Below are 243,793 nucleotides of genomic sequence, written 5' to 3'. Positions count from 1 at the left end.
CTTGTAAATGTCTTTGTAAGTGTGTCTGCAACCAAGTTAATTTCTTCTCCTCTGTCAGCCATTTTGGAAGGGTAAAAAAGCTCTGACTTGTGCACTCTTTTTGACTATACAATCAAAGGACATGAAAATGCCGCAATATTGGACGCCTTCTATCTGATTGCTTAAAACAACAGTTTCATTCTTATGTATTCTACGTGACCACCTGCCCGCACTGCTTATTCCTGAAAGCCTTGTGGTGGATACTTTTAACCCCAGCAAGCATGTGATGTGAATGCTGAAATCTGATTGGATAGAGACTTCTTGTGGCAACACAGCTGAAAGAAAATCTTAAGAGAGAAGATAGTAGTAAGTCAGTAAGTAATAGCAAGTCAGTATATTGCTCTAAAGATGAGATTAATTAATATACTAAATAAATGTGTGATAAATTTACATTCTTAGAATTAAGCATATACTCTCCATGGCTGAAGGTGCTGAAAATGATGCATGTGTCAGGGAAGAAATTTACAAAAAAAATCTTAATCACCTTCTGTGCTGAAAAATCTAATTTTAAACAGAGACCAAATTTGGGACAGTTTGGGAAAACCTTTAACTAACATAAGCACTAAGACTTGAAAATCTGAAACATTTGCATCGCACATTGCTTTGTTGCTAAATGTAGCTGTATGATGTATTCAGATGCATTGTGAGTTATTAATAGTCTCTACACTCAGAGAAAGTGTTTATTCAGCATATGAGAGGTAGTTGGACTAATGCCCTCATTCTGTGCATTCAGCACTTAACGGTTATGAGCTAGTGATCAGGAGATCCTGGGATCAGAGGGTAACCAGAGGGTAACCAGAACACTGTTGAGGCTTTTAAGCACAAAGCCTTTAACCCACAGCTGCTCAGTTGTGTGTTCAAACTTGCATTTAAAGGAAGAGACCAGCAGATGGCAGTCTGTGTTATACAAGAACAGAGATATGGTTGCCTATTCTTAGCCAGTTTGTTCCATTAAGTTATTTCTGTCAAGATATATTGACAGGACTTTTGTTATCTTAAGAATAATGCTGTATATAAATCAAATCTTCCCCTTAATAAGTAATTTCTTTTCTTTCTATGTATAATCATATAATTTCAAATATATACTTTTCTGTACCACAGGTTAGATTGGAATCAGTTATAAAAACAAGAATTCCTGTGGACAATGTAGATAAAAGGCCTTATCTACCTTATCTGAATACTATCTGTTAGTAAAACATTGGCTTTAACTTCAGGAGCTATCTTTGACATGAAGCTGTTCCTAACACCGCAAACCCGCCTGCACACAACTGATTCTAGGCACTGTGTCACACTCCCTGGAGCTTGCAATTGGCTACTAGAGCCGAAGGACAGCCCAGGGGCAAAAGAGGTTGAGCTGAAGTGTGTGGACTGTCTAAAAATTGTGACCTATCAGAGTGCAGCTGTCGGAGAAAAGCTTAGTGGGCTGCTTTGCCTTGCCACCTTGGCTTAGGGCCTTACTGCTGAGAGAGGGATCACTGAGAAAGGTAAAGGAGGGGATATATTGGGCTGTGAACTCTGCAGAACCAGCTGCCTTCAAATTGGAAACCCAGAAAATCACCAGAAAGCCACTCCAAAGAACCAAGCAAGCACTTTTATCGCTATGGCTGAAAGGGAGCACAACCTTCCAAAAGAGTATTCTGGAATCTTCTAAAGCAATGTGATCCTGTAGGACTTGTTCTAAAAATATCCACCGTCGGGAATACATGGACTTGCTCTGACTGTCTAATTGGCCAAAGATTATGCTTTCTTCTTATTCTCTAATTGGACTTGTTTAAGGATGCGCAAAACATATTCCAAAAATTGAGTTTGCAATTTAAAGGTAATTCCTGAATTCCTTGATTAACCATCCCTTGTTAGAGGGCTTTCTTGAAAATGTCTTTGTGTTTAACAGTTTTAGCAGTTTCACATGCTGCTCAAGGTTCCTTGAATATCTAAGGAGTCATTTCGAATCTGAGTTACTATCAACAAGCTGGCATTGGCAAAGACTTAATTGGACTTCCAGTGTCTTCCTTTGGGAATGCATTTCCAAGTTACTGCAAGTGACGTGTGAAACTTTTCAAGTGAGTCAGAAAGTCTAAGTTTAGCATAAAGCCAAACTGTTATTCCAATAAACTATTCTTTTCATTTACAAAAAAAAGTTTGACACCACTCCGAATAGCCATGCGAAAGGCCGAGGTGCAGATGACCCTCAAGAAGGGTGCTGAAGGTGTATCTGGAGGAATTGCACCTCCAAGCCCAAGGATACCCTCTAAACGGGCTAAAGTCAACTCTGACCAGATGGTGCCTGACCCAAGCTCCATATATCCCACTCAAACACCACCTGTCTTCATCCGAAAAATGAGGAACGCAGCCGTCGGTACCGGCTGCGACATCCGTCTGAAGGTAGCTGTGGCAGGTGATCCACAGCCATCTCTCTACTGGTACCACAATGATGACCTGCTCAGCATGGATAACCAGGAGTATGGAGGACTGTGGATACGAGACTGCAAGCCAACTGATGCAGGCCTCTACACCTGTATTGCTACTAATTACCTTGGGGAAGCCAGGAGCAGCGCTGTCCTTGCAGTCTTGGACCTGGGAGAAGGTTAGCAGGCATAAACTTGAAACCTAACATGCCAATTTTATTATTTATTGCAATCAGGCATTACATCTCTCTTAGGCTGGTTGGTCAATTCAAAAGTTTTATTTATCTTATCTACCTAAGTTCCTTTTCCTAATTCAATTTATTATGGAAGCTAATAATCTTGCAAATGTTTCCCCTACAGGGGTTCGTTCGGCTGCCTAATGAGGCTGATGCTGTTTAATTGTCACATGTTTAGCTGGGAAAGAGGAAAGGGATATATTTTTATTTTCTCTGTAATGGCACAGAACACTCGTGATTTGGTGCACATTAGCTGAATAGCCTAATGGGCAACTTGTCCTCTCACATGGGTCTTTCGCAAAATGGTGGACCACACAAGTGAAGTAAAATGGAGTTGCCAGTATCCTAAGTATCTATTTGCCATGAGTCTGTGAGCAGTTATGTTTTTCGGGGGTGGTTTGGTTATAGTGTGGATCTGGGAGAGTGACTGTGGCAGCTGGGAAAGTGACTCAAAGTACTCAATGTCCTGAAGAGGATATGTGAATTTACAATATGTTACAATATGTTAATCTGAAATAATCAGATACACAATGCAAAAAGAATACTCATGCATATTTATTACTGGCCACCATGGGTGGGTGAATATGCGCCACTGCTGGTTTAACATGCAAATCAATAAACAGTGCTGCAGGGCCTCTGAAGCAGATTTCAAATGCAGGTCAATGGTTAACTGTTTCCCAAGAAAATACAGCAAAATGGCAATTAAATACTATTGTGTTGTTTCGTTGAAAATTAGCTTTCAACATGGGATTGCTTCAGATTATTTATGATTCATGATCCAGCGGATGTTGTTTTGACTATATTGCCATTGTCCTTGTTGGTTGAAGAGCTGTACATTTGGCTTTTCTACTTCTTGCTGGTGGAGTTTCTATATCACTATTACCCTTGTCTTGACTGTCACACGGTCACAAGCACCGTGATTTACAGGTTGCTCCAGGGCCAGGTCTATCCGTTCCAGTCCTAAATGATATGTCCATGGCTTGTCTTTGATTTTGCTCAGGTTACGCTTCCATCTTTATATTTACTATTTTTGGTTACAAATTGACTTACAAGTGAGGCAGAACCAGAGGTTAGTATGGGGCAAACCTTAATGAGGTGTCTTGTTGAGAAAAAAACGATAGTTTTACTCTGAAATAATCTTATGATGTTAAAATATTTCTATTATTGATAGCAAAAAAGCAAATATGCTATTTTCTAGTAAATTCTCTCAGATATGTCACTATATGCTTTCCGATTAACTTTTTCCGACGTAGGCTATACCCTTCATTAGTATATGCACATTTAATATTATGTCTAAATGCTAATAACACTGATTGCATTGTGCTGTCATACAGATGCAATTTAGAATGCAACCCAAATATATTTCCTCACATTTGCTCTTTACAAAAATGTTGTGAGAAAACAAATAACTTTATACTGCAAGTCAGTATCAATGCCATAGCTATATGTCTATAACTAAATTGAGGTCAAGTCCTCTCAAGAAAAGAAAAGCTTGGGTATCACCTCGGTATCTGGTGGAGTTCAGGTACCTGGGATCAACAGTGCAAAGTAATAGAGAGTGTGTTGGAGAAGTGAAGAAAAGAGTGCAGGTAGGGTGGAGTGGGTGGAGAAGAGTGAAAGCAGGAGTGATTTGTGATAGAAGAGTATCTGCAACAATGAAAGCGAAAGTTTATATGACTGTGGTGAGACCTGCGATGTTGTATGGTTTAGAGACAGTGGCATTGAGTAAAAGACAGGAGGCGGAGCTGCAGGTAGCAGAGCTGAAGATTTTCATTAGGAGTAACGACGATGGACAGGATTAGAAACGAGTTTATTAGAGGGACAGCACATGTGGGACGTTTTGGAGACAAGATGAGGGAGGTAAGATTGAGATGGTTTAGACATGTGCAGAGGAGGGACATGGGGTATATTGGTAGGAGAATTCTGAGGATGGAGCCACCAGGAAGGAGGAAGAGGAAGGCCAAGGAGGAGGTTTATGGATGTGGTAAAGGAAGACATGCAGGTGGTTGGGGAGAAAGAGGCAGATGTAGAGGACAGGGGGGGTATGAAGAAGGATGATCCGCTGTGGCGACCCCTAATGGGAGACGCCGAAAGAAGAAGATCTCTGACTATGACTAACTGGTCAAGCAGCAGTGCCTATGCTCATGCTGTGTTGTAACTGTGTTCATACATGAACAGTACATAGCCAACAACATTTGTGCACAAAATATGAACAGTAGTAAGCTACATTTAAAAAAATCCAGTTAAAGTAGAAAAGGTCGTCCACTGTTGTCTCACAGCATCATGCACAGGGCCAGACAAAAAGTAAAATGTTTCCCCCAATTGTGTGTTTATCTCTTGTACTGATACCAGAAAAAAATCTAATCTGTATTTATGCTATCTAATCTTTGGTTTTTGTTGTCTGACCTTTGAAAAAATGTTTGGCATGAACCAGATAGTGTTAGAGCACTTGCTAAAATATTTATTTATAACTAGCTTTACACCAAATTGGAGAACAAATGAAGTGGTTAATAGTTGATATGTAAAGGGTAAAATTCCTCAGTATTTAAAATTTTTTTCAATTATAGTATTATGTCTGACTCTTTTAATCAGTTTAACTCTCATTCCTGATTGGCTATGTCTCCGTGAGTCACAGTGTACTCAGTTTTTCCATTTCTCAATATTTGACATGGATATTAAATGTATCTGTGTTCTCATATGGAGTATTGATAACTTTAATTAAGTTGGTTACCTGGCTAAGTTACTAACTAGCTATTCTTTGTACTTATACTGGTTGAAGTGCAAGCTAAAGCTCTGATTTTATGGTCAAATAAAGACTAACAAAGATATAATTTGACTTGCATATCAGAGAACAAGTCACTGACCATTTTCTTGTAACATGAATTCAAATATGCATGATTACAGAGTTTTCTCACCACTATGTATTTTTCTGTCTATTAATAGAGCGTGAATATTCTTTTTAGGTAGAGCGGGAGCCATCATTGTAACCATCAAGAAGCTGATGATTGTGGCCAGAAAGGTGTATAGAATATAATAGGCACTTTATATGCAGTGGGTAGAGCATCCGAAGTTAGGACCACTATACTAAATCATTTCCCCTGGGAAATTGTATACATTTGACCACGAGGTAGAATCAAATCAAAACTATAAATAAACAATGTGCATCATATAAATCACAAACGTCCTGGTAACGCTCTAGAAAACACGTTTTTCTCCATGGCTGAATGAGATGAGTTGCTTTGTTTTAGCAATGCATTGCTTTGCCTTGCAATATACAGAAGTTGTCTGTGGATCAAAGGAAGTGCATTTATGTGACCAGACTACTGAGGTAGAGATGGTTGGTGAGGATTGTTCCAGACCCTCCTCTGCAGCGTGAGGGTTTGTGTTAAAAGCCAGAGCGGCTTGCGTCAGTACTCAGCAACCTCAACATCACACACCTGTTCTGTCACTCATGACTCTAACCTCTCTCTCTCTCTCTCTCTCTCTCTCTCTCTCTCTCTCTCTCTCTCTCTCTCTCTTTCTTTCTTTTCTCTCTCTCTGTATATTTGTCTTTCCTTCAATCCTTTATTTCATCATTCTCATCTTCTATTCTATTCCCTGTCTCGGTTTCACTCTTGCATTTCCAACTTATCTTTTTGTTCATTCCATCTAATATTGCACGCATCATTCTTTCTTGCTCGATTTCCCCACCGCCTCTGACCCTTTAACAGGTTATTTCTGTCCCTGGAATGTGCCAGGTCTCACATTTTCGTGACGGTAATAGGCCACGAACTCTCCAGTTGCACAGAAAGACATCACACCTATATATAGTACCTTGGCGTGGACGTCTGACAAGACCTTCTCCATGTATGCCCAGTCTAAATGAATAGGTGAATAGTGGAGGGATTTGTCTGGGCTTCGTGATTCAACCACTCTGCCCATACATGTGTGTTGGCATAATTTGGAATTTGAGCTTTCTTAGACGCAAATTCAAACTCTCATATAAAATGTATATTAGACACTTGCTGGAAATTTCACCATGCAGTGGTTCAGAAATATCTATCATGGCTTTCAGATACAGTATATCAGCTAGAGCTTATTTTGTTCAATGTTAAAAACGCCATTATTTTATCCGTGGCACTACATAAACCTCGCACTATAGGACTTATATATTCATATCATATACATCTCTTGGTAGCCATTTTCTTCAGCCATATTAGAGTGTCATGTTCTATAAAATTATGAGAAATACTGTATAGATAATCAGATAATCATTGCTTTCTTAGTTAACTTGTTACCAAGAGAATATTTATCAGAAATCTGTGGCAGAAGTGCTAATGGCATGCAATGTTAAGTGACGGCTGGTCATGTTATCAGACAGAAAGCTAAAATTTTATCTCAATAGCCTGACATGTAAACTATAAGGGTTGTGCAATGCATTATATCATGAATTTTTGTAATAAGAATGATGTGGATAAACTTCTAGACACACTTATTGATGGGCAGCTGCATTTATGATTGCTTATGAATTAATAGTTATTATTGTAATTCATCCAGAACAAAAAATAAAATAAAAATGCACAGTTTTGTTTATCCTAGTGTAATTTTTGCATTGATTAGACATGTCTTTTTAAATTCATCTATTGATGAAAGAAAGGTAATAAATCCAACATGGTGATGTTCGTCCATGTGTGTCTAGGTTTCACATGCAACACCTAATGAGTCACTGCTAATGATGTTTTATGAATGTGTCAGAGAAATAGGCTGAATAGAAAAGAAAAATAGTTCAGCTTAAATCAGAGCGTGTTTCAGTCTGAGCAATCACCTGACATGACTGTTACTGATGATTCTGCACGAATTTACAGTCTGAGAAATCAGCCACATCAGCATTTCTTCATGCCATTCTGTGTGTGTACTTACACGTATTTCATAAAAACATGGAAATGTGCATGGTTCCATAAAAGTCCCAAATAATCTGCCTTAATATAAATGTCTTTATATCTTTGAAACAGGAGTTAGAGATACTGTATCCCATTTTTCTCTCATTTAAATCTGTTTATATTAGTTTTTTTTATACAGAATCATCTCTACATGTAGAGAATCTTAATATATTCTATCTATATTATTAAATGATATGCATTTAATACATTGTCCTTTAGTGGTATCCTACCTGAATCAATCCACCTCTTAATACCATCATTATGACAGCCTTAAAAAACATCAAAATTATAAAGCAACGCAGTATGACAGAGCGCTGCATCACAGGCAGGTATCTCGCAAGAAACCCAAATGGCACAATTCAAAAAGTCTTCTTTCAAAGCAGCCACAGCTGCACCACCTGCATACATCTCAAGCAGGAGCCTCAATATTAACCTCATAAAAATGCATTTATTTATTTCAGGGTATGAAGCTTTCTCTGGGGATTTAAAATGACAGCAAATTGTGGGTTTTGTTCAAATTGACCAGTAAAGAAACTGTTTTGAACTGTTTTGGCTGACCTTTCCTAACCATGTCCAGTTTTTCTTGAAAACCATCTCTTTAAAATGGTCTTGTAAGTGTATATGCAACCAAATAAATTTATTCTCCCCTGTCGTATTGGTGAATGTCAAAACAGCATATTAATCTCTGAGTAACGAGCTCTCTGACCAAATCTCACTCTGATTGATTAAAGCAACAGCTTCAAGCAACATGTAACATGTTAAAATCAGGTGCTGATCCTGCATGCCTTACCCTTAAGTCAGATATCTTTGGGGAAAATTTTTTTTTATATTTATATATATATATATATATATATATATATATATATATATATATATATATATATATATATATATATTGGTCTAGAGACAGTTGCATTGAGTAAAAGACAGGAGGTGGAGCTGGAGGTAGCAGAGCTGAAGATGTTGAGGTTTTAGTTGGGAGTGACGACGATGGACAGGATTAGAAATTAGTTTATAAGAGGGACAGCGCATGTGGTGGTGAGGGATGCAAGATTGAGATGGTTTGGACATGTGCAGAGGAGGGACATGGGATATATTGGTAGGAGAATGCTGAGGATGAACCCACTAGGAGGGAGGAAAAACTCAGCCAAATATATACAAATATACAATATATACAAATTTGTGTATATTGTATGAACGCAGTTAAAATTTGGTACTTTGAGAAAAATTCTCTCATACTGACCACTGGATGTTCAACATGGCACCTCATGGTAAAGAACTCTCTGAGGATTTAAGAATTAGAATTGTTGCTTTACACACTGCAACAAGTTGGTTTGGCATGCCCCTCGTCCCAAAAGGAAGCTTCTTCTGAAGCTGGCTAACAAAAAAGCCTGAAAACAGTTTACTGAAGTTAACCTGTTCAAGAGCATGAATTACTGGAACCATGTCCTGTGGTCTGATGAGACTAAGATAAACATGTTTGGCTCAGATAGTGTCCAGCATGTGTAGTGACGCCCTGGTGAGGAACACCGAGAAAATTGTATCTTTCCTACAGTCAAGCATGGTGGTGGTAGCATCATGGTCTGGGGCTGCAGAGGACAGTAAACCTGTACTTCTATACAATCTGCACATTGACACTCTAAAATATATCCAAGTTTAATTTCTTATTTTAATTTCTATATTTAGTATATCTCCTCAAGAAATGAAACTTGGATATATTTAATGGTTGCTGCATTTATATTTATATATATATATATATATATATATATATATATATATATATATATATATATATATATATATATATAATTTCACCCAATCAAAAGAAAACTATTTGCATTACAGCAGGATATGCTGTAGCTACCATGATAGTAAAATTCACTGTTTGGAAAGAGCTTTATTGCCTGGACTGCAGAGGAAAGTATTAGTAAACATGTCTTTTGGGAAAAACGAATGTTCTGAAACATAAAGGCATTTAATTAGCAATAAGATGGTTTGTGTTTTTACAGTATGTCTCTTTTACTTCTTGTCTTGTTAAACTGTCTCTGTTTTTAGACATCAGACTGTCTGCACTTTGTCCAAATGTCACAGGTCTTTTTCCAACACAGCCATTTCGGTTTTTCTGTTTAATTTCATGTTATCGGCATGGCTCACAGCTCCCTCAATGCAGGGGACTTCTTTTTATGGTTACAAAAGTTTGTGTTCAAGATGTGCTGCTGTTTAATTGCTTGGTTCGTATTTAGTTTATTCATGACACCATTAACTTGACTGGTTTATCTTACTTATTTATTTCTTGTATATTTCTTTATACATCCCGTGGGCTCACCACCTGCAGGAGGGACCGTAAGGGACGGTGCTGTGAGGATTGGGCAGCAGTCGAAGGCTTAGACTGCTGCCCCCGCTACCCGAATTACGGATGAGCGGGAGAAAATGAATGAATGAATATTTCTTTATAAGTTTATGGCTTATGGTTTATTGCTTTTTTATAGGTTAATGGTTTTTTTGTCCTACCAGCAAATGGTAATTTTGTACTGCATTTTGTGCATCATACCGTCTGTGGACTGGTTAAAGTTGAAATTAGAATCTCTGATTTATGTTCTTTTTGTTTGGTGTTGATTTATGACCTTTTTGTGAGCTGCAACAGAAGAGAAAAGTTTTTGGGGAAAAGGAGCTAGTTTTTGTTATTCCACTAGGGGCCAGAAAAGAGCAGAACCTCAGGGCTCTGAATGTACGTACAAGCAAATTGTGATAATGATAAGAAATGTTTTATATTAGACAGTAAAAAATAGAATGATTTAACCACCCCCCCCCCAAAAAAAAAAAAATAAAAAAATAAAAAAATAATTTAAATGTCAAACTGCAAATCTTCATTTATAGTTCATTTTGCAAAACTGTGCAGTTTTCCCCAAACATTGTTGATGTTTAATATAAATATTTGTAAGCTTGATGACATGGGCCCTTTCCTAAAATTAATTTGACACTGAAATCTTCACTATTTTTGTTCGTAAAGTTGTTCCTCAGGGAAAATCCTGTCCTATTGTTTGTTATGCTTCAGATGCTATCTGGCATATCTGGGGCTTTAAAAAATCTGGTATAAAATTGCACATGCACTTAAGCTGTCACTCTCTTCCTGTTCTCATGCATGAGATGGGTTGACAAGTCACCTCCTGTGAACATAAGCTCAGCAGGGATCACTTACAGAGGAATATACGAGGCAAGATAGCCTTTTCTCTTGATTTCAAAACGAAGTTTGGCAAAAACAAAGCTCTGACTGTAGTAAAAAAAAAAACGACAGAAAGTCAATGAGCAAATGTAAGTTTGCAAGGAGCAGTATATCTTCAGTTGGTGGTTCAGTGAATCGATATACGAGTCCTGCTGAAAGTTACTGCCCTGCTTCACACGTAACGTTAATATAATTAATAGAAAGAAGAGCTCAGGCTTTGAATTCAATTAAATGAAAATAAAGTACCGTTTCCCACAAACTGTACGATTCAGTGAGCAATTTAGCTGTAATAGACTTTAATTGTCTGTTGTATTTCTTGTACACCAGTACAAGTATGTGATACATTTCAGTCCCTTGACTATGCTTATAGTAGCACTTTCATTATGTTTCTTTCAGAGCATAATGTCCTTAAAAGCATCTTGTTTACTCCATGTTTCAGCTATGCACCACTGGCATTTTACATGTATGCCAAGCAAGCAATTCATGTGCACCATGCTTAACTGAAAGCTGTCTAGGAGTCTGTGTGTCTACAGCGAAGCAATAAACCCCGTAGCTGTATTCAAGTTCATTCTTTTAACCAAAAAAAAGAGAAAAATAGCAGCTGCTCAGCAGGTGAATTGACGCTTCCTATACCTATTAAAACAGCACCAAATTTGTTGAGCAATATTCATCTTTCTTGACGTTATATATAAATGATACATATGAAACTACATTGAGATGAACGTTATATTATAAGATTGCTGACCAGCTTATTGTAGAAGTAAAAAACACAAAGCAAAGTTAACAGGAAAAGTGTCTCATTCTTAAGACCAGGTGTGAATTAGGTAGTGTATGAAATCTAGTGGATCAAAGATCCAAATTGGCAACACTATCTAGCAATCATATTTATATTAGGCAGATTTTTTTCTATACGTAATTAACTATTTCATGATTTGAGTGCTATTTGGTTCCAGTCAACTTCAAACGGTTTGAGCTGTATTTAGCTATTGTCCACCTTAAATGTGACATTGGAATGATTACTTTTTTGTTTGTATTTTTTAATCACTCATCCCAAAGAGAAATTTCCTCATAAATATTTCCTTTATAATGTATAATTCATGCACTTTCAAAGTGAACTCAAATCGTTCCAAGATCATTGAACATTTTTTCATAAATAAATAATCATGGTAAAATGATTTTTTTTTCTACTTCTCATGATCTTCCAAAAAAAACGATCTGACCCAAGTTTATGTGATGTCTGTCATGGCATATCAGGAACAATGAAAATGGAGCAATAAGGAAAACTAATGGCAGCACTCCAGATTTCTTGAACAGCTGTAATTCTTTCTACTTAAACTATCCTGCATGTTGTACTGCTGCAGCTACTGTGTGCTTTGAGGCAGCATGTGTGCTAGCGTTTCGAGGGTGTTTCGAACGTGGCCCCAGAAATAGATAATTTGACTCACTTATGTCCTGCTGTGAGATCACGAGAGCGCAGGGGCTTCGAAACAGCAGAAACATTGCTGAGGGATAGAGAAGCGATGAAAAAGCAACATATAAAGAGATTTTAAGCATGTAAGATTCATGTAAGTGTATAGTTACATGGCTTGAGAGCAGCTAATGCAGAAGTGCATTGTGTTTTCTTAACACTGTCCTCAAAGGTTAACTGTCATAAGACACAATGAGGCCTTTTAAAGATATCAAAGGTGATTGTGCTTTTGTACCCTAACTTACGACATGGAAAGGTAGGCCTTGTTCTTATATTTGCTCTTTATCTCTTTCTCTTTGCTCTATCGCTCTTTTACACACTTGGGATCTCCGATTCAAATGGAATTCGGCTTCAGTAATTTGGGATTTTGCAGGTGCAGTGATGTATAGTGATGGTTAATTTATTGGCACCACTCCCAGATTTCTTCTACTGCAGGGTTTAAGATACCGAAAACTGTGAAGTTACTGTATGAGAATCAGCAAAACGGGAATTTTAAGAAGCATTATGACATTATAAAGGGCATATTAATAATTTAGATGTTAATGCTGGTGAACAGGTATTAAATGCTGCAAAATGTATATATGATTTATTGATGAGAACATTGAGAACATCTGGAACACCTTCACATGCCATTACCTTAATAATGAGTTTTTTTTAAAGTTGAATGAAATTCAAATTGACACTCTTAAATATTGTACATAAAGCATTTTATAAAATATAAACTACACTGGATATATGTACTTTCAAATGGAAATTGCTGGTACAAGGGTTTACAGACTTTTAGTATCTATAGTATCAGATGTGTCTGTGTGTGATGTTTTAGATACTAATACCGTATTCAGTTCATTTTTTTATTTGTGTAGTGCTTTTAGCAAAAGAATTTACAGAAGCAAAGTAGCTTTACAGAAATAAATAGATTGAGAATATACATTTTATATTAAAAATTGTATCCCCAATAAGCATGCTAGAGGAGGTGTTGGTGGATGAGGAAGACATTCCCTGAGGTGACATAAGTAAAAAACATATTTTCACTTAATACTTTTTTATAACAACATACTCCACAGTATTACATCTCTGTTATATACAGTATACACACTATTGCATTATTATTCTATGACTTTATAACATCACGTCACAATTCAGTAGAATTAAGTTACGGTTAGAGGGAAGAAATGCGAATCATAAAATCGCTTGTCATTTTAAATTAATGCAGTTTATTATTGTTAACATTTGTGAGCATCAATAATTTACATTTTAAATTTTGTTTTAACTTAAATGCTTGCTAGGGTAAATCATTTATAAAATAATATTTTCGAATATTTTATAATAAAATACAATACATAAAATAGAATAAATCAAATGATTGCAACACCCTTTTTTTATTATATTGATTCAATTGAGTAATCTATTACATTGATTACAATTTAAAGAAATAAAATAATAATCAAAACAAAATGTTGTAAATGAAACAATTTAATTACATTATTTACATTTGTTAGACCCCATTTGGTTAATACATCTGTGTATGCAAGTGTGTTTGTGTGTTTTACATTTATGTTCTGTGTATTTTAGCATTCTTTAATAAATATCTTTGTTCCTTACATTGTTTATTCATTCACTCCCTCGATAGGTGGAATTGTCAGAATTTTCTGGACAGAAAAAGACAGCTGGACAGAAAAAGCTAAAGAATCCATAGCGCTAGTGTTAGCCGCTAGCCACCCCCTGGTTAGTGGCTAATGCTAGCACTGTTGATTCCTTAGCCTTTTTGCATGTACAGGACAAATGTTATGTCCGGTACAGAGTGAATTGACACAGTGACCAAATCTAGTTTCTGTTTTATACCCCTGGCATTTTTGTGTATGTTTTCAAGTTTAATAATAATGAAAAAATGCACTCAAAATCCGAGACAGAGACTAAACAAACCTAATACATTCCTGAGGGAATTCAGATTTTAATTATGTTCCGCACGTAAAAAGGATTGTATTCGGTACACGTGTGCACCAAACCGAAAGCCCTGTACATGTACTGTTACACCCCTAATGTTTGCAGTTGCAACAGCAAGAATGAGACCGAATACCCATCACTGTAATCTATTTTATACAACATAAACTTTAATTATTATGACAGTTTGTTTTTTTGACAGTTAGCTGTTCAGATTGTTTTTGAGATCAGAAATGAATCTGTATTAGGAATACAAAAATGTTGGTTGAGTTAAGTTTGAATTTTAGCACCACCAAAATGCCACTGATGGGCCCTTGAGCAAGACCCTTAACCCTCAACTGCTCAGTTGTATAAGTAAGATAAACGTACATGGTTTTTAAGTAAGCGGTAACTGGTATAAATAGGCAGCTTCCCAATGCCATAATGGTAGCCTAAGATACTAATGTTTAGCCATGTTGCTTGGTTAAACGATTCACAAATTAATTTATCATTAATAACTGAAATCAGTGTGAAATTAGGCAGACAGTCTATATTTACTTTTATGCTTTGAGTAAATTTGAGTGATTTTGTTTTGTTTTTCTTTAGTCATGAATGTGAACCCTCACCAAATACCCGAAGGTTTCTTAAGACTATTTATGTGAGCTTAGCATTTTTAAGAGTTTTAGCATTGCTGCAACTTAGAGAATCTCTGTCTCTCTCTCTCTCTCTCTCTCTCTCTCTCTCTCTCTCTCTCTCTCTCTCTCTTTCACACACTCTCTCTCTCTCTCTCTTTCTCTCTCTTTCTATCTTTTTTCCTCGATAGCATCCTTTTATTTATTTAGCAGCACAGATGTTTTTATATTCAAACCACTTTTAAAAACTTTTTAATTTCATTCTTCGGGCTTGGGAAATACAGTACTCTGCTTTTGTATATTGAAAAGGTCATATTTATTTGAATTATTTATTTATTATTATAATTTTTTTATTTTGAAAAAATAGGAAGTCGATAATGACATGGTGCTCAAATCGAATGTATAGATTGGAACACTGGTGTTTGTTAGTTTTCTCCTCCTTGTCTTATCTTATTTCTTATCAACATCAGACGTATCTATTTTTATGGTAGCGAGGAGCAAATTGTGCATGCACAGTTTGAGGGTGAAAACGGAATATATGGTGTAATAAAAATAAGCGAATAGATAACCCAATGTCGAGGTCAGGCTCCAGCTATACGTCCCAGTAGGTGTGAGATTAAACAGGGTTAAACAGGATGTAGTCTGCAAAAGTAACAGTATATTGCTGTGTTATGCAACAAAGATGACAGAAATAGGATGTTGTGTCAGTTTCAAACAAGAATAGCTTTCCAAATGCATGCCCTTTTCATTTATTAGTACCGAAATACACTTGCTGTGCTTGTTAGCTGCGCCATAATGCAGTGCTCTTGCCTCGCTTAAAGCCGAAGAATGTGCACACGACAGAGATGTCACTAACATGATAAGTCTGTATGGACGATGTATTTATATACTCACAGCTGCCCTCATTCACACTGCTTAATTTAATATGATTTAATCTGATGGTTTGGATTATATCGTAAAATAGTCTCAGTGCATCAGATGAAACGAAATCTACACAGTGTGAATATGATGTTTAATGCAATCAGACAATGTTAGCCATGTATGATGTCAAATATTTGCTCTCTGCCTTGGCCCTGGAGTCTTGATTTGTTGATTCCTCCTACAAATCTCTGTATGTGGTTTCTCTAAGTGCATGCCAAACAATTATCTGTAGAATCGACAAACAGATTATAGAGTAGTGGTGTTAAATGAAGCCATTTTGAATATCAGACTCAAAATAGAGGCATGGACTTAAGATTTAAAAACCAAATTGTGTATTAAAAGATGCCGAAGACCAATTGGATTTTATTTGATTAGTCTAAAAGGAATAAAAGGCAATGAGATGATAATCAATGACAGGGTGTTTGGCAACTGATATTAATTATTATTATTATTATTATTATTATTATTATTATTATTATTATTATTATTATTATTATTATTACTGTGGTTAAAGCTGTAAGTTCCCAATTGGAAGGTCAGCTGTGGAAGTTAGGCCCTTGAGCAAGTCTTGAGCAAGCCCTGTGCTCTGAACACAAAATTACATTCCACTATAATTCTAATTTATACTGTAAGTACTGTACTTTAATAAGCTGTAATTTATATGTGACATGCACTTTATTAGAACAAATGATTTAATATAAGCCTGCGATTTACCTTTCATGTGTATTTACTTTCAAATCTGCTTTTATAGCAACACACGTTTTTAATGTATTTTGATATTTTATGAAATCTTGAATTTTTGTGCAGAAATATGAGTAAAAGATATACAGTACAGACCAAAAGTTTGGACACACCTTCTCATTCAAAGAGTTTTCTTTATTTTCATGACTATGAAAATTGTAGATTCACACTGAAGGCATCAAAACTATGAATTAACACATGTGGAATTATATACATAACAAAAAAGTGTGAAACAACTGAAAAATGTCATATTCTAGGTTCTTCAAAATAGCCACCTTTTGCTTTGATTACTGCTTTGCACACTCTTGGCATTCTCTTGATGAGCTTCAAGAGGTAGTCACCTGAAATAATCTTCCAACAGTCTTGAAGGAGTTCCCTGAGAGATGCTTGGCACTTGTTGGCCCTTTTGCCTTCACTCTGCGGTCCAGCTCACCCCTAAACCATCTCGATTGGTTTCAGGTCTGGTGACTGTGGAGGCCAGGTCATCTGGCGCAGCACCCCATCACTCTCCTTCTTGGTCAAATAGCCCTTGATGCCTTCAGTGTGACTCTACAATTTTCATAGTCATGAAAATAAAAAAAACTCTTTGAATGAGAAGGTGTGTCCAAACTTTTGGTCTGTACTGTAAATTAAGTGGTCATGAAGCAGTGAATCTGAAACAGTATAAGCACAGAAATAGTGAAAAAAGGAAGGGGAAAGAAAGGAGGCTAATGAAAGCTTTAAAGCAGAGATGGAAATGAAGACATGGCTGCGAATGCTGATGAAACATCAAGGCTACATCAATGTAAGATGAAAGCTCTGGTCAGGAAATATTAAAGTGATCTGGTTGTGTAGTGATGTAGGGTGAAACTGCAGGCTGGTGTGCTGTGATCTCTGTGCAATGGCATCGTATCCATCCATCAGACTGGAAATTTCTCGATACAGTCATAGTTTCCATGTGCCATGTGAACTGTGAGGATTCGTACTATGCTGTGTGTGTGTGCGTGTGTGTGTGGGCTCACATGGAGAGTGGGACTTCCCCTAACCGGGCTTGCAGTTGCTGCTGCCGTTCAGAGGACAAGTAAACAGGCCGTTTAGTTCAGTGTGTGTGTCTGTGTGTGTGTGTGTGTGTGTGTGTCCGTGTGTGTGTATGTGTGCAGTACCGAGGTCTGAGAGCCGACACTGAAGCCAAATGCTACAGATGATTCCTAATTTAAGCTAGTGTGAAGAAAACAGGTCTCACACACACACACACACACACACAAACAATCTGCAGACAGACCACCTTCATCCCATATAACACCACATTCCTCTGTAACTGTTACACTGAAAAAAATAATTCTTTTCTCACTGAAGAATGTGGTTAAATGTGGTGATGAAAAAGATTTTGTGTGTGACAGATGAGGTGTTATTTTTGTAGGTTATATCAGCTGGGGCTGCATCTGTTCCCTAAATTCCACAGGCTTGCACATTAACTTTGTTCTCAAAGCCATTTTCCCTTGTAAAAAAAAAAAGCGCTTTGTGGATTGTGACATAGATACTGTATCATATTAGAACAGCTTTGAAATGTTGATGTCTGATAAACTGGCTGTTGTTTTGCTGCATTTGATTGTCATTGTGTGTGTGTGTGTGTGTGTGTGTGTGTGTGTGTGTGTGTGTGTGTGTGTGTGTGTGTGTGTGTGTGTGTGTGTGTGTGTGTGTGTGTGGCTCTGTGTTTGAATTGGAAGTGTATTGAATTAGGGTGTTTTATATTGTGATGCAATATTTAGTAAGTACAATGGTTTATAATGGTTTAAAACAGCATTATTAGAATTTTACCGTTATAGAGCTGTGACATTAAGCGTTTTATATTTCTGGAGTAATTTATTGGGAAGAAACTGTACCTACATATTCAGACTCACTGCATTTTGGAATAATTCTGCTTCATTGTTCAACAAGCCATAGTTCCAGCATTTGCTTTAGAAAAGTAGCAAAGCTAAAACTTGTACTTCAGAAAGTGTTAATAATTTAATCTCCCCTTTTTAGTCAGGTTGGAGGTTTTTCTTTTCATTTTCTTCTTCTTTTTTTTTTTTTTTGGAATAAAGTTGCTGAGATATGCCATGCTCATTTCAAAATTTCACAAGATCAGACATAGCTCTGATTGGATCTTATGTTGCTAAGGCAACATCCACACCCACTGGTTGTTGCACTTTTATTTATTTATTACATACTTAGCTTCAAGCAGGTCATGTTTGAAAAAGAACAAAAGCATGAGCAAGTGGATCAAGATGATTTTCTCTCCAGATATATAAGTAATTTAATGTTTTATTTGAGGAGAAACAGATTCCAAAGTTTATGAAAAACACCCCTGATTGTACATTTGCTTAATAATTGTGACCAATTGATCAAAATTGTATATTTCCTGTATATATGTGGTAATTGAAACTTTTTTGGAAGATTTTTGCATACATGAAGATTTCTGCACCTCAAATTAGCTTCTTTTGCTTTTCTTTTATTGGACACACCCTGTTTTCTGCAAACGATATATTTTAGAGTAGTCAATGTGCAGCTCGTATAGAAGTACAGATTTACGGTCCTCTGTATAATAACTCAACATACAGCCATTGTTATCTAAATAATTGGCAACAAAAGTGAGTATACCCTGAGTGATAACAGCTGTATGTTACTTAACCATGCAAAGCCACATGTTCTATTCATCGTGTTCATGTTTTTGTCTGCTTGACAGGACCATATGCATTTGTGTATTTTGTATTAGAGCAATTACAATTTGGTGGTTTGAGTACAATTCTCATACTGACCAATGTTGGCACCCAATGTTTAACATGGCACCTCATTGTAAAGACTTTCTGAGGATTTGACAATTAAAATTGTTGCTCTTAATAAAGATGGCTGAGGCTATAAGAAGATAGGTAAAACCCCGAAACTGAGTTACAGTACAGTGGTCAGGGTCATAGAGAGGTTTTCTGAGACGGGTTCCTCTCGGAACAGGTTTTGCAAGGATTTATCAAAGAATTTTTGTAAGTCGCTCTGGACAAGGGCGTCTGCTAAATGCCACAAATGGAAATGGAAATGGAAAGAAGCTGAGTCCTCGTGCTGTGTGTCTGGTGCAGAAGCGGGCTTAAAAAAAGAAAAGCATAATTGCTGCCAGCATTACTTTAGAGGATGCAGAATTGGAAAGTCCACTTTTCAGTGCTTGAACCATACGCCGCACACTGCAACAAGTCCATTTACATGGCTGTTATCCAAAAAGGAAGCCTCCTCTGAAGCTGGCTCACAAAAAAAAAGCCTGCTGAAGAAAACTTGTCCAAGAGCATGAATTACTGTAATCATGTCCTGTGGTCTGATGAAACTAAGATAAACTTATTTGGCTCAGATGGTGTCCAGCATGTGTGGAGACACCCTTGTAAAGAGACCAAGAACATTGTGTCTTGCCTACAGTCAAGCATGGTGGTGGTAGCATTATGGTCTGAGGCTGCATTAATGCTGCTGGAACTTGGGAGCTGTAATTCATTAAGGGAAACATGTATTCCAACATGTACCGTGAAATTCTGAAGGAGAAAATGATGCCTACCCTTCAGGGAAGGTACAGCAGTTTTCCAACGACCTTAAATACACTGCCAAGATGGCAAATGCTTTGCTGAGGAAGCTGAATGTGAAGTTGATAAAGTGGCCAAGTTTGTCTCCAGACCTGAATCCTATTGAGCGCCTGTGGGGCATCCTCATGTGGCAGGTGGGAACCGCCATGTGTCTAACATCCAGCAGCACTGTAATGTCATTATGGAGGAGTGGAAGAGGATCCCAACAACAACCTGTGCAGCTCTGGTAAATTCCATGCCCAGGAGGATTATTGCAGTGCTACATAACAATGGTGCCCACACACAATATTGACACTTTGGACACAGTTTTGAAATGTTCACCTAGAGTGTGCTCACCCTAAGTAAAATATGCTATATATCTTTATGTATGAACTGCATGAATATCCATTACCCAGGGTTAAATTCAGAAGAGTCATCTTTACAGTATTTGAAAAGCAAGCAGAAATGCAACTGTAAATAATATCATGGTCCAAAAAAGGTGATACTAATAAAAATGATCTAATGCAACTAGACACCTCCTTATAGCAAGTGGTTTTACTTCAACGTGTTTTATATGAAGTATTTTACTTCATCATATGCAAAAGTCTTCAATCTGCAGTATCATGACTTGCGGGGAAGGTACCACAATTTCGAATCATTTCGAGGCCAAATCTAAAAAGTAAAGTATAATAGAAAACAAAATATTTGTCCACTTAAGTGCATTACTTAAATGAAGGCCATTCGAATAAAACCATAAATCATGTTTAGCCACATTTTTAAAATGCCATATGTTGCAAAGGTTCCTGCATCGTCATTTACCTATGAAAGAAGTGAGGCACCAATGCTGATAAATCCCTATTTAACCTATTTGAATTACATAATGTTCAATTGCAGTGTCACTTATAGACAAAACATTTTTTTATAGTTAATTATTATTTATTGTATTTATTATGTAAGGAGTAAAACATAGTTCATGTTCACGAGAAGTGAATGCAGTACAATAAGAAGCACAGTTATAGATACCATCCTGAAGATTATTTTCTTATAAAATCAGTATTTTGTTTCTAATGTACCTAAGTGTTTCCAGAATAACCATTTTTATTTAATAAAAAGAATTAGATCACAATACATAATTAATGTTTTGGGAATAAAATTAAATGCTGCAGCAATGTACACAATGCTAGTTAGGTCCTAATATTACATGCAGTCATTACCAATCTATAAACAGCCATTCACTCACCAGTATTTCTTTTTTTTTTTTGGAGTTCAAAAGACTAAAAATGTAGAAAAACCGCATAGCACAAAATTTTATCTCCGAAAAACTTCACCATTAAGGAAAACTTGGCATGGTTGCTGCTGCCAGATGGGCAGGTTTGAGTATTTCAGAACTGCTGATCTCTAGGGGTTTTCTTGTGCATTAGTCTCTGGAGTTTACACTGAACGGTGAGAAAAAGGGGAAACATTCCAGTGGGCAGCGGTTCTAGAAGCAGAAATGTCTTGTTGGTAAGATAATGGACATATAGTTTTGAGCTGACAAGAAGCCAAAAGTAAGTCAAAGAACCACTGGCAGATAAGAATCAACAGCAGAACTTTACATCATGGAGATTAAAAACACTAAGATTTATATACATCAATAGACTTGTAGACCAAATTAAGGCAAATAAATACTCAAGACCACAGTCAGAGGTCAAATCGGCCCGTCTAAGCAGACAGCAGTAGCAGCTTCAGGAGTAATCCAATTGAAAATTGACTTTAGGATTCACCTAATGTCTGTTCAGTATTGGCACAGACGATATTATATTTGAACAGGAAATAGACATGACTAGAAACACAAATGACTCAGTGATAGAGAACAGTTTTGAACTAAACTACAAAATGGCTGCCATCCCTATGCAAAATGTTATCACTACCCTGTTTTGTCATCTGGCATGCCAAAAAACTGTTTGAGAGTCAGCACAGAAGGAGGCTTTTAAATGCTCACTTTCACTGCATTAAGGCGTCACATCGTCCCTGCCAAGCCCATGCGGCTCTCGGTCATCAAATTTCACATCAAGACTGATGAAAAAGTCATGGAAATGCAAGAAGATGCCAACCGAAAAAAAAATGAATCTCAATTTTCTCAACAACTTCATAATTAACTTTGAACTATGGAGAAGTGGTAGTTCAGTGGTTGAGATGTTGGATTTCTATTCGGAAGGTCATAAGATCAAATCCCAGTACCACCAGTACCCAGTACCACCCCAGTGCTGCTGCTGGGCCTTTAAACATGGTCCTTAACCATCGACTGCTCAGTTGTATGAATAAGATAATCGTAAGTCGCTCTGGTTGATGAATGGTGAATCTGTAACAGCATGTTTATAAAATATGTCAATTATAAATGAAGCTTCTAAAAGATTACTGTATGTATATTATTGTGTATCCCTAGCACTTTTCTCTATTGTTCAGGTGATCCTGGAGACCTTCACTGTGTTGTAGTTTGTGCATTAGTTTTAGTTGTTCAGGCTTAAAAGCATAATGTCCTAAATGTTAGCTGTTAGCACTCAACCAGCGGCGAAGAAAATGAACACTTTCTGTTTCCTGGCGCTAAAAGTGCCATTACTTTGCTTTGTTATCTAGTTTGAGGTAGACAATGTCCCTCACAAGCAGTATCTCTGACTGTTTCACCGCACTATATAAAACTAGCTTCTTTCTGATAGCAGGACTCTGACAGCAGGTCTAGATGTGTGTCTTTGTGATGGAAAACAAAGGAGATTAAAGTAGAAGATGACTTTTAAGTGGTTGAGAAATGGTGCCGAGTGCAGTATAGATGATGAAAAAGATATACGTGAGAGAGCAGTCGAAGTGCATCGACAAAAAAGGAAAGGAAAAGCAGGAGAGAGAATCGCGTATAAAGAGAAGGAGCTCAGGGCTGATAAAGGTGGAGGGGGAAAAGGATGTCTGAGTGTTACAAAAAAGGCTGTGTTTACCAAGTGATGTTGGATGCTTAACACTTTCAGAAATACTTTTATGTCAAATTAAGTAAAGTTGATACACCTGCAGCCTAGACCTTTTTGCTATGCTAATATAAAAGACACCTGAAAATGACACATTAATAACAGGGGTTTATTTTTTCAGCTAAAGCAAAAGACAGAGTAAACATGAACAAAATGCCCCCAGTGGAAAAGCTGAGTCACTGCAGTTTATAGAATGTAGGATGTAAATTTGCTCCTGGCAGTGCTTTCTTTCATATCCTAGGCCAACTTTGACCTGTCTTAGTCTAAAGAGCCAAAACAATCCTAGAATGTGAGGACTGCGCTTTCTTTGCTCGGTAAAAAAATAAATGGAAGAACTGCTTATGATCAAGTAAGCAGTTACACCAGACACTTCCTTGCTGTTAGTCTTCTTACTTTCTTTCTGCTTCTCCCATTAGGGGTCGCCACAGCGGACCATCCGCATGTTTGATTCGGCACATGTTTTTACGCTGGATGCCATTCCTAACGCAACCCTCCCTATTTATCCGGGCTTGGGAGGTTTCTACTAAACATCTCCCTAACATGGTGAAATGGATTACATTTTTTCCAAGAGAATACTCATTCCCAATTCCGAGACATGTGCAATTGCAATTACTGTGTGTGTGTGTGTGTGTGTGTGTGTGTGAGAGAGAGAGAGAGAGAGAGAGAGAGAGAGAGAGAGAGAGAGAGAGAGAGAAATAACTCTGTAAAAAGCTTCAAAATAAGGCTAAGAATTATGTAAAGCTTCATCATCATGTTTTGAACAATATTGTGCAGTTTTGAAATGTAATAAAGGGAACCAATATACTATGTCTATCAAAATCCAAAAAATAATCAGCATTGACATCACTAACAGAAAACTATATTCAGTGATAATGATTCCAACTATTGCACAGAACCAAGAACTGTGAAAATCTTTTTATTTCTTTGGATTTTTTAACAGAATGATTAAATGATCCGTAGAGAATACAGCACAACACACACACACACACACACACACACACACACACACACACACACACACACACACACACAGATCTCAGATCTATTAAGAATAGCTTTCCTTGCTAGTCACTTTAGTACCATCTGTGCTTTTACATCATTAGCTCTTCGGCCTCTCTTACTGTAAGGAATGATGAAGCAGCACTCGTTTTTCTTTTTTTTCTTTTTTTTTTTTTTGTCAGAATGCTATAGTGATTAGTGTGGGGTGTATAGCTAAATTGGAGTTGTGTGCTAAAGAGAGCGCAGCAGTGGAGTCTGGTTTAAGTTCTCTCTGTATGTGTTCTCCCCCAACATCAGTATTATTATATTGCTATTTATTAATTTATTAATTTATTTTATTTCCCTTTGGGGCAATCCAGTATATTTTCTTATTTTCTTTGTTTGAGGGGGCAGATGTTACTTCGAATTGTTAATATTATATATATATATATACTTTAGATCGGTTCGCTTCTTTACATAGTGATTTTCCAGTGCACTGTAAATGTAAGGACAGCACAGTGCCGACACTAATCCAAATGCAGAGCTATCCATAATTCCCTGTATCCATGTCTATCAAAACCCAGCTAACTTCTGCCAAAACCAAGGCCAAACTGGACAAGCTAGTAGATCATTTTTGCCAGCTGGATATTTTCCAGCTCTCTAATTACTTGTCTATATTGATCGATATTCTTTTGTAGATTTTCTTAATTGCCTTTTTGTTCTTAAACAAAAAAACAACTTTTCCATAATGTTGCATTAGTAGCAATAATTTAGAAATAATTTAGAAATGATTGATCAGTTTGCCCTGTGTTTTGGAGCTCGGAGTTGGTTTTTGTAGCAGTGTCAGCATAAAATGGTCCATCACAATGCATAATTCTGATGTATTTCCTTAGAGACCTTATTGTTCCCTTTTATTCATTTTTGTATTTATTCAGAGAAGTATTTTTAATGACTAGCATAATAAATTTTTTACCTCAATAGTTAGTAGCATATTACTCAGATGATAAGGCTACTCAATTTTGCATTAACGCTTCTACATTGTTTGCAAAAATGATTTAGCATCAAATTTCTAAGCCTTAAAAACTGGTAAACTTAAATATCTAAAAGCATTGGAAGACAGTTGAAAAGTGCAAAGCATATTTATGCAAAAAATTAAACCCTTTTTATATTACTTGCTTAAATGATGCAAGGGAAACTGACATTTGACATCTAACCAATAAAAGTACTTCTAGAACATCCAATGTTATAATAACCTCCACTCTTCAGGGAAGATGTTCCACTTTTTGGAGTGCGTTTGTGGAAATTTGTGCTCATTCAGTCACAAGGGTGTTAGTAATATCAGATACTGATGTAGGGTGAGGAGGCGTGAGGGGTGAGGAGGTGCAGTCAGAAGTAGAGTTCATCCCAGAGGTTTTTAAAAAGGATAAGGTCAGAGCTCTATAGCAGGCCACTCAAGATTTTCCTTTCCAAACCATGTACACCAGGTCTTCATGAATATGGCTTTGTGCACAGGGGCATTGTTATGCTGGAACAGATATTGGTCTCCTAGTTTAAATGAAGGAAAATGTTATGGCTACTGCATCCGAAGACTTGTTTTACAGTTAATTTAATAATAATATAAAATAACTGTATAAATTTGACTATACTGAAGATATGTTTTGCATTGAATGAGACTGTATTGTTATTTTCTTTGCCAAGTGACTAATATAGTAGGCAAGCCATCTGGCAATAGAAACTAAAACAATTTCTGGTTTCTGTATTTATCACCCAACATGATAGTGACTGGTGGAAGGGTACTACAAAAAAGCGATAGTATTGCCTCAGTTTTAGGTTTTTTTTGCATTTGTACAGATGGAAGTACTACGCTTTGTGTGTAGTCCAGTTTGTAAGACCTTAGACTATTGGAAGGTTGCGAGTTTAAATCCCAGCACCACCAAGCTGTCACTGTAGGTTCCTTAAGTAATGCTTAAACCGCTCAGTTGTATAAATGAGATAATTATAATTCATTTTGCATAAGGTGGTCTGCCAAATGATATAACATGTAATTTATATAATGTAGTATGTGGGTATGATACATCTGTTCAAGTGATCAACAGAGTATTACTATTGATATACTAATATAATTCTTGCACAACAATGGCTACAACATTTATTATGGTTAAATAACTTTCCATTGGTATTGTAAAATTATGATTATTTCCAATAACCATTGGACAAAAACATGGGAACACAATACACATTTTTCATATATATATATATATATATCTCTTCCCGTGGGCTCACCACCTGCAGGAGGGACCGTAAGCAACGGTGCTGTGAGGATTGGGCAGCAGTCGAAGGCAGGGCCTGCTTAGACTGCTGCCCCCGCGACCTGAATTACGGATAAGCGGGAGAAAATTAATGAATGAATGAATATATATATATATATATATATATATATATATATATATATATATATATATATATATATATATATATATATATATACAGTGTTGGGCAGTACTAGTAACTTTTTACAGTAACTAATACTGTAACGTGTTACTTTTAAAAATAAAGTAACTCCGTTACCGTATGGTGCGTTACCCGTTACTTTTATAAATGAATTAATTTAGGCTGAAGTGTAGACTACAGTCTAACTTGCTTACAGCAGCGATGCATAGTAGGATTGGTGGATAAACCACTGTAAACACGAAGAAGACGCACTGTGGGCGTGTCTCCGTTTATTCAGGTCTGTGCGGCAGTAATGGCGAGTCGAGGCGAGAGCAAGACGAGTTTCTCAAAGTGAAAATATGCTCATTATTTCACTTTAGTTGAGTATAAAGACAAAAACTTTTAAGTCAAATGTAAGTTGTGTCTTTCTGGTTCGAAGCTCGTATCTGCTGCGATAAACAGCAACTCCAATCTGTTGAAGCTCCTCCAGGACCTCCATGCCTGAGGAGCTAGAAGCTAGAAGCTAACCCGGTGTTCTGTTCTACATTGTTGATAGTTTTCATACTTCAGCTTTTAATGGAACATTTTAAGAGTTTAACACAACAGCAGAAGCCACTTTAGTTTTTGATTGTGAATATATTATTCAGCTTGTTTTGTTATTTATTTCAGAAATCCTTGTGATATATTCAGTTTGTGTTGGTCTGACTTTAATAAAATAGTGCTTAAAAATTACTTTGTGTTTAAGTCAGTTTTGTGTTTGTATAGACCATAACACATAAAAGGGCATTAATGGGAACATTAAAGAAGGTTTTTTTTAAAAAGTAACACAAGAAAAGATCACAAGAAAATGTTTGTGAATATTTGATCTGCAACTGGTTGCATATGTCAGATTTATTGCATTTCTCGGCCAGAGAAAAGCTGTTGCTATCAAACATTGTTTACTTAGATCAAATTGGGTTGCCAATTATTGAAAGGTTTGCAAATAAATTTCTTAGTATTTTTTAAATACAAAAATGGAATAGTTTATTGCTGTATTTATGGCTGCTGTATTTTGTAGTTTATTTTAATACACTTCAAGTTAGGGTATTTGGTATTTTATTTTAAAATGCATTTTGATGTAACTATCCCCAGGCTCAGCCCTGCTAGCCCATTTGTGCCCAGATATACACCAATGACTCAACACTGAGTCACCATAGTCTCTCACACACATATGCGCACACCGACACACACAAACTGAGTAGCACTCCCATACAAAACATACATTCTTACCCACCACTGAAGTGTCAGAAGCATTATTTATATGTCTTTGTTCTTTTTAAATAGAGCGCTTTTGGTGATTACAATATGCTTTACATGCATGTCAACGGATGATCCTCTTGGGATGATTCTCTGTGAAGCCGCTGAGCCATAGAGCACCAGTGTGTCAGATTTGGGCACCACTTACTCACCACTTGACTAGAAGGCATGTCTACTGTACAATGAGTTCAGTATTTAATTGTATCATCTTTCTGCTATAGATGTCAGGCTACCAGGAAAAAGGTTTATGGTTTACTCTGAAAGTACATCCAGCATTTGATAAAAATGAGTCAGCCTGTAAACAGTCTGGTCTCAGAGCCAGTCACATGGCAACATGGCTCCTTTTTTTTTCTTTTCTCCTCTTCATGTCTCTCATTCTCTCTCTGGTTTCATCAGCAGACTCATAATCTTGAGGCAGTTAGCATTTTGTGGTGTTTATTGTAATAAGAATGTTTTTTTCTTTTTACTTTTTTTGTTTGCCTTAACCAATTTCCACATCATTGTATTTCATCACATTTGTACAACAGCTCCACCTTGATAATAATGCAAAGCCTGCAAACTGGATTTTTGGTATTTTTAGTTAAGCTCTATACTTGCGTGGGTGTTGTTTCAATTTTTTATTTTTTTTCATTCGAAGCTATTTTGACTTATTCATACTGCTTCGAAAGCAAAGATACGTTATGTAAAAAAAATCTAAACCCAGATGAGTCATTGGTATATGCATCAACATTAACTGTCTTCCATACTGTAGAACTTCAGCAATAGGCTTAGCTGGAGTGACCCAGATCAGGTGTTTTAGCATTCTTTCTGTGTCTCCCAGGTGTGAATATGGTGCCCAATAATGTCATCACCAGCTGCTTGCCACTTTTACAGATAGAGCTTAAGGCTATGATTGCACCTGGTCCAAATCAATATCAGTCAGAAAGAAAGCTTCACATTCTTCTCCAATAATCGACCCCCCACCTTTCTTTCTTTCTCTCTCTCTCTCTCTCTCTCTCTCTCTCTCTCTCTCTCTCTCTCTCTCTTTGTGTCAGAGTGGTAAAAAAGAGGGTCAAGGGAAAAAAGAAAGATGAAGGTCTCTAGATCAGGAGGGAGGTCATCCAGCAGTATTGTATTCCTAATAGCACCGTGCGAGTTCCAATTCTCCTAATCTCTGTTTCTCAGATTAGGTGGACTCTGGTCTGCTGTGTTTCTAGCTAGACTCAAATACGCTGTGTTGAAAATTTAAGCAAGAATAAATGGTATAAATGGGTTATGAGGACTTAAAATACAAAAGAATTAAAATAAATTTTTAGTTTTGTCCATCTATATCATGTTATTTCGGCCCAGTGTCACGCCATTTCGTGCTACAGTCATGAAATGTAATCTATTGCTCCGTGTTCAAAGACACGAATTTCCCTCTTTTTTCATGTCACTGAGGACGAGGTTCTATGTAATGTATTTCAATACGAAGTATTTCTGGTGCCTCTGCGAAAGTTTTCTTTCTGCCACTGGATACCACAGACGCTGTATTTTTTTTTCTTGCCTGTTATTGATTTTTTAATCTTCAAGCACTGCTACTCAACATTTAAGCAGGAGATTTTATCCTTGTTTTTATTGCTTTATATTCTGTAAACTACTCGCTAATATAGACTATCGTCAATGGTTCCTTCCAGTCAAAATACAGTAAATATATTCTCCCAGTTGATTAAGGAGACTGCGTTAATAAGAGATACGCATTTATTACAGTATAACCCTTATTCTAACCCTAACCCTATGTTTTCTGCATTATTCTCCGAAGAAAATGGGGGAAAACGATTATCTTTGGCATTTCTGTCAGCATTACAAATGTCCTCTGCCTCCTCTGCTATGGATACGGTGCCAGACGGAGGCTGAGTGACATGAAAAAAGAGGGAAATTCGTGTCTATGAACACGAATCGACAGAATAAAGTTTGTGACTATATCAAGGAATGTTGTGAGACTGTGTCGTTATGCTATCAACAAATAATGTGGATTCTTTTGGATTCTGTTGCTACTAGATGAAAGGGTACCACCCATGGCCATCATACACTGAATGGTATAAAGAAGCCAGGCTAAAGCTGATTTCTTTCTAGCCCAGACTGTAGATTCGTGCAGCCTATCACTGACGATCATGCAGGATGGGCTTTTCATTTTTAGCTTGCCTTGCTGGCACACCTGCAAGATGTCAACAGCAGTGATTAGACTGTCCAAGGTGTAATGAATATGGTGGATAATTTACACTATTATTCCATTTTCCACAAGAAAAAGGATATATAGACTTAAGGACACATTATTGAATAAAAGTACAAATAGCTGAAAGGTTTGAAAGAATGGGTTACAAGTTTCATGCTTGCAGTGTTTGATGTTCATATGAAACACTACAACCCATTAAGGCAAAGCAAAAGGAATAATAATTCTAAATCACAAATGCAGCTGTCTAACTGCCTTTAATTGGGTTTTGTGTATTTAATTGCTATGTTATGGGTAAGAAATAAAGTATGGCCTAAACGTAATAGTTCACCGTCAAGATAATTTAATTCAATTTTATTTTATTTGTATAGCACGTTTAACTGCGGACATTGTCCCGAAGCAGCTTTACAGAATTAAATTGCAAATATACATTTTAGCATCATACAAACCCGATTCCAAAAAAGTTGGGACACTGTACAAATTCAACATAGATGACATATCAAATGTTTAAACATTTAAACATATCATTTTAAGGGAACAATAAGTTGATTTAAAATTTCATGGCATCAACACATCTCAAAAAAGTTGGGACAAGGCCATGTTTACCACTGTGTGGCGTCCCCTCTTCTTTTTATAACAGTCTGCAAACGTCCAGGTACTGAGGAGACAAGTCTAATACAGGCTTCTAGTTGCTCAACTGTCTCAGGTCTTCTTTGTCGCATCTTCGTCTTTATGATGCGCCAAATGTTTTCTATAGGTGAAAGATCTGGACTGCTTGTGGTCTGGCATTGTCATGTTGGAAAATAAGGTCTTCCCTGAAAGAGACGACGTCTGAATGGAAGCATATGTTGTTCTAGAACTTGGATATACCTTTCAGCATTAATGGTGCCTTTCCAGATGTGTAAGCTGCTCATGCCACACACACTCATGCAACCCCATACTATCAGAGATGCAGGCTTCTGAACTGAGCGCTGATAACAACTTGGATAACATGGCGTCCCAGTTTTCCAAAAAGAACTGTAAATTTTGATTCGTCTGACCACAGAACAGTTTTCCACTTTGCCACAGTCCATTTTAAATGAGACTTGACCCAGAGAAAACGCCTGCGCTTCTGGATCATGTTTAGATACGGCTTCTTTTTTGACCTATAGAGTTTTAGCCGGCGACGGCGAATGGCACGGTAGATTGTGTTCACCGACAATGTTTTCTAGATGTATTCCTGAGCCCATATTGTGATTTCTATTACAGTAGCATTCCTGTATGTGATGCAGTGCCGTCTAAGGGCCCGAAGATCACGGGCATCCAGTATGGTTTTCCGGCCTTGACCCTTACGCACAGAGATTGTTCCAGATTCTCTGAATCTTTAGATGATATTATGCACTGTAAAAGATGATAACTTCAAACTCTTTGCAATTTTTCTCTGAGAAACCCCTATCTGATATTGCTCCATTATTTTTTGCCACATCATTGGGGGAATTGGTGATCCTCTGCCCATCTTGACTTCTGAGTGACACTGCCACTCTGAGAGGCTCTTTTTATTCCCAATCATGTTGCCAATTGACCTAATAAGTTGCAAATTGGTCCTCCAGCTGTTCCTTACACGTACATTTTACTTTTCCGGCCTCTTATTGCTACCTGCCCCAACTTTTTTTTCTTTTTTTTGGAGCTCTAATGAAATCCAAAATGAGCCAATATTTGGCATGACATTTCAAAATGTCTCACTTTCAACATTTGATATGTTTTCTATATTCTATTGTGAATAAAATATAAGTTTATGAGATTTGTAAATTATTGCATTCCTTTTTTATTTACAATTTGTACAGTGTCCCAATTTTTTTGGAATTGGGTTTGTAAATTAGCCCATATAGGTTTATCTGTAATTAGCAAGCCAGCAGCGACAGTGGCAGGACAAACTCCCTGAGTTGCTATGAGAAAGCAACCTTGAGAGTAAGCGAAATCAAATATGAAACTATTCTAATGTGAGTGTTAAAAATTGTTGGAAATTGTTTGCAGAATCTGTGCAAAAATTATTTTTGATGTTCACTTTTTTTTGTTGCACAAAACACATGCCCTTCAATGTGAAAACATAATTTTGTAAATGCTGGTTTTTAAGTGGTTGGGTGAAAACCCAGAAAGAAAAATGCATGCTTTTCCTTTACTGTAAAAGTACCTGAAGTTCCTGTATTTATTAAGATTTTACTGTAGTGGTGATACACTATTAAGTAACAAACATCTCGCTCTTCGACTGCAGGATATATCATGTGTATCTGCTGATCTTGTAACACAGCCGAGCTGTTAGCTGCTCAATGATGTGCAGTTTGAAATTTGACTATGGCATATGGAGGCATTGTTTTGGTGTGACTTCAGTGTTTTGTGATAGAAGGTTGTGGAAAGATACAGAGGTAATTAAAAAGGAAATGAAAGAAAAAAGGGGTTAAATATATATATATATATATATATATATATATATATATATATATATATATATATATATATATATATATATATATATATACAGTGAGGAAAATAAGTATTTGAACACCCTGCTATTTTGCAAGTTCTCCCACTTAGAAATCATGGAGTGGTCTGAAATTGTCATGGTAGATGCATGTCCACTGTGAGATACATAATCTAAAAAAAAAAATACAGAAATCACAATGTATGATTTTAAAACTATTTATTTGTATGATACAGCTGCAAATAAGTATTTGAACACCTGTCTATCAGCTAGAATTCTGACCCTCAAAGACCTGTTAGTCTGCCTTTAAAATGTCCACCTCCACTACATTTATTATCCTAAATTAAATGCACCTGTTTGAGGTCGTTAGCTGCATAAAGACACCTGTCCACCCCATACAATCAGTAAGAATCTAACTACTAACATGGCCAAGACCAAAGAGCTGTCCAAAGACACTAGAGACAAAATTGTACACCTCCACAAGGCTGGAAAGGGCTACGGGGAAATTGCCAAGCAGCTTGGTGAAAAAAGGTCCACTGTTGGAGCAATCATTAGAAAATGGAAGAAGCTAAACATGACTGTCAATCTCCCTCGGACTGGGGCTCCATGCAAGATCTCACCTCGTGGGGTCTCAATGATCCTAAGGAAGGTGAAAAATCAGCCCAGAACTACACGGGAGGAGCTGGTCAATGACCTGAAAAGAGCTGGGACCACCGTTTCCAAGGTTACTGTTGGTAATACACTAAGACGTCATGGTTTGAAATCATGCATGGCACAGAAGGTTCCCCTGCTTAAACCAGCACATGTCCAGGCTCGTCTTAAGTTTGCCAATGACCATTTGGATGATCCAGAGGAGTCATGGGAGAAAGTCATGTGGTCAGTTGAGACCAAAATAGAACTTTTGGGTCATAGTTCCACTAAATGTGTTTGGAGGAAGAAGAATGATGAGTACCATCCCAAGAACACCATCCCTACTGTGAAGCATGGGGGTGGTAGCATCATGCTTTGGGGGTGTTTTTCTGCACATGGGGCAGGGCGACTGCACTGTATTAAGGAGAGGATGACCGGGGCCATGTATTGTGAGATTTTGGGGAACAACCTCCTTCCCTCAGTTAGAGCATTGAAGATGGGTCGAGGCTGGGTCTTTCAACATGACAATGACTCGAAGCACACAGCCAGGATAACCAAGGAGTGGCTCTGTAAGAAGCATATCAAGGTGCAGGCGTGGCCTAGCCAGTCTCCAGACCTAAACCCAGTAGAGAATCTTTGGAGGGAGCTCAAACTCCGTGTTTCTCAGCGACAGGCCAGAAACCTGACTGATCTAGAGAAGATCTGTGTGGAGGAGTGGGCCAAAATCCTTCCTGCAGTGTGTGCAAACCTGGTGAAAAACTACAGGAAACGTTTGACCTCTGTAACTGCAAACAAAGGCTACTGTACCAAATATTAACATTGACTTTCTCAGGTGTTCAAATACTTATTTGCAGCTGTATCATACAAATAAATAGTTATAAAATCATATATTGTGATTTCTGAATTTTTTTTTTTAGATTGTCTCTCACAGTGGGCATGCACCTACGATGACAATTTCAGACCCCTTCATGATTTCTAAGTGGGAGAACTTGCAAAATAGCAGGGTGTTCAAATACTTATTTTCCTCACTGTATATATATATATATATATATATATATATATATATTATTATTTTTTTTTTTTATAAGGGCAATGAGTAGTTTGTGACTAAATGTCTGTGCCTAGAAAAGTCTTATTTAAAAAAGCATAAATTATTTGTTTATCAGGGAATTCATTTTGCTTATTACTCAGGCAAACATATGCTGTAGTAAGTAGACCAAGCTTTGTTTCTTTCATGCAATACTCATAACAGTGTAGACCTTGTTCAGAAATACGCAAGGGGTTGTTTAAATATTACCCTTCCTGGCAGTCCATGTGAGCAATAGGATGGAGTCACATTTAGATAGGTAAACACATAAAATGCCCAAGTGTAGATGTACTGTACATTTACAGATGAGTCATAAAGAAATTCTCCATATGTTATATGCATAGATTGTCACAGTATGGACTTGAATGAAAAACTGAGAAGGGTGATAAAAGTTTGACTTCCTTTAATTGTAACACAAAAACATAACCATATTGTGGCACAGCATGCAGTGTTGGTGCCTCACAGCTTGAGGATCTGATCCTGAGCTCCACTTACTGTCTGTGTAGCGTTGTGCATGTTCTCCAAATGAGACTCTTGCTCTCTGGTTTTATCTTGTTTCACACGACTACTCTAACTTGTCCAGAGGTGTGAAGGAGTGTGTGAGGGACCACATTGCTTCATTCTTGACTCGAATAAAGAGGTTACCAACAACAAATAAGATGAGACATAAGATAAGATCAGGATATTGATCCTGTGTGAAATGTTTGTGCCAAATGTTGCTTGTTTAAGAAAATACAAACAGACAAAGCTATTAAAAGGAACTCTCATTTATCGTGAGTATCTTACTCTAAGAAATCTTTTCAGGAAGGTATTCAAAAAATATATTTCAAAGAATACACTTTTTCATATAGTTATGTTGTGATAGACAGAACAACCCCATTTTAATATTAAAGCTCTTATCATGTTTTAACTTCTGCTCATGTGTTCCCACTCTCTTGTTCTGTTGTAATTTTCTCCTCTGGATTATCGGTGTAGAGCAGCAGGTGTGTGCTGGAAACCTGTTCTATCCAGGCCATAATTAAACACTATGGAAGCAGTGTTGCATCAGAAAAATACTATGTTAATCATATCTTGTACATCCAAAGATCTGTGACAAATTCATCATACAAATTGGAATGTGTATTTCCTTGGCTTGTTCATTCCGACACAGATTTCAAAATGTTTTCTTTGCTCTTCACACAATATCTAATCATGTTAGTACTGCTGTGGATTGTTCAGTCCGATCTGTATATATTAAATGGACCAATCTCTTAGTTTACGCATGTACAAAAGGAAAAAAACATTGTGTCTTAAACTATAACACAAGCTAATTAGCAACTTCTGACATCTTAGCAAGTAAAACTATGTTTAATCTACCCAGTATTTCTATAATAAACCAACTAGAAGCTTTTTAAACCTTTTTTGAGACATTCTGTATTCATTTTAAGTAGAATTGTATTCCATGTTTATGCAGTTATTATGATATTGGCTGATATATTTGCTTCTTTCAAGAAATTAATGCTTACATTGAAAATAAATATCTGAAAAAAATGATTTAAATGGGTCTAACAACAGTTTGGTTTATGGACTAGATGCAGCACTTTTCATATTTTTATATGTATGATTATTAATATTAGTTTAGATTTGAATTAAAGAGAAAGCGTTATCATATGCACATGTGGAAGGTCGATTACAATCAAAAAGCAGTGAATAATGAGATCAAATTGTACTTGATTCGATTTGAAACCTAGTTTCAAATACATTCGAGTTTAGCATTCTGGAAGATAGTTTGATCCAAATTCTGTTGTTTATTATGGCTAATAAAAATATTTTCCTTAGTTACATCATAAAGATGTTTGAGAGAAAATTCTTCAAGATTAATGAAGTAACATATCAGATGGTAGATGTGAGAAAAGCACAAATGATAGTTTTGATTTGTGGTCACAAAAACAATTTTTACATTAAACTAGCGTTTACCATTTCATTTGGCAAAGTCTGAGGTGTGAATATAAATGTAAAAAGAATGTAGAAGCTGCTATGAGAAAGAACATTAGCCTATTTGCTAGCATGAAGCAAAGAAGAGAATGTGTGCCGAGGCTGGATGTAACACTGGTGGGAAGTTAATAGAGAAACAAGATAAAGGAAATATACAAAGCGTGAGTTGGAGTGGGAGTGGGAGTGGAAGTAAGGAGGATTGAGCTTCATAGGAAGTTACATACTGATATTCTTCAAATAAAAAACTCTCAATTTTGGATTTAAGTGGAACAAAATCTACACTTTTTGAAAACAAAAACAGATTCCTCGTGACTTTTTTGGCTTTGCTGCTGAATTTCTTTTTTTTTTTCAAGGCATTCTGCTCTGAATTCACTCTGATTGGAAGATTCTCTACAGGGGCAAACTAAAGATGTCTTAAGCTTTCATTTTAATTTTATTGTATATTGTGAATGTAGAAATAACTGTTACTATGGGCTTTGGGTGATTAAATGTTGTGTGTGTACTGAAAAGGTTCTGCTTGGAGCGCTCTCATAGAGAAGCACTCACGTAACTAGTCTTATTTGAGACCCTAATATGTTGTTACATAATTCATTATTTCCAAAAAAAAATATACAGTAAGGAAAATAAGTATTTGAACACCCTGCTATTTTGCAAGTTCTCCCACTTAGAAATCATGGAGGGGGTCTGAAATTGTCATCGTAGGTGCATGTCCACTGTGAGAGACATAATCTAAAAAAGAAAATCCAGAAATCAATATATGATTTTTAAAGTATTTATTTGTATGATACAGCTGCAAATAAGTATTTAAACACCTGTCTATCAGCTAGAATTCTGACCCTCAAAGACCTGTTATTCTGCCTTTAAAACCTCCACTACATTTATTATCCTAAATTAAATGCACCTGTTTGAGGTCGTTAGCTGCATAAAAACACCTGTCCACCCCATACAATCAGTAAGAATCCAACTACTAACATGGCCAAGACCAAAGAGCTGTCCAAAGACACTAGAGACAAAATTGTACACCTCCACAAGGCTGGAAAGGGCTACGGGGAAATTGCCAAGCAGCTTGGTGAAAAAAAGTCCACTGTTGGAGCAATCATTAGAAAATGGAAGAAGCTAAACATGACTGTTAATCTCCCTCGGACTGGGGCTCCATGCAAGATCTCACCTCGTGGGGTCTCAATGATCCTAAGGAAGGTGAGAAATCAGCCCAGAACTACACGGGAGGAGCTGGTCAATGACCTGAAAAGAGCTGGGACCACCGTTTCCAAGGTTACTGTTGGTAATACACTAAGACGTCATGGTTTGAAATCATGCATGGCACGGAAGGTTCCCCTGCTTAAACCACCATATGTCCAGGCACGTCTTAAGTTTGCCAGTGACCATTTGGATGATCCAGAGGAGTCATGGGAGAAAGTCATGTGGTCAGATGCAAAATAGAACTTTTGGGTCATAATTTCACTAAACGTGTTTGAAGGAAGAAGAATTATGAGTACCATCCCAAGAACATTATCCCTACTGTGAAGCATGGGGGTGGTAGCATCATGCTTTGGGGGTGTTTTTCTGCACATGGGACAGGGCAACTGCACTGTATTGAGAAGAGGATGACCGGGGCCATGTATTGCGAGATTTTGGGGAACAACCTCCTTCCCTCAGTTAGAGCATTGAAGATGGGTCGAGGCTGGGTCTTTCAACATGACAATGACCCGAAGCACACAGCCAGGATAACCAAGGAGTGGCTCTGTAAGAAGCATATCAAGGTTCTGGCGTGGCCTAGCCAGTCTCCAGACCTAAACCCAATAGAGAATCTTTGGAGGGAGCTCAAACTCCGTGTTTCTCAGCGACAGGCCAGAAACCTAACTGATCTAGAGAAGATCTGTGTGGAGGAGTGGGCCAAAATCCCTCCTGCAGAGTGTGCAAACCTGGTGAAAAACTACAGGAAACGTTTGACCTCAAACAAATGCTACTGTACCAAATATTAACATTGACTTTCTCAGGTGTTCAAATACTTATTTGCAGCTGTATCATACAAACAAATAGTTTAAAAATCATATATTGTGATTTCTGGATTTTTTTTTTAGATAATGTCTCTCACAGTGGACATGCACCTACGATGACAATTTCAGACCCCGCCATGATTTCTAAGTGGGAGAACTTGCAAAATAGCAGGGTGTTCAAATACTTATTTTCCCCACTGTATATATAGCATAAGCATTCAGCAGCAAGAATAAATAGACCCCTGTATTTGTTTTTGGTTTTTTTTTTTTATGTTTTTAAAATGTTTGCTTTAAATATTCTCTGACACATGAATGATGTTATTGCAGGACTATTTCAGGTTCCCCATTGAGACAAACCCTAACCATTTAACTAAAGTGTACCCATAACTCATCTCTCCATACCCTGAGTCACCATTGATTCATGACCTCATTTTACCTTTCCAGTTTGTCCAAATATTTTTAGATAGATTACTACTTCTCTAGTATTTGTAGGTTTAAATTCTTTGAACAATTTAGCAAGTACCAGATCGCAAAACTTTTTTTGCAGTTTGTCTGATTATAACAAAAAATCGACAATACTACTAGAGAAAGATAATCCTTTATAGACTTATATTAACATTTATGTATATATTTAATGGCCCTGCATTTTACAGGATTTATACATGCAACTCTATCCAACAGGAAAAATCAGTTTTAGGGTTCTACACAGAACCTATAATGCTCAGTAACACATTCAGTGTTGTGTTCATTTTTGCTTGAAAGAGGAATCTATAGGAGACCTAAGGCTTTGGTTAAAAAAAAATGCTGATTTCTGTTTAAGCAAAACAATGATTATTGCTTAGAGGCTGCAGGAATGTTCATGGGCTCCGATCCTGAATATATAACACGGGCTGTGGGTGAGGCAGCCACAGATCTCTCTCCCACACACACACACACACACACACACACACACACACACACACACACACATACACATGCAAACACCCCACACACATAAAGCATCACTTGGATACAAAATTCGGAAGGAAGCATGGGAGAGAAGGGAGGGGTATAATGAAGACAGAAGGGCGAAATGCTTTGCCACTCTGCATCTCCCTATAATGCTCTATTTAGGGCTGACTCATTCGCTCCCTCTCTCTGTTTATCTCTCTCTCTTTCACTGTAAAGCAGGGAAGGATTGCACGTATGCTATCCCTCCCCCCTCTCCAACCTCTCTCTCTCTCTCTCTCTCTCTCTCTCTCTGGTGCTGCTATTGTCTGAGCAGGCTCTTCTGTGTTGATTATACTGCACGTCTCTGTGCTCAGTGCTGATGGTTTAGTTTCAGCTGAGACACCACTCAGCTTGAGTGGGACTCCTGAATGCTAAATCTCTCAGGAGCTTTAGAAGAGAGCAGGCTAGTGCCATCGGTCAAGGTTTTCTTTCTTTTTTTTTTCTTTTTTTTTTAATCATCATCCTTTTTCCGAGCTGTGATCTTTTCTTCCCTGCAGTTTGACTTGCGTCGTAAACTGAAAGATGGTCCGGTTCATTTGTATGATCTCGTGTTCAAGTTTAAGCTGAAGGAGGACGTCAGTTCTGAGAAAAGAACAGCAACACTTATTTTTGAATACAATGTTTTTCTCTCAGAACCAAATGACATTCGCTCCAGCCGACTGAGCAAATCAGTTTATTCTCCTAAGTGATACTTTGTCTTAGACCGACACTGGATCCCGGTGATGCTTTTATAGATGTGATCAGGTCAGCACCAGGTTCAACCGTGAATCCCCAGGTCTCAGAAACCCCGGGGTCCCCCAAACACAACAGAAGACCGGGATTACTCCAGACCATGAAGAAAATCTGGTCCAAGAAACGTTTTCAGGTCAGTCCTGCATGCCTTTCCCTTTAAACTTCCTGACGATCTGTTTGTGTTTCAGTGTCACAGCTTAACCCATATGTGCTATGATCGTCATTCGGTGTGTGTAGTCTGTGTAAGCTTTGCCCTAGTTTTACTTCCCTTTATGGGGATACACCACAATCAGATAGTGAACGATGAGCCCCACCCTTCGTCTGTAAACAAACCGACAGTGCATGCATGATCACACTCCAATGAAAACGCAATTCATTATGCTTCTTTTGCATGGTGGACGCTGGAATAATGAGGGTTTTTAGCGTTTTAAAAATCGTCCCTGTTCAATGATCCATAAAAAGAAAAGTGTGTCTTGTTCTATGGAGGTGCTTCTAAATAATAACAATGGCTAACAGCAAGCAATAAAATCATCAGTTAATCCTGGTTATATTAAATAATTGGGTAAATTCTTTATCATTATTATTATTTGAGAATAATTTACAAACAATATAACCATTGGATCTGTATAAGGCTCTGCAGTTTTAAGGACCACCACAGAAAGGGGGTAACATATGGCAAATCAGCATGTAGGTTGTTACAGGTCGAAGAGTAATAAAGCAAAATTGCTTGCAACAACAACATCATTATGTCTTATGGTGCACATCATATTGTTTGTTTTGTTTTTCTTTTTTTAAATCATCTAGTAGAATTGCACAAAAAATAAATCTTAAAAAAATGTTTATTTTATTTAAAAATCCCTGTTTAATAATTGTCATCTACTGTAGCCTCTTCACTATTTCAAAGATCAAATGCAACATTTTCCAGCTACATCAGGGAATAGTGCACCATCAGTGCATTATCACTCATTCTTTTGTTCTGTTATCAAAGGATCCATGAAGGCACTCTTCTCTATGCTCTGGTGTTAGATCAATATTACAAATACAGGGGGGGGGGGGGGGGGACCCTGTTCATGCCACACTATAGCTCAGAAAACACACAGAAACAAATCTAGAAATGACAGACAGCAAACCAAGATACTTCATCTCCAGCATGAACTGAAAGGCGGGATTTTTTTCCACACTTTAATCTTTTTTCGTGAATGTGTCACACCGACATTTCGCAGGTGAGATGTGCAAGCGTGATGCGTTCCCTTTTTTCCTCGGTTCTCAGGGCTAATGGAAATCAGTGGAAAAGCAGGTGTGATGGAAAGAGGAGGGCAGAGGGAGAGTGAGTAGGGGGTGGGTAAAGAGGAGAGATAATTGGATCTTTAGTCTGTGGATGGTGGCAGACAGTTGGAGAAAGGATGAGATGTAGAGACGAGGAATAGCAAAGACAACACTGTTATTATTAAAGGCTTTGTAAAATAGCAGTTCTTCATTTCACAGTTAATAGTGTTATTAATAACGAGAGCATTCTTTAGATTCAGTCATTTGTGTTACAGATTGGCAGTTAAATTAGACTATTATAGACACACAAGTTGTGTGTAAATTGCAAGATATTATTTTTAGAATATTATCTGAGCAATCACATTGTGGAATTTGTTGCAAGATTCTCAAAATTTCCACGTAAACAGCATTCCTGAATATTACAACTAGAATCAGATCCCAATAGACCAGATTTAGAAAAAAAAATAAAAATAAAGAAAATTGTGGCCTAATAAACAAGTTTTTTCAGTCCATGTTTTCCCTACATCTAATATCCATCATTATTTTATACACTGTATACTTGATATCCCAAAGCTACCCACATGCTATGAAGAGCCTCATGTGACCTCTGGAACCATAAAAACATTCAATAAAGGTTTAGTATTAATATTTAAAAAGCTGAGTCAGAAACCTTCAATGATAAATCAAACCAAGAGACTAGAGGTCTTAGTGCACTATGTCATGTAATTACAAAGAAATCATGCATTTGCCTGAGTCATGTAGATCCAGAATTTTCCAGAATGATTTTTTGATAATTATATGGAAATGAAGATTACAATTAAAACAAACAAAAAACAGATTCCCTATTGCTTTTTTTAACTTTGCTGCTGAATTATGGACGTATGACCAGAATCTTTCTACAGATATTCTACATAGAAATTGGATCTACAAAGAACCAGACATAAACCAACTTGCTGATAACCGTCCAGTAGCATTTTCTTAGTAAAGACAACCATTGGTCCAAATTATTTAGGCCTTAAAGAAATGTCAATGAGTTAGACCCCCCACCCCAAACCACACACCTCTGATTTAAACAAAATGTACATATTTGGCTTGATAAGCTGTTAAAAAGCCTACTTGCATAATCAGACCCAGTAAGAGATCCATAAAGAACAACAGTGTGTGATAACTGCAGGGAGAAGGTGTGATATGAGTGTGAGTCTGGCCTCCATTGCTAACTTCAGCTGATGACTGGAGCTCAACCACAGTGAACAAGCACTCTGGGTGACTGCGGGGGACATACACTCCAAAGTGTGAAGTGACTCATTTACCACATGGCAGCTGTATGTGTGCTGAAAGTTGGTTGGAGAAGAATGAAATGGCTTACAGGGCTTATGAAGCCAAATTCAAATGAGACATTGTGCACTGAAGACTTGGGATAGAGCTATTTATGTACCTGCTATATAAATATGTTCTTATATATAATGATATTTTTTAGCAATGATCAAAGACCATAAAGATTTATTAGCATCTAGGCAAAATCCTAATATATGGGTGATCTCCAAGTTGCTGGTCTGATCTTTTCATAGCAGTCATATTGAATTTATAGAGAAAGTGCCAATAAAATGCAACATGTCAATATATTTCATGTAGACAGATAGGGATGGACTGATACTATCGATACGTGTTGATTGTTTCTCTCTGAACAAACTCTACAAGGTTAATTCAATTAATTAACATTAGCTAGTGGGTTTTACATTAATCACATGAGCTAGCTAGCTTGCTAGCTAGCTTGCTAGATCAACTAGGTTGCAGTTGGGATGAGCTTCAGACTGTACAGCTGTAAGTATGTGTCTAATGTAAATGATGTGTGTGAACATCAAGAATATTATACTGGGAAAGATACTCACCCAGCATTATCTGTAGACATTTCAGTTAGCAGGATGTGCTGCAAGATTACCTTTCTGCCTACAATTTTTCTTCAGGTTACTGACATCAGGTTTGATTGGTGTCATTTATACTGAAATACATTGTTGTCATTTCATGTTGTGTTTTCTTTAGCACAGCAATGTACACTGGGTTTATATCACACAGCTTTCAAGTTATTACAGTATCATGAAGGCATGAGTCCAATATCGATAACAATATAATTGCATCCCTATTAAGAAGCTACACAGAATCACAGGTTTTCAGAAAAGGTTATTTATCTCTTCAAACAGATTCAATGCAATGTAAGTTAAAATCATTTTTATTTCCACATTGACTTATTAAATGAGGAAGTTATTTAGCCCTTCAGCTCTTCACTACAGACGGAAAATGAAACTAGGATCTATTTAAGTGAAGACACATGTGATAAAAAAAAAAAGCAAAATAAATTAAACCGGAGACCACAATGTAAAAACCTAAACAGAATTTAAAAAAAAATTGCTAATGCAGTATGGAAAATTCAAGTTGCTCAAATAATTACTTAAATTAAAAGCATGCTATCATATGGCTGCCATCATATGGCTCACTGATTTACCAACTAATTCCTTGAGTTCATTTCTATCAATTTATTTATTTATTTGAACCAAAGCCTGTTCAACATTTCACCCTGATCTCCTTAGATCTAGCCCTTCCCAATTATGGCAGCTCAGTAGTTTATTGTGTTTTCTGGGCTGCATTCCTACAGCATAGTATTAGCCAAAGCTGTATTGTTTTCACATTCATTTCCCTAGTGCATCTTAATACTCAGTGACTGGATGTCAGGATGTCAACACTATATAATGGGCATGACCTGTTTACTCATATCCGACCCAGAAAGGCAAGCATAGATGTGTACTTCATGGCACAGATGGCAGGCTGGAGATCCTCTCTGGGCAGCCAGCTCTCAGCTAGCTAAGCCTGTCTGTCTTTGGCTGTGCTCACTAGATGGGTGTTAACTTGGAAAATGTAACAGGACCTCATCGTTCTGTGTTAGAGTGAGACTTTTCAGAAGGTCTTGGGACACTGGAACAATGGAACAAGAAAAAAGGATAAGAGATACAAATCTGGCGTCATACAAACCCTTAGTTTCACACATTACACCAAACCACAACATTTTTACAACAAGCCATGATGGTGATTGCCAGTTATCATCAATGAGCAAATGTTCATCATTGATAACTATATGAGCTTCAGAATGGTCTTTATTATGAATCGGCTTGATTATTTGTTGAATGAAAGATGACTGAATAATCTGACTAAATTAGAATTAATAGCCAGTAGTGTAAAACATCTCTTCTAAAGCTATGAGATCTGCATGGTCAATTTTAGGATCCGAATTTGAAATAAATAAATAAATAAATAAATACATAAATAAATAAATAAATAAGAACGTTGAAAAAATAAATAAATAAATCAAGTTCTGATCTTCTGAAAAACTGTGCTCTATTTGTACATATTACACATCATATTTTGAGTCACCATTATTTGCCATTTGCGCGCTACGTGGTATGTCATTATTTGTTCGCAGACTGGACTAATCGAGGCGCCAGAAGAATGCCTCTCGTGTATTATGCATGCTACTTGCTCTCTCGAGAACTACTTGGCTTTTCACCCTTATAAAGATGCTAAACATGGGAGATAATGAAAAATTACCTTGTGGCATATCATTATGAATCCCACTCTGTTCATTAATTATTCAGACACTGGCCATAAATGTTCATCTAAATAGACTGGATACACACGGGTGTCATTTCAACTTGTTACACGAAAGCAAACATTCTAATGTGATCAGGAAGTCTTCACAAGCCATATTTCAGGCTATAAAGAATATTTTTGAGATGTCACGACTCCCAAAAAAACAGCATGACGCACCCTGTTGCTCAGAACAAACTCTCATTTCTGTAAGTGGTTTGATGTGATGTGATGTATGACTCCTGATTTCAAGCTTACCTTCCTTGCCTTTTTCTCCTAATGCCCTCTAGCACTGCTTTTCCATCTCTAAGCCTTAGCCATGGTGACAGATACCATCCATAACTAATGCTATTAGTTAACCGTATTCTAGCGAGAAGGAAAGAAATCTCGGATGCCACAGACATTGCGTGTGCATCTCTTTCTCCATGCCTAATAAATTGGGAGTGACAGGAGGCATGCCGATCCCAGCTTCCGTATCCCTGAGCCTCAGCCACAACCTCTGTATCACCTTATTTATAGGCAAAATTGGTATTAGGCAGGAGAAGTTACAGAGGGAGACTACACAGTGCAAAGTAAAAGAAGAATGATATGCCACAAATCCCATCTGATGTTGCCAAAGAAGATAAAAACAGTTAAACCAATTTTATTTTTAACCATTTAGGATCCTGTCAGTGCACCCATTACTCTATACTCTCTGAAGAAAAGAATCCTAAACTGTTTCAGTATTTTAACTGTACATTGCGTTATACTGGCATTTCAAAGTGAAACATGCATATTAAAGTTACAGAAAGTATACCCTTGATGGTACCACCCCAGCAATAAAAAAACACTTTCTTCGTAGTTAAGCTACTATTTCTGACACCATACCATTCTCTTACTTCTCTATTTAAATTACATTAATGAGGATGCTTAAGGATGTTTAAATGTAGTCTGAGCATGGATATTTTAAGAGACAGTGGAGGTGTAGATGGTCCGAATTTCAGCCCAATTTGTGAGCCTCTTGGTCACCAACTGCCCCACTTTCATATTTAAATCTAGGCTAATAGGACAATGACAAACCCACAACAAAGTAAGTAAGTAAGCTCATAACCTTGGGTGCCAACGGTGCCATAGCCTGTTTTTCTAACTTGTTATTACTAGCTTCATGCAGTCCTTTGCTTAGATATTGACCTCTCTAGACGTTTTGCAGTTTTACAAAAAGGTATTTGATTTCACTGGGCATATATATCACAAATCTACACAAAAACCCCATTAAGAGTAAAGTGGGTGGGTTGGGGGAATCTGGTTTGAAAAGTTATTTCCAAATAGAAATTTAAAAAAGTTCGATCGAATGAGCATTAAAACCTGTTTGGGCAAAACTCAGAAAAATTCATTCTGATAGCAAGTTGCCATCAGAATCACATAGTAAGTTGAATGGAGCTTAATTGTGTGCACTATATACAGCTAGTCCCTGATGTACGATGGAGATGTTTTCCGATTACCCTATCATAACTTGAAAATTTCGTAAGTGAAGACATGGCCTAGCCTCCTTAGGAGTCTTAAATAATGGTGATCGGTATGAGGTAGTATACTGTAATTTGTTTACAATTTACAGTACATAATTTACAGTATATAAAATACAGTACTGTCGTAAAAATCGCTAAAATCGTAATTCGACTTATCAGAACTTTGGGAATATTTGTACAGTACAGACCAAAAGTGTGACCTTGTGTGTCCAAACTTTTGGTCTGTACTGTATATATACAGTACAGACCAAAAGTTTATATATATTATATATACAGTACAGACCAAAAGTTTATATATATTATATATACAGTACAGACCAAAAGTTTATATATATTATATATACAGTACAGACCAAAAGTTTGGACACACCTTTTATTTGGTATATGTCATTTTTATACATAACAAAAAAGTGAACTGAAAATATGTCATATTGTAGGTTCTTCAAAGTAGGCATCAAGAGAATGCCAAGAGTGTGCAAAGCAGTAATCTAGGCAAAAGGTGGCTACTTTGAAGAACCTACAATATGACATATTTTCAGTTGTTTCACACTTTTTTGTTATGTATATAATTCCACATGTGTTAATTCATAGTTTTGATGCCTTCAGTGTGAATCTACAATTTTCATAGTCATGAAAATAAAGAAAACTCTTTGAATGAGAAGGTGTGTCCAAACTTTTGGTCTGTACTGTATGTATGTGTATATGTATTCGTGTATGCACATGTGCTTGTTTTTTCATCTGGTTTGTCATGATTTGCTTAAACATTGAAATATTCCATGTGGTAAACTTTGTTCACTAAAACTCTTTCTTTCTCTCTTCATTTCAGAAAACCGGACACTCGAATCGAACGTTTGGCCGGTTTACCCATGGTGTGTTTGGTTTTATAGATAACAGGTTATTACAAAAAGAGATTTTACAATCACATCATAAAGTCTGTTGATGATCGTAGAGTCCGGTTTGTGCATGAGATTGAGGATGCATTTTTTGCTACACATACAAGACATGCTGTCTAAAAAACATACACAAGAAATTTGAGTTGCAAATTTCTGGACCGAAAAATAGATACCTGGTGGAGGTCCTGAAGTGCACGATAAAAAGCTGATTCAGTAGGAGTAAAAAAAGAAAGCTGTCTATTTTTAGATCATGCTCAAGGTTAAATTATAATTGCATTCATTCAGAATATCATTGTGCGTGATATTGGACAGAAAGAAAACAACATTATAAGACATTATATCTTTTGCTTTACTTGGTGGTTTTACTGTCATACATGGTGCCTGAACGAATATTTAGTAGTGCTACCTGCATCTGATTGTGCTGGGAATTGTTGGAAAGCATCTACTTAATCATTTGTTATTATAGCCTGCTGCAGAGGTGGCAAAAGTACACACATACTTCACTTAAGTAGAAGTACAGATACTTATGTTTTAATATAGTCAGGAAAAAGTAATATAATGACTATACTTTTTTACTCAAGTTAAAGTAAAGAAGTTTGGGCTCTGACATGTAATTAAGTAAAAAATAGTAGCCATTACTACTACCTGTTTTAGAGTCACGCTGGTAACGTAATGTTATTAATAGGGCTGTCAATCGATTAAAATATTTAATCGCGATTAAGCGAATGATCGTCATGAGTTAACTCACGATTAATCGCAACTTAATCGCACATTTTTATCTGTTCTAAAATGTACCTTACATTAATACTTTTTTAATACTCTAATTAACATGGGCATGGATTTTTTTTAATGTATGGTTATTAATTAGTGAAACCAAACTCAACACTGAGCATGAAGACAAAATATTATTGTAAATGGTTTAAACTTATTATGATGTGTTAAATTACACAAATAATCAGGAAACCAATCAGAACTTTTGCTATTTCAGTCTTCACTTCAGGTTGTTTTATTTATTTGCATGAGAAGAGAGATGACAGAGACGACAGAGAGCGCCCCCTGTCTGTTTTCTTTATTTTACTAAGCACATTTTGTAATGCAACATTTTTTTGTTGTTATAAGTGTATACAAATAAAAGTAGACCCTTTACAGATTTAAATGATGTATTGCTCTTATCTATACGATCAAAAACGACAGTAATTTAAGTTTGTTTTAGCGTTATGAGAAATAAATGCTACAAAACGCGCCGGCGAGTTTGTCGACCCCAGAGGGTTAATTGTGTGCATTATGCAGATTTTGGTGCTGATTTGAGACTTGGTGCATCAGTAAAACAAATGTTTGGTGATTAAAAATAGTTTTTCGATGGAATTAATATTTCTAATAAAAGTGGTCAAACAGGAATGCACGCTGCATTAATCGCGGGTTAATAAAATTAGTGCCGTTAAAATGAATTTGCGTTCACCAGTTATTAACGTGTTAATTTCGACAGCCATATTTAATATATTAGTAAAGATTTTTGTGACCTAATGAAAGTATTCAGGCTAAACATCCACCATATAGAACACAAGCATAGAAAAGATGATGATCAGGGGATCAGAAATGTCTCTGTTCTCAGTCATGTTTACATGTTTTTATCCACGTCAGCCCCAAACTTCTTGTTGCCTTCTGCTCATTGTTTGCTTCGTAAACTAGCCTACATCTGTGGTGTTGAGAACCAGGTAATTATGAATTGAAATAGTAGCTCAGCGATGACAGGAAACAGGTTAATGGGCTGAAATTGGGGCGCAGTGAAAAGAAGAAAAAATATTGACATTTCACCAAATAGATTAAAACTAAAGAAACAAGTCTGGATTGAAAATGTAAGCAGTAGAAAGTACGAAAGCAAAGTAAAAGGTTGTCCGAAATATAAATAGTGAAGTTCTGATACAAAAAAAAATCTACATAAGTACAGTAACAAAGTATTTGTACTTCATTACTTCCTACCGCTGGCCTGCTGTAATCCAGATACTCAGATGATGTTTTCACTTCACCAAAATAAACATCACCATGTATACTGTTTCTCCAGCAAGCATCCTTTATCTTCTTGCTGACCATGTACGTGTTTTTTTCTGACCTGTCATAGTTCAGTATATGATTGATGTTGTATGTATTTTAATAAATCTGTTTTTTGGTTGGATTAAATTATCATTTTTCATTTGTGTTGTATTTGTTGTAATGGGGATGGGATTATTATGTTAGCGCCTCTTTCATTGCATTTGTGTGGCATGTGTACGTGTGAGAGAGAAAGCTAGCGTGAAAGAGCGAGAGAACTAGAGAGAGAGAGAGAGAGAGAGGGAGATGTAGGACAGACATGCAATAAAGAAAATTCTGGCATTTGTCAGAGAGAGCTCTAATTAAGTCAGAACTAACAATACCTCAATTTAGCCGACACATCCGAGACCAAACTAATAATGCATAGTGAATCATTTGAACAATGACTGGCACTTTATCTGAAACGGCATGTTCCTTTTCAAGATGAAAGTTAAATCATTTCTTTTATTAATAGTTAAATACATTTTCCATTGTCTTCATAATGACCTTAACAGCACTTAGCATAATATTTACGTTATTTTAGACTCGTTGTTCCTTTTCATGCTATAGTAATGTTAAAATTCTTTTAATTAGTTATAGGGGACAATAAAAGCGCCGTAGCATTTTATTTCATAGCTGCTACCAGTGTACACTTACAACCCTGCAGGAGACAACTGAATAAATCTGAGCTCTACGTTGTGAGTGGTCTTGTCCTTTGGAATCGCTCCTCATGAATTTGATGTTTGATTGGCTATCTTGTAGGAATTGCCAGTTGCAAGACAAATGTGTGCATTAAGGAGCCTGGAATGATGAACGATGAATGTGTCACAGTTTTATAGTGCTGTGATATTTCTGCCGTGAACAACTAAACAACATTTCTCCTTTCACACTGGGTGAATTCTTCTTCTTTTTTTAAGTGCAGTGCAATATAAGCAAAACTAAAATATTTAATATTTTCCTGATTCAAACCCCTGCGTGTCAGCACGAAGGCTATCAGTGACAGTGTTGTTAGGAAATAAATGCACACTCATCACTTTTTTTTAAACCATGGATTGGAATTGTATATGTGTGTGTGTGTGTGTGTGTGTGTGTGTGTGAGACTGGGGGGTGGGACTAGTTTCTATAGTAACAGTGCATTCTTGTTTTCCTCTCCCCTCTGCTGCTATGGAAGCGAAGTATTTCGCTCGTGCAGGAAGCAGAGTTATGGTAATGCCTTTTTTTCTCACCTTTGTATCTGTTCAAACCTTCTATCCCTTTGTAGGTCCTTTTCGGGCAATATATATATATATATATATATATATATATATATATATATATATATATATATATATATATATATATATATATATATATATATATTAGGGCTGTCATTTGAGTCAATTCAAATATTTAATCGCAACTTAATCACAATTTTTATCTGTTCTGAATGTACCTTAAATTAATACTTTTAAAGTTTTTTATCCTCTAATCAACATGGCCACTGACAAATATTGAAGCTTTACGCAAATGTTTGTTTATTATTAGTGAAACCAGACTCAACATAGAGTTGAATTATGGTGTTTTCAATTACATAAATCATCAGGAGACCAAACAGACCTTTTGCTACGTTTCCACATGGACGGTTTTAATTGCCGGATGTGTTTATCATGGCGGTTTTTGGTGCTTGATTTGAGACTTGGCACAAAACAAATGGTCAATGATAAAAAAAAATATTTTTAGGTTTTACAGTTTCTTTTTATTTTTTATATCTGAGTAAAGGAAGGACGTTGTGAATATATGTGTGTTCTGTTGAAGGTTTGAATTTTGCCTCTTTTATATTTATTTATGTATAGTTTTAATCACACAGAAATGTGCGCTGGATTAATTGCGCATTAATAAAATTATTGCCGTTAAAATTTATTTGCGTTTTTATTTATATATATATATATATATATATATATATATATATATATATATATATACAGTATATATATATATATATATATATATATATATATATATATATATATATATATATATATATATATACAGTATATATATATATATATATATATATATATATATATATATATATATATATATATATATATATATATACATACACACACACACACACACACACACACACACACACACACACACACACACACACACACACACAGTATATGTGATATAGATTCTGTGCATTGCCTGCTTCTGCTTTTGCGTCTTTGCAAAACTCTGAAAACATAAGCTACTAGATGGAGAAATCTCACACAGAACCTCAGCTGTGGAGTTAATTTTATTTGTTGGCGCTATTTTCTCATCATTTCAGCCTGCCAGGTTTTAGATTTCAGTGTGATTGGCTTGTTTGTCGCCCGCAGACTCTGAAACCACGGAGGACGAAGCAGCCGAGCCTCAGATGGAGACCAAAGACGGAGGCAGAGGCGATCCAGATGAGACCTCCCAACGGTTCCCTGCAGGTAATTACACTCTTTTCACCAACATCATTGTTACGTTCCACTCTTCACACTCAGCCCACCCCATGCTGCCTCTGCGATTCACAATAGACACACACACACACCTTTTTTTCATTTATTTTCTTTTTAACCTTTTATTTAACTTGGCAAGTCGTTATAAATACAAATTATATTTACACTGCTTAGCCTGGAAAGCAGCACAGCCACCTGAACCAGATAGAAGAAAAAAACAAAGTCAACGTATGACTTTCTGCTTTGAATATTGTGAGCTTTTCATAGAATACAGATTCAATGAGAGAAATTCAACATCATTTCCCTACTTTGATCTGCTGTCTGCTCACTGTTTACACTACACTATACTGCTATATTCACTTTGTCATCCTTGTTTACTTCACTCTTTGTTGTTTCTAAAAATATGACTTTGGAGAGCTAAATTGCATTCTTTTTTCCCCCTCGCTTGGTTTTGGATGTGCTTGCTTCAATCGATCCACTCTGCACACAAGATGTAGATTAACCCTTAGAATCCTATAAACCCTAAAGCAATATAAAATATCCAAGGTCTTATCACAGTGTCTCACATTTATATCAGAACCTAAGGTTGAGTTATTCATGCTGCTTTGCTACTGGCCTGTCTGGAGCCAAATTGCTAAGTTACACCCACAAGAATCTGAGGATCAAAAATATGTTGCATTTTTATTTAAAACCTTGTCTACACATTGCAAAGTAATCAAAATAAAGATATTTAGTTACATTTTGCTAAGGTTTCTTCCCAAATGGTTGGATAGTACACTGTAAGATATTAATAGCAGGGACAAATTACTAAATCATATTATTTTCAAGGATTACATTTTGAGACTCTATTTGATATACCTGAACATTTTGTAATACCTTTCTGACATAACTGGCTTAGCTGTCCTGATTGTTCAGATATTTTTATTTTCATATTCCTTTTAGGCTATCTATTATGAAAGTCATAGTGACAAGTATATTGCCATGATATTTTCAAATCTAGCAGGTCCATATACTGCATTTTAGTTTGTATGTACAGTATTCGTATATGTATATCCGTATTTCATATCTATAAAATGCATGTATTACACATAGAGATGCTGAATTCATGAATCTGATTGGTCAGGAGGTGTTAATTCATTCAGATAGTGGTACTGGCTGAATAGCAATTCACAGGTTTATATTAACATGTTTGTTCTAATATAGAGGTTTATTACCAGCTAATTCACAGGGATATGTATGGCCAAACTTTACACAATAGATTTTTAGATAGAAACATTTATTTATTTATCATGTATGGAAGGCGTCTTTATTGTCAGTGCGTAAAATTTTCAGATTTATGTGATAGACTGCATTTTTTTTAAATAACTTTAAAAAAGAAACAAGAAGAGAGAAGCAACTCATTTTTATAGCTTTATAGCTGCTATAACATAAGTAATAAAAGGAACAATTTGTATATGTTCCTCAACAATAAATGCAGCTAGAAGCTGATACTCTAATAGGGGGCATATTGTAATGATAAAAGAGGAAAATTCTTTCTCCATCAGCACACGCTCACCCTGTTGTGTTTTATTCCTTAGTGTTCTATATCGAGCTTCCATTATAAATCAGCTAAAGTATACAAAAAAGATATATTTTGGCACATCATCAAATCATCCACCTCTTAAATCTCAGCATGTGCAGAGGCATGCGGATTATTTGCAAACTGTAACATATTTTTGAAAGAACCTTATACTGCTGATTCCGACACTGTTATTCTCAACAGAGAACGAATACATGTTTACAAGGACAGCAGCGAAAAGCAAGAAGCTTATTCTGCCATTCTGTTCAGTCACTTTGCAGGATCTTGGCAGCGGCACTTTCTGCTGTCATTATATGTTATGAGAAAAGCTGTCCCACAAGCCCTCGGAGAGAGGAAGTGGGTGTAAATTTGGGGGCGCTTTCTGATGGAGACAAACATATTTATTAGATTAAAGAACGACGGAGAAAATAATGTTTCTCAAACCAAAATAGGTAATGGAATTCTACAGTAGATACTCAAGCTGGTAGATTGTATTATATAATCAGGTGGAATTTTTTTTTGTAAACAATCACACTACTATGGTTGCTAGTTTTACAAATGGCTTTCTTTCAGTAAGCTCAATATTGAATGATGGGATGCATTGCCTCCTCACTATCTAACACCAAATGTTATGAAAACCGCCTCTCAAGCCTGTCTAGATAATGAACACCCCCAATTTGCAGGCTAAGACATATGGAGGGAATAAACATGTCAAGCATTGAGATTTCCTATGGAGTGATGCACATCAGATTGATTTGATGCATAAGGACGGTGGATTTGTGGGGGGAGGCTTTGTCTCTGTGAATCTGAAAAATGTTTGCCCTTTGCACTGCTTCCCATTTTGTGCCTGCATCTGCTCACCGGAAAGAAGCAGGCTGTGAGAGAACCGAATCCTGCTGAGGGCATGGCTTCTACCACAAAGCTTGTTGGAAATGTCATGTCTCTGGTCGACTTCTCCTTATAAAGCTCTCCTCAAATTGCATGTAATCCAAGCAATACATTTCCCAGGGATTCCGTAAAGTGACAGAGCCTAGCCTGGATTAAAATGGTGTTTTCTAAATGGTACAAGGTTCCTTTATCTGGAGTAAGCATAAAAGGCAAAGGATTATCCTGCAGGTGTGGATATATTAGGCAGAATTATAGGGTGTTAAAATTTTCTTTTTTTTTATTGCTCTTATAGAATGTCTGCAAATTATATCCTGGGAGTTTTACATTCATGCAATTGAACGTGAGCATTTTATCATCATTAAAAGGCTGAAATTAAGACACACAAGGCCGATTTAACAATATACTATGGTGATGAAAGAAGATTTTTCAGTCAATATTTACACAGCTGCTCCATATTTAAACAGAACACAGTCACAGATTGAAATTGTCATTCTGCAAGCATCAAAGGACATAATTAGGAAAGTTCCACTTTATGTAAGTACGACAATTAATTATGTAACAGTATAATATTTGCTTATTTAATGGAATTTGCAAGGAAAATCCCAGTACATCTTTATATTGCAAAACAGTGAATATATATGGTTCTGTGATTGCACGATGCCTCGATGAATATAAACAGATAAACTTTATTTAACCTTTTTCAGGAAAGGTTGCTAAAGTGAGAAATCCTGTTTATGTTTATGCATTGTTATCTAGCACTACCTTAATCCTCCTGGAAAATCACCAGAGCTGAACAGGTTGTTGTTGGGATCCTCTTCCACTCCTCCATAATGACATCACGGAGCTGCTGTATGTTATACACATGGTGCTTCTCCACCTTCCACCCCACAGGTGCTCAATAGTGTTCAGGTCTGGAGACAAACTTAACCACTCCATCATCTTCACTTTCAGCTTCCTCAGTTATAATCCTGGCGGTGTGTTTGGGGTCATTATTGTGTTGGAAAACTGCCATTTGGCACAGTTCTGCTTCAAAATGCCACAGTACATGTGGAATCCATGTTTTCTTTAATGAACCGCAGCTCCCCAGTACCAGCACTCATGCAGCCCCAGACCATGATGCTACCACCACCATGTTTAACTGTAGGCAAGACAGTTTTCTTCGTCTCCTCACCAGAGCATCGAAACACATGCTGGACAACATCTGAGCCAAGCAAGTTTATCAGATCGCAGGACATGGTTCCAGTAATTCATGCTCTTGAACAGGTTGTTTTCAGCAAACTCTCTTATGAGCCAGCTTCAGAAGAGGCTTGCTTTGCCATGCAAACTGACTTGTGTGTGGCGTATGGTCTGAGCACTGACAAGGGGACCTTTCAAACCTTTCAACTCATGTGTCTGTTTTATGAAGCTTTATAAGGTTAATAAGACAAAGATGCAGTATGTCTAGTTACTGAAAAACAAGAAAAAAATCAACATGAAAAATGGAAAAACCACATGAAAACTTTTCCACATCTGATTCTATTGAACTTTGAATCTAAATGACTGCAGAATTATTATTATTCTTTTGATAATTTAATGTAAAAGTTTCTGTCTAAGTTATTACTAGAAACAATATAAACCTTGTAGCTGGAGCTACTGTCCAATCAGAATCCAACCTTCAGCACCATTAAATCATGACATTGAAACAAGATGCAGTAGTGTGCATCACTCCTTTTTTGTACATGATAAGCCTTCTTAAATGACTTCTCCTACCTCCCCCATTGTATTATTTCTGCAGGTGAGCGGATGATGGATGTTGCATCGGGTACGAGCGGTCATGGTGAGAACACGGTGGTGGAGAGAGAGATGCAGTCCCTGGGATCAAGAGCAGCGGGGCCACAGGCCGCCAGGCAAGGCACCGGCCGGGAGCCAACGGCCACCCACATCAGGCACCTAGGGGTCGAGCCGCTGATCCGGGCGTCCCGCGCCAATCTGTCCCGGCCAGTGTGGGGGTCTGAGGAAAGTGTGTCTTTAGCTAGTGATTACTATGGTAGCACGTTCAGTCTCTATAGAGGAAGGACTTTTTCTATTCCCCTGTAATACAAATCATTCCCAAGCGCAAACGATTAGTATTCAAAATTCCAGCAGCCCATTATATATAAACAGTAAATAAAATAGTAATAATAATTATAATGTGATAATAATAAAAACAACAACTCTGCAAAATATTAATAAACAGCCCACTTTTCCAGTACTAGTGCCAAAGGAGGCATCATGTTTGCTGTAACATGGAGAAATGTGCATGTGCTGAGGAGGGCGGTGACATAGGCAAAAGCCCATGGTGTGACCTCTAAGAGAGAGAGAGAGAGAGAGAGAGAGAGAGAGAGAGAGAGAGAGAGAGAGAGAGAGAGAGAGAGAGAGAGAGAGAGAGAGAGAGAGAGAGAGAGAGAGAGAGAGAGAGAGAGAGAGAGAGAGAGAGAGAGAGAGAGAGAGAGAGAGAGAGAGAGAGAGAGAGAGAGAGAGAGAAGAAAGAAAGTAGGCTCTCTACATTTGGATGAGGTTCAGATCAGCCCACTGCGAGAGAGCAGCATGAGCTGCCAAACCTATTACAATTAGACGTGACTCATTCACAGGTGGAGGTTCAGTAAACTGAAACAATGACAATGTAGGAATAAGCAGAATATTGCAGTGATGCAAGCCAAGTGCGATGAGGCCATGTTGGTTTTTATCTGCAAATATCACCCTTATATAATTCTTAAAGTGTTTCCAAGAACGTGGTAAAATGGAGTTTTTGAGGCCGGATCATTCTTCATGTGGGTGCTCAATCAGTCTGAAGTAATAAACAGAAAAAAAAAAAAAAAAGAAAGAAAGAAAGAAAGAAAGAAAGAAAGAAAGAAAGAAAGAAAGAAAGAAAGAAAGAAAGAAAGAAATGATTTTCTGATTTCGTCCCTCCTTCTCAGCACCAACGTCACAGCCATGTTAGAGCCAGGGCCAAACTCCAACAAAATTTCATCTTTTATTCCCTCAAAAAAAAAAGAAATTGCAGTAAATATGTAAATTTCATCACAGTACATTAAACAGTCAATGCTTTGGCAATATTGTCTAGTAAGATCTGAGCAAATTAGCTCCAGTCGCATGATCATCTTTTAGTTTCTATTATATACACATATACATATCTCTTATTTTTCATCTCTCCGTTTGTTTAATGGAGCATGTCGGCTGTTCAAGAGAGTGAATTGACAACAGACTGGTCATGTTTTTGTCTACTGTCTAAACTTGACCTTGGCTGACACAGAGAAATCATTGTTTATCATCCAGCTACAGACCTGGCCTTTAAGCCTACCAGCCAATAATCCTGTGTCACATCTGTGTTTTGTAATGTGCCGGCCGACATTCTGTAAACAAATTGCGTGCCCTTTCCTTGTTGGTCAGCCATTGTTCTATTTTGCAACACTGCAGCTAATTGTTAAAATGTGATATATTAAAAAAGCCCCTATAAAAAAAGGGAAAGCATATGGTGCATTTGTCATTACATTTTCAAATCAGGTAAAATTAGTGAAATGTCTGAGATACAGATTTTTAACATTTTAATTTTCATCACATTAGACTGTAGCTCAATAGAATAAAGCGAAAAAATAAAATTTAAAAATCTAATTGCTTTAAAAAAAAAAAAAAAAAAGTACATTTGATTATTTGGATGCTTTAATTTAACTGCCACCTCCCTTGCCTACAATTACTGCCTTTTCTGTGCCTCATCTAGATTTATTTTCTTTTAGTCCATACTTTCCTTTGACCCCCATATTTTCTATGTACATTTTCTATTTTGCCTATTTTCTATTTTTATTTAAATTCCACAACAATAGATGCAAAAATAAAATGATCTTGTGGTTGTTGCTATAATTTGCATCATATTGTTTGTGTGAAGTGCCATCGGCCCTTTTAGGTTCTCTGATTTCTCTGCATGCTTTTTTTTTTTATTGAAGAATCGCGTTAGCATGACTCCTCGCATGTAATTTATGCCAAACTTATACTTATAAACATATAAACATATTTACTTATATTGTAATTAGAAATATTAATGCAAAGGATATATATATATATATATATATATATATATATATATATATATATATATATATATAAGATGGAGCTTATTGAGCGATTGATAATAATAAAGCACAAAAGATTCGCCAACCATAGTCATAATCATAACACTGTAAAGTTGATATCTGAAATAAAGTTTTAAATGAAGTACCAAATCTTGGTAATTTGCCTATTTCATTTTTCTATCATTTAAAAATAGTGCCATTGGCTTGTAGCTTCAAATGTAATAAAAAACAAAGGTGCAATTACAAATTGCAAGATTTTTCATTGTGCACTAACACAACCCGCTGTTAAAGAGCATCCGAGTGTTATTTTCCCAAATTCTTGCACGGTTACTTTGCATGGTTTTGACACTGCTTGGGTGATGTTCATGCAGTCCTGTACACTGGATATCTCATACAGAAGTAAGTCTAAACATCTGCAGGCTGGGAAGGAAGCCCTTGTGTAAAAAAAAAAAACCAAACAAAAAAACCTGACATTTACAGTATGTTTGTTTTTGCACAGTCAGGGGACTGAGGTTGGCATGTGCTTTGTATAAATGTGTATACAATTATAAATGTGCTGTGTATAAAATGTATATTATTTTCCACTTTGGATGGTTTCCAGCACAAAATGAAATTTACATAGTCTCCTTATTGCAGCCTTCCTAATTATTGTTATCGTTTATTTTAACTAACTTGCACTTAATCTGCAACATTTCCTTCTCAGCTATAGCAGTGACATGTGACCTACAGATGTGTATATCCAGTTATATATTGTGGTTTAGTCCAGTGTTTTTGGAAGGAATTGGCTAGTAGGCTCCATTGAATTTGGCTTTTACCAAACCAACACATTTAGGTGTATAGTAGATTAAATTGAAATTAATTTATTTGGTTCTACTGTGATGAAAGATAACTCACTTTTTCAGCAGAGTGAGACTTGGTCTTGACTGTCACCCCAAGACCAATGTAAAAGGCATTCCTATTTCTTTATATTTATCTTTATTATTTTTTTATATTATCTTTTATTTTTTAACTTCCATTCACAAGTTTTACTGAAACTTTATACAGAAACAAAATAGAGTAGATATGATTGCTAGGTACTTGATATAGATTGCCTATTTGTTTCTTTACCCCACATGTAATTTGGGCATTTTGAAAGTTAAACCCCAATATTTACACACAAGGAAAACACAGAGACATTGAAATGTCCAAGCCTCCGCAAATTTCCCTGTCATACATTGTATTCCCAAGACAAAATGCCTCTCTGGCCCCCTGTCCTCTTCCAAATAGCTGGGCTCCTCCCCTTATTAACCCATAGTCTAACAGAACGTTTCCGTTAATCGATTTCAGGAGCCAGTCCGAGGAGGTTTTGAGGGATTCTCCCCCACAAGTTCTCCCTTCCCCTTCCCCTAAAATAATCAGTTCATCCACCTCTCCCATGCTCGTCTGTTCAGGCCCCCCAACGCCCCTGACCCCACGCAAGAAAGTCATTGTGCCAAGTGAGTACCAAGACACAGTGCCCGGGGAGTTTGAGGAGAAGATAAAGCAACCCAAGTCTTCAGGCATGTCCCAGAGTAGTGCGCAGGACTCTCGACCCCAGACCCCTGTCAGTGAATACTCCCGGAAGGACTTGACCCCCCGTCCCTCTCCTAAACTAACACGGCCAAGTTCCAAGATCTTCGAAAGGGTGAGACTTTTTGAAGAGCGCAGAAGAAGCATTGACAATCCTGAAGGGTCAGTTTCTGGACGCTCTTGGGCAGGGTTTAACAGGGCTTCTTCAATTGACTCTGATGATGGAGGTAGTCGTCTAGGGATCTCAAGAGAAAGTTCCAAGGAGGACCTCCATGAAGCTTTGAAAGCAGATGCAGAGCAGAGAAGATCTGTGTTCAGGCAGAGAGCTGCTTCTCTGGAGGACAGACCACGCTACTCCCAGAAAGTGCAAGACATTGAGCATAAGTTCACAGAGGAGCTCCAGCGAATCAAGAAACTTGTAGGAAAACCGCATATGAAGAAGTCCTTCTCTACTGAACAACTTTCCACTCTTCACAGGGGCAGACAGCCCATGAAAAAACTAGAGCCTATCCCACCTCAAGTGCTTCAAAAACTACAGGACCGAGAGCGTGCTCAGCAGGAGCAAGAAAGCAGGATAAAAGAGCAAGCCAAAGACAAATCACAACAGCAACACGAATCATTGTTTCAGGATCAGGGTATGCAAGAACGGTCACCTGTGACAATAAAAACAATTAACCAAATAAGAGAAGAGCCTCCACCTGAAGGTATGTCCCCATCTGATTTACCTGGACAAAGGTCTCCCAGACTAATCCGTGGACCAAGTCCAGTTGCTGAGAACTCTCGAAGATCTCCAATTGTGGAAATCACTTCAGTGACTGACGAACACCCACCTCGCAAAACAAGAACAGAATCACCATCCAGAAATGTTCTTGAGATGACATTACGCAAGGTGGAACCGAGACCTGCGAGCCCACTCATAAAGCGGGTAGGCTATGTCCAGGAAGTCACACCAGTCCACATAGAGGATGAAAGTGTACATAAAAAAACACCCATAGAGATCGCTCTGAGAAAACTGGACAGAAGACCTGAAAGTCCTATTGTTCAGAGTGAAATCAGTGTACTGCAAGAGTGTCCTGTACAAGCACCACCTCTTAAACCTCCAAGGTTTTCACTCACCTCCTCTAAAGAAGAGAAGATGAAGATAGATGTTACTCCTCTAGCACCATCATCAAAGATTACAATCCCACAGATTATTGTTGAAGAAGAGCCAATGGAGACAGAAACATCTGTACCTACACACAGTGATAAAACAAGCAAGAATGGCACTTCCAAAGAGGAAAAACCTCAGAGAGTGAGAGGAAGGGGACGAAAACAAAGACCAATGTCTCCTGAATTAGGTGGGTGTTTTGTGTTTATTCATGAATAATTTTGTTGTAACAACACAATTGTGTGCAAATGTCTTAATTGTATGTCTCCATAACATTTAGTGAGATAATGTATTCCTGCCTTGAAAATATATAGTTTTCCAATTACAACCCTCAATTTAGACTGGAATAAATTTGATGACAAACAGTGTCAAACATATTAGGATTTTTAACAAGTCGTGGCAACTAGTCAATGCAACCATGTACAGTCAGTTGGATTTAGATGGGAAGTCATCCTGAGGGAAATAGTGGATTAATGGTTTAGGCTCTGGACTACTGATCAGAACAATTTTGTTTCCTGTCAAAAGTCCATTGTTTGCCCCTTGAACAAAGACCCATGATTATGTCTCTTTAAACAAAAAACACCTGACAAAATATGTTTCTGTTGTGCTAACTTGCCTATCCTCATGGTATATTTGCAGAATCTTCTGATGACTCCTATGTTTCAGCGGAAGAAGACCCTCTAGAGGCCCCACTGTTTGAGTTTCCTCTTCAGGACACAGTAGCATCCTCAGGTGCTGAGGTTTTACTGAAATGCATCATCTCTGGCAATCCTCTTCCTGAAGGCAAGTTCAATCTGTTAACTTTTTTGGAGCATACCAGAAAATAAAGTTAAATGTCTGACATGATTTAATTTTATGTGCAACCACTGAATGTGATACAATCAGAGGTCATTGGCAAAATTGACTAAAAATTGCCTAAACCTTTACCAGTCACTAAATGCAAGTAGGCTTACATGTATAATCTTTTAATATCTAGTGACGTGGATGCGTAACAACGTGGAAATAAACAACAGTCCCTCACATGTGGTAAAAGTGGAGGGAGAGCGGCACTCTCTTCTCATCAAATTGACAAAGCCAAGCGATGCTGGCACCTACACTGTAATAGCTACAAATGAGGTGGGCAAGGCTTCCTGCAGTGCCACCCTCTTTATCAAACCAGGTAAGTACTTTATTTTAAGTAGTCTTTCAGGCCTGTCAGGTATAATGTGTAGTACACTGAATTCTGATGCCAAGGCAGAGACATTATAATAAACTAAATTCTTCATTATTGCACTACATGTCTGGAATAAAACAGAAATACAAGCACTTTCTCTTACACTAGCCCTGGAGACAGAAATCTCATAACTAATATATTTAGAAGGTCTGACACTGATATGTATTGAGTACCCCATAGAGAAACATGCCATCTTTAATCCTTTTTTCAGGCTTTTTCAGTCGCTGTTTTTGAAAATGCCTTTGAAAGCATGTTTGGCTTTTTTTCATTCAACCATTCTACTTTCCTGCTCTTTTTTACTTGTGTGTTCATGGAAAAGACTATTTGAAAGACAGAGAAAGGTGACATACCATTACATCACCGATCCTCTGAGTTCAGTGGTTTCTATATTCCCAGCTGAGGGGGAAGCATTTTTTTGGAGGGTGATGTGGGGAATTTTAGCACCTCTGGTTATTTCAGTGGGATTAAAGAACGAAGAAATGAGTCATTTCACCAACCTAAGTTCTTTTAGGCCTGGGTTAGCATCTAAGTACTGATGCTAAACCATCCCTGAAGGGAGTTGATTTCTAATTTAGATCGAATGCTTTCCTGTTAATCTTTCTACTGACACTTTTAATTTACATAAGTCCTTTGCTTTCTTTCTCTAGCCTTATATGAGTGTGTCTCTTGCATTCCCCTCCTTCTCTCCCCTCTTTCTCTAACCTTACCTCTGTAGCAATAGTTACTATAGCAACCTAGCAAATAGCACACTGTTGTTTGAAGATCACATAGCCACACCCAGGCTAATTATATTTTAACTAAACATTTGCTTTATTAATGTTTGTGCTCTTTTTTGCTTGCTGTTTTGATGGTGTCTTCGAGATACATATTTAAGCAGCTGGACAAACTGGAAACACACCAACTGATGCTTACTCTAGTACTCATGTACTCTGAATGTTCAAAAGCATCTGATGCAAACAAGCTGCCACAGCACTTTCCAGTATCTTTCATTCCAACGTGTCATCTAAATGACATCTGCACACGATCCCCTGCAGTAATGATGTTTCTCTTGAATTCATTATATAGATGTTATGATACATGTCGCCATGTTTATGTGAAAAGGTAGCACTTAAAGGTAAACTAATTCACAAATAAAATAAAATGAGTGTGTAAATGGATTAGAATAAAATTGCAAATTCTCAGGAAATGTGATGATGATCATCTACATATTCATTCTGCTTGAACAAAGCTAAAAAGCAATTCAACCATCTGCCTATTAAAATTCATCCTTCATCCTTTGTCATAGTCATTTGTATATCAGTCCCGTTTTGAATAATAGACTGCTGGAACATTTACATAAAATCAGACGAGAAAAGGCTAGACAAGCCTCATTGGTGCATGTGGGGAGTTAAAGCTATCCATCTAGTCTTATCCCACAGAAAAAAACTGTAGTAGAAATTGCTAGAAATACCCATTCATCAGATGTTCCACTGATTTATCATAATTGAAAGGGGTCAGCATGAGCACTCGGACCAGTCTGAAGCTATCCATTTGCATACACAGAAAGATGACACCTTTCTATCATAGCAAGCATTAAATCTTTAAGCAATTTGTGCTACAGTAGTTTTTCTGTTGGATCAAAATACATGGCTAGCCTTCATTACCCACATACTCCAGTGAGGTCTGGGCACCTATTAGCCTATCGGAATCATTTTGGTAGGTTCTAAATACTTATACAGGAGTATAAGTATGAGTATAAGTATATTTTTATAATCATTAAAAGCTTGCCGTTTTGCAGATGCCCTGACTCGTCTAGCCATCTTGACTTGGTCCTTGTCATCGTTAAGCTTGAACAATTTTCCTGCTTCCAACACAACAACTTAGAGTCCTGCCTATTACCTTGCTGCCTAATCTTGATAAATGCCATTAAAACACGATAATTAATTTATTCACTTTAAATGTCAGTGTTTTTAATGTTATAGGTGTGATGGGTGTATATTGTTTGGTTATACTGTATATATAAAATTATCTGATGTCGATTTGGTAATAAAGGCCTCATAGTCTTTCTTGAAGCATTTTTAGGTTAAATGAACCACCACAAGGTGCATCTGTAAGCACTATATATTTGAATTATTGACCCAAAACATCTCCCTTTCACCATTTTTAAAACAATTGTATCGATTTACTGTAATAGCACAAATTCTGCCTCTGCTAGGACTGAGCCGCATACTGTAACGTATAAATAGGATGGTTGCTATGAGAGACATGGTATGGCTGTCTCTTCTACTGAAATAGTCCTTAATGGGAGCCAGGAGGAGCTCTGCAATTTATAGTGTGTTTGTGTGTATGCACGGCTGCTTGGAAAGACCTCTGCATGTGATTCTTAAGAGATAATTGTTATAAATGGTAATTTAACCACCACACTGCATTGTTCTAGCCACCAGTGGCACAGGTAAGTGTGAGATCATTCTCAAAACTATAGTTTCATGTTAAAGTAAGGTACAGTAATTTGAAATGGATTGAATACAGAGTTCTTAATGTTTTGGTATGTACATGGCCTTTGTAATTTCTGGTTTTGTACTGTTTAAAATAAGTTAATATTCTCATGGTGTTTTAGGTGTGTTAGAGATGTTCTATCTTAGGAGTGATAATCACATGCTGGTTGCTGTAATGTATACGTGCACAAGGTGGTAAGCAGAACCCTGTATGTGGTGTCTATTTATTCCCACTGCAAGTTTACAGGATCTGCTCTCAACCCAGCATGGGCTTTCTGGCAGTAAAACCACTTTACACACTTTTGGAACTGTTTTTTTTTTTGTTTTGTTTTTTTAATTAGTGAAATATTATCTTAACGTACTTATAAACACGATTTTTTCATGTAGGCCAATGATATAAAAGTAGCAGTGTGTTAAAGCTCTTTTTTTTTTTATATGTTACATTGAATAAAGGTTTTCATTACAAAATACTCCAATGGTTTGTTATAAAATGTGTTTGTTTTTAATGTTAATGTTCACCTGAATATAAACCTAATGTGTACGGTCAACCCTCGATAATTCGTGGTTTAAAATACTCGGGTTCTCATTACTCATAACTAACAGCAAGTTGCGGATTATCTTAAAATTCGTGGGAATCCGCAGCGGGACCGAATGTTTAGGAACTTTAGGAATAACATTTTAAACTATGTTTTCACTAAAAAAAAAATTCAGAATTTAAAAAAATAACACAATTTTGTATTATTCAAGTAAAAAAATAAAGCTTTTGTTTTATAGTATCTAATAAGTTATTATCCATTTCCTCTTGATATTATATTTAGCTATTTAATTAATTACAACAATAAGAGAAATTTCCCCACTGTGGGACGAATAAAGGTATATCTTATCTTAAATTGTTGCTGTCATACTTTTGCACGTAGTGCATATATGTTTAATGAATGCAATCTAATTGTGATTACTGCAACTAGATGTAGGCCTGACATCCTGGTTTCCATTCATCAGAAGCTCTTCCATTGCTTTGCAGTTCAGTGATGATGCTGACATGCTCATTTGAGGTGCTTTTGGTGATAAACAGGTGTTGGCATGGGGACTCTGACCAGTCTGAAGCTATGCAGTCCCATATACACAGCAAGATGTGATGCTTCATGTGTTGTGACATTTTCTATAATAGCCAGCATCAACATTTTTTTAGGAATTTGTGTTAAGGTAGTTCTTCTGTGGGTTTGGACTTGATGGCTAACCTTCACTCAGTTATATATATATATATATATATATATATATATATATATATATATATATATATATATATATATATATATATATATATATATATATATATATATATATATATATATGCCTTAACAATATAAAGCTCAATATTGCATTTAATTTTAACATCATTTTTTTAGAAAACCTATAATTTGCAAATATATTTCTAACTCCCGATATATGAACCTCACAGAAACTTTAAAATAAGATGAGATTATACACAAAATAAGTCATAATATCACCACAGCTCATTCGTCCATCTTCCATTCCCATATCCAAAATGGTGAAAAAATGCTGAGCTAAAGCCCCACAACATTATTATTAATGTTATTCTTTCTATTCAAGTCCTCTCCTCTCAAATCCAAGATTGGACTTGAAGTCCTGACTCGCAGAGACAGTATAGAACCTCAGACAAACTTTGCTATTATGTGTGTGGCTTAAATAAGTTTTTCTGCCTGAAAGTGGCTTTGGAATGGAAGTTAGATTATTAGTAGATGGGCACTGAGAATTGACGTGTCATGTACTGATATTGAGATCGGTACATTCAGTAAATACTGAAATATGCACAATTCATTATTATTAAAATGTAAAATATTTCCTACTCATACCACACAGCTTATACTTTAATAACTCTTATCCTATCTTGTTTCATCTCTTTGATATTTCCCCCCTAAATTTGACATTAAATGACATCAGATATTGTACTGCCATAACAACCCTCCCCCACTGCCGCCCCACCCCCGAACTTTGAAATATCATCCCACAAGACCTTCATGACTAAACTTTCTTTTGCAATTTCAAGAGTCAACTTGAAACATAACTTTTTTAAAAAGCACATCTTTCTTTTTTTCTTCCTTTGTTCTTTAGTCTCTTTTTTGTGTCCTTGGGTTAGATAGGGACTATAAAAATGCAATTTCCTGTTATTCTTATCTTTAATGTATTTAAAATAAGCACTTGTCTGAGATTGATGTGTCTTACCCTCAGAGCCTAGCCAAGACGTACGAGGCAACCTTGGTGTTCCCATGGACATCAGTAGCCCCATCACCTCTGATGAGGAGTACCTCAGTCCCCTGGAGGAGGCCATGGATTTTGTAGGATCATCCTATGATGGTCCTGAACACCGGAAGATTGTAGATGCCCGTTTTAAAGAGCCCCCTGCTTTTCAGGTGATTGGTCCTGTTAGCTTTGGACAGATAAATAAGGTTAGATCTGAATTAACAACCATATAACAAGTGCATATAAAACTCAATTCAAGTGTGATTGTATCATTTTTCCAGGTTACAGTAGGAGATCAGACAGTAATAGATGGACAAGAAGTGGTCATGTCTGTCCGGATGACCGGCCAGCCCAAACCAATGCTTTATTGGTAGGTTCTGTTGTTTAATCACAATAAGTAATATTATTATCAGAGTGGTACTTCATCTGTGGGGAAAAAGCTACAGCATAATAGCCTTTTATCAATAATCCGGGGTTAAAAAGGAAAGTGCTTTGCTCACGGATGTGTAATCTTTTAAAAAAATTTTAATTAATACTTGATTTTATTTTATTTGTATTTGTATAATAGCTTTTGTTCAAACTGTAATAATAAATAATATATATTTTTTTTATTATAAGGCCATTACTTCATTTACTTTAAATTAGAACATTAAACCAATGTTTAAACTATTCTGCTGTTTATATCAATAATGTAGGTCTTTTATAATTCTTATATTATATTAATAAATAAAAAGAATAAGAGATCACAATAAATCACAGTATTTACATATCTTGAATATCTCTATAATAATGATTTCAGTATTATTTGTAGTCTGTATGTGTATACATTTAGGATTAGGTAAAAACGGGCCTACAGTGGAATGGTTTTATTTTTATTTGTAATTATGAAAGAGCCCTACAAGTGTTTGCCTGCATTAATTTGTTTATTTTGTTTGTTTGTACCTGCATGTAATATTTTTGTATTAATTTAATAGTATTTAGTAGCCTATTTTAAAATCCCTGAATATGCAGGAAGGAATAAATAAATAGTGTAAATGCATCTGTAAAAGTGCATCATGGAAAGTTTTTTGGGAAATACTACAGTCTGTGTTTGTCTCTTCATCTGGCTGCCTGCATAAAACTAAGAACATCCCTCTCATGCAACATTTCATTGAATCTAATAGATTCCCGGTTTTATTTCTGGAAAAATAAATCACTTATTTCTATCTGTTTGCCTAAATGTCTATATACAGTATCGTAGGCAAAAATGTTATGTGTATGTACTATATATATTTTTTTTCTTTTTTTTTTTTTATCTCTCAAATAGACAAATTTAACATAATCTAACATGTAAATCCTACTTTATCCTTTTTTTTTTAGGCTGAGGGACAGAGTAACCATTAAAACAGGTCCTCGACACATAGTCCGGGAGACAGAGGATGGTAACTGTGAAATGACAATAAAGTCAGCAGTGAAGTCCGATGCTGGTGTGTACACCTGCAAGATCATCAACGAGTATGGCACCAAACAGTGTGAGGGCAAATTAGAAGTAAAAGGTGAGGCTCTTATCTTATAATATATGCCTGTACACTCTCAAAACTCCATAAAGAGCCTAATTATCCTAATTGTGGTTGCACTTGTGGAGTCCTGAAAAATTGTGTGGCCAATCATCAGTAGCATATGTGCTACGTAAAAGAGTTGCTTGCATGAATGCAAAAAGCATAAACAAGGTCCCAAAATATGAATTCTAGAATACTGTATGATACAACCTGCGGATTTGCACCATAAGGATGAGCACAATTTACAGACCACTTGTTTGTGCATCTGTGTGTGGATGTAGAAGACCTACTTCTCACCATGTCTGCTATAATTACAGCCAATCTGCTCTAGGTTGGGGTGCAGTAAGGTCAAGAATCTTTTCTCTTCCTAAACACACATTCATCAAAACTGCACTGAAGGGCAGAATTTAACGAGTGTTTTTTCCCCTCAGAGCCATTTGATTACAATAATGATCATGGAATCTTCATTACCCCCAGGTTTCACCACACACATATTTTAATAATGTTGTTCAGAATTTCTGGACACGCTGTATTAAAGATGCATGGATACCATGCTTTCTAGATTTTCTAAACAAGTATGAGCATTTGTCCATAACCCCAGGGACATTATGGAACATTTTATTCATATTTATTGATTGTTTATGTTTCCCCAGTTCGAATAGTGACCATGAGAATTGCATATGTGAGTGTTCAGGACTTAGACTACAAGACTTGCTATTTATAAGATAATTGATTTTATATAAAAGTGCATTAGCTTGCTACATAAGTTACCTTTGGCTTGAGTAGAAGAGTGGGTTTTGTTGCTCTTTTGTGTACAGCGGTAAGTAAAGCAGACATTATATGTGCATGGTAAATATCCCATTCTAATTGTATTCTCATTTCAAAAAAATTGTGTACTTTCGATGTTTTAGCAACAGTTTGGTGAAGTTTAACCAAATATGAGCATGATGGTCATGTGTCTAAACCATGGCTATACAGTTTTTTTGGTTAGTTAGAAGATTTAAAGAGAAACAAATTTAACGTTCTCAAATACAAAATCTACGGTTCAGGTTTGGCTTTGAGCTTCTCCATATAGTATATTAAAGCTTGTTTTATTACTCCTATCCATTTTCCACTGTTGCAATGTTCTATATAAATTTTATGAGGAATCCTACATAGACGAAGTGGAGTAAGCAGATGTTGTACTAAATAATAAAAGACTGCCATACAATGCTAAGTTAAAACGTGCAATCCATTAAATGACTAGCATAATGTAATTGAAGGTAATAATTGTATGTTACTTTTATTAGAGTATTATCAGGAAACTAATAGTATAAATGTTGAAAGCTTAGGAAGCTGAAGAGTTTCAATTGAGGAATAGAGAGCTCAACAGACCAAAGGGACTAAAGCGTTTGGTAGAGATGAACAAAGGATTAATTCGCTGTATGTGTGTGTCCACAAGCATCAGTGATTTTTCATTCTTGGAATTAGAAGTCATCACTGTTAGAAATATGAGATTGCAAGCAGTTCACAGAAGTAATGTGATTTGTGCTTGCCTCCAGACAACCACAGATATGTGAGTCACAAATCAATAAGCATTTAGGAAGTATTTAAGACTGGACCTCAAACCAAATTCTGCTTACTGACTAGTATGCCAGATAGTAAAGACCACGAGGTGGCATATGTATGTCACATTCGGTTTAGTATAGTAATATTTGTGTTTGAATAAAGCCCAGGTATTCCAAAGAATGAAATCAGCAATTAAAATATAAGCATAGTGGTACAACAGCTATAGTTGGCTACAACTACAGATGCATAATCCTGACTTGGGGTTACTATCTGCTTCAGTTTAGTTTTTTAGAGTTTTGTTTGTTCTACCATATCTGTGTGGGTTTCCTCTGGGTCTTCCGATTTCTTCCACCGTGCAAAAACATGACGATTTTCACTTGTAAAGAGCTGTAAATGTGGCTTCACACCCAATGTTCCTGAGATAGTCTACAGATCCTTTACAACTATAACGGCTATCATGTCAGTACCTTTCTAATTATGTGAACAGTAGGAGCCAGACATTTGTTCTAAATAAAGTTTGGACATGATACGGTAAGAAACCTTTGTGATTACATATTGTTACTAGTATGCTACTCCAATAAAAAATATATTCCAATATGTTGGGCTCTTTTCCTGAAAAAACGAATGCACTTTAATCTCAGAGCAAGGTCATTAGCGGAGGCTATTTGCAGAACAGATCTGCTTTGCCTACTGTGTAAGTTCACAGTTTTTTGACTATTAGCCAAGCTCTATTTGATCTGACAAGGACAATCTTCTGATAGACAAATGATCTGTAGACTTTGCTAAGCCCATATACTTGGCTAGGTTGCATCAACCAGAATTAACACATGAAAAAGTGCTACCAACCACCATTTAGTTTTCATTTCTGCTTGTTTGTGCTGCACTCCCAGTGTAAATTAGCATAGTTGATATCCAAACTACCAACATGAACTTTGTGGGTATGTGGAAAGCAAACTAGACAACTCAGAGTACACTCATCATGGAGCTGTGGGATGGTAACACTGCATGAGGCCTTCTATCATATGAACCATCTATTAATAAAAACTCAACTCTCCTGCATCCTTTCTACTCCTCTTACAGCTGCTCCAGTTGAACCTGGCCTGGCTATAGTGCGCCATCTCAGGGATGTAATTGTGAAAGCAGGAGAGTCAGTTCTGTTTGAATGCCATGTGACTGGACCTCAGGATGTGGACGTAGACTGGCTATCAGATGGCAAGCTTATCCAGCCAGCGCTTCTGAACTGTAAGATGCACTATGATGGAAAGAGGTGCAAATTGCTGCTCAACTCAGTGCATGAGGATGACAGTGGCACATATACCTGTAAACTTAGCACAGCTAAAGGTGAGTATCTCCAGACTTGATATCCTGTTGCAAAAATAGGCTTTTGTTTAGATCTATATACTGTAAGTTCTAAGATCTAGATGCTCTAGCATTGGATTTTTTGCATGTTAACTTTTGTTGTTTCAATTAGATATTAATCTATTTTGTTACATCAGAGCACTAATCTCTGAATTGAAACTTGTCATGATTAATACTTAACATTGCCCTTCATCATAGCATCTCATTATTATACCTTTTAAAATTCTTTGCCTTCTACAGAGGAATTGACCTCATGTGCACAGCTGAAGGTCAGTGCCTCTATTGAGCCACTGTTTACCCGACAGCTGGATATGTTGGAGGTGATTGAGGGTCGAAATGCACGATTTGACTGCAAGGTCAGTGGAACGCCACCACCTAGGATCACATGGACTCACTTCGGTAAGTGGCTTGCTCTCGTGAGAACCTGTCATTAATCAGTCAAGCACCTGGCTTAACCATGAACATCTGTGTGTGTTCTTCTACTAGACAATCCACTGGTGGAAAGTGAGGACATTCGCATCTTGAAGGAAGGCGGTCGGCATTCGTTGGTTATCTCCCACGTGAGCAGTGATGATGAGGGCTTCTACACAGTGGTAGCAAGGAACGCACATGGCGAGGCAGAGTGCTCTGCAGAGCTCTACGTACAAGAACCCCGACCAGCGATGTCATCTCAGATGTAAATTCTTCTCGTTAAACTTTGTTAAATGTTTAAACAGGGATATGATTTGAATTAGCAGGTGGGATACCATTGCTTTTCATCACTGACCCTTTCGTCAAATGCGATACAAACAGGTTTATTTGTAAATTGTTTGTAGGAGCATTATCAAAATTATTTTTCAAACCTAGCAAGAGCTTCTGAGTTTGTGTAAATGCATATGCAAGTGGCTGAGCTGCAGTATTGGAAGATTTATTATACAAAGCACTTTAGAGCCAATCTGTTTTATTCTTTATTTATGTGTGTGCATATATCAGCTGTGCAATGACTGAAATTGGAGCTTTTTATGTGATTAAGTGTCCTCAGAATAGACTGCTATAGTGCAAGCACTGTTTTGCAACTGGTACAAAGCATTATCACAAACATTAGCTGCTAAAAAAAGAAGAATAAAACATTTCCAGAATTGTTGAAATTATTTAAAAACAATTTTGTACCAAATTAGTAGTCAATTTTAATACAATTTCACCAAAACACAGCAACACTCTCCAGTCATACACACAAAAGGTGACCACATCATCACAACCACTTCTGATCAGCATTAATACTTTGTTAATGTCGCTTTCAAAAAAAACTAAATTTGTTAACTAAGATTTTATCCTCTACAGTCAGCTATGCTACATGCAAAATAGTGTTTATTCTTATTTCTAGTGTTTAAACTGTATCCCGAAACACCCACAAATATTTTTCTGTTTAGACTTGGAATAAAATATTTGCAGATTTACATCGTGCTTTCTCTCTTACATCCTATCTGATTCTCTCTTTCGCTCTCCGAATTCCATTAGGGCTAAATTAGAGAAGATGCCATCTATTCCCGAGGAGCCAGAGGTTCTGGAGAGTGAGGTGGAGCGTTTTACCATGCCAGACTTTGTGAAGCCACTGTACGACCTGGACGTTGTTGAGGGTAAAGAGGCAGTGCTGAAGTGCAAAGTGGCTGGCCTGCCATATCCCACCATTTCATGGTTCCACAATGGCAAGAAGATTGAAAGCACTGAGGACAGGAAGATGACACAGTGTGAGCCATTTGAAATATTTCAGTGTTCTGCATGGAGGTCAGAGTGCCAGTCAACCTCGGAGACTGCAGTCTTGGTCGAAATGAGAGTGTCATGAGTTGAAATATACAGTGTTCTGCATGCTGGCTTGAATGTCCTTCTTAATACCCTCTGGCTTCTTTTCCCTTTTGAAACCACCTTCAATTTATCACTTGTAATCACTCTTGATCTCTCTTAAGCACTTCTCATTCTTTTTTTTCCCCCTTATCTGCAGTCAGGGATATACACAGTCTTGTCATTCGCTCAGTCTGCCATGCCCACGGCGGTGTCTACAAGAGTGTTATTTCCAACAAGGTTGGCAAGGCAACATGCTATGCCCATCTGTATGTAACAGGTGAGAGAAATTCCATTACTTATTTAATAGTATATGCCCTGTATGCCACATATGCCCTGAATTTGTCTAACGTAACTCTAGTTCAATAGGATGCTGGTTGGGTTGGAAGGTGGAAAGGAATACTGATCAGCAATGCTCTAACATTCAGGGAAAGTGTATTGACAGAATAGATGTTACTTATTTTGTACCTACATTAAAGGTTTGGATACTATATTTATACAATACCATGCGGTGGTCAAATTTCAGATTTCGCACAGTCCAAATCTAAACATTATTTTAAATTAAAAAAAAAATGGTTGTAGATCAATGTCAGTATCTGTATCTGATTCTAAGTGCTCCAAATCTCATTTGTATCTGTATGTGGATATGAAATCTGTATCTCTCTCTGGGAGGGAGCAAATACATGATGTGGTTGGACCCATACAGATTAATGTTTTTGTTTGCACCCACGATAACAATTTAGTTAATTTTGTTTCCCAAAATATCTGACAGTGGGCTTCTCCAGTAGCCTATTATGACCACTTTCTCACAAAAGAAGTATCTTCCTTAAATATAAACTCATTATTATTACTCATTTTTTAACAATTAACTCTAAATATAATTTCATTATAATTTTAAATGGGGGGATATTGAATGCAAACAGGCAATTATAGGATATTTAGTTCTATAATATTGGCTATAGGGTGAAGTTATGTTTAGATTTTTATACAGGATCAACATAACAAGATGATTTTAAACAGATTAAAAATTGTATTGTAACAGTGTCTTTCACTGGGTGAATGCTCTATAGCACTTTTCCTGGTAGATAACATAAAGTTTCCCATTGTATAATTATTTCACATGCTTGGACTTATTTACTGTAATGAAATGCATTTAAGATGCAATCTGTGGCCTGGATTTCATAATCCTCTGATTACCGTGTCACAGAGGAACAATGGTCGAAATCTTATATTTTAGACCCAAATCTTTTAACGAGACAGACTACTAGACAAAATCTATGCTTGATCCTCTTTGCATTCAGTCTCTATAAAAGGTAAGGCTGTCATTTCATAAGAGGAAAAGTCATCGTGTCTGGGTTTAAACGTGCCCTACCTGGCATTACCTCTCATCTCTTTTGCAGACGTTCTTCCCGATCCTCCAGATGGAGCACCAGTAATTGAGTCAATTACCGGCAAGACTGTCACTCTTACCTGGAAAAAGCCCAAAAGGATGGACCCATCAATTGGTACTCTCTCTATATAATCTACACTTATATGGATGTGTACTAATAATTTATTTTGCTGTCATTACCTCATTAATATATTCAACACACACTATCCTGCCTTTCATAGATTTGGATGGAAGCCTTTTGCAATTAACTGGCTTCAGTATTCACATTCCCGTAAGATAATTTAGCTGTCAGTCATTCTTATATTCATGTCACCCCCATGTTCATGGCTTTGACTTTCTCTTTTTTAAATTCAGAGTTCCCTTGTTTAAATTGTCAGTATCACTTTGCTGCTTTGACTGGTGTCTCATGTAGTTCAGAGGCATTCAACAAACATTTATAAAGATCCAGTAAAATAAATAAAAAGTTCTTGCTTTCAATGGTCTCTGCAATAAACAGATTCTAAATGGGGAAATTCCTGAATAGCAGATACCTTTTAATATTTATCCATTCATTATTAGTTTGTGGCAATATATAGGTCTATTAAACTGGTTATATTTAGTTTCGTAGTCATGCTTCACATAATCACTTTTGGACTGCGACATGTACTCTGAAGAAATAAGATGCATTACGTTTGAATTCGACAAAGACAAAAAGAAATGCATGCTTCTCCATTTTGTTTTTCAAACTAACCATGCGGGTTTTGCAAAAACCCTTATTTTTTTTAAGCAAATGTCTCTTGCCCTGTCACTAGTCTGATGAGCTGTCTTTAACTTAATAATTTAGATGAATGCATGTGATTGGCTGCAGCTATATATTATCAAAAAAAGCTGTATTGGTTGGCTGCATGTGTACCAATATAGGACTCATCACGGGTTGTTTATACAGTTGTACTCTTTTCAGTATACTTAAATAGTATGCTGGATCCACATCAGGACCATGGGTCCCCCAGGAGACATCCCTTGATATAATAAATGAACTGACCAAGACAAGCTTGAAAATGTTTTAATCCAGTTCATTGTTCCAGATCCCAGCACTCTGATGTACGCTGTCCAGCAGCAGGCCTTGGGCTCTATACAATGGACTATAATCGCTTCCAGCTTAAAGCAGACCTCCTACGTTGTCACCTCACTATCCAAGGGTGTCCGCTATGCCTTTAGGATCCTATCAATCACAAGCAAAGCTTTTAGCAAACCATCACCAGCTACAGACCCAGTACAGCTCATAGACAGAGGTAGGCACAAACAAACATATTAGTAAGCTGTGTCAAATATTTCAGAATGATTGACATTTTTGCATCTTTTTCCTCCAGGTCTGTATCTCAAGGAGGCCCCAGTCATTATTGACAAGCCAGATATAGTATACGTGGTGGAGAATCAGTCAGTCAGCATTACGGTCACTCTTAACCACGTCAATGCAGCTGTGACCTGGAAGATGTGAGTTATCTGTTTAATTATACAAATGTGCCTTGGGTCTTTAAAGCTGCTTCCTAAGAGCTTTCTAATAAGTAATTTCAGGGCTAACCCAAATGGAAAATAAATTGGTTCCGCTGAAAAGTTTAATTGAGAGGATATACGTAGCGTGGGTCAATGCTCAGGGTTATTAATATTACTCAGGCAAACTTGCCATAATTATTTTCAAAATATAATGACTTTAAAGCATTTAAAGCCTTTCTACCTTTGTATGCTTTTGTGTTTTGCATGATCATGGTGTTATCTCTCACGAATGCAGTATCTGTGAAAATCGTTTATCATTTTTGAGAGACAAATGCATGCTTATATTCAATTAAGTAGGTATTCATGTTCATCAAACTTTCATTAAAGTATCCAGTTGGATAACATGCAAACTTGTTGTATACATGTAGGTTAAATGTAGTTTAAATGGTGAAAGGAATACTGAACCAACATAATTCAATCCATACCAATCCATATTTTAGTTGCATGCAATTCCATCTGGACAGCAGCTAATTGCAGCCACTATTTACCATAAAACAAGACAATGAGGTGAAGCATACATTCAAACTCTGCAAGCATTATTTAGAGAGCAAACAGCCTACCGGAGTTTTCTCTATCATGGATTGGCCTGCCCAGTCACTGCACATAAAATCCTTTTAGACTGCTCTGAGATGAACTGGAACACAAGGGTCAAAAAGCAATCTTATGAAGAAGCCCTTTGGCAAGTTTTACAAGAGATATGGCACAGAATTTCAGTACCTGGGGTCAACAGTGCAAAGTAATGGAGAGTGTGTTAGAGAAGTGAAGAAAAGAGTGCAGGCAGGGTGGAGTGGGTGCAGGAGTGATTTGTGATAGAATGGTATCTGCAAGAGTGAAAGGGAAAGTTTATAGGTCTGTGGTGAGACCTGCGATGTTGTATGGTTTAGAGACAGTGGCATTGAGTAGTAAAAGACAGGAGGTGGAGCTCGTAAGTAGTAAAAGACAGGAGGTGGAGCTGGAGGTAGCAGAGCTGAAGATGTTGAGGTTTTTGTTGGGAGGATTAGAAACAAGTTTATTAGAGGGACAGCGCATGTAGGACGTTTTGGGGGCAAGGTTAGGAAGGCCCGATTGAGATGAACATGTGCAGAGGAGGGACATGGCGTATATATCGGTAGGAAAATGCTGAGGATGGAGCCACCATGAAGGTGGAAAAGAGGAATGCTAAGGAGTAGGTTTATGGATGTGGTGAGGGAAGACATGCTGGTAGTTGGTTTGAAAGATGTAGAGAACAGGAGGGTATGGAGACGGATATATTTATATGTTTATATATATCCTGTCCATCCTTGCTACGTTTTTTTCTATTTTTTACATTACATGAAGTGCTTTTGTGTGTATCTAAAGCACAAACACCATAGTATTTTAAACCAGAACATTATTTTAATCTTTCTATTTGTTAATAAAACTGTTCTAACAGTAAATTTGAGTTGTCATAAAGCTGGCTGCTGTTTTTATTCAGGAGAGGAGCGACCTTGTCGAACAGAGCTGGGCTGTTTGAGATGAGCATGCCTGATGATGACCAGCACACACTAAAGCTCTGTAAGGTGAAGAGCAGTGATGTGGGAACACTTAACTTCACCGCTAGCAATCCATTTGGGACAGATTCCTGCCTCCTCATATTAGAGATGGCAGGTAGGCAAAGCACTACACAGCATCTACTCATATTCTGCTATTTAGAAATTATCTGAATGATTTGACCTTTGCAAGTGACCTTTTCCCTGTTTGCTCTCTGATTCTTGCTCTGTGTGTCTTTTCAGTCGCTCCAACTTTTGAGTCTATTATGGAGGATCTGGATGTAAGTGTTGGTGAGACACCTCGCTTTGCTGTGGTGGTTGAAGGGAAGCCTATTCCAGATATCCTCTGGTACAAGGTACGCCTTTTCTTTCTTTCCTATTTGTTTGTTCGTTTGTTTTTTTAGAATACCATTCAAATTTTAATAATGTGAAAGGTTGCCTTGTTGGTTTTTGTCAGAAATGTAATGATGTACTTCAGGACAAAAAAAAACATTATATTATCTACAAATCATGATCTGAAATGCTACATATATATATTTTTTTTACTTCCACTGTATATATATTATAAAGCTTTGCACCTGAAGCCAGGCTGGATCATTTTTGTTCTTTATGTGCTCAATGCTGAAGACTCTCACCTTGCTTTGTGGTTCAGACAATTTTTTTAGTTTGTTCAGACATAATAACAGCTTGCCCCGACTTTTTTAAATATATAGCTCTAGCAAAGACACTTTCATACCCATACAAATCCTCGTCCTTCTCTTTCGCTTATTTCCTGAGCTCTTAAAGAGTCAGATCTTCCTTTTGGTGTTCTTGCTAACTCTCTTTCTCTGCCTTTCTTGCCTCTTTCTTTTACTGACTGATCTCCCTTACACCCACTCCACTTCCTATGGAGAATCCCCACGCACTCTTAAGCATGCTAATTTATGCTATTAAATATACCACTGAATGTTTCAGCTTGTGCCCCAGGCTACAATATGACTCACTGTGGTTAATAACTGAAGTCTGCACAAGTAGAGCTATGGTAAATGTGCAGAATTTCAATGGAGAATGAAAACAGAGATAATATTCTAAACATTTTCTTACAGCGTACAAACGCAGTGTGTCTACGTGTCGCTAACGGAGAGCATTAAGAAAAGAAATATTGCACAATTTTGTGTGTAGCAATTGAAGCCTTTTCTAGGGTGTGAGTCGATGAAGATGTTGTGGTTGTTTTTCAGAACGACATCCTTCTCTCAGAGAGTAGTCATTTTACCTTTGTGTATGATGATAATGAGTGCTCCCTGGTAGTGCTTAACACTCAGCCACAAGATTCTGGGGTCTACACCTGCACTGCTAAGAATCTCGCCGGCTCCGTGTCCTGCAAGGCCGAGCTTACTGTCCATGCAAGTATGTCTTGCTTTTAAAGTTCACATTTCTGGTTGCAGTACTAGAGCATAAAGTCGTGCTAGAGATACAATATGATACTAAAGCTTCTGACATTGTTCAATGTTTGCCTCCTTTCAGGTCCATTTTTATAAATTTGATAACTCAAAATGTGCATAATCGATAGATTTAATAGAGTTTTTTTATTGTTGATCATCTATTCTTAAACTTAACTAAAACATGTTAGCTATGGACTTTTTCTCTGCCCATATTTTTGTGCATGTACTTGTATTTATGCCTGCATATTATGTAGCTAAACAGGAGAAGGACGACCCAATGGAGGATGAGGAGTCTATCCTGAGGAGGATGCGACGACTCACTGATTACTATGACGTGCACAAAGAGATTGGAAGGTGAGTCATCCACCTGCAGCCTCGCTTGGACACGCACCATTTCTCTGTAATGACTGTAGACGCCAGACCACAGCCGCGGAGAATCAACTCCGTCAGAGCTTACTGACGTTCTGTCTAAGTCCCTCTGAATAATCAAGCACAATTTAACATTCAAGCAGGCATTGGCGTCGCAAAGGGGCTGAGAATATTTGGGTGGGTGGTCATATTAAATTTCAGTGTGCGAAAGCGAAGAAAGGGAAATTTATGCTGATCTCTGATATATGATAACCCTTTTTTGTCACTTAATTGTACTGAAGCCCCTAAATTATTTTATTTTTTTTTTGGAGGAGGAGATTCTGAACAAAAATTTTCAGAGTAAGAATCCCACATTTTTTACTTTAGATCTCCTGGATTTTATTACACTTAACTAGAAACTGAAACACTCCATAAATTGAAGCCTTCAGGTTTGGTAACAGATTATGTAATGATAAAACATTATATTGGCAGGAAGAGCGCTATTTGTTTTAGCTTGAGTGCTATGACGAGGTAATAGCCGGATGGCATGTTTGGTCATATTTCTGTTTAGCACTCGGTCCTCTGTCGCAGCCTGTGTGTCTGTAATTATAATCCCCATGTCTGTGATGTATATTTCGGGTTGTGCAGGAGAGTAGCTGTTGCTTAGAAGAAATCTCTGTAGACACCGTCTTTCTTGCAAACCAGGTTTATTTACAGAAGGTTCAGCATCTTGATACGAGCACTCAGGATTTGCTCGGAGGGGTTCAGAGCCAAACGAACCGTCCTTCCCGATCTAACGTCCTGTCTCGTCTATATATCTGAGCCGTTGCTATTGTCCGCATCTCAAAACGTACAAGATGTAAGTGAGCTCATTTCTCCAGAATATTTTGCATAAGGAACATCACCACATATGGACAGTAAGCATGTCTCGTTGTACAGTCGGCTCGTAAGGGCTTTCAGAAGCTGCACGTACGCCCTGCAACATAAACATTTTGGCCCAGACTCTAATATAAACACTATGGGTCTTTCAAACATGTCTTATAGGGAAAAGATCTGGTCTGCTTACAGCAATACAGAATAAAGTCGAATACAGATACTACATATTTAAGATATTACATATTTCAGATACTACATATTTAAGATATTACATATTTAAGATACTATATCTGCCTGTGGGTAGAGCATTCAAACGCATACATATATACACAAGCACAAGATAATAGACACTTTCTGCTACATTGCTACACATGCTGTTGCTGCTAAACCATCTTACAACACACCACAAACAGACAGGTGTACACAGACAGACTGAAAATATGTTCTTTATAAATATTAATCATATTTTATCAGACTCAGGCATGTGCTGTTTTGGTGAGAGAAACCTCAGTGACTAGCAAAACAGTGGTAGCTAACATGATGTAATAATTCAGCTAGCTAGGTAGATTAATTGTTGTATTAGTATAGAATTTTAACAATAGACATTGTCACAAAGCAGCTTTACAGACAAAGATATTTAACAAAATATATTTTGAATTCATAAATTTGTCCCTATAAGCGTATCCCAGAGAAGCTAGAGAATATGGTGGCAAGGGAAAAAAAATCCTGAGATGAGTCCTCCATTATTTGGCAGAACGGTTTGTAATAATTGCAGGCAAAAGCCATCTTCATGGTTTCTGAGTGGAACCATCCACATTAATCTTCATCCATCGTTAGTAATCTTCAGTAGCAGCGAGTCGGGTCCAATTGATGAAACCAACATCAGGGCATCATGGTGGATAAGGCAGTTTATTGCATTAATATAGATTAAGAAAAACCCAAATATTTTTGGCACATTACATTTGTGGCTTTGAGGTTTTGGCCATTAGATGCCTGTTTTTCACAATGCATGTAAAAGATCAGAGATGGCAAAAGTACACAGATCTTTCACTTAAGTACAAGTACAGATATCCATGTTTTAAAAGACTCTGGTAAAAGTTGAAGTTAAGTTTTTCACTCACGTTAAAGTAAAGAAGTTTGGGCTGTGACAAGTACTTCAGTAAAAATTTGCCATTACTACTACCTGTTTTAGTATCACGCTGTTATCTGGACCACACATCATATTAATATACTGATGTAAAATAATTAAAAATGTTGTTATCTAATGAATGTATACAGGCTGAATATCCACCATATAGAACACAAGCAGAGAAAAGATGATGATGATCAGGTGATCAGGAATGTCTATATGTTTACATCGCTGACTACCTCTATCTCACCCATGTTAGCCCCATACTCCTGGTTGTCTTCTCGGTTAGCCAGGAAATTATACACCAATGGCAGGTTAAAAAAAGCTGCGCAAATGCAAGAAAAAGGTTGATTGGCTGAAAACGGTGCGCAATGAGAAAAACATTTAATCATGTCAACCAAATAGATTCAAACTAAAGTAACATGCCTGTTTTAATATTGTAAGAAGTAGAATGTACAGAAATTTGTGTAAAAAAAAATAATGAGCGAAAGTAAAAAGTTGTCAGAAAAATAAATAGTGAAGTACTGATGCTAGAAAAATCTACTTAAGTACAGTAACAAAGTAGTTGTACCTCATTACTTCCCATTTCTGTAAAAGATACATATTTTAATTATTTAAATCTGATTAGCATCTTAATTTTCTCTAAATATGTAAATTCTTTGTCAATGGCTTTCTTTTTAATTCCACCTACAGCAAGATCATGGATTTGGGTTGATGTGTGAAGTGCAGCAGGCAGGGGATAAATTCTCGAATTAGTAGCTTGTGGTATAGAGTTGCAAGTAGATTTTAATTTTCTGGTTCTTGCTGAACCTACTTGTCAGCTATGCAGTAATAATTGCACAAATGAACCACTCAGGAAGGGCGAAGGCTATCAAGTGCTTTCTCCAACACACAAAATGGTAGCCTACCATAACTTTTTAAACATAACTTTTTAAACTTCTAATTATTCTGCATCACATTGAGAAAGAATTTTATATGGGTTCTACACTCTATGCCTTATTTGTGAATCGTTAATCCTATAAAATCTTGTTGCTTTTTCAAAATGAAAATACACATCCACGTCATTGCCCACATACACCTGTATTTATTATGTCATGCTTATTATGTCATGGGAGAACTAACCTACAGAAATGTTAATGTTGGGGTAGTGGTTGCTTAGTAGTTAGGATGTTGGACATCAGAAGATTGTGATTCCCAACACTGCCAAGCTCCCACTACTGGGCCCTTAAACCTCAACTGCTGTTTAACTGCATAAATTAAATCATTAGATATTTTTTTCTAAGAAAATAAAAGAAAATAGAGCACTTTTCTCTCACATTGTAAGTGTGATGGAAATTGACTGTGAATCACTGATGATAATAATTGCAGTAATTTAAGTGAAAATCTCTTTTGAAATGAGTCTTACAGCAGGTTTACTGCAAACTTCAAGCTTGGCTTGAAAATGGATAAGAGCTGATTTGCAAATGTAAATATAGTCATATCTCTGGGACAGAAGCGATTTACATATTCATCCTGCTGTCTGACAGCGTTATGATGGTCAGTGTATAGATCATCAGTGAAAAATGCTCTTCTCATCTTCTCTCGTCTCTTTGGCTCAATGATATGTCTCGTCTCTGGTGCATTTTAAAGTCACCGGTCATATTACACTTGCTGCTGGGATTCTTATTTCACTTCCAAATGTTCATAGGGCAGGTGCAAATTATTTAAAATAGCCTTGAATATGTTCCAGAGAAAATGTTGACTGTATGTTTATATTGTTTCATTTTAATTGCGCCTGGGACATGCTTTATTCCAGAGGAGCCTTCTCGTATGTAAAGCGGGTGACACACAAGTCAGGAAAAAGAGAGTATGCAGCCAAGTTCATCTCAGCTCGAGCCAAGAGAAAAGCCTCAGCCTTGAGGGAGATGAACATCTTGTCTCAACTTGATCATGAAAGAATCGTCTACTTCCATGATGCCTTTGAGAAGAAGAACGCGGTCATCATTGTTACTGAGATGTATCCTTTTCATGACTCTACAGAGAAAGAACGTTTCTGGTGTTTGTGCATGTGCTTCAAAACCCTTGTGCTTGTACCCCATATTTTGCATATTTAAAATCTCATAAACTTATATATAGAAACAAGGTCCTGGATTACTTTTCCTTGAAACTATATTGTAGTAGAATATGTTCTTACACTGTTCACAAAACCACTGAGTCCATGACAAGAATATATACAGGACATCTTTTTAATCTTTGTATTTATGTAAATAAACACCTTTTACGTGTTTTCTCGTGGTAAATGTTTTACAGAAGTTTTATTCTTAAAGCATATAAATGATATTATGAAAACTGTTTCTCTGTAAGAAACTTCAATAGGCTTATATTCAAATAGGTAGAAGTGGCTAAAAGAGACATAGAACATATCAACAATGTCAGAATATAATATAATATAATATAATATAATATAATATAATATAATATAATATAATATAATATAATATAATATAATATAATATAATATAATATAATATAATATAATATAACAAAAATAATACCTTGACTTTTCTGTTTTCAAAACAAATATAAAAATGTGTATAATAAATAAACAAGAAATCTAAATATTAAAACTGGCTCTTACACCATATTTGTTTCACAAATTCACAATAATGTCTGTGGAATGGGCAGCTTGCACATTAGAATCGGCGCCATCTATTCTGAAGGATATGTACCGGATTTAGAGAAACATATGCTTTCATCAAGACAATGTCCTTTTCAGGGAAGGCCTTGCATTTCAGCAAGTCATTGATAAACTGCATACTGCATCTTTCAGTCTAGACCTTTCACCAACTGGACATATACAGACTGTTACTAAAATATGTTGTACTCATCATTTTTATCAAATCAAAATCACCATTTTCTTTCCTTAAAACGGTACATTTCCTCAGTTTCAACATTTTATGTTTTCTTTGTTCTATTGTGAATAAAATATGGGGTTATGAGATGTTTTTCAGTTACATTTTATACAGCATCACTTTTTATTTGGAAATAGGATTGTATATAATATAATAACATGAAGAATTAGAGAAAGAAGAAAATGAAGTTGAAAAGAAAACATTATTAATATACATTTGATTTATTTTCTGGAGCTGGTAATAATTCTGGCCAATAGTAAACCTTTTTTAATGCAGTTTTCTTTTATATAAAAGAGTAAAATCTATAACTGGTGACTTGGTTAAGGTTTCTGGTAGAAGATGCTTATGTAACATTTATAGAAGGTGTCTCCAGGGCAGTGTTTTTTTCTACTCTATTTTCTGTCTCAAAAACCTTTTAAAGATGTTAAATTTAACTATAGTATTGTTTAAAAAGGGACCGGTATTAATTTTTTTTTTAAGATTTCTATTTTTTGTTCATTATTTATTTATATTTTAGAAAAGAAATGTTTGTTTAATAGCACTATTAGATATCAGATTGAAATATATTGTGGGAAAAAAGCTGAGTATTTGCAGTGAAGCCTTTTAAGGGCTGCAGAGTGAGGCATGTAGTTTCACTTTCTTTAATTAATTTGGCCTGCTGCCATGACAGCTGCAGCAGCTGTATGTAATATAGGTCTGGTTATCGTTGTTGCTTATTTAGCTGGAATCACAGCCAATGAAGTTTCATTAAATCACACACTAAACTTGTATCTGCTCTTAACACTTACCTGAAGATGTCATGAGGAGCTTTTGGATAGACTAACGAAGAAATCAACAGTGATGGACACAGAGGTGAGTGGCTCCTTCCTGTCCTCCCCAGTACTTGTGCTACAAGATGCATGGAATTTGTAAATCTTTTGTATTAATATTGTATGTTTTCCTTTTTTTATTACTAATTCACAGATTTGCTCCAGCATCAAACAAGTGTTGGAGGGAATTAACTATCTTCATCAAAATAATATTCTGCATTTGGACATTAAGGTGAGTCTGTTATTGTATCTACTATTTAGCAGTTCTTCACACAATTGCTCATGCCGCTACACATTTGTTTGCTTCTAGACTTGCTTTAGAAATTGCGATAGATGGGTGGGTGGGTGGGTGGGTAATTAGGTAGGGAGGTAGGATGATGGATGGATGGATGGATGGATGGATGGATGGATGGATGGATGGATGGATGGATGGATGGAATCGGGTAGGCGAGTAGGTAGGTAGGTAGGTAGGTAGGTAGGTAGGTAGATAGATAGATGGATGGATGGATGGATGGATGGATGGATGGATGGATGGATGGATGGATGGATGGATGGATAGATAGATAGATAGATAGATAGATAGATAGATAGATAGATAGATAGATAGATAGATAGATAGATAGATAGATAGATAGATAGATAGATAGATAGATTGATTCTTTTTAAACATAATTTTATTTAAGTCGGTATATAAATTCCTTTCCACCACATTACCACAGGGATCTGTTTAAGTCCCCTATTTTATCTGCAACTCCCTATCAAAGTAATTTTTTTATTATATTTTATTTTAATGCTGATTGATACTTTTAGAATATATTAGTAGTAGATCATACACAAATAATTTCTTGTTAATTCCTTCTTTTTTCTTAATCCTGACCACTTGTATTTTGACTCAAAGCCTGACAACATCTTAATGGCGGACCATTCCAGCGATCAGATCCGGATTTGTGATTTTGGAAACGCAGTGATGTTTACACCTGGCGAAGCACAGTATTGCAAATATGGTACTCCAGAATTCATTGCCCCAGAGATTGTTAACCAGACACCAGTCTCCAAGGCAACTGACATCTGGTAAAACATCTACATCTGCCTAAATCTCAAAATATTAAATATTATATGCAAATAAGAATGTCTTTAATATGCTAATTCCATCGTTTCTTTCTTCAGGTCGGTTGGTGTCGTGACCTATCTGTGGTAGGTTGACTTATTGTGAGCCATATCTAATTTTTTTTAAATATATTTTTAAGAATAAACTTGTTGATCTTATATTTTACATCCACTGAGTTTACTGTATGTTTTTTACTTCAAAATAAAATCAATATTAAGCAAAGTTCTCCCTTTATTTAGCCTAACTGGCGTGTCTCCATTTGCGGGAGAAAATGACCGCACCTCAGTCCTCAACATCAGGAATTACAATGTGGCTTTCGAGGAGAGCATGTTTGCTGATCTCTGCCATGAAGCAAAAGGATTTGTCATCAAATTACTTGTGGCTGACAGGCTGTAAGTGCAAAGTGCTGTTAAATCAATCTGTACAAGTCATTCGTGAATTTTATCTAAAGTACCCACTGAACATTTAGCATTTTAATGTCATCATGCGGCTTTTCTTTCTTCTCCACAGGAGGCCTGATGCCTCTGAGTGTCTTCGTCATCCATGGTTCAAGGTAGAAAGGGGATGACATTAACAACAATAAAAAACTATTAACAGAGAGAAGAATGAAAAAGTGACCATTGCCAGAATAACCTATAATCTGCATTTTTTTGCATTTTAATTTTTACTGAAAATATGTACTGTTTTGTTTATTAGAATTAATCTTTTACATGAAAAAAGAAACTTGCATTACCAATAAAAGCACAAAAACACAGAGGAGAAAATGTATATTTAAATGGAAATATAGATAATTTGTTTTAGTTATTATCATTTAATAACCCTTTATTATTACAATTAAAAAAATTTACGCTAGCAAGCAGGTCAATTGAAGTAATTATTATTGTGTCATAATAAATATTAATAGATCCTATGCATTTTTCTAATAATTCACTATTTATGAGCCCAACATACACCACAATGCCTCATACTGATATACTAATAGCAGTTATTGTCATTTCTTTCCTATATGAAGAATCATTCTATGCAATTTCTTTTTCTGACAGCCCTTTATCTTTTTCAGGTACAAAATAAGGGAAAGAACATCAGCACAGAGTCCCTAAAAAAATTCTTGTTAAGAAGAAAATGGCAGGTCAGGAAAAAAAGAACATAGAAGTTTTATTTTCATGCTATATTTCTTTTTAATGTTATACTAACAATCATAAACTATTTACAGAGGTCTCTTATTAGCTACAAGTCCAAAATGGTCATGAGGTCAATCCCTGCATTGATGGATGACTCTTCAAGCCATATTTCCATAGCTGTTCCACGACATTTAAAAGAAGGCTCACCACCACCATCTTCTTCGTCGGACTCTGATGAAGATATTGATGAACTGCCATTTATTCCAATGCCAATGAATATGGAGTTCTCAGGCTCAAGAATGTCACTGAATGAGATTATTGGGGATGATGAAATAGTCAAGACGAATAGCAAACTTCAAATTTCAGGACCAACTGCTGAAAAGCCAGAGCCCATGGAGTGTGAGCAATTAGATGTAGCTGGTGATGCTGATGTGCGAGGCCGACCAAGAAAAAGGACAACACTTGAAGATGAAAATGGGTCCTCTAATGAAGAATCAGGTGGGGTGTCAAAGAGGTCAGAGCAGGCAAAAATACCCCTTAAAAGAGGTTCAAGTATGGAGTCTGACATACCTGAAGGATCTCACCGTAGGGGTGAACTGCGTAGAGGGAGCTCAGCAGATAGTGCTCTACAACTTCATATCAAGCCAGAAGAGGGTGCTGCGGAGAGTCCTATAGAAGGTAGAAGAATCCTTAAAAAGTCTGTGTCTATGGAATTGCCAAGAAGGAGCCCAAGCCCAGGAGCAGCCCAGATGAGCCAGGAGGATTATGCCTTGAAACTGGAGCTGATGAGACAAAGGCTTCTTAGAGGAGGCTCTGTGGACAACAAAATGAGTGGCCTTCGCGGCCCACTGCTGGAGACCTTGGGCATGGGCGATGAAAAGTGTTTTATAAGAGGACCTCGTCTAGGTAACCCTCCATTAGTTCGGGCAGCGTCCAGTGACTCTCCTCGAGATGACATTCCAAAGACCAAAGTGTTCCGCAAAAGTGCTTCCTTCAGCCAGGGTGATGCTGAGCCTATGCCCCTACACCGAAGAATTGGGGCACCTTTAGAGATTCCTGTAGCCCAGGTTGAAGAACGTCGCCTGCAGGAAGCTGTGTCTATGTCTGTTCTTGCTGAGCCAGTCAAGCCAGATTCAAGCCCCATTACCCCAAAATCACTTACTCCTGAACCAAAGAAACATGAGACAAATATAAAGGTAGAAGACAAAGAACCATCACCTGTCAAGGAGCTTAAGCATGAGGAAATTTCTATTGAGCAAACAGACATTGCTTCTAAAGTGAGAGGTAATGATAAAAAGTCCAGTGATGATATAGTCCAAAAGAAAGATTTGAGCATGTTACAGGAAACTGTCCAAGAACCGAAGAAAGTCCCGCAAAGTAGGTCAACACCTGTTATGGTGCCAAGAGTAATAGTAGAAAAAATTGAGGAAGAGGAGGAAGGAGAGGAGAATGAACTAACAGAATCTGTAATAGAACAGGAGCTTTCTGTTGATAAGATGGAGGATGAAGAAATTGAAGAAGTAGTATCACTGGTTAAAACCTCTGAGATAATTACACCCACTAGTACCACTGAGGTTGCTTCAGTTGGGGCCCCTCAGAGTGCTGTCTCAACATATATGACCCCCAGTCCCCCTGTCCTAACTGTACTGCCAGATGGCAGGACATCTGCATATGCAAGTATCATGCAGGCCATCATAGTTCCATCACTGCAACCAAACCAAACCACAACTATCCCTGCATCTACAAATATATCTACAACACTAACTTCCTCAACTGGACCTGGTGCTACAACCATGGTCAGACATATTTCAGAGCCAACTCTTTTGCCAGCAATATCATCATCCAAGTCAGATACTCAGCAAACCACTGAACATCCCGCAGTTTTCTCTCAAGTTGCTTCAGTAGAACAATCAGCAAAGGAACTAAGTCCACCCAAGACTCCCACACAAGTTACCCCAATCACAGAGTCCTCTTCCAGAGGTCAATTCAAAGATCTTGCCTCTGAAGAGGTCTTTGAGGCTCGGTTTAAAAAACGTGAGTCATCTCTAACTCGTGGGCTGAAACTACTTTCAAGGCAAAAGAACGAAGAAAAATCCCCAGTTGCTCCTGAGGTTACAGAAGAGATGTATCGTCCAGGTCCAGTTGGTGCTCCTTTAGAGTTTGTACACAGAAACCTGGAGAAATCCAAATCTGTTCAAGACCTCCGTGAAGCACAAAAAGATCCAGGTTTCATGAGAAGACTGTCCATGCGTCTGAAGAGGTCCCCTTCAATTGAGCGGAATGACGAAAAGCCCAAAGAAGAAGATATCAGTGTCCCTAGGCGTCGTTTATCTTGGGCATTGGGTAGGAGAGGGTCACAGGACAAAAAAGAAGTGGAGATGATGAGACTGGATGGAGGACCAGAAGCACCTCCAGAGCCAGAGACCAAAAAGCCAAATGAGTCTCCTGTGCTAGCCATGCGCAGAAAGATCAGCAACACAGTGGCTGGCATCTCGATGAAGATCAGGAGCCATTCTGAGGAAAGGAAAGATGAAAAAGAGGAGAAGACAGAAACAAAGAAGACTCCTTTGCTGTCTATACTGCGCCGTTCTACCTCAGAAGGAGCCAGTCTGAAGAGGATGGGTATCCCACAGAATCAGTTAGCTTCCCAGGCTGGCAACGGGGCTTCCTCTGAGTCTTTGGATTCCATGTCCAGCATTCAGTCAGAGTCAGCTGTCAAAAGTATGTTAAATAACAATTCATACTGTAAGGTTTATTGTGAAGTTGATTGTGAATTATTGGAGAATTGAGTCTGAGAGTTAAGATCATTTCCTTCAAGGTGTAGAGACTGAGCGGAGGTCACGGTGGGATAGATGGGGCCTAACCAGAGGGAGAAAAGATAAGACCATATCCCAGCCTGACATACCCACTGCTTTAGCCAGAGAGAACGGCTCACTCCGCTCTCGTCAGTACGCCCGGACAGCCTCAGGTAGGCCTTATGACAATATAATAGTTACTAAATTGTTGTACAAAATACACATTTATCTCAAACAGTGTATAGGAACCAGGATCTTTTTGTCTTATATGTCTCATCCAGATTTGTTCTGAAAAAATGTTTTGTACTTTTTTCTAATTGGGTAGGCTTTTCTCATAACTCATACTTATCACTATGAATTATGTATGCAGAAATTGCTGCGAATCTATCGAAGGAATAACGATTGTTTGATTTACATAGACTTCCCTCCAGTATTCCATATCAAACTGAGGGACCATGTTCTGCTTGAGGGAGATCCAGTCACTCTCAGCTGCTTGCCTGCTGGCAGTCCTCATCCACGCATCACATGGATGAAAGGTATGGAACCAAATAAATGATGTCAGTTAACATTGGATGATTAATTGGCTCATTTTAAAATGCAGCCCGACTAAATTGCTATATGAATAATAGAATGCTATTAAAAACAGTTTATTTGGATAATTGAAGCTCTTTTTGAGCTTCAGAAAATAGTTATTCATCATTATTTTGAATAATTGATTTACATGTATTAAAGCTTTAATTGATTTATTTCTATAAAAGAAGCAATTTCATTGAGTTCATGCATGTTGTTATATGATTTTTTTTTTATGCGTTCTGTTTAAAGGAATGTAATCTTTTTTCTTATAGTTTTTAGCTAGTTTTTTTCATGCATTAAAATTAAACAGCAATAATTTGTTCAGCTAAAACTTTACCAGCCAAAATTTTAATAATGAATCAGCTGAAACCAGCTCAGTAACATGACTTGTTGCATTCCTAAACTGAATCATTGACCCTATAATTAGATTGTGGGATGAGACTGTCATGAGCACAGGAGATATTTTAAGAACACTGTCGAACACGCAAAATATCAGTGCAAAGTCGTACTTTACTACATTATCCAAAATGATTTATAGAAAGTATCAATTGGGGGGCATTTTAAGATAATTTAAGTTAACACGATTTTGTTGTCAATTAAAAAATAATAATATGGCTTGAATGGGTTTGTGGATTCGTTTGTGTCTCTTCAGATAAAAAGATACTGGAAATTGACCCAAGAATGAATGTCATCTCTTGCCCTGATGGGAGACAGCTGCTGATGATTATGAAGACCACCAAGAAAGATGCAGGCCTTTATGAATGTGTGGCCACAAATGCATTAGCATCTGTCAGCAGCTCCTGTAAACTATCTTTAGCCCGTGAGTACATGAAAATATAAGCATATGTACATACAGTATGTTCATGGCAGGATAATCAGGAAATCCGTCAGAGGCTCAGCCTGGATGGAGGCTCAAGAGACTTGATTATTTCATTGTGAGCTTATGTATCATTTGCAACAAATCAGAAAGGTGAATATTTTCAGAATTATATTGCAGGTCAGATACAAAACAGTAAAAGAGGAAGACATGTTAACTCAGTTTACTGTATAGTAAAGTTCTGGGAGCAATATGTAATATTCTATTATTAAATATACATTCATTTGTTGGAATAGGGCTTCGTACAGTAATTTTACTAATTCCCACAAATGCTGTCTTACTCTTTGATTGAATCAAAAGGCTACTCTGGTTCTTATCAATATGCAAAGCAAATTTGTTCACAGAACAACAGGCCACAGCTTTTCTATTTTAAGCCTGAATTAAAACTGATGAACTGAGCAACGATATTAGTAGGACCAAGAGTTGTAACAGTCACATTAAATAAGTTTGGGAATATTTGCATTTCTATGCTGAAATTTCACACTTTGTTGCACCAGACTGCCAATGACATTTTACATGAATCTGTTTTGTAATGCAATTAAACCAGAATTTTTTCAGGAATTTCTCAAGTGATATTTCTTCGGAAATTCTAAGTCTGTAGGATGTTTAATAAAAACTGACACTTTAGGCTTAATTTCAATGACTTACTGTAGCATTAGATGCCTGTAAGTATTTGAGAATCTGTTTAAAATAATGTTTACTCCTACATTAAACATCAGTCTATTTCCTGGAAGTCACATTCAATATGAATTAAACTTTTAATGTTTAGGTCTGCCAAACCAGCCTGGTACGCCAGAGGTTCCTCAAAAGTATCAAAACACAGCATTGGTGGTGTGGCGTCCATCAGACACCGTGGCCCCTTGTACTTATTGTCTGGAACGGAAGACAGAAGGTGAGCATCCTTTAAACATTCAGTTGTGAGGAATGCTTACATGGTAACAGTACAGTGTGGAGGAGACAATGAAAGTTTGTGCTAATTTATAAACCGGTGTAATATTATCAGCCAGTAATCATTGTATATCTTAATGTGTGTCAAAATATTCTAAAAATGTATTATACATTAGAATAAATTCAGAATGTATATAGTTTCTGTTATGTATAATACTTTTGAGATCGATTTCTCAGAGGCTAGAACAGCAGTTGAGATGCTGAGGTCTTCTGGGCAAGTAGATCTTTACCGCCACCATTAGTACAAACTGTGTATTGCATTGGATTCCTTTCTTATGCTTCAGGTTTAGGGATCGTCTCTATAAACTGAACTTTTTCAAAAGAGTAAAAACTAGTTTAAACTTTTCCAAGACGGTTAAATACATTATGTTGTCTAATATTACTGTAGGTCATAATTTTTATAAGCACATTTTATATCACCTTATCGTTTTACCTAGGTGAAAGTAACTGGCTGATTGTAGCCACTGGAGTGGCCGACTGTTACTACAATGTCAAAGACCTTCCGTCTGGCGCCACCTACAGGTTCAGAGTGGCTTGTGTGAATAAAGCTGGCCAGGGACCATACAGTAATCTGTCTGAGAAAGTCACTCTAGATGCTGCAGGTAAATGTAACTTTATTCCACATGTTGCAAATGTTGTGTCCATATATTTAGTTAAAACTATAAGGGTTACAAATGATTATTTAAAAATAAATAATTAGGATTGCATATAACCCAGCCATTAGGGTTTTACAAGTCACTGCATTCTTAGTGCCGGTCCTTAGTGCCGGAAGTTGTGTGTTTAGGAGACCAAGTGGAAAGGGAGAAATGACCAGAAACATTGGAGGTGGGTTTAAACTGTTCTATCATAGTGTGGATGGAAATGATGTAGGGGTGAAAGTGTAGTAAAAGTGTAGTGTAGGTGAAGAGAGTTTCTGATAGGGTTATGAACATGAAGCTGGAAGTTGAAGGGGTGATGATAAATGTCATCACTGCTTATGCTATGCAAGTGGGTTGTGAGATGGAGGAGAAAGAAAGATTCTGGAGTTAGATGAAGTGGAAGAAGATGTACCTAGGAAAGAAAGAAGAGTGATTGGGTGGGCAGGTACTTGGTGTGACATCTGGAAATAAAATGGAAGACAAAGAGACTTGGTGGTGGAATTAGGAAGTGCAGGAAAGCATAAGGAGAAAGAGTTTGGTGAAACAGGATTGGGATCAACAGAGAGATGAGAAAAGTAGGCAGGAGTACAAGGAGATGCGGCAGCAGGTGAAGAAGGATGTGGATAAAGCAAAGGAAAAGGCATATGAGAAGCTGTATTAGAATTTGGACACTAAGGAAGGAGAAAAGGATTTATACCGATTGACCAGGCAGAGGGACCGAGCTGGGAAGGATGTGCTGCAAGTTATAGAAAATAAAGGATGTAGATGGAAATGTGTTGACTAGTGAGGAGAGTGTGTTGAGAAGATGGAGGGAGTATTTTGAAAAGCTGATAAACGAGGAAAATGAGAGAAAGAGGGGAAGTGAGAGCAGAGATTAAAAGGATGAAGAGTGGAAGGTCGGTTAGACCAAATGACATACCAGTAGAAAGCGTGGAGAAGTTTAGAAGAGATGGCAGTGTAGTTTTTAACCAGATAGCTTAACAAAACTCTGGAAGTGAGAGGATGTCTGAGGAATGGAGAAGGAGTGTGCTGGTACTGATCTTTAAGAATAAGGAAGATGTGCAGACCTGCAGTAACTACAGGGGAATAAAGTTGATCAGTCACACCATGAAGTTATGGGAAAGAGTAGTGGAAGCCAGGCTGAGAGAAGAGGTGACCATCTGTGAGCAACATTATGGTTTTATGCCTAGGAAAAAACACTACAGACGCATTATTTGCACTGAGGATGTTAATGCAGAAGTATGGAGAAGGTCAGAAGGAGTTGCACTGTGTGTTTGTGGACTTAGAGAAAGCATAGGACAGGGTGCCGAGAGAGGAGTTGTGGTATTGTATGAGTAAGTCAGATGTAGCAAAAAAGTATGTGAGGATGGTGCAGGACATGTATAAGGACAGTGTGACAGCAGTGAAGTCTGCAGTAGGAACGACAGACTGGTTCAAGGTGGAGATGGAACTGGATCAAGGATCAGCTCTGAGCCCTTTCCTGTTTGCAGTGTTGATGGACAGGTTGACGAACGAGGTCAGACAGGAGTATCCATGGACTATGATGTTTGCAGATTATATTGTGATTTGTGGTGAGAGTAGGGAGCAGGTGGAGAAGAGCCTGGAGAGGTGGAGGTATGTGCTGGAGAGAAGAGGAATGAAAGTTAGTAGGAGTAAAACAGAATGTGAATGAGAGGGAGAGTAGTGGAGTGGTGCGGTTGCAGGGAGAAGAGGTGGAGAAGGTGGAGGAGTTCAGGTACCTGGGGTCAACAGTGCAAAGAAATGGTGAGTGTGTTAGAGAAGTAAAGAAAAGAGTACAGACAGGGTGGAGTGGGTGGAGAACAGTGGCAGGAGTGATTTGTGATAGAAGAGTATCTGCAATAGTGAAAGGGAAAGTTTATAGGACTGTGGTGAGACCTGCGATGTTGTATGGTGGCATTGAGTAAAAGACAGGAGGTGGAACTGGAGGTAGAAGACCTAAAGATGCTGAGATTTTTCATTGGGAGTGGACAGGATTAGAAACAAGTTTATTAGAGGGACAGCGCATGTAGGACGTTTTGAAGACAAGGTAAGGGCAGCCTGATTAAGATGGTTCGCACATGTGCAGAGGAGGTACATGGGGGAAAACAGGTAGAAGAATGCTAAGGATGGAGCCAGCAAGAAGGAGGAAAAAAGTAAGGCCAAGGAGGCGGTTTATGGATGTGGTAAGGAAAGACATGCAGGTAGTTGGGTTGAAAGAGGCAGATGTAGAAGACAGGGGGGGTATAAAGACGGATGATCCACTGTGGCGACCCCTAATGGGAGAAGCCGGAAGAAGAAGAAGATATATGTCGTTGTCAAAGTTTTTGTAGTTATAAAAAATAAGTATTTCTATATTTCAATTTCAAAGTACTTGATTGACATGATTATTCATATGCAATATTTACAACATCAGTGTAAAAGAATGATGACAAAAGTATACTAATAATGCAAATACAATTTAATAATGTAAATAAATCAATTTAATTAATAACAGTGAAAAATAATAAAATATGAAAGATTCTGTTGCAGATCAATAGTGGGGTTACAGCAATTATGTACAAAATAAAATGAAAAGTTGAAGATTATATATTTAAACACATAGTTAAGTTAAAGTTAAGTTAAATTAGAAATTTAGTGAATCATATGTATGATGACAATGTAATGGTCCAGTGAGATGTGTTTAGCGCAGTAGTTGTTGTAGTAGTTTCGATTCATGTGCAGCTCAGAAATAAATTTTGCTGCAGCATGAGTCTGATTGCTTTCCCCCAGTAACACCTGCTTCTGTTCTGCTTATGATTAGCTGCTAAAGTGTGAGAGAAGCTTAGAAAAATGTTCTAAATATTTTTTTTTTGAAATAATGACAACATCTCATGAAAATGCTCATAATTGGAAAGTTTGGGAATATTCATTTAGCTAGAATATTATTGTTTAAATAATGAGTATTTTATTGGGATATTTTGGATTATGTAGATAAAAATAGACTGTATAGATATTATTTATGGATATTTATGGCTGCCAATAGTTTGAGAATCCCTACTAACCCAATTCCTCTATTCAATGTCGTAAATATTTTTTAAATATTTTTTTATGTTTTTCTTCTACAGCACTTCCAAAATCCACAGGAACAGTCATCGTCAAAACACTTCCATCATCAGCAGGTCCTGCCGTGGTGACCTCTACTATGACTGTACCTCCTATAAAGCGTGCTGGGAGTAAACCTGTCCCCACTTCTTCTACAACTCCAGTACAGTCTTCTGCTGCACAACCTGCCAAACCTGCTGCACAACCTGCCAAACCTGCTGCACCTTCTGCCAAACCTGCTGCACCTTCTGCCAAACCTGCTGCACCTTCTGAGAAACCTGCTACACGTTCTGACAAATCTGCTGCACCTTCTGAGAAACCTGCTACACGTTCTGAGAAATCTGCTGCACCTTCTGCCAAACCACCCCCAACAACTCTATCTCCTGCTAAAACACCCATGTCAGCCTCCACAAATCATAATGTACCCAAGGTTCCTCAGCCTTCTAGCCCTAGTACATCTGCTTCCAGCACACCTGCCCCCAGCATGCCCACCCTGACCAAAGCCAAAACTACCCTTAATATCACAGTGTCCAAACCTGCAACTACTCCATCTACATCCAAACTTTCTCCTCCTGTTGTTCTCCCTAAACCCCAGACTCCTATCAATGTGGTTTCACCTATGGCAATAACCCCTCCAGTGTCCCCACCCCCATTAGTTTCTCCTCCATCCAACCTTGGTAAACCCATTTCCTCAGTACCCATGTATGTCCCTGCAAGTACAACAGCACCTGTGACTTTAGTCACCCCTAAAACTCCCTCTCCCGCCCTGCCTCCACCTGTGGTGCTGGTTACGAGTCTCACCCCTGTTGGAGAAGGCAGTGCTACTCCAAGCAGGGTGACCCCTAGTGGGAGGGTCACTCCATCAGGACGTGTTACTCCGACAGGGCGGAGAACTCCATTGGGCAAGACAGGAGAGTCTGCCTTACGTCAGGGTGTGCCTCAGAAGCCCTATACCTTTATGGATGAGAAAACCAGGTAATGCACACTATATAAGTACAAATCTATTTGAGTTTATTCATTTTTATATATATCCCTCGTAGCATTTAGAGGGTTTTTGTTTGTTTGGTTTGTTTTTAAGTAGTTAAAGTCTAGTTGTTTATCACTGTTTTATGATTTTTGATCTTTTATTCAGAGGCCGTTTTGGCGTCATCCGAGAGTGCAGAGAAAACGCTACAGGAAACCTCTTTATGGCTAAAATTGTTCCATATGAGCCTGAGAGCAAGCAGAGTGTTCTGCAGGAGTATGAAATCCTCAAGGCCTTGCATCATGACAAGATTATGACTCTCCACGAGGCCTATGTCACACCACGCTACCTCGTGCTCATCTCCGAGTGCTGCACTGGCAAAGAGCTTCTCCACAGCCTGATTGATAGGTCAGAAGCCATCTGGCTCCCAGATTTTCACTGATTGGGAGACAAATAACCTTGGCATTGGTTTAGTTCAGAAAATTTGCTTACTTCCTCTTGCTATTAGCTCTTGGAGAATTCCAACATCTTGCAATTCCAGATGTATTTCAGTTTACAGCTACTATTTCGAAACAAATATGCAGCTTAAATTGTAGTAATAACCTATAATAAAGCTTTAATTCCAGTTCACTTCTTATGTAATCAAAAATCATTCTTTCTAGAGCAGAGAAAGTAGATACACATGTGTACTCAAGGCCCCATTGTTTGGTAAAAATGTTCACTCCTTTTCAGGTTCCGTTATTCTGAAGACGACGTGGTGTCCTATATTGTGCAAATCCTGCAGGGTCTGGACTACCTGCACAGCAGACGAATCCTGCACCTAGACATAAAGCCTGAAAACATTATAGCCACCTACATGAACACGATCAAGATCATTGACTTCGGCAGTGCTCAGACTTTCAACCCACTCTTTCTGAAGCAGTTCAGTCCCCCTGTAGGAACGCTGGAGTATATGTGTAAGTAAAGAGTTCTGTGGTCACAAAGAGAAATTCAACTTCAATCCATTTAAAAACCTACTTTTTTTTAGGAAGCACATTGGTCATGTTGCACAAAAGTAATTACTCAGAGTAATTTTACACATATGAATCTTCACATCATATGCAATCTAGGCTTGCCTTCTTTCTATTTATGCCTTGTCAGGAGATCATACTAACCTTGTAACCTTTACCATTTGAGCATGTGTTTCTTTTGCTCTTTTTATGGAAGTAATTGAGCACATCTTTGTGCTCTGTAATTTGCGTTTTTTTTTTTTATCCCTGCTGGTTTCTAAAAGCTCCCGAGATGATTAAAGGAGACATTGTGGGTCCTCCAGCTGACATCTGGAGTGTTGGTGTGCTGACATATATCATGTGAGTGATGATCGCTGCTCTGCAGCACCAATTATTTTGCTTATGAAAGTTAAAAACTTTACATTTCTATATCATTTGAGATGTCAATATATCAAAGTGCATTGCATTATGTATCTTGAATATGATTTGGACAAGTGTCACATTATGGACTGAATTGAATTTGAAGTTTTATTATTACAGTTTATGAAATATCATAAAGTTCTTGTTGCTGTTGTGGATAATGTTTAGGCTCAGTGGACGGTTACCATTCACGGAGAGTACTCCAACAGAGACAGAGGCCAGAATCCAGGCAGCCAAGTTTGACCTCAGCAAGCTGTACCAAAACGTATCCCAAAGTGCCTCTCTGTTCCTTAAGAAGATCCTGTGCAGCTACCCTTGGTGTGTAAAGTGTACTTTATCTTTATCTATAACTATAACTTTATCTATATAGTGTACAGTGTATCTCTATCTCCAAACATTATCTATCTGTCTTTCGATTGAGGAATTCCCCTTAGGCATTGTCAGAGTAGTGACTGATTTGCATGCATCTGTGTGTACGTGTGTGGTGTTATATTCCAGGGCACGTCCCTCCATCAAAGACTGCTTCAACAACTCGTGGTTGCAGGACGCCTATCTGATGCGGCTGCGACGGCAGACACTCACCTTCACCACCACGCGTCTCAAAGAGTTTGTGAACCAGCAGCAGCAGATCAGGGCTCATGTGGCTACCAAGCACAAAGTGCTGCTGCGCTCCTACTCTGCCCAAACCCCCACCACACCAACCACACCTACCACACCCACCACTATATTCTCCACACCCTCCACTCCCTCCATTTCCTCCACTCCTGTCACTCAATGAGCTTGGCTTGTTTTTGATGGAACAATGTTACCCAAGGGAAGGGGCTCTCAGAACAAGAGGACGGAGAGGCATGGCCCGGTGATGGACTATGACCATGCTGAGACCTGGCTGGCTGGATCACAAGAGTGTGTGAACACATCAGGCCCAGCCTCAGTAACACTATTCAGAAACAGGATCGAACACCACCACTATATGATCTGAGATAAGTAACTCAAGCACATCCAGTACAGACTAATACTAGCACACACCGTAGATTCAAACACAGTAAGCTCTATCAGCTATGGCCAGCATGCTAAGTGCTGTTGTGTTCATTGTCCTGCACCTAGCCCTGCCCACAAACAAGCATCCCACACCTACATGTTACCTTGCTTTTTCTGACTAAGAAAACATGAACATATACCACATCCTTTGATAAACCAGTTGTAAATGTGGACTTTTGTGGTGTTTCAATATAATAATTCGGGGGCCTTGACATTCGTGGAGAAAATAATAATAATAAAAAAATGTATATCAAAATTCTGTGCTAGTTTTTATGAGATTGATAATTTTCTTACAGGTAGTTGTTATATTGTATTCACCACGATATATGTAAAATAGACTTAAAAGACAATTCCAATGTCTTTCATAAAAAAGATTTTAAAAAGAAAGAAAAGACTGAAAGACTGAAAACATGTCTGTATATTTTATAGTGTTTTAAAACAATCTGGTTGTTTCTAAGTGTGATACAAGTTGTGGCACAAAAAATATAATGAAAAGAAATATCCCTGCCATAGGCTTTCACAATGTATAAAATGAACCCAGTAACAATTAAAAAATTTTTGCACAATTCATTTGAAAGCTAGTATAGTGGCTGTATCTGCTTCAGTTATCTAAGACATGATTACTTCAGTAACAATAGCAATTACCATAATACCGAAATCAATTTCTTATTTAATAAAGAATGGCACATTCTGTTCATGTATAATCACATTTCAGATTGTGGAATATCTGCAAAACCAGCCTCACCATTTTCATTCACTCTGTTGAAATGAATAATGTGATAATAAGGATATAAGGAAATGTTACCAAGTGTAAAATCGTGACATCTCGCCATTACAAATACTGATACTGGAGACTCATTCCAAAACATCACCTACTTCATTTTCAACTCGGTTTATATATAGCATTTCTCAGACAAGTCCATGAGTATGTTGTTACTGCAAAAATGCCACTTTTCTGGCAAAACCTTTCTTAAAGAAAATATTCTTATAGAAAATGAATCAACACTACCACCTGACCAATCAGATTTAAGCATTTAACAATGTTGTGGTGTGAGATTACATATAGACATTTTGTCCTTGCATTAGCTGTATATTGATGTTTTTCCGCTTTCATTTTAGACCTTGTGGAAATCTATAAGCGTGTCCTAAATTATTTTGAATCGGAGTAGTGCGTGTGTGTGTGTGTGTGTGTGTGTGTGTGTGTGTGTGTGTGTGTGTGTGTGTGTGTGTGTGTGTGTGTGTTTTTTTCTTTTCTTTTTTTTTGAAAAACATTGGAATTTTCTTTGTCCGCAGTCCTCAGTTTTCAGTCAGTAATTTACTGTAGTGCCACTTGATGTTCTACAACAAATACAGGCTTTTCTCTTCTTGATTTGGGTCTTGAGCAGACTGTGACGTCAAATAATTATTATTATTTTTTTAAGGAAAAAATAATGTTAGAACTGTTTGCAAAAAAATAATAAAAAAATCCCAGGATTTGAAAGTCATCTATTTATTTATTTATTTATTTATTTTTAATGTATTGGAAGATGCCTTTGCAGTTGAAGTCTAGAACGTAAAACACATCACAGACATTTTTGTGTATTGGCCATTGTTTTGTTTTTTTTTGTAACGCATTTTTTTCCGATCTGTACAATGGTGGAGTGCAAGCATGTGATCAATTGAAATATTTATTTCATAGTATAATTATAATAAAAATTCACTACCTGTGGCAGCAATAAGAGGTATTGTGGCATTATTCTTCAAAAATGTTTCCTTTATGTGATTTGAGGTTCATTTAATAAATATATATTTTTTTTTTTTTTTTTTATCAAGAATGAAGCTGCTATATAATTCATGGATAAACATTAAATAAGCCAAACAAACCAAGTCATTTAACCAAACAAAGTATCACAGAATAGGACATTGGAAGTGTAAAATCTATAACTTTTGAATATCTTTAGCAGGCTGTCCATTCATATTGTTGGAAAATGGTCGCATTTTTCTAGTCATAACATAAAAGATTTTATTGAGAAAAAATATATAGAAATATAGAATTTTGTTCAGGTAAAACAGTGGCTGTTACACTAAATGATAAATTCGGAAAATTTCCTAATGTAAAAAAGGGATTATTTCTCAAGACATTATGTTGTGAAATGTTTGTGAAATGCTTCTCTTCAACATTTGTCAGATCAGATTTCTGAATATACATTTCATTTATTTTGCACATTAATATTAGGCTTTAATTATGTTTTGTATAAGGTATTGTGTTTTTAATCTACCTAAATGAGGCAGCTTACAAAAAGCAGCAAAATGTTAAGAATATATTAGATTCTGGATTATTAGGATTTTTCAATCTTAAACATGGATTTACAGATTTTTATAGAACTAAAGGGTACGCCATCTTACAATGGCACCAACATGGCTAATTTGAGTAGTTATTTTATTAATGCTTATTTTATTAATGCAGATTTGACCTGAATATGTATGATTGTGTGTGATATCAAAATTAATCATTAACATAATCAAAAACACGCTGATGTGTAATTTAGAAACTCGAAAGCTGAATATATATATATATATATATATAAAAAAAAGAATGTTTCATGTGAGTGTATCTATTAAACATCCATCTTACAGAAACAATATTTTAAATTAGACACAACCTTTTTTTTCCACCAAATGTTTCCTTGTTATACTAGTGAGTAATGCAAATGTTATTACAGTGCTGTTTTCACAGCAGCACTAATTTTAGACTATTTCACATGATGGAACAAGTACTTGCAAGCTGTGCTGCCATCTTTTATATTTTTTGAAGGGAATAAAAGATCTCTGGTTTAGATTGTTTGGGTACAAAAAGTAAATCCTGAATGTTGTTACATGTTGCAGTGAGTTGTTTTGCTGATTTTTGCACTTCAGAACTGTGTTGGCGGATTTTTTGCATTTGCATAAAATACTCAACTTTAATCGCAAAGGCCCTTTTTGTATTTCTGGTCAAATTGTTCATTTTTTTCCTACCTTTTATTTTCATCTTTTGTAGTTGTAATTCTATTAAAAGAATTTTGATTAGAAATCTTCTTCCTGTTCATTAAGTTTTGAATCCAACACACAATGAAGCAAAAATGGCTCTCTGGCTACAAGAAAAAGGCTGTTTGTTTTTATTAGTTGGTGTTTTGAATGTATTTTTTTTTCTTTTTATTACACATAGAAACCCTTTAATGTTAAACTAAACCAGAATTTGGAATGCATTGCACTAAAAACACTGACAAACCTGAACATTGTCTGAATGCTTTACAGGTTGTATCGAGAAAAAAAAAGTGTACATGTGAAAATGCAACATTTGCTGAAATAAAGTCAGAAATAAAGAGTATATCTGTCACTTTTGTCAGCAAAATTAAGCTTCAACTTTCCAAAAGTCCTTTGGTTGAACTCATAATTGTGTCTCAAAGCCACAACTGCTGCTAATAATTTGCATGTTTTGAATATCTATTAATAGAATTAGAGAAGAAAAGAAAACAAATGCATTGTAAAATATGGTCAGTCATAATTATCTGCATCTGTTTTTATTTCTTCATATACATGTTTAATGTTGTGTAATGTCAAGAAAATTTGTTTGTGCAAGTTATCGTTGACGTTATTGCAATTATCTTATAGAGAAACTTCAAGGGCTTCTGATTTTCTAGTGTAGGAAATTTGAAAGGAATCATTTTACCTCTGATGATCTCCATTGTTATATGTTACATAAGAAACAATTATATAATAGTAACTTGATTTGCTTTTAGCACAAATCTCACACATTCTGACCAATCAGAATTCAAGCATACTGTTGACAGTGCTGTGGTATAAACTAGACCATGAGACAGACTTTCCACTCTCCTCAAAGAGGTCCATTATCTAAATGCCTTGATGTAAATGGTCTCAAACCGAGCCTCCTGGTGGCAGCCCACCTGTGTAGAAGCTCTCATCCGGGAGGACTCGTGTTTCACATCTACTACTCATGCATTCTTAGTCACAGCCCACACTGCATTCTGAGTAGTCTCTTGGGTCTTTCAGCCTTTGGTTCACTATACAAGGCCTGGCTGGCTACTCTGGGACACTTGCTGAACATCTTTTATGGACCTCAGCAAGTCTGGGAGTCTCCAGTCAAAGATCTAAAGAAGGAGAAATGCTGGGTGGCATCTGTAGACCGCTTACAATTAAGGCTTCATTCGATCAGACTTGTCCCATTGGAGGTGTGTATATAAAGCCAGGTTGAGGGCTACAGTCTGTGAGTATCGTGACTGAGATATTCAGGAACCTGGGGTAAGTCTTTTTTGTTTGTTTGTTTTATTATCTGGTCATAATTCTTACATTCTTCACATATTATTTGAAATATATTTTTGTTTTAGTAATTATTTTAATCAAACACCTCTGGATGTTGCTGTGAAGATGGGTTCACTTTTGAGTCTGGTTCCTCTCAAGCTTTCTACCTCAGGAACGCTTGCTCATTAGAGATAAACTTATAGGGACAAAACGTTTAGGTGCTAACACATAAATTTAAAATGTATAACCTCATTACCTCTGTAAAGCTGCTTTGGTTAAATGTCCATTGGTAAAAGCACATAAATAAAACTGAATTGAATTGATTAGCTGGTGGTTTATGTTGTATTACATGATAAGTTGAGTGTTTCATGTTACAGTCTGCATTTTACTCATTTTAAACCCTAAACCCATTTCTCAAAGGAAAGCCTTAAAAGACAATTTGTCATTCCACCAATATGAATTTTATTTGTTTTTTTGTCTAAATGGTCAGATGTCCAAATTCAAGGCTGCACCCCCGCCAGGGTGCATAATTAACATCAACGACCCTCAAGTTCAAGAGGCAGCTATACGCATCCAGGCTTCATATCGGGGCCATCGGTAACAAACAACCTAAAATATTGTTAGCACTGATGTTAATTGGACCATTGTGTACAATCATAATTGTTTCTGATGAACATAGTAAATGTTTTTTCTACTTGAATCATTTATAAATACAAGATAATCTCTAAATGTATACAATATAATAAAATTGTACGTTTGGGGCAACTTATATGAATCCAAGAAGTGAAACCAATTTCATAAGGAAATGCCATGTAGAACATTTTAATATCTTTTCCTTTCTAATATATGTTCAAGGTCAAGAAAAGAGCTACGTGAGAAAGGGCCACCAAAATTTCTGCAGGAGCTAAAAGACGTGCTCCTGGTGGAAGGAAGTGCCGCAAAGTTGGAGTGCCGAGTCAGTGCTTTCCCTGACCCCTTCATCGTCTGGTCAAAAGACGGCAAAGAGCTTAAAGATGGACCTAAGTACCGCTACGTGTTTGAGGAAACTGATGTTGTGGCACTAGTGGTGCGTGATGGAGAGTTAGCAGATCTGGGCAGATACACTGTTACCATTAAAAACCCCTTTGGTCAGACATCTGGCTCTGCTTGCATTATAGTGGAGGGTGTGTAGAATTGCAATAGAATGGAAGTCAATACACATCTGTATTGTTTGAAGAATAGTACTAAAAAACTTTTCTACATGCAGTCCCAGCTAAGGTGACCAAGGGACCAGACAGTGTGAAAGGCAGAAGAGGGACCACTGTTGTGCTGAAGGCGGAGATCAGTGGGGAACCACCCCCTGATGTCGGCTGGCTCAAGGATGGAGAAGATATAGAGGAAGATGACAGGTAGTGATGTTTCTTTACTCTTGTAGCTGTATTTTTCAAGTCCATCTATCTAAATAGCTCAGTGTTGTAAACTCAACTGGTGTGCTTATTTCCCTCTAGGGTGTTTTTTGACGTAGGTGACACTGACACCATTCTCACGATCAAAAGTGCACGGGCATCAGATTCAGGAAAGTATGAGGTGTTCGTGGAGAATAACTTGGGAACGGATCAGTCCTTTGCTCGAGTGGACATTATGTGAGGAACTCAAACTGTTACACCAAACTGCAAGGTTCTTTGGTGTGTATTACATCTTGATGTCTCTAGACAACTGTGTTATTAATTCGATTTATACATGTTGAATAATCCATCATTTTATTTTTTTCAAAAATAACCTGAGAGCACTATTTTTTGTTTTATGTTCCAGGTTTTTAGTTAGCAAAATATAAAAAAAAATGACTTCTTACCATTAAAAATATGCAATAATAAATAAAACAGCAGATTTTCATGTATATTTCCTGGGCTTTCTGACCTCCATTTTGTTCAAGCTCTCTCAAAATGAGAGGGTTTTCTAATGTGAAAAATTGGGTTCACCGGTTAAAACAGTGATTTCGCAATAATAAAAAGGGACACTGCAGATTTTTTGGGCTTTCAAACTTTTTACATATTGCTAATAATGCTAAAAAAATTGTTGCTAACATATCTATGTACATGTATTCCCTGTTGACAAAGCTGACTTTTAAATGCTTTATGAAGTTTTACCATCGTTATTTTTAGCATGTTGGAAATGACCACATCACTTCTCAAAGCTCCAGGTTCAGAGTTCAGCTTGGATTACTGCCTTTGTTAAGTTTGCACATGTTCCCTGGCTAGCTGTGTGGGCTTCCTCTGGGTTATCCAGTTTCATCCCAAAAACATGAGCTGGTGAATTAGCTGGTAGGTTTGGTATTCTGTGATGGATGTCGGAGCTTTTGTGGCTCAAATTGTTAAACAACTAACAAATAACTTATTAATAAATAGTAACTAATTCTCCAAGGTATTTCGACTTATAAATTACACTTTAGATTTGTTATATTGCTATAGGTTAGTTAGTTATCATGTAAATACTATTAAATTCCAATGTCAAATCTTAAAGTAGCAGCAAAATATTGAACTTAAACAAATCTGAAATTATCTTTGCTATCGCTTGACATAAAAAATACAAATTTACCAAAATGAAGAAGCTTTCAGTCATTGGTGAGAAAGGAGCAAAACCACTTTATTTTTCTGCATGTCCAACGAGCTCTCGGGAGTCACACCTCAAACAGCGATGGCGTGAGTCAGCTGATGCTAGCGAGTGCAAATTCCAATCTAGAAATTTCACGTTCTACAAAATCTCAAATATGCCTAAGATGATTTTCTCAAAAATATCTCTACATGTACTGGAGGTGTTCCTGCATCAAAGGTTTTATTCCAGGGATACAACTGACAGGTTGTTAATGACTAAATGAATGAATGAATGAATGAATGAATGAATGAATGAATGAATGGATGGATGGATGGATGGATGGATGGATGGAAAGATGGATGAATGGATAGATGGATGGATGGATGGATGGTAGAGTAAATGGATAAATAGGTCAATAGATGAATGGATGGATAGGTAGATAGATGAATGAATAGATGAATGGGTGGAAGAGTGGATGGATAGGCAATGAATAGATGGATGGATGGTAGAGTGAATGGATAAATAGGTCAATAGATGAATGGATGGATGGATAGGTAGATAGATGGATGTATAGATGAATGGGTAAAAGAGTGGATGGATGGGCAATGAATAGAAGGATGGATGGATGGATGGATGGATGGATAGATGAATAAATGGATGGATGGTAAAGTAAATAGACAAATAGGTCGATAGATGAATTGATGGATGGCTGGGTGGATGAATGGATAGGTAGATTGGTGGATGAATAGATGAATGGGTGGAAGAGTGGATGGATGGGCAATGAATAGATGGATGGATGGATGGATGGAAGGATGGACAGGTGTGCTGGTCAACTTTGACTGCACATCTTAGTCTACTAGCAAATATACTATAAATTTAGAAAAATCTTTTACTTAAGCTTGCAGGGACTCCATGAGTTTTTTTTTAACCCTGATAACCTATTTGAGATGTATTCCATCAGCATGTCCTCTAAAGATTTTATTTATTTTTTTGTATTCTATCAGTGTGGGTTTCGATGCGGTCTCATAACCACATACTGTCCAAAAATATGATGAAAACTTATGATGGAAGCAGAAGTGTATGAGGAGTTGGTTTCCCAGCAGGAGGCCCGTGTTTCTCTCTCTCTCTTTTTTATACACACACACACACACACACACACACACACACACACACACACACACACACACACACACACACACACACACACACACACACACACACACACACACACACACACACACACACACACTGCTGTAAACTCGACGAAGCGCTCGGACTTTGCCGACCGTCCCTACTCTTTCATTCTGCGACCGTTTCAAGGCGCCCCAGCTCGCACCAACTCCTGCCAGCGGAAAAGTTCTCAACAAACTTTTCACACGTTAAAAACTCAGAGTTTCCCCCGAATCAACTCACACTGCACCCTCCGGCGAGCACCCGGGACTGTGTTTGATTCTTGTTTAGCGTTTGAATGTTAATCTACGTGGAGTGAAGTAAAAAAGCGCATCTCTCTTCCAGCCAGGCCGAGAGCGCTTTTAAACTTTGTTTTGCGTGCACGACTTTTGTTGAACTTAAAGGGGCAACGCCTGCATGGTCTTCATTCAGCTTCGTCACGTATTTGAATACATTTTGTAACTGTGTCTATGCACAAAAAGAAAAAAAATATGTTTTAATGTAAAGATTTTACCTAATCAACAGATTTAACTTACCTGGTTTTGTACGTTGCTTAAGCGGCGTTTATTAAAGGCGTTTACTGGGGCGTTTATTATAGCTAAATATGTCTAGATTGTTTGTACATAAAAAGGTTAATGTATTTGCTTGTGATTTTAAATGGTAACAAAGTTTATTTCCTACTCACTCTATTTATTATTTATTATTTCTTTAGATGATCTATTAAACGTTGTAACGATGCAAAAAAAAAAAAAAAGAAAACCGAGCGGGCCCTACACCACCCGTTGCCCCTTTAAGATCTCGGGCGCCTTGAAACAGCTGAGTTCCATGTTTGTATCTTGAAATTGAGAGCAGAGCTGAACTCCATGTTGTAACAAAGTTGCCATTAAGAAACGAAACTTTTTTTTTCTCCCCAATTTTCTTTTTTTTCTAATTATTTTTTCTTTGTTTCTTCAAGACAAAAAAAAACAAAACAACAACAACAAGGAAATAACCTCGCGATCGGCGCGCATGATGCATTTCCTGAAGTGCTGTTAGGATTGGTGTGGGCGCTAAGCGTGGGGAATTTTGCTCGGCTGTGAGTGTGTAGGAGTTTAGAAATTGCAGAAGTGCGGGATTTTTGCGGGGCTTCATGGACGCGCCGTCATCCATCATCACGCAAGTGAGTCGGGATGAAGAGCCGAGCGCTCCTCTGCGGGACAAAGGTGAGAAAGTCCAAACCAAAAAAAAAAGTGTGTGATGGTTCAAATGGACGTTTTCCGAACCCGGAAAACTCTTTATGTACATACAGTACCATTTCTACACATGCATGCATATAGTTACACATTCATCTATATATGTATAATCAATAGACTTAATTTATACATGTACAGAAACTATATACACAATCAACAAGTTGTATGCTGAACTTTTCTTTTCACACACACACACACACACACACACACACTCACACACACACACACACACACACACACACACACACACACACACACACACACTTCATATGCATTCTACACATTCCAGCAGAACATAGCCGGAAGTTGGTATGCACCTGGCCATCATATGCTCCTACTGAACATGGCAACCCAACAGATGATGTCACTATTGGGCCCTTGAGCAAGGCCCTTAGTTAGGTTGTATAATTAAAATAACGAAGTCGATCTGGACGTCTGCCGAACATCATAAATGTGAAGATAAATGTAAACACATGGCCGTGATGAGCAGATGTCCACATACTTTTGGCCTACATATGCATATACACACACACACACACACACACACACACACACACACACACACACACACTCCTAGTAGGCACTTTAAGTATCATTTATTCATCCAACTATCCAAATATCACTGCTTAGGGTGTTTGTAATTGGTGGAATAAAATAATGGGTGTTCTACTCCTGTACAATTGGAACACACACACACACACACACACACACACACACACACACACACACACACACACACTGGAGTCACTGCTGTACTGAGAATGAATGAGTAGGTGGTTTCCACTGAGATTTCGGATCCCACTGGTTAAGCACACACACACACATATATATATATATATATATATACTTTTATATAAAGCTATATAGATTAGAGCAATGTCACATGGTCTTTTTTTGTTCTGGCGAGCCTGTACCCAGTGTTCTTGGCTGACATTAGTAGATGAGTCTCAATCAAGTTCTGATGTGTTTTACCTCCGTTAAAGTCACTGACTTTGCATTTTTTCTGCATTTTAAAGTTTGATGTGAAAATATACAAAACAACTTTCCCTGCCCAATTATCGGTCAGCTCTTGAAACGGAAGTTCTTACAAGGACAAAGGATGCACTTGTTTGGTGGTAAGGCATCCTGGTAGATCCAGCATGGTTTGGGAAGTGGTTGCGTCGTGGATAAGATGTTGGCCTTCTGATTAGATGGTCGTGGGTTCAAATCCCATCACCACCAATCTGCCCTTGAGCAAGCCCTTTAACCTTCAATTCCCCAGCTGTATAAATGAGCCCTGGATAAGGGCGTCTGTCAAATGGCGTTAATGTAAATATAAATTTGGTTCTCCTGTATGGAATCGGTTTTCAGGTTGAGCATTTCTTTCACAACACGAACGGTCCGAAACGTTACAGGAAACAAATCGATGGCTTTTGGCTTACTGTACAGTACGCACAATGCCTCCGTTTGTTTATTGTTTGCTGACTTTGGAGAAGTCGGGATCTGATATATAGCTCGGAGCGTCGGTTTTGATAGCTTTCACATCCTATCGGTTTTGCAGGAGGTTGTTTACGATGTGGCGTTCGGTTAATTAGCAACTTAGCAGGAAATATATAAGTAAACAATAAAGCACAACGTGGCTCGCCGTTACAGGAAAATATCGATTCGCACGATGCCGACAGAGACGTATGAAATTTACTGTTACCACTCCGAAGGAACTTCCGGTTACAGCGTGTTCTTGGAGTGTTTTATTCCTTTGATGAAAACTGAAATATTTTATCGAAGTTTAGAATAACTGATACGTTTTCATGTCATTTTGCCACAATGTCCTTATTATTGGGTTTTTGTAATATGGACAGTCGAAGAAATCATATTTGAATTTCTGCCACGAGACTTCTTACAAAATAGCTGAATGATCCGTCAACGCTTGAATTGAGAACGAATGAGCGGTGAATGGACAACACATTTGTACATTTTGCTCCTCGGACCCTCACCAATTGAGGCATAAAGCCACGAAGTGCTACACTGGTACTGGAGGAAGGACCATGCTCCCTAGGGGCCAGTGTTTACTAAACGTGTACTGCCATTAAATTGTTTACTGCAGGTCAAAGAGCTGGTGATCATGTGATGCACTGTCACTTTCTGTAGCTCGGTGCCTAAAATGGCAGGATGTCCCACATGCAACCACAAAAAAAGAAGTTTCCTTGCACGTGCTCGATCGCATTGTCGTGTAAATCTAAGGCTTTCCTTATCTCCCGTGTGCGCAAGGCTAGTATCTGTGAAGTAAACAGTGTGCTGGAATGCTTTAAAGTGCCCTAAACATCCTCTAGTAAACGGTTTACTTTTTCCTACTGTTTTCACAAATCTTTGGGTTGTGGGAGGGGGGGTGGCTATAACTGCAAATATTCTCCATCCCTATCCGGGAAAAGAGTTTCTTCTGAAAACTAGCTTCATGCTGGTCATGCAATGACAGGTTTTAAGTCTTACTGCTTTTCTTTGGATTATGGATTACTGTAGTCGATGTGTACCGTAATTTCCGGACTATTAAGCGCACCCAAATATAAGCCGCACCCACTGAATTTGACAAAGATTTGTATTTTGAACATAAATAAGCCGCACCTGTCTATAGCCGTGTCTATATATGTCTACACTGAAAATAATGAACTTTACACAGGCTTTAACGAAAGACAGTGTCTGTTACACGGCTTGTATCTAAACAGTAGCCTACCAAGAAAGTCATTGTTCACTGTCTTCCTCCTTCCTTTCACAACAATTTCTCTCAGGAGTTTATCTTTCATGCTCGGTTGTTTTCAGCGTGACGAATGATTCGCATTTCCTGTAGACAGTCCGAGTGAGTGACAGGTCAAACATCAGTCCATATCAATCCTATTCTTGAAAAAGTCATATACCACCCCAATTCCCCCCCAAAAAAGTTGAGATGCTGTGTAAAATGTCAATAAAAACAATAATAAACCCAACTTTTATTCCCAATAGAATATCAAAAGCAGATCATATGTTTAAACCAAGGACGTGTACCATTTTGAGGTAATAAGAAAGGAAATTTTTTATTTGACGGCTGCAACATGCTTGAAAAATGCAGGTGCGGGAGGGTTGTGGCGATAGAAGATAGGATCGTGTATCAGCGATAGGCAGAGATATCACAGAAAGCTGACGCCTATGACGATTTCAAGACGATATTCGGCTCGTTTCGCATTAATGTTTTAATTTCATCATTCAAAAAAAATATTACCATAATCATTAATAATAAATAAACTATAAATGAACTACAATTTATTTGCCCAGCAATAGCCTATTAGCTATTAAAATTTTCATTATTTGCTGTAGTATATTAGGATTAGGATATTTCTAGAGAAACAATAAACTAATAAATTAAGATGTTATCGGCATAGTTTGAGGAAGATCGAGCTCTTATAAGATAAAACAGTTTAGCCCTGGCCATTTGAGCCCTTGTATGGCCACAACAATTCTGGCCCTGTTGTGATACAGGAAATTTTAATCTATGTCCCAATCCTGCACGACTGCCACCAGAGCCTCTGTGATGAATGTTGTTTTGAAACATTTTGCATTCAGTTTCCAGTCCTCTTAAATATTAAGGACTGTAAAAGCCACGTAGGGGGGGTCATATTTAAGCTTGACCATACGTCTGCGTTCAGCCACAAAGTCAGCCGCTTTTGCGATGATCTCACTTGTTTTATTGGACAAATCTGGGATAGCAATTTTGACGGAATACTTGCGCCCCAGGAGCTCGCACTGTTTGTCAAACATTTAAGTAGTTCTCGATATTTTTCCGTTTCAACAGCGTGAAAGGAAACCATCTCCTTCGCGATATACTGCACCAGGGCCACCTTTTACTCTTTTCGTTTGTACCTGGTGGAGCTTGCAAAAGCTCAGATGTATGACTGACTTCATGGATCAAATTTCCTTCGCATCATTTCTCGAGATAAAAAAGTAATGTGAACGATTGAATAACTAAAACATGTGGAGTAAATAAATTGGTTGAAAAATTATTAAATACTTTCAGAAATGATTAAATATATGAGCAAATGAGTAAACTATTGCACTGCCCCGGCCCAATACGATAGTATCGTGTATCGGGGATCTCACAGGTGGACAATATGGCGATCTGAAACTTGGGTATAACGCCCAACACTAGGTTAAAGGGCCTCAGGGCCACTGTCCAGCATCCACTCATGTTTTTTAACAACAGTGTTTATACTTTTTGGAACCGAAGAGACCAGTTGCTGGAGTTTTCGGAGAAGAACAGCGCTTCATTCGTGTCTGAAACAGGATTCAGGATAATAATCCTGGGTCTTCTTTGTTGTGTTTTTTGTTTTATGATTTCATTACTTTTGGTTGCATTCTCATCAAAATCTGAGCGGAGAAACAATATAGCTACATTGTGAGTGTGTGTGTGTGTGTATGTATGTGTATATATATATATATATATATATATATATATATCATTATATTAAACTGTAAATATTTTAATCTAGCCAAATCTCATCCGTGATTTAGTAGTAATGTCTAACAACATAACTATGCAGTAGAGAGTTAAATGTTTTGCTCAAATCCCAGCAGTAGCTCTTGGGCAAATTCTGGCATTCGACCTTCTGTTCACTAGCACAAGACTTCAGTTAGTAATATGCCATCTTCAGTGTTTCCTAAAACCTTTTGTGTCTTTTCATAGGGGAGGGCAATACACATATAATAACAAGATCATTGTACCAGGTGTCTTAAAAGTCAGGAACCAGCAGGAGTTAAATTACATTTGCACAGTTATCTATGTAGTATTTTCGCACATACGATTTTCTAACAATTTCAAACTCTGACTGGAAGTAGCAGGTTGGTTATGAAACAACCATTCCTTTCTTTTTTTGTATTTAAAGATAAAATCATCTAATCATCTAATTGAGCACTGTTGTTTTGTCAATAGTTGGTTTACACAACTGTATACTGTGAACCAACTATTAACAAAACAACAGTGCTTTGTTAATAGTGTCCTAAATGTTTTTAGGTATTGAGATGATATTTCTGTACCATTCCCTCTCCTTAGCTCTTCTAAGATGTATTATGCTCATTTTAAAAGGTTTCAAAACATTCTACTACTACTACAAAAAAAAAAAAAAAAGATAGTACAAAGAAGAAGGATAGTCAGAGATTTATGCTTAGTATTTTGATATTTGATTTTATATTACATTATGAGTCTTTCATAGTTTTCCCCCATCTGAATGGTAATTTGTATAGAATAATAATAATGTATTTTTTTTTTATAGTGCCTTTAAAAGTAGCATCTCAAAGCGCTTCTTGAATATAAAAGAAAAAAATGTAATAAAGATAAAACAAAAATTAAATACCAAAAAAAAGAAAAAAAAAGGAAAACAAAAAAAAAATAAATAAAATAAAATATATATATATATATATATATATATATATATATATATATATATATATATATATATATATATATATATATATATATATATATATATATATATAGTAATAATAACATTTATAAGAAAAATAGAATAAGTATAAATCTAAAACAATTAAGTAAATAAACAAATATAAATAAATCACAAAAATAAGAAATCGCATGAAAGCTATCAAGAAAAAGTGAGTTTTGCTATAATATCATATAATTTTTATTGTTTCATGCTTAAAATTAACAGGCAGCAAATTGATCCCTCAGCTCCAAAGTGTCTGGTTTAATCTAGCTCGGGGTTTTTCTGCCTGCATAGAGTTTCACGTGCTCTTCCAGGGGTTTGAGTGGGTTTCCTCTGGGTTCTGTGTTTTCTGCCCAACCTCCAAAAAACCTTTCTTTGCGTTGACCGGCTTTTTTGTTCAAAAAAGGTGTAGCGGTTATGAGTTTAGTTGAATATACAGAGCTGTAAATAAAAAACATAAATATTGTTAAAGCTATTGCAATTATTTTTTTTTATTTCCATCACTATATTAAAAAACATATCTCATATTTGACCCATGCACTTCATCACACACTAACTGCTTATTCCGCAGCACATTTTGTAAATGAGGATCTGCCAAATGAATACATTTATATTTTGCTGGCGAAAACAGTTGTACGTGGACAGAATAATCTTGTCTAATGCACGCTTACTAAAAATGTGCAGTAAAACCCTGCAAGCATTTCAGAGCAGCTGTGTAGAGTGTAAGTACAGTATGTTCTGGTGATTGATAGGTTTGGATTTTTTAAGAGTGGTGAACTGCAGGGAGTTTCATGCTGGCTCAAATCCGTTCTGGGGTGAACAGGATGGCTGACAAACCTCTAAGGTTGTTTTTGTGACCGCTGCTTTTGTGTGTGTGTGTGTGTGTGTGTGTGTGTGTGTGTGTGTGTGTGTGTGTGTGTGTGTGTGTGTGTGTGTTTGCCTCATTTTCTGTGGAAATAACTTCAGTCTTTATTTTTCTGCCGGAATTGCATCAGGGCTAAAGTAAACCCCGTGTGCTTTTGTACTGCCTAATATTTTCATGTAAAGTGTTTATGTAGAATATGTGCAAAAATAAGCGGTTCAGCTGTTGGGTTAATTTTTTCATCCTGTTGAAACTAAAGCCAACATCCTTTCACCAGCAGTTTTTTGTTATTTCCTTAGGTGTGTTGATGTGAACTCTTGTTTTTTTTTTTTTTTAAACAAAATATTTTTCGCCTTCGTGAAAAATGACCAGGGTTATGTGACTCCGCCACGGTGTCAGTAACTGGAAACAGTATGTTTAATAGAACTGTACATACCTAGCACAACTATTCTTTGGTTGCGTAATCGAATGTTGCAGAACAAGATAAGTGTAAATGCGTCTAAATAAGAGAGAGAGAGAGAGAGTATGCGCATGGTATAATGCATTTACATAGAAAGTCATCGTAATCATTCCCAAGGTTTTAGACGTGCGAGTTTTGTTCGATACGCATCGGTAGTAAATATTTCCCGAAGACCACTGAAACGTTTACGTTTCAAAACACCTGACAGGACAATGGTTTCTCTGCTCGAACACATCTGAGACAACTCGGTACGCATTTCTTACGGCTTTCCTGAGGTAACGATCTATGATAACATTTCCAATTTCTAAATGCAATTTGACACAATAACAACGTGCTGCAAGTCTCCAGACAGAAAAGCGGAAATTCCATTTAAAAGCCGTGAGTGGGTTATAAAATGACTAACAATTTCACCTGAAGTGAGTAGAAGAAATCTTTCCAACAAATGGTTAATATTTTGAGATAATAAAAATGAATTCTCATGGCCCAGCAATGATGAGTGTGGTGAGCGAATAATGGTTGCACCAGTGCGTCTTCATCAAGACTGATTTATTTTTCTAATTGTTTCATTTGAACAGTTTCCTTTAAAGTTTTATTTCAAAACCCAGACGTGTCATCATTTATTAAAAGTTGTCTGCTACTTAGTACACCTGATGTTTTGTACAAAATTTGTCAAAACCTGTTTGCTAGCTCGATCATGCAGCTATATGCTAATTTGGGCAAATTTTTCCAAGTTTTGCACCGGAGTTATAGCTAATAAAGCTAGCAGGTGATGGAATCCAGTCTCATACGATTTAGATTTTTCAGTATCCCAGCTCCAATCTTTGAGCACCGCTGTAAAACCATAATCTGCTCAGCTTTGTTGCCTGGATAGGATTTTGGCAGATGCTGAAATGTGCCTGGAAGATGAATAAATGAAGACTGAGAGAAACATTTGTTGGCTATTATTGGAGTTTAGTCTCTATTATTAGAGAACTTGTCAGAATTGGCCCTTCATATGTCTTTGTTATCTGTCAAGGGACAGCTGAACCCTAGTTGTGCACACACATCTGGCCCAAAAAGAGTGTTACATAAGTGTTGCGCTGATGTATTAGTAACCACACCCTCAGCTCACCTGTGGAAAACACACCGTTCTGCTTTGATGAAGGAAACCAGACACTCTTACACTTTTCTAAAAAAAAATTTATATAGCAAAATACAACCAGGAAATTTATTTCTCTGTTGTCATGTGATCGCCATTGCCGTGTCTGCTCCTTTTCTTTGAACATCTGATAAACATACCTCAGTCCTCCAGAGTGTGTTATTTCAGACCAGCATCGCTCTTAACCCTGCATGTCTGTACTTGCTGCCATGTTCTGAAGAATGTTTGGCTATTTAGTATTACGCAAAAAAAAATCATCAGCAGATCCTTATATGCCGCTGACCCTAATAATGAACTGTTGCACTCTAACGGGGAAGGATCGTTGTATATTCTGCTGGTGTTTGTCCCTATTTGTGTTTAGTAGCGTTAAACTATATGACGAAAATTATATTGAAGTAAGTATCTCAGTAATAACATTTAAAGATAGTTGATTAGATAATCGTTTTGTAATTTTATACTTTAAATGTTTCCATTTTATAACCATTTATTTTTATATTTCATCAACATTTGTGTGGTAATAAAGTAGTGGCAGTCTGCTAGCAAGGTATCAGGATATGCATATTTTGTTCTCGACTTTGCCTAGTGTTCAGTAAAATGCTTCTCGGATTAAAAGTTCCTGTACACACACATACTGCACGTCCAAAAAAACACAACGTTTTCAGCCAGAGCGGTGTCAGATAACTTGCGTCATCAGCGCTGGCTTCTACCCTTTGGACCACCCTTTCAGCTCTTGATGGAAAACCTGTGGAATTCCACGTTACATAACAGTGGGAAAGACACACGCTGAAGAATCAGTGCCTTTCTTTTTCCTGGCTGCCAGGACTGAGCAGACTTCACTTCAGCATTGACCATCAAGAACCGGCCACCCAGTCACACAGAACTTCGAAAGGGCTGGAACAACTCTCTCATAATCTCTTTTATGAGGTCTGAGCTGAAAGACACTCTAGGAAATGTTTTGGCTACTTGCTCGTACTTGTTTTAATATGGGTGATGTTACTGGCCTGATGATTACTGGCCAGAAGATTACAGTGTGACCTCTCAAAACTGTGTCAAGACATTGTCCAGTACCACTAGGCATTGGGTCCAAGCACCTGTTCTTATTTTTTGTTATTGCAGAGTTAAGTGTGGACTGCTGAAAGGCCTGGCCAAGAATAGTCTTGTCTCTGACTGACTGGCTCTCCTGGGTCTTAATAGGAGTCAAACTTTGCAGACAGTGCCACCTGGAGACCATCAGAAACTCAATATTTTGTCATTTTTTTCATTGACAATTGTTCCTTTTGTGTCATTGATTTTTAATAAAATCTTCAGATAAGTGTTCCATAAATGTTTTTATGAATGGAGCCCAATTAAATGGAGTTTGTTTGGTTTGTCCTTTAAACTAAAACTATAGCCTCAGCTCTATATAATGATTTAATAAAGCAAGTATATACTACAGTGTGCAGTGAGTATTTACTTTTTAAAGAAAAAAATAAATGGGAAAACTCCACCCTCACAAGAATCCACATGAGGCAGTGAATTGCTTGATTTCACTGAACTTTTGGAACTTTAAAAAGCATGGAATCAGCATGCTGTGTTGTTAAAGATGTCTAGGCAGCTCTTCTTTATCTGGTTTTGTTTGCTAACTTGGCTTAAAAAAAATAGAACAGATTAGCAGAATACATATGCTGAATAACCCAGTTGCCTTGCAGGTATGATTTCTTGAACTCTGGGTTAGGATACAGTCACATGCTGTTTTACATATGCACATTGTCCGCCTAATCTGAAGGATCTAAAAGCACATTCGAATTGTATTCGGAAATGTATTTTTACGGCTAGCAAATTCGACCAGTTCATTCAGGAAAAGCTCAGTTGTTCATTTTTGAAAGGCAACAACACTCGGAATTGCATTTTACACATTTTGGAGGACGAGAATGGGGAAACGCTATAATTGAACGTCCTTTTTTTGTTCTTTTTTGCACATTTCAGTTTTCTGATTAATGATTTAATCAAAAATACCTTATTATGTGGCTTTTTTTTACCTCAGAAATTCATCTTTTTTCCCCCCTTAGGTTAGCTAACTAGTACTTTTGTGGGATGCCATTGGTTTTTAGTTAGTCATATTAGATGTTTCCAATGATATCCTAGTGTCTTTTTGCTCACAAAAACAACATATTTTTCAGAAAATTAGATTATTAGGTGACTTACACTCTAGCAAAGTATCTAGTGACATGTTCTCTTTTGAATCATGTATTTTTGAAAGATTGTATGTAGGCTAGCATTTTTATGTTTTAAAAATCATATTTACTGACATGTACCTGGGAAATATAACTATAGACCTGTTGCTAGGTTTAATAAAAAAATAAAGACGTTAAAAAAAGCACCTAGTAGGTATTTAAAAACCATTTATACAGGCTTTGTCTGGCCTGGTGTTTACAAAGGCAAGCCTGCTGATTTGAGCCATGCTCACATCTTTGTGCTACATGTTTGACTGGTGTAGACGGGGCTGTATTGCATTACCCAAACATCTTGTAACATTTAGAAAAAATGTGTGATTATCCACAAGCCTGTCAACGAAAATAAATGATACAGATTGCAGCTGCGCTCGCTGACGTTGTTTTTTTTTTTTTTTTTTTTTTTGTGGAATTTTAATGCGTGCGTGCTTAGCATTGTGGGTAATCTGGGCCATTCGCAGCCTTGTCTGCTCTGTACCTGCCTTGTTGTGCGAAACTCGATACAGTCGAGGCTGCACACACAGAGCCTGCTCTTACTTCACTTCCTGTTCCTATTTTGGTTTGGCTGGGCCTCGCTGCACAGCACAGGATTATGGGCCGGCAAAATGGCTGCATTCCAGAGGCAGGGTCTGTAGAAGGGAGAGACATGGTGAGCAAGAGGAGCTGTGGGGCCTCCAGAGGGATTCTTTTGAACATAACGTTCCAGATGAGCTGCAGAACTTGTATTTAGGACATGTTCTCATTGTCTTGAGCTCCTATTCTGCTCTTTGTGCTGTTATGGCATGAATCATTATGACCTCATTTGATATAGGTTTCAGGTTTTTTTTTTGGGTACATGGTATAGTATTTCTATCATAAAATAGAATTTTTTGCTTAGTAGTTTTGTAACTTTTAGTATTCAATAATAATTTATACATTTCTCTAATATATAAAATTCGAAATATCATGTCAATATGTCATATGTCAAAATTAACGTATTAATTAACGCAAATAGATTTTAACGGCACTAATTTTATTAACGCGATTAATGCAGCCCGCATTTGTTTGACCATTTTATTTCAAATATATAAATATAAAAGAGGCAAAATGAAAACCTTCAACACAACACACATTTATTCACCACGTCCTTTCTTTATTCAGATATAAACAAAAACTCCCCCAGAAAACGATATTTAATCACTAAACATTTGTTTTACCGCTAAGTCTCAATTTAAGCACCAAAATCCGCCATGATGCACATATCCGTCAATCAAAACCGTCTGTGAGAAAACGTAACAAAAGATCCGTTTGGTGTCTTGATTTACATACAGTGGACACCTTGGATTGCAAATGGCCTGCTTTTGCGAATGCTTTGCAGGACGAACAAAATTTAAGTTGCATTATGAACTGAGACTGATCGTTCTTCCCCTCGCTGCTTAAAACAACACAAGCTCAGGGCAGCTTCCCGCATATTCTTCCTGATTCAGATGTATCCGTCATACAGCTAGCATTCGCATGAAAGTACTGTTTACTGTAGTATTGCAACCACGTGTGTTCTCATGGAAGAAGATTCTCCTTACATGCAATAACCCTTCTCCTCCTCCTCTCCTTCCTCTCGTCGTCTTCACGCCAGCCACGTTTCTTTTCAAAGGGAAAGTGCAGGCTAATTTGTTTTATTTTTACTTTATGTTGTGTCCTAATCATTATTTGTTAGAGATACATTAGGGGCAAAAATTTGTGCAAAAATACCATAAGAAAAGATTTTTATATGAATATTTGGTGTGTGGAACAGATTATCTGAGTTTACATTATAAATGCTTTGCATTGCAAATTTTCTCAATGTAATTTATTATTTTTTTTAAACAGTTACAATAATCTTTTGTATCCATGCTCTATTTTGAGCACGGTTAGACTAATAATAAACATATATTTGCATAAAGCATCTATATTTATCCATGGCCATGTTGATTAGAGTATAAAAAATTTGAAAAGTATTAATTTAAGGCACATTTAATACATTAATCTAAAAAATATTTTAATCAATTGACAGCCTTTATAATAAATAAATAAATATATATATATACACACACACACACACACACACACACACACACACACACACACTATGGATTTTTCATGTTACATGGGATTTCTTTGGAATAAAATTTGAGTTTTTGGTCAATGTAGCCATAATTTGTTATAACGATGCTGTCTTTATGCCTACTGCATTCTACACACCACCACCACCACCACCACAACAATAAGAACATCGAAATAGAATTTGAAACTATCTTTTATATTTTGATGGATTCAGATTGAAAAACTTGCTGACATTTCTTTTTTCAGATTAAAGCACACAGATAAAGCAGATAGTAAAAAAGGAATTTTAAAGTTGATCAGCTAAAAGATTTTTTAATTTTGCCATATACTCGCAAACCCGGATGAAAATGTGTCACCATGACTGAACCCGCTACCCCTCTTACCCCCTGCCACTGGTGTGAAACAAGTTGTTAGACTGTAAAAGGGGATCACATATCATAGTCATTAGATCAGATTTTTAGTGGACACTAACCGCATGGATTAGCAGTAGAGAGAGACTTTAAAAAAAAGTCGTAGGTCAGATACTTTTAACTGTCTGCTTTGTACAGTTTACACTGAGACAGTTTGACCTGGGTGGAGCGCCACTCCAACTTCATTATCAGCATCCACAACAGCGTCTAACATAAAGGATCAAACACATAACAGACATCCACCAGGGATCTTAAAATGTATGTAAAGCTTAGTGTATTTTGTTTCCACTTCATGCTTGTTAAATTATTTAATTTTTACGAATCATTTATTTATGGTCATATTCATACTGATTTTGCGCAACCTACGCTTTTTTGGTAAAATCAGTGTTGTTAAGTATATTTGCATAAGACAAATATTTGGTGAAGGCAGGTCACGCACACAACAAAGTTTTGTTTTGCGTCTCCGTTTATGGCCTGAACAGAGTGTGCTATATATACATATGGGGTGCCATCATTGACTACTGTCAGCAGCTGCCTGTCTGTTGCTAATTAAAGCTCTGATATGTAACATCAGGAGAGTCAACATAGAGAGGAGCATGAAGTTTCTTCACAACGTTCTGTCTCAGGTCTCTTCCCTCACTCACGTCTTACCGTTACTGTCCATTCATGGTGGCCAGGATTTGTGATCAACACTGCTGTGTTGTGCTTTAACCTATTAAAAGGTCTGCCAGGTTCTTGCTGGAAGAAGTTGTGTTCAATAGAGAGACGGTAAGAGACCACACACAATTGGAGATCTTGCTCAGACCCCTCAGACCCATCATGGTTGATTCAGTCCAAGGGTTTTATATATATATATATATATATATATATATATATATATAATAAATCTACTTAATTGTGTGAGTACAACTAAGCTCACCTGCACAAGATACAACAACATGACAAAGATGGCAGATTAACAAGGTTTTATATATATATATATATATATATATATATATATATATATATATATATATATAGAGAGAGAGAGAGAGAGAGAGAGAGAGAGAGAGAGAGAGAGAGAGAGAGACACACACACACCGACACAGTGCCTTGTTCATCTGCCATCTTTGTCATGTTGTTGTGGCGTATCACGTTTGTGGTGAGTCTTGTGCCACTGAGCCTGGATGAATTTTGACCGGCAGGCTAATCTTTCCTGCTGACAGGACCTCTTCCATCTTGGTTGCAGTTGACAAGATTTTGTGTTGCCAAAGGCCAGCACTCGTCACTGTTCGCCTGCCTTACATGCTGTTCCACCAGAGCCAAACATAGGTCGCTAATCGCCACGGATTCCTCGTAATGTCTCACTATTCACTGAACCCCCATGTTAATTTACTTCACTCGCTGACAAATATTCCTCTTATTAGCAAATAGCGCCGCGGTATGCAAGATAATCTTGGCCCGGAGTGAGTTACTAAGATGAAATACGTTGTTATTGTGAGAATGCAGGGAGTGGAGGGAATACTGCATGTTTAGGATCCTGTGGGTGTGGTGAACATGTGTTTTCAATTAATAACTTCTGTCTCAAGACAACTGTTCACTATTTAAAAAAATAAACAAAACAAAAAGTTTGAATAACCTGATATTGAGAAGTATTTTTTTTCTACATTTTTACATAAACAGATTGTTTTTGATTAGCAGGGACCATTTACGTTTCTGTAAAATTATTGTGCATTTAAAAGGTACCAAGGCTCGAAAGGTTAGGAAGCATGTTCCCTATGTATTTATGCAACAAACTAGGTACTTTAATGATATGAAGATTTGCTCGGATTGAACAAATATATAAATATACATATTATATAAATATATGTTCCTATATTAGTTTATACATATATATATATATATATATATATTTTTTTTTTTAATTATAATTTTTTTGTTATTCTCTACCTTTTTAATGCTTAAATGTTGGACAGTCGTACAAAGCATTTCACTGCATGTCGTACTCTGTATGTATGTGACAAATAAAATTTGATTTGATTTGATAAATGTGCAGATTTTACACAAAATTACACATTAGCATTAATAACCGTTTTCCACACTCTTGGTCATCTGTAAATTTGTTTCTTCAAATAGTAGCTGAAATACTTTGCCATGCCTCTTGTAAAAATTGCCAACGGTGTTCTTCAGTAGTTTCTTTCTAACGTCGTGATCCGGTTCATCCCAGAGAAGTTCAATAGGATTTAGCTGCGGTGATCATTCCATGAGCTTAGACGTGTTGTTGTGTGGCGAAGTTGATTCCAATTAGTTGCGGTCCAGTCTGCATGATGGAATTGCATGGTCTTGAAGTATGGAATGGTTACATGCTGGTTTAGTGTTCCTTTTACCCAGAATAAGTCTCAAAGCTTTAAACTACCACCTCCATGTTTGACAGTAGGTGTCTCCTGTTCTAGGTGTTTCCAAACTTTTTTTTATCCATATAAATATGATTGGTGCCCAGTAAGTAATTTCAGTAAGAAATTCATTTATTAGGGGAAAATATTTGTATTGTTTCTCCAATGCTACTTTAAACATCAAAAGTGTGTTTTAAAACGTTGCACTTTCTATGCTAACGATGCATTTCGAATCTCGTACAACTTACGAGCAAACTATTTCCAAAATTGATGCTTATGTTTTTTTTTGTTCCGTTCCGGTTTTGTCTAGGTGCTCCAGTGCATGCGGCGTCAAACTCAAAGAAGCCACGCAACCGCGGCTTTTTCCGCAGTCTCTTCTGCTGCATGTGTCATGACGAAACAGATCAGCTTCCCGTCAACAACAACGCGCCGCTCCTGGTGGAAGAGAATGGAACCATCTCAAAAGTAAGGCTCAGGCGGAGATTTTATAAAGGTTTCAATAACCGTTCAACTTCTTTCATTGTTTTGCTGTAGGCTATGGGAAAGTGTGTGCTTAAGATGATCAAAAGCCACCTGATGAGGAGTGTCGTTGACGAAACCGAAGCCTTGGGGTTTTTTTGCTTTGTATATCCTTTTACTTGTTAAAGTCCCCTGGTGGTCTAGTGGTTAGGATGCGGCACTCTCACCGCTGCGGCCCGGGTTCGATCCCCGGTCAGGGAACCATCCCCAGGCACTCTTAGTTCCGGTCCCAAGCCCGGATAAATGGGGAGGGTTGCGTTAGGAAGGGCATCCAGTGTAAAAACATGTGCCAAATCAAACATGCGGATGATCCGCTGTGGCGACCCCTAATGGGAGAAGCCAAAAGAAAGTTTTATATCCTTTTACTTGTTAACATCATTATTCTCAGTGGCCAAATATTTATTTGGTGGCCATCAATTGTATTGGAATCGACTAAATCACAATTGCTTCCACTCCCTAAACAAGCCAAGCTTACTTCATTTAGGCTGTGTAAAGTCGAAGGAATGAGTCTTTATAATCTGCAAAGACGGCAGTAGAACATAACCCACATGTTGCTGTGTCTTGGCATAATTCAAAGCTGCCCATGACTCAATTAAACCCCATTCTTGGAAAACAACATGACCATTTGTAACTAGTAGGAGATCAGGTGGTTAAGACTCTGCTGGGGGGGTCTGTTTCAGATTTATGCCTTACTTCAGCTTTTAATAGTGATTTGATATTCTGGGAGTTATTTGTCACATCTCTGAAGCCCCCTAAAATAAATCTGTAGGTCTCCTGAAGGCGGGCTGAAGCATAGGCAGGACTTAGAGGTGTCGATCTGATCTGCATGTCATGTCAATATGTGCACTGCTACAGATGTCCCAGGCAGCCTGCCGGCTCAAGCTTACGAACTCGCAAGAGTTTTCTCAACAGGCAGACGTAGCCGACTCGCGTCTGCCCTCTGGGCTCTGCACACTTCACAGACCAAGCAAACCTGTTGCAGAATGTCTGGAGTGTTTTATGGCTTCTGAGCTGTGCAACTTATGCCAGGACACCGAGTCACTTGTGGAGAGCAATATCACCAAATACTTGGAGTCGTGTGCCTTTTTTTAGGAGGGCACACACTGAAGATAATATGCCAGCCGAACTCTGTTTTGACCCATCAAAGGTCTTACAGCAAGACTGCCCTACGAAGGAAAGTAAGCATTTGGAAGTTGCAACAGAATCGAGCATGAATTCTGCAGAACGGAAAACATCTGTCGATCATACAGTGCAGCAAAATGTCTCCGGACTGACGCCACCTGATGGAGATTATGCTGAAAATGGACAGTTTAGTGGAGAAATAACAAAGCAAGACAAACTGGATTGCTCTGAGATTAGCAGTCTGTCCGAATTCGACTTGGAGCACTGTGAGTCTTTTTCAATAAACGGCGATTTTTCGCATTTGATTGAAAACAATAAACGCTCCGAATGCAGCGCGGAGTCTAACGTTAGCGACCAAACTGAAACGGAAGAACGTGAACCAGAGACCTTGTTTCAGACCACGCCTGAGCTTTGTATGCATTATGAAGATGTTGATACTGAAATCCAAGCGCTGGTTTTATTGGACCTCGAAATGCTTAACGAGCAGGAAACGAAATCCGAACAACATTCAGAAGAGGACTTTAGTGGTGACGGTTCTGATGTGATCAGTGTTTCGGATTCGTATGAGCAACACGGTGAACAGGACGATCAAAATGCTGTGTTTGAACTGGATTATGAACCATGCCCATCCTTCGAACAATGTGAGCTCAACAATCAAAACATGCCCTGCGAGTGCCATACCACACATTTTGAATCATCTGAAATGTGCCAGGCCTCTCAAGAAAGCATGCCAGCTGGACTCCCAGGGTCCCTTGAGCAGCAACCACCTGCCGGACAAATAGAAACCACATACGACAGCGAGTTAACTCTTCGCAACATTGAAGGATCTGGTTTAGACTCATTTGAGAGCTCCGTACAAAGCCAGCGCTCAGATAGCTTTGCTGAACAGACTTCGGAGTTAAATCAGAGCTTTGAATATTATAATGCACAAGAGTACAACCAGATGTCTTTAAATGACACTGTATGTTTTGAGGCACTAGAACAGTGTGCAAGTTGCGGAAAATACTTTGAGAAATGCGACATTCCCGAACAGTGCGAGTCCTCTGATCCTGCTCAGAATTCCGAAGATCCCCAACACAGCGAATCTTTTGAAAACCCCCTCGAATTGTGCGAAGCCTTTGGAACACAGTGCTCCGTGTTTCACACCTCTGAACTCCCCAGAGAAAACCTTCCTATAGAACTTAACCCAAACAAGGTAAGAAAGCGGACTGAGCGCGATATGATGTTTATCGGGTCAATGGAAACCTTCGAGGCTCGTTGGATCTCACAGTTTCTGGCGGTTGACCATCACCATAATAATACCTTGGAAAAACAGGATCTTGAGGGGCACTCTGTTGCAATAAATGAGCCAAATAATGAATTGCTCTCTAGTGGCAGTAATGCTGAACCTGAACCTGTAATTGCACACCTGGATACCACTGGTGAGAACAGGGTGCTTTGTGAAGAGTGCAAAATGAAAGGGATAGGGGAGTTAAAATATGCCATGTCCTCTGAACTGTTTGAATTTTGTGACATGGAGGCTGAAACATTTGACTTTGAATATGATGAAAGCAAAACTGGAGAGTCGGTTGTCAACGGAGCATCAATAGATGAATGTAGTGAAGAGGAATACTCGGACTGTATTGATAGCAAAAGCCAAGGCAGTGCTGAAACAGAGGAGTCATTTAAAAGTTTGATCGAAGAGTCTGAGGAGATCTATTCTCTTCAAACCGATGATGGCGAACTTTTAGATGATTTCCACGAGAAAGATGAATGCATTGCGAGACACAGACAGGAGTCATATGACATCAGTGAAGGCCTTAGTGATACCCTCGATTCAGATACACCAGATAGAGTAGAAGAGTATGAAAATGCTCAGGAATTCTGCTCTGAACCCAAAACTTCACAAAAAGAATTATATAAAACCTATGCAGAGGTACTTTGCTTTGGATTACACTTAGAAACAGTTCAAAACATTGAGCCCTTCCTTGAAGAAGCAGTACTCCTCGATGAGGAGGATTATGGATCTGAACTTGATGATGAAGATACAACAGAAACTCAAAACCACTCCTATGAAAATGAAAACGTTGAATCTTTTGAGGAAATGATTGCGCCTGAACTCTCCGAGAGTGAAATTTATGGACTTCCGACTGCGGATGAAAGAATTTACAAGCAAGATGCATCAGATCCCAGTTCTATTCAGAGCGAGAGTCACGAACAAGGAATCTCGACCCTTGAAACGGTTGCTGAACATGACAGTATTACAGAAAGCGAGCTCTCTGAAAAGTTCACCGAGTTTTCCAGACTGGTGGAAACGGAAGTTCAACACCGCCTTGTGTCTGAGACAGGAGTAAATGAGAGCATAGCTGAAAATGAAACTTTGACTGATGATGACCAAATAGATGAAGAAAATGACTTGGAAGTTATAGATGAAACAGAAGGACTTCAGAGCCCTTGCTGTGGTGAGATAGAAACATGTGAAGATGTAGACACGTTTGCTTTTTGCACCGAAGAGGTTGAAGCTGATGTTGAAATATGCACTGAAACAAACGCAGGTGAAGATCCCCAGAATGACGCCCTCGACTTACCGATTGCGCAGAACGCCTTGGAGTTGCATTCGGATGAAGATCCTTGCGTAGATCCAGAGCCACCAGGGTGTCCTAGTATCGCATTAGAATTAGCAGAAACCACAGAGCGAAAAGACGATCCTCCACCTGAAAGTGGATGCATCGGAAAACTGGACAAAATAATACACCAAGCCGTGCAAAGTACAACCACCGAGAACAGCGAGCCAGATCACTTTTTCAAGCTAGCCGGTGAAAGCGCAGCGTATGAACAAATCGAGGAGGACACCGAGGAGTCAGACGACGAGGATTATCCCGAGTCCTGCGATTGTGAATTCTGTGTGCAGTCTATAGAGCAGGTACAGTGCTTCAGAGTCGTGTGTGCTACTGTAAGCGAGGTAGTGCGTGCCGAGGGCAACTTTGCAGCTGGTGTTCTTTTTGATTTCAAAGCATTTTTTGCCACTTTTGTTGGAAATGCATGGGTTTTGCCTGCAGAGTTGTATGAGGAAAATGGCTTTCACAACACTAGAATTTTCAATGTGTAATGGCGACAAAGATTTTAAATGGCAAACAGCAAAACTAAATGACGCCTCATCCTGGGTTAGGGCTCCTATTCCACACCACGTGGCTTGTTATTTAAGTCTGGAGCTTTGAAAGATTTGATTTAGTGACCCCTTCCTCAGCCCACTAATGAACTCTTGACATTTTTTTGAGTGACTGTTTGGAGCTGGGTTTTCTGCATACGTGCATGCTATACTCTTTTCTCCCTTAGGGGGAAATTTTACGGTCATAAGCCCGTCATGGCTTTAGCTTTTTCTGATCAAGGATCAGAGCTGAAGAATGAAACCAGTCAAGGAGCTTGCTTATATCCCGCCTTAAGGTCCCTTGCTTCCATAACCTGGCTTATTTACTCATAAAATCTTTTTTTTTTTTTCTTTTCAATGTTTAACATTATTGGTTTAATGGTTTCAGCCATTGTATTATGTGCTTGTTCATTATGCTTAGAATGCTAATGGAAAGTGTACAATTTGCTTTTGTCGATAGTCAGACTAACGAAAACTCTTAATTCCCAAACCAAAATGTATTCCTGAATCCGTTCACAGGTGCCTGCCAAGCCGCTTCTTCCGCAGAGCAAATCTAAAGACGCGGGAAAAATTTGCGTAGTGATCGATCTGGACGAGACGCTAGTGCACAGTTCGTTTAAGGTAAGCGAAATCTTGTTTTGCACGAGTATGACGCCTGCACGGCACGCTCGAAAGAGCACGTGCGTACTGTGGTTACGGGATCCGATGGCGTGTCGGATATCTCGACGTCACCGTTCATCGGACTTAACACGGAGTTTCATAGAATTAGGTGTCGGATATCTCCGTGCAAATAGGATTCGAGCGACAGACGGAAAATGCGTACTTCGAGCAGTACAACCGATTCCTGCAGCAGAGTACCGCGACCCACCAACGTGTAGACACACCTCTGGTCAAGTAATTCCATGCCACTTATTTAGACGAATGAAGGTCAACGTAATACTCGAACATAAATCTTTTAAGTAAATTTGGATTTATGATATAAAAATTTTTTTTCCGAATTTGCAGGTTGCTGTATGCTGTGGAATATTAGATATTGTCTGCTCTGTATTAAAGGATATCAAGAAGATGGCAAAAATTTGTATGTGTTCCCTAAAACCTGGTTGAATAATGAAAGATTTCAGTTCATTTAGGACCCAAAAATCCGAGTTTTAAATCATATGTATGCAATGTAATGCAGTGGAACCCCATTGTACAAGCATAATTCTTTCTTAAAAATTGCTCGTGTGTCCATTTGCTCGTATGTTCGAACTGATTTTCCCCATAGGAATGAATGTAAAAGTGATTTAATCCGTTCCGAGATCTCATTCGATCGCTTATTTCTGCACTTAAAAAGTATTTGTAGCCTATTTTTAAAAACAAATACACCACAAACTACCGTAATATAAACATAATTTAACACTTACTCATGTGATAGTGGTTGATTGCGTGCGTGAGACGCACATCACGCTCATAACCTCCTCGGTTTCCATGGTAATTCTATTTACTTTCGTTTTCACAGCACCATCACTGATTTTCTTGGGAGACTTTTTTCAAGATTTCTAGTGAAATAAAAATATAAAACTAAAAAAAGTTACTGTGGGAGAGCGTATGAATACAGGAGCCACTTTTATTTGTTTTTTTTGTGTCGGTCTACTTAGAGCCCCACGCAGCACACGCACACACACAGACACGCTCTCCTCCTTAAATGCACCCAGTGCCTTCGAAATTTGCTCGTGAAACAGGGTAAAATTTTGCGAGCGAGTTTGCTCGTATCTCCGTTTGCTCGTACTAGAGGTTGCTCGTACAACGGGGTTTCACTGTACCTTTGTTTAGGTTTAAGTGAGAGGGATAAAAGAAAACAAAACAACAACCTTGTTTTCTTTTTCCAGGCATTAAAACGCATTACATCAGCGAGCAAGTATGCGAGGCTGCAAAAACAAAAAAACAGAGCAACGTGTTCTTTTTTTTTTTTGTGTGCTGTGGCGTTCACAATGACGGCGTAGAATGTTGCGTCACCGATGACAGTTAGGAGTGTCAGCAATGCCACTTCTTTTACTTCAGGTCTCTGTATCGCCTCTGTGAGAGTATGTTTGTTTTGCATAAAGTTCATCTCGGGCTGATATTTATCTTGTTGATTTGTGGTTCTGCTGTGCAGTTTTATCGCTCCCTACTTATGATTGGTTACTTCACAGACCGTAAATGCAGCTCACGGTGGCCTCATCACAAGCTTTTCCTCCTGATTAGGTGAACTGTTGAATTATTTAGGATGTTCAGTGGTTATGAGTTTGAAGGGCGCACGTTTTTCAGAATGATTGAAGACAGAGTGTTGCCGCAATGCAGCTAAATATAACTCACGTGCGTGTGAGTGCACACACACATGCACACACTGTAGTACAGTGTGGTATAACCATGATGCCCTGCAGATAAGTGTTGCCTTTCATGAGGTATGATTTTATAATGATGTACACAAAATGCTGATAAGTAAATCTTACTGTTACACATAGGGTTAATTATGGGTTAGAAAAATGAAAGAAAAAAAATTATATATATATATATATATATATATATATATATATATATATATATATATATATATATATATATATATATATATATATATATATATATAATTTTTTTTCTTTCATTTTTTAAGTAATTTTTTTTAAGTACTTTTTTTAAGTAATTTTTTTCTGGTTTGTTTATCAGTCTTATCCTTTTATATATATATATATATATATATATATATATATATATATATATATATATATATATATATATTCTGTTTTTTCTTTCTAATCTATCTGTCGCTTTATTTGTGTGGTGAACTAACCGGGCGGTCTGCTGTTTTCACAGCCGGTGAACAATGCTGATTTTATCATTCCGGTGGAGATCGATGGGGCTGTACACCAGGTGAGATCATTGACATTATTTGTACCAGTTTGATTGACCAGTGGATTCTGTGTAAAGGGGAACCTTTGATGCCTTTTAAAAAAACATATTTTTTTTCTTAAGGATTTAGGGTAAAAATGTCACAACTTTAATAGCAAATCTTATATTCGTTTTGCCAAAGATCTCAGTAGTGTGATGAATATGGTGCATTACGAAGATGGAGTTCAATATAACGGTAATCCCCCGTTTATCGTTATATATTTATACCATTTATATATTTATACCATATAATATGGTGACATTCCAAAACCGTTTTTTTCAACATAAAACTCCATAAAAACAATTCCCTGTAAGTTTTTTTTTATTATTATTGTTTAAGCCGTAAATCGTCCTCTCACACACTTTTAAACACACAGAAAACATTTGCAAGAATATAGCGAGATGAATTTTGGGTAAATTAGTAGAAATACGTTACACTGTATCACATTTATAGTGAGCACATGTACCGTACAGTGTACAGTTCTGTAGTAGCGTAGCCTATGCGTAGATTCTCTGCTTGTTTATTGGTTGAAGTGTCCTATGATGTCAAAAAAGTGGCGTTTAGGATACACAAAACCGCATTCTTTACTGTACTGTATTAACATTTTACTTCCTTTTATAATTAATTATTAAATTTTTATTAATAAATCTCATTATTTCAACATAATTGATGAAAATAATTCCCTATAAGTTATATTGGTCTGTCGTGGTATCTGCGAGAGCCCGGGAAAATCAGCCAAGCAAATTAGTTATGTGGCAAATGCAATTCCGTAATAAACCCTAGACAAGGAGCGTATTATAATGTATTATAAACCTTGTAATTGCGTTCTATCTGTGATTACTCAGATAAATGAGCAACTTTGTTTATGAAGCTGTCTATCTGTGCACCAGTCATTATGTCATTAAACAATGCACTTGATCAGAATATAATTATATTGAATGGAAATGGATGGATTTTGTATGGAAGGATATTTCGGACAATATTCAAATATTCTATTTGTAATTGCGTTTTTTCCCTATGCAGATGCATAAATTGTGACATGATCCAAACGTAACCAAATCTGTCAGCTTTTTTCACTTTCCAAAGGCTTTCCAGGCTTTGGGTTTGATTTTCCAAAGCCTGGCACGGTCTGCTTTTACGTTTGCACCAAAAGCGGCCAATGTTTTTGGGCGTGTTTGTATTGGGAAGTGATGTCACTCACAGTCGACAACCAACAGGAAAATCTGGCGATTCTATTTGAGTTTAGGCAGGCTACACACGTGACCCAGAGAAAGTTAAAAAGCAAACGTGGTAATTAACATTGTTATTTAAATATGACATGTTATAACTCGTAGGACATGGGAAATACAGTTGCAAATGGGGTTTTTTTTTTCCATTTGCAATTTGACAGGTAATGCAAGATTTATGCGTCACAATTTATGCGTCCACATATGGAAAACGCAAACGCAATTACAATTTGCAATTCCTTTTGAATATTGTCTGGAATGTCCTTCCATAATTATGGGTTGTGTGTATTAAATCTCAACTTCACTCACCTGAGGTATAAAGATAACTAGGGAGAGGTATAATCCACTTACCTTTATTCATGATGGTGTTTGCTGTAGCTGCTTAATAATAGGTATAAGCATTAGAATTAAATGAGAAGATACTAAGCTTACCAGGCTGTGTGTATTCCAGTAATTGCATAAAAATACACTTGCAAATAGGTGTACAAATGCCTTTCCGAGGTTAAATGTATAGTCCTTACTACAGTTTTTTGTCGTTGTTGTTTTAATAGCATCATACAGTAGTTAAGAACGCTTTAGCCATGTGCTTTACTGTGTTATTGTAAGGTGTATCGCACCAGTGTGCTACCTGACAGCTTCATGGCTCTCTCCGTTGATGGCTGTGAGCAGCAGAAGGCTATTTCTGTGCACTGATGAAATGGCACAAGTGTCTACAGCAGAACCCAGCACACTTTAATCTATGGCCAGACCGTACTAGTCCAAGTCCTGAAGGTGTGACACCCCAGGGGGGTTCTTTAAGGACAGATCCAGCCCCATTCTGGAAGACAAGAACGGACTTTGGCCCGATTCAAGTAATCCAGGATAGGCTTGTGATGTGGGGAAAGCCTATTCAGGATCACTTGGTTCAGGAACAAGACCACCAGCTTCAAAAATACATTTGGCCGACGCTGCTGTAAATCGAATGTGTCACGTGAAGTTTTTGTGTTATGATCTATACTTGATTTGATCCAGTGCCAGATTGTTTAATATTCCTTTGACCATTTTATGATAAAACATTTATGATATAAAATGCAGGCATTAATAATGTTCAGTTTTGCAAAACTGTAATCTATGCTCTGTTTCCCTTCTGATCCCAGGTGTATGTACTGAAGCGACCTCATGTCGACGAGTTCCTAAAGCGGATGGGCGAATTATTTGAGTGCGTGCTGTTCACTGCAAGCTTAGCCAAGGTAAAGGCTTTGTGCTGAAAATCCCCCCCCCCCCCCCCCATTTTAAACGTATTCAGAAAAAATGTCCATGTAGGCTACTTAGAACAAAATGGGGTGCTTAAGATATGTTACACTGTTGTTTGCCACACCACCATGAAATGCTTGAAAAAAAAAAAAAGGGGACTCTATGATGGTGCCAAATGAACTATTCCCCAGCTATTTACAACCTAGTTTATCCAAAATCCAGTGGGTGGCACAACCCTAGTGAGTCTATGCAGAGGAACACTACAGGTAGTAATGTAGAGGTGTGCCCAAACTACCGGTCTAACCAGCACCAGTTGGAACGGTATAAACAACAGGCTACAGTAGTGGTGTACAGTGATGAGGTTTATATACAAAAGAGAGGGTTTTGTAAACTCTATCTCATGTAAAAACACACAAATTCTTTTAGTGATATCAACATCACTGACTGGTGCAGCAATTCTCAATGAAGACAGCATCTGTAATTAGGACAGACAAGATAGAAGGGAAAGAGAATGTTAAAAAAAAATCAAACATAACGCATCCCATACGAGTGTATGAACTTGAATAGTGGCCTGCAATGAGTTTTTCCCCTCTTGTACCTAGCATTAATCAGATTCATTTCATAAGTGAAATCTGTGTTGTCTATTAGTCCAGTTACTGATTTGTGCACTCCCAAACAGTGTTCTGTGTTTTAAAAAAAAAACATTGAATGTAGTTTTTGCTCGTCCTTTGCAGTATGCAGATCCCGTGTCGGACCTGCTGGATAAGTGGGGTGCCTTCCGCTGCCGTCTCTTTCGAGAATCCTGCGTGTTTCACCGTGGAAACTATGTTAAGGACCTGAGCCGCCTGGGCAGGGACCTCAACAAAGTCATTATCGTGGATAACTCTCCAGCATCATACATCTTCCACCCAGACAATGCTGTATGTCTAGTGTATATAGTTTATTTCTCGTGTATGCATATATATTTATTTGTTTATATAATGGTTTGACAGCTTCACCACCACCCTATTCTGTTATTTAAATACCTCCAGGTCCCCGTAGCCTCTTGGTTTGATGACATGGCCGACACTGAGCTGTTGGATTTGATCCCGTTCTTCGAGGGACTGAGTAAAGTGGACGACGTGTACGCTGTGCTCAAACAGCAGAGGACTAGCAGCTAACGCGATCAACGGGGGGCAGCTTTCACCACGCGGCCAGGGAGGCTGGCAGGGGTTTGGAGCGCCACTTCCCTGCTACACGGGATCAGCCGCCGGCTCCTCTCCTCTTTATCACCTACCCAGAATTCCATTTTCGCAGGAGGTTTGTCAGAGAAACATAGAGTTGATGGAAACCTGGTATGGCTAGAACGATGGAACTGCAAAAGACTGCTTTCTCTCACACACACACACACACACACAAAAAAAAAAGAAATGTATCAATTTTTTAACACTTGAATGTGTGATTTCTTCTTTTGTAACTTTTTCACTTTAAAAGGTAAGGTAGAGGGAAGCCCCATTTAAACCAATTTATCACTGATTTTACATTGAAAAAGGATTTCTTTTTTCCTTCAAAGACCACATAATTGTGCTGATTTTCTAGAGAATCGTGGCAACATTTTGGCAAGTAGCCTCACGTTTCACAGGTTTGACATGCAACAAGGGCGTTTTAAAGATCGGATGGGTTTTTTTTTTTCTAGGAGGAACTCGGAGAACCAGAATTTCTCCCCAGGCATTATTAATAAGGAGCCAAGGGAACTTAAGGATTCATTCCAAAACTGGGTGGGGATCGAGCCAAATTCTGGGCTGTCACCAAACAGATGTGCATTGTTAAGTGACAGCATTCTGCTTACGTTTTTTTTGTCTACTTTCTTCGGTTGCGTGTAAGGGATGCGACATTCATTAATAGGCCGATCAGACTGCAGTGTCTTTCTCTTCTGAGTGGAGAAGAAGGGTTCTGTAGAAGGAAACTCGTGTGTGGCGTGTGGCATCCGTTTTCTGAAATTAGAGAATGCTCACATTGTTTATTAAAAGCTCCAAAAGACTAAAACATTTTAGTACTTATTGAAGAGCTCCAAACTATCAGTTCCCTTTCCTGCTTTCAAGAAGATAATCTACATTAGTAAATTCCTCATTGGTATCTGCAGGTTGTGTAAAGTGTGTCTTCGTATAAGGCAGGAGTATAAGACATAGGAGTCGAGTGAAACATGAGTTGACTTGCCAGAATGTCAACGTTGTTCTTTTAAGGCATTTTTTGACCTAGTGAGGATGTGCAGTATCACCAGAAATCACATAGTATACTATGCTTTCTCTTATTATATATATTTTTTTCCCTTAAAAAAAAGCCCAAATGTAAACGGTTATTAATTCCTTTCCCTGGTTTTGACTTTGTATGAAAGGGAAGCAGGAAGGACACTTTCGGTAATGAGGGTGTAGAGTGGATAAGGGGGCTACCTTTAAACAAAATTGACACAGGGCATGCTTTCATTTCCTTCACTGAGGTGAAGTCAATCTTTTGTACCCCAAGTGCTCTTTATCGAATCCGGTTTACACTGTGCAAATGACCGATTCAAATTCATAACCGTAAGCCATTTAAGTATATATTATTAAAAAGAAAAAAAGTATTCTAAAAACCAATCTTTCCAGTCGAAGTGCATTTTGTACACATTAGAAAAGCGCCTTAATCATTATTCGAACTGTGACACACTTTCTGGAGCGAGAACTCCAACTCGGGTGCCTTAGAGTCGGACATGCAGCTTTCTCTGCCTAGCAATGCCAATGAATGTGGACATTCTGAGTTTACCTTAGCACTATGGTCAGGTGGACTTTTTCGCAAGTGTTGACGCTGTGATGTTTGACGATACGTTCGGACAGGATAATCAAGAAAAAGCAGGAGGACTTGATTGCGACAATGATGATGATTCAGCTGTTTGTATCATTGGTGTTTTGTCCTTTTTTTTTTGTTTTGTTTTAGAATTTGTACAGGCATGATTATGGTAGGGCCATGCTGATTTTCTCTACTTACGATAATGAGTTGTAGTGCTGCACAAAGCGAAAGAGAAACTGGCCTGAGGATTTGAGTAATGCTTCTTTTTGAAAAGCACATCTGGTGTCGTCTATTATATGTATTTAAACTTGGCCTCGTATTTGCTTATTGTTATAGAAAATCGCATTGAACGTCTAAATTACTCTAATGTATTTATTACATCAGGTTTCCTTTTATACAAGTAGAGAGAGCGGTACTACCTGCGGATTTGACATTTTAATAGGGCAAAGAAAAGAAGACTACGAACGATCTAGTGGCTAAGACTCCAGGTGCATTTAAAAAAAATATATAAAATGTTTTATTTACTGTCGAGGATGTAAAAGTTCTCTCGGAATGCAAATAGTGTTGACGCAACGGCAAAATTAAGCTAAATCCCATATTTGAAATGGTACATTCCTAAAGGCTTCATCAATCTCATAGATCCATCTCACTGGTCTAAAACAGCGCTTATTTATTTTCCTAGCTTAATATAACCCGTTTCGCTGGTGTCCAAGTCTATGCTCCCCAACCCCCCCGGTTTCTTAATAACAGTAGTTAATGTACGCTAAGTTTTTGTAACTGAAATCTCAGTAGGAGTCCGTGATTGTTTTTAGCGCTTGAAGATATTGTCATTGTAATAAGCAGCATTGAAGACATAGCAGTGTCTTTTTTGTTGTTTTTTTTTGTTTTTTTTTAGCGCAGCACCAGCACCGACGTACACTCAGAGTAGAATATGCAGCACAGCCCTAATTAAAAGAGGGACAGAATATCTGGTCCTGTGTGTATAAAACGTCTCAGGATACCGCTAGTGATTCAGGATCCGCCCTCCTCAATCAGTGAAAGGTTTCTCATCAGGGTAGAAAAGACATGATCCACTCCACAGCGTATAGGCGCAAAAGTGGTTGTATAAAATCAGATGTATCCATTGTCTCGATTTGATCTATAAAAGTGTATTATATATCAGCAATCCTGTTTCCAACATTCTTTGAGTTTAACACATAAGCCAGGCGTTTCCGTATGACTCGTGATTCCCTGACGTTTTAGAAGTTATGTCTCCCCCTGGAGTTCAGTTGTAATGCAGTGTTTTATGACTTTATCACTACAGTTCTTTTGTATGATATTGTATGAGTCACTATGCAAGTAAAACTGATAAGCAAACAATCATCCACCCATTCCTATCAGCAATTATCAGTGACGCTTTTCTTTTCTGCCCTTATTTTAATGTAAAAAATTTTTATTTTTTTTTCTCAAAAAAACAACTCTTTAAAAGCGTACCTTTGAGAGCTCAGAAAATTAACGTGAAACTCCAATCAGGAATGGGTTCTAGATTCAGTCGAGTTTAGCTAAGATACTAAAGCATAGCGTAATCATATTTACTGCCATTTAGCCAAGTCCTGATTTGAGTTTTAAGCGTCTGTCTGTATTGATGTGCTCAAGTACAAGAGTAACACGATGTATATAGCCATTTATTTAACATGTGTACCCATCTGCTTTTTCATTTGTTATACTGTACTGCCCCCATGCTTTACTACATTTAAACAAACACCACATTTGTCCCAAACCTCTGTATGTCTGGTAATTTGTGTAGGTCAAAGCAAATTCAGCATTAATGGGTAGAGATGTTCTGTTTCCTTTCTTTCGTTTTGTGGAATTTTTTTTTTTTTTTTTTTTTTTTTTTTTTTTTTTGGAAATAGGAAAGCCACGTTTAAATTAAGTCGGCTGTAACCTAGTCTTGAAACTTTTGTAATTATTATTTGCATTTGACTGTACTGAATGAGCTATACCATAAATGAAACTGATAAAAAAAAAAATAAATGATTGTGTTTTTTTTGTGAGTGAGACATAACGCAAGAACGTAGAAACAACACAAAGCCTCGCTTGTTAAAGTTAATTTTATTGGAGGTTATATGTAAAGCAAAGAAACAGGACCACTGCTGGCTAGAAGAAACTTTTAAAAGCATGGATGGAGCAACGGGTCGTACCGTTCAACAAAACATTTCTATTCGCCGATCATACGGGTTTCCTACTAGTCTGATGAAAAGTATTGATTTATTCGAGATTTCTGACATGCTATCGATATACTAGTGATCAGTATTCAGCCTTTCTTTGATAACCTTTTGGCCCAGTGCTTTTTGACACCTGTGTAAACATGTATCTCATTTTCATTCACATTCCACAAACATTTCTTTAGAAAAGGCATTTATACAAAGGACAATGTACATAAATGGAAAAGATCTAAACAATTACTTCTCAATCAATTTTAGAGTTTATTCCCCAAACAAAAAAAATTTAGCAGTGTTCTTTGGTTTCTTCTTTAGGTTGTGCACCAGGATTAGTGAACCTCAGCATACAACCATATAATCAGTTATTGGAGAAATCTGACTTTGCTTTTTGTACATTATGTCCAATCAGAACACAGCTTTGATACGCCCATGCTCTAGGGTGATAACTGCTAACTGGTTATGCCTCTCCTATAGCCTTAATAATAGGATTAATCCAGTCAGGTGATGACGCCACCAGTGCATTGAACCTGATAAACGAAATAATACCATGTATTTACTGTTTTTAAGGTCTAAATACTTTATGTTCTGCTGTTACATCATACTGGTCAAAACACGTCACAAGTAAACACTAGAATACAGCATGTTCTGTTTGAAAAAATGAAAGACAAAAGGCAACTTCATTGGCTGGCCAACAGCTGATGATGTGGTTTAATGCTAAATTACATTCCTCCAGGTGTGAATCAAATTGACACTGATATTGGTGGTGACCTTTTTTTTTTTTTTTTTTTTTTTTATTGTCCAAGTCGTAAATCATGTATTAGTGATGGATTCCTCTCATCACTGCAACTTTAGCCTACTGAAAAACATTATAGCAGGAAAAAAAAAAATCTCAACCTATAACGAATCCAGATCATAGAATTTTTAACAGAAAGAAAAAAAAAAAAGTAGTATTAGTTATAATAGATCCAATGAAAACTCCCTGCTTACAATTGCAGAAATCGCAAAATAAAGCTGGGTCCATATCAGGAAGGGATTATCTGTAAAGGGGAGAAGACACATGAAATAAACCTGGCTATACTTTAGTGTATATTTAGTTATTCAATTATGTACAGTCTCTGTGTACTTTATTTATGAATGTGCATTTGTAATCATGCAGAGCAATGCATTCCTCCATCCCAGGGGAATACCTGAAGAAACCGTTTAGGAGCTTCAGTTAATGTTTACATCAAACATTGGAATGAAGAAGAAAGTGTTATCTTTGTGTCGTACTTTGTGGCATGGATGTTGCTATGAGTTTAGTATTTCAGAACTGCTGATGTCTTGGAAACAGTCTATTTTTTTTTTTTATACAGAATGTATATGAACGGCTTATAGGGGAAAAACAGCTTGGTGATTAGAGGTCAGAGAAAAATGGCCGTGGTAAATAGAAAAACACAAACCATTGATGGTGAATTCTAACAACAAAGACCACATCCTGTGAACCAAGAACAAGAATCTGAGGCTATCGTGTTCACAGACTCTCAAACTGGGCAGCTTAAGACTGGAATGGAAACAGTTCATTTTTCCCCCTATATATTCTTTCATTAAGGTGTTTCCAACTTTAAAAATGTAATTCACTTAAATGTTTATTTTTTTCCGTTTATTTTTTTCCCACACATTTCTTGACAAACTCTAGAGACTATTGTGTGTGGAAATCCCAGCCCATCTTGAACTAATATCCATGCTATTATTAAAGTCAAAGATCACAAATTTTCCCATTCTGATATTTGATGTGAACAATACCTGAAGTTCTTGACATTTTTTTTCCCGTAATGTTGTTACCATATGATTGGCTGTTTAGATAATTGCATGAATGTGAATTAGACAATGTCTTGGCCAATCAGATAATCACTTGGCTAACCTTGTAACAGAATCAGTGGAATGAGGGATACTATTCCACATTATACATACAAATCGTACTTATTAGAAACAGCGTGCTTTTCGTAGTGCAGTAAAATCCATTCACTGTCAATTTCTATTTAACAAATGTTTTTAAGAGCATTCAGAAAAAAAATAATAATTTGCCTATATTCAATCATAAAATGTATGATCATATGCTTTATATTCACTATTCTACAAACTATTAATGTTTACTGTGTTCTCTAGATCATGAGCTTCCAGATCAATTCTTATAATACAATGGTTTAATGTGTGCTTATCATAAAATGTTTTTTTTTTAGGATCTACTCAGCTTGACTTACTTTTTGACATGCAGGTTTGCTGTGCTCTTGGCCTTTCCTGAATCAAACACCACAACACCATTCATGTCCTCTGTCGTGTGCTTCAGGGTAAGCTTGTGCACTGTCCCCATTTTCTCCAGGAGAACTTTGGGCCCAGGTTTTAACACCTCTCCATTTAGAGTCCATACAGGTGATTTCAAAACAGGCACAGAGACCTCACACACAAAACATGCATCCTCTGGAGAGACCACCTCCATATCTTGAAGCTCCTGCACTATCAGGATTGGCTGGGCTGATGGAAGCACAAGCAAGAGCACAAACATCATTTAGGCACAATGTGAGCACAGTATCATTTCCATTGCAGGTTTAGTAGCATTGCTGCTTTCATTCATTTATTTATCTACAATAGCCACTTCATCTTTCGCAGGTTGTGGAGGATCTTGGACCTATTTGAGGAGAACTAGGTGCATGGAGAAAGTAGTTCATCACAGTCCAACAGTTACAAACATTTGCACAGGGGCAATTTTGGAGCACCCAGCAGAAACATTCGGAATGATAAAAAAATTACTTTATTTTACAATGTTTTTACCATCATTCTGGTCTCAAACTTGAACAGTTTAAAAACTTAATTCATAATCTTATCTTTAAATCTCACAAAAAGTGCATCTATTTATCTATCTATCTATCTATCTATCTATCTATCTATCTATCTATCTATCTATCTATCTATCTATCTATCTATCTATCTATCTATCTATCTATCTATCTATCTATCTATCTATCTATCTAAATGTACTGTGATTACTGAACACCACAAGCATCAACACAATACATACATGGAATTATCATAGTGATTGGCCTGTCCACTTGAATATGGCATATTTATTATATCTTGCTTACTTAATACAAGCTTTATTACCATATTCTACAATCAAATATCTTCAATTAGTTTAAATTTGCAGCATAACATAGGTCTGAATGTATGTCGGAACATTTAGGAAACTTGAACTTTGGTACTAGAGGGCAGCACTGACATTAAACATATTACATCTATTACAAAAACTTTGCAACCATCACACCCATATGTTGTCTGATTTACAAGTTATGCATCTTTGAACAAAAGGTTGGAAGCACACAATTATATAGAACATTCAATGTGACTAAAAGGCATGAAGTTGCTCCAGCATGACATTATTCTTTTTCACAAGGCAAGCTCCATGAACATATGGTATGCAAAGTATAAAGAGCACCTGACCTAAATCGGTCTGAACACCTGCGGGATGAACTGGAACACTGACTGCACTCCAGGCTTGCTTTTATTGGTTAAACTCACTAATGCTTGTGTGGCTGAATGAAAACAAATTAACAGCTACACTCCAAAATCTAGTCGAAAGCCTCCCTTAAGAGAGTGAAGATTATCATAACGGCAAAAGGGACAGCATTTTGTGTGTGTGTGTGTGTGTGTGTGTGTGTGCGTGTGTGTGCGTGTATGTATGTACAGGTGCATCTCAATAGATTAGATCATTAAAAAGTTGATTTATTTCAGTAATGCAATACAAAAAGTAAAACTTGTATATTATATGGATTTTTTTTATTATATAGTTTGTATTTCAAGCATTTATTTTTTCTTGAGGGGGAGTGGTGGCTCCAGTGGGGGGAGTGGTGGCTCCAGTGGTTAAGGCGCTGGATTACTGATCGGAAGGTCGGGGGTTCAAGCCTCGGTATTGCCAAGCTGCCACTCTTGGGCCCTTGAGCAAGGCCCTTAACCCTCTGTGTGCTCCAGGGGCGCTGTATCATGGCCGACCCTGCGCTCTGACCCCAGCTTCCAAGCAAGCTGGGATATGCGAAGAACAACATTTCACTGTGCTGTAATGTATATGTGACAAATAAAGGCTATTCTATTCTGGCTATTCCTTTATTATTATCATTTTGGCTCCCACCAATTCATCCAAAAAGAATTAGAATACTTCAAAACATTTTCATTGAATTCTTTGCCTTCTGGAAAGTATAATTGCTGCCTCAATTCGGTGTGGCATGAAGGTGATCAGTCTGTGGCACTGCTGAGGTGAAGCCCAGGTTTCTTTGACGGTGGCATTCAGCTCATCTGCATTTTTTTGGTCTCATGTTTCTAATTTTTTCTCTTGACAATAACCATAGATTCTCTATAGGGTTCAGTTCTGGTGCTTTTAGTGCTTTTGGCAGTGTGGGCAGGTGTCAAATCCTGCTGGAAAATGAAATCAGCATCTCCATAATGCTGGTCAGCAAAGGGAAGCATGAAGTGCTCTAAAACTCCCTGGTATATGGCTGTGCTGAGAGGCTTGACCTGATAAAACACAGTGGACCAACATCAGCAGATGATATGACTCCCCAAACCACCACTGACTGTGCAAATATTACACTGGACCTCAAGCAACTTGGATTCTGTGCCTGTCTTCTCTTCTTCCAGACTCTGGGACCTTGATTTCCAAATGAAATGATACATTTCCTTTCCTTTCATCTGAAAAGACGACTTTGTCCCACTGAGCAACAGTCCAGTCCTTTTTTTCCCTTTGCACAGGTAAGACACCTTCGACGTTGTCTCTGGTTCAGGAGTGGCTTGGCATGGATACATCTGTGCGTGGTGGCTCTTGAAGCACTGACTGAAGTCCACTCTTTGTGAATCTTCCCCGAAACATTGAATGGGCTTAGTTTGAACTTTTTCTACAACATTTTTTCCTTCCTTTCTACTTTCCATTAATGTGCTTGGATACAGCACTCTGTGAACAGCAGCTTCTTTAGCGATGACCTTTTGTGTCTTACCCTCCATGTGCAGGGTGTCAATGATCGTCTTCTGGGCAACTGTCAAGTCAGCAGTCTTCCCCCTTGATTGTGTAACCTGAACCAGACTGAGATACTATTTAAAGGCTCAGGAAACCTTTGCAGTTTTCAGAGCCTTTCTAATTAACCTTTGGAGTTAATTAGTTGATTAGAGTGTGACACCACGAGTCTCCAATATTCAACTTTTTTACAATATTAAAATTTATATATATATATATATATATATATATATATATATATATATATATATATATATATATATATATATTTATATATATATATACATATATATATATATATATATATATATATATATATATATATATATATATATATATATATATGTATATATATATACATATATATATATATATATATATATATATATATATATATATATATATATATATATATATATATATATATATATATCAGTCTGTGTGATGAATCTATATAATATACGAATTTCACTTTTTGTATTGAATTACTAAAATAAACTTTTTAATGACATTCAAATTTATTGAGATGTAGCGATGGATGGATGGATGGATGGATGGATGGATAGATAGATAGATAGATAGATAGATAGATAGATAGATAGATAGATAGATAGATAGATAGATAGATACGTGTTTGCAAAATGTAATTTGCAAATCTCAAACTTATTAAATTTACATAAAAAAAAAAAACATTAAATGTTTAAAATGTGAATATATACCATTTTAAGAAAAAGAAATTGAATTTCTTGTGACCCTGCAACAGGTCACTAGAAAGTTAGGACACTACGCCTTTTGTCCGCATACTGTACATCTCTGAACTGAGGAGACTAGTTGCTGGGGTTTTTTGGGGGAGGAATGTTGTCTCATATGTGCCTGATACAGGATTTTATCTGCTCAACAGTTTTGGGTGTCCTTTGTTGTATTTTTTCATTTCATGATGCACCAAATGTTTTCAAATGGTGAACGGTTTAGACAGCAGGCAGGCCAGTTTAGCACCCTTGTCTCTCCTGCAAAGAGATTTCTACAGATTCTTTCAAACTTTAATCATATTATGTACTGTAAATGATTACATATTCAACTGTTTTGCAATTTTATGTTAAGGGATATATAAGACCTACTCATTTTGATTTAGTTAACATAATTAGTGGAAACATTTTTCTCCAACTGTTTCGTTTATTAACACTTGTGTTGCAGCTATCCAACTGAAAATTACCTTTTTTTTTCTTGATACATGGTACATTCCTTAGTTTTACATTCCCCAGTTCTTTAAGTTTTTTATTGTGAATAAAATGTGTTTGAGATTTGCAAATCATTGCAATCTATTTTTATTTACATTTTACACAGTGTCCAGACTTTTTTTGAACTTGCACTTCACTTTGAGTATGTGAATTGACCAATGTCTTTCTCTCACCTTCCACTGTGAGCCTTGCTGAGGATGTGTTTTCTCCGACCTGCACACTGTACATGCCTGTGTCCTCCAGTGCGACCTCCTGAATCACAAGTTTGCGATAGCAGCCTTCACTGCAGATCTCAAAGCGCTCTGAGGGCAAGATCACATTACGGCCTTTATACCAACGAATGCTGCAGCGTGGGTTGGATACAGTACAATCCAGTAAGACTCGAGTGTGTTCCAGAGCCGTTTTGTCTTCCAGCGGCTTTACAATATTCACAGGGATTCCTGCGAGAAAAAAAGGCATGGTAAGATATGAAAACGTTTATATATCTGCTACAAGGAGAATAAAATACTTACTCTCCACCTCTAGGTAAGCTATAGACTCCACATTCTTGGCAACAAACTTGATTTCTCCTGATTCCTCTTCCTTAACGTTGCACATAAGAAGGAAGTGCTTGGTTCCTGTTTAAGGATTACATATTACAGGCATTTAATGTTCTAAGGTAAAAAGAAAAAAGTATTTTTAAGAACAGTTTAATTAGTATTGGAATATCTTATGTAAATCTGATTAATTATTTTTTAAAAAAGCAGGATTTATTTTGGATGAATCAATGCAGTTTTTACCCTCCTGACGGATCTTGACGGTGCTAGAAGGTTTAATTTTCTCTCCATTCTTAAACCACTCTCCAGGTATGTCATCAAGAGACACCTCACACATAAACACAGCATTCTGGTCCTCTTGAATATCCAGGTCTTCTAGAGTGTGTAAAACTTCCAGCTCTCTCTCTGTTCCAATAAGAAATTAATCAACTGTTGCATTTGATTGCCTGAACATACAAATTTTAATCTTTTTTTTTTTTTTTTTTTTTTTTTTTTACTTAGAAAAAGATGCCAAAAATGCATGTAAGAACCAGCCAGTGTCCTCCAGGAAGATAAACCAGGCTCAAGTCACCAAGATAATATTGTAAATGAAATCATGTACACATTTTAAGAGTAAATGTGAGCACAAAAATGAACAAATGACGAGCAAACTGAGGATGAGGAAAGTAAGCTTCATGATTTTTTGAATTGTATGTAGTAATGGGTAGCTCCATTAAACTTAACCGACTACATATCAACTGTGCACAAGAGAGCTGTACCATTTGCATTCAACCACCACTGATGTGTTGATGATTGCTTAAATACAAATACTGCTCGATCAATAACCTACTTTGGAATTACCACAATTAGTAAATCCTGAATTTGTGGAGCAGCATAAGGAACAAAACGTGCAGGCATGTGAGTATCATGTTCATTAAATCCCATCTCTTGGCCTAAGGGCAGTAAGTGCAAATGTGAGAGGGCTAGAAGTGTAAAGAAAGATGAGACTGGTGATAGTATAAAATACTCCCACTTGCTCTCAAATTGAAGCCGGAACAGCACCTACACTATTTCTTCCTGAAGGTGGCACTGTTGTACTCATATACAGAAAACAAGATTACAGTATATAGCAGGTTTCTTCAAAGTTTTTCAGGGCAAAGAACCCTTTAGGCTATAGAGATATGGGGCAGGGATATAAAATGTGTCTAACATAGCTACTGATATTAATAGAAGTACCAATCATATTTCGCTAGTTAAATTATATAAAGACAATGTTGTTGTACATGCATTTATACATTTACATGAACATGAGATTTAAGTTTAATAGAACTATAATGTAATTATTATAATATTAAAAATATATTTTATCTTTCATGTTTTTACCCATTTTATTTTATTTTTTTAACAAAAATGATTTGTGGTTCAACATTAATAAGCGGACCCCCTGCAGTACCGCCGCGGACCCCCTAGAGGTCGCGAACCCCCAGGTGAAGACTTATGGCAGAGTATTGACACACCAGATAGCTGCAGTTTCTTAGTTTTATGACTTGTAAAATGTTTTTTCCATACCGTAAACTTCCACAGAGCATGAAGTGGTTGCATCTCCAGCATCACACACATATAAACCCGAATCCCCAAGCTCACATCGCATGATCTGCAGGAAGCACTTCCTCCCCATTGAGTAGATACGATGACTTTTCCCTGGCTTAAGCTCTTCTCCATTCTAGGTTAGACAAGACCACCACTGAACCTCAGGCAAAATACATATATCGATCCAATCTATGACTGATCTTATCTTGGAAATTAAGTGTAATATACAGTATATAAACAAATGTGACTATGTTACATAAGCGCATTGTAGATTTCATAATTTATTAATACATCTCAAATACTTAAATGACTACTTCTGCTACTACCACAACTAATAATAATAATAATAATAATAATAATAATAATAATAATAATAATGATAATAATAATAATAATAATAATAATGGTGATGATAATATAAAATAATAAAGCCAGATATTTAATTATAATAAATAGTGATGAAAGTTTTATGTTTTTATGTTTATGTTTATGTTTAGGTAATTCTGCAGTCTCCATGCCTTTTTCCATTTGACATTAACATTGTATTTGGACAGCTCACACTCCAGTGTGGCTCCTGCACCCTCTGGGAAAGTGCTATCCTCCAGCTTTTTCAGAATAGACACTGGTGTTTCTGTACAAATTGAAAGGAAAATGGTTTTTAGTGGAATATCTTTCACCGACAACCATGCCATACCATTTCCAAGTGTATGGTGAGTGAAATGTCTGCTTAAAAATGTTTTAATAAAAGTTAGATGCCTTAATCATACCATGTTACTGTATATCTTTGCACACTCACCTTTTCTAGCAGGTATGAAGTTTCAATGAAGTTAAAAAAGTAGTCTAAGCTTACTATTTATATACTGATGTACCTGTGCAGGCATGCTTGCGGCAAACAGATCGCGTTAGGCTGACCTCCATTGCTCTTTTCAAGTGCTTAAGAGCCAAATATTGCTAATCCGGTGTCTAGTATAATGATGGACTGAATATAACCAGACTTAACTTGGCAATGGTCAGGTATGCACAGAGATCCCTTTGTTGCAGCGGCATTTTCAATCTATTGTCATCCACACTGACAGCTCACAGACTCCAACAGATAAGCCCTATTGAGTGACTTGGCATAAAAGAGATTACCTTACATACTACCAATGTATGCTTGATGAAGGCTTGAAAAGTTTCGGTAGCTGCACTCTGGACATGTGATCAGAGTCTTTTTATATGTGTAAGTAGACACGAAGGAAGAGCCGCAGTGAAAGCCGTTAATCCATTCCATTGTAATGCCATCACTGTCTGAAATCTAACCATCTTGCATCATGTTGACTTGCATCATGCCTCAGCGCCTTACCCCCTACTGCAGTTGACCTACTCACAACTGAATTCCAACCCTTATAAGTTAATTGCTGTGAGATGTCTTGTTACAATTAGTGGGCAAATACTATTTCTTGTCACCTGTTTACTTTGCAGCTCTTTTGGTATTTGGTTCTTGAAATGTTCTTGAAGGTCTAATGACTAAGACTAGCTGAATGAGCTGAATGAAGAATTTAAGCAATGATTGAGCCTATGTATTTCTGTTGCACTGACTAAATTTAGTTGGGAAAATGTACTTCTACAGCAGTTACCCATAACAGTCATAACAGTAAAACAGATTTTGTTTTAATACTGCTGAATGCTGATTGATTCAATATATTTAAAATTTTTATTCCTGCTGCAGCTTTGAAAATAATTTCATATTAATCATATAAACGTACATTAATACAATAGATCATGTAAACCTTTTCGAAAGTTATAACCCAGTACTGTTTTATGCCCCCACCCCATGTATTGTAATCAGTGTGTTTACCTTTAACTGTAAGTCTGGAAGATGATTTTGCATTTTCAGTGGAGAACGTGTAAGTTCCCGTGTCCTCAAGTGACAGGTTGGCTATGGTCAGGCAATGCACATTGCCGTGGGTAGTCATGCGCCAATGGTTGTTGCTTTTGAGTCGGTTTCCATCTTTCAGCCACATGCCTTCCACATTGCTATGTGTCAGCTCCACCTCAAAGGATGCTGTCTCGCGCTCAAACGTATGAATCTCGCTCAGCTCTTTCCGTATTTTAACTTTCCGTGCTGCATGCACATGAAAGCAGCAGGAATAAGAAATCACAAATACATTAACATTGTTAAAGGCTATTCTTCTTAAGTGATAGAATTAAAAATAGGTTATTAGGAATAAACAGTATTTAGAACAGAATGACATTTGAGTCCACAGGCTTGGACTTGTTGTCCAACATTGTATTAACTCCCAAATTCCAGAGTATGCCAATGGGTTTTAAAGTATTCCGAAAGAGGCAGGCATTCCCCATGGAAAAAAAAAAAAGTGGTTTATTTTTAAGAGTTGGTGACACCACCCTAGATTTTGAAGGCCAGGGTGTATATTTAGCTGCTATGAAAAGAGATCCAAATTCATACGAGGTGCCAATGACAGGGAAAGCACTGACATTTTGCTACCACATATTCACTTATACAGGACCTTAAGTAGAAAAAAATATTTAGCACTCAATCTGGTGTTTGTATCAATTCGCTGAAAATTAGATATGAGGTTTGGGCTGAATGTTAAAATTGCAAAGGCAGAATATTTGAAAAAGTAATCTTGAATTTTAGCACAACATGATTTGAGGATATTTTAGGGAACTAATGCTTTGGCTGGAATTGCTCCCTCACTCACTAGTTACTTTTATAAACTGTTTTCTATACGGATTTCAATAGGGAAAGAGTAAGAAAGACACAGAACAGAAATCAAACAACACTTGCATGATACTCTGACTTGTCACATAAAAACTGATCAATTGTGAAATTAAAAACCATAAAAATATTAAGAACACAACACTGACAACATTGATGCCTTAGTTTTTATGGGGTTGTGAAAGCCAATCCCGGAAACTGAAAGAAATGCTACGTGTTATGGTACTAAAATATTAAGTTTGTGTCCTTTGGTGGTACACCGACTCTATGGTACACTATGTGCAACAATATAATTTACTATCCAGTGAATATGATTGGTCTACTTAGATGTAGGCAATAATACATACTGGCAGCACCAAATAAATAGGACACAATATTGTAACTAGAGAATAATTTCTCTGCAGTTTATGAATATAACTACACTATGTTAATATGACAATTTCTTAGCCAATTTAAATGAATTAACAGACAAACCACAAGAAGACCTTTCTCTAGCCCCTGATCCGGTTTTCATTTGAACTGCTTAATTGAATTCTTATGGCCATCTGATCTTATGTCAATACAGAAGTGTGCTTCTTGGGAATCATCTGTCGCTCAGCTGTTCCTGACCGTCATGCCGTGGAACAAGCGTCACTGATTCACCACTCGTATTACTCTTGCTCAGTTAATTGATTTGGTATAAAGAAAACAACAACAGAAATGAGGGCTCAGCGTCAATGCGGTATCACCAGCAACCACAGTAAACAAAAAATAACAACACATAGTGAGAAACAGACAGCAGCATGTGCAGACTCACGTTCCACGCTGAGCCCGGCTTGTGTGCGGTCATGAAGAGTTTCACAGCTGTAAGTCCCACGATCAGAAAGGGCGAGTTTGTGGATTGTGAGCATACGCTTTCGGCCACTTTGTTTCAGGGTAAACTTAGGTCCAGGGTGTATGACCACACTTTGTCTCATCCACTGCACTTCTCCACATTCTAGGTTCAGCTCCACCTCAAGAGTTGCCTCCCCAAACTCCTCTGCAACCACCGATTCCATTTTCTTTGTGAACAGCACCTGTTTCTCTGTACACAGTCAATCTCTTATTGATCATCATTGTTCAAAGATGATGAAAGCATACTTTAACATAAAAGTAGGCTGTATTACAACATTTTTTTTTGCATATGCCTGCTATAGTGCTCCTTTTGTGTTCCTAGTGCTATGCACAGGAGAATGGCCACTTGCTTCTGTCAGTTATTAGTGGAATTCTAACTGGAGAAGCTGCTAAGTGCAAACCATTATAGGCACCTTTTCAACAACCATGTCTGAAGGGTCATTATTTATTGCAAATATGTTGCCTTGGCAGTAAACAGTTGTCTGAACTCTTAAAGAATGCATTAATGTCCATGTTTCACACGTTTCATAAGTGTAATGGAAAAGTTTGACCTGCTTTTTCATCAAAGACAATTCAAGAACATTTTTGAAGGTAACTTTTTTTTTTTGTCTACTGCGATATTATTTAAATTAGTAGTTGAAACATGTTGGCCATTAGAAAAATGTAAGTGATTAATTGTTAAACCATGTAATCAATTTCTAATGATATCTCACCTTGAACCCGTAGCAGAGCTTTGGATATCACTCCTTCAGCTTCTGCTGTTAGCTTGCAGCTGTCTGACACTTGGCAGTTTTTGATGTACAACATGTGGCACAGTCCATTACTTGTGATTTTGAACCGGTCATTTGATGTAATAGGCCAGTTGTTCATACACCAGACTATCCTTACATCTTCTGGGGACACTACACACTTGAATGTTGCATTTTCTCCTTCCATTACAGTTATGTTGTGCAACTCAGCAATAAACTCCAGAACACGAGGGGCTTAAGAAGAAATATAAATGAGTAAAAATAAATGTTATCGATTGTGAAGGAAATTTGTGGCAATTTGCTCAAGACAATACAAACAAAAGCATTTAAAGCTGTAAAAAAAAAATTATAAAATTATATATATGTATAGTTAAGGCATTGGACTTTGGATCAGAAGGTCACATGTTCAAATCCCACCACCACCAAGCTGCCACTGCTGGGCCCTTGAGCAAGGCCCCTAAACCTTCCCTTTTCAGTTGTAAGTCGCTCTGGATATATATACACAGTGGAACCTCGATACTCGCGACCTTGACACTCACGACCTCGATAGATCGTGACTTTTCATTTGGAACCTTAAAAAAGTTTGTATGTAATAAATTACATAAAAAATGCTTGAAAAACTATTTTATTATTGTATTATTCATTTAAAGTAGTAAATATAACATTGACGACAAGTAATTCGCAATTTTAGTTAAGTTTAGAGTACAGTGCATGTAAAATTTTCCTTCACCATCAGGAACCATCAAAAAGAGAGAGTCAAAATCTTGTGATTTTTTTATATTCGCAAGGGGTCATAGACATAACCCCCGTGCGTATCGAGTTTGCACTGTATATGCACTGTATAAATACATACAGAAATATTGTTTTATGCCTAAATGCATGTAAAGAAGTGGCAACTAGGTTTGGCTGGGCTCTGAACTCACATCCTTTAGAAAAGTCCAAAGTTTAATCCCTTATCCAGTAAGCTACACCTCCCCCTTCATAATAATAATAATAATAATATGTTTAATTTATATACATATTATATGTATATAATTTAATTTCCCAAGCTCAAGGACACTTTACAAGGTACAGTATTTCATGCAGGAAAGGAATGAGTTTTATAGTCTGATTGCCAGTTTTAATTACAACTAAACTTTTCTGTCAATTAATTATTGAATTGTCTTTATCAGTGTGGTTCTTCTGAACATGAAGAAAAGCTCTTTTAGTAAAATTGTACTTACTCTTTACTTCTACATTCGCACATGTTTTCTCATCCTTTGATTCGCATGTGTATTCCCCTGCATCACTGTCTGTTAAGTTATGTATTGTAAGGCTTCTTTCTTGCCCATCTGCACGGATTGTAAAATGTCGGTTTGGTGTGATTTCTCGGTTGTTTTTCAGCCACTGGACATCTCCTTTGGAGGTTTGGAGTTCACATCTCAAAACAACATTACTACCCTTAAACCCTACTGCATTTTGCAGTGGCTTGGAAAATTTTATCTTCATAGCTGGAAGAAAAATCGTTTAGTTCGAAGATTGCTGTGAGCACATGGTTTGTATGTTGTAAAGGATTTCTTACTACAGGACACATTAACAAGCAGGATTATTAGGTTAAATATTTATACACATTAGTTCCAGATGCAGAACAATGACTGTGTTGCCTGAACAGTCAACACAATCAAGTTGAGTGATAAAGTAACACAAAAGTCTTGATTTACCTTTGACTTGCACACTGAAACGAGCTTTATCTGTGCCCACGTCACACTCATATTCTCCGGCATCTGATTTTTTAAGATGCTTTATAGTCAGGTAGTGAGTATGCCCATCGCTTGTGGCATAAAAACGATGATCTCTGATTTGTTTGCCCCCCTTGCTCCATTGCACCGATCCATTATCCCTATTAACCACAGCACACAATGTCACGCTTTCCTCTTCATAGGCAGCGATGTTTATCTCTTCTTTTTTGACGAACTCGAATGGTGGCTCTATTAAACAGAATAATATTTAGAGATTAACATTGCTTTATGAAGTGTTCAGTTCAAGGATTTCATCGATTTATCATGCATTTACAGTATTTCCTTATAGTCTGTTGATCATATAAATGGAAGTCATGGTTAGCTTGCCTTGAACTGTCACCAAGATGTACATTTTGTCATCAATGGCATCACATACGTATTCTCCTGAGTCAGACACTTGAATGTTGGAGACCACAAGTTTTCTCATAGGGCCTTTCTTTTCAATACTGATTCGGGTATCTGCCTGCAATACCCTCCCATTACAGAGCCACTGAACAGCAGCGTTCTCATGAGACACCTCACATTCAAGGATCAGCTCGTTTCCAGCCACGAGTGAGTGGTGTTCTGGGGTCCTAGTGTTTCCCAGGATAGACACCGGTGCCTCTAAATAGAACACAAATCTAGGTGTTAGTGTATTGTGCTTTTATTATGTATTACCAGCAGTAGCGGGTGACAGTTTCTCATTTACCTTCTACTGTGACATTAAAGACAACCTTCTCATCCTTCACATTACACACGTATTCACCAGTATCCGCGATCTCCGCATTTAAAATGATCAGAGATCTAAAGGTGCCTTCTTCTTCAAATGTGAAGTGATCATTACCCACAATCCTTTTATTATTCTTGTACCAGCAGACTACACCATTCACTCTGGACAGTTCACATTTGAGCACAACGGCATCTGATACTACAAAATGTCTGTCTGATATCTCACTTTTTTGCACAAATCTGAGTGGTGGTTCTGCAAAGGAAAGTAAAACAATTATTGTGACATGGTCATCAATCAAGCTAATCTACGTCAATTTGACAGGAAACTTACCATTTACTTTTAAACTGAAATCCATTACATCATCTTTGGCATCACACAAGTATTGGCCTGTGTCTTCAAGCCTTAATGAATGAATTGTTAACTGCCGAGTACTGCCATCCTCAACTATAGTTATATTGATATTTTCCAAAATCTCTTCTCCATTCTTCTTCCAACTGACTTCTGCATTTGATCTTGACACCTCACAGTCAAGCACAATGGTTTCTCCAACAAACTTTTCAACTTCGTATGCCATCTTCCTAGGCCGAATAAATCGTACCGGGGGCTCTGCACAAATGGAAGTTATCATTTTAAGAATCAGCTATTTAAAAATTAAAATGACACAAACAAGTCTATAAAAGCAGCTACTTCATATGGCCAAAAGTCTGTTGACACCTCAACATTACACCATATGTGCTTTTCAAACATCCCCTTCCAGAATTAGCTCCTTATTTGCTGTTGTAGTCTTCTGATAATGCTTTACATTTTGCAATGTGGATGTTGGTATTTTCATATTCAGCTACAAGCTACATTCCAGTTTATCCTGAAAGTGTACAGTGGTATTGCAGTTCCAGTGAAAAAACTAAGGTCAGTAATGCAAAGTCAACCTATTTTGTGCTTTCAATTTTGAAGGACCACATATGTGTATTATGGTCAGGTGTCGACAAACATTTGGCCATATACAGTAGTTTTCTAATTCTTTCCATTTGACAGTTTTAAAGTGTACTCGAAACATCTCTGTACATCTCTGTACATCTCAGCACCTGCAATGTTTACGAAGAATGTCACAGAGTCATCAGCTGTGTCACAAACATATTCTGCAGAATCACTGACTGTTGTCTCTGGTATAATGAGTCTTCTGTAAACACCATCAACCTCAAGAATCAGGTTGTCGTTCTCTTCGACCTCAAGTCCATTTCGATACCAGCGCACAGAAGCATTGCCTCTGGAAATTTCACAACTCAGCACCATCCTCTCTGACATTTGCTGGCACAGTTCCATTTGGGATTGGCTTGGGGAAACTATGCGTATTGGGGGTTCTGTAGGAAAACACATTAGGTGGTCAGTGCCTAATGCAATCAGACAATTCAAAAGGTTATTTAGATGGAATAGATCTATACCAAGTTTAAACAAGGCTGAAATGTAACAGAATACAAGTGTTGTTACGTATGGACAACAAAATGGACAACAAAATGGCACCATTCTTCAACATGTACAGAATTTTGTGTAACAGAATTGATTAAGAAATCAGGAATTGCAAGCTGAGATTGTAGGTATTGTGATGGCTGTGAAGTTGGCTGATTTTATGTCTTTTGGACAATGTGGTTGCTGCAGCTTTAGGATTGACAAAATCGTTCATTTTTGCCTATTTATTTATTTTTTTACTTGAAGTTCTAGTTGAACTTGTAGAGTTTCATTTAACTGGCCAGGACAGAGACTGAGTTAATGTAAGAGATGGAAGTATACTGACAACATAACCTGCCTTACATCTATAATCCTCTTACTCCAAAGTTTCTACGATACTTTATATAAGCCTATAGGCCTGAGGTCCATGCAGGTGTTGTTTCTTCTGGTGGACAATGAGGATGCTTTAATAAGTTTAAGCTATTTTTACTTGGTTACCTCAGGAGAGCTTTCTGGTTTCTTTAGAACAGAAGGGCACAATGATATTGATGAGAATATAAAAAGACCTAATTTATTAGATTAGATATATTCAATCTCAAAAGACTACATATTTCATAGGCAGCTGCAAAATGGTGTAGCTGGAAGGGTGTCAGTTTCTACCATGGAGGTAACCCTTGCACATTTTGGTGAACATCAGTGGTAGACTTTGAAGGCTTTTTCTTTCCCAATTTATCACAAAGGTTAGACGTCAGTCAAGATCTTTTACTCTAACGAATGTAAACCATATCTTTATTGAGCTGGCTTTGTGCACAGAGGCATTGTCTTGCAGGAACAGGTTTGGGTCTCCTAGTATGAATAAAGGGATCATTTAATGCTATTGTATCCAAGGACATCTTAGGCAATTGTGTGCCTTCAACTTTCTGATAACAGTTTGGGGTACCACATATGGTTAAAAAAGTTAGTGGTCTCAACACAATTGTCCTTCTTTATATATCATTTGGATTTTATATACCTTTTATACTTAAATGGAAGAATTTTGAGTCATCAGCAGTGTCACAGACATACTCTCCTGAGTCCTCAACTCTGCTGTGAAGAATCTTCAGTCTCCTGTATGGACCTTCTATTTTTAATTTCATATTTTGATTTTCTTGAAGTTTCTGTCCGTCCTTGAACCAAGTCACTCTTCCATTCGGACGCGAAAGCTCGCAACTGAGGACAATTTCCTCTGGAACATGTCGATCAAGGTGAACATCTTCCTTGGGATAGACAATCATTACAGGAGGCTCTGTTGGGAAAAAGTAAAAAAAAAAAAAAAAAAAAGAGAGTACACAAAATAGTGTTTGCAGACTAATTTGAATACAGACTCACAGAAACTGGACAATAGAAGATGGGAATACTTTTTTCTTCAACTGTGCTTCTCTGCTCAACAGTTATAAATTGTTAGATGTAGAATTACTAAACCTTGATCCAATCCTTAAAAGCTTGAGCCAATCTATCCATTTTTCACTGAACTCCCTTATCATCAAGGTGTTTTCACCAACAGAACTGTTTTTTTTTTATTAAGTCTAATGACTTTCCGAGTAAAACAGTAGTTTAGGAAATGTTTAAACCAGCTATTATGTATTAACATACATATGTACAGGTCTTTCATTATGGAGTGTGATGAGTGTATAATGTAATAGAGAAGCATTTTATTTTCAATGTTGAATATGCTAAAGGTACCCACCTCGTACATTAACCTTGAATATTAAGGCACTGCCTCCTGCTCGACATGTGTATGCCCCAGCATCTGCCATTCTAACAGATTGGATAATTAGTTTTCGCATGGTGCCTTTAGTCTCTATTTCGACATTCGTACTGGTCTGTATCTCCACTCCGTCTTTGTACCACTGTGTAGTGGCGTCAGATCTGGACACCTCACAATGAAGGAAGAGTTTTTCTTGTTCCACTACATTCCTGTGGAGCTCTTCCTCAGGGATATAGGCAAATGTCACAGGAGGTGCTGCATAAAGAATACGAATTACACAGTTTTATTTCTTGAGTCCTTTTTCAATACATATGGGTTGCATGCATTATCAAGTGCTGCAGATGTTCCCCACTCTTAACAGCCAGCAAAATGGACAGAACTAGCATTCAATAAAGCTTAATGAGGATGAATTGCAGTTGAGCAGTGTAATAGACATGCTTTCCCCCTTGATCTTCTTCATAAACAGAAAGCACAAAGAAGATGGGTAGATTGCAAACGTGACAGAAATGTTGCAAATGGCTTTATGCATCTGTTTTAGAAAAATGATCTAGCATTTACAGAAGCAGTAGAATGGATCCATAGCGTTCAACCAATGAAAGTTGGACAGGACACAATGATGAATTTGTTAGTTATGTGGCAGTGGTTCGGATAAACTTTGGATGTCACCTTTAATTTCCACATAAAACTCGCTGATATCATCAGCCGTATTACAACTGTAAACGCCATAGTGTGAAAACGTTGCTGACAGGATAACCAATGTCCTCATGGTGTGCTCTGATTGGAAGAAAACTCCAGATTGAGGTAAGAGCTGAGTCCCATCCTTGTACCACTGGACCGGAGCAGTAGGCTCAGATATCTCACACTGGAGAATGATAGGTGAGCCTGCTTCAAATGACTTGGTCTTCTCATTCTCAGGGACAGCTGTCAACGTCACTGGTGAAGCTAGGAGTGTTTTATTCATTCAAAGAAATGGGATTACTAGATTTGTACACAGACTTTCTCTGCCACTTTTTGTTATGTGGCAGTTTACTAATGGATGAGGGGGATAATGACAGTAATATGAATATGATCTTTTCTTCTTCATGTTATTATGAAAAGGGCTTTTTTTGTTAAATGGTGTTTCTGTAATATATGGTACATTTACCAAGCAATTAGAATTAACAGTGAGAAAGTGACAAATATTCTCATGGTTTTTACCTCTTAAATAAAAAATACCTTTACCTTTAAAAAAAAAAAATATATATATATATATATATATATATATATATATATATATATATATATATATATATATATATATATATATATATATATAGGCATGAATTTATTTTAGGGATCTGTCATTTAGCACTAACTACATTTAAAATGGTTTTCAGTGTTTGGTTATTTACATTTGTTTGTTAAAGTTTTATATAAGCATTTAGAGGATGAAGCGTTATTTGACATGTTAGTGGTTTTGAGAAAGTATGTGGACTCAAAATCACCTGCAACATCCACCTTGAATGCTATACGATCATCGCCAGCTTCACAACTGTATGTGCCTGAGTGTTTGAGCTCAGCTGATTGGATGATCAGTGCCTGTATGGTGCCGTCTGATTTGATGTCAAATCCATTCTCTTGAAAGAGTCGCACTCCGTCTTTAAACCAGGAAACTTGGGCAGAAGACTCAGAGATTTCACATTGAAGTATAATGGGGCAGCCTGCTTCAATTAACTTGTTTCTTGCCACCTCTGTAAGGGCTGAGAACCTTATGGGAGTAGCTATAAAAAAAATGTGAAGGTGTAGAAAATTACTATTGAATTAAAAGTGTATGAAATCGGAACATTTCTTTATGTACTATTTTCATTTGGATTATCCAAAGGAACTCATATTAGTCAAGGAATATGTTCTATTTTTTAAATGAATAAATTAGTTGTTATTAATAAATAGCTAGTAAATAGTTGTTATTAATAGATGTGAAGAACTTCTGTAGAAGGTTAGACACAGGCTCGGCAAGGTTTGAACATAACTTTTGAAAATCAAAGATAGCTTTTGCAATCGAAGTGTTGCATGCAACAAACAAAAATGCGATTGGCTTGCTGTCATGTGACTAAGTAATGATTTTATATAACAGCCGCTTTAGAAATGTAAATATTATAGCTGATATCTTCAATTCCTGTAATCAGATTTGATCGAAATATATATTACTGCAAATATGTTTTATTGATATTTTAAGTAATGGTCTTCAGTATTAGGAAAATCTGTTCATGCCTCCTCTCCCAATTATTACTAGCTCCATTGACACCGGGTCTGGTAGGAGGACAGGCAAACTTTATCAGGGAATTTGGAGACTAGATTATATACATTCAACAATTGCTGGAAAATCACCTTGACTGTCCATCTTGAACGATACAGCATCATCAGGAATGCCACAGATGAAATGGCCAGTGTCTGAAGGTTTAGTTGATCGAACAGTTAATTTCCTTACATTTTCATCTCTTCGGGTATCAAGTCCAATGTTTGAGAGGAGTTCTGTGTCATCTCTATACCAGCAAACCTGGCTTTTGGAGTCTGAGATCTCATATTTTGGAACAGTTGGTGAGTCTAATTCAGCGGACCTGTTCTTTTCCATTTCTGAAAGTGGTTTTAACTTCGTAGACGAAGCTACATAGTTGTGAGTGCCATAAAAAGAAAATAATTCTATCACTAAGATGATAGAAAAATATTAAATTTTTGAAACAATTTTTTTAAGAATCAAAGAATATGTAAATCACCTTTAATATCCACGTTGAATGCAACTGCATCAGCACCTGTGTTGCAGTTGTATGTTCCACTGTGAGATAATTCAGCTGACTGCACAGAAAGTTTTCTAATTGTACCTTCAGTCTGAAGCAAAACTCCAGCTTCAGATGACAGCTCATTTCCATCTTTGTACCAGCATACACATGCGGCAGCATCTGAGACTTCACATTCCAATTGAAATGGCTCTCCAACTTCAGCAGATTTGTTCCTCTGGGCTTCAGCGACAGTGGAGAACGTCACTGGTGGCACTATAGGCATCATTGTAGAAAGATACATTTGTGTCAGTGGTGTCCATGTCTAGTGTTAAGTGTATTGTTTCCCTAGAGACATTATTAAGAATGGCACCAAATCGTTGCTTTATTATGGTTATTTTGTCATATAAGAAAAATGATGGTGCATTAAATGCCAATAAGAACATACAAGCAACAATCAAACTAAGAGAACAATCAGACTATGATAATGTGGATGTGGATATTAGTAGCGCAAGAGTAAATAATGAAAGCTTAATAAAATCTAAACTCATTCTAAATAAAATCTAAACGCGAACAATCAGACTATGATAATGTGGATGTGGATATTAGTAGCGCAAGAGTAAATAATGAAAGCTTAATAAAATCTAAACGCATTCAACAATGACAAATATTGTTCTTATTCTTACTACTACTTGCATATTGGGCAATATTTTAATTCTATATAATTACCATTCAAATTCCTGGAATCTTGAATTTTACATGTTCTTAGTTGGTCCTACGAATTCAAAAGCTTTATGGTATATTTAAATGTGTAGGTCTGTTGTAATGTTGTAATGGTGGTGAATCTATTCATAGTGTGCAGTAGCATGTAAACTAATTTTACTTAGTTATGTCTGTTTTTACATGAATTATGTGAGACATTACATTATGTCTCACATTTACATAATCCTTCTTTATTTCTGCTGTTAAACACATGCAGTAAAACACATTTAAATAACAAACATCTTGGTCAGATGTTTAAAACAAAAATTTGAAATTTAACCCTGAATCTATTCAAATGACGTGGTCAGCACAATGACTATTAGTGACCATTGCATGACTGAAGGGGTAAGTATTGTAATCAGATGGGTTGAGATGGCAAAGATGACTGAAGAATCACCTGGTGGATCCACAGTACTCAGGATGTAGGTATCCCTTGTTTCGTAACTGTATACTCCCGAGTCAGACAGCTCAGCTGATTTGATCTCTTCTGATCCGATCTCTTCTGATGGCATTACAGCAAGACGCTCTTGAATTTGTTGTTGCTCTTGTCTGTACAAGCAGACCTGAGCTGAAGTATTTACTGTCTCTTTGTGTGGAACATTTTCATTGGCTTCTTCATTGGCTTTCATTGTATTCTTCTCAGTCTGAGTGAGTGATGAACCTTTCATCCGTGCCTCTAAAGAGTTCAATTTAGCATGTTTTAATTAAAGCAGCTTTGGTTTGGGGGTATGTTTTAAGTGTAAGATTGTCACTTAAGTGCAGGAATGTCACTAGAAAAACCACCATAATTGTAGATTTAAAGAATGGCAACAGGCCATACAGTGACACTAGAGTGATTTAAATGTCTTCTTAAATAGTATGCCTATTTTATACAAATATATGCTGTTATCATTAATACAAAATTTGTAATTAATCAAATATTGGTTGTTTAGTGAATTCAATTGTTTTTAGTGCGTTCAACATGGATTAAACTAGGTTTCAAATCACCTTTGACATACACCTTAAATTTTATGACATCATCCATTGCCTCACAGTTGTACATCCCTGTGTGGCAGAGCTCTGCAGTTGGAATGACCAGCCTTCTAATGCAATCCTCTGACTGGATCACTAATCCAATTTTTGTTTGAAGTTGTATTCCATCCTTAAACCAACAAACTGGGGCATCTGGGTTTGATATTTCACACTGTAGCACTAGAGGCATGCCACTTTCAATGGTCTTAGTCATGCCAGACTCAGGGATTGGTGCAAATTTTACTAGCTTAGATGTTGGTGCTTCAGTTTGGGAAAAAATAAAGCCATGTATTAAAATAATGATACATTCATGGCAAGCATATCTATGTTGATTTATTTGCTCTTTCGTAACTAAAGGATGTCTGAACATTTGTGTTAGATGTGTTTCTGCAAATTAATAGTATGCTAGACACATAGCCTTGAGTCACCTTTTACTTTGTCTTGATGGATCACAGATTGATTCTTGGTCTCGGTGCTCAGGACCTCTTTGTGTGGAATCTTTGATATCTGAGCAAATTGTTCCTTTCTCAGATTAGACATCATGTTTTTCCCATCTTTTTGCTGGACTATTAAAAGATCTTCAAGCGCAGATATGTGGGCCTTCTTTTCAGAGACTTCACACAGGTCTTTGAGACAGGCTGCTTCACAGACCTTCTCATTGGACATTTCTTGAGGTGCTGAGATATTCACCTTTGTAACTAGAGTGTGTCAAGTTACATATAGAAAGATTTGTATTACTACTAAGAAAGAAATGGCTGACATTTAATAGTAAAATTGTTATCTCAAAGGTAGTTATTCACTAAGTATATTAAATGTAAAAAATGTAATGTATGTGTTTATATGATTATTTCAAATACCATGGCATTGGTCATTGTTTATGGTCATGTTTTTTTTTTGTTTTTTGTTTTTTGAAAAGATGGTTTTAGTTAGATGTGAATGTAATTTCTTAATGGATTAATTTGTTTAAGTGTTTTAGATCAAGTACCTTTATATAAACTGAATAAGGAAACCTGATAACTTATAGAGTTATGTTGGCAAGCCATGCAAGTAATCGTTTTTAACCAATTTTTAAGTTATTTAGATTGTGTTAATCAGAATGGGGAAAAAATGACATTTAATTGTGTTTAAAATGTTGGCAATGGGATGTACATTGCTCTCATCATTACTTGCTGAATGATGGAGCTAACTATTTAAATCACCTTCACGATCCACCTTAAATGCTAAAACATCTTCATCCGTGCATATGTCTTGTACTTGTAAGTAACTGCTGTCGTCTTCTTGAAAACTGCAAGTTGTTTCCTGTTTAATACATTGAGGCTGGGGTAGTTCTTCATCCTCATAGATGCAGAATGGAGCAGTGGAGTCTGATTTCGTAACCTGCACTTGTTTTAGACTGCTTTCCTTAATGTTCTCCTTCATTAACTCAGGAACAGCTGTAAAGCTCAGGCTTTCCTGAATGATGTTGCTCTTTGTAAACTCAGAACACTTTGTGAAGCTTGAGCTTTCCTTACTGATTTCAGTCTCCTCTGACTCATAACATGACAAGCTCAAGCTCCCCTTAATGATCTCGCTTTTTGCGAAATCAGAACCAAGGTTTGTGTTCTCAGGCTTAGCTGATTCAGGATCTGCTATGAAGCTCGAGCTTTCCTTAAATATGTCGCTTTTTGAGACATTAGAACTGTCTGTGAAGCTTAAGCTTTCTTTAGTGTTCTCGGTCTTGGACGAACCAGGGTCTGTTATGAAGCTCAAGCTTTGTTTAATGCTCTTGATTTTTGAGACATTAGAACTGTCTGTGAAGCTTAAGCTTTCTTGAGTGCTCTCAGTCACAGCCACATCAGGAACAGCATTGACGGTCAAACTTTCCTTAAGGATCTCACACTTTCTGAGCTCAGGGATGTCTGTAAAGCTTAAGCTTTCCTTATTGACCTTTGCCAACTCAGGAATTGTTGTTTCCTGGCTTTCCTTTAAGATTTCATACGTAGAACCATCGGTGACATCCAAGCTTTCCTTAACGATGCTGGTCTTTGCAATTTCAGCGAAGGATTCAGCTATAGTTGTATGATGTGCACAGAGAAAAGTTACAGTGGGTTTCCACTTTCTTAATTAGAAGCTGATTAAACAGTTGCTCTCAATGATTGTTACTTTCAAGATTTATAACATAAAAGAGAGAAATTAAGAGAGACGACCATATGACAGAGTGGTCTAGAAACAAGTCACACAGGTCAAGGCAACAAGTCCAAAAAAGCTTGCTAATGCTGTAAAGTTATTTTTCTGCTTTTTTCAGCATCTCATTTCATTCATCATTCATTCATTCATTTCTTCACATTTAAATCATCTATTCAATGTTTCATGTAGGCGTTATAGACATTTCAAGACATTATGTTTGTTCTAAATAGCATTAAAGAAGATGACTGAAGCAAATGGATATTTTCCTGGTGTTGATATACTTTAATTAAGAATATAATCTAAACATTTTCACTTGATTGTTAGCTGGGAAGAAAGGCTTGCAGACCAACTGGATGTTGGATTAAGATAAAATAGCAGGGATTAGTTTGGGAAGTGCTTTTAAGAATGGGTAACCAAGGTGCATAGATTTAACATCTTTAGGCACAGCCTTAGAAAGGTTACACACCACTATTGTTAGTGGCTCAGATGCACTGGGTTAAATGTGCTTAGGGTGGGGTAGCTGTTGTATCACCTTTCATATCCACAGTGCACTGGACAGTGTCATCATAGTGCTCACCCTTGTACACTTCAGGGTGAGACTGCTCGGCTGTTAGGAAAGCCACAAAGAAAACAATAAGCTTTCTAGCTTTAATTAGTTCAATGCTCCATGTCAAGAATGGGGTACAAATAATAGTGGTAAACCACCTTTGTCTGCATTAAACTGGGTGTGATCATCTGGCGTCCTTGACAGGTTTATCCCAGTGTCTGGTGTCTCAGTTGAATTGATGCTAAAAGTTGTTATAGGCAAGTCACACTTAATTTGAGATTGGGATTCAATTCCATCTTGTGATAGTATCTCTCCCTTGTCTTTTGTTTGGTAATTATATTCATTGGCATCCAGGATTTTGTATTGTTGTGCAATACAGATGCTTTCCCCAGTACCTATATTCTTCTCAACATGAGGGACATCCAGCAGTTTCAAAGGTGGTGCTAAAGACGATCATTGATAAAGAAATACTTTATGCAGTTTTGGTGACTACTAATCAAAAGCCAACAATATGTTTTATAGTGAAAACACACAGAAATTATACAGAGCATAAAGTTGTTAGTTGGCACGCTAAAGCATTCTGTCAGTGGCAAAAAAATCAAAAAATCACCTTCATCTTGTACATTTAACCGGATGACCTCATCCCTTCTCAGAGAGTCTTGCCATCCGGCCTCGGAGGGCTGCTCTACTTTTACAGCAAGCTTTCTCCTGGTATCCTCCATTTTGATATGAGGTTGACTTTTTGAGAGGAGCTCTACTCCATCTTCGTACCAACACACCTTAGCTGGTGGGTCTGAGATGTCACAGTGTAGCTCAGTAGGGTAGTCTGCTTCAAACAGCCTGTTCTTCACAACACCTGGGAAGGCTGAGAACTTCACTGGTGGAGCTTATTTTGGAATATACATGACATTAATACTTAAAAAAATTAAAGAAATAATTTCCCAGACTGACTAATCTGTGATCTCTCAGACCTTCTGCCAAAAAGCAAGTTAAATATAGAATGCAACACATGTAACCATAGTTTTAAACAGCTGCCACAAGACAAGATGCAAATGTAAGAGGCATATCCATTAAAGCAGTGCTATGAGGCACATATTCCATTAGTTTGCTTATATTTACTTATTAATGCAGCTTTGGCTTACTGGAGGGACATGCTTCCCAGAAAGCCACCAATTACCTTGAATATCCACAGTAAACTCTACAGAGTCATCAGGCATGTTGCAGCTGTACAATCCGGAGTGGCTGGGCTCCGCTGATTGGACTATCAGCATCCTTCGTGTGCCTTCTGCCTGTATGTCCCAGCCAGTGTCTGTGAGAATCTCTGTTTCATCCTTATACCAGTAAACATCTGCTGTAGGATCTGATACCTCACAGCAGAGTTCAAAAGAGCTGCCAGCTTGAATGCATTTACACTTCTCAACTTCTGAAACAGTTGAGAACCGCACTGGCACAGCTGCAGATGGCAATTCATGAAAAAGAATTACAGATGTTTACATTAATATTAAAGCAAACAACAACATTTAAATGTGAGTACTGAAAAAATTATCTCTTCAAGGGTACATCTTTGTTTTATGGAGTACAATGTTGCTTTAAAGTTTGTGAACCCTTCAATGTTTTATATTTTTACATATATTTGACCCAACACATCATCATATTTACATACAAGTCTTAAAGATAAATCAAATTAACCCAGCAAACAAAAAATTATTGTCATTGTCCAATATTACATATCTGTGAGTGGCAAAAGTATGTAAAACTTTGCTTTCAGTAACTGGTGTGACCTCCTTGTACAACAATAACTGCAAGCAAATGTTTCCGTTAACTGTTGTTCTGTCCTGCACAATGGCTTAAAGTAAATTTTTGCCTGTTCCTCAGTATAGAAGAGCTTGAACTATGTGATGTTGGTTGCTTTCCTCACATGAACTGCTTGTCTCAGGTCCTTCTACAACATTTCTACTGAATTAATGTCGGGACTCTGACTTGGCCAGTCCAAACAATTAACTTTGTTCTTTTATAACCATTTTTTGGTAGAACAACTTGTGTGCTTGTAGTCATTGTCTTGCTTCATGATCTATTTTCTTTTGAGATTTAGTTCATTAACAGAAGTCCTGACCTTTGTTTTAGAATTTGCTGGTATTTTGCTGTCCTGGACTAGAAATAGTAAAACAGGCCCTAGTCATGATACTACCACCACCATGTTTCACAGATGAAATAGAGTTCTTATATAGTAGTGCAATGTTTCCTTTCTACAAATTGTAATGTTTTTAAACTTCAGATGGGCAGCAATTGAGTGCACCATCAGGCGATAACTGAGGAACATTAACATTAGCCAACATACAGTAAGAGAGTGCTTCAGTTGCTTAAATGTTACCCTTTGTTCTTTAAATCGAACAAGGCACTCACTAACACTTGATTGTCATCCCATGTATTGAGAAAAAAAAAAAAAAAAACTAATCTAAACTGTTAATCCTAGAGGTTCACATGCTTTTGTCACTCAAAGATATGTAATATTTGATCAGTTTTCTCAATAATAATAGTAATTTGATTGGTTAACTTTGTCTATGTTTGTCTTGTGTAAAAATCTGATGATATTTGAGGTCATATTTATGGAGAAATCTAGAAAATTCTACAGGGCTCACAAACTTTCAAGCACCACTGTAGCAATGAAGAACAACTAAAATAAGTGGAAGATTCACCTTTGATATCGACTTGAAACTCAATGACATCATCTTTTGTTGTGCACTTGTACACACCAGAGTGAGACAGGGTTGCTGATTCTATAATTAATCTCCTTATACAGTCTTCTGATTGGAAGTCTACACCAGATGGGGTAAGAATTTGCTTTCCATCCTTGAACCAGCAAACCTGCCCAGATGAGTCTGATATCTCGCACTGTAGAACCATGGTGTCTCCTGCTTCAATGCACTTTCTCCTCTCAGTTTCGGGAGCAGCTGTGAATCTCACTAGTGGAGCTTAAGATATTTGAAAGTCTTTTTAATCATTACATTTCACACTAATATTTCATGTTAACACTTTAAACATACATATATACAGTATATATATATATACAGTACAGACCGAAAGTTTGGACACACCTTGTGTGTCCAAACTTTCGGTCTGTACTGTATATATTATATATACAGTACAGACCAAAAGTTTATATATATTATATATACAGTACAGACCAAAAGTTTATATATATTATATATACAGTACAGACCAAAAGTTTGGACACACCTGCTCATTCAAAGAGTTTTCTTTATTTTCATGACTATGAAAATTGTAGAGTCACACTGAAGGTATCAAAACTAAGTAGCCACCTTTTGCTTAGATTACTGCTTTGCACACTCTTGGCATTCTCTTGATGCCTACTTTGAAGAACCTACAATATGACATATTTTCAGTTCACTTTTTTGTTATGTATATAATTCCACATGTGTTAATTCATAGTTTTGATGCCTTCAGTGTGACTCTACAATTTTCATAGTCATGAAAATAAAGAGAACTCTTTGAATGAGAAGGTGTGTCCAAACTTTTGGTCTGTACTGTATATATATATATATATATATATATATATATATATATATATATATATATATATATATATATATATATATATATATTTTTTTTTTTTTTTTTTTTTTTTTTTAACTATTTAAGCAGAATGTTTAATACTACAAAAGATTGGCATTAAATAATCACCTTGGATTTCCACATTGAACTGGATGGCAGCACCTTTTGTCTTGCAGCTGTACACCCCAGAGTGAAAAAAATGTGCCTTCTCGACTACCAGTGCCCTTCTAGTTCCATTAGCCTGGAAGTCTAGTCCACACTGTGGGAGAAGTTTTGTTTCATCTTTGTACCAGACGACCTGGGCACTTGGATCGGAGAGCTCACATTGCAGTACTATTGGATATCCAGCTTCAATGGACTTGTTTCTATCCACATCTGGAAGTGCTATGAACCTCACAGGTGGGGCTATGGATGTTTTGATCATTAATATATATATTTCAGTACAAATAAAAGGATCTTTTCATTAATGGTTTTGCTGAGCTTTATTGTCAGTTTGTGCAATTAATCCACACCTTCAAGCCACACAAAATCTCAGATTACCATATAATTACACTTAGTTACTTACCTTCAACTTCCACATTAAACCTGATGACATCATCAATGGCGTCACAACTGTAAACCCCAGAATGGAAGAACTCAGCTGACTGGATGACAATTCTCCTCATTGTTCCTTCTGATTGAATGTGAAGACCTTCATGTGAATGCAGTTCAACTCCATTCTTATACCAGCGGACTGGTGCTCCGGGGTCTGACAGCTCGCAGTAGAGGACTATTGGATTGCCTACTTCTACAAACTTATTCCGGTCCATCTCAGATAGTGGAGTAAATTTAACTAATGGAGCTGCATATTGAAAAGGAAATTTTTGCCAATTATAAGCATTTTTTTATACTCTATTTTCCAGCCCATAAAACAGCAGTCATAAAACACACACAAGTGCTTACCTTGTATATACAGTGCTGCTGAATCACGAATTCCATATGCAATAAAGGTGATTTCAGCTCCATTGTCAGTGTCTCGCACCCCTCGAATTCGAAGTGATTGGTGTGTACGAGACCGTCTAACGAGAAACCGTTCATCATCCTGAATTTGGTTGCCGTTCCAAAACCAAGTGCCTATGACCGAGGCAGACAGCTCAATGGAAAAACTGGCATCTTGGCCCTCAGGCACAAGTGCATCTTGTAGAGGTGCTTGTATTTTTGCTACTGGAACTAGAAAAGTTATAAGTATCTCAGTATCAGAATCAGTTTTTCTTTTGTAATATATGTGGTTTGCACATAAGGTATTTACAAAACAAAGAACCTTCAATAGTGAAATTAAATAATCATTTAAAGGAAAAAAAATTGTTGGCAGTCGATGCAAACAATATGCTGACAATTTTTTCAATAATTGTTTTAACATAATGTTACCCAGATGAACTCCTCGAGGGAACTCCACATATCCGCTTCTTCCATATTTGTTGATACTACAGATGCGGAATCTGTAGTCAGCCTCACATGGAACACTGTCACCAAGAATTTCCACTGAGGTTGCCGAGTCAGTGGTTAGGCACTGGAGCCACTCCTGGGAACCTATTTCCTGTCTCTCTAAGATGTAACCTGAGGGTGGATTCTTCCGACAGTCCTGTGCTGGAACCCAGGACAGAAGTGCTGCATTTGCACGCTCTGTGTTTATCTGAACCCCCACAGGGCAGCTAGGTGGACATTGCCTAATCGCTAAAAAAGAATAAAGAGCATACAACAGTAAAATAATCGAATACCTGAAAAATCCAGACAACCTTTGAAAGTACTCATTTTGGCTATTTAAGGCACACTTGCTAACAGACATTTAAAAGATGTGCAAATCTGGATGACAAAGCCACCACCTATATAATTATGGTGGCAAAAAACAGTGATATCTGACACAAATTGGTGGATCAACATTAACAGTGATCTCCTACATATATTATTGGAAGAAGCAAGAAAAAGTATTGCTAATTCTATGCTATCTCCATAACATTTTGAAGCTGAATAGAATGCTAAATGACCATAAATGTGATTGCAGACTCATGTTATCTTCAATTTCCAACAAATGTTTTGTCTAATTAGTGTGCTGCTACAAATAATAGAAGTGGGTAGTGGGTAGATCACCAATAATGGGATCACAAAGAGCAAATGTCTTTTTTTTTATTAGGTTGGCTAGATACACTACTTGCAGAGAAAAAAAATAGCTTGGGGAAAAAGCAATGACTACAATGAGTCCCAAATCTTCAAGATGTGGTGTAAGGGAGCATTTAAGTTATGATGATAAATTATAATGCTAATGAGAAGTAAGTAGTGACCCAAAATATTACAGTCTGCCAAATCCACCAGATATTTATAATATGCACTAGCGCTAATACACATCCATGCATCTGCTTCAAAATTACACTTTTATGATTGTCATTAAATACAACAAAAGCACACAAACTCTCTGATGCATTCATGTACTTTTTTCACTGGTTTAGTCTGGGTTGAAAAAAAATAATTGTGGCATTTTTTTCTTATTGGATTGTGAAGAACACAGGGTTCAGTATGAAAATATGAATACTAACCTTTGACCCTTAGTTGAGATGATGTCTTTGATCTGCCAACATAGAAAATGACCGTGCCAGAATCTTGAGGTGTAGTATTAACAAAGACCAAGATGTGAGTTCTCCCAAATGATTTGAGGATAGTCTGATGTGTTTCCCTCAGCTCTGTGCCATCTTTGTACCAGTGAATATCCATTTCCTCCTCTTCTACTTCCACACAGAATGCAGCATTTTCCCCTTCCAGAACATCTACTTTTCTGGGCATCTTTCTTACGATTGTACCTAAGAAAACGGTGCAAAACTGTAAAAGGTGATAAAACTAAAATCTATTACAGATTTCGATTTTTCCAATGGTGACATGTGTTGCTTTGAATCCAACTTTAGAAATCGTTGCTATTTACCTTTGACAGTTACCTCAGCTATGCTTCTTCCTCCATCTGGCATTTCGCAGAGGTAGATTCCATCATCATCAACTCCCATGTCACGAATTGTAAGTCGGCGCTTTGTTCCCCACTCCTCCATCCCATATTTGGCCCCTGGCTGTAGCCTCCTATCTTCTAAATACCATGTGATGGGCACAGAGTCCTCCGGTACTTCACATTCAAGAATGGCCAGGTCCTGCTCCCAGACTTCAAGGTCATTGAGGGGTTGCTTGAATCTTACAGGTGGTTCTAATGTTGTCAAGTATAGATAAGAAAGGTATTTACTCTTTTTTTTACTGTTGGTGTGGGCATGTTAAATTAATTTTCATTTGACCAACTAATTAAAGGGTACAAGGGAAGTCTATTAAGAGACGAGCAACGTTTAAAGGTTATAAAGATATAGCGACTAATTTAGGAAAAATAAATATTAACAATAAATAATTCTGTAGGGCTGCTTTGAGACAATGTCAACTGTTAAAAATGCTATACGCATTAAATTTAATTGAGTTGTTTTTAACTCCCCTACAAGAATCATATTCCCACATTTTTTTATTAGATAGAGACGAATCTGTAACTGAGTAGTAATAGTTACTTTATTAACTATAGTCACTGTAATTGAAAGTTAACCAACAAACAATTTGTATGTATTTTGCTGACTGTAGTCACACTAATTCCATCTCCTACACTACAAAATGGTTTTATATGATGGTTCATTAGCAGTAATTAATGCTTTTACACCCTTTAAATTGTATGAAAACTATATAGTGCCTGGTGTATTCCAGCTGGTTTATGAACAAAGTTAAGACTGTGTAGATGATAGAATTAAAGTTTTTTTTACAATATATGCATACCTTTAACAAAAAGATGTACTGCACTTAAGGTTTGTCCTGCAGTATTGGATGCAGCACAAACATACACTCCATTATCCTGCTGTTTGCAGTAAAGTACTTTAAGTGTGAAGTATCCCTCTCTGTCTTCATATAAAAGGTACCGCCTTCCAGACAAAATTATTCTTCCATCTTTTCTCCATATGATTTCTGGTTTGGGCTTTCCTGTCACATAGCAACGGAATTTTGCATGCTTTCCTTCTGTCACAGCAAACATTTTTACTTTGGCTGAAGATGGCAGATGGTCTCCTTTTAGCCTTGTTACAACATGGCTACTGCCTCTCTGTTTTCCGTGGTGTGCTTTCCAATGGCCATTAGTGTAACCATTGCGGTTTCCATCATCTTCGTGTCCAGGGCCAGCATCCACCAACAGCACAGCTCCAGCCAGACTTTCACCAAACTCATTCCTTGCTTTGCATGTGTACACTCCGCCATCAGGTGCCCGGGTTTTAAAAATCTTTAGCTGAAACCAACCGCCATCCTGGTACCCGACACTAAAATGTGTACTCTCAAAGATGTCATTTAGCTTCTTGCCATCCTTCTCCCACACTACCTCTGGCCTAGGTTTTCCCCACATCTTACAGGAGAAAACCGCATCATCTCCTCGGCCAACTCGCGTAGACAGGGGTTTGATGAGAAAACGGGGCTTGTTCTCTTCTCTCAGCTCCATCTCTTGAGCTTCACCTTCTACTTTCAGTGTTGCTGCAGCATATGTCTCCCCTATGCTGTTTTTAGCTTTGCAAATGTACTGGCCACTGTCTTCAGCTGTCACCACAGTGATGATGAGATTGTAAACATTGCCATCCTCAAACACACGATATCTGCCACCTGGATGGATTTTTTCATTGTTTCTCTCCCATATGACTGCTGGTCGGGGATCTCCAGCAATCTGGCATTTAAGGACTGCATCAGTGCCGCTCTGCACCACCACAGGACGAGGGTAGGCCAGGAACCGGGGTGCTCCACCGAACACATCCATTTCTTTTCCCTTGCCAGCTTCACCTCAGCCTGTGAGTTATGCTTTCACCAGAATATCTGTAGCAGCTGTGACTGAATTAAAACATGGTGAATTTATTACATTTATGAGCCAATTATTTATATAATGCAAAACAATTAAAGCAGGAGTTCTAAACTCCTAGTATATTCACTGATCCTTATGATCACCGAGCCTATTAATATACAATTATAATGTAAAATGCTGTACACATGCTCACAATGCTTTACCAATACATTTCTATATATTAACATTTGACATTACATATTTAATTGTATCCATCATCGCTTAACTTTGAATTTTAAAATTAAAGTAATAGTTAAAATAATGTAGATTTATTTTATTTTTTTCAGTCTTGGAGCAAACAGTAAATGTTTTTCCATAATTAATTGGTGAAATTATTATTAATTAGATTATTGCTCTGAATTATTTATTTATTTAAATAATTGTGGACATAATGCAAACTTTACTTGCACTAATAGCAGTGATCATGTAATGAGGGCACTCCAAGCTAAAACTGGATTAGTGAAAGAGTAATGAATGTGCATGACTAAGCACATAGGTTCATTTATAAACCTGCCAATCCCTGGCATTTTCTCAAATGTAATATGCCTTAAAGATCTGCAACAAAAACACCACTTATATATAATATTTTTGAGACAACAGTTTCATGGACACCCCTGTTAAAATTCCACATACAACAAGGGGTCTGCAGACCCCAGGTTGAGAAACCTTGAAATAAAAACTCTGATTTTGGAAATTCAAAATATCTGTCACTTAATGTTTACATAACGTCAGAATGAGGAGGAAATGTAATCTCTGACTGAGAATGAGACTAAAGATTGTAGAGTCTCTGGAGATGATAAAAAACATGTTTAAAAACATCCTATAGCAGTTCTATGGGTAGAAGCTCATTGAGAGATATCAGAAGAGAATGGCCAGACTGGTTTCAGCTGACAGGAAGGCTGCAGTAACTCGATCACTCTTTACAATCATGATAAGCAGAAAAGCATCTCAGAATAAATGAAGGAACTTGAGGTGGCTGGGTTACAACAGCAGAAGACCACATTGGCTTCCAGTCCTAGAATACACTGGGCAAAGGCTCACAGACACTAGACAGCTGAAGATTGAAATAAGCCTAGTAAGGTTTTCCCAGGCTTCCAACTCGTAGCAATTCATGCTACTGTGAAATTTACTGAGATCACGTTGGAAATGAGTTTTAGATTAGTAAATGTATGACAATTCATTTTGCTGCTGCCACAGGATTCAAAACTAGAACTCAATTAGCAAACAATTAACCCAGTCTAGAGTTTGCAGAGCTGTAATTTCTGTAATGTAATAAAAATAATTACATCTCAAAAGCTAAATCCACAGCCAAGAGCTTACTAATCAGGCCTCAGAAGACTTCTAAATTCTTAGACTGATAGCGTAGTGTTAAAACAGTGTTCAAAACCAGTCATCACGCATTAGCAATTAGCTCATACTGTGTTTAAATGGATAATCAAGAAAGCAGTTAATTGTTTAAAATGCTTCGTCTTTCTCTTTTATTATTTCATATTAGTTTCCTTGTGAGAGATAATTATTTATTGTTGCACTTATAACAAGTATATCAAAATATAGACCATAAAACCAACTATATAAAGTTGCAGGCTTGTGAGATTTCTCCCCTTGCATGAGTGGGTCGAGATATGTGTACTAGTGCCATTTAGTGACTGAGGAACAGGATTGAATTTCATTATGGTATTTACTCCCAGAACTTTCTAACACATTTACTCTGTGTGTTGCATGTTGTGTGTATGTAGCCAACAGTCTGGAGGTGAACAGTGCTCACCACACAAATCTAGCACAGATGGTGCTGTAATTCAATGGGAAAGTGCTTTATATAGTCAACCCTAAATAAAGAACTGCAAAACAGGCATGTGTCAGGTATCACAAAGAACAACCTATACAAACGTGTGCACATACAAACACAGGTCTCACACACAGCAGACAGGTGCAGTACACAGCCTGAAAGAGAGCTGAAGTCAAAATATGCTCTGCCTTCATCACACCCTTCTTGGCACACTCGTTATGGAATTCAGCTCTTAAATGTCATTGTCAAAATTAGTTTCATTTGTCATTTGTTTAAAAAAAAGGAAGAAAAAATACATCAAACGAACACATGCACACACTGTCCTAATGACGTATTTGCTCTAAAATATCCTCTTGAGTTTCTATTGCCGCTTAAGTAATGTAGTTCTATTTATTTCTAGTAACTATTTTCTATTTCTATACTAATCTCATCGTCAAATGTTTATTGGTGATTCTCAAGTTTTATCAGATTGATGATTCTTATAGCAAAAAAAAAAAAAAAGAACCTACTAATCAGATTTTCAGCCAATAATAGTTGTAGCTCATATTTAGTTAAAACCTTATACCCATGAGACCTCAGCTCATGAACTTTGCCAGTTTTAAAAATTCTATATCATCCTTTTTTGAATTCATTTGCTATTGCTGTTTAAACAGTGTGTTCAAAACTGTATTATTATCATAATATCTAGTTATCCGTGTTATATATGATATCTAGTTATCCCCAAAACGAATACATAAAATACGAAAAAATTATAATATGCTAATTAATTCAATAATAATAACGCATAAATATCAGGCATCAATCACCAGTCACATAGTATTTTCAGAGATTTAAACAAAAGGTTAACGACAGGGATTAACCTCATGTTTGGGTTTCTGTCTTAATTAGACTAACCTCTGACCTGCCTGAAGCTTTACTTCACCAGCCTTCCAGAACTTTCCACTTCTTAGTACTCAGGGGTCTTTTTGTAGAATTACATTGTGAATCGAGCCTCTGATTGTTCCGGGAAAATTAAAAACCAGCTCCTCTGGATGCTTGCTTCCGGCTGTATTTTCCTGTTTTCTTTGGGTAAATCCGTCCACAATTCGATAAAAAGCCGATTCGGAGCAACAGTTGCTTGTAGCTGTCACCTGCCCATTTTGTCGGGCTTTTGCCAACCTGGTACATGTATAATAGCAGGTATCCTAAACAACGTTAAACAGCCTCTTTCTGTATTCTACAACAGTTCCACAGCCTCTGCGGTGTTCAGCTCTGTGACACCCCAAGTGTCATTGTTCGTGGAAGACCGTTAAATGCTTTTGCAGCTGCTGCTGTCCCCTAAAAATACTGGTAGCCCTGATGACAGCAGTGAAGATAAGTTAGGCCCTCCATTCACTTGCTTGTGGTGGTTATATATAGATTGGATGGCTTGTTCAAAGCAGATTTCTTAGCTTACTTCAGGAGTTGCAATTAAACCTAAGGAGAAGGACAGCACCCTGAAGCAGCTTGATTACATTCAACTCACCATTTTTTAATCATTGGAGATGATTAACATTCGTGCATACAATAAATACCTTTGTTGGATATGATTAAAGACATTCTGCTGCCCTTCTTTTGCTTTTTAAAATTTAGTCTGGGACCGTTGTGCACGTGCCATGTGGCCAATGCATATGAGAGCATGAGGCATTAAACCTCAGCTGTTTAGAGACTCACATCTCTGTCTCACACTCTCTACTCTGGTTTCAGCCATTGGAAGTAACTCGATCTCACGCTGAGCTCTTAAACTCCAGTCCTGGCAAAAGTACTAGCTGCTTTATACAAACTTACAGGGATTAGCTTTCCCTTTTTTCTAAATTTCAATATGCCCCCCAGCTGCAGAATGGCATTAGCAAGTGCATCATGTCTGTATTTCTTTCTTTTTCCAAGATGTTTGTCTACACAAGCAGCTCAACTTTAGTATCAGTGAACCCTTGTTAGCGTCATAATGCACATCAGGTACATTCTTGCTGTTATGTCTAATGGCTTTAAACTTTTTAATGCTGTTTTTGTTTTACATTCCCTTTTATTTCTAATTAATGTATTATTGCTCTCCAAAACACAAGAAGATCTTGACAATAACAACACTGTGTTACACAGCATACAGTCACTGTCGGGTCAAGCCCACACCCTTCAATACGACTTTGTGATACTTTTAGCTCTCTAGGAATACAACTGTTTGGCATGGTCGTGGAAGTTTCCATTAAGGTGCTCTGTGATCATGTAAGAAGCGTGATATAATTGCAAAAGGCAACAGACTCTCATTTTCTCACACAATCCTCTGACTTCAACGGAATTCCCCTTACAAATATTCGTCTGGGTCTAAGGTATTCAAAATGTCAAGTGTAAAGCATCAATTTACTTGTGCTGTACAATTTAGAAGCTGCAACCCTGACATTAAGAGACACATTGAAAGCTTTTATTTCCTAGCTTGTTTCCTAACACATGGCAAGGACTTAATTGGGGAAAAAAAATTCTTTGTCTTTGTGTGTTGATTGTAAGTGGACTAGAATTCTGCTATTTTAACCATGTTTACTCTCTTCCTCCCTCTGGTGGCTGAAAAAAAACCTCACATTCTCTAAAAGAGTAGAATCTTTTACTTGTCATATGCACACTAAAATTATTTTCTTTAGATACTTATTAGGAAGTTGGGTTTTGAGCGCAGGTTCATCCAAGGTACGCTGCCCTGGATCAGAGATGGTTAAGGACTTTGCCCAAGGGCCCAACAGTAGCAGCTTGGCAGTAAATCACAGCCCTTTTGATTAGTAACCCAGAGTCTGTCAGTAAGAATAATTAAGTCACCTAGGCGGCCAAATTTTGTAGTATTATAATGGCTTGTTGTTTACGTTTATTTAAGTTTTCCATACTTCCCTATACTGACAATACAAATTCTTTTGGACTGCAGTCAAAATAGTTGTAATGTTGCATATTTAAAAGGCTTAAATGTAAAGTTATTAAATGTATATTACCACACATAAATGCCATTTGCAATTATGGCCTTTTAGTGCGTAATAAAGAATAGTGTAAGAAGAGAAAGAGTCATCACTGTAGGCTGTACGTGCATCTCTCTGTCTGACCAGCCTGGGCATGTCCCAGATATCCAGGCTTGGCTGCATTCCTGCTGCCACTCATTCTGACTGCCCTTCAGGCCATTTGTTTACAACAAACAGCCTCTTCTCTGCCAACGGTAGCAGCAGCAGCCTTTCCTCTTGTGCCTCGAATAAAGCTGAGTGACCAATTTAAATCCATAGAGATAGAGATGCTGAGATACAGATGGTCAAGAAGGTAAAATACGCATGACATTTCTACTTAACATATTTTATCAAGTGGTTTGCCCCCTGAGTTCCTCACCAGGGAATAGCAGTCAGCAGTCGTGCATGATCGCTGAGTGAATGCCATTTCTAAATACTCCAACGGTCTGGACGCTTTGCAGACAAAGCAAGAGGTATGGCCATTATTGGCCAGAGAATAGAGAATATTACTTGTTTACTGAAAGCAGTAGTAACAACATGACAAAGGCAAATGTTACTTGCTCTGTTAATCCTAACAATGATCATGTTGATGATCTACACTGTGTGTTGGATTAACTAAATATTCTTAGTTTCCTTTTAAATGTAACACAAATATTTCTTTAACATCAGCATTTCTTTGTCAACTTTATTATGCATATTTTAATGACTATTGCTCAAGTTCCTGTAAACACATTTAACATTTTTTGACTATTAAATCCAGTTATAAAAGAGAAATTATTTATCATAGTATTTTGATATAAGCCAGAAGGAGTGTGTTTTCTTTCCATTTCTAACGCTAGAGTTTTTCTTTACCACTGTCATCTCTGGCTTGCTTTTAAGGGGTACATTTACCATTTTCTTTTAAATTTTAGACTCAGATTTGTGTAAAGCCACTTTATGACAATTTCTATTGTTGAAAGCAGTAAATAAATACAACTTAACTTAAATTAACTCGTGCTTGAGGTGTTAAACAGGACTTAAATTATGACAGTTTTATTGACTAAAATGAGGTCATTCTCAAGAGTTAAAGCACAGCCAGTTGCCTGAAGTGATACATTTTTTACTACTTCAATCCAAGAAACATGAAGAGACAAGAAATATGTATTCATCACATTTTTAGATGATCATCTTGGGGAGATATAAACAATTTCAGGGCAATATAACAGATTAGAGCTCTTGTTAAGCAAAAGCAAAAACGTTAAATGTGCTTTGTTTCCTAAAAGTACTTAGGGGGGCTTTTTGAAAACCGTTCAGCAAGAGAAAAACTGTTTTTATTGTATTAAATAGCAGTGGTTCAGGGGCAATTCTTATAGTCTGCCAAATGGTTTACATTTTTCCTTTCTCCTTGTGATGAATGAGCTGGATTAATGAAATGTGGACTCTCTTAGGGGCCATAAAGATTGTTGTTTAAACCACTATTTTCTGGAATGTGCCAGGGTTTTCTGTTTTCTGAGAGTGTTCATCTAACACACTCAATGTCTGAATGAAACAAATGGCTGTTTGTGTCAAAGTGAATATAACAAAATATAGGATTGTTGTTCCCTAATCACTATTTGTATCTTTCTTGAAGGATGTGGACCCTCTGCAAGCTAAAGAAACAAATGAATCCATCCATGGGAGGCCCTGGAGAAATAGTGCATCTGATGTAGTTCATCGTGATGGACAGAATAAGCTCCGTTTATTTGAAAAGAAACTGGCACAACCCCCAGTTTCCATAGACACAGAGTCATATATTTTGCATGCTTGTTTATTTTTCACCTCTCTGTCTACACATAGTTCAAAACGGAGCCAAGAGTAAGCAACAGGCAAGTCTATTCGCATTTACGGATCTACGGCGGTGATGGGATATCACCACTGCTGTAAATCAAGCGGTACTAAAAGAAATAGTTCCATTAAGGGTGTGTCCCGGCATTGTGCCCAGTGTTCCTGGGATATGCTGCTGATCCACTTGACCATGATAAAATGTTTACTAAAAATTGGACAATGACTTTTCATGGGTTCTTGTTCGGTGCAAGAGAAAAGTGTTCGTCCTGCCCTACTTTACAATTCTCTTTGTTTTTTACCCTGCTATAATTTGAGCTTTAACCGTAACATTGTTTTTTTTCTTTTCTTGTCAAGACTCCTGTTAATCAGCTGGCTCAAAGAGAATTTCTTGACTTTGTGTGGTAAAACGTCCATTTGGCAGATGTGCTTTTTTTAGGTGGCACAAGATGAGAAGCAACCAACAGGAAGCTCTGCATGCAAGAACATTACACATAAACTTTAGTTCACTTGGATGCTGACCATACAGATAAAGCTAAAAAAACATAGGTTTATAGGACTTCTTTCTTTTGGGAAAATCCCAGTTAAAATCTTGATCTTAAGAGCCCTGCTTACTTTTAGATTAAAATACCAAGTTTGTTTGTGTTGGCTTTTTTGCATGTTGCAACTTTGTTTTAGTAGAAGATAATCATATATGGCGATAATGGGCCAGTTTCGATAATGTGGTATAATGATGCACATTGATAAACATTGACATGCCTTTTCAGGATAATTAACCATTGCGAATTTCTCTCTGGGAGGAATAATCTATCTATCTATCTATCTATCTATCTATCTATCTATCTATCTGTCTGTCTGTCTGTCTGTCTGTCTGTCTGTCTGTCTGTCTGTCTGTCTGTCTGTCTGTCCGTCCGTCCGTCCGTCCGTCAGTCCGTCCGTCCGTCCGTCCGTCCGTCCGTCAGTCCGTCCGTCCGTCCGTCCGTCCGTCAGTCCGTCCGTCCGTCCGTCCGTCCGTCCGTCCGTCCGTCCGTATTTCATATTCCATAGTATAGATTTATATATACTTGTACACATCTTGCACTATTATATATATATATATATATATATATATATATATATATATATATATATATATATATATATATATATATATATATATATATATATATATATATATGTGTGTATGTATATATATATATATATATATATATATATACAGTGAGGAAAATAAGTATTTGAACACTCTGCTATTTTGCAATTTCTTCCACTTAGAAATCATGGAGGGGTCTGAAATTGTCATCGTAGGTGCATGTCCACTGTGAGAGACATAATCTAAAAAAAAAATTCCAGAAATCACAATATATGATTTTTAAACTATTTATTTGTATGATACAGCTGCAAATAAGTATTTGAACACCTGTCTATCAGCTAGAATTCTGACCCTCAAAGACCCCAAAAGTCTGCCTTTAAAATGTCCACCTCCACTACATTTATTATCCTAAATTAGATGCACCTGTTTGAGGTCATTAGCTGCATAAAGACACCTGTCCACCCCATACAATCAGTAAGAATCCAACTACTAACATGGCCAGGACCAAAGAGCTGTCCAAAGACACTAGAGACAAAATCGTACACCTCCACAAGGCTGGAAAGGGCTACGGGGAAATTGCCAAGCAGCTTGGTGAAAAAAGGTCCACTGTTGGAGCAATCATTAGAAAATGGAAGAAGCTAAACATGATTGTCAATCTCCCTCGGGCTGGGGCTCCATGCAAGATCTCACCTCGTGGGGTCTCAATGATCCTAAGGAAGGTGAGAAATCAGCCCAGAACTACACGGGAGGAGCTGGTCAATGACCTGAAAAGAGCTGGGACCACCGTTTCCAAGGTTACTGTTGGTAATACACTAAGACGTCATGGTTTGAAATCATGCATGGCATGGAAGGTTCCCCTGCTTAAACCAGCACATGTCCAGGCACATCTTAAGTTTGCCAATGAACATTTGGATGATCCAGAGGAGTCATGGGAGAAAGTCATGTGGTCAGATGAGACCAAAATAGAACTTTTGGGTCATAATTCCACTAAACGTGTTTGGAGGAAGAAGAATGATGAGTACCATCCCAAGAACACCATCCCTACTGTGAAGCATGGGGGTGGTAGCATCATGCTTTGGGGGTGTTTTTCTGCACATGGGACAGGGCGACTGCACTGTATTAAGGAGAGGATGACCGGGGCCATGTATTGCGGGGTTTTGGGGAACAACCTCCTTCCCTCAGTTAGAGCATTGAAGATGGGTCGAGGCTGGGTCTTCCAACATGACAATGACCCGAAGCACACAGCCAGGATAACCAAGGAGTGGCTCTGTAAGAACCATATCAAGGTTCTGGCATGGCCTAGCCAGTCTCCAGACCCAAACCCAATAGAGAATCTTTGGAGGAACTCAAACTCCGTGTTTCTTAGCGACAGGCCAGAAACCTGACTGATCTAGAGAAGATCTGTGTGGAGGAGTGGGCCAAAATCCCTCCTGCAGTGTGTGCAAACCTGGTGAAAAACTACAGGAAACGTTTGACCTCTGTAATTGCAAACAAAGGCTCCTGTACCAAATATTAACATTGACTTTCTCAGGTGTTCAAATACTTATTTGCAGCTGTATCGTACAAATAAATAGTTACAAAATCATACATTGTGATTTCTGGATTTATTTTTTTTTAGATTATGTCTCTCACAGTGGACATGCACCTACGATGACAATTTCAGGCCCCTCCATGATTTCTAAGTGGGAGAACTTGCAAAATAGCAGGGTGTTCAAATACTTATTTTCCTCACTGTATATTATATATATATATATAAAATGTGTAATGTGTGTAAAATGTGAACAAATATACTTACATACTTACATATATTTGATCTTCTTCTTCCTCTTTCAGCTTCTCCTATTAGGGGTCGCAACACAACAGATCATTTGTCTCCATACCCCCCCTGTCCTCTACATCTGTCTCTTTCAAACCTGTCTTCCTTTACCACATCCATAAACCTCCTTCTTGGTCTTTCTTTTTTCCTCCCTCCTGGTGGCTCCATTCTAGGCATTCTCCTACCAATATACCCCAAGTCCCTCCTCTGCACATGTTCAAACCATCTCAATCTCACCTCCCTCACCTTGTCTCCAAACGTCCTACATGCACTGTCCATCTTATAAACTAATTTCTAATCCTGTCAATCGTCGTCACTCCCAACGAAAATCTCGACATCTTTAGCTCTGCTACCTCCAGCTCCACCTCCTGTCTTTTACTCAATGCCACTGTCTTTAATCCATACAACATCACAGGTCTCACCACAGTCCTATAAACTTTCCCTTTTACTATTGTAGATACCCTTCTATCACAAATCAATCCTGCCACTCTTCTCCACCCACTCCAACTCTTCTCTTTACTTCTCTAACACACTCTCCATTACTTTGCACTGTTTACCCCAAGTACCTGAACTCCTCCACCTTCACCACCTCTTCTCCCTGCAACCTCACCACTCCATTATCCTCCCTCTCATTCACACACATGTATCTACTCCTACTGACTTTCATTCCCTTTCCCTCCAGCACATACCTCCACCTCTCCAGGCTCTTCTTAACCTGCTCTCTACTCTCACCACAAATAACAATATCATCCACAAACATTATAGTCCAGGGAGATTCCTGCCTGACCTCATCTGTCAACCTGTCCACCACTGTAAACAGGAAAGGGCTCAGAGCCGATCCTTAATGCAGTCTAACCTCCAGCTCGAACCAGTCTGTCATTCCTACTACACAATACACTGCTGTCACACTGTCCTTATACATATCCTGCACCACCCTTACATACTTCTCTAACACACATGACTTCCTTATACAATTCCACAACTCCTCTCTTGACACCCTGTTGTACACTTTCTCTAAATCCCCAAACACACAATTCAACTTCTTCTGACCTTCTCAATACTTCTCCATCAACATTTTAAAAGCAAATAATGCATCTGTGGTGCTCTTTTTTAGCATGAAACCATACTGTTGCTCACAGATGGTCAACTCTTCTCTCAGCCTGGCTTTCACTACTCTTTTCCATAAGTTCATGGTGTGACTGATCAACTTTATTCCCCTGTAGTTACTGCAGGTCTGCACAATCCTTCTGGTCTGCACAAAAAAATCTGGTTAAACCTGGTTAAAACCTCCATTACCATCTCTTCTAAACATCTTCATGCTTCTACCGGTATGTTATCTGGCCCAACCGACTTTTCACTCTTCATCCTCCTAATCGCTGCTCTCACTTACTTCTTATTAATCCTATCCACCTACTGCTTCACCATCTCCACACCATCCAACCTTCTCTCTTTCTCATTTTCCTCGTTCATCAGCTGCTCAAAATACTCTCTCCATCTTCTCAACACACTCTCCTCACTAGTCAACACATTTCCATCTCCATCCTTTATTCCTTAGTGTCCAACTTCTCATACAGCTCATCATATGCCTTTTACTTGACCTTCGCCACATCCATCTTCACCTGCTGCCGCATCTGCTTGTACTCCTGCCTACTTTTCTCATCACTCTGTCAATCCCAATTCTGTTTTGCCAACCTCTTTCTCCTTATGCTTTCCTGCACTTCCTCATTCCACCACCACGTCTTTTTGTCTTTCTTTCTATTTTCAGATGTCACACCAAGTACACTTCTAGGTATCGCCCTTATCACATCTGCAGTAGTTGCCCAATCATTCAGCACCTCTTCACCACCACCGAGCCCCTGTCTGACCTCTTCCCTGAATCTCACACTACAGTCTTCCTCTTTCAGTTTCCACCTTCTAAATCTTCTTCACTTTCCTCCTCTTCTTCTTCACCTCCAAAACCATCCTACAGACTGCTATCCAATGCTGTCTACCTACATTGTCCCCTGCCAATACCTCACAGTCTCCAATCTCCTTCAGATTGCTTCTCCTACATAGAACATAGTCCACCTGAGTGGAGGAAGTATTTACCACTGCCATTTCCATACTTTTAGCAGAATCTACCACCATCTGCCCTTCTACATTCCTCTCTATAAAGCCATAACTACCCATCACCTCCTCATCACCTCTGTTCCCTTCACCTACATATCTGCCCCAATCACCAATCGTTCATTCCTAGGTACACCATCTACCACTTCATCTAACTCCAGAATTTTTCCTCCTCCTCCATCTCACAACTCACTTGTGGAGCACAAGCACTGATGACATTTATTATCACCCCTTCAACTTCCAGCTTCATGTTCATCACCCTATCAGAATCTCTCTTTGCCTCCTCTACACTCTTACTGTTCTCTTCTTTTAGGATCACCCCTAATGATAGAACAGTTTAAACCCACCTCCAATGTTCCTGGTCTTACTCCCTTTCCACTTGGTCTCCTAAAAAACACATCATGTTTACCTTTCTCCTCTCCATCATATCAGCTACCTCTTTACCCTTAGCTTCACTCTCCTACACTTGTCCATTTCCTGCCATCTTTGAGGACGTCTTCCTCCTCTCCTTCTCCTCCTTTGGCTAGCATTAGCCCAATTTCCACTGGTACCCTCTTGGCTAACAGTACCTGTGGCGGTCGTCGGTAACCCAGTCTTCCACCGAACCAGTATGAAATTCTCATTTGTGATCCGCATATTTGCCACGTTTTACACTGGATGTCCTTCCTAATACACACCACTGATCAAACGTGTGAAACCAGCTCTGAGGACAGTAAAGGTATGGCCAGAGGGGGCCATTTCTTCTCTACAACAACAGTTTCAGGATACTGACTGGAACATGTTCGCCTCACAGGCCACACTGGACTCTCACACAGACATGGACATTTACACATCATCTGTTTTGGACCATATTAACACGTGCATTGACAATGTCACTACCGTCAAACACGTGAAATGCTTTCCTAACCAGAAGCCGTGGATGAACTCTGAAGTCCGTCTCCTGTTGAAAGCAAGAGATGCTGCCTTTAAATCTGGCAGTGCAGAGGACTACAACAGAGCCAGGGCCAACTTGAAAAGGGGCATCAGGAAAGCAAAGCTCACATTCAAACTCCACATAGAAGAGCACTTCCACAACTCTGACCCCAGATGCATGTGGAAAGGCATTCAGTCAATCACAGACTACAAACCTACAGCTCAAACAACCAGTAGTGCCTTCCAACCGAACGAACTTAATCACTTTTTTGCTCGTTTTGACCAAAGCACAGGACATTTTACACCAACCACGGACTCTGCTACTGCTTACAGCCAACTTTCAATCTCAACAACGGACGTCTATTCAGTGTTTAGCAGAGTGGATGCACGCAAGGCAGCTGGCCCGGATGGCATACCGGGACGTGTTCTCAGAGCATGCGCTGGACAACTGGCACAGGTTTTTACTGACATTTTCAACCTGTCACTGGTCCAAGCCACGGTACCAACATGCCTGAAGACCACTAGTATCGTACCAGTGCCTAGGCACTTAGCTGCTAAATGCCTGAATGACTTTCACCCGGTTGCACTCACCCCCATTGCTATGAAGTGCTTTGAGAAACTGGTAATGAATCACCTCACTGCGGGCCTACCACCTACACTGGACCCATACCAGTTTGCCTATCGCCCAAACAGGTCAACAGAGGATGCAGTTTCCACAGCTCTTTATTCAGCGCTCACCCACCTGTATAAAAGCAACACGTACATCAGAATGCTGTTCATTGACTTTAACTCTGCATTCAATACAGTCCTCCCCACTGTACTGTTCACTAAGCTCAGTGAACTGGGTATCTGCACCTCCACTTGCAGATGGATTCTGGCCAGATCAAAAACAACGACGAATCGGCCTACAGGGAAGAGATCCGTAATCTGGCAGCATGGTGTGCCACCAACAACTTGTCCCTCAACGCCACAAAGACCAAAGAGCTCATTGGGGAGACATCTACCAGTCAACATCAATGGAACTGAGGTAGAGCGAGTCTCCAGCTTTAAGTTCCTGGGAGTTCACATCTCTGAGGATCTGTCCTGGCAGCAGAACACGTCAGGTCTGGTAAAAAAAAGCACAACAACGCCTGTACTTCTTGAGAAGTCTCAAGAAATCTTATCTGTCCCTGGGGATTTTAACGAGTTTCTACCGCTGCATCTTTGAGAGCATCCTGACCAACTCCATCACTGTATGGTACAGAGGCTCCACTGTGTGTGAACGTAAAGCACTGCAAAGGGTGGTCAAAACCGCCCAACGCATCACTGGCACCCAACTACCTGCCATTGAACACCTTCATCACAGCAGATGTCTGCGCAGAGCTCACAACATCATCAAGGACTCTTCACATCCCAGTCATAAACTGTTTAACCTCCTTCCATCACAAAGGAGATACAGGAACTTGCACACCAGAACCAGCAGGTTCAGGGACAGCTGTTTTCCATCCACCATCACATTACTGAACTCTACACTACACCACTAAATCACTACAAAACAAACACAAACAAAAGACTGTATATAACCTCTGTACAATACATGTACATACTACATATTATATCTTTTTCACTCCTCATTACATCTGCACTTTTATATCTGTATGTATCTTTATCATTACTGTACATTCTGCCCAACATTTCACATTCATTTGTGTATATAATGTATGTGTATATATATATATATATATATATATATATATATATATATATATATATATATATATATATATATATATATATATATATATATATATATATTTTTTATATATATAGTAGACTGTTTATTCAGCTTGCTACTCCTTAAATGCCATAATCTTGTGATCTGTAACCTTTCATTTCTGCACATTTTTCTTAATTACTGTACGCCTTCATATTTATTCACTGTACTCCTGAATGTCCACACATCTCTGCACTGAAATAGCCTTTACATTTATTCACTGTATATACTTTCATATATACCACTTGCTGTAAATATGCTAGATAGTTATCTGCACTGTGAATATGCTAGATATTTATCTGCACATGCTACATTTTGCACTTCTGGTAGATGCCAAACTGCATTTCGTTGCTGTGTACCTGTACTATGCAATGACAATAAAGTTCTATCTATCTATCTATCTATCTATCTATCTATCTATCTATCTATCTATCTATCTATCTATCTATCTATCTATCTATCTATCTATCTATCTATCTATCTATCTATCTATCTATCTATCTATCTATCTATCTATCTATCTATCTATCTATCTATCTATCTATCTAATGCAACCCTCCCCATTTATCCGAGGTTGGGACCGGCACTAATACTGCACTGGCTTGCGCAACCCTAGTGGCTTGGTTTTATTATTATATATATATATATATATATATATATATATATATATATATATATATATATATATATATATATCCCTCACTTTACTGCGAATCAAATCTCATGCTTCTGGTTTATCACGCAATTGCCACATCTATTTATCATTTAGTTTTAATGCTTGTAAATTGACCCCCTTTATTTTTTGTTTAAAAAAAAACGTGGTTGGCCAAAATAATTGAGATTTTAACTTTTTGTTTCGACTCATCCTCAGCAAACATCCTAAACTGTCTTTTACAGGCATTTGATGTTTTGAAAGTTTGAATAGGCTTTTAGATGTTCATATAGCATTCTACTGGCAAGTGCACAAAAACCTTCAGCAGACCAATTTCAACACAAATCCACACAAAAGTCATTTAAATGTAATAGAAATATGCAGAGCATATTTGTGTTGAACTTGGTCTGTTGCATGTGTTCTTCGAGGTGCCACATAAATATTTCCTGAATGTCTAAACTGTCAAAAGCTGTCTACGAAACTGCAGTTATTTATAAAGAAAACTCTGAAATAGTTTTATGTTATGGTTTATGTTCAATAGTTTCTGGTCAGTTACCAGCCATCTTACAGTACATGCATGGTCATGATTAACATTGCAAAAAAAGGAAAAAAAAGGAAAAATACGGAGGTCAAGAAGGCGTTATTAAACATTATTAATTAACTCTGAAATGAATAAGCAAGCACAAAGACTGGAAATGATCCTGTCGTAAATCAAGACCTAAGTGTTCACAGTGTAAACCTCAAGCATTTCAAGCCTTTCAAAACATTTACCCTGTATCCATTACCATCAAGTCAGGACCAAAGAGTGCTCTAATTAATCTCTTTAAGAGAGTTTGAGAAAAAATTGTCTCTGTATTACAGTCTCTGTATTAGGCTTAGCTTTTTAAGCAAATACTTAAAATTATTTATTTTTATTAGTAAGCATAAGTAATTAGTAGGTTTATGTGCAATTTTTGACTTGCCAATAAATTGCTTGCTGATTTTTATAAGCTGCCCTTCTCTTAGCCAATACATTAACTTGTCCACTCAACTCAAGACCCAGCTTCTACCCTCACTGGACCCCATGCAGTGTGTGTATCATCCAAACCTTTCCATGGACAATGCCATGTCCACAACCCTCCATCTGGCCCTCACCCACCTGGACAACAAGGACAAGTACGTACGAATGCTGATCGTAGACTTCAGCTCAGCATTTAACACAATCATCCCTCAGCATCTGATCGATAAGCTGAGCCTACTGGGCCTGAACACCTCCTTCTGCAACTGGATCCTGGACTTCCTGACTGAGAGACCTCAGTCCACTGCTCAGTGTGCTGACTGGGGGACCTCAGTGTGCTCAGCCCACTGCTGTTCACTCTGCTGACTTACAACTATGTAGCAATGCACAGCTCGAACCACAAATCGCCAAGTTCACCGATGACACGACCGTGGTGGGTTTCATAAACAAGAACAACGAGTCAGTAACTCACCGGAGTGTTACTGAACTGTACAACCTGAACACAACACACACTCGTTACTCATCTCAATACATTCCACCACCATTTATTTATTATTTATTATTTACATGCTGTTTTTTTGTACCTTTCGACTGCTGCTACTGCTGTTTTTGCACTGCATTGTGTTTGTTTACATATACTCTTGTTCATAGTCGTTTATTGTCCTCTTTTCACAGTACTGAATATTTGGAGTATACAGTAGGTTTACTGGTCGGTGCTATTTTGTGTTATGTGTATTGTCCCACACTGTCTTGTGTTGTCTGTCTGTACTGTTTTGTATGTAGCTCTATGTTGTTTGTTGTAGCTCTATATAGTTTAGTGTAGCCCCAGGTTTCTGGAGGAACATTGTCTCATTTTAACTGTGTACTGTGTACCACTGTTTATAGTAGAAATGACAATAAAAGCCTCTTGACTTGACTTGACTTGACAAACTGTAATCATAAATCCAGGGCACCTACTGTACAGTACGCCTTTTTCAGAAGAGCAACTTTGACAGCTTGTGTATTTTGTTTGCCTGACAGAATGTTCCATAGTCAGCTCATAATGACAAAATATATTCGCCAAAATCCGGCTGTAACTTAGTCTTCCTAAATGTACCCCCTGCTTTGACAAAGGAATGTATTCAGAGTGTGCCCGGCTTGAGATGCCGACATGTTTCAACAACAACCAGAGGATGCCTCTCACATTTTTAATGCTTAGTTTACTGGAGTAACACCTAAACTTTGTAATAATCTCAGACAGATCTGTATTTGCAGACTGTTTTACAGTTGTAGATGCTTGGAATAAACCAAAGTAAAGTGGAGTGCAAAAAGTGCACTCAGAGTGGACAAGTAAAAAAATGAACTCACCTGTCATTAACTTACATCAGGGATGTTTATAGTCCAGCTCCAGGGCCAAATTTCTGTCCGACAGAAAGATGTAATTAGCCAGTGGTTTCTCTGTTAGAACCTTTGTATGTGCCACTTGGCCAACAAATTGCAATTTTTCCTTTTTACCTAATGTTGGCAGTAGACGGTGTGAACGCAGTTAGCTAAAAAGGTCTCTTCCCTATGAGTTCACCTGTATACACTAACAGTGAGAAAGAGATATTTAATAAAGATAGAGACATGTAAAACCATGAATTCTTACTTATCTAATGGGGTACACCTTTTTACTTCAATTACAATTACTCCAACTCTCAGACTTCAATTTAAATAATGACCTATTTATTGTGCAACATCTTAAATACTGAATTGAATTATTCAGGGTGTTGCCAATTTTTTTTTTATATTTTCAATATTCTAAATAATTCTGTGTATTTAAGAAAAAAGGACTTCCCTGTGTATTCCCAGATTTTTACTATATACCTAAACTATGACTAATCAGTAATTACCTCATCGATTGTGTATGTAATATATGTATGTGCCTTGAGATATTTGTGTTCCACGAGATACTGTAGATATTTTATATTAACTTAAATGCAATGGATACCAACCCATCAGGATTAAGTTCCAAAAGTATTTCCTGTGTACCATTTGTGAGAAAACATTCGCCTGAAGGTAAGTATTTAAACAATATGTGTAAAATTGAAGAGTAACCATGGTTCACACTCCCTTGGGTCTTATCTATAATTTTCATTCCTCAGTGATTGAAGCCTAATTTTATAGACATAACCATGAGAGCCACAGTCTGGGTGAGAGTGTTTTAACACCTCTAATCTTTAGGTACAATGATCTTCACCTAAGCCATCATAGATCAACAGTTATGGCTCTTGTAAGCTTGTTTGAATAAAATATTACATAGGCACAAATATGATATCTAATACATAATTTAATAGACTTTGAGATTTGTGAATATGTTTATTCATAAAATGAAGTGGAAGAAACTCCTGACTCTAACAAGCTACAGCACCTTATTTGTGTGAATTTTTCTTTTTTTTATGTAGATGAAATTAATGTTTTGAGCTCATGATCATTTAAATAGATATCAATCAGTTTAAATCAATATCAGTCATTAATATTATTCTATTGATAGATTGTTGTGCTAAGAGTAACAGTCTTTTCCCATAAATTGAGTTGATTAAGTAAGAGTCTTGTGACAAAAGTGATAATCAGAACATTATAGCCATAATAAATCATACTACTTTGGATGCTGATGTACATTGGAAGGCAAAAACATTTGTACTTTTACTGAAATGAAAGTTTTTCTTAAGTACATAGTTTGTGTACTTTGTCCACTACTGGTCTTAAAAGCCTTTGTCCTGTTTCTAGAGCTGACTAAATCTTTTTGAGCTAGAAGATTTTGAGATTGTACAATGCTGACAAGTTTTTGTTTTGTTTTTTGTCACTGATGCAATGCGTCACAAAATCTTTCTGTGGGAAATTAGAACATTTCAACACCATTTAGATGCTATAGCTTATACTATACTGTACTATACTATACTATAGTTACGTTTACCTGGTGTTTATCTACTTCTAAATTATTTATAAACAGATTCTGTGAACAACAGATGAATTTGACCTAGATGTCTTATTCTGCAGGTAAATGGTAAAAAAAATTATAATAATAAATTGAGAATCAAGTTTTTTTTTGGCAATATGTTTGGCATGGGCTGCTATTGAGAGACTGTAAGAAACCCCAGCACAATGTGGATATTGGTTTTCAACTCAGAGAAAAGAAGGTTTGTGTACTAAGTGCTCTTGTGTTCAGGAGTTCCACTTTTCTCTGTTGAATCAAACCTACAGGTGTAGAGTTTTTTTTATTTAACTTTTTTTCACATCTATTTGGAACAATAACTTTGCTTTGTGAAATAAATTGTATAAGTGGAGACCACTAATTAAATTAGCAGTAGAAAATAATAGCTCTGTTGGGGCCCACAAATGGGACTCTGTGACCTAATTGGTGATTGATGTGTAAAGTAGATGTAAACCCATACAATAGACAGTAAAGACAGTCATGAGCAAGTATGTCCTTTCTCAATATAGTTTCTGGTTCTGCCAAAGCAAAATATAAAGTCTATATTATGTCACTATCTATATAGTCTCTAATCAGATTTTGCATCAATAAAGAGTTCCCATTCAGAAATCTAAAGCAGTGTCAAGAAAGCTTTGGGAACACCCCCACGTGTCTACATGTAGTGTAATGTGTAATCAGTCCAATGGAAAAAAACGGCATTGAACCAGGAAGCAATAAAAGCACATGGCTATCACAACACGTTAGCTTCTGTTTGTTCAGAAAGCAATCTGTTTTTGCGGTAAGTATTGGTAAGTCGGTAAAAATATATAAAAAGGTGTTTAAAATCAGAAAGGAAATGGAAAAGCAAAAATATAAAGGCAAGCAGACTTTCAGGCTGTGCGTTTCTCCTTGCCCCTGCTTTATCATGGGGGGATACACACAGCCTATGTGTAGCTTGTCTGGGATACACACAGAATGCTCGGTTGGCTCTCGTCGGTTTCTTCCCCCTGTGAGAAGAGCACTGTGCTCCACCTATCTTTTTCCTAGGAGGGGGAGGAGATGGACGCTAGTGAGGACACGCCCCCACAGCCTGCTAATTTCAAGGAGCTGCTGGAGGTAGTGACTTGTGCTGTTGCCAAGCTTTATATCGCCTGGCCAGCCGACAAACAGAAACTAGGTCCACTGAGCAAGCTGGATGTACGTTTCATGCAACCTCCAAGTCACTACCTCCACGCCAGGGTCTGCCTTTTTTCCCAGCCTCAACGTCGCTTTCTATGCTTATGTAGTAGGGCTGAAGGATGATGCCCCGGGTTGAAGAGACGCTGCCTGGCTATCTCTCCCCGGGTGTTGCATCACCCCTTAAGGCCCCAGTACTGAACACCAAGCCACTGCCGACTACCTCGGCTCTGGTTGGCAAGGCTTACATGGCAGCAGGTCAACACCATGGCCGTGTTGCCGGCTTATCAGGCCAACCGGCTGCAAAAGCTGAATAAGGGAGTGCCTACGGGCAGTGACGGGGTCCGAGAGCTGTGTTGTGCAACATACCTAGCTTTCAGGGCCACAAAAAAAAAACGCTAGGGCCTACGGTCAGTCTATATCCGCTCTGGTCTCCACAGAGAGACACCTTTGGCTCACCCTGTCAGATTTGTCTGACAGGAATAGAGCCTTTCTGGTGGATGCCCTGTGGTAAATATCGTAAAGTATCAAAAATACAGTCGCAAAATTCCAGGAGAAAAACAGTCGGCATTGTTCCAGCGGTTCCTCCCTCGCCACTCTTATGGGGCTGCTCGGTGGGCACAGCCCTAACCCCAGCCCCAGCCCAGCACGAGTGCCAGGCACCATGAGTTTTAGAGATGGAGTGTCGCCACTCTCTCTCGCACTGCTCTATAAACGAGTGACCCTGAGCGACGCTCCAGACAAGGCCCAAGGAACTGATGGATCTAAGGACTATCATCTTTAATGAGATGGCTTCGGCCAAGTGATCCTGACGAGTCAGAAGATTTTGGGGTCTCCACCGGGAAGGGGTGACGTACACCTCAGTACACTGTGCCTGCCCCTCCTCAGCACCCTCAGGGGATCGGCTTGTTAACCCTGCCACACATAGTGCTTCAAGGCACAATGGAAATGCCTTCTGGACGTTTCTCAGTGTTTCCTGCGCACTGTAGAGAGAGGCTATACAATTCAGTTTCGGGTCTCATCCGCCCTGGTTCATTGGGGTGTCTGGTGGGGCCTGAGCAGGCTTTGGTTATGGAACAAGAAGTAGAAACTCTCTTGAACAAGCAGGTCATTGAGGTGGTCCCTCGTTCAACAGAGAGTCCGAGTTCTACAGCTGGTACTTCATAGTTCCCAAGAAGGATGGGGGTTTCCAAGAAGTTCAAGATGAAAGTAAAAAAAAAAAAACCACCCTGGATGTAAGGTTAATGAGAAGGAACAAAACTATTGGAACAATTTTAGTATCAGTCTGTAACATAACGAAATTGAGAAAGTGAAGGTGAATGTACTGTACACATTAATGTATGAAGATATGTTACAATGTTACAATCCCAATTAATACTGGTCAATATACACCCTGGAGAAGGTTTCAGTATAAAGGATCCTTGGATTCATAAAAGATTTATGTCATCAACGTTCACATATGCAGGTTGCAGCAAAAAATTTCCATCTTATATTGTTAAAAAAAAAATTAATTGGTCTTGTACACCAAGGTAAAATCATAATTCAAAATGTTCGATGTAAGATTCAAAGTATCTGCTTTCACAACATTTTTTTACTTCTTATTAACTGTCTTCAACCATCACTAATGAAAGTATAAACTTTACTTTAGCTGTTTGCTAAAGTTTAACCACAAGGTTTAAGCATTTCATGCAATCAAAGGGAAAATATATCTTTGTTATTTATTTCTTTCATTCTATTCATATATATATATATATATATATATATATATATATATATATATATATATATATATATATATATATATATATATATATATATATATATATCTTCTAGAGCATATTTGATTTACATTACTCCCACATACTACTTATTTCATCAACTGACATTTTCTCGCATGAAATCATAAGACTCTGGTCATAGTTAAAATTAGCCTTTCACCAGTACCTAATAAAGACTTATTATTAGTTCATATTTAAGTCAGAATTCAGTCAGCTATTACTGTATGATTATGCATCATGCAATACTGTTATTCTAAAGTGTTGTCAGAATTAATTATATGATATAGAAATTATTAATATACAGTAATGATTATATTTTAAGCATTTCGATGGTATTTCTAGGTGTTAAGATCGTTCCAGTAATATCAGTAGACCCCACAGGACGCAATGTTGGTTGTTGAAGTTCTGGTCAGTATAGACTTGTCACTCAGCCGCCCTTTAGGACCCGGTGGTGGGTAGGGGGTCCTGCGCGTTGGTGCTTTTCCTCCACCTCCTTCTCCACCATCTCCTCCTCCTCTCTCTCTCTCTCTCTCTCTCTCTCTCTCTCTCTCTCTCTCTCTGTGTGGCTGCTTTTTTTTTTGCATCAACGCGCTCGCATCAGCTGCTGATCCGCGGCACACGGAGACAGTGCCGCGCGGAGCGCAGACGAACCGAAGCGGATTTCCGTGTGCGCGTTTTGAACCCGGGATGGCTCACAGGTATGCGTCGGATTCCTTTGCATATTTTTTTTTATTATTATTAATTCGTTATAGCGGGTTTTATGGGTCAATCAAGCAATCTAACAGTGGCTGTATATGTGAACCTTGTTTGCAGGTGGATCCGGTGGCTGGAGCCACTTCTCCTGTGCGTGCTGGTGTGGCGAGCCGCGGCGCAGAGGCCAGGTAAGCGCGAGCATCAGGCACTCTCACGCGCTAGGCGGTGCTCGCAGAACACTTGTTGCACTGGTTTCCACTTTGAGAAAATACGCTGTGAACCTTTGGCGCTGTCCGTGGAGGCTTTCTGCACATCTTGATAGTTTTTATGGTAGTGCATATGCAGGAGACGGTGAAACATTTTAATTGCATACACCCTTAAAATAAGTCTATGGTGATAGGAAATTGTAAATAGTCTCTCCTGAATTGAAAATCTAAAGGATTTCCCTTGTGCTGAAATGGTCTTACATTTGCATTGGATTTTTTTTTTCATCATGGTGATGTATTTCATGCAGGTGAAATACATGCAATAGATCCCTTAAATTCCATCCTCACTCATTGCATACAAAAGTTTATTTAGCTGTTTTCTACCTTAAACATGTCATGCTGCAAGGTTTAGATTCTTTCTGTAAATGCACCTGGAAATCAGTGTGTAAAGTTTCACTGCCATGGAATTAGTCCATACGATCAGCTCTATGAATCAAAGGTTGTGTAAGAGACCGAGAGCTTGTGATAGGAAGTTCTTAATTGTCTCTCCTAAATTCAGATCTAAAATGGGTTTACTTTTACTTATAACCTATTTTAATTATATATTGGAGCATTTTTTCACCCATCATTTTGAAAACTCAAAAAAGCATCATAGAAACTTTTGATAAACCATTTCTCTACTTGCCACATGTCGTGCTGCATGGTTCAGTGTAATCAAAAGTCAGTCAGCGTATAAAAAAACAAAACAAAACAAAAAACGATCAAATGATGTTAAATCAAATGATATGTTCCTTAAGATCAGCTTAAAGAGTCGCTAAAACCTTAAAGTGTTTTTGTACAACTTTGGATGTTTGTATATCTATTGCAGCATTTATTACTGTGGGAAGTGGAAAAGGATTGTTGTATTTTAATGTGAATTATAAAGCCACTACTCTAGCTGCCTAGCTGCATTTAATTTAGAAGATTGCATGTCTGTCAGGTGTACAGCTGTCATTTATAAGACAGAAACTGAGACGCTTTTGTAAATATTTTATTGTAAGCGATCTCTGTGGTCATCATCGATTTACAAAACCAAAAAAAAATAAAAAATCTATATGACTTATCCCTGCAAAACAGAAGATATAGAGAATATAGAGAAAATGCAGCGGCGTCTGTAATACATTTGAGGCGTTTGAGAATGTGCATGAAATATTAGAGTGGTGCTATTTTGCTTCATTAGTTTTTGAAAAGAATTGGATGCTTAAGGCACATTTCAGAGGCTTAAGGTCCTTCAAATGATGGGCAGGGTAACCTGTCACAGTTGATCTAAAGCAGCGTGAGAGAATAGCATTATCCTGTGTCCACTAGGGTCCAAAACTCAGCATTCTCCCTGGCCTCGTGGACAATTCCTTTTGTTATGTACTCAGTTCCCCTTTTCTTTTGAGTGTGTGTAGCCTGAGGCAGCGGAGCAGACCCGGGGGGAACAGCTGTAAGGGGACACCCTGCTGGCACGTTTAATAGACAAATGAAACGATGCATTAGGAATCACAGCAAACAAGGACCCCTGCCTGGCCCATGTGGATGCCTGAACACGGAAGGACAGGAAGGTCCTGTTGAGAGCTTCACATTTACCAAAAAAATACTTTCAACCGTATTTTATTAAAGTGCTTTTAGAACATTTGGTTTGTCTAGGGCTTTAATTTCCACCGTTTCTTCTAGTTAATTTTTTTTGTCTTTAAAAAAAAAATCTTTGTACGTAGTTTTTCCTTTAAAATGAATCGATTGTTTCTGAACAGCTAAAACTAGAAATGTTGTTGAAATAATGTAAACAAACTAAATGTAAGTGAACTGAAACTCCTCTCAGTAGCAGCTATTAATAGTAAATTGTGAACATGAAGTTGAGACGAATGGATCAGGAGAGGTACTGTTTAGACATCTGCCTCCTGAGTAAAGTAGTGTATTTTCCTGTCATTGTAACACCTGACAACACATTCCCTTTGTCTTACTGTTGAGCACTTTCAACAGTTGTTAGCTCGCTGGCTAATTGTTTATATTCAGGACAGTTGGATATTTTGCAACTTTGAATCTGGCCGAATCTCTAGTTTTTAAACAGCTTTTTTTGATGAGAAGTACTCTCCCACTAGTGTATGCTGAATTCACACTTTGAAATGAGTTACTGTTGGGAATTAATTGAAGGAGAAATGTTTAAGGGTGTGTATTGAACGTGATGTGACTTGATAACCCGCTTTTGAAGACTAGTACACATGCCAGAATTCTGCTGACTGTCTCAACTCGCTCTGCTGAAGGTTTAAAGTTTTAGTAAATAAGACTGCATGCTATATTGAAGTCTTTAACATTGAAATACCACCAGTCCCTCTCTCTCAAGAGAAGTCTAGGCACGCTCTTTGTTTAAAGGCAAGGCCTTTATGCCTGTGGCTAAGTTTTTAAGTTTCTTGAGGTCATTGGCCGAGTTGACTTGCATAAAAAACTTGAAGACAGTCATGCTTATCAGCTATTTTGCCTCAGCAGGTCCAGTGCCCTCAGTAACCTATGGATTTTAGTTTATCTTTTGCTTTCATACTGAGATTTAGACAGTTTTTACTGGTCGAGATGCTATGTGGGTGTGAAGATGACTACAGATGGCATCGTTTTGAATGGTGAATGAGCAAGATTTATGCCACTTTATTAGAAAGGCCTCAGTATGGAGAAGATTCTGCACAAAGCCTTTGTATTTGTGTTTAAATGCAAAAGTGTGTGTGTGCGCTTCAGTCAATGATGATTCTAGGACTTCTTGGATGTGCTATAGTTCTGGACTTACATTGCTGTCAAGGAGACAGCCTGGTCCATGTTTCTAAGAGCAGTTCAGTAAAGCAGAACTAATGCCTTTGTAGATATTTGATAGCACATACTAAAAATGTATCATGATCCCACAGTATCTTAATCTGATTTGTGTGTCCTTTTTTCCCCGTCACCGCTTTAACTTGGATTAAAATCCCCTTGTGAGTTTTAGTTCTTCTGACATTGATGGATGTCATTTAACACTGTTTAAATTTATCCCACACTTGCAATTGTGCCATACAGATAGTCGGATTAAAAGTAATTTAGAATAAGCCTTTGCTCTCTGTATAGAAGTCTTACTGCTGGTATCACCAGTGTTTCTCCACATTCGGTTGTCACGTGGCTAAGAACTTCTTATTCTATCACAATTTATTCTATATTTATTTTATTTAGAGTTTGTTGTAGCATCTATGGCTTCTGTCAAGGCCATGAACTGCTGAATTTACAATGTAGAATGCATAATGCATTTCTTTTTACCTTGTCCATTTTTTTTTTTTAACAACAATATCTCTTCAGAGTAAAATGAGATAAGCCACTTTACTGGACAGGTCTTAGTTTGGAGTTGGAGCCTTGAACGATTTAGATTTTTCAATCAAACCCACTTATGTGCTTTTATAAGATTGTAGTGGTTTTTGGACATTCCATTTCAAGAGATTTGCCCTATTAGAAAGGACACAATTTGTATCTCCCATATATCTAAACTTGTTGTTTGCAGGTTAAATCTTATTGAGCTCTGCTAGCGACTTGAAAACATAATGCAACAGAATGAGAAATTGAAGGCAAGGGATGGATGCTGGGTGCCGTCTGAACATGTGCTCAGATGTGAAACGTGACCTTGCTTTCCTCACCACCAAGAGAGGAATGCAGACATAGAGATGGACATTAAACAGAGCTGTGTTTAACAGCACACCTGATCACAGAGCTGTTCTCTTGGTCTATAAGATTTCTACAGCTTCAGTAAGGGCAGAAGCCTTACAAATCTTCAATGTCAGGCTTGAAGATATATGTTGTGCTTTGAGCCTTGCCATGTTTTCCATTATAAAGGTTCACCAATCTTTTTATCGATATTGCTGCCACTATTGCTGCCATTATGTTCACATCAATGATAAACATTGTTTACAGTGTTGCCGATTAGCTGTAGAGTGTAGATTTAGATTTTTGTCTCTGCTCTGTCAAGAAACAGAAGCTTAGCCCTGGAGCTGAATTTCCCTCACCTGTTCATGGTGTAAATTTACGACTCTGATATCATTTACATATTTACCATTCAAAAAAAGATTGCAGCAGCTTTGACTTAAGCCAGCCATATAACATTCTAGTTCACACACCCACACTCATAAATACCATGGTATATACATGAATAGGTTAAGTGTAGGGCATGGCCAAGCTGAGCTGAGCGATAATGGCTTTCCTAAACTGGATAGTAAAACCTCCAGTAGATCAGTGTTTGCTTGGGTGTTTATGAGATTGGAAATACATGCAGCTGTTATTTTAGTGTCTCAAAGATTTAAATTGTAATGCAATTCTGAGGTAATATTTTCATCATGTTGATCTATTTTCACTTTGGCTAGCTACATCACCCCCTTTTGGATGGTTAGCTAATGAAGAGATTAAGTTCCAATGCGTCAACATTTATGCTTACTATTTCAAGACGATCACTCATCCTGTAGTTTCTGCCATAAGTCCCAACTGCATTGTAAATCTGCTGTGAATGTGTATACTTGTATGTTGAGTTGTACTATTGCCATCTTCTTCAGCTTCTACATTAGATTTCTTATTAATATGACATTGTAAAATGAGAGACGAAGATCTTGTTTCTTTTTTTTTTTTTTTTTTTAAAAGCTCATAGCAAAATATGTTATTTATGTTTTTCATCAGTAATTATTTTTCTCTTATTTAACACTATTGGAACTTGCACTGGTAATGTTCCATCATGGGATTTAACACTAAAATAGCTAACCAGCAAATTTCAACTTATGCACTTTGTAGCGGAGTTTTCCTTTCACTCATAGTGAGCCTTTTTTTTACTTAGAGTTATGAAAATGTCTCCACCCAAAAGCATACTATCTTTCCTCACAAAGTATTCATGTATTAGTATTAGAATTAGTATTACAGTATTTATTGTTTTTACTATAAAGTCCACAGTTGTATCCATTACCTCACTATATATTATTTAGAGACCCCTAGCTAACTTTCAGACCTGTTCATATATCAACAAGTTAATGTACTTTCATCACCATTTTTCTTTTAGGTCATCTACCATTTGAGGGCATGTATAAGGCTTGTACTGCTGCTGTTTGTGTTTCTCTTGTGTTGTCTCTCTTCGCTATCTGATGCACACCTCTCATACACTTAGACCAGCATTTGAGCTTAGTGCTGAAAAACCAATAGGAAAACTATAATTACCGCCCTAGTGGCATGAAAGGGGGATTTGTAATAGCCTGTAGAGCGCACCTAGCCATCACTGAGGCTAATAGGGTATAGCAGGCCCTCTCACTTGTGCTGAAGCCCTTCCTGTCTACCGAGAAACCCTCACTTATTTACTCCCGTTAGCTATAATCTCACCAACACTTTACCTGTATAGTGCACTTTGACAAATGACAGGCCACCAGACTATGCACACTCATAACGTGTCGTGGAAATGCACTGTAAGATAAAAGGCACCAAACACAAATAGGCGTGCTTAGACATTGAGGAATTTTTGTGTGTGCTTTGCGACATTTGCTGGACAGTGTGCCTTTCCTTCTAAATAATGACAAGGTTTTAAAAAAGAAGATAATCTCTTAATGGCTACATAGATAACATAGCGTGTTGTTTTCCCAGCTGGCGGAAACAATTCAAGTTCATATGGGGGCTTGTGTTAATGTAGGGGGCCGCAGCTGTCTGTGCTATGTGTTTTTTTATAGTCACAGCATGAACTTTGATTATTATGGAAAATAAAAAATATTCCACACCTGGAAAGCAAAAATTCTAAAATCTTGGCTTTTCCTTTTTTTTTTCCTATGTACCAAAGTCATTTTAATAGGGTCTTCATTTATTTAAATCCAATTGACATGTATATTAAAAAAATGAATGAAATGATTTCTGAACCTTTGATTTAAAATACCATGTTAATCTTAGAGGTGTGTAAAAACAAAGAAAATTTGTCCTGCGTCATTCCTGTCTTTGGGTTATTTACCTTTCTGGGCCTTTGAATTGATGCACAAATAGCAAATGTGAGTGAACATTCCATTCCCTTTAAAAGATTGTGATCTGTATGTTGTACAAGTGACATTAATTTTTAACCGAGTTACCAACTGAATATCAGGCACACTGGTTGAATGGGTCACATAAAAATATGCTATTTTTGAATATTTCAGTTTTCTCAGTTCACACTACAAAGCTAAATGGCATTTTTAAATGTATCCATTTCAGAGAGTGTCTCAGTGTGAACAGAAGGCTAAAATGTACAGCACAATATGTATGTACAGATTGTTTCAGATTGTTTACGGTGGACACTCTTTTATTTTATTTGAAAACATTGACATGTGCCAGGATTATCTTTGCTTTTGGACTTGAGCATTCAGGCCATTTCTACATTCAGTAGTCAGGAAATGCTGAAGCCTTGTCAAGGGTATAAGGAGTCTAAAAAGTGGTTTCCCTGGTCACCAGGTGCAGATTTGCCTAACACAAAGCATTGTTTCTGGACCCTATGTGAGAAATTAGATCCCTCTGGCACCTTGTCCCCTGAACCAGTTTAGGAGGCGTTTAAAGGCCTAAGTGACAGTCTGGTGAACGCAGGCCTGGATGCAACCATATCCATGAAATCTATACCAGCTGCTTTATTCTCATGAATGAAAATGGGATTTGAATTACGCCCTTCTATAACACAAAGCTGGAAGGGCAAATGGCAGTTATTCCAAACATGCACTGGGCAAAGTCATACAGTATCTACTATATATTCCTTTGATTCCTTAAGTCGTGGTTTCCAAAGTTGAAACTCAGTTGATTCTAGTTAATGAGGACTTTTGTAGGATGTTCTGTACACTGACATGATGTATCATATCTGACATATCCTGTTTCCTTATGAGCCTTCAAGATGCATTGTCATTTCAAAGGATCTTTACATTCTTGTCATTCATCTTTCTTTCACCAACAGCAGGCTTCCATAGACAGTTCTCTTGTTTCATGTCCTCACAAATCGCACACCACAGGGGCATAAAAGGTGTCCCACCTCACTCAAGGGAGATTAGCATCAATAGCAGCAAGTCTTGAGAGTATCGGCATTGGGGCCGAGAGTTGGACATGACAGAAAGTACACTTTGAGCATGTGGTTGTAGCTGGAAGATTGCCTGTAAACCTATGTCTCCATAGTGGTTTTTATAACCAGGGGGACATTTTTTAGCTTTTCTCTTGCAAAATGCAAAAGTGCATTGACCAGATACAGGTTTTTGCATGTGGCAATAAAACAAATAGTAAGTGATACAATCGGTTGTCCACCAGTGATCCTTTATGGTTGCAGGAAAGATGCCAAATTACACTGTGTTTAGATGACATTAGGAATCTTGGCAAACATTAACCCCAGCAAGTAATTTTTTGCCAGTTCCTGCTTTGAGTCTGGCTGTATAGTAGTGCTCCTAGATGTGTTCTGGTAGAATGGTGTGTTTTGTTATTTACCACACAATAGATAGGGTAAACTCAGCACCAGCAATAGTCTTGGCCATGAACTAGGGTGCATACAAAGAATAGAGCCTTCTATTTACTTTGCTGATGCAAGTCCAGAGAAACTGTGCCACACACTTAGACATGCCGAAGAAAGGCAAGAGCTTATCTCCTCAACTAAGGAAAAAATAAAAAGGCGCACCTGCGAGACACGAATGAATAAACATTCGTGCTATATCCTTAGAAGTGATCAGTTTTAGGATTTTAAAATAGCCTTGAAGCCAAAGTATTGGCACACACCTACACAAACAAAAGGGATTTAGTTTTATAAATTTTTTTTTTTTAACAACACACTTTCAGAAAAAGAAAAACTATTGCATGATGACTAAAAACTCATCAAGTCATTTAAACTTATTCATAATTGGACAAACATTAAAGTAAAGCTCTACAACCAATTTGTGTTTTATAAAGCAGTTCTTAATGTGGACCTCTCAGGAAGACCCTATATATTTATATATTTAGGGTATATATATATATATATATATTTATATATTTTTGTATTTATTAAAGTTATTATTATTTTATCGTTTTTAAAGGTATTAACTGATTTATCCTGTTTTTGTAAATAATCTAAATCCAAAGCTCAGTACCTTAAAACCAAGGCTGCCTATTAATAATGTGAACTACTTTGTTCTGTCTGTAGAAACTCTATGAATACAACGTGCTAACAGACAGCATAGCTCTGCACACATTTAAATAATGGTCATGCCAAGGTCTGTGGAATTTATTTTCTGGTAAAGAGGAACAAAAACAGATTGAGGTCCCTGATTCAAATTCCTAATTGAAATGCATTTGTTTCCCAGTTACCAACACATATACCAAAAAGTCAAGTGCTGGCTTGGTATTTGCACTCTAAGCCCTGCTTGTGTTACACTGGCTTTGTGTTACAGTGCTTTTAACAGCAGGTTGCCACCTTATTCTATCTTTCAAGAGGATATATGTGTGTTTCTTATAAACTGATTGACATTTAACATTTCTAGTGCTTGTGGTATTTAATCTAATTACACAAATTCACATTATTGCACTTTTTCAACAGTTCTTAACATGTATTCATGTGAAGGTGTGCTGGACTGATATGCTGTACTGGATACTCTGTAAGCTCAGGCTACTGACTAATCTTAGTGATAAGATCATGCTTGTTATTGCGGTTGATGGAGAGCACATGTTTCTTGGTCACATTTATTTAGGCTGCTTTTTCTAACAAAATGTGACAGCCCATTATTTGGGAAGCCTAGAGCTCACTTATTAAGGTTCTGTTTTTTGTTTTTTTTTGGATGAAAGGAATCTTTCTTTGTCCATATGGTCCTAATTAATATTAGACTCTTGGTTGTTGCTCCATGCAACTTGTGTCTACATTTACATAAGTAGCAAATTTGCTGCATGTGACCTCACAGAGATGTAATTTGTCAGTGGTCAACTTTTGTTGCTCCATGCAACAACTTTTGTACATTACAGATAAAAAACATTTTATTTAGAAAAGTGGCTGGGCTACATGCATGTGCTTGAGGTTTTATATACTGTACATTGTCATTTTTCTTCACATGTTTTTTAATATTTATTTATTTATTTATTTATTTATTTATTTATTTATTTATTTATTTATTTATTTATGTTTCTCTGAAAATGCCAACGTCTGCATTATGATCATTGGAACGGTCAAAGAAGGGATTAATTCCACAAAATTGGCTGTGCTTTGGAATAGAATAATACTCCTTCATTAACTGGGATTTAAAATGGCATTGTGTCTACATTTACATAAGTAGCAAATTTGCTGCATGTGACCTCACAGAGATGTAATTTGTCAGTGGTCACTTTTTAAACATAAATTTATGTTCTCTCTCTCTCTCTCTCTCTCTCTCTCTCTCTCTCTCTCTCTCTCTCTCTCTCTCTCTCTGTCTCTCTCTCTCTCTCTCTCTCTCTCTCTCTCTCTCTCTCTCTCTCTCTCTCTCTCTCTCCAGCCTCCTGCTCTTTGGCTATATATATATATATATATATGTACTGACAAATCTATGTAAGAGAAATGCATGTATGCATGTACGAGCTTATCCCTTTTAAGATGTGGGGAAAGTAAAAAGACTTATGCTTACCAGGAAACATAGCTCTAATCTGTGAACATAATTACTGGAGGTCAAAATTACAGAGAGCATAGGTCTAAATACCTGCTGTTCATGTTTTTCAGTGCATTTTAAGACTAGAACTTGCAAAATCTCAGCATTACTGCTGAATAAAACTTAACAAGGAAGATAGATCATTGCCAATTGCCGCAAGTAAATGTTTCATTATTTTAATAGTTAGTATTTTTTTATATCCAAGACTAAGATACATTTAATTTATCACAGTAGATTGATATTGTTAAAACTGGTAATTCAGCATTTAAATCTCATTCTGGCCACAGTAACTAGAAATTTTTTTTAATATAAAGTACAGTAGCTTTTTCAGCCTTTGTACACTGACCTTATTGTTCTGTACATTTACATTCTCTCAACAGTTTTTCATAAATTACTTACATTTGCACTAAGAAAATGAGGTTTAAAGGCTGTACTCAATGGCCCGACCACATAACTTACCACTTAAACAACTTTGACTAAAGGACATGACTTTCTTTAACGCAGGACTGTGCATCAAATTCAATGCAAATCATGCAATATTATAATCACACTTTTGGTCTCGATTCAATCTTTTATTCTGAAAAAGCAAACCCACATTTTAGTGTTGACAAAGACAGAAATCCAGACAAAATGTATATAAATAATGCAAAATTTATCTAAATATATGTCCAATAGGTTTATATACTTAGCTATAGGTAACTACATACATTTTTCTGAATAGAAGAACTTAATTTTATTTGTTATACTTATGACCCCAAATCAGATTTTCTTTTTGGAGACTTGATGATTGACAAGAGAATGCCAGGAATGCTGGCTGCCTGTCCATATTGTCCATGAGTGTGTAAGGAATGGTAAGATCCAGGGCTCCCATTTAAAAAGATGTAACTGCACTCAGGAATGTTTCCTGCATCTTAAAAAGGACTACTTTGTTTGCATGGTATACAACTAATCCTAACTGTCTATAGACTTAATAGCATTTAAACTGCTGGTAAACAATTATTTGTTCGCTCAGGTCTTTGTCAAAGGTGAATAAATTAAATAATTTGCCCTTTGCAAAAGAAGCAGTTATAAATGCTTACAGACAGATTCATAAATGTTTATAATGATGTTATGGATGAAACTGTAGTGGTACTTTGTGCATTTGCTTGCTTTAGTCTTTATTACAGTTGTTTGCATGAGGTAAATAGGTTCATTCTAGATTTGTACTTCATCCACTTTAAGCCATTAGCCAGCAGCAGCAGTGAAGCTAAAAGTCCAAACCGTTTCTGGCAGTTGGCAATGAAATTCTTGGGGCCACTCTGCAAGTCCACCTTGTCAGGTGCCAGGGATTAGGTGTAATTAGTACAACCTCCGAAAGTGACAATGGCAGGGTTTGTTCCTGGCAATGATTGCTTTGGCCAGGGTTGTCCAGTCTTCCCTGCAAATAAGCATCTGTAGTTGGAATGAAAATCTATTGCCAGTCTGGCATTTTGCTTAGCTTAGATCATGTTTTAAAAATGCATTTGTCAAACCGGAGAACAAGCTCTAGCTAATAATATGTTGTCCTTTTTGAGGTTGCAAATGCAATCCTTTTTTACGTGCGGATTCTTTAGTGTTTGCTTGAAGGATTTCTTTCGAATTTGAAAATCCTGACAATTCCAAATTTTAAGGGAGTGGATGAATAAAGGATGAAAGGAATGAAGATATTTGTTAAAGTATGCTGAAATAAGTAAACAGTTAAGTGGGTCATATCTTAAGAAAATGAATTATTAAATGTAAAACAAACACACACACACACACACACACACACACACACACACACACACACACACACACATATATATACATATATATATATATATATATATATATATATATATATATATATATATATATATATATATATATATATATATATATATATAATATTACCCAAATGGGTCTAACATATACAGTATGTAAACTATTTAATAAAATAATTGTTTTTTTCCATTTATTATATTTGATTTAATAAATAAAATTTGTGCTAATTTAACTAATTACTCAATTTAATCAATATAATAAAGTATATTACATTCATTTGATTCATTTATTTTTATTTGAATAAAATACAAATATTATTTCATATATTATTTTAACCAAGCAGGCATTTTATTTTAAATTGTTTTCAAAATGTAAACTGTTGATGCTCACAAACATTAATAATAATAATAAACTGGGTTCATAAAAAAAAAAAAAAAACGACAAGCAAGTTTATGTTTTACATTTCATGCCCCCAATCGTACCGAAATTGAAACGAACCGTGACTTAAAAACCAAGGTATGTACCAAACCGTGAATTTTGTGCACCCTTGCTGTTTATTGTTCTTCTTTTCCGCTAAATAGCATTTACTAAGTTAATGATAAGCACATAAGAAGCATTTCTTTCCAAGCAGACCTTTCACCACACAAAATCCTACATTGCCAGAAAATATGACAGAAATTATGTTTCTGTTATTAGTACTAACAGAAAAGTGTTAGATGTAGATGTATGTACATGTGTCATTCATAAATAAAAACATTTTAGTGCTATTTGGTATTGTATCATTGAAATAAATTACTTTAGGGCATCGTGTGTTACATTTCCATTGATATTTTCCCCTATAACAACATGCTCTATCATGTTTTATTCTTTGCTCAAGGCAGGGACAATAACAAGTCTTTTGTTCTTTTCTGGTTTCTGTGATTTAATCTTAAATGCACATTTAATTGCCAGGATTTAACATTTAATCTGCTTAAAAAAGATCCTGGCAGACAAAGACATGCTTTACTTTTACATAAGGATGTGTAGAATGATGAAGAGTTTTATGTAAAGCATGTTTTGCTTGATCAAACTGCTTACTTCTACATTTTATGGATTTCAGCGTTTCATGAAGACTTTAATGTATTTAGTACAGGTGGCATTACTGGTAGGTGGCACGAATAAGAATACTGTGCAGCAGTCTACAATAGATTTTTTGTCCCAACGAGCAACGGATGCTCCCTAAATTACTTTATTAAAAGAATACATATTTGTTTCCCCCTCAAAAAAACTTTAGCCCATTTCCTGTGATTTCCAAACAAAAGAACATTCCATTACCTGTTCAGAACACTGACAGCATCACTGTACCTGTACATTTCTGTTTTCTTTGTGTATTTATTTATTTTTTACTTTTTGAAAAGATAAACCAACTTTGAAATCCAATCTGATATAGTTTTTTCCTTAACATTTCCAGTGATAACAAGTTCTGCTTGTAGAATGCATGGCCTAAAGACAACATTCAGGCTGCCAACTGCCATCACAGGATGAGCCTGAAGGCTGTGGATGACATGAAGTGCTGGAATGTTTCCAGGATTTTTATGCGTCACCGGCAGTTCAATACAAGGTTAAAAGCAAACTGGCAATAAATGGTTTCTTAATCCTCATGCTCTGTTACCTGGATAGATGTCACAATTATCCATGTCATGTCTTTTTATTGAGGGGAATATGATTGTGAAATCAATTTTAAAACTTTTATTATAGCTTGTTTTATTGTGAAGTATTAGCAATTTAGATTATACTATTGAGGGTGTACGCACAAAACTGATTTACTTGTTTATTCTTGGATATCCTAGGGCGATGTGGGGTTATTATGTTTTCCAATCTCATTTCATTTCCATTTATCTTCAAAACTACCTGGTTATTCTTGTGTCAAAGTAATGATAAATGTATTATAAGTATGAGTAGTATTTAAAAATATTTCTGTTAGGGAAAAAATTAAGTTTTTACCATTTTGGTGAAACGTTTAGACAGGCCATTTTTCAGCCTAATCTGTAACTTAACATTTCACCGGCTCAGCAAAAATGTGAGAGCTGCTTTGAGTTCGGGAGTTTTATTGTGGGAATGCCGAGTGCTGATTCTCGGCCCTAGCCCTGGGGGAAGAAGCAGTCAGGTCTCTGCTGTCATGTCCTGTCTGATGTTGCTCCTTGCAAAGTTTTCCCCATTCTGTTCAATTGTAGCTGGTGGTCTTCCACATTCCTGCCATGCATTCCTCCTGCCAGTCTGCACCCACAGACAGTGCTATCCGGTTACAGAATGTCATTCAGTACACCTGATCCGTGCTAAACAGCGAGGCGGACATTTACTGAGGTTACTTATTTAGCCGAGTTCTCAGGCATGTTTTGGGGCTAGCCAAATGACCATTAACAACCATGAAGTCACTTTCTAGATGTACCATCTGTCCATTAGCTCATACTATATTGATTTAAAGGGACAGGATGGGTTTTTAAGAGCTAAATCTCTGTTTATCTCTCCCACACTATTGTGTAAGCAATCAAGGCTGTATTGTGTATCAAAGCTAAAATTAAAGTCTGTGGGAAAGGCCACACACAAGAGTTTCCTTCAGGAGTCCAAGCCGTTATACTTGGAGAGTTTGAAATGGAAACCCTTTTACTGTAGGTTTCTGCAGAGAGACTTTTGCCAGTGGAAATCTTCTGCTTTTCTTTAGTATATACACATGTGAGCAAAGCTTATAAGGTTAATATTGAATCTCTTGTAAACTATTTGAAGGATACTTTGGAGACAGTTCAATTATTACCAACACTCATGTTGCAGCAGTGTCATTTTGTCCAGCCTATTTAGATTTTGCTGAAGTTTTTTAAATTGAAATACAAGAGATTTAGTCATATTTAATGATTTTTGTACTTTTTTAGAGACTAATAAGTACTAAACTTGATTTTGCTGGTAAAGAGTCAGTACTTTTAGGCAAATAAAACTGAACAGATGTAAATAGTTGTCTTCTTAACATTTTATTTTTATTTATTCAAATGTATTTTATTTTATATTCTCAAAATAATATAATAAATAAAGTATATAATAAAGTAATAAAATATTCCAGGCTTATTAAAACGGTCTCTCCTTGTGTTTCTACACCTTAGGAGGTGGTGGATTAGTGTTTAAGGCATTGGACTTTGGATCCGAAGGTCGTAAATTTAAATCTGAGCTATATCAAGTTGCCACTCCTGGGCCCATAAGCAAGTCTTGTATACCAAAACCTGCTCAGATGTATGAATGAGTTAAATGTAAGTCACTCTGGATAAGGGTGTCTGCCAAATGGAGTAAATTAAATATTTATTTTGATATACATTGCCTATAAATTTTGCCTCAACAGACACTATTGCCATTATTTACAACAAAATTACTCTAGAGACTTTGGTGGAATGTGTTCAGGTAAGCTAGTTCTAGCTAATATGATCTACCTTCATATTAGTCTAACAGTATAATCTATAAAAAGCAATAGTTTTTTTTTAGCAGCTATTAATTTATTTTTACTTCAAAAGGTTTGCTGTACTTTCCAAAGTGTTTTTCTGGACACTTTTTCTTGTATGTAGTAGAATTTCGAGAAAGAAACACTGTAATGTGTTGGGAAACAAATACAGATCATTGAGGTGCAAGTGAACGTCATGAGCTGTGGAAATAATCATATTATAATAACAAACAGAAGAAATGGAGAATTTATTCACATATTACTTCAAGGTTTGTTTGGTTTTTTTTGGAGTTTTATCAGTGGAAGGCTTCACCTTGCAGGACGCTAAGAACAAATGTTTGTAATAGAAGATCCAAATGAACAAGGTGTATGCTTGTGACCAACATTGCTGTTTCTCAATTCTCAAAAAGACACTTTGTTGATAAAAATCTGCAATTCAGAGAGAACAGGTCCAGTTGTGCATGCCTCTCGATATCAGATAGTAGTCTCGGTTATACTTAAGGGAAAGCACAGAGTGTTGCTTGTAATGCAGTTATCAGATGCAAATCAGCCGTGACAGCCTTTGAAGTATTAGTCCAAGGGTAAAATTTCAAAGTATGCATGGCTTTGCTCAACCAAAGTATTAAATATATTTTTTTTTTCTTCTTGGTTATAGAGAAAGAAGTGCTGGACAGCCAAAACTCATTAAAAAAAGGAAGAGGGGAAGGGAAAGCCTAAACTTGCATATAACATGAATTTTTAACAAGTAAAACATCTCTAAAAGCATTTATTCATCTTCAGCAGCCACTTTATTCTCAAAATGCTTGCAATGGACAACAAGGCTCATTGTTTAAACAAAGGGCACCTAAGGAATACAACTTGGATGGGATGCCAGTAAAACATTGGAAACTCTTTGCAAGGATTAATTTGACCTGGAAGCGCTAAATAACAAAAATGCTTTATCGTCTATATAACTGTCATTTGATTTTATTCAGTTTTATTTGTTTAGCACTTTCCATGTTCTCACAAAGAATCTTAACAAACATGAGGCTTTTTTTTTTTTTCAATTAATTATTAATCTGAAATAAATAATAATATTTACAACTCCACAGTCAGATCATACTCAGTGTGGTAAAATTATGTTCATTTTGAGAATCATTATAATTACAGCTGAAGTTTTTATGTACAAGTCTTGAAAATCAGACTGATACAGTTCACTGAAGGTGAGACTTGGACATACAAATATCTGTTAGTTTGTATCCATAGGTATCTATATAGGAACATTAACAGCATCCTTTGGAGATTCATTGGGGTTGCCAAAGCTGTCAGTTTTCATCCCTCCCTTTGATGAGGCCTGACATGAACCCCAACTAATCTTTTATTGTGAACCATTATCCTGTTTGCCAGCTTAATCTGGCAGTGCATTCTGGCATTATTCCTCTAATTAAACATTTGGCTATGGAGCAGAAAAACATGCAAAATACCTTAATGCATTTTCCGGGTGTGTTGTGCCCCAATTAGATTTCATGCTTTCAAGTCTTTTTAACAAAACATCTTATGTTCTGGCTGTTTTTGATTCTGCTTGTTTTTTCAAACCATATTATGAATAGTTCATTGTCAGACTTTAGACATGGAGACAGTAAAAATAAACTTAGGCTTTTTGCCATGTCCTACCCCTGAAGCTCTTTGCTGTTCAAAAAGCCCCTTCAAAACAAGTTACAGGACTTGTCCTCAGTCATGTAATGGAGGTTTGTTTTGTGCAGAGATCTGCTTTTTAGAAAGACTGAAGTCGTTCTCTCAGCCTGCTGATTCATCTGCGATCTTCTCTTAAGCTTAGAAACTGTTTGGTTGGAGGACGAGGTCCCTATCCATCACATCTCCTAAGTGAAGCACAAGCTCTGTCAGGAATGTGAGGCACATAATGGTGCACTGCTTCACCTCTGCACCATCTTAACACATTGAAGCAGAGGATGAAAGGAGTCACAAAGGGGGAGGCAGAGTACTGAAAAGCATAGGCAACAGACTGGGGTGCGCTAATTTATATGGATGTTTATGGCTATTACGGGTGCGTTTACGACGTGTGCAATATGGCAAACTGGTCCATAGTTGTTATTTGGGGCTTTAGAGTTGATGACATTCTAAAACCGATTTCCTGTTGGAATAAAATGCAGAAAAAAGAGGCATAGTTTTTTTTAGTAATCTTTCTAGTTATTTCTCTGTATGTCTTTATTTAAACTTTATAGTTTAAACAGACTTTAGACACATCTGTCTGACTTTATTTTCTCTGGCATGGTACTGCCAGTAATGTCGGCTCAGCTTTGAAACCCATAGATTATTTATGCTCAGCAGCATGATGTTTTAACAAGGGATTACATCTAATTATAGACTTTTTCTGTGGGTTGCTGTCTTCGGAACACTTTATCTAGACATCTAATATTTTTCCCATAGTCTAATAATGCCACCGCTTGTTTCCCTCACAGGAGAAAGATGGGGCTTTGGAATGGATTCATAATTTCTTTCAAGAGTGGACTTTCATATGTGTGGACTGCCTGGCCTGAATGAACATGATAGGAATTTTTTCTCTTTCTTTCTTTCTTTCTTTCTCTCTCTCTCTCTCTCTCTCTCTCTCTCTCTCTCTCTCTCTCTCTCTCTCTCTCTCTTTCTTTTTCTCTCTCTTTCTCTTTCTCTCTCTCTCTCTCTCTCTCTCTCTCTCTCTCTCTCTCTCTCTCTCTCTCTCTCTCTCTCTTTAGTACAGATCTTTTGTTCATGGAGGATAATTAGGCTGGAATTCATTCCCTGCAGGGGGGCATTTGGTTTGAATGAGTGGAAAAGAATACTAAAAAAAGGGAAGGAATAAAGGTCTTTCCTTCTCTATCTGTCCCTTCTGTACACTCTGTGTGTGTCTAGCTGCTTTTTTGCTCTCTTTCTCTTTTCGCCCACCAACAAGCTCTCTCTTTTGCTCAAGTCCTTTCTGCTCCCTCTTTGGCTTCTTCAAGCATACACAAGTGTCTGTGTCTTACATCCGGTCATTTGCCTTCACTGTTTTTTTCCTATACTGTTCTCCACTGACTCATCGGGAACCCCCTGACACCATTATTGTCCAAACCCTGGCTAACAGTTTGTGCATGTCTGGATATCTCTGTTAATAAGCAGTCAATAAATGCCAAAACCTATTTTTTTCCCCTTCACTTTAGTTCTTTGTTCTGCATTGCTTAGTCATCTTAAAACGCTAAACCCATTGGATCTGGGAAAACACTTTAATATATTTCCTAGGGGGAAGATATGAAGGACTAAATGCTTTAGCTGTAGTGGATGTTTCTGCATCTGGGCTTGTTTTTCCAGGAAATGTGAGTCAGACGATAGGGTGGCAGACAAATGAAAATCAAACTCTGCCAGGTGGGTTAATCGCTTTGGCTAAAACTTCTCCACTGAAGGTGTTTGGATCTCTGAACTGTTTGTGTCCTTTATTTCATTACAGCTTAACGCCAGAGCTAACAGGAAAGCAGGCCTACGGAAAAGCCCACAGCTAAGACATCTAATGTTTTTTATGCTATATTACAGCACCCTCATGCACTTTCAATTAAGTAAGGTGATGGAATCCCAGAAGAAGAATCATTTCATCATTTGCCAGTGCTCAAATGAGGGAGTTAAACTCATCGGCCTGTGCTCAGAATAGCTGTGCTTTTAGTATGAAGAAAAAAAAAAAACAGACCAAGTTTGAACCTGTCTGACAGACTAACTTGGGCATTTTATCATCTGAAAAAGCTGGAAATGACTGGCAGGAGGGCAGAAGAATGCTGCATAGCGTCTAGCTCATGGAAGTTTTTTTAAGGGGCCTAATAACTGCTGAGGCTTGTTCCTAAGTTAAAGGATGCATATATGTGTGTGTGTGTGTGTGTGTGTGTGTCAAGTCAAGTCAAGTCAAGTTTATTTGTATAGCGCTTTTCACAACAGACATTGTCTCAAAGCAGCTTTACAGAAAACAACAGTGAAGGTGAATGGTGTGCGTTTGTCCCTGATGAGCAAGCCGTGGCGACAGTGGCAAGGAAAAACTCCCTTAGATGATATGAGGAAGAAACCTTGAGAGGAACCAAACTCAAAGGGGAACCCATCCTCATATGGGTGACATCAAAAGTTTGGTCATAAATCTTTCAACAATACAGAACAATTTGTGATCATCATAGATCCAGCATCAGCTTCTCCATGCCAGGGCCTTTAAACACTCGGCATCTACTTCTCCATGATCATCCATAGGTCCATAATCTTCACGAGGTGGGACGTGACTGGAGCTGGCCAAACCTCAGGATGCCTCGGGATGGGGAGAGAAAGAGAAGCAGTGGAGAGGAATTAGCGTAGCTGCTGTTCATGATATTAACAGCACAAGTTGATAATGTGCATGTGATCAGATGTTCTGGAGCACAAGGTTAAGGTGTGTGTGTGTGAGTGAGTGTGTGTGTGTGTGTGTGTGTGTGTGTGTGTGTGTGTGTGTGTGTGTGTGTGTGTGTGTGTGTGTGCAACGCTAACCCAGGTGTTTTCTTCAAAAATATTTCTAAGAATAGAGTCCTGGGTTAAAGTAGAGTGACCATCCCAGAGTGGCCATGGCATTTAAACATGCCTATAGTACCTTTGAATGATTTTAAACAGCAAGGTCATTTTGAATGTTTATGAAAGCGAAGCAACTTATGTAAAAACTGAACAACCTTTTCTTATTCATTGTGGAAATTATTCATTGTCACTGTCTGTAGTGTATATTGGGCTAAGGTAACTAATGCAGCTAGCCAGTGTATGTCATTTAAAATCATCTTGTTTAAATGTATAAAATGAGTCTACTGTAATAGTCAATGGGCTCGAATATGCCTGTGTTTTTTTTATGACTACTATGTAATCGAGGGACATACAGCCAAAGCCAAATATGGTATTACATATTTGGCTGATGATGGTATAGGTGTATCCATAATAAAACAGATATAAATGATGCAACATTATTGAATTCAATACATTTCACCACATATTTGAGGTACATGATCAATTCTGGCACATTTCCAGTACAAACTGAACCCCGATTAGGCGACAACTCAAAGTTTGACAAAATTATTACCTTTATTCTTAACCATAATGCAGAGTGGCATATATGAGACAACTATGCACTCATACTTTTCTTATAAGCAGGTTGTTGAGTCCAAAAACAGAAGATATTAAGGATTTATTTTTCTGTATTGCTGCATTTTGCAAGTTTGGGTTTACTTGTGTGTAAACTCCTCTCTCTGGTATCAAAATTTGTGCAGCAGATCTTCCGCACAAACGCATCCGTGGGCCAATCATTAGTATTTAAGCACACAATATATTCGGGAGTTTCCCACATATAGTAAGAACACAACAATGTGTCCCAATGGTGACTCATGTCTTCTTTACTGACTCAGAGTCTGATGCCTTCGAGATAGTGCAGGCTTTTTGATATAGTTTCTTAAACTGTTTCATTCTGTTTTATTTTGCTGAAGGGCTATTTCCTGTCTGGTTTTCTTCTATCCGTTTTGTAATTCCTAACTCGTGTAAATCATTCTATGTTATAATGTGTATATATGGTACAATGAATAAGTAATCTATCATAACTACACACTATCATGACAGAAATGTCCTTTGACACGTGTGGACCGTTTTCAGTGATGTAAAAACAAGCATGTTTTTTTATGGTTGTTTTCCTCTACGATTTCATGTTTAATAACTGCAGATTTGCAAAAAAGGACATACTCTTTTATTTATAAAGGCATTATTTGTAAAGTCAAAGGTTTACCATTTTCAGTTTCTAGCAAGACTAGAAGCATGCAATTTTATCCCAGACCTGGGACAGGCAAACCATCCCAATTACTTTGATATCTTTGCATACAAAGCTACAAAAATATGTGTGCTGAGAAGGCAAACAAAACAGAAACATAACTCTAGCAGAATCAGCATACATCACTTCATGCTCTAACAAATCAGTGGTGCTGGCTACAGCCAGTCCCTCACTTCTCCTCCAAGTTCTCAGATGTCCGGGGTGCATTTTAACAATGCACTTGGAAGGGCATTTTTAAAGCGGTAATAAAAGGCTAACAGACACAAAGGCTTTTTTGTTGGAGCACACAAAACTGAAGCGAAGCAAATTATGAGGGCAGACAGACAACAACCTGGTGAGTTCAACTCAAGCGCAGATGTGTGTGGTCAACCTAAAGACACATTGAACAAGCCGTGCATGAGTTTTCTACATTGGCTTTCGTCCAATGTGTTCACACCAACACAGATCTATTTCACCTGGATTAAAACATGTATGATAGTGATAGTGCTCCATCATGTCTAACAATGCCACAATTATCTGTAGCTAAAGCCTAGGGAACATAACGGGCTGTGTTTTCAATGTCGGATGTGTCGGCATACTCTCTCACTCTTGTCAAGCACAGCACCACAAGCCAATAAAGAACAAATCGAGTTTCAGTGGTGGCCCAATTCACTGTGTCACTATACCTTAACATGGTGCTAGTTGACTAGCTAAATTGTGTGCTGGATTTATTACCTAGCTAATTCTTGCTATTCATAGTTCCTAGTTTCCTTGCAGCAATCCCAACATGCTTTGAAGTCTGTGGTTTCACTGAAATACCTGTTTTTTAAAACTATCATCAAATGGCTTATGTCATGTTATCTTGATGCCAGATTGTGTATTAGTTGTAAGTGATTCAATAAAACAAAAGACAGAAGAGCATGCAGAAAGGCACTGCAGAAAGAAAAATGTGCAAGAGACAAAAAAGTAGAAAGGTGAGGAATTGTCCCATTTACCTAGGATAGAGGGGATTTATGTAGAAAGGTCATGTAGGGGACATCCATTCAATCATGACCTACGCCATTTTCTACCTTTCCATCATTCTGCTGGCTCCTCTTTGGAACAGCTTTTTCTTCCTTTGTCCCTCAAAAATGCACAGTTACCTCAAACATTAAGCCCTGCCTTAAAACTTTGCTTTAAAATCATCTCGTCAGTCATCTGAAGAGAATTTGAGGCGCAAATACATTCCGATTTCAGAGCATGCGAACACACTAGAAACAGTAAACATTCTTGACTTGTTTTCGGTTAAAGAAAACAGCGGTGTCAGATCTAGAATTAGAGCTCCGGTACAGATGTCACAGAGACGCTCAATGATATTTGGGTCATCCGGCCCAGATGTTGATCCCTCCATTTATCACCTCCTCTTCCATGTTTTCACATGCAATGCACAACCTTGTAAAGAGGTAAGAGTGACTGAGGGTTTATAGTGTATACTATAGTGTGAATGCGTGTGCGATTGTAGAGCCTTTTTATTCACACAGTTCAGTTTTGTCATGGTATCTGCCTCACGTTTATTAGTCACACACATTCGGAATCCCGACTGAATGCTCTGGATTTATCTAATTTATTCCCACCATGCCTGCTATTATTACGTAAACTGTTGTTCACACTCCTGACCTTTTCCTCCATTTGTTTTAATTTTTCATGGGAATAAAAAAGCTTTAAGCCTTCTAAGTGCTAAGTGTTCTTCTTGTTGCACTGGGTGCTGGACATGACTCAGAGGCTTGTGTGCAGATTGTGGTGTTTATGTCTAGTGCAATTCAAGTGTAGCCGCATCTACTTTTGAATAACTGAAACTGTGAGTAGTATTTTATGCTCCTTTAAACTGTTCCCAAACTCAAGGGTGTGTTTAAAGCTGGCCTCACCCACCAAACACACAGCTGCTGTGATCAATGAGCCCCTTCCCCCTCTTCTTGTTGAATGGAGATTTAGAGCCTATCCCTCTTTCAGAGCTCTGAATTAAAGACAGGACTTTGTGTGCTGAAATGTGGTGGATTGCAACACCGAGGTCAACATGGCTATTGTTCGGGCAACAGAGGGCAATTCAGGGCCACGGTGGAATGACTGACTTTCACCTAATCATTTGACACTATTTTTCTCAATGAACTCTTTCTATTGTTGTAGGAAGAAAAGTCTGTGTATGCATTTATTACAGTTTTTTCCCCTTCGGTTTTCTGGATCTTTGTTGCCAGTTCAAATATGCACAATAACATTTACTGTTCTCTGTTTGATTTAACCACACCCCGACTTGTGGGACTCTTGAGAAACACCACACTTAACTTCAAACTCAGGTAAATGATTAGAAGAGACCAATGGCACAGGCAAGACTCATGACATGACAGGTTCTCACCTTCCAGCTCAGCCTACCCATGCCCCATGAGAGATCAGACACTACATAGTGGAGTGCTTAAGCTGGGCTAATGACTGTGTCCTGATACAGCTGCCCTCTGTAATGAGGTCAGTGTTGGAGCAGCTGAACCCTGTGCCCCCCTGAGCCTGTACTCATCAGCTCTCCCTGCTGGTGATGCTGAGAAAATGACTCAGTAGCAATGGTTATTGCATAGGTTACACTAAGCTTATACTGTACACATACAGTAAGAGGAACAATTATGACCCCAGGACCAGACATGTAGAAGACAATATATGAGTTCTACATAAGTATTCAGTAGGACGACAGGACAAGACAGGATTATTCCACTGATCTCCCCCTTTAAAAAAAAAAAAAAAGCCACACATAAACCAGTAAATGTAAAGTTTAAATACAGAATAACTTCTAAACAGTACAAGCTAAATCCTTATGAAAGCAGGAGCACAAGGGTGGATCCTCTTCACGCCTTTCAGTCAAGTATGCATCAGCTTTTGTTGAAGTCAGAGAGATCTGGTTTCTCATTGCCTTGGTAACAATAATAAAGGAGTTCTGTGTTTAATGTGGTTGACTTGTGCCAGTTAGAAGATGCTCAAAAAAAAAATGCACATGCTTGTGGTTGTGAACGGCAGTGTCTTTGGATCACCACTGGAAATAAGGTGATTGAGCGGCTTCAGTTTGTTTGCATTACCTGTTTGCTCAGTGGGACGTGCTGCGTAACTTTTGTCTGTCTTAAAGCAGTATGCTAGACATACAGACAGTCAGCAATTTAATTAAGCAGTAGACTATTAACTATATTTTAAAGACAGTTCGATTTTTAGCCTTGATTAATTGAACTCATACCTCATTACATTTTACATTTATGGCATTTGGCAGATGCCCTTATCAAGAGTGAGTTACAAATGAGCAGTTAAGGTTTAAAGACTTTGCTCAAGGGCTCAGCAGTGGCAGCTTGGTAGTGCTGGGGTTTGAACTTGTAACCCTCTGGTATAGAATCCAATGTCAACTGCTCAGCTGGATGTTTGAAATCTCAAATCTGACTGGTTACTCTGGCTCCAAGTTAAATTAACATTCTCATTTAATGTTACTGTTTCTAAAAAGCGATTACTCCACATAATACGTGTAATTGTTTATATGTTCAGCATATTTAGCAATTTCATTTCATGGCCTTGTTCTTTCTATTTAACATTGTGTTTATTATATCAACTAGAGAGAATGAGAACTGGTGAATTAAATGTAATTTTAAATGGATAAAATGTACAGTTTACCTCTAATTTCTTTATTAAAAAAACGGTTTGCATTGAAAATTGCTGTGTTTGTATTATATAACTATATAAAAAAGTGCAGTAAAATTACAGTATTGTGTTGAAAACATTGCCTTTTCTCACTATGTGCTCTTTAGCCACATAGTCTTTTCATTAGGTAAGTACTAAATGTGACCAGAAGTGAACCATTGTCTCACAGCATGGTCATCTGTTTTCTGCTGCCTCTCACATCTGTCTCTCTACTGTCTAATCGCATGCTTTGTGCACCAGAGCAGCCTGAAAGCACAGTGCATGCTGTATGCTGACAAGTCCTATTAACACAGCTTGTGTGTCTGCATGTGTCTCTGTGTGCACATGTTTAGACAGGTGCGTTTTTGCCCGTGAGGGACACTCATGAGCTTTATATCGGTGTTTGCTCTCTCATTTTGTGGTGTGTGGCGTTGGGTTTGATCTACCCTGCGTATTCAGGATGTGCTGCGATAATGGCAGTAATAGAAGTGTAATTTTTCTATTGTGTCCATTAAGATCTGTTATCTGTTATACAGACAAGGCTAGACTGATTTAATAATGGAGGCTTAGAAGAATAAGATATTTGGAAGAATAGAGACCTACCACTAAGCTTTTCTTTGCTTTTGGCTTATTTATTTATTTCATTGTGTACGGTTTTATTATTATTAGTCACCCCTGAAGTCCTGCAATAGAGCAAGTCTTTTCTACTTCTCTCATTAGATGGAGATAATTTGACCAATGGCTTCATTCAATTCTTTTAAATTTTAATGCCAAATCTGGTTTAGAATCTGTATTAAAGAAGCACATGTACAAATGAGCTTTTATAGAACACGTTTTTTTCTAAATACAGATTTTTATTCCTTTCAATCTTCATCATTATATGATGAAGATGGAGGTGGATCTGGAATCTACCTCCAGAACATTGGAGATGATACTAGGTTTGGATAGTATCAATTATTGATTTACATGGCCAAATGTTTTTGAGATGTCACAACTAACAATAAAATAAATAAAAACAGGAAATTCATACAGACACATTGAGAACGTGTGAAACTCAAAAAGGTCAAAGGTTCCTCAGTTACTGAACAACACATGGTAGTTACTGAATAATATGTTATAAAATGTATAGCTGAGCAAACAAAGTCTATTCTCTGTTTATCAGAACAGAAATTTCAGAAATGTCAAGAACTAATTCAGCTATTGTATGAATTAGATTAAAACAGGTTGCAATGGACACCAGGGGGCGACATTTACTCACTGTGCAACCCAATGTCGTGTGGCAGCATTGTTGTAACATACTGATTGGTGTATTTCCAGTGCTTGAGGCATGTTGAAAGAGACAGCGATCTGTATTTACCCTTGTATAGTATTGTTCAATAATATGGAACAAGCATTGTACTGTTTTTAAAAGGCAAAACATGACAATATTTTTCCAGCATCTGGTAGTAGTTTTGTTGGGGCATATACAATGAGAGGCATGGTGTATTTCTTTTGTGTGTATATCTGTTTTGCCATATCAAAATAAACTTAGATCCATAATAAATCATCCAGTGGTCATTATGAGAGAATTTTACTTAAAGTACTAAATTTTACCTTCTCTAATAAAAGATTTTTCCATGGTCCTGTCAAGCAGACAAAAACATGAACATGATAAATAAGACATGTAGCTTAGCATAGTTACATGATGTACAGCTGTTATCACTTGGGGTGAACACACTTTTGTTGCCAGTTAGTTAGAGTAATTTATATTTATCTTTTTTTATCTACCGTAATTTCCGGACTATTAAGCGCACCCAAATATAAGCCGCACCCACTGAATTTGACAAAGATTTTTATTTTGAACATAAATAAGCCGCACCTGTCTATAAGCCGCACAGTGTCTACACTGAAACTAATGAACTTTGCACAGGCTTTAATGAAAGACAGTGTCTGTAACACGGCTTGTATCTAAACAGTAGCCTACCAAGAAAGTCATTGTTCACTGTCTTCCTCCTTTCTTTCACAACAATTTCTCTCGAGAGTTTATCTTTTGGCATCATGGTGCGTTTAAAAATCACCATTGGTGAAGCTTTTCTCCCGATGCCGTGCAGCTCAGAACACAGGTGAAGTGCGTTTTTTCATGCCCGGTTGTTTTTAGCGTGACGAATAATTCGCATTTCCTGTAGACAGTCCGAGTGAGCGGCAGGTTAAACGTCAGAGGAACCTCATCTATATTTATGATGTGGTGCGGCCCGATTCAGTGGGAGCGCATCTGATTTAATATAAAGAATTTCATTGGTTCACCTGAACCCGTTCGGCAATTTCATTGGTCTAATGTTATGTCGTTCAGTTTGAAGTTAGTGAAACCGGGAAAAACCCAGGAAAAATCCATAAATTAGTCGCTTCGTTGTTTAAGCCGCAGGGTTCAAAGCATGGGAAAAAAGTAGCGGCTTATAGTCTGGAAAATACGGTATATGCAATGGTAGTGGAACATACTCAAAGAAAAATGCTATTCGCCATCTTCTATATACTTTAGCTCATAGCCAGAGGAGAGAGTATGCAATTCTTCTCATAGAACATGACAAGATTTGCTCCCTTGATCTTGGCCCATAGATGGCTGTAGCATTACAAGAAACTCAAACTCGTAATCTTCTGTTGGTAGGAGAGCACTTTTCTGTAACACTTAGGATCCTGACTTTAACTAAATAAATAAAATAAACAAACAATAATTCTTGTTCATCACAGAGCAATGGTCTAAGACTAATGACTGTATGTTGAATAATTTTCAGAGGACAGTAAATGTGTGCTGATATACAAGCTCTACTACTTTTAATATATATCCAAGTTTAATTTTTATAGAATTGTACCTCGAATAGATCTACTAAAAGGTTTGCTGACATGTGAGGGGTGCCGAATATTTAAACATTTGAATTACATGATATTTATTTGACACTTAACGGGATCCAATAATAAATAAAACAGGGTTGATTAAATTATTAGAAAGGCAACATTTATAAGGTGGCACTTTTGAGAATCAATGGAGATTTGCTTTACAGTATACTGTATGTGTAGGATTGTGACAAGAGCATCATAAAATCTCCTCCAAATTTAATGGAAAAGCAAGGCCAATTTGCATACGTTGAAGATAATTATTTCAAGATTGAAAGATGAATATGAGCTATAACAGAATTTCAGAATTAAAATGCATTTTAACTGAATAAAATGAATACTTAATATTTGTTTGGATTTCCCTTGCTTTCAAATAACTGCATTAAGCTTGTGACGTCTCACAATGTCCAAACTCTAGCTTTTTTTGTTGATGCTTTTTTTTTTGGTACCACTGCCCCTTTCAGCTGTTCTTCCCAATTAGCTACATTTCTTTAAAAATTGGCAGACAAAATGTTTCTGTGAACTTCTGAATTCTTCAGCTGTTATAATCAGTTACATCAGCTGTAAAGTTTAAGTAGCCTGTACCAGAAGCAGCATTCAATGTCAAACCATTACACTGATTGTTATGCCTATATTGTTTTAGATCATGAGCAGATCCTTTCTTTCTCCACAATTTTCATCACGTCTGTTAAGGTTAATTTTGGTTCCAGAATTTTTGTTGTTCATCTCAAAATGTTCTATTGCAATCTGTCTTAATGATTCTTACTGGTGATGAATGTTTTGCATCTTGTGATACACCGTGTTCTGCTGTATATTTCTGCTTTTTGTGTTTATCCTTATACAACAAATGCAGTTTTCACAGGTGAAAACTATGACGCACTAAAAACAGTCACGTGTTCCAATATTTTTGATCACGTAAAAAAAAGAAACCACAGGTGCCCCTAAAGTTATTTAATATCTAAATATAACAACAAGGAATTAAAAGCTAAAATTCAGAATTCATGTTCTCTTATATGCATAATTTGATTTATATTTTCAGAAAAAGAACAGAAATCAGAATCATTTTGATTCATATAGTAAAAAAGAAAAATGGGCAGACATAAATAATAATACTAATAAAAATAATCCTTGCTCCTACAATACTCTCTGAAGCAATGGGATGTTATTTAACATGTTTTGTGTATTGTGTTATTATGCATGTCTAAGCAGGAATGCAGACCCTCTAGGCTCTTCACTCACCAGAGCTGGGGCCATCACCACAGGACGTGTTTATCAGGCCACAACATTCACTTAGCATTCTGTCATGCTCAAACACACACATACATATACCCCACTGTCTCAGTGAGGGGCTCCACTGCAGATAAAAATGTCTTTTCTCTGTTCAGGCATGCCCTTCTGAGTCCTCCATCAAGTCTCGTTTGGGATGGACAACTGTATAACAAAACTCTTAACACTAAATGTAATAGGTTTCGGAGAGAAAGTCAGTTTAGATTACTGTACATGTGAAGTTATTTCACAAAGCATTTTGGCACATGCACCTGTGGTGATGTATGGTTTATAATTCAGTAAGGAAGCAAGTTCATGGAACTTGTGCAACTTATGGTAGGAAGCAACTTATGGTAGCATTTTGCATGTTCATTGTTCGGAGCTATACATGTCTGAATGTATGAGTTTGCAGTATAAAGGAAAAGGAGCCCCACTTTGTACACCCTGTGGGTATTTATTGGAAATTATGTACAGTGTAAAGATCAACAAGGAGAGAAAGCATCCTGTTTTACTGCATAGATCACGAAAGATGGTCTTTTTAAAAGACTAGATCATGTATAAGTAGATATGACTAAGATGAATACTAAATATTGGCACAGATGTACGCATGAGCCCACCCAATGAGTGCACTAGTTAGTCACACATGCTGAAACACAACATAACTGTTCAATTGTTAGTAATGTATTGCATTATATTTTTTATTGGAAACAAATACATGTGTACTGAGCAACTGATATTTTGGAAACAAGCTTTCCAAATGTTTTCAAACAACCACACTCTCCGCTAAGCCATCAGCTAGATATTCCCAGTGTGGTTATACTAAATATAAGAACTTTTGGAAAGCTGCTTATCCAATCAGATGATGCCATATTGGATTTAATGATTGTACAGATTGACTAATGATGCCCAGTGATGGCCTAGGATGCTACTCTATAATATGCAGAAAAAAAGAAAAACATTGCTTATTATGCATCTGACTTTCCTTCATTTCTAATGTTGACTTACATTTCCTTGAACAAAAAAACAGACTGGCATGTACTTAGTTTGTTGGAGCTCAATATGGCATCAAAATAAATAAAAAAATAACAGAAAACAGTTGCAGGTTTTTTTAGATATAATTTAAAACAGTTGCAGGGATGTAGATATGATTTATCATTCACTAGGGAGATTCTGAGAAAAGATAACCACATTAGCATTGTCTCCATGCGTCTCTTGGACCAGGTCGTCTCTGCTAGTAGTGCTTAGCATCTCAATGTCCCCCATCTAGGTGCTCGCCTCCACAGGGGGCCACACAAAAAGCCATGGACAAAAGGCAGCTGGCTTTAGGGATACATGCCCTGCATGCCATGCTATTGTCGGCATTTCTATTAAACGTTTTAAGTGAAGGGTTCTTGTGTCTCCCCACGAGACATGACTCCTCCCTCTTACACCTCCTGCTGCACTGTTACTGCACACACTTCGAGACCTTTGACCTGGAAAAGTGGAGGAAAAGTTTGGAAACCGGATCGATCAGATAAACATTTGTGATGTGCTGAATGCTTGTTTGTTCTGACCTGTGGTTTTGTGGAGCAGTCTAAGAGCCTTTCTGTTTGTAACAATACCCAGAGTCTGTCACAAGAGTTTGGGAAATGCTCATGTATGTTCAGAGCTAAGCAACTCAAACATCCATTTCCAAAATGTGTGTATAGTTAGTTAAGGAAACGCCCATTCTGTTTAGAGTTTCTGCTTAATTTTTCATGTAGGAGTAAAACAACTACAGTGCTTGGGCAGTTGAGCCTTTTCTTTCTTGTCACACCCTTTTGGACATCACTTTTTTTTATTAGCACTTATAACACAGGGTATGCTTGACAGAGATGTGTATTTTGGGCAGCTTGAAAGCTATTTAAATTCCTTGAGACATTTCGTGTTCGCACCCTCAACGAAAGCTAACAGCAGCAAACTTATTTACTGTTATCTCTGTAACGCAGTCTGCTTTGTCTCTCTCGCATCTTGCTCTCGACTTGTTTAAATGTGAGGCGATGGTGCCAAAAGAACATTAAAAGATCCTTTTAGCTCAACCTTTTAACTTAGCATGTGCTGCATGTAAACAAGTAAGTTCTCACTGATAACGATTCAAGACACTTCACTTGTGACTCATCCCCTACTGTTGTTGATGATGGCAACGCCTGATTGGACGTTAGATTTATAAAGATGTACATTATTTAAAAAATATATTTTCAAACGATACCTTTTTTATCACTTATTAATCTCACATGGATGTTGTTACTGTTATTATAGGCATAAAGACTGTTCTGTGCTTGTCCAAGGTCTCGTCAAAAAAAATAAAATCACTTTAGCAACGTTATTAATAATTTCAATCTCTTAGATTTATTATTGAATTGGCAAAAATTGTGCAATTAACTGGATTTTTTTTAAATAAGCTGGTAAAAGAAAAGAAATCCATTACAAATGTCTCAAAATAGTTGTAATCAGTTTACTTGATTGTAATATTATAGGATCTGAGGGATTCCTGCTACCTCCCTTCCACTAACACATGGAAGGTGCTTTCATGATACTTGCAATTCTCCTGAGAAACTACTTTTGAAACCAGACAAAGCAAATTTATTTTTTCTACATGTATCTTGCACACCAATGTTGTGATGCTGTATGTGTTTCACCCTAAAATGGGGGGAAACCAGATTTTACCTCTTTGATAAAAAGTCTGCCATTGCGCAAAACAAAATTCACCTTTCACCTATTCCTATTCCTACCCTTGTGCTTATGGACAGCCGGTAAATTTCTAAGATGTTCCAAAGTTTCAGGAATGTTCCTGGCTTTCAGAAGTTTGTTTTGGATGTTTCTTATAGGCACTTGTGATGAAGCATAATCTTCACTTTACTACTGGAGTTACTGGTGCAGTCACATGTAATAATGGGTTTTGGTTAAAGGCTGAAGGTGTGATGGTCAAGGCCTGCTTTTCTGCTTCAAGTATCGGTAACTAAAGTACAAGTGGGGGTGTGTAAGTGGGGGTGTGTGTGTTGTATTTGGTACATCAACATTTCAGAACTAGCCTACTCTTGTTTTTTTTTTTAAACAGTCTATATCATCACAATCATAAGAAAACTTTAAAAAAACAATAGCTTTTTTCCTGGACGGAAAGAATAACAAAAAAAAATATTTTCTTGACCTGACTTTAGGAAGTGGTGACTGTACGTCTCCTCTTTTACATTCTTCCTCAGGAATCTATTTATTTCTTACGACTGATTGCCTTGGTGCTAGAAATACGAAATTGCACACATGAACAACGACCTGGTTACATCCAGGTCACCAGGACTGTAGTTTCCTCCTGGTTTATAAAAGCAAAGTGAAGATGTAGTGATGGCTATCGTCCATGGATTTTCACTCCATGCACAGACGTTTCTCTGATTGCAGCTAATTACCAGGCCTTGGGATGTTGTTTTTTTCTGAGTGCTAAGACAAGCTAAGACAGGCTGGGTCAGGCATGCTGGAGAAAGACCTTTAGCTGACAGGTTCCTTTGCCATAACATATGGAAATTTGATATGTAACACAGGAATCATGTGACTTGAGCAGTAAAATTCATTCTTTTTTTTTAGACAAAAGATTTGTAGTGTATGGTTGTAAAACAGTTATAGGTTGAAAATATCTTTTAAATTTGCTTACAAATTTGTGTATATTCAAATGTTATTTACTTCTTAAAAAAAACACAGTTAAGAAAAACGACGATTTGAGATGATATTTGAAAAAGCATTGAACTGCAGTTTATTAATAAAACAGCATTTTAGGAATATTTGAAACTTAAAAAAAAACAAAAAACAAACAAAACAAACAAAAAAAAAAAAAATATATATATATATATATATATATATATATATATATATATATATATATATATATATATATATATATATATATATATATATGTATATGTATACACACTTTTTTTTATACTTTTTTTAATAATTTATAATGCACTATTTAAATGATAGTTTGATATAGAACAATATGAAATCAGAATGATATATATATATTTTTTTTGCTAGTTTGTTGTCTTATTTCATCAGCCAAAGAAAGTAAAAATAAGCACTTATAACTGTCACATCTGATTTTGTCTCAGGGATAATACCCACTGTGTTCTTTTCTACATTTGACATGGGCACTTTCACTTTTACTAATGCTCCATTCATGGTAAAAAGCAGAAAAAAGCAGATTTTCAGACCTGCTATTATCTATGTAAAGAGAAGTTTATTATGAACAGGCTGCAAAATGATCTGAAGGGTAAATACAAAATGTTGTACAATACAGTAGATTAAAGTGCATTTCCATTCATTTATTTGATTGTTAAATCACTTGTTCTCATGTTACCCATAATATCCCAATATATATAGTCGGTTTAGTCTCATGGAAGTAATACAGGGCGCTAGTCTTTTTATTCTGATGTGAGGTTAAATAAGGACATGGGCTCCGTAATTTATTTTCTCAATTTGCTAATTACTTGGAGGAATTATAAACACAAGCTTCCAAGTGGTCTTTTTATGTTAACCTTCCAGCAAGAAATTTTTCAAACTATACTATATAAAAAAACCTCTCTAATTAGAGAGTATTGCTTAGTCTGCATTTGTCTGAGTGATCACTCATACCTTTCAGGTAATTATCAGTTATAGCCTGGGTTGAAGCCCCGAACAGGATGCTGGCGAATGTAAAAGTAAAGCGTCATTACAGAAATTAAAGAGTACATTGCGGTTTGGTGTAATTGCTGCAGATCTCTAGCATGCTGTTGGATATATTCCGACTTAATCCAAACGTATGTTATATGATTTTCATGCCTCCACTGTTGGGTATAAATTAGGCTTTCTTCTACATAGCCCATTGATGGTGAAGGCTTTGGGCTACTGTCCAAATTTTAGTACACACAATCCTTGACACTTAGACTTGTTATTATATCTGCTGGCATGTTTTTTTGGACTGTGGAACGAAACTAGAGCATGTGGAGAGAACTAATACAGAAACACATATAGATGGTAACCTGAGCTCAGGATCGAATCAAGAAGTTGTGAAGTAGCAGCTGCACTTTTAATGCTATAAGAATGTATATAAAATGAGAATGAGACATAACATTACTGGCTTCAAATAAGCATTTCTTTGCCTCTTGCACATTTCACCAGATCAAAAAGTACTGTATTATGAACAATGGCATTTGCAGAGTTTTTTCTTGCTGATTTTCATTATATGAACATTTTAAAGTACTTTTTGTATTCACTCTAGCCAGTCAGTTGTATCCTAACAGTAACTGTGGTATATTGGGGGTATGATATACATTTCCTGGACATTTAGGGGACAGCGTTAAGGAATAACATATCGACCTATTCATATTATTATTATTATTATTATTATCTTTACCCGCCTTTATATATTAACATTTTCAGGTCCATATGCTTGCCAGTCTTTTATTGCATTAAAGTCTGTCAGGAAGCTTGCTTTTGCACCTTTTTGGCACTTAATGTTCTGAAAACAAAAAAGACGTGGAGAAAGAAAGGAAGGAAAAGAGGTTGGGGAGTTTACAGCAGAAGACACACATGAACGGAAAACGCCCAGTCTGGAGCACAGGAAACTGGAGCTGCTATGCCACCGCCGTAGTTCAGCTTGACTAGTAAACACGCTGGGGAATGACGTGTCCCAGTGAAGGGGCTCCAGTAATAGTGATCTGTGGGAAAGAGGTGGAATGCATGCTGGGAAAGGTCACAGAGAATAGGTCCTATGAGGGAGTCAACATATAGAGCATAGGGATTCCCATCCATAGACATACCCGAGCCATGAAGTGATTTGTTACATTTTCACTTGAAGAACAAGCCCATTGTGAGTTGAGGTTATGAATGGTGGTGACTGTTATGGTTCATAAATTTTTCTGCATGGAGAGGAAGGAATTATGTGCAAGTAATACTTTCCTAAGCCTTTTGTCATTGTGAAACTGATTGGATGCACGGCTGCATGTTTGGACACAAGTATGAACATTGGATGATAATGATAATAATAATAATAATAATAATAATAATAATAATAATAATAATAATAATAATAATAATAATAACACTGGCAAGGGAATACTTTATATAATATTATATAATCAGGTCAGAATATGTGTATGCATATTGCTGACATTTTGTATATTGATTTCATTTCATTTAATAGTAACAAAGAGTTTGTTGTAGGGACCTTAAATGCAGTCTTCTAGGAGTTTGCCCTTTAGTCTTTTTAATCTGAGATGTTTTAAAGATTAATTCAACTTTACATTACTGACCATACATTGGCCATAACTGACCATACAGACCATACAGTGTTCATTCATTGGCTGGCACAGGAACAGATTTTCGTTGGATCAGTTTTCACACTGCTGCATCTCTGTATTAGTACATTTGGCATGTTTTTTCATTTTCTGCAACTGTTACCATTGATAATTTTCTCAATAGCCATTTGTCATCATGCCACGAGACTCTGGCATGAGGGTGAGGTGCTGTTTAGCATTTGTTCATGCCATTCCCACATTATTCCTCATGGACACCCCACTTATTTTGACCATGTTTCCTGGTTAAATGCTTGAGAAGAGGAGGGAAAATCGCAGTTGTTTCTCAAGAGCCAAAGCGGGTCAAGTATCTTGTGCGTAGGTTTTCCCACATAGTCACATTACTCATTGTGTCTTCCTCTAGGTCAGTTTTGAACTGAACTAAAGTGCAGGAGTCAAAGGCTTCCAAGATTTTCCATCTGTTTTTATTTATTTATTTTCTAATTTAGGCAGTGTATGTCAAATAAGCTGGAAGTCCAGGCACTCTCAGTGTGACTGCTTTGAAATCAGATTATGGCCAGCTTTAGTTATTTGCGCTTGGCTAACTTGCATTAGAGGTATGTTTATAAAGGATTTTTGTTTCCCAAAATGATTTCTGCCTATTTAGTGGATGCTTCAAATGCTTTATCTGGTGATATTCAATTGAGAAACTCCTTTGTTTTCTACACTGCTTAACTTTGTAGTCTTATTGGCAAGCAAAAATAATAGCATTTTAGGATATAAGTATGGTATATTGAAATTAACCTCGAATACATGTTGGAAGTGCTTGCTTTTGGAAGAATTTCTTTTCCCCCCTGTGACAGTCATTGTCCTGAGCTGAGCTGACACATAAGATGGTCTCTGTTCTCAGACAGATGACATAGAGATGAAAGCCATAGCAGCCATGCATGCACACTTCTGATCATGTTTTGCAAGGGCTTATTTCCTCTACAGGCATATGAAACAACTAGTTGTTTGTCTTGTAATATTTCTCTAGCTCTCAACTCCCATTAATATGAGTCCTGTCACCAGATCTTGTGGACTTGTCCGTACCAGTCTGAACAGGATAGTCAGTCCTGGATCACTGTTTAACTACTCCCTGCATGGAGTGGAGAGTTGGGGTGGAAAAGTAATTGTAAGGTAGAGCCAAAGAGCACAATTTACATTGAACAGAGAGCAAGAGAAAAGGGTAGGATGAAAATAAATTCTGCACTGTTGGATTAAAAAAAAAAGGCAGGAATTCTCATCTCTACTCTGATGCATATGATTGACATGCCTAGTTAGTACTTAAAAAATGATTTATTATTTTCTAAGCCATCCTAATGCATCTTTGGTATAAGGTAATTGGAAAGGGGCAGCTAATGGATATTCCAAAATAAAAGAGAAATAATTATTTTGCAGAATACACTATAATAAAATCTATTCAAATGTTCAATATGCATACATGTAATAGTGCCAATCTGTCTTAGAAAGCTAAAAATAAAAACTTAAGAGTCAGAATTGATTAAAGACTAAATTTGCACAGTCCATTTAAACTTAGGGGGGATAGATTGTGGAATGTCTGTGCCTCTGTAAAGACTGTAAAAGTGAAAAGAAAAAAATTCTATCAAGGAGGCATTTGTCTCAGTCGCTCAAATCACAAGGACTCACAAAAGGAAGCCTCACAGGCGTTTTTGGCAAGATTATCTTTTAGCAGACACACTGTATCACTACAGAGACAAAAGAAGTAGGAGGAGCTAAGGGAGGGAAAAAACCCAATCCCAGCCCAATAAGGAACCAGCCCCCTGCACATTAGAGAGTTTACTCCTCCTCTGTACTTTTTCTGCCTGCTTTGAGGGGCTGAGTGTTGTGACTCCAGGGTGAGTAAGTGTGGATTACTGACTGAGGGCATGTTTGCTGCAAGACCCTGTGTGAGCTGCTGAAAGATCAGATGTTAAACAAGATGTCTTCGCTTGGACTGTGGCTGGGTGTGCTGCTGGGTCTGTTCATCGGGCACTCAGATGGATGGTTTTGGTTTCCTGATTCACAATCTGGAGACAAGAGCACTCAGGCACCAGCCAATGTGACTACTTTAGGCACAACCGTTCTGACAACCGGTCCATTACCTGTTTCAACAACAGTACCAACAACAGTAGTTACAACAGTACCTACAAAAGAACATCTGGCGATAGAAGACACAGGTGCTACTGATGCGGCTGTCCTTGCTACGGGTGAGGAGATGGGGAGTGGAGGGGGATCTAGAGTTGGTTCAGAGTGGAATGAGCAGCCAAATGCAAATATAGAACATGGTTCTGGGTTAGAGTCTGGATCCGGATGGTCTGTTTCTGGGTCTGGTGTTGAACCCGAATCTGGGCCTACGCTTAAACCTGTCACTTGGTCCCCTCTGAGGGAAAACCAAGAAATCAACAATGTGCAAACCAATTTGTCTTTTGCTGGGCATATCATGCATGTTCTTGCAGAGGATGCCAACTTGAAGAAGAATCTGACGAAGGCGGATCTCCATGAAATAGATGAGCATGTTGGCATTGCTGTTGGTCCAACTGGGGACCCTCTTACAAGTCAGTTAAACATAAGCATAAACATTTCTTCTGAAATTGTCAGCAGTTATAGCAGCACGTCAAATAGAAATAGCTCTCATTGGCATGCTGAACCTAATAACACGACACAGTATTCTCATGAATACTTTGTCTCAAATGATTTACTAACTGTAGAAAGCAATCGTTCTTTCTCTGATAGTGGGACACCTACCACTGAATCCCCGCACTGTGTGTTGATTGATTCTGAGTTGCCATTTTGCCATAGTATGGATCATTTCTCGGTACCCAACTTTCTAAACCAGAGCAGTGTGAAGGATGTGCAGGCACTATTGAGTGAATGGGCTTTTCTCGTGCAGTCAGGCTGCCATTATGCAGCAGAGAGGTTTTTCTGTGCGCTGTCAGTGCCACAGTGCAGGAAGCCAGGCCTGTCCCCACAGATGCCATGCCGCAGCCTCTGCGAGCTCCTGATCGACAACTGTTGGACACTCCTGCAGAACAGAAGCTTCCCAGTGGAATGCAGCTCACTCCCTGAGGAGAGTGATGATGGCAATCAGTGCTTGTCCCTTAGTATCCTGAAAGGTAAAGGCGGGTTAGAATGCCATCTCTCTTTTAAGCCAATTAAAGAGATGCATTCTGAACCAGCGGCCACCTGTTTGTGGGTTGTGTCATTCACCTGTTTCAAGGCATTTTTTTGTTTATTTTGTCTGAGTTAGTTTGCATGCCTGAGTGTTTTGTGTTCCTGAGACGGGTGTTAGTGCATGGTGGTGTGGCCGTGAATTTTGAGAGGAAAAGCAAGAGTGCACACTGTGCTTTATTTTATTTTGCACATTTACTTCATGGATTTCCTCTATGCATGGCACAGCCTTACTAAACCTTTGCATGTCCTGGTGAATGTCTTTGTTTTTCCATGTGGCCTTTTCTGGAGTGAAAATGTCTATCATAATGTAATCGATAAACCTATAGTGTAATTGTTGATTCTTTCTGGGTAATAATTCGAATTAGGTCATGTTTAATTACATTTAAGTGTGCAAATAGGAGTTTCACTCATGGGGAGGGACCATTTGTGCCATGCAATATGTGTCTCTTGTGGCTATTTGGTGTTTAAAAAGTGAATGTTGAAATGTCTGTCCAGCAGGGACAAAGGGGTGCATGTACAAATGCATTCCTGGGAAAACAAAAGTGTGACTAATGGGCATGTGAAACAGTAATATCAGTCATTATACTGGAACAGTGTTTTCCATGACTTTATTCATGGAAATTACATACTTTCCAGAGAAGAGTATGTGAAGAGAAGTTAGTTTGTGAAGAGAAGTAAAGGCATTTAGTTCAAAACTTTAGTCTATAATCTTTTTTTTCACAAATTTCCTTAAATGTTCACATGATCCTCACTTAGCATCTCCAGCTTGATTATTCTTAAAGTTATTAGATGGTCCAAATTTTGGGATTACTTTGCTACAGCCATTTTTTATGTTCTCCTGCAGTCATGGGTCTTATGATTATGATCTGCTTGCCTTGTTCCAGAGGTACAGGAAGCATGATTAATTAGGGTTTATGGTTAAATCAGACCGTAGAGTTGTTTGGCAGTATTGCAAGATGATCCATTCATATGCATTCATATGCCATATGTGTCCAGTTGCATTCATAGCATTAATTGCATATTTTTTAAGTATGGCATTGTACTGCATGCATAATATTCTTTTTAATGGAGAATACAGCATTGTAACTGTAAATCTGGGTTTCTAGACCAATGCCTTAAATGTGGTAATTTAAAAAGCTGTATAAGAAATGTCCTTATAGGTATGGAGCATCTGGTATTACTTATTCAATATCAGGAGAATTTAAAATAGCAACCGTCTCAGGGCTGAGGGGACAATTATGAAATTTATTTCTGTAGTATTAGGCACTTTGTTTAAGGGAAACAGCATGCTGAACACTTGAAACAGTTCAGGAAAACCTTCTTGGTGGTCTACAGAGAAGTGTGGGTAGGATTTGGTTAACAAAACACTCAATGATGGAAAGGAATTCCATTCATTTATTCATTTCCAAGCTTGTGTTAGCTTAGAACTAAGTGAATTCCACACATTAAATGATTGATCTGTTTTAATTATAGTGAAAATACAGCACTTTATTTATTTTTTTTCTTATTAATAATCTTGTAGTGAGTTTGAATGAGACAGATAACATGGGCAACCTGTCTGGTTTTTAATGAGTCGAGATTTGTTAATGTTCCTATTCATTACCTTGTCAGTTTTACTCAGCTGTATCCCTCTTACATCCACACCCATGTCCAACTTTCACTTTTTCCCCAGGATTTTTCAGCACTCTTGAATATTTCAGGTCTTCTTTCGTCTCACACACTCGGTCCCACGCTCACACACCATCCAAATAAAGAGTCTACTTGTTCACACTTTTTGGCCTTCAATGGTCAATATATCAGACACATCCTGATATCTGTACTGACTGTGTCACAGTGTGTGGGAAATGCAATGCTATGCCAGTTTATCAACTGTTTAAAACTTCATCCTGTCAGTGGCTAGAGGTGGCTCAGTAGATGATGTGTCTCACTGTGTATCTTTTTTTTAAGCACCTCTATTTCTGGAGGATTTACACAGGGCTTTTTGGTGCTGTTTGAACAAATTACAATGCATGCATTGTGGACTTGTGTCTCACTGACATATTTCTTTAGTAGGAACCTAGATAAATGAATTACAGTGGGAATATTGTTGATTGAATTTGTTCATTTGGAGCAGGCCGGAATGTACTGACTGGAATACACTGCATCCATCCAGTTTCACTGTTTGGTCAGTTTGTGAGCTTACCCATCATGCCATCAGATATGGAAGTACATGGCTCAAATTCACCTCTAAATAAGGAGGTCATTAAATAAGAATAGCTTGATTGCATTTTTAGAACGTTTGCCAGAAGAGTTCCTAGCGCACCTGGTTGAATCTAGAGCTGTGTCTGGTCTTTTGAATTCACACGAAAGGGAGGTTTGTACTACCATGCAGGTCAAATCATGGCTATGGTTGTTGTGGTTTGCATTAGGCTGCTAGATTTTTTATTTTTATTTTGCTGAATAGAACCAGTTAAAGGTGTAAGAAAATGTCATATGCCTGTATAATAACTGTGTGAGCAGGATTTCCTGTTTTTCTGGGGGCATATTGGTAGAAAACAATTTAATTATTTGCAAAAACTGCAAAACATTTTAAAAATTGCAAACAAAACAAAGATAAAACAATTGCTTTAGGCCATGCTTACTTGTGGTTTATATTGGGATATAGATACTGATATGGATACAGACTTTTGGAACACTAAACATGTACCGGGTGCTTAACTGCCTCACACCATTTTTTGTTCTACGATCTAAGAGGGATCTTTTTGTTTTTGCCGATGCTTCACTGTTACTTTTCAATGCAAATCTTTAAAGGTATTACCGTGGACAGTAATTAAACAGAAAAGGTACAAGACAGAATGCAATAATTGTTTTTAGCTATTTATTTTGCAATTAAACGTCTTGGGTGAAGTGTTAATAGTTAATATTAATAGTTAATTCCCTTTACTTTTGAAATCACAGATTCCTAATTTTCCTACCAACATCTTTTTTGTACCAGAACCTAATTTGCTGGTTTAGAACGATTGGGGAAACCAATGGAGAAATATTGAATAATACAGATTAGGAGCAATGATTCACCGGAAAAGGGAATTCTTCTCAACTGTGACTGCCAGGTTGATGTGTAGATAATCGATTATATAGAACAGCTGATGTGTGGGAAATGGTGGCTGAGTGATTAGGGTTTCCAAGCAGCTGTTGGCCAGGAATGTTCAGCTGCTTATCATACATGGATTTCGGAAAGGATTTCATTTTTCTCTCACAAAGTCTGGGAACATTTTTCTTTTTTTTTTAATTGTGTCAGTTGTTTTTCTCTACTCTTCCTTGGTGGGCAGAGTGTGTTTGCTGATCAGTTCACAGTGTTTGGTGAACATAGGTCTCAATGCTGAATCACTCCACAGATGTTTTGCCAGAGGAAATGGACCTGAAGTTGGTTGGAGTTTCTTTCGTAATTGACCAAATTGACCGTGACACTTTATATGTTCAAATAAATTGTTCAAGATCCAAAGACACCTGTGCATATTGACATTAGAGTCACACCATGCAGTCAATAAATCTAGATCTCAAGCATTATGTTTTGGAGCATTGCTAAGGTCTTGTTTAAGGAAAATGTATGCTGTGATACACTGCCTGTCTATGATCATGGAAATGAGCTCATTTGTTGATGTCTATGGGTAAACTCTGAAAGCAGAACCAGCTACTTTCTCCATTACTTACTCACTCAGTAAATGTAACTGATGTGGGGATTTATATCAATCAGTGGCAATTGGTTTTAGTGTCAGGTTTACAGGTGCCAGAGGCATGCAAATTTACTGCTTTTTAAACTTGACTCAAGAACATGTTTATATATATATTTAAAAATGCTTTTAAGAAAAATTATGTGCTTATGTGGCCTTCTGCAGTCAGGATTTGCAGTTGGGTATTCTAGAGCTCTGTTCCTCAAACGGTGCCGAGCAACAAGACAATCAATCATGGATCAGATCTTTTCAAAGTTTCTTTATAAATGTAAATAAAGTATATATGTGTAGAAGCGTAAAGCCTGCAAGCGAATTCATTTCGAAGTTTGCTTTTTCTCCCCTTACTGCCTTCAGTAACTAATTTAGCTGTCAGAAATTTTGCGAGAAGCGAAAACTTCTTGTGCATGTCATTGTAATTAAATTGGTAATATTTAACTCTTTTGGGATTAATGAATCACCACTTTGTGTGAGAGAGTGGTCTGGCTGCTTGGATTAGTCGAACAAGCTTGTATTACCAGCCATTTTTATGGGTTTGTTTTTTTTTTCCTCAGGAAGTAACACTTATATGCAGCTGAGGAGCAGAAAAAGTGGTCCACCCTTTCCCAGCACATGTACATTACTCTTCTACTTGATGTCTTACAATGAGACAGTTCAGCAAACTAAGCAAAGAAGAATTAATTTCAGTAAATGGAAATAGTTTTCTAAAAGGTTGCTGATTGCCTGAAGTGTGTCTTAAATGCCAGAAACTTTAAAGTCACTCATGTGAATTGCTTTCCTGTGCTTCTTTGCTAAAATAACTAATAACATTTATCCCAAAGGTTTGGGGAGACTTAACATGAAAAAAATACATGGAGAAATCCATACAATATATGCTTTTTATAAACCTTTTTATCAAGTGTTACTGCTACAGACATGTTTTTCATGTTGTCAGTCTATTTGTTGTTTAACAAGCTTCCAATATTTACTGTTTACCAATATTTGGTAAGACTGATACAGGAGGATAGTATATTTAAAAGCTTTTTTTTCTTACTTGTCGTTTACTTACAGTTGTTTGGTGCACATCTGGAAAAAAAAGAGCCATCTTGTTCATTGACATATGCTAGATTCTTTGTGGTATTTTGCTAGCAATGTTGCAAGACATTCCAAGTAGTTTTTGCAACAGACTGGACTTTTATTTCCAATCTTTTTCGTCTACAACAGAAGAGCTCACTTGGGAGAAGGACATTGCTTTAATGCTTCTTTCTTTAGATATCTCTTACACAGCTTTGAATTGATAGAATGTACTTTAAAACTTTCACTTATAATGTTAGGAGTTCAGAAGGTGGTGCGTTTGTGAGGTTTGGATAAAACCTATTCAATTTAAGTGACAAGTCAGATCAGCTGATAAAGAGAAGGACTCAATAATAAATATAATAACTTGAATAAATGTGGCCCATGAGTTCCCACCGCAGTAAATCAAAGTGTAATCATAGAGCTGTAAATTGCAACCTTGCTTCACAGTCCCACTGGGGTCTCCAGACTCCATTTTGAGAACCACTGTGTTAGAAAATCATAACACAAGGAAATGGCTTTAAAACAATGAACACACTTACAGTACCTCTTATAGAATTTTAAAGATTAGTACCACATTCCTTTTAATGGCTCTTGCCTGATTTTTGGTGACCCTGTGGCCATTATATAACTGAAGGTATAGTCAAATCTTAAAGTGGAATGACTGGTACATTGGCAGCCTTTGTGCTCATCTCTGGGAAAAGACATTTTTTACCCTGAGGGTGTCTCTGAGTGTGACTTAATTCCTTCAGCCATCTGGATTCTGCTGTTACAATTTATCGCTTGCTGACAGAAAGGTAACAGTCAAGGACTCTTGTTTCCCTAAGGTGCTTGGGAAACTCAGACGGTCACTGACAGTCTTGTGCAGACCCTGTATAAGAATCAATCCTCAGAGTGTTCAGCTACTTGTTTGGCTCTTTACACAGGAGCACCTGGAGTTAAGCATTATCCTTTCAGGGCTTTTCGGGTTGGTTATTTTTGTCCTTTTCTCCTTGTAAAAAAAAAAAAAACAACCTAGCCTTGGGTTCATACCCTGTACATGTGTCAGAGATGATTATTATTTTTTTGTTGTTCTTGTTGACCACCTCAGGCTTTGAGTGATACATTTTTACTTAAGGTTTTTTTTGGCAAAATCATACATTTACAGCATTTGGCAGACCTTATAGACCCTTAACATTTGAGGGTTAAGGGCCTTGGTAAAGGGCCCAGCAGTAGCAGCTACAGTAGGCAGAGCTGGGATTTGAACTCAAGACCTTCCGATGAGAAGTCCAGTGTCTTAACCACTGCTTTACCACTTCTAAATTACCCATCTTAAGCAAATTACAGGATACAGCCTTATATGCTTGTAAGCATTCAGTGATTTTTTTTTCAATATCAGTTAAGTTCTAGAATTATACAATCTGGTTTCATAATCTAGTAGTAATAAAACCTCATAAGTAAAATAGTGTTTTAAAGATTTCTTTCGAATTCTACTTAAAAACTTATTACCTACCAATATCCTTGTAAAACTATTGGTAAGAAAATAACATTAGAAAAAAATTATCATTTATGGTAAATGTGAGCATTTTGTAAATCTTAGTCAGCTGTTTCCTGTACAGTGTGTGCAACCGTTATCTTGTGTCTTGATGATGAATTGATGGTGCTTGTATGTAACAAAACATTCTGACAACCGCTATCTGTTCATAAACTCATCTAATTAGTCTTGCCCATGTCCATTTTGCTAGCCAACAGTTTGCTCAAACCATGACATTTAATGTGTGGGAAAATCATGCTTTTTAGATAGACATCTTAGACCACATGTTTTGCTAGCTTGTTTGTTGAACCGGCACTGAAGGTCATTAGAAAGCAATGGTATGATATAGCACTGTATTTTGGAAAAAATACTTTTTTCAGTTCAGTTGTGGTTTCTACGTCCTGCTTCGCACGCAATGTGTTACAAAAAGTGTGGTACTAACGTGTTGTTTCCAAATGCTAGCTAAAAACTTGTAGTACAAGTTGAGGTACAATGTTTTAAGAGACTTTGTAGAGCTTCATCGATACGTTTTAGCGTATTGTCCTTACGCATTGCATCAAGTGTCCATGTCTGTTCTTCTTTCCTGAGAAGCAAGCTACAAATAACTGCATAAACCTCTTTTCTGCAAACTGCAAACTCTCTTTTCATACAGAGCTACAGATAAACAGGACATTTTTGAGAAAACAAAAATGAGCTTGTAAACAGTAGAAGATTGTGACATTCTCCTGCTTATCTACATTTGTTACGCTATCAGAGAGTGGATGTGTTCTTTTGTAATTCAGTTTGCACTAAGCCTACAAACAATCCTGTTGAAAATAGAGGTGAAATAAACAAGTTAAGGCTAATTACTGAATATATAAACATTGATGTCTAAAAATGTTAGCGTATGTGTGATAAACTAACAAATGCAGCTCTTTAATACAAAATTCTTCCTACTCCTTTGCTTTCTTTTTTTTTTTTTTTTTTTTTTTTTTAATTTGGGAAGTCTTCCGAATTACAAATGCTGCTTATGTTAAGCTTTCTCCCATTAGGGTTGGTTTACGGTTATTTTAGAAAAGACTGTGTGGACAAGTTTGTTTTGTTTTATTTTATATCTCTCTTGATTTGATCCAGTAATCCTCCAAGGAAAAGTATAAGATGAGAATCCTCAGACATCTGGAATAAATATTATTTCCTATTAAGGCATTGAATTTTTCTCCCTAAAGGTTCCAGAACATTTATCTCATGGTGCATATGGTTTAAATAGTATAGGATGTAAAATATAAAGTGGAATGAATTGCATTGTAGGAGTTGTAATAATAGTAATATTAATAATAGTAATTATAATAATAATATAAAACACAATATACCACTACATGTTTGAGCAGGAAAGTGAAAGAGGTGGGGTTGTGGTGCATTTTGTACTTTAAAGCATGCTTTATCCAAAATCAACCCTGAAATGTTCCATTTAAAGAAATAAAAAATCTAATTGCTAATGTTGAATGAAGGCTGTGCGGGGATTACGCTATACGTAGACACGTTAATTGATTTAATTTATAGTTTTATTCCCCGTTATCCATGTTAACACTTTCAAGTACTTTCCTTTACAATCCAACAATCTAACAAAACACTTTCCTAACCAAGTCCTTCACTGCAACCCAAAATCGTCACTTATGCCCCTCTTTTCTATTATATGTTGTCTGTCATGTTTAATTAATCTCTATTTCACTGGTTTTGTTTTACAACAGAGAGAGGTGTTTCGCTGTCAGAGCTGATTGGTTACCCACTTCCTGAAGGTGTCACCAAGAGTTTTGATCCAGAACCTGGATTTGTGCTTGATCAGAACTCCAAGACCGGTCAACTAGCCCGTGTGCACCTGCCCACATCTTTTTACCGTGACTTTTCCCTCATGTTCAACCTGAAACCCACTTCATCCAAATCTGGAGTCATCTTCTCAATTACAGACACCAACCAGAAAATTATGTATGTGGGGGTGAAGCTTACAGCCTTGAAGGACGGAAAGCAGAACATTGTCCTCTTCTATACTGAGCCAGACTCTCAGACATCCTATGAAGCTGCAAGTTTTGTTGTTCCCTCCCTTGTCAACATTTGGACACGTTTCTCTATCAGTGTGTTGGATGAGCAAGTCACCCTGTACCCCAGTTGTGACTCTGAACCCCAGATTCTCCCTTTTGAGCGTTCTCCAGATGAAATGGATCTGGAACCAGGAGCTGGGATCTTTGTGGGTCAAGCAGGGGGAGCTGATGATGATAAGTTTGTGGTATGTTTGCTAATGCCAAGAATATCTTTGAAAAAATTACAAATAGAATGCTAATTTATAATGATTTTACATGCTTAATCACTACTTTGGTTTAACTGAGTAGTTATTTTGCTATTGTAGCTTTTAATTTCTCTCCTAAGAAACTGTGGTCTATTAAAGGGGACCAAGGAAAAAAGTATTTGTTCTACTATTGGAAAATCACAAGTTAAATGTCCTGATAATGTCAGAAGCTGTCTGTGGTTGGGAATCCTGAAAGGCCAAACTGGCTGTGCTCTCTGGGTGGGAGGGATGTTATTACTTTCGATCCAGTCAATCACAGACTGTTTGAGAGTCCATACATATGGAACAAGGTGGTTAGCATGTTCCCCAGAGTGTGTTCAACTTTACTGTGATGCAGAGTGAGCAGCAGTTAGAAAAGATGCAGTGGCTGTCTCCACATATCATGAAGGAAGTAAATGCTAGACTCCAGCCTCCCTGGTTGGTAACTTTCATATAACAGATGAATGCTAGATAAATGGATGGAAATGGAAAAAGTCCAAATTGGATGGAAATGGGGAAGGAAATTTAGAGAAAAAAACTTTTCCTTTATTATCTTATCCTAGGCAGAAATATATTTTTTCGCAATTTTTAAACATTTTAAAGATAGTAGAATGTTTTTATGAACCTAATAAAAAAATGTTGCACTTCACTCCAGAACAAGGAACATAGATCATGTAGAGTCATCATCCAAATGACCTTTTGTTGTTTTGAACATGGTCTGACTAACTGTTTCTTATCAGCCGGTGGGAACCATGGGTTACTATAACTAATTATCAAATCGATGAATATATAACTTCTCATGTCATTGGCATAAATACTAGTAAACCTATTCTAGCAGTACATTGGCCTTCCATTGGGTAAAACAGGGATTTACTGTATATGTATTTGCATTTGCTGATTCTATGACCCCTGTTACTCCTTTGAGAGTGAAATGCAGCAATATATTTTCTATTAAAATTGGACAACATATTTTTTTTATAAACAATAATATAAAAATTTAAATAATTTCATGACAATGTTTTTATAATGACAAACTAAATACACTGTAATCATGGAATCACCCAAATCCAGTATTTAGGTCAGAGCTATCCTACTTAAACCTCTTTATCGACCACATCATGCAGTGAGCTAACAGAACTGTAACCTTTAAAAAGTTAATATATTTAAATAGATTTACTGGGTAGCTTTACTGTATATCCAAGTGCTACTTTTCTATTCTTTAACATAGACTCCAAAATATTGAAGTGACTCTAAAAATGTCATCTTGACCTTTTACAAGGGAGTGGGACCACACCGAGGCTGGATGGTTCTCTGCCTCCTACCTATTATCCATGGTAGCACTGTCTTGTTGTCTGCCCATAACCATAGTGAGGCGCCCAGACCAGCAGGAATGCTTCACTTTCAGTGCTGGACTAATGGTTCACAATAGGCATTCATGAGCAGATGGGTGGGATGCGCTTCGACATGACTCCTCTGATCTCGCCGTGTTTCATGTGGTATAGGGAGGCCTTTTACAGTGACTTCAGTAATGTCTTTGTAAT

At 37.4% G+C, this 243,793-nt stretch overlaps 5 protein-coding genes and 1 long non-coding RNA gene across 21 annotated transcripts in view; 5 read left to right on the top strand and 1 right to left on the bottom strand.

Annotated features, from left to right (window-relative positions):
- The first annotated feature begins 1,413 nt into the window (after positions 1-1,413).
- Positions 1,414-102,893, top strand: spegb (striated muscle enriched protein kinase b). Of its 4 annotated transcripts, none has more exons than XM_083537627.1 (43): positions 39,038-39,947; positions 47,048-47,090; positions 50,353-50,387; positions 51,545-51,643; positions 55,873-55,984; positions 59,510-61,068; positions 61,518-61,661; positions 61,855-62,037; positions 66,816-66,997; positions 67,109-67,197; positions 68,187-68,362; positions 70,994-71,254; positions 71,513-71,671; positions 71,759-71,948; positions 72,770-72,999; positions 73,251-73,370; positions 74,491-74,595; positions 75,545-75,751; positions 75,830-75,953; positions 77,467-77,639; positions 77,765-77,877; positions 78,739-78,907; positions 79,197-79,296; positions 83,091-83,291; positions 84,981-85,038; positions 85,150-85,227; positions 85,894-86,066; positions 86,163-86,189; positions 86,343-86,495; positions 86,614-86,656; positions 87,164-87,232; positions 87,317-89,945; positions 90,043-90,192; positions 90,439-90,555; positions 91,245-91,412; positions 92,239-92,361; positions 92,855-93,019; positions 96,160-97,111; positions 97,269-97,508; positions 97,833-98,056; positions 98,374-98,449; positions 98,678-98,827; positions 99,008-102,893. In XM_083537627.1, the coding sequence occupies exons 4-43, from the start codon at positions 51,583-51,585 to the stop codon at positions 99,285-99,287; spliced, it is 10,533 nt and encodes a 3,510-aa protein (XP_083393753.1). In that variant the 5' UTR covers positions 39,038-39,947; positions 47,048-47,090; positions 50,353-50,387; positions 51,545-51,582; the 3' UTR covers positions 99,288-102,893. The 4 variants fall into 4 exon arrangements, with proteins under 4 accessions (XP_083393751.1, XP_083393753.1, XP_083393752.1 ...); XM_083537626.1 differs by having other exon boundaries at positions 47,048-47,115; XM_083537625.1 differs by lacking the exons at positions 39,038-39,947; positions 47,048-47,090; positions 50,353-50,387 and adding an exon at positions 1,414-2,623.
- Positions 102,434-105,703, top strand: LOC310724062 (SPEG neighbor protein-like). Its single transcript, XM_083537829.1, has 5 exons — positions 102,434-104,043; positions 104,316-104,422; positions 104,681-104,988; positions 105,072-105,213; positions 105,313-105,703. Exons 2-5 carry the CDS (start codon positions 104,316-104,318, stop codon positions 105,449-105,451), a joined length of 696 nt encoding a protein of 231 aa, XP_083393955.1. The 5' UTR covers positions 102,434-104,043; the 3' UTR covers positions 105,452-105,703.
- A 2,667-nt stretch (positions 105,704-108,370) lies between these two features.
- On the top strand, positions 108,371-138,723 carry ctdsp1 (CTD (carboxy-terminal domain, RNA polymerase II, polypeptide A) small phosphatase 1; the record flags this gene model as incomplete). 2 transcript variants are annotated; one of them, XM_083537659.1, is made up of 7 exons in its annotated part: positions 108,371-108,768; positions 124,084-124,238; positions 129,061-129,162; positions 131,374-131,430; positions 133,812-133,904; positions 134,643-134,828; positions 134,940-138,723. In XM_083537659.1, 7 exons carry the CDS (start codon positions 108,696-108,698, stop codon positions 135,066-135,068), a joined length of 795 nt encoding a protein of 264 aa, XP_083393785.1. In that variant the 3' UTR covers positions 135,069-138,723. The 2 variants fall into 2 exon arrangements, with proteins under 2 accessions (XP_083393785.1, XP_083393784.1); XM_083537658.1 differs by lacking the exons at positions 108,371-108,768; positions 124,084-124,238 and adding an exon at positions 125,407-128,316.
- LOC310724097 lies at positions 115,431-118,053 on the top strand. The gene is made up of 2 exons (XR_014532933.1): positions 115,431-117,626; positions 117,819-118,053. It is a non-coding gene; the product is annotated as an uncharacterized lncRNA (long non-coding RNA).
- Positions 138,724-139,680: 957 nt separating the features above from the next.
- obsl1b (obscurin like cytoskeletal adaptor 1b) lies at positions 139,681-176,146 on the bottom strand. Of its 12 annotated transcripts, XM_083537419.1 has the most exons (40): positions 175,718-176,146; positions 171,942-173,027; positions 171,070-171,339; positions 170,690-170,950; positions 169,527-169,832; positions 169,062-169,328; positions 168,685-168,960; positions 168,249-168,524; positions 167,243-167,518; positions 165,724-165,999; positions 165,157-165,432; positions 164,705-164,989; positions 164,532-164,606; positions 163,033-163,881; positions 162,262-162,531; positions 161,810-162,094; positions 161,220-161,498; positions 160,061-160,336; positions 159,675-159,950; positions 158,792-159,067; positions 157,974-158,249; positions 157,287-157,562; positions 156,573-156,845; positions 155,200-155,475; positions 154,448-154,723; positions 154,097-154,369; positions 153,736-154,011; positions 153,331-153,597; positions 152,854-153,120; positions 151,595-151,864; positions 150,805-151,071; positions 149,127-149,393; positions 147,808-147,920; positions 147,269-147,422; positions 145,964-146,125; positions 145,697-145,801; positions 145,358-145,624; positions 141,152-141,422; positions 139,899-139,948; positions 139,681-139,767 (listed from the first exon to the last, which is right to left on the bottom strand). In XM_083537419.1, exons 2-39 carry the CDS (start codon positions 172,954-172,956, stop codon positions 139,945-139,947), a joined length of 10,710 nt encoding a protein of 3,569 aa, XP_083393545.1. In that variant the 5' UTR covers positions 172,957-173,027; positions 175,718-176,146; the 3' UTR covers positions 139,681-139,767; positions 139,899-139,944. The 12 variants fall into 12 exon arrangements, with proteins under 12 accessions (XP_083393545.1, XP_083393540.1, XP_083393546.1 ...); XM_083537414.1 differs by having other exon boundaries at positions 139,681-139,948; XM_083537420.1 differs by having other exon boundaries at positions 139,681-139,948; positions 165,157-165,402.
- Positions 176,147-195,364: 19,218 nt separating this feature from the next.
- col18a1a (collagen type XVIII alpha 1 chain a) overlaps positions 195,365-243,793 on the top strand; it is a 76,957-nt gene continuing 28,528 nt past the window's right edge. Inside the window, exons 1-3 of the mRNA XM_083537482.1 lie at positions 195,365-195,520; positions 195,636-195,703; positions 241,681-242,213. Of these exons, the coding sequence (XP_083393608.1) occupies positions 195,510-195,520; positions 195,636-195,703; positions 241,681-242,213 (612 nt within the window). The 5' untranslated portion in view covers positions 195,365-195,509. The remainder of the gene's footprint in view (positions 195,521-195,635; positions 195,704-241,680; positions 242,214-243,793) is intronic.

The sequence above is a fragment of the Silurus aristotelis genome, assembly GCF_946808225.1.
Source record: "Silurus aristotelis genome assembly, chromosome: 3".
In the NCBI taxonomy this organism is placed as follows: domain Eukaryota; kingdom Metazoa; phylum Chordata; class Actinopteri; order Siluriformes; family Siluridae; genus Silurus; species Silurus aristotelis.
Note: the sequence above shows the minus strand (reverse complement) of the source record. Positions and strands in the feature narration are given on the sequence as shown.

What these genes read in the sequence shown, in the direction of transcription:
- obsl1b (XM_083537414.1), bottom strand. Translation starts at nt 172,956, where the DNA reads ATGGATGTGTTCGGTGGAGCACCCCGGTTCCTGGCCTACCCTCGTCCT. An exon ending in GTTTACTGTGGATATTCAAG is followed by an intron (nt 165,433 to 165,723) that starts GTAATTGGTGGC and finishes TTCCAAAATAAG; the next exon opens with CTCCACCAGTGAAGTTCTCA. An exon ending in TGCGAATGTAGAAGTAAAGA is followed by an intron (nt 151,865 to 152,853) that starts GTAAGTACAATT and finishes TTTCTTCTTAAG; the next exon opens with CCCCTCGTGTTCTGGAGTTT.
- LOC310724062 (XM_083537829.1), top strand. Translation starts at nt 104,316, where the DNA reads ATGTCCAAATTCAAGGCTGCACCCCCGCCAGGGTGCATAATTAACATC. An exon ending in GCTTCATATCGGGGCCATCG is followed by an intron (nt 104,423 to 104,680) that starts GTAACAAACAAC and finishes TATATGTTCAAG; the next exon opens with GTCAAGAAAAGAGCTACGTG. An exon ending in GATATAGAGGAAGATGACAG is followed by an intron (nt 105,214 to 105,312) that starts GTAGTGATGTTT and finishes ATTTCCCTCTAG; the next exon opens with GGTGTTTTTTGACGTAGGTG.
- spegb (XM_083537625.1), top strand. Translation starts at nt 2,200, where the DNA reads ATGCGAAAGGCCGAGGTGCAGATGACCCTCAAGAAGGGTGCTGAAGGT. An exon ending in ACCAATGTCTCCTGAATTAG is followed by an intron (nt 61,069 to 61,517) that starts GTGGGTGTTTTG and finishes GTATATTTGCAG; the next exon opens with AATCTTCTGATGACTCCTAT. An exon ending in ATCCTGTGCAGCTACCCTTG is followed by an intron (nt 98,828 to 99,007) that starts GTGTGTAAAGTG and finishes GTTATATTCCAG; the next exon opens with GGCACGTCCCTCCATCAAAG.